The 228,510-nt window shown below is 43.6% G+C and overlaps 2 protein-coding genes and 1 long non-coding RNA gene across 13 annotated transcripts; all 3 read right to left on the bottom strand.

The window, feature by feature from the left end:
- Positions 1–2,667: 2,667 nt before the first annotated feature.
- Pcnx1 (pecanex 1) lies at positions 2,668–154,440 on the bottom strand. 2 transcript variants are annotated; one of them, XM_051148601.1, is made up of 37 exons: positions 154,251–154,440; positions 110,951–111,159; positions 101,486–101,591; positions 95,917–95,962; positions 95,154–95,243; positions 89,257–89,264; positions 87,354–89,064; positions 78,374–78,506; positions 72,759–72,943; positions 62,897–62,987; positions 61,407–61,464; positions 59,500–59,702; positions 53,274–53,427; positions 49,813–49,845; positions 43,211–43,382; positions 42,586–42,696; positions 39,826–39,917; positions 38,142–38,251; positions 37,584–37,689; positions 35,102–35,194; positions 31,216–31,366; positions 29,237–29,378; positions 27,882–28,059; positions 27,077–27,185; positions 26,231–26,360; positions 23,264–23,322; positions 20,029–20,244; positions 18,171–18,424; positions 15,571–15,801; positions 13,455–13,555; positions 11,708–11,858; positions 8,805–9,035; positions 7,351–7,625; positions 5,982–6,187; positions 4,134–4,576; positions 3,586–3,726; positions 2,668–3,438 (listed from the first exon to the last, which is right to left on the bottom strand). In XM_051148601.1, exons 1-37 carry the CDS (start codon positions 154,401–154,403, stop codon positions 3,298–3,300), a joined length of 7,023 nt encoding a protein of 2,340 aa, XP_051004558.1. In that variant the 5' UTR covers positions 154,404–154,440; the 3' UTR covers positions 2,668–3,297. The 2 variants fall into 2 exon arrangements, with proteins under 2 accessions (XP_051004558.1, XP_051004566.1); XM_051148609.1 differs by lacking the exons at positions 72,759–72,943; positions 78,374–78,506; positions 89,257–89,264 and adding an exon at positions 89,490–89,498 and having other exon boundaries at positions 87,354–89,054.
- LOC127191501 (uncharacterized) lies at positions 85,469–86,867 on the bottom strand. 10 transcript variants are annotated; one of them, XR_007830901.1, is made up of 4 exons: positions 86,749–86,867; positions 86,001–86,060; positions 85,881–85,940; positions 85,469–85,494 (listed from the first exon to the last, which is right to left on the bottom strand). It is a non-coding gene; the product is annotated as an uncharacterized LOC127191501 (long non-coding RNA). The 10 variants fall into 10 exon arrangements; XR_007830904.1 differs by lacking the exon at positions 85,469–85,494 and adding an exon at positions 85,499–85,524; XR_007830903.1 differs by lacking the exon at positions 85,469–85,494 and adding an exon at positions 85,618–85,643.
- A 30,437-nt stretch (positions 154,441–184,877) lies between the features above and the next one.
- Positions 184,878–185,313, bottom strand: LOC127196430 (40S ribosomal protein S17-like). The gene has a single exon (XM_051154118.1). It carries the CDS (start codon positions 185,311–185,313, stop codon positions 184,930–184,932), a length of 384 nt encoding a protein of 127 aa, XP_051010075.1. The 3' UTR covers positions 184,878–184,929.
- Positions 185,314–228,510: the final 43,197 nt, after the last annotated feature.

The raw sequence follows: 228,510 nt of genomic DNA, 5'->3' as shown, positions 1-228,510 counted from the left end.
TCAAGGCCAGCCTGGTCTAAAAAGCGAGTCCAGGACAGCCAAGGCTACACAGAGAAACCCTGTCTCAAAAAACAAAACAAACAAAAAAATTAAAGAAAGAAAAGAAAAGCAAACTAATTTAGAAAGAGGTCTTAATGAGAGCTATGGTTTCCGATATAAGAATTTGCATGTGCATTGCTTGACATCCATTACCCAGGGCCTTTTTTTTTTTCTCTGTCCCTTTCAAGAGAGAAATATTGTCTGTTATCTTCTGGTTCAAGGACCTGAAGTATTATCAATATACTTGAAGATGATTTCAAAAGGCCTCCAATCTAATGCAGGCGCTTTATCCCTGCTGACAGCAACAGGGAGGTCAGAACACTGCATGTTCGCTCACTGATCACCTAAGAGGTAACTGCTGTTTTCTCGGGAAGCCTCCGTCCCATCTCTTCTCTGTCCTCCCAAGTCGCACAAGTAGCACCACTGTGACCTAACCTAGACTTGTGGAAAAGGAACGCTTGTTAACGAAAGTCCACTGAAATGGTTTATGGGCTCTTGAAAATGGTGTACAAAGGGGGTTCTCACCAGGATATGGACCAAGAGACTCGACAAAAGATTGGCTTAGGGCTGCAAATAGGTTGGTTGGTTGGTGTTCTTGTTACTGAAGAAGATGAAAAGGCTGGTCGAGGATTACCATCTCAAAATGGGGCAAGATGAAGAAAATCAGAGATGTCAGTGCTGCTGCTGTGTCTGAGGAAGTTCACAGCTGGTTTTAATTACTTGCGAAACTAAGGACCTCTGACGGTGTGGCAATTATAAACTAAGAGCACTGAGGTATGATGCAGTTCTGAATTTTAGAGAGAAAGGCTAAGCAGAAACGCTAAAGTACTAGCACGCTATCCAGGTGGGTACTGGGAGAAAGGAATCTATGATAAATGCAATCTTAAATCCTTAATCATCATTATCTTCCCTGCTGAAATTAGAAAAGTAAGTTTTTTTTTAGGTTATCAGTTTTAGATTAAAAAACTAAAAACAAGACTTTTCTTAGGGTTCCTAATTTATAAATTTAATAAAGTTATATGGTAACAAACAGTAACTTGTTTCAAGAAAAATGTCCAACTCTCCCAAATTAAGACTTGATATACATGTTCCGTGTAGGACCTGTCTTACATATGGAATCTTACTTTTAGAGCATTTAAACAATTATTAGGGGGACTAGGCATAAATAGAATTCTGGCCCTCGGACCAAGTCACCTAAAGTTCACTTCTGATTCTTCTTCTGTGGCGGCAAGGCAGATTACCACCGCCTTAGACTGCAGACCCTCCACTTTGCCACCTAGGAAACACCATGGAAAGATCAAACCCATTTTGAGCAGGGAACAAACAGCGGTGGGCCCAATTCCTCTGTGAAGCTTTAAACACAGACTAAACAATTAGATACTTAGCTTCAGAAACACCACCACCACTGAATACACCAGACAGCGTGGATTTGCCCGAATGAGCAAACAAAACAGGGTAACAGTAGCAGGAAAATACGCTTTAACGTGGTCAATTTACAAAGAGAAAGGGCTCTTTTTGTAAAGGTTCAATAAGTCATTTGACAAATATTTTTAAACAATAAAGTCTTCAAAGTTTGAAGTCTATGGAAACGTCAATACAAGGCACATTGGGTTCTGAACACTGATTTTAAAACAACTAAAGGGAAAACAAACAGGATTTGAAGCCTCAGTGTGGAGAGCCTGCTCTGGCGGTGGCTGCTAGCTCATCTGCTTCCTGTACTGTCCGGAGGCAGTGACACCTGTGTCCCAGACAGTTGGAACAACAGCTCTCTCCTCTCACCTCAGAAGATACTCCACCAGCATGGCCTAACACAGACACCACTGAGCAAATTGGCCAGTGATGCACATTGAGATGGTCACAGCTCGGACAGATTAATGACAAAGTTTCAAAATGAATTGACCTGTTTCTTTCTACTGTCTGTCTGTGGGGAGACAGACAGCTGCTCCCAGGTCCTAGAGGAGATGGGCAATTTTCTTTGGAGTTTAAAACAAAGGGAATTTAAAGCATTTAAAAAATGCTTAAGGTTGCAAATGAAGCCTATACTGCAGTTTGCATGCAGCCAGACTGTAAATCCAGGGTACGTATTTCCCTGAATACATGCTCTTTAAAAACCAATATAATTTATGGGACAACATATGAATTAAGTAAATTTCACAGTTATAAATATTTTAAACAGGTATACACCATAAATTACAGGAAATAATTTCAAGTAATAGAAAACGAGCAGGAAGGAAGCAGAGTGCAGGCCTGCTGAGGACGACAGAATGAGACCTGCACCACAGAAACAAGTTTGTTTGAAAAAACTTTACTTGAGAAACTGAACTTCACGTGGGTGATGTCAAGCGCTAGGAACTCTTCACACAAGAGGCACTGACCCCGTCTCACGCTCCTGGGCCTTCATCTTCTTCTTGGAAAGCAAAAGCATGCTCCAGAAGCTCAACAGGGCCTGCCACCAGCTGGAGGCACACTGGAGACGTGGTGGCAGGGCTGGCGGTGGTGTTCACCAGGTGGAGCCACCGGTCCCCAGTGCTGGTAAATGACCAGATGAAGCTCTGAGTGTCTCCAGAGTGCAGCTCGCTAGCAGAAAAGGAACAGCAGGTTCTGCTGGCTATGTGTGTCAGGAAAGGGGGGTGGGGGCGGGGGCACTAATCCTGAAGGCAATTTAAATAATGGTATATATTTTTATATATAAATAAACATTCTGAGAAATCTCAGATATAGTGCATTGCTGTAAAAAATTAGTGCAGTTTGTTTCCATTAAAGTTTTTAGCGTTCAAGGAATAAGATAAACCTACATCTATTCATCACCTTTCTCACTGTACATTAAACTTTTATACTGTTACACGTCGAACTGAATGCGTCCACATGGGTCTGTTTGCAAAAATCATGGTCAATGGATTTCATTTTCAACAACAAAAAAACCATGGCAACTGTTTTTGGCAAAGAAATTAGAAAAATATGAGCTTCGCGTTAGAGGCAAGAGTCCGTGGGCTAAAGCATAAACGCACAGAGAGCCCTCTGTGGGCAAGCTCCAACAGAATTCTGCCTTTCATGCAGCTAACTTAAAAAAATATTTCAGCTTTATTTGGGGATGGAGACAGTGACAGGCATCAGGGCGGAGAGGCGCTTAGCCAAGCCACTGTTCAAGTCTTTGCCGTGCCGGGCAGGCGGTCCCCACAGGCAGATCTTCCGCACCCTTGCCTTCTCTCCAAGGGCTGGGCAGCCAGAGAAAGCAGCGCAGGTGCTGTGAACGCAGGCTCACACTTCTGCCCCCAGTTCCAGTACCCCCGTTTCAACTACAGTCACGTATTTATCATCAATCTGGACCAGAAGCACTGTCTTGTCGATGTGGGACCTTGTACCTGGGTCTCTGCTGCAAGGCACCCATCGGTGAATCACCTGTTAACTCAGAAGAAAACACGCAGTTAGAGCCTGAGGGCGCCTTCGCAGCTCTGCTAACGACTCAAGCACAAAGACACAGAGCAGCTGAAACCATGCATGCGCCTGACAACCTAAAGCACACAGCAGCTTCCTGGGAGAACTTACATGGCCTTCCATGCCCTCCTGAGGACTCCAGTCTTTCCAGCTGTTTCTTCCAGCTTTTAACCGAATTCCTTCGTCAGGCCACTGCAGCTCTTTCCTTTTTGACAGGTTAATTCCTTCCAGAATCTGACTGAGATCCACAATCTAATTGGAGACATAAGGTTCATCTCCAATTTATATTTTCCCTTCATGATGAAAAATGTAAGGGTAAACTCAATTTCTCTTGTATGACTGTTGGCATTTTAAACTCTCCACTGCTTACTGTGGAATTTAAGGAAAAAAAGACAAATCTGCACAGCCGCAAATCACTTCCTTTTGGACTACCTTCCTGCAGTGACTTGGCATCAGTGCTAAGTAGGAAACATGCGTCAATCACTGCCACAAAATATGGTGCTGTCAGTTTTTAAGTTGGCAGGAAAAATTTCCCCAACATCACAGAGTGCTCTAATCCCCCACCTAAAACCATCATCAAGTTTTCACAGGGGTTCCCCACTCTACATAGTAAGACATAAAAAGAAAGCCAAACAGCACAAATCTCTTGGCCTACTCACTTGGACTCTGTAGATGACCTCCCCTTTTCTGGCCTGTGAAACATTGGCAGGACTTAAGGTGTTGCCTGGCTGGGCCTCAGTGGCTCCGCTCTGACTGCCCTCTGCCCCAAGAAAGCCTACGAGCGTGTGATGCTTGCAGGCCGGGATGCTTTGGCTGGAGCTGCTGGAAGATGGCAGGCCGTGCTGCACACAGCCCATGCCGCCCTGGCTGGCGGCTTCCATCTGGTTCACCATGGAGATGCGGGACTGGATGGATGACGGCAAGTTTCGAAGTGATATCTGACTGGTAGAGGAGCGCCGACATGGCACAAAGCCCGTGGTGGACATCCGGAGGGACGAGTGCCGGCCATTGTAGCGGTAGGAAGACTGGCTGGCCACAGAGGCTCTCGCTGGGGATTGTCTAAGCAGACCGGACTGCACTGAGTGGGCGCTGTGGCTAGTGCCTGGCAGGAAGCAATGACAGGCCTCATCAACAGCAGAGAAGCCATACCTGGCCTTTGGGCTATGCCTTCTTACACCATCTTCCTTACGCAAGCACTCCAAAAACTTACAGGACTTATCATTTACATCTCAAACCAAAAAGAAATAAATATTGGACATCTATTTTCTTGTATGATTTCCATAAAACTGTACTTTTAAAACTTCCTAAAACTTTTAAAATTCAAATTCTAGAGTATAGGAAAAATAAACAATTTACTGCAAATATCTGGATTTAAGGTTAGAATAAATTCTAATTTTTTATGGAAATATTTCAGAAAAATAAGAATTAGAAAAATAAATGAGATATATTATCTTTGGAAATGAGACACTAACTCCAGTTTTATCCAAGGGAGCAGGCACCCTCTTCTGATCTCCACAGGCACTGCACACACATGCTGCACAGACATACACGCAGGCAAACACTCACACACATAAAGTAAAAATAATGAAATCTTTCCAAAGAGAAGCACTGCATGATCTGACACACATATGGAAGCTAAAGTCAACCTCAGGGGCCAAGAGTAGAAAGGCAGCTGCTGGGGCGGGATGGCAAGGCAGGGAGGTGCAGCTGGACAGGTTCCACTGGACTGCAAGTCAGACTTCTGCAGGGGTGCAGCAGCAAGCTGATGCAGGGAGTGATAAAATGTGTGCCTGACCTGAAAACTGTTGAGTAGATATAAAATATTCTTCACATGCATGCGCGTGCATACGCGCACACACACACACAAAGACAAAAAGAAAGTAAGAAAGAAAGAAAGAGCGAGCCCAAGGAAATGGCTGTTAAGCAGCCTGATTTACTCTAGAGGAAGGCCTGTCTGCCAAGACTGTCCACTTGAGAGGAACTATTGCAGGTTCTTGGTGATAGAGATAAAAAGACTTACAAGGTTCATGCTAGTGAGTCCATTTTAAAGTATGTAACCTAAGAAAGTAATAAGTGATTACTAAGATTTAATGGAAATAGTATTGTAATGTCAGAAGAAGCCAAGCTATTGCACTACAGGAGAAAAGTTAAATAAAATACAAGAATGAAATATTATTAGTTTTAAAACTACAATATATATTTGGGCTTTTGGAGATAGGGTCTATCTCTATAGTCCTGTCTGTCCTGGCACTCACTATGTAGATCAGGCTGGCTTCAAACTCAGAGGTGCCTGCCTCTGTCTTCTGAGTGCCAGATTGAAGGCGTGCACCATAAACATGTGAGGTACGAGATTTACATGTATGTGTCAGTGACTGGTATTTATAAACAATGGTATGAAGCGCTACTGGATGTTAAGAAAATAACCGCACACACCCTTCCTTTATACATACAAGCACTGGCTCCGTGGCTAATGGGCCAGCCTGACATAGAACTTTGTCTTCAGTTACCTAGTGTTGGAGGATACGATGTGGTGGGTGGGTGGAGTCCAGAGCCTGTTCCCTGTCCAGGGTTCCCAGTGCTTCCTTGGGACACATTGCTGTGGGGATCACTGGCAGTGGCTGCATTGTTACCTGGACAGGAAGTCCCACCTCCAGTGTCAGAATCTTCAATATTGCCACCACTGTTACAGCCGGCTCCACAACCTTTCCTTAGCCTGGGGATGAATTGCAAAGTAGGAAGCATTAGGCCAGCACCATTCAAAGTCAATTCTCTCCTCTTCTGAGTCTTCAGTGCCTTGCAAAGCCATTATGGTATAACCGGTATCAGGAGGCAAGTCTGCTTCCCAAGGATGGCTGGAGAAGGCCAGCCCTGCCCTACTCACTGCCTCAGGTCGTGCACGCACTGTCCATACAGCACTGGCAACTGTGTAGAACACAGCTGGACCATTAGGACCCCAGCTAGAATCAGGAATCTGTTGGGCTGGAAGGTGGTAGCACACACTTTTAATCACAGCACTCGGGAGAGGCAGGCATTTTGTTGAGTTTGAGGCCAGCCTGGTCTACAGAGTGAGTTCTAAGGCAGTAGGGCTACACCGAAAAACTTTGTCTCAAAAAACCAAAAATCAATCAATCAATCAATTAATCAATGAATCAGAGAAACCTGATCTCAACAAACAAGCAAACAAACGTCTCTCTTTATTATCTGAGAGAGGCCCAGACCAGTCGAAAATTCAGTTATGTATTCTTGAACTCTTAATAATTCTCCTGCATTTGTCCCCGAATGCTGGATTACATGTGCGAACAACCACACAGAGCCTTGGCAACAGAATTTTTGCCAGTCTCTGTTGAGCAAAGGGAGACCCAGTCTTTTCCCACCACTCTGCACCTGCTGCCACAGACCCTTCCACCGCCATTCCGGTTCTGGTTTTTGCCCTGACCGGCATGGTTATCTCAGTTTGGTGCTGAGGCCCTTGGTCACAGGCAAACCATAACCTGCTCTCTAGGCTATTTCTCCAGGAGGGAAGTCAATTTCTTCTAGCAGTGCAGGTAACAGGTTCTCTATTCTGGCTTACGTCTTTAAGTATGGGTTAGTCCTCAGAACATTTAGAGATACCATCAGGAGTCTCTGGCTCTACCTCACATTCTTTTTTTCCCCCCTACTTGCTGCCACAGGTCCGTCGCCTCACCACTGTCAGCCAGAGACTGAGATCTCTGAAGATGAGGAGCTGGTTTCTACCTCCTGGTGTTCAGGTAGAGAACGTGTGCCCTGTGCCACGGCATCGCCATCTTCTCCACCAGTGTCCCCGGTGAGCTGGCATACACTGCTGAGATTCAGAGCCCCAGGACACAACAACACTGAAAGACACAACCCCACTACCTGTGCCACGTAGACACTACGAAGTTCCGGATATTTCCCAAGCTGATTGGTCCTCCAAGAATTTCTTTGAGCTGGTCATGGCTGTCAGAGTAGGACGTTGTCAGGGGTGACACGAAGATAGGGTAGCCAATAGGCTGGTCGCAGGATGAGTTGATCATGTTCCGCAGCGCCTGCTTTGCATTCTGGATGCTGCCTCTCTCTGGGTTCCGGTTCCGGAGAAACACAAGCTCCTGCTGCTGGCCTGCCCAGAGGCCTCGGACACACTCCTTATTCACCTGTGGGGCACAGAAACGGGTGACACACAGTGTGGTGGACCAACTGAAAAGCTGTGAATATAAGGTCACCTTTGAAAGGAGCTAAGCAGTGTCCCTTCTTGGATAGCAGCCTGCTAAGTAATAAGCACCTATAGTTTGCTTTTTCTTGCTCCGTCTTCTAAAAGTACTAAGTAAACTGTAGTCCCTTTCGTTTGTCAACCTAGTGGACTAGATAACAGATAGTTCTGAAGAAATTACAAGCAATACATATTTCAATTGAGAGGATGTTTGGGATATTTTGGGGTTGATTAAATGACTAGGTCAAGATAGGTGGCTGACAAGATGGCTCAGTGGTGAAAGTATTTACTGCTAAACCTGGAGACTTGAGTGTGATCCTTGGGACCCACCTGGCATGGGGGAAGGAGAGAAGCAATCCTGAAAGCTGTTCTCTGACTTCCATATAAACACTGCACACGGTATGTGCATACACAGTGTTTGAAGTAGAAGCCAATTGGGTTGGAGAGATGGCTCAGCAGTTAAGAGCACTGACTGCTCTTCCAGAGGTCCTGAGTTCAATTCCCAGCAACCGCATGGTGGCTCTCAACTATCTCTAATGGGATCTGGTGCCCTCTTCTGGCCTGCAGGTGTACGTGCAGGCAGAGCATTATATACACAATAATAAATAAGTCTTTAAAAAAGTAGAAGTCAATCATTATAAACTTATAAACTCGTAACCCCTAGAACATTCACACTCACACACATGCACACATACATGAGCACTCACACACTTACGGAATTGCGCAATTGTGCAGAATGAGTGAGAGTGAGAGAATTTAAGGGACCAATCATTTACAGTTAGCTCTGAGTCACAGAGAAACACACACTGATATTCTCTTTTAACTGAGGAAGGGACCTCATTAGCAACAGAGTGCTGGCTTCCACAGAAGGGATGCTGCGCAGATTTCATGTGTAATGCATAAAAGGTCACGAACACTGAAGTAAACAAACAAATGAAAGGCTTTACAGCATTTAAGAAAACCTCACAGGGCAGAGGGCACTAGTGCTAAATAATTGGGTGCTCATAAGCCATGAATGCGCCGTCTGCTCAGCTTTAAATGTAAGCAGTGCCAATCATACGTCAGAGGCTGAGGGGAGAGGCCTAACCTCAACTTTCCTCAGTGAGGTGACCTGGAGACTCACTTTAATGACCCTGAAGCTCAGGTGGCGTCGGTTGAGCATAATGATCTTGTACTCATTGGTGCCATCGTCCATGACATGCCGCAGAGCCAGTAAGGACGGAGAGTTGGCAAGCACCGCGCTCCGCCATGCAGGGTCACCCTCATGGGCTATGACAAGGTTCTTCTCATGAGACACGATGGCTTCGTAGAGCACAGTGGGGTCGTCATACTCGTCCGGAGAAGTGAAGTGATCCTAGATACGGAAATGCCAACTATGGGCTTGGTTTTGGAAAAAAGAAGAACAACTTGCAGGGTGCTAAGCCGAAGTTCTTTTTTTGTCTGTTTTCAAGACAGGGCTTTCTCTGTGTAGCCATGGCTGTCCTGGACTTGCTTTGTAGACCAGGCTGGCCTTGAACTTACAGCGATCCGCCTGCCTCTGTCTCCTTAAGTGCTGGGATTAAAAGCCTAGCAAGCTGTCTTGCCTCTTAACACTGCTTTTTTACTTCATTGTCACAAGTTAAGGAAGAACTTTACAAAAAGCCTCGATATTGTGTTCTTTATAACCCAAGTACAGTTTCGACAAAGCAATGCATCTGTAAAAGCTGCAATATACCACTTATCCGTCCTCGCTCCTCTGGATGTGAGTGTACATGGCTTAGCTATCTCAGGCCCACTCAGAAGCGCTTCTTTGTCTCAGTAACCACTCGGCCGTATGACGGACACTTACCATCTACCGCCTGCAAGACTGAGGCAGGAAGCATGGGTGAAACAAAGGGAATATGTGCTCCTTTAAAACCTCCAAGTTAGCAGGGGATAGAAGACACACATCAAGGTCATCGTCACTCAGGTCTAAACGTCAGAGACAGCACGTCATTGAGGAAATGCGACTGTCTCATTGGTTACTTTTGCAAGTAGCAAGAAGGTTGGCACAGGTCTACGTGCAGGTAAAGTGACTCATTACAGCTCGACCGCAGCAACTAGAGCCATGCACCACATGAGTGGGACGAGCGAGGGGGAGCAGCCAGCCCCCAGGATGCAGCTGAGGTGGGATAGGCTCTATGGAAACAATGCTGTGATGTGAGTGATGGAGCCTGACAGCGTCCTCTGGTCCAGCTGCACTCATCTGTTAAGGGTGCTCAATGTCAACTCAACCTCACATCTATCAAGATGGAAGCTCGACGGGGGCACAAAACTGCTTCCCAGGGTCAAAGTTCACAACTGGTAATGCCAGGTCAACACAGCTTCCAACACAGGGATTTATCTCTTTTTTCCAATGAAAATTTTATTAAATCTCAATTCTTTTTTCTAGTCATTTTATTTTTAATTATACATAACTGTATGTATGTATGTATGTATGTATGTATGTATGTATGTATGTATGTGTAGAGTATATGCATGTGAGTGCAGGTGACTGTGGATGTCAGATTCCCGGGAGCAGGAGTTATGGACAGTCGTGAGCTGCCTGGAGTGGGTGTTGGGGGAGTGAACTTGGGTCCTCTGTAAAGAGTGTGTGAATCCTTAGCTGCGGAGCTATCTCTCTACCCCCATGGATTAATTTCTTATACAAGAATCCTGGACCCTGAGTGCTTCTCTAGAACCTGCTAGATAACTTCTGGACCCAACCTAACTGGACACTATAATTGCTCCTAACCTTTCTGTGAAAGCCAGCATTACTGGACAACAGACATGGCAGGTCCACTGCTGCCTTGGGGAGAGGTCTTTCAGCCATGTCTGCTATGACAATTATTCAGACTAGGAAGGAAGTTCTGACAATAGACACTTTTACTAGAACAGACACAAACTTACCAGGCATGCCAACTGCAGATTCTAATCTTGTTCAAATATCCAACTGTCTTAAACTACAGAAAATTTGACGTTTTTATGTTGGGGTCTAGTGTATCTATAAGTCTGTAATTTCAGCTACTCAGGAAGCTGAGGCAGGAGGACCAAACATTTAGGAACTGCCTGGCCTCCACTATTAGTTTAAACCCAGCCTGGGCAATTTAACAATACTTTCTATTTCTGTCTCTCTCAAAAAAGAGGGCCAAGGGCACAGCTTAGTGCAGAGCACTTGCCTGGAGTGCACAAGGCTCTAGCTTAGCCCCTTAATACAGTACCCGCCACCACAACTGACCTGGTCATTGCCTGTCTTTTAAATGTACTGAATTTCATCTCAACACTCTAAAGCTGGTCTGAACAAGGACAATTACACTTCCCCATGGCCTTCAGAACAGCAATCCATTTCTTAATAACTTGTCCTTTATTGGTAATGATCCCAAAGAATAAGGGATTTCAGCTTTATTCTTGGGCCTAACCTCTCTTGAGGAGGGCCGCACTTTTTATCTGGGGCCAGCATTTCAGGTACCACGTGGCTCCTATCAGATCTGTACACCCAGCTGAGAGGCACGACCAGAGGACAAGTGCCAGGACATAATCCCACAATATAGTCTGCCCACAGTATAGTCTTCTTTTGGAGCCAAACTTTGACTGCAGTTTCCTAATGGACTATTGATCCCTGAGTCTGCCAGCTGCCTGCTAGGAACAGGATGAGCAGAAGGCAGCAGCGCGCCTCCCTCTGAGGGGTTGCGCAGCACTCGCAGCTGTCAAGTGTTCACCATGGTAAGAGGCACGAACTATGACCACATCAAGTCAAGCGGGCATTTCAGGGGTAGAGACCTTTCTTTTCAGTTTGCTGTTGCAGTCTAGATCAGGAATATTAACATTATATAACTATCACAGATCACTAAAGCGGTTACTATGAGATGCACAGGTTCAGGCTTCTGGGACTTAATGCCTTGCTGGAAGTCAGGTTTTTCCGTGGTTCAGATGAGAGCCTTTCCAAAGGTCCCCAAGATATAATGGAAATCAAAAGACAAAGTATCAGCAAACCAGAAACGAATTAAACAAAGTCTCCTCATGTCTCACTTGATGGAGTTTGATGGACATGCGGATCCCAGGCACGACAACTTTTCTCAGCAGTTCCATGTCAGCAAAGATCCACTCATCTCTGACTGAAGAAATCCGGAAGTCTCCTTTAAAGAGGGCGTGCAATCCATAGAGGAACGACTCCAGGTTACTGTAAGGTTGGAGATAAAGGGCACATTCTCTGACAAGGGCCTTCATGACACTGAATCTTATGTCTGATTGGAAGCAGAAACCTCTAGGGAGTGGTTCTCAACCTGAGGGGGCGGGGAGGCCACCATCCCCACAGGGGTCACATGTCAGCTGTCCTGTTACAGCTATGTAGTAGCGGTGGAACAACATTATGGCTGGAGGTCATCACAACACAAGGACTATATTAAAGGACGGCAGCATGAGGAAGGTTGAGAACACATGGAGAGTGTTTTGAAAGTAGAATCCAGGAACTGAAGTGTGAATTCCTAAGTGAGCCTCAGGGGACAGGCTTTGTTTGACTAGGAGCCTTGTTTATGATCCATGGTACTAGCTCATAAAGACAGACAGCAGGCTGAGAACCTACAGCCAAGGAAATTAGGGATTGTCTAATGTGAAATATATAATCACAAGAAATTTAAAATAGGAATTAAGCTGGGCGTGGTGGCACACACCTTTAATCCCAGCACTCGGGAGGCAGAGGCAGGTGGATCACTGTGAGTTCGAGGCCAGCCTGGTCTACAAAGAGCCCATGACAGCCAAGGCTACACAGAGAAACCTTGTCTTGAAAAACCAAAAATAAACAAACAAATAAATAAATATTAAATTGGAATTATTTATTTCAAATACACACTGTATTACAAATATAAATGACCTAGACAAAGATTATGAAGAAGTATAGAAAAATAAGCCAGGGCCAGGTGTGGTGGCACATGCCTTTAGTCCCAGCACTCGGGAGCCAGAGGCAGGTGGAACTCTGTGAGTTTGAAGTTAGCCTGTTCTACAAAGCTGAGTCCAGGACAGCCAGGACTAATAGAGAAACTGTCTCGAAATCTTGAACAAACAAGCAAACAAAGAAACAAACAAACAACCTCCAAAAAACAAAAAGAAAGAAAGAGAAAATAAGCCAAGGAAATTTGTAGAGGCCAAACAAGCAAATCTTTCAGAGTGATTGTAAAACAGTGCACAATGAATGTTTAAAAACAAACAAGAAGTATTACAGTTGTACAGTTCCCAATCCGGCCTTGGCTTGCTCGGATAAAACTTTGTTATGTATTTTGTAAGGCATAGATTCTATATTGTAATGTCCTATGCAAATGAAAAAAATGAATGAAATTGTAAATTTTATTGTTTTAACATGTATGCATGTTTAGTGACATTTACATTTTGAAATAAAATTTGATGATTCATTATTTAAAAACAAAACAAAACAAAAACAAAAAGCAAACAAGCAAGCAAGCAAGCAAACAAAAACCAAAACCCAATCAACTAACCAAACAAAACACATGAAGTTTAGGCCACACAGAGTGTCTCAAGCTCGCTTTTTCTTCTTTTTTTAACTTAAAAATTTTTTTCCTCTTATTGTATGAGCACGTGTGTCTATGCACTGCTTGCATGCCTGTGCGCACAGAGCGCATCAGATCCCCTGGAACTGGAGTTGTAGATGCTTGTGAGCCACCACGTGATTGCTGAGCAGTCAGTACTCTTAACCACTGAGCCATCTCTCTAGAGCCATGGCCCTGCCCCAAATACTTTCTTGAAGACAGAGATGCTTCTTTACCTGGACATATGGTGGGAGGCCGTTCCCAAAGCTCTCCGTCCCAGAACACAGAGTCCATAACAAAGAGTCACCAGGGAGGAGTCTTTATCCACATCTAGAGGCTTTAAAAATAAAGAACATATCAGAAGCTATGTAAGCATTTAGCAAGTCAGAACACATCCAATCCGTATGTCAGAGACAATCAGAGAAGGAAGAGGTTTTCCATCCATCCATCCATCCATCCATCCATCCATCCATCCATCCATCATCCAATGTAACACTGCCTTGGAGGGACACTGGAGCTGTGAGGCAGTGGCCAAGCACACTGGTGAGTGCCCCTGAGCTTAGAATGGGCTATCATCACAGTTAGAGGGCTTTCTTAGGAAAAGGTCCTTCTGGGAAAGGGATTATGGGAGTTTGCTCTTAAGGAGCGGGTTGATTCCGATTTGATTATAGAAAAACTGTAGTAGAAGGGAAAGTATATGACTGGAAAAATACCACTAATAACTTTATTCTAAACTGCGATGGGTAGAATATACCCCAGGGCTTGGTGGGTAATGTCTGAAGGGACCGGGGACACCCAGATTGGATTTGGGCCTCAAAACATATTTATTTTATGTGTATGAGCATTTTACCTGCACATATATATGTGCGCCATAAGCACGTCTAAGGAGGCCAGAAGAGGGTGTCGAACTAGAGCTACAGATGGTTGAGAGCCACCACGTGTGTGCTAGGAACCAAACTCAGGTCCTCTGTAAGAACAGCAAGTGCGTTTAACTGCTGAGCCATCTCCCCAGCCTCCAAGGTGAGTCTTTTGCATAATGTATGGGCATGCAGGAGACCTTCCTCAAGCCACATCCAGCCTTCTAGGAACCTCTGAGAGAAGAGCACTTCAGCTAGGACAGAGACCACTTCTCAGTGAGAAGATAGTGTACTTCAACACGCTCTAAGCCCAGAGAAGGGACACCGAACAGTCTACATGCCTCAAGTAACCCCCAAATTTGAGACATTATGCAAGGCCCTTGATTATACTTCACATATGGGAAACAAAGCCACCGCCTGCCTGTTACACACTTGGAGAGAAAGGTCATTTTGAGGCCCACCATTCTCAAATGTTGTCTGAGGAGGGCATTTTATCCTACCCGTTAGTTCTTCTTTGAAGCAGGCGGTTCTGGTCAGCATAGGTTGCACATCTGGTGTAAAGTTCAAGGCTACCACTAAGAGAGAAGCACGAAGGCAGCCCATTCCTAAAGACGCTAAGGTGTCAGGCTGCCTGGAAGGGGCTGGGAAGCGAGGGCTAATGGGTGGGTAACCCTGCAGGTCCTGGCTGCCGATGCGGCTTACTAACTCCAGGGTACCAAGTAATTAGGTGCTAGGTACTCAGCCCCAGTCTCCCTGAGAGGTGATGGCAGTGAGCCCTGGCCACAGTGCTTGGGACATGCAGTTTTGCTAGTCTCACTTGGGGCCTAGAACAAACAGCAGTGGCAAAGTCTGCGACTCATCTTACCAAAGGACAAGTTGTCCTAATGTGCACAGGAGTAAACACTTAAATTAAAGTGCCAGAGGGACTCCTATTTTATGTTTGTGGTCTAGATTTATTGAATCTGAATTTCTCTGGAAGGAACTAAAAATCTTTACTTCCAAAGTGCACAGTTAACTCTTACTTAAATTCACACTGAAAGTCCTAGATGTGCCCTATCCACCAGAAGTCACAGCTGCATAGGCTACTTACAATGATTGCAGCTAAGCAAAACATACACGGACACTTTTCAGGAGTTAAAGCCAACGCCATACTGGCCTCAGAGGACACATCCATCATGGCTGCAAGTTCTCACAGACAGCACTGGTCTAGACCCGCACTTGGGATAAACCTAGCTAAGTCCGGTGGGCGGTGCTTACAGACTACATTTTGGAGAGCACTGTATGGAACCACAGCTTGTGCAGCCCGGCAGTCAGGAAACTGCACAGCGAAGGAGGACCACTCTCCTTTAGCTGCGTGCCCAGACACTGTGATGTGGACATGCTGTGTAACCCAGAGGATCTGAGACCAAGTGCAGGAAGAGCTGACAGTTAATAACTGCAGGATACTCCCACTTCCTTTTGTCAGAGAATTGCAAAGGGTGTGGACTAGCTCTACCTTTGCTCTCCGGGAAGAGCAGTACTCTATCCAGTTGAGGTAAATCACACAGAAACTCTCCCGAGATATGCCTGCCAGCCGATGGTCATAGTCTTCGTCGATGTTTGGGTTAAAAGTTGGGTCCACATCAACATAATTTCGGTCCGCACACAGACGCAGTCCTTCCTGCATCGTCTCGTTAGCGAGCCATTCCTCTAGCTTAGAGGAGGTTGTGACGTAGTAAATGATGCCCTAGTTCAGACAACAGAGGGACACACGTCAGATCACAATGTAAATTTATCCCAATTTCTCAGCAAAACGAACAACTGCTCCTACAGATAACATAGTTCAAAATACTTTACTTTAACTCAGTGTCCTATACATATACTTTCAGAAAGCTAGTTCAAGTATCCCTAAACGGAAACACCATTCAGTGTGTGAAATTGCAACTGTGAAGTGATCAAGGCAATTTGCAGCCTATTAATTTCAGTGCTTTTGATTCAGACTATTTCCTTCCATCCATCGATTTATCAGCTTTTTAAGACAGGGTTTCTCTGTGTCACCCTGTTTGTCTTAGAACCCATTACATAAACCAGGCTGGTCTTAAACTCACAGAGATCCACCTGTCTCTGCTTCCTGAGTGCTAGAATTAAAGGCATATGGCACCACCACTTGTCCCAGGCTACTTTTAAAGAGGTGAAAAATTACTATACTGCATTTATTTTGAAAAATTTCTCTTAGAAAGTTATTAAAACTTTTGGTGTGCATAGGTCAAGGAATAGAAATAAAAAACACAAACATAAGGCCAGGCATGGTGGCACACGCCTGTAATCCCAGCACTCAGGAGGCACAGGCAGGCTGATTTGTGTGAGTTCAAGGCTAGCTTGGTTTACAAAATGAGTCCAGGACAGCCAAGGCTACACAGAGAAACCCTGCCTCAAAAAACCTAAATTCCTCCCCCCCACAAAAGACACACTCATAAGCATATACACATGTACACACACATACACAGACACAAAGACAGACAGATGCACACAGAAGTTAAGAAAATGTAAATTGGGCTGGAGAGATGGCTCAGAGGTTAAGAGCACTGTCTGTTCTTCCTGAGTTCAATTCCCAGCAACCACATGGTGGCTTGCAACCATCTATAATGAGATCTGGTGCCCTTTTTTGGTGGGCAGGCACACATGCAGGCAGAATACTGTATAAATAATTAATAAATCTTAAAAAAAGAAAGAAAGAAAGAAAGAAAGCAAAGTGTTTTAGCTTCCTGAGTGTAACCAAGCAAAAGCCTCAAGGTTTATCAAAATTAACACAAATAGTTTTAACAATGCAAAATAGAAAAAATTCAGATGTGTGAATTATGGCTGACCATGCACTCTTCTCTTAAAAATACTGACATTGCTGGGCCTGGTGAAATGGCTTTAATCCCAACATGGAGACAGAGGCAGATGGGTCTCTGAGAATTCCAGGATAGCCTGTCTACATAACAAATCCCTGGGCAGCTAGGGCTCTACAGTAATACTGGTAGTGGGAGTTTTAGTGTCTTTAAAAACACAGTTATGCATATAAACATGTTTTTGCTTTAATCCCAGGTGTGGGATATGGGGCTGCTTCAGATTGTCCACAGCAGCAGACTATTTGCCCTGTGCGGGCGTGGAGAGGGGCATGATCTTTGCCAGCTGCAGACAGTTTAATTCTGAGGACTCTTGGTAGGGAACACATGCCAGAGCAGAGGTGTGCGTGTGGAGGGGAGAAACGCTCTCTGAAGAAGAGGCTGCTGCTCCCCAGTGCTGCTCCTGGTTGTTTCAGTTTGATGAGAAGTTAGCTATATCCTGAAATGAAGGCTGACCTCGTCCTGAGGTCCCTGACCCTGACCAGCAGGAAGTAGCTGACGAGACCTACGCCCTCCCTTCCCATTAGTCTTTCTGTCCTACCTGGTGTGGGAGTGTTGAAAGAGATTGGGGTGGAGAAGGGAGGTAGAGGTATAAGAACCCCAATAAAACAGATAAAAATACATGCCAATAAATACTCAGTCTCCAGGAAACAAAACAGTAACTATGGAGGACTAATTTTGGCAGTGAGGGGCCTAGCTTTGCCCTCAGGCCTGGTCAGTCAGTGTTACAGTCTCAATGTGACCTGCACGAGTCCTGGGACCCTGTCAACTCTACTTGACTGCGGACTTCAGTGTCTAAGAGCCAAGCAAATGTGTGCATGCGCCTGAGTGCCCAGGAGCCCTGAAGCAGAAACCACGAATGCCAACGGGCACATGGAGCAGGCCAGAGCGAGACCTGCACGGGGTGGGGGGGGGATATTATTATTTTTCCCACGGGTTTATTTTAATTGGCCTCTTTGGGAACTAGAGAGTTCAAATCATTACTCAGAAGCAAAATACAAGTTTGAGTTCTTACCTAGTTCTGGGCCTGATCTTTAGTAAGCAATGTACTATTAGCATCGCAAAAGTTAATGAATACAAATGTCATGCGCCTGTGAGTCCGTGTGTGTGTGTGTGTGTACACGTACACACATGGATGTGTGTATTTCTGTGTGTGTGCACCTGTGCGTGTCTTTCCCTAGAAACCCCTCAGCTGTTCAGAGGTCCGAGCAGACGCACCCCTTACCTTGACATAGTAAGTGGTAAGGACTCTGCGAAGATCAAAGACTTGCAGCATGGACGCCGCACTGTTGTCAGTGATGCTGTAGCCCTCCAGAATGTACTTGGTGACGACCACTTCCCAAGCCAGCCAGCGCTGGCCAAAGGCAGCGTTGAAGGACAGCACGTGAGGGACATGGCCTGGCTCACAGCAGCAGAACCCCTCGTCTTCCTCTACACCTTCTGTGATGGCCTCCACCTCCCGCTGCTGACAGTAGGTACCTTAAAAAGAGACCAGGACCATTATAGACCAAGGCAAAAACCAGCAACTGGAAAATGAATGTGTACTTAGCACAGACAACTTAGAGAAGACACATTTGTACAGCAATTCACAGTATGTGATTCATTTGGCTTAGAATATTCATCACTAAACTGTAGAACTGAGGCCGACGCTCTGTTTACCTACAGAATCAATATGTTTTAGCGCAGCGAAGGCTATAAAGTAGCTTCTTTATCCCGACTGACAGACTTCCGAGTTTTTTAGTGTGCTCACAATTGCATCAGTGCCAAGTCGAGGCCAAAGGAGTGAACGGTCACCCCTAAAGGTGTGCACTCAGCACACAGCAACAGCGGGAGGGTGCTGCCCTGTCACAGCAGTCCATCCTCTTACATGAGCTCCAGGGACCAGGGACCGCCCCCCAGGCCCAGCAGAAGCATGTCCTCTGATTAGTTTGGCTCTTTTTCTAAGACAATGCTTCTTCCCTGTTTCCCATTCCAAACTAAAAACGCACAAAGAACTTAGAAAGGGTAAAACTCTCCAGAAATGGCCAAGTCTGGAGCTCCATAAAATACCCTCTACTCATGTGGATAGCTAATTATTTTGCAAGTTTGAAAACTCAAGTTGTTAAAGAGGATACAGAAAGATATGAATATATTAAATAGTTTCTGATGTTTCTTCTGTCTGAAGGTCACTTATGTTAGTATTCATCAGAATGTACATTCATCTAAATGTATCCGTTTCTGTGTAGAATAAATTGGTGTCAGCACATAAAACTGCAGAGGGCTGGTGGGAGGGGCTATGATCCCAAAGACTGAGTTTTGTAGCTCGTTCAAGCTTTATTTATTATATGTATGTGTCCCTGAGTATATGTATGTGCACCACTCATGCATGCTGGTGGCCGTGGAGTCCAGAAGAGGGTGTCAGATCCCCTGGACCTGAAGTTGTGAGCCACCCGATGTGGATGCTGGGAGCAGAACCTGGGTCTCTGGATGAGCAGCAAATGCTCTCAACAGCTAAGCCATCCATGTTGTAGAAGTTTTGGTTTATATGTAAACACATTTTTGTTTTAATCCTAAGAGTGGGATATGGGGGCTGCTCCAGTTTGTTCACAGCTGATAACTGCCTCATGATGACGTGCTGGGAACTACCTCATGCCTGGGTGTGCTCTTTGTTAGTGGGGACAAAAGCTAGACCCAGAGGGAGGGAAGGAGGGAAGGAGGTAGAGGCAGACAGACAGACATTGGAGGCTCCAAGAAGGAAGAAGGCTGCTGGTGCTTCCCCCCTGCTGCTCCTGGTCACTTTGCTGCAGTTTGAGGAGAAGGTGGAGATCTCCTAAAACGAGGATTGGACTTGCCCCAAGGAACCCTACAGCCCTAAACAGCAGGAAGCAGCTAAGGAAAAGTATGCCCCTTCTCCCCACTAACTTTCTTTCTCCTCTACCTGGTGTTGGGGTATTGGAAGAGATTGAGGAGGAGTAGAGAGAAAGAGATTTAAGAAACCGAAAATAAAAAGTTTTTAAATATACGCCTACAATTGCCCAGTTGCCAATTCTGAAACTTATCTACTACAGTTGCAGTATGAACTAAAAGGTGAGTGAACGTCTTACCTCTGAATTCAAGTCCCCGCAGCTGGAAAGTGACCAGGCCGTTGCCTATCTCTATGAGGTGTACCAGTGCATTGAGATAGTCAGAGGCCAGGAGGAAACAGTCTCCAGTACTATAGTTTCCCCACCGTCCCAGCAGCAAATCCCCACAAAGACTGTGCTGTAAGGATCTGGTTAAATGCTCATAGAAGATAGAATTCAGATTGTTGTCATCTGATCCTGTAAGAAGAGAGTTTAAGAAAAGTTTATTTCACTTTAAGTACCTGTTATATTGACGAACAAGATCACTAAAAATACTGAAACGTGGTAGACATCATAACGTAGGCTGCACTCCCATCATTTGGGAACAGAGGCAGGAAGGCCAGCCTGGGCTAGAGAGTATACAAATGAACAACCTAAAATTAAATTCCTCTTTTGGCCACGTTGACATTTATTTGACAAGAAAAAATACATACCATATACCTACAACTTGTATATTAAAACCAAAAAGTGCTATGGTTTGAACGCACAATGTCCCCCCAGCGACTGACACCCAGCTGGTTATGTTACTGTGAGGTGGTGGAAACAGGAAGAGACACCGAGTAGAGGGAAGGGCGACCCCGGGACAGGCGCGTGAAGAGTGTGCTGGCACCCTGGCATGAACAGCTCATGGAAGTTCTGCCTCAACACAAGCCTACAGCACACAGCCTAATGGTGCCAGGTGACCATTACGCCTCTGAAACTGTGGGCAGAGTACATCCACCCTCCTTTGAGACTGCTTATCGTGGGTATTTTATCACAGCAACAGAAACTTCACTAATACACACAAAATAATGAGTAAAGCTTCAGAATCAAGATTCAGAAGTCAAGGGGCTGGAGAGATGGCTCAGCAGTTAAAAGCATATACTGTTCTTACAGAGGACCTGAGTTCTGTTCCAAACACGCACATCAGGCAGCTCACAAACCTCTGTTAATGCCAGCCCTAGGAATTCCCTCTTCTGGCACCCACAAGCATCTGCACCCATGTGCATGTGTACACAGACAGACAGACAGACAGACAGACAGACAGATGGACATAATTAAAAATAAATCTTAAAGAGTTGCAAGTCTCAATATCCCTCTGAGGGCTCCCATTTGTGCAATGTGAGAAGATGCATCTTACATACTCCCCACCCCCCCAGAGACAGGGTTTCTCTGTGTAGCCCTGGCTGTCCTGGACTCATTTTGTAGACCAGGCTGGTCTTGAACTCAGAGATCCACCTGCCTCTGCCTCCCAGAGTGCTGGGATTACAGGGATGCGTCAGGCACCCGGCTTGACCCTACACACTTTTGCACTGGTTATGATTCAAAAACCACTACTACCATTTAATGAAATCAGTCTTTTCATTAAAAAAAATATACAGGATACAGAATTCAAGACAACAAAACTATGATCTGGTAAGGGAAGTTAGCAGGATTATGTAGGAGTTGAGTAAACGAACCCAAACCAAAGAGAAGTGAGTCAAAACTCAAATCCTGCAAAGGCTCATAAGGGGCAGAAGTGAACTGTAGGAACCAGGCCTGACTGGGTTGCCTGCCTGTCTTGCTGTTTCATGTCCTGTTTCTAGCAGCTTCCATGTCTGTGTTTATCTTGGTTAGCTAGTCATGTTTACTGCTCTGAGAATGCAACCCCTCCCATCCTCGAGACTTTTCCTCCTGTGTGCAATTACCTCTTGAGGGATTTCAGGGATTTCAGCTGGGAGGAGGATTCCTGTTTTGCTACCTATAAGAAGGCTCTTTGGAACTTTGGAGGGACCGGAGGACGAGAATAATAAACCGCTGCTGCGGCTGCTGCTCTCTTAGCATGAAGGACCCACTGTGTTATTTTGTGTGTGTGTGTGTGTGTGCGCGTGCGCGCGCGCGCTTGAGTTAAATCCGCAGTCCCTCGCCCTGGACTCAGTACCGCGGTGGCGTGGGTGCCACAGTGAACCAAACCTGCAGATACAGCCGTGACACCTACAGAGCTGGTCACAAGGTTATACTGGAAGGAAAGCATTAGCAACCCTCCTCATGGGCTACATGAGACAGATGCCATCTCTGCAAATATCACATCCATAGCAGCAAATCCTAAGCTGCAGGCAAAGAATTGGAGAAAGGCAGGTATTGAAGGCTTGGGAGTTATTTAAATTCACAGAAACTACACATTAGAACAATGAGGGGCGTCTATCTGTACTTAGTGGTATCTGTCCATTAAACAGGTGTGTGGGCTTCTTCCTCAGGACCTCCTCCCGGTGTTATCAGCATCCAAGAACTCTAAGCCCGTGCACATGTGCTGGAGATGAGGTGACTCTTTCCTCTATGACTGACTGTATGCGATTAACACCGAGTAAACAGCTCTAACGCAGTTTCATAACTGAAAGTCGATTTGATTCTTAGAGTTTGGTTTCTCAGCTGGATAGAGTAGTTGAAGAACTTCCAGTTAAATGGAAACAGACTCCAGTCCATTTGGGAGTAGTGTTTGTTTGAGGAATTAGTTAATAGTTTCCTGAGCTAATGAAATGATTCATTAATCTCGCCTGGTTGGAGCAGCAAGGTTCCCAGGAACAGGGTGATAAAATGAGATTTTCCAAATAAGCTACGACTCAAACTTGAGATAACGATACCACCAAAATTCTATCCACTCAGGCTTCACGTTGGGTGGAAATTAGAACCCATGACACCCATGCACAGAATTAAATAAATAAAATTCACTTTAATATTTACCTAACCCTTGGGAGAAAGCTGTAAGGACACATGTTGGTGCACCCAACGTTCTTGTCTAGTTTTCGTCTGACTCCTACTTAGCTTACCTAAGGGCCTTCCCTGAATGGCATAGTGAACATTTCTTGGCACTCTAAGACACATCCTATCAAGGGTAAGGATATACACTGGATACGCTCTGACTCACACACACTGTGTTTTGCTAAAGCAAAAAGAAAGGATATCTGCCTTTTAAAAATTGATTGTTTGCACCCGTAATCCAAGCCCTCAGGAGATGGAGGCAGGAAGATTGTGAATCAGAGGCCAGTCTATACCACATCTGTCCTGCTTGAAGCCAGGCCAGGCAACAGAGAGACCCTGTCCCCAAAGAACAAAACAGAACTCCTTTATATAAGTTATGGTAAGCGGGAGTGAACTGATGAACTTGTGAATGTGCGTGTGTGAGTGCAGGAGCGTATGTACACAAACACACAAACAAGCCAAACCCTCTGCCTCACCTCTTCACAGATAGGACTATTACCTGGATTTCTGTCAAGCTGAGAAGCCAGTCTGGTATTTGAGTGATCCACACGTTTTGTGCTGAAGAAAACAAAGCAAAACACTTTTAGTATACTTAAAAAAAAAAAAAAAAAAAAAAAAGAGCAAGGGAGAAACTAAAAGATACAGACACCACTCACATCTGTAGGAAAATCACATTCGATAATCATGAACTTGTTAGCACAGACTCACAGTGAAATTTTTTTCTGTCATATTTTCACAACAGATAAACATCTTTATCCTCATTCATGTTTCATTACAGAGTGTAAAACGACACCTATGAACGTACTACAAACAAAAACTGGCCAGACAGCAAGAAGACAAACTGCATACAGCTCTCCCAAGTGCACAGTCATGGACCCTCTTCTCAGGGAAAAGCTTATCTAGAAATGTCCAGAGGTTCTGTGGTCCATGGAAGGTCAATTTCCCTAATGGGATCAGTAGACTCAAAGACTCTCTCAGTTTTCCAGGTAGAGCTATCCTAATACCAAACTGCTGTCGGCTCCTTCTCAGCATGCTGACGCCTGCACTGGCACTGCAGCAGCATGGGCGCCAAGGGCTGGTGCTTGAGCAGGAAGCAAGGCAGAGGTCCCGAACAGTACCCAGCCTTCACTGTCACATACCTGGAAGCAGCTAGCTAATTTGTCTCTCTAAAAATGCCCAGAAGGAGGCAGTAAGCTAAAAGTTTGAATTCTCAACTCCTTGGTGCAGGCTACATTAGAATCCTATGTACAAAATGTGACAGTGCAGAAGCTACTCCACCCTTTCAGGTGCTCTGCTGTCTGGAGGGAGTCAGTGATCTGAGCAAGCTGAATTGGTGGCCTTTCGCTTGAAACTACTGTTACTTCAAATGAAGAAAGTGTGATGTTATTCAGATGTGTTACTTAGCGTGTTTACAAACACGAGAAAGTGAGTTCATCACTTCAAACATGGCAGTAGCTCTCAAAAACAAAATTCAAAATTTCAAGGAAAAACTTAGAATGGGGAAAACGTGTACCCACAACACAGCTAATGACTTTTCTTTTGAGATTGGTGATACTCTGAACACCTTTTTAAAGTGCCATGCAATGTTTGGATCAGTACCTGGAGACCTATGTTACTCAACAAGCACGTCATTTTCAAATGGCCAATAAATGCTAAAATACATATACAAAAAAAAAAAAATTCTCTGTCAAAGAAGATAGACACACCAACCTAGACGTAATACTGTTCTAAAGGCTCACAGGTTCATTTGGAGTCTACACTACAATTAGCTTTTAAGAAAGCATGATTTGCCAGGCGGTGGTGGTGCACGCCTTTAATCCCAGCACGCAGGAGGCAGAGGTAGGTGGGTCTCTGTGAGTCAGAGGCCAGCCTGGTCTACACAGAGAGAGTTTCAAGTCATCCAGGGATATAAAGGGAAACCCCATCTTGAAAAACCAAATAAAAAAGAAACCATTATTTGTTGACTTTTGGTGAAAGATAAAAGAAAAATATCCACAACTGTCTTTAAAAGTCTACTGAAACATTTTTCTTGGGGCTGGAGAGACGCTTGGTGGTTAAGAGCACTGGGCTGGGTCCTCTGCTCCCACACAGTGGCTTAGTACTGTCCTTAACTCCAGTTCCAGGGAATCCGATGCCACATCTGAACTCCAGGAACCAGTCAGTACGCAGTGTACATGCATATGTGTAGACAAAACACTCAGACATGTTAAAATAAGAAAACTTCTTTCTTTTTCAACTGTGAATCTGAGAGGACAAATTTTCTTCCTTAATTTCAAGCAAAATGTTGCGCTTCAAGAATGGATGAAAAGCAGGTAAGTGTGGATCTAACCAGTCTTAGCAAGTCAAACATTAAAGGGCTGCAAAACTGGAAACAATGTAATCTTCCTATTCAAATTTTGGTAGGTGGGAAGCACTCAGTTTAAAATGTTATTTATGTTAATTAGGGATACCCTAGCCTCCCTTTTTTAGATAGGGTCTGTCCATTTGGCCATGCTTGAAACTTGTAATCCTCAGCTTTATTGTCTGGGTTCTGGAATGCCGGGCACAGTGGATATTTTCTTATTTTTAAATGAATACATACACATTTTAAATAGGGTTTCTTTGAAAATGTTGAATAAAACTTCTATTTAAGTACTATGGCACCTTGAGTATTTTAAGGGTACCAAAAATACTGATACAAACTGTTAAGAACTGTTGTCACAGAATGTAACTTCAGCCTAGACACTGGCCTAGAAGAATAGGGTACAGAAAGTAATAAAAATTTACCAAAATAGGAAACACCACCTACAGTTTTAGATGAGGGCCAGAGGAGAAATGCCCAATGTACACGCTTGCTCACCGTTTCAAAGTTGAGACCATTATTTTCCTAAATAAAAATGTTGGGGTAGGGCAGTGTAGGGAAAGGCATCACAGGACAGCCAGAAATATAAACCAAACAAGCCATCGCGAGACGTAGTGTTAACATACACGTCAGCGCTCATCCTCCCTGTGCAAGGACTGCTCTAAGCATCAGACTAAACAGCCAGTCAGTGAATCTAATGAACAAAGGGCTTGAGTGAAGTTGTAAGAAACTTTCCTTCCAGAAAAGGCAAAGGAATTTATAAAGGCTTAGCTCTAGACACATTTCTAAGGAAAATATGCTGACTCACCACAGACATTACAAGGTTGTACACTATCTAACATAAAGCCACAGTGTTACTGACAGGGTCTAAGCCCAAGACATGTCATTGAAAAAAATGCAGAGGAGAATAATTAGGATTGTACCTTAGAATCACATGGGTGAGAAAATAAAGATCAATATCCTCAACTCTATATAATCTGCAAATTTTAAAAATAGCTGTAAATTTTTAGCAAAGTATTTTATCACAGCAAATTATAACCATTTTTTAAAAAATATGATCAAGCCACTGACTGTTTTCCCCTGTAACAAAGACAGAGCCTGGCTTCCGTGCGTTTGCTCACTCACTTGTAGTCCCTCTCCCAGAACTTCACGGGTCTGACGTAGGAGGTGATGAATATGGCACTGCCCAGGAAGGGGTTTAGTGGCGTGGAGAAGAGAGCCGACACCACTGCCTGAACAAACAGCATAGCCGAGTCTATGAGGAAATGGTTAAGGGATACACACAACAAACAGGAAAGAGGGAAAAGGCCTACATTTCAACCTTGGAATGATACAGCTGAGCTTAACTTCATAGAGGGTAACAGCAAAATCTGGGGCCAAATGAGAGGGCTCTGCAGGTAAAGGCATGCATTGCCAGGCCTCAGCACGCTTGTTAGAAGGAGAACTGTCTCTCCTGTTGTCTCTGACCTCTACATGTGCAGCATGCACACTGGCAGACCTAAGTAAATAAATAAATGTAATAATATATATATATTTTTTTTAAATTGCAAGTACAAAAAAAGTCTGCGTTTGAATATGGCTGGAGTCACTAGTCTTCATGGTTATTTTAAAGTGTTCTTGAGGTCTGAGGAGGATGGAAACCTTCATCCAGGAATTTAATTATGACTGTTAAGAAAAATGTTCTGTTCATTTAGTCCAAGTGTATAAAAGTTCCTGACTTTATTAACATTCACCTTGTATTTTAAATATAAAATTTTAAAATAGGATTACTTATTACAAATCCTATCTTGCTCATGTTTGGCTGCTCTGTGAGTTGCACAACCTCAATCAGGATGAGTGGGTCTTCAGAGCCCGTGAGGCTTCGCCAGCTTGTCGCAGCCCCTGGCATGCCTGCTGTAGAAGACTGCCTGCAGGCTGACGTTCTCATCAAGGATATGACTAGCCATTTTCACACACTGTAGTGAAGGATACGGGGCACCGCAAAGGGCTGAGCAAAAGCATGGAATGCAGAGCCCCACGTGATCTGCCAGGGCGCCACATAGGTGTACACAAACTGCAGTTTATAGAGGAGCTCCCAAAGCTGTGGAGAGAAAGGAAAAGCTGTCAGGAAAACAGTAAGCAGGTACTTCAATCAGAAAATAAAAGACCTTTAAGATGTGTCTTCTTCATAACACGAAAATGACAATGAAATTATTTTCCAATCAGAGAGCAACAGGATTCATCGACTGCCAAAACACTGGCATCCCTTTAATACAAAGATGATTTTTTAAAATGTAGACATGGACTTATGGATTGGTGTTTTAAGAGTCTATGCCCTCTTCTGGCCAGTCTCGGTATTACCACCACTGCAAGCCAAATGAGGGGTAGAAGCAACAAGGTTACTGTCTTGTAAAGAAACTCTAGTGTCCCTAAAACATGTGTGTATTTTATTCCAGGACACATTTACCTTGAACTCTAATGCTTTGGAGTAAATATGGAGTAGATACGTAATCACAAGGAATGAGGAGACAATCTCTCTAGTACAGCGGCCGCTGTCTGTTGAACAGCGATTTCTCTTTGTACATCTGTCTGAACCTCACCTGCTACCAGTCCCCACTGAAGTCTCATTTGACTCTGGCTCTTATGAACACACGACAAGCACTGCTTCCTGCTCCAAATAACCGGTGACAGAAGAGGACTATTACTTAGAAGCCAATAAATCAAAATACCAGCAGCGCAAGCCTCACAAGCATGCCACTGAGAGGGTGTTGCAGATGCTCCTTTCGTGACGGATTACCTTGCTGAACAAGATGGACATGAAGAAGAGATCCAGCAGCATGGTCTCTGAGAAGGCTTCGTAGTCGAACTTGAAAAAGAGCACAGTGAAGATGACGGTGACGTACTGGTACGTGGGGCTGCTGAAGGAGGAGCGCAGCAGCTTCAGGCCAGCAATGGTGATCATCAGAGCACCCAGCCTGCAGTGGAGAGAGGCGGTACTCAGCACCCAGCACCCTGAGGCCACCATGTGTTCACTATAAGCTTTTGATAGAGACCAGACTTCTGGAATTGATGGATAAGAGCAGAGTGTGTGTGTACACCCAGAATCTCAGCGCCCAGGAGATCAGTCCAAATCCTTTGTCTCAAGAAATAGATACCTGATAACAGTGACTTCCATGGATAAGCACCTCACACCCTGAAAGGCACTAATGCAGTATTCCTTACTAGTACAACTGTGATCTTTTCCCTCTACATAAATAAACACGTTAAAAAACAAGCTTTACAGCTGTAAAACCTTGTTCTCTAGCTTTTCAATATTTGTATCACTTTAACATTAGCTACATTTAATCCATGAAAAACATGTACTAAACTACTGAGTAAGACTGAAGGGTAACCATGTAGGCAAATGAACATCTATACAGTCTTCGCACAGTACAGAACAGCGATCTTCAAAACCTGTCATCTAATACTAAAATCTAGCCTTACATATATATATATATTTTTTTTTTTTCCCTTTCTTTTTGGTTTTTTGAGACAGGTTTTCTGTTTAACTTTGGCTGTCTGAGACTCGCTTTGTAGACCAGGCTGGCCTCGAACTCACAGAGGGCTGCCTGCCTCTGCCTCCCCAAGTGGTGGGATTACAAGAGTGCACCACTGTGCCCAGCTTATAATTTTTAAAATTACATTTTTCCATTTATCTTGCATAAATGCATGCATATGTGCATGTAAGCATGTGTAGCTGCCCCAGCACGTGTGGAGGTCAGAAGACAACCTGCTGGGGTTGGTTCTCTTCCTCCACTATGTGGGTCCTAGGGACTGAACCCGTGAGGCGTGGCAGCAGGCACCTCCACTGCTGAGCCATCTAGCCAGCCCTCAAACTAACTTTACTTAATAAGCATCTTCTCATAAAAAAGTGGTTGACAAGAAGTCAAGAACAGTAAATACAGTGATGCTCGAAAACAAACAAACAAACAAGTAAATAAAAGTAAATAGGAAGACAGAGAAATTTTCACCTGAGCCTTTTCTTTTCCAATGCTGTGTGCCAAAGACACAGTGCTCAATGGCACTTGAGCAATGATTCAAGACTGCTTTACCAAGTGTAACACACTGCTTACACCCAATCTAATGACAGGGACCAGAGGACTGTGCACTCACTCTGTATCCAGTTTCTTTGGGCTGGCAATTGTCTCTGCACTGCTGCTCAGTTCATTGAGGACAATCAGTGGATAGATGATATTCTTTTCCACAAAAAGAAGCCACACGTGAAGTTTTTCAAACCACATCATAGTGGCTGCATCTGATGAGGCAACAAGTCCAGAAAATCACAATTCATACAGTGCTTAAGTCAGTCATATGGTAAAAAGAAAGGATGAAATTATGACTCAAATTTAGCTCAGTGCTATCAGTATAAAAATGTAAGAAGCCTATACTTGAATGACTAACTTCTGACACATGCACTCATGCGAGTGTACACACCCCTACACCCCCGAGTTTCTGACTTAGACACGATTCATAGCTAGGTAAGTTTACTTTTTTTTTCTTCTGAGACAGGGTTTCTCTGTGTATCCTTGGCTATCCTAGACTTGCTTTGTAGACCAGGCTGGCCTAGAATTCAGAGAGATCTACCTGCCTCTGCCTCCCGAGTGCTAGGATTACAGGCGTGCGCCACCATGCCCAGCCCTAGGTAAGTTTACTTTTATAAGCTGTCTGTGTGAAGCTGTGGGTCAGGCCAGGGCCGTACACATGGAAGGCAACTGTCTATCACGGACCGGCATCTAAAGCAAAACTTTTCTTTCTTAAGACCTTATTTTTCACTGTACTTTTTCTCATTTTGTATATAGAAAAGGTTCTTGGGCTTGGCCTCATCTCTAGATACATGCAATCTATTAAAGTATCTGGTTTTAAACTGTGAAGATATATATTGTAGATATACACATGCACGATTTACATTTACCCAGTTTATAGGTCATTTTCATCACTAGTGACCTGTAAAGGTTAAGGCAACAGTTCTTGGGCTATCTGAAAACAGTGCACCAGGCTGCTAGGCAGTCTTCACATTTCCAACATCAGTACAAGGGAAAAACTTTACTCCCACTTAGTACTTTCAGTAAGTCAAACATGTTATGGTGTTTCAAAATTTGTAAAAATTTAGACTGATTAAAATAAAGAAATGCACAACCAGTAGAAATATTGATTTTTATAATGAACTAGATCTATCTGATACTATTTATATATAAAGTGATGGAAATAGTTCCTCACAGAATGCAAAAGCAAAGGCAAGCTTGTCCCTCTGGGCTGTGTTTCTGTGTACTGAGGAGGACAATACCAATTCTTACCGTTTCCGAGAGTTGCCCTTATTAAATGGTCTCCAGTGTCACCACACACCTTGCTCATCAGCATTGTGTTGCTGAGGGCCACACTGCTTCAGGCAGTGTCACTAAGAGGCCCATTGTGAGGACAGAAAGTCACCTTTGTTACCGTTTCAAAGGTTTCAGTGCTCTCCAAAAATATCAATGCATCCTCAAATGAGGGGTGAGTAACCCTGCTCACAGTGGTCCTCTCAAGTCTGAGGGGAAAGCGTGGCCTTCTCAGTCACAGGACCACAGACAAGAAGAGCAGGTTTACAGTGGCATGGAAGAAGCTTGCTTATGGACAGGCCTCCTATGTGTTTTGAGTCATTTTATTCCTTATCCCAAGTGTGAACAGCAGTTACAGAGAGGTTTGCTCTACTGTTCATAGGTAGGACCGTGTCTCTAGTGGAGTGAGGGGCAAAGGCCTTTCCTTCCTTCCCAATGCTCAAGTTAAAACCTTTTAAACAGAGGACTGGAGGAGGATTAGGTTGCCTGTATATTCATTAGGGAGAAAATTGATTAGGGACTGCTAGAGAGAGACGTCAAATGTAAGACACATCAGTGACAGGTCTGTGAGAATTAGAGCAGGGAGCTGTAAGTCTACTGAGAAGACGGTCTTGGAGAGCAGCCACTGCTCTTTCAACTGAAGACTGTGCCCTGCAGGAGATGGTTTACCAGGAGCTTCAAATCCACTGCAGGAAACAGTGGACTCAATGACGTCCCTTCTACTCACTTGCTGGCATAATGAAGTGAGCCATAAGACCAAGTGTGAGACACACTTACTTCGAACTTCATACTGATTGTGCTCGGCTGTCCTCAGCAGAGGGCGGGAGAAGCAGTGCCACGGCAGCTGTTTCCTCACTTGAGGCAGCACGTAATGGGTTACGAGACCCACCAAGCCGACCAGTGCATACAGCACGTACTTGAGAGCAGGCTGAAAGAAAAGCAGAGCTCAGGAGATCAGGAGCCTGGTGGGGTCACTGCAGAGCTCCCAGTTCTTTGTTCATTGTTCAGCTGATGATGGGGACAGCAGAGTCAACCTTAGAATCTAAAAAATACCATTTCTACTTCTGTATCTGTAGGGTTTTTTTTTCCTGCCTAAAAAAGTCACTGAACATTAGCTGACTGTCCTTATACGTATCTGAAATACGGTAACTACTTTGGTGTCTGACACTACATTCAATTGAAGGGGCTAGAGCTGCTGCCTCCTGCTTCAAGAATGTTCTATATGACCGTCCAGACAACTGTTTGAACTAGTGAAGATAAAGGACATAGAGTGGAAGGGCACAGAACAAAGGGGCTTTTCTTTTGTTTTCATCTGCTATGCTGTCAGAGGTAGGTACCTGCACGGTTAGATCCACAGGAGGCAGGATCAACAGCATTTCTTTAATATTGAAACCAGAAGTCATTTATATTTAGAACCTGGAGCCCCTCAGACATGAAGGAGTGTCCAGCTTTACCCAAGGAACACTGGTCCTTATCTCATTTCTCAGTGTTCAGGAGGAATTCAGTATTCAAATTAGAGAGAAGAAAAAGAAGCAAACGCACTTAACAATACTAAATAATCGAGTGAGCCGCTGCCTCTGGCCAAACAGAGTAACAGTGACTTCCATTCCCATATGGAAGAACCAAAACTGAACAAAACACATAACCCAGTGGTTTGCATAAGGCAAAATTTACAGAAATAAGTCTATGCCCAGAGGAAAGAGAGCCAAGGAGGGGCTGGGCCTGCCCCACTCATGCTCACGGCTGCAAGAGAAGGTGGGAGAATGGCTGGATTTCCCAGAAGAGACCGTTGTGAACCTAACAGTGCATTGAGAATTCTGGAATTTTGGTTTCTTTAAAAGCACAGAAATATTTTAAGAATTTGTTTTTGTTTTAATGCCAAGTGTGGGGACATCGGGCTGCTTCTGACTGCAGTAGCTGACTATGATTTGCCTCCTGCTCTAGCAGAGGAGAGGTTTTGCCAGCTGTAGATTGTTTCTATGATTTTGTGATGTTTAGAATTCTGGAAACTTTTCGTAGGGTAGGTTGGTGGTTGCTGGTCATTCAGGAGGCATGGCTGCATTTGTTAATAGTCATGTTCAAAGAAGAAACAAGAAGAAAGAAATTAGGTTCACTGATCTCTCTCTCTCCTTCATTTGTGTTGTGTGAAATGGGGGGGGCAGGGGTGTGTGTGTGCAGGCAGGAAATGAAGGGTGGGTAAAAGAAGAACCCACAAAGTAGCAAAGACAAGCTCTGTAAGGGCAACTACAGAGGAGTCCTTGAGATCTGCAGCCGGTCCTTCAAGTACTCACGGGAACGGGAAGCACACACATGTGAGGAACTGTGAAGAAATCAGGAAGGAGTCAGACAAGAAAGCATACATCATTCTCACAGGACTGGGAGAGCGCCACCCTCACCAGCTTGCCTGGGAAAGCTCAAGGTTCACACGTGCCAAGGAGAGGCCTAAAGGGTGCCTACCCTTAGTGGTGAGAGATACACGTGGTCTAAGCTAAACTTGGCCCCTGACTCACCTCAGCAATTGCTTTAACAGAAAGCAAGACCTGAGGTGATCAAACTGTTAATAAGTGCTTAACAGTGTCTAGGAACAATGTTCAAGTACTTCTGGAAATAAAAAATTTAATACTAAATGGTAAAATGTACACTGTTGGTATCCACTCAAAAATTTCTGTAGGACTCTGAATGCATTCAAGACCTGCTCCACAGAGGGCAGTGCTGGGACCCCCGCCCGGCACTGTAAGCCTGGCTAACAACCCAAGTGTTGGAGGCACCATGCCCACTCAGGGAATGGGTTTCTGTGGTTAACTATCCTGATGTAACAGCAAACTGCGCTCTAGGTACCTCTGCTTACACTTCAGACAAAGGCAGCTCCCAGCCTTAACCAGGGAAGCCAGTCCTTACAAGAGCAGTGTGGATGGAGAGACTGCCCCAAGTGCAGAAACAAGCCCAACTCTAAAAAACTAAATTTATACCACCCCCTAAAACCCAGGGAGTACTCTGTGGACAGAGAGTGGAAGAAAGAGTTGGTAAACCAGCCAATCAGAACCAGCCCACAGTGGTACAGATGCCAGGATCAGAAGACAAGGATGCTCTTAAGCATAACAGCTGGATCAGTGTCCATACTACTATGTACAGCATCAAAAAAGTCTCAACAGACTTCTAAAGATGAAAATCATACAAATGAAAAAGACTCTAAAGGGACTGATGAGAGACGATATTGCAGAAGACAATTTCACAAAACATCATCACACAATGTTCACCCCAGGCAATACCTTCCCAAAGCAGGAGTGAAACAGAGACTTCCTCAGAAACAGAGTAAAGAGTAAAAGATCTGGAGAACAAGACACATTTTCAGACATCTTTGGACTGAAGGAAGTGACACTTTATGAAAACACTGGAAACAGTCATCAGAGTGTGAGGCAAGGGCATGAGGTGGCATCTGGATGCCAGAACTGCCCGTGTGGAACTGCACACAAGGAGCAGAGTACTCACCCATCCCTAAACTCGCCCACACAAGACTCAACCCCTCCAGTGCTACTCAGTGAGGGATTGTAGAGAAAAAGCACATCTTACATTCAGGAGGGATATGAATCACAGGGCCAGAGGACGGACTGGCAGCCAGCCTCTGACATGGTCCTATGGCCCTGACTTCCTAGTGCCTGTGCCTCGGTGGACTTGCTTCCCTTGCTCTATGTGACTAAGAGCATAAGGAAGAGAGACTCTGAAAGAGTGCACTTTGGCTGGGGCTTTCTCTAGGATAATCTACTCTGTGGAAAACCAGATGTCACTTAGATGACACTTGGGAGCCTCTGGAAGAACTCATGGACACGACCTGGAGTGTGCAGCTAGCAGGGTGAGGAAACAAGTGCATCCAATTTACCTCAGACTACTGCAGTCACAGGAAAGCTCTGTACACTCACAGAGGCCTACAGCCCAGAGAAAATTCAGTAAAATACATAAACAGTAAGTCATATATTCCTGAAGGCTTAAGGAACACTGAAGAAGAGAGAGCAGAAAGAATTTAGGAGCAGTCGGGTGTGGTGGCATACACCTTTAATCCCAGCACTTGGGAGGCAGAGGTGGAGGGGCAGAGAGGCAGAGAGGCATCGGCATCTCCGAGTTCAAGGCCAGCCTGGTTTGCAGAGTGAGTTCCAGGATAGCCAAGGCTACACAGAGAAATCCTGTCTCAGAAAGAAGAACGTAGGAGCAGAAGGACGGGGAGACGGGCAGTAGGGTACCATATTCTAAACACAGCACAGCTGCGCACATGGCCTCCCAGCAGCTGTGTATGCCAGCACTGGGCCCACAGAAGCCAGGCCCTCCTAGCAGTAGGTATGGATGGTGAGGAGACTCGGGGGTCCTGACTGCTGCTCAATAGCAGCAAAGGAGAGGAGGACACACAGTATTGCATTGTGTGCCCATGACACACACCAGGCTCCCACAGTTACTTCCAAACTCAGGCTCTGGGTCAGACAGGACACAAAAGAAAGTCAAAGTGAGTAGAGGAAAGAGAAGGGGGAGGGCTGTCAGAAGTCAGGAAGGGGCGACGAGAGTACACAGTATACATGTATGAAACTGGGAAGGAACCAAACTTACTACTGAAAACAAACAAACAACCCTACTGCCCGTCTCCCCGTCAGTAGCGTTAAGTCTATGGATCCCTTACCTGCAATGCTGTGAACACTGTGCTCACATGGATAGCAAAATACAGCACACCAGTGACGATGCACACCACGAGGTCGGACTGCAAACGCTCACTCTATGGGGCAAAGGACAATCGTCCAACAATTACACACGTGTTTTTGAGCTAGGGTCTCACGTAACCAGGCTGGCCCCAACTTGCATCTGGCTAAGAAAGACCCTAAATGCCCAATCCTCCTGCTTCACCTCCCAAATACCACTATACTCCTCTTAACATACAGTTTTTAAAAATATCTCCCTTTCCCAATTGATAAAGTTTAAGAAAGAATTCTGCACCAGTATACTTCAGTATTTCTAGGTATTTTTATATAAAATAATTATGTAGAATAAATCTATTTACTTCTGCATTTTTCTCATATTTGAGGTTTCAAAACATCTAGTTTCCAACACTGTAAACACAAAGTCTTCTAGAAAATTTCCCTCTCATTGGTCAGTACATTTTGATATTTTTAACTGACAAAAAGGACAACTGCTTATCTTCTGAGGCATCAAAACGTGCATGCGCACTTCATATTTTCTCTTGAGATTTATTCTTTCACTGGTTTTACGGGGTTGAGGTTCCCTTATCTGAACTCAAGACCAAAAGTATTTTTCACTCTGGTGTCCACCGGGCCTCTGGAGTTGTATGGGCACTGCCAGTTGAGGATTCCCGACTGAAACTCTGAAGGCTGAGACAGATGTTTTACAAGTCCAGGTTTTCTCTGAACGGTGACTTGGGAGCATTTCAGGTTTTGAATTTTTGGAAGCACACTCAACTCTAGTAAAATGCAGGGTCCTCTTGTCAGGCCTGGCCATTTATTCATCAGCTGATACACAAGCTGCATTTAACATCACACTATGCTTAACATGAACACAAAAACTAAAATAAGAGAATTTCCTTTTACGCTATCTTGAGGTAGTTCTGATTTTCTGAAGAATTTGTGAACAGTCATGTTCACTGCAAATAAATATTATGTTAATTAATGGCCAGGAAAGGTCATGATTCAGACATAATGATCTAAGATGAGGGGCAGGGACGTAGTTTTGATAGAAGAGTATTTCTGCCTTGAAAGCATTAAGACCCTGGGTTCAATTCCCAGCACAACAAAAGAAAAACAATCTAAAATAAAACAGACAAAGTGTGTTTTGTTGTACAAAACTCTCTAGAACCCACTTTTTGAGCGACTAAAGAGACGTCGTCAATCTGAACTGAACTGAGAAGAAGTACTCTAAGCAGCACGGCAGGTCAGCAGGCTGCTCTTTTCTCTGACCTGGAAACCACATTTAAAATTTTTTTCTGTGCATTTATGTGCATAGGTGTTTTGCTTGTATGCACGTCTGTCTACAACATATGTGCAGTGCCTGCAGACACCAGGAGGTACTGGACTTCCTGGGACTGGAGTTATAGGCAGTTGCAAGCAGCCAAGTGGGTGGTGAGACCTGGAGCCAGGTCTTCTGCAAGCGCAACAGTGCTGGTAACTGCTGAGCACATACACTTTTTATATTGCCCTTGAAAAATAGAGCACAATCAACAGAAATAATAACAAAACTATAACTTCTATTAAACAGTTTGAACAGTATTCTGCCCTTACCTCTAAGTAGTAACTTCTATGATCCTATGGGTACCTAAAACTGCAGTGGTATTTCACCCTATAGCCACACTGATAACTGCAGGGGCTACTAAGTCACTGATGGGTGGCAGTGGTGAGCACAGCAGATACCTCAGACAAGGTATGCTTCCTGTCGGGGGGAGCACTGCAACATTTCATCCTACTATTCAGAGTGCTGTACAATTTACAACTTATAGATGCCTTATTGCTGGGATTTTCCAGTTCATATTTTTGGTCTGGAGTTGACCACCAGTAAATAAAACCATCAGAAGTGAAATGAGAATAGCGGGACTACTGTTGTATCCAATGGTCAGATCCTTGTCTCCCCTGAAGAAGACACACATTTCTAGGGACAATGACTTAATTTTACTCAACATGAAACCCTCTGACATACTCTTTTATACTGAGACCAAGTGTGAGGACAGGGCCTTTCCTATGCAGGCTCACTAGCTCCTATCCAAAGTATTTAGGAGCAGAAGTATGTGAGACTGTGGATGTTTGTAGATTTGGCCATATTTCCATCTGTGATATGACATATTTGGGGAGATGAGCTGCACACAAAAAATCAAAATTCATGTTTTCATGTGTGCCTGTGATCTGCCTGTGACTGCTAACATGAGGCGGCTCAGTGTGCAGTGCCCGCTGTGTGGTCATGTCAGCACTCAGAACAGCGTTGAGTCCTAGGCTAGACTGTTCTGGACTTGTGGGAGGAGGATGTTTAACTAGTATGCTAGAACCTAGATGAACATGACGGAGCGCAATGCTTGCCGACACTTTACTTCCTCCAATTTCAAAAGCACTCAGCACACAACACAGCCGCACGCCATAAGCACAGTCTTGTCAGAAAGCTGCACTTACAACAGAATTGCTAAGCTTTTCTGGCAGTGGGTCTTTCACTTCACACAGAGGGTCTTCTGGGTTTTTCTCTTCAGTTTTTGGAAAAATCTTGGATTGCATCAAAGAGCTTTATTTGAAAAAAAAAAAAAGAAAAAGTATTTAACAGAATATATGCCTAAAGCTTGAACACCAGCAATTTAAATATCAAAGTTATTTGTGGTAGAAAGTCAAATAATCCAACTATATTTAATCACTAGTTGATTTTGGCATAAATAAGCATACATGAAAGTACTGTCATTAAAACTTGAGACGGAAAACAAAAATACAACACAAAACATGGGACTGGAGAGATGGCTCAACAGTTAAGAGCACATTCTGTTCTTAGCAGATCTGATGACCCTGGCCCCCTTACCCCCTCCCTCCCCCCCACGAAATTTTAAAAAATGAAAATGTAACAACAAACATTCTCAGCTAATATAATTAGCAGACAGAGTGGCCATGCCACTTAACAAGCGCTAGGAAAGGAGCTGTCGGGGCTGAGAGACTTAGATGTTCACAGTAACAGCTGCTTTCACTTACAAGAGCACAGAGGGGTCGCTGCTTTGTCGGCTGAGATGATAGGACACCGCCACTAACAAACCACAAAACACAGAGAAAAGTACTGGAATGTGCTGGCCATCCCAGGAATCCTGATGAAAAGAAATTCGGAGAAAAATATGTTTGTAACCTATGACTTCACATATAATCCTCTTATATCAGTAATTTAAAGTGTAAAATGCGTTAGCTATACTAGTAACTGGACTTTGTTCCAAGTGAATTTAGATGACTTTTTTTTTTTTTTCTTTTCATCTGAGAAGGGGTCACCCTCTCACAGCTCAGGCTGGCCTCCAATGGCTTCCCGTTGTTACGTAGCTGTAGAAGACTGCAAACTGCCAATCTTGCCTCTGCCTCTCAAGTCCAGCCCCTCACATTAGAGTCACTATTTTCTGGAGATCTGGGGTCAAGCTGCTCCATTTCTTTTGTATTAAGAAGCTTCAGCTCCCTCTGCCTGTCCTTTGGTAATGAGGCTCACGTCCACTGCTGTCACTTCTCTCAGCTCAAGCACTGCTCACTTTGTAGCTTGTACTGAGTTTACGTCCCTCTTCACTCTTAGATGTAAACCAACTCTCAGATCTTTAAAAAAAAAAACAAAACTAGAAAACAACCCATATCACGTCCACGTGCTTCACAGCTATATTCCAGAAAGCACAAAAGCTCCTTTTAAATGTTAAGTAATTTTTGTCTCCTCCTTCAAAAGGCCAAAGAAACTACTTTTGTCTATCAGGTCCCAAATCTAAAAGAACCTCTCAGACTCCTGAGTGCCTCTGACCATCCCCTGTGAGCCCGTTTTATCTAGCACTTAAATACTATCATCTCTCAGGGTTCTCACACATTTTTCTCTGCCAAACCACAGTAGTGGCCGTCTTCTATGACTCAATTCTGTTGATGACGTTTGTATCTACCAAGCATAAACAGAAATCTCTTTCTATATGACTACTGCTGTATGCCGCTGGACCACATTACTAATGGGGTGTTCACATTACAAATAAAGTGTTCACAGTAAAAAAATCCCTTGTTCCTGAACTCTGTGATTTCCAATAGTGTCTCATAGATGCCACTATGTAACCAGCGGTTGAAGCCAGACCGTTTCTAGTCCTCTTCTCCTTCTCCAGACAGTCCCCAAATTCGCTCCAGTGGGAAGGACTTGTGGCTTGATGCCATGTCCATAAATCAAACCAACAGTGAGCGAGCTTTCGTGCCGTTTACGAGCATGTGCCTCCGACTGTAGCAATTGGACTCGCTCTGCTCTGTCTGGCTGTGCTGGGGGCTAAGCAGCAGCCTTGGGCATGCTAGGCAAAACGCTCTCTCACTGAGCTACGCCGCAGCCAAAACATGTTCTTATCAATGCAAATCAATCTTGGTGTGAGTAGTAGTTACATATATTCTTAGCCAGAACAGACAACTGTTCACCGTGTGACACCGTGCTTGCCTCTCTTCCAGCTCAGTCTAGTTTTCATAAACTTTTCAGGAGTAACCTGGGATTACTGTATGAAAAAGACTTTTCCTTTAATACTGACTGATCATCAGACTGCTTTAAAATTCAAGGTATGAGAGAATCTGACGAGCATCAGGGGGCACGGGGGAATTAGTGATGGAGTGCTCCAACAGGGCAGGAGGGGCCAGCAGTCACACCGACACAGACACACCGCAGTCTGCCGCTTACCTTTAAAGCTCCGAAGCATAGCCCATACAGCACAGCGACGGCCACAATGCTGCAGAGGAAACTGTACAGTGCTGCCAGCAGGCTGGTGGTGGCTAGACGGGGAAGGAGGAAGAAAACCAGGGCTCAGAACACCCACAGACAGCACTCAAATGCAGAGAAGTCCATCAACTAGCACAATACTTACCTACTCATGAGACTTAAAAGCCACCTTTTCACAAAATTTGACAATTCGTAAGATTTGACAAGACAAAGACTTCTCCTTCTTTCTTTCTTTCTTTTTTTTTAAGACAAAGACTTCTATCTCCAATATGTTGTTGAGCCAGGGTCTCACTCTTAACTCAGGCTGGCTTGCCACTCTCAGCAATCCCTCTGCCTTAGCCTCCCAAGTGTTCAGATTACAGGGAGCAGCTATCATGCCTTGCTTTCTACTTTCAATCTTTGATAAGATCTATTTACCGCAGAGTTTCACCTATAATAGGCTTCAAAATGTACCCAGGTGGCTGGAGAGTCGGCTGCCCTATGAGCACGCCGCGCTCATGGAGAGGCTGGCTCCCAGCACCCACACCAGGCAGCTCAAAACCACCTGTAACTCCAGACCTGGGGGTTTCAATGCCTCCAGCCTCCACAGGCACCTGCACCCCCATAATTAAAAAAACTAACCCTTTTAATAATGTATCTTACATTAATAAAATGAACCAGAAAACAAAGCTTGCAAAGGCCTGAAATGGAGGCATAAATTAACCACTTTCTACATGAGAAGGACTCACTTTACTTACAGCAGTCAGGTCTATATTCCCATCTGCTGATTTGGTTCAGGGATGTGTAACTCTCCTAGAAATGTCAACAGCAACAACTGACCCAACAGGGTTACTAGCAATAAGGAGCAGGCAGAGTTAGGATTTAAAGATACAGCCGAGAGAGCTCCTTAATGTGATTTCACACAGTGATCGAAGGAAAATCCACAGGGCATATTTATTTGTTATTAAAAACCTAACGCTTTGCACACTTGTAGCTTACAAGAACAAGGCCTGATACTCCAAGCCACCATGTGCTTCAGCAAGACACCAACAGTGGGCCCTTGGCACTGTCTTCTCCTCACTAAGCTGAGCTGATCAAAGAAACCAGCTTCTAAATTACATACATTGAAACATAAAAACATGCTCGTATAATATACAGCAACACAGAAAAGTTTCATTTTCTATTTACAATTTAAGCCAGATCAGCTGGAGGAATGGTACAATAAACATGAGGACCTGAGTTCAAATCCCCAGCACCCATGTAAAAAGTTGGGCATGGCTGCACATGCCTGTAATTCTAGGACTGTGGAGCTCTGGCAGACAGAACCCAGGCACTGAGAACTCTTTGGCCAGGTAAGCTGGCTCAAGTGTGAGCTCTGGGCCAGTAGGTAGAAAGGATGACAGCCAGCACGCTCCTCTGGCCTCAGCAAGCGTTCCTGCACACAGTGCATGTCCCCACTCACTCACATTCACACACCACTCTCCCTCCACTGCACATCAAATTGAAAAAGAGAACATTCAGCCATGCCGTCAATGCTTATCAAGAGATGGTTTCAGTGCATGTATGTGGAAGGCAAATGAGGGTCCCAAACATGAAGTGTGAAGAAAATGAACTATAAAGTTAATGGCTTTTCTCTCAGGCATTCCCTCTGTTTGCGTACTCTTCTTGCCCAATACTGTTAAGATGAAGAGACAGGCTATCTCAACTACAGTAGCTGCCAGCGGCACTGCTTTCAAGTTCTGCAGGACACTATCTTTCAGATTAACTGGATTTTTTATAAAGATAAAATATATGCATTGTAAGAAAATAGATTTTCTGAGTTATCAATTAATGTATACATATTCAACTCTAAAAAAAAAAAAAAACAAACCAGAGATAGTTCTTAAAAGCTCATTTAGTAAAATGTTTTTTGACTCTGGCTTTGGCATTCTCCTTTCAAGCATGTGGGCATGCCAAATGCACACCCCAGCACAGAATCCAAGTACAATCGGACCTCATCCTGCTTAGCCTAGATGCTGTTATAAACATCCTGTGACTGCATACAGATGTCAGGTAAATCTCCATAGCAGCCTCTCTTTTTCCAGTTTTACTTCGCAAGGCTCCATTATCTGAGGTCATCTATAGTCCAAAAATATTAAATAGAAAATTCCAGAGAAAGGAAGAGAGAGGCCACACTTACTTTCACTTGGTTGTAGCATGTGACTGTGGGGTGCGTGCACATGTGTGTCTAGCACGCTTAGGCGAGGAGGGTGTTGGGGGTCGTCCTCTCTTACTGTCTCAAGACAGTTTCCCACTGAGCCAGAAGCTCACACTTTAAACTAGGCTGGCTGGATAAACTGCACAGTTGTGCCCTTCATTATTTCACTATCACAGCTATTATCTCTCGTGCAGGAAAGACAGTCCATACAGGTCCTCCTATGTGCAGTGCGTTTGGGCACAGCAGCGGGACTTGGAACATGTCCCCTATCGATGGTGGGGAGGAGCATGGACTAGTCTACAACTTTCCTTTTGTAAATTATTTTGTTACTTCATACACATTAAATCCGCTATTCCTGACCTTTCTCTACAATAGCAGACCTCACCTTTTCTTAATTACAATTAACTCACTGCCTTTCTGCCTTCAATTATCAAATAAGTACCCTTTCTTTGTTAATTTAAATTCCAATATGGAAAGTGGAAAAGTATTTTAATGTTCAGTCTATCACTTCATGACCCATAGTATAGTGACCCATATTCACTCACCATTCCCACCAAAGATATGGATATCCAACTGTTCACAAAGGTACATTACAAACGTGTTCACCTGAGGCAGGAGACCAATGAAAAATACTATTGGGAAACAGAGTGTAAACACTATGGAAGGAAAGAAAAGTTTATTAAAAAACACTGCATCCATCCTCTTGTTCAGTTAAAGCCCATACGCAATGAAGTCAAATTTAACACTTCCTACTGTGTGACGTTAAAAGATACAATCTAAAATTACTTTCTATTGGATATTAAATTCTTCTAACTATAAAGAATACCTTTAACAACCATCTTAAGGAGGTGGGATACAGCTCAGTGATGGAGCACTGCCTAGTATTAAATTTCTAGCAGGGAGGGGAAATCATTTCAATCTTTTTTTTTTTTTTAAAAACAAAACATGAACTTAAACTGTATAATAATAATTAAAAAAATCTTTATCCCTCATTTTCTCCAAGAAAGAATTACTATACTGACTCAACATTAACCTTTTCATTCTTAGAGACTCTATAGTTGTTTCAGAGATATGACTATACTAAGCAAAATAAGCTGATTATATCTGTATCAGCAAATTACAAACAAATAAACTAATGTTAAGATCAGAGATTTCTTCAAGATGACTCACCTATAACCAAATCCCTGGCTGACAGAAGCACCAGTGGATTGGTGAAAGTTATTCCATATAATTTGAACTTGCTTGTAGTTAGGTTTCTGCTGCCATAATCCAAGAGCCAAATGAGGCCACAACATAAACAGAAGTAAACTGGCCTACTGTAGGCAATGATGCGATTATGACCCTGTAAACAATACATTTTCTTTGTCAGTTTAGTTCACTATAAGAGCCACAACTAGCTCCTGAGTTCGCTACCGGCTTATGCTCTAACGGTCTGAACCATTCCTGTGTGAACGCCGAGGACAAGTACAGAAAGGAACAGCATGATCCCTACAATAGCAGCAGAATCAGAGCTCTCAGCAGGAACTCGTTATTGTTAGTAGACATACAAACAGATACAGGAGAAGTGAACGCACATGCACAAGTTACCTGTCTTTACCCACTAAGAGGACCTAAACACATAATTCTAGTAATATAGTTACTAGAATCCTGATCCCAATTTATAGATGCTATTCACAAAAAAGAGCCAGGATTTCATGGAAAGAATAGGTCTTTGGGGCCTGTAGGAAAGTATAAGTTCAGCCTGGATCACACTGCTTTTTGGAAAGGAAAATGGCCATTAAAACAGTGGTTCTCAACCCGTGGGGTTGATGACCCTTTTGCAGGGCTCACCTAGACCATCAGAAAAACATTATGGTTCATTAACTGTAGCAAAATTAACAGTTAGGAAGCAGCAACAGAAATTATTTCACGATTGGGGGTCAGCACAACATGAGGAACTGTATTAAAAGGCTGCAACATTAGGAAGGCTGAGAACCACTGCATTAAAGGATCACAGAGTTATGCCAAGAGGACACAGAACAATTTGACAGGCTCCAAATGGCCAAGTCAAGTGTAACTGAGTATCAAAGTACTGTACCATTATATGTAACCCATAAGTTCACATAAATATACAAATCACACACACACACACACACACACACACACACACACACACACACACTTATGTATACACAAACAGGCACAGAGACAGGGCTGAGGTGCAACTGTCTCACATGCACAAGGTACTGGGCTCATTATCAACACCACAAATAATCAGCTACGACAGAAGATAAAACTGTTCATTTCAGGAAGTCATTAAATAACACAGAATAACAGAATTAGAAAATCAAAATGTAGCTACGCTCAAACGATAACTGATTCAGGCAAGAAGCCAGTAGACACTAAAGTGAGCAGAAATCTCTGAAGTGGTAAGATGTGAGCGAAGACAAGTTCTTCTTAACAAGAGACTTAAAACTACAAGAGGAAAAGGATGGCATCACAGGAGAGCAGAAGCTCTTCCACAGGGTATGTGGAGGACACCTCATAGCTGTAGACACATTCTTACAGGCAGCAGTGTTACCGGCTTCTACCTGGGAGAAGCCAGAAAGGATCCTACAATGCATGCGGCTTCTCTAGCCTCAGAGCCTTGTCTAGCCAAACGGTAACACTGTCGATCTGAGGAAAACTCAAGCTACATCGTCATCTAAAAGATCAACGCTCACTACATTGTTTCTTGGAGCGTTAGGTAAGTTAGGAAATGTTTCTATAAACAAAGCTTTAATAATATCTCCTATTGGGTAGGATTTCAGGGTCAAGTATTGATGAATATTACTGTGTTAGTTACTTTTCTTCTTGTTGGGACAAAAAGAACTAAGGAGAAAAGAACTACTTTGGCCCGCTGTTTGGGAGTCCAGCATACACTGGCAGCAAGAGCCAGAAGCTAGTACTCCTCACCATCCACAGAGGAGGGGGCAGAGAAAGGAGCTTGCTGCACTCATCTGGCTCCTTCCTTCATCCCCTTTACATTCAGCCTGCAACCCTAGCTAGCTCCAGAGACCGTGCTGCCCGCATTCAGGATGGGTCTTCCCACCTCAGTTCAAACCTATTTTGGAAAGAGTCTCAAAGTTACACCCAAAGGTGTGCTTCTAGGTGATTCCAATCCAGTCAGGGTGACAACGAAGAACAGTCATTCAGTAGGTCACAGACACTGAACACATGTAGAGGATTTAAACCACTGTGATTCTCTTGTCTTCAGAGGATACCGCTCTGGGTGGCAGCGGGAGAAGGATTGCAAGTTTGTATATATGGTGCCTGCCATCATCTTGTTGTTTCGAGAATAATCTGTTTCCATCTGGTATTCTGAGAAGTTTGCTTTGTCCCATCAGCGTGTGTGTGTGTGTGTGTGTGTGTGTGTGTGTGTGTGTGTGTGGTCTATGTATGATGTGGATGCCAGATGTGTGCCTCTGTTTTTGAGAAAGAGTACAAAGAAATACTGAAATGTGAACCATGCCAGTAACAACAGACTTGTAAAACCAAAACGTACATTTGTCATACGAGGCAGACTACATGCTGGTAAGGGAGGCATGTATATATTACAAATATTTGTCCAGATTTTAAATCTTGTTGTGTGTGAGAAGATGACTAGCTCTGGTGAAATATTAGAGGTCATTTCACATGTGGCCATTTATGGCATTAGGATTTTTGAGTTTGCCTTCCTCAAGTGATAAGCAATATTTTGTAGCATTGAAATTCCAGAAATCCACTTATTAATATGTGCCTGGCATGGCAGGCAGCAGACAGTATGATGGCTATTCCTGAGATATCCAGCAGGCACAGCTCAAAACCTGTTAAATACATCGAGTTATATAACGCTTCTGTTACTCAGCTATTCATTATGAGAAGGAACCTGAGGTGCTATATTGGGAAAAAAAAAAAAAAAAAAAAAAAAAAAAAAAAGGAATGTCTTATTTGGGCTCTTGCTTCCAAAGTTTTTATTTGTGGGTTCACGGCCATACAGTGCATTTGGGCAAGTATCCATAGCAGAGGACACTATATACCTCAGAGTAGCCAGAAATTAAAAAAGAAAACAAGGGTTGGGGGGGGGGCGGCATTATACCAGTGGTTCTCAACCTGTGGCATGCGACCCCTTGGGGTTGGGTCCTTTCACAGGGGTCACATTATCAGATATCCTGTATTTATATTACAATTCATAGCAGTATCAGAATTACAGTTATAAAGTAGCAACGGAATAATTTTATGTTTGGGGGTTAACACTACATGAAGTATATTAAAGGGCTGTAGCTTTAGGAAGGCCGAGAACTGTGTAATATACTGTTCACGGTCACTCGCCCTGATCGAACATTCTTCCACAGGGCTCTACTTCCTTACTACTCCATATTTTAGGAACAGTGTGACAGGCCTGGAGCCCAAGCATCCAACACCTGCATCTGCAGCAGAGTTTTCAGATACTTGACAGCAGCCCCCAACGCTTCTATAGGGTAAGGAAAAGCAGTGCCTTGCACAGGGAAGTGGAATCATCTCAGTAAGGTTGCAAAGCTGTTAAGCAAGCGTTCATCTGGTTCTTGAAAACAAAACTTGTTTTAGCATAATGACAAGATGACTTTCATCACCTCTGAAGAGTTTCTGTAAAGTCTCTTCTACAGGGTTATCAAGCAATACAAGTGGCCACAGAGATGGCACAGCAGCTAGGGGGCCTGGCTGCTCTTCCAGAGGATCCAGGTTCAACTCACAGAGCCCATGTAAGGCTCATAACCATCTGTAATTCCAACTTCTGGGATCCTACATCCTCTCCTGAGCTGCCATGTGCACCAGGTATGCAGGTGATGCACAGATATACATTCAGGCAGAGTACCCATACAAATAAAATAAAAATAATTTTAAAACGTTTAAAGTTTATTTTGATGGGAATTACACTGAATCTGTAGACGGCTTTTGGTAAGATGGCCATTTTTACTATGTTGATTCTCCTGATCCATGAGCATGGGAGATCTTTCCATCTTCTGAAATCTTCTTCAAATTCTTTCTTCAGAGATTTGAAGTTTTTTTCATACAAATCTTTCACTTTCTTGGTTAGAGTTACACCAAGGTACTTTATATTATTTGTGGTTATTGTGAAGGGTGTATTTTCCCTAACTTCTTTCTCGGTCTGTTTGTCACTTCTATACAGGAGGGCTACTGATTTTTTTTTTTTTTTTTTTTTTAGTTGATTTTGTATCCAGTTACTGTGCAAAGGTGTTTATCAGCTATAGGAGTTCCTTGATAGAATTTTGGGGGTCACTTATGTATGCTATCACATCATCTGCAAATAGTGATAGTTTGACTTCTTCTTTTCTGATCTGTATCCTCTTGATCTCCTTTAGTTGTCTTATTGCTCTAGCTAGGACTTCGAGTGCTTTATTGAAGAGATACGGAGAGAGTGGACAGCTGACAATGAGACAGGTCAACTCCTGGCAACACCCAGTCTACCTCAAAGAGGATGATAAGCATCAAAGAGCCTCCTTATGGAGATGGCTTCAAATGTGGCTAACAAGCCACTGGGCAAAAAGTCCTCATTTCTACCACAGACAGAATTCTGTCTAAAAAAGGGCAAGCTTGGATGCAGGAAGAGTCAACAGCCAAACTCTACCAAGACAAGGTAAGCAAGTCCTCAATAGTTCCTGCCACACAAATATGTCTGTCAGATATATTGGGCCAGAAGGCTGAAGATGATGCTCCAACATTATAGAGAGTTTTGGGTGACTGTTCAGGTAGAAAACTGTCTCTGTCATCCTCTCATGTGGAAAGCTACTAACCTGCACTCCCGGCATACTCAGATAATCAAGTTTACTCCTTCTCAAGTCTCTGATGGAGTTGAAGACCAGGTAGCTTAGTTTTACAATGATGCTTAGTTGTTTAGGGGTTAAGATGTTTTTAGGTCTAGATAGATGTTTTAAGTTGATAATGACAAGATGTGATGGAGATTGATTTACATTCAGAATTTTAGATGCACCAAGGCTCTCAAATACAAATAACCAAAACACTAAGAATATAACATATATGTAATTCCTGATTGTGTCGTGGTTCTTCTTAGCATAGGTAGTCTATTGTATATATGTGTAATCACCTAAATGTATATATAAAAATAAAAAATGTTTAATTAATTAAAAAAGAAAAAAACTTTTAAGTTTAAGGGGGAAAAAAAAAAGACTGACATTCACACCATGGTGGGGGTAAATCTGTGCCACACACTTGTGTGTGATGTACTGAGGATATTCCCACTCCCCGAATGCACTAACCTCTAATAAAAAAGAAACATCAAACACAAACTGGGGAGTAGTCTATGGTATAACTGGCCTAAGTCCATAAACAATTTCAATGTCAAGAAAAACAAATACAAAGGAGCCTCTCCAGGGGTTAAAAGAGTGAAGAGACCAGATCAGGATGGCTGTACTGCCAGCTAAGAGACCAGATCAGGACGCCTGTACTGCCAGCTAAGAGACCAGATCAGGACGCCTGTACTGCCAGCTAAGAGAACAGATGAGGACAGCTGTACTGCCAGATAAGAGACCAGATCAGGACGCCTGTACTGCCAGCTAAGAGAACAGATGAGGACAGCTGTACTGCCAGATAAGAGACCAGATCAGGACGCCTGTACTGCCAGCTAAGAGAAGACATGAAACCCGAGAAACACCTACAGACTGACAACAGCATCATGGTAGAGCTGATGTCCTAACTTTGACAATTGTGTTGAATGAACCCACAAAATGCTCCGAGGAAACACACTAACGGACTGGAGGTAAAGAGATATTATGCTTACAAAGAAAGGGAGGAAAGAGAACAGAGTGAGATAGGAAGGGACTGAGCCATACATGAAAAATTTAACCCAGGAATCTAGGAGAGGGCACCAGCATTCCTCTATTCCTTTGGGTTACACAGCAATGCGTACACATGTCGTTACACTGCAAGAGTACCCTATAGATGACAATATCCATCAGCAACACATCTTCCCACTTGCTTTACTTTCTGTTGTGGTCACAGTGACTAGTTCAATGTAAGGATAAAAATCATTACATTCAGGAATGAAACTCCACAAAACACTAATCTTGGAGCTTATTTTTTTTTTAAACTGGTTTGCTTATTTATCCATTCATTTATTTTTTTAAAAACAAGACAGGATGTCACTCTTTGGCCCGATTGGCCTGGAACTTACATGGCTCTGGTTGGCTGAAAACTAGCAATCTTCCGCCTTCAGCCTCCTACAGATATCAGGTGTGAACTACAAAACCCAGCCCTGCGCTATTGTAGAGAAATCCTCTATGTTTCTATTACACAGATCCATAACCAGATCATGCTCCCTGCTCAGCAGACACAGCGTCACTAGCAAGATCATATCTCTTTCCTTAGCCCAAAAGTCTTAAATAGCAGTCAAATGCAGTTTTCTTTTTATTCTTGCTCTTAATTCATCATAAAAAAAGTAAAGTAAGTTTTTTCTACTTCAAAATTTTATTTTCAGTACTTATTCACTCTTTATTTTCAAGTTTTAGAAATGCAAACCACCAGGCTTACGTGGATTACGTCTGCTTAACTGACAGACACTCTACTGAAGCAGATGGATTCGGGGTCCGGCAGGACAGTGTCATTTCCTTCCCTGCTCATGAGTCAACTACAGTGTGTCAGAACGCAGATGAGATGACAAGTGCAAGCATCACTCAACCTGGCACATGCCAGGGGAAACTACAGGCTTTGGCTGGGTGTCGGGGAGCTGGAACTTATGGTCCTTTCAGGGGACTTACGTGTCTGGGAGAGGAAGAATCAGGTTGAACACTCTAGAAATGAACAGAAAGACAGATTATTTTACTTCAGTCCCATGCATTTCACAAGCAAGTTTTTTCTTAAAAAACAAAAAGACCACAACAGTTTATTTTCATTTCTGTACTCTTAACCAAAGTGTACAAAATAACGGGTTTCGTCATAAGATTTTCATTTATATGTATCAGTGTGTTTTATTAATGTTCACCCTTCACTCTTATGCTCTCCCATCTCGCCTGTTCCCTTCTCCCTCTATGGTACTGCCCTTTCTGCTTTTATGTCTAGTAAGTATTCAACTGTATGTGTGTCTTAAGTACCTAACTATATGTGTATATGTATCCAATTGTATGTGTGTACCCAACTACATATGTGTATGTATCTAACTATAAGTGTGTATATGCATACATTAAATCTTTATTATGCACGTGAGAGAAAACCTGTGATATCTGCTGAGTTTATTTTATTTAACATGATGATATCCAGTTCCATATATATTTCTGAAAAAATGATATTTAATTTCTTCCTTCCTTCCTTCCTTTCTTTGTTTTTTCTTTTTGTGGAGCCAGGGTCTCTCTTTTTATCTCTGGCTGTCCTAGAACTCACTATGTAAACCAGGCTGGCCTCAAACTCAAACAAATTATCCTGCCACCACCATCAATTCATTCCTTATGCACAAGTAAAAGTCGTGTGTGTGTGTGTGTGTGATACATATCTATCTCATTTTAAAAACTACTTTTATTATTTGAGATTATACATTTCTCCTTTTCCTTTCCTCCCTCAAACTTCCACCATTGCTCTCTTTTATATTCATAACTTTAAAAAATTTCTGTTACATGTACATATGTCAATGGTTACACATACATATTCCTAACTATAACATGCCCAGTCTGTATAATGTTACTCTCAGGAACGACCATTTGGTACCTGGGGAAGATTATTTCTCCCACTGTAAGCATTCTTTAGTTGCCTATAAGTTCTTTTTATCACAAGCAGCTTTTAAAATGTTCTTAAGTGATTTTAGTAAATGTCTTGCAGTCAAGAAATCAAACATTAATTCTCACCATGAAGCCCCGGCTCCGGGAGCTGGCTTACCAGGATTGTAAACAGGCACATACTGCCTCTCATTTTGACTTAATTTGGCTCATTAGTAACTTGCAACTACTCAGCTTACTGCTTTGAGATGGTAACCTATAGACAGCTTTCAGCTGGCTCTTTATTATGTGCAAGCAAGGATGCCATATTGTATAGCCCACTCTTCCACTCAGGAGATACACAGGAACTTGAGCTAGCATCTGAGTTCCAGTTGCACTCATAGATTCTGTGTTTACTAAACAGTGGTAACTGAATTTGGTATCTGCATGTGCACCAAAATAATCAAAGGCAATCCCACTGTATCCTGGGAAAATGTCCTAATGTCAGTATAAAACTGGTTCTCACATCAGTACTTCCCCCAAATCCCAGTGCATTTCCACGGCACACAACACAACTTTCCCAGAACAGCCCATCTCTGCCTGCACTTCCACACACAGCACACATGCTGAGTCTGGCAGTTGGCTCTTGGCTGGAGATGCGTCTGGGTCATCTTTCAGTCACCTCAGTCCTCCTTTTCTGTTTATGACACACTAACATTCTAGCCATCTAGTTAAAAAAAAAATCTCTGCTGCCTTTCCCTTGTTTAAACACAGTAACCTGGAAGCAGCAGACAAAATTAATGGAACAAGGGACACTAGAGCCAGAGAATGAAGAGGTTTTCATAGGTCAACGCAACAAAGGGATGGATGAAGTGGCTGAAGAAGATGCAAAAATAAGGAGCAGCACTTTTAACATGTCCACTCTGTTTAACCAAAGAGACTTCGGCTACTTGTTAGTGAAGAAGAAAAGAACTTTTTATGCCTCTCACTGCAAAAGCAAAAAAACCATGAAAGAAACCCATCCCCTGGAGGTGTGCTCTGTGCGGTGTCTGTCAGTTAGACATACAGGCCTCAGGCCTCAGAGAGATGTGAAGCGCTCACATCTAAATCTGGATGTGCCTCACATGATGGAGTGATGACTGAAGACATCAAAGTTGCTTCTCTGGCAATTATATAAACCAAGAGCCAGGCAGACAAGGCCCAAGAGAAGTCTCACAAAGTCAGTAGTGCTTGAGTAAAGAAGCAATGACAAACGAAGAGTCATCCGAGGAGCCAGAGCCACACAGGCTGAGCAGTCACAGTGCCCGGTGAGGACGACACAAAGATAGAGGATGGTATTAACAGATGTTAAATGAGAATTAACAGAGAATGGGACTGATAATAAAGAAACAGCAATAACCTACATGGCTCACTTCAGCTGTTAGCTATAAACAGACAAAAACAAATAAATAAATAAATCAGGCCAGGCAGCGGTGGTGCACACTTTTAATCCCAGCACTCGGGAGGCAGAGGCAGGCGGATCTCTGTGATGTTGAGGCCAGCCTGGTCTACAAAGTGAGTCTAAGACAGCCAAGGCTACACAGAGAAACCCTGTCTCAAAAAAACAAAAAAACAAAAAACCCACCACCACCACCAACAAAAAACCAAAAAAAAATCAATCAATCAATCAATCAAGACAGCTAAGAACATCCTTGGAGCAGAAGCAGCAGCTCCCAGCCTGGACAGCGTTCTGCACTCCAGCACGTCTGAGGGAAACAGCTGTTGCAGATATGGCATGCTGGTTTAAAGGAAGGAAGCATGCTAGTAACAACCTGCACTGGCTTTAGGCACAAGGTGGAAGATTTAGTCAGACATTAGTTGACGTGATAGATTCTCCCATTTTAATAAATGCTTACAATTGACAACACAGGCATGTCTGAGTCACTACTCAGTATTCTCATTTTGATGTCCCTTAAGAATAAAAACCATCAGAGAAAGGATCAGCAGGCTACCAGCATGAGACCTGATAGGCTGTGACCATATGGTGGGGAAAGAGGTCCCCTTCTGTCACAGACCTAGGGGAGGGGAAAAGAGTGAAAGAGGGAGGGAGGAATGAGAAGATAAAAGTGAGGGGATAACAACTGAGATGTAATCTGAATAAGTTAATAAAGTTAAAAAAAAATAAAAAAATAAAAAAAGAATAAAAACCATCTCTAGTTTTTGACAATGTTATTACCAATGAAAAGTTTAATTAAATCTCACCCATAGAACAGAAGGCTCACAGTGCAAGAAGGAAGGTTAGCGCTAGTACATTAAACAGAAATAAATCAAGAGTATAAATTGCCATTCTAACAAATTCTTTTCTTTTAATACAAAGAATTTGTTTTCAGTAAATATACTTTACATACAATTGTATTTTAAGTTTACACCCTGCATTGGTCCCTACATATTCCAATATGTAAACTTCTATGGAAAAATACACCTGAAAGTTACCATCTTGTGGTAAGTTGGGTGAATGGCCTCTAAGCACAGCCTCTAAGCAGAGACACGGGTACCTTGAGCAGTGAGTACTGGCAGCTAGCTATCACCAGGCAGAACTGGAACACCCAGATGTCTCTGAAGAAGCCTTGGATGAGAAGAATGGATCCCAAAAAAGCCACAAGAATAGCCAGGACGACAGCTAATATGTTCTCCAGAATCTCACGGTTTCTGCAGACAGAAAAATTAACAAGCAGGTTATCATCACTATAAGAAAGTAATCAGATTGAAAACTGGGAAGACATCACCATGAGGCCTGCTGGGGTGTCGCCTGGATGCCTGGTTTGAAGAGATCACACAGAATAAAAAACCTACCATCTGTGGACATGATATAGCTGTCCTATGTCACCATGGTAGAGGAGTGTCCTCTGACACAGCTGTCCTATGACACGGTGGCACTGGAGTGTCCTCTAACACAGCTAGCTGTCCTATGACACTGTGGCAGTGCAGTGTCCTCTAATACAGCTGTCCTATGACACCGTGGCAGTGCAGTGTCCTCTAATACAGCTAGCTGTCCTATGACACCGTGGCACTGGAGTGTCCTCTAACACAGCTAGCTGTCCTATGACACGGTGGCAGTGCAGTGTCCTCTAACACAGCTAGCTGTCCTATGACACCGTGGCAGTGCAGTGTCCTCTAATACAGCTGTCCTATGACACCGTGGCAGTGCAGTGTCCTCTAATACAGCTAGCTGTCCTATGACACCATGGCAGTGCAGTGTCCTCTGACACAGCTGTCCTATGACACGGTGGCAGTGCAGTGTCCTCTAACACAGCTAGCTGTCCTATGACACCATGGCAGTGCAGTGTCCTCTAATACAGCTGTCCTATGACACCGTGGCAGTGCAGTGTCCTCTAATACAGCTGTCCTATGACACCGTGGCAATGCAGTGTCCTCTAATACAGCTGTCCTATGACACCATGGCAGTGCAGTGTCCCCTAATGCAGCTGTCCTATGACACTGTGACAGTGCAGTGTCCTCTAATACAGCTGTCCTATGACACCATGGCAGTGCAGTGTCCTCTAATACAGCTGTCCTATGACACTGTGACAGTGCAGTGTCCTCTAATACAGCTGTCCTATGACACCATGGCAGTGCAGTGTCCTCTAATACAGCTGTCCTAGAACACCATGGCAGTGCAGTGTCCCCTAATGCAGCTGTCCTATGACACTGTGACAGTGCAGTGTCCTCTAATACAGCTGTCCTATGACACCATGGCAGTGCAGTGTCCCCTAATGCAGCTGTCCTATGACACTGTGACAGTGCAGTGTCCTCTAATACAGCTGTCCTATGACACCATGGCAGTGCAGTGTCCTCTAATACAGCTGTCCTATGACACTGTGACAGTGCAGTGTCCTCTAATACAGCTGTCCTATGACACCATGGCAGTGCAGTGTCCTCTAATACAGCTGTCCTATGACACCATGGCAGTGCAGTGTCCTCTAATGCAGCTGTCCTATGACACTGTGACAGTGCAGTGTCCTCTAATACAGCTGTCCTATGACACCATGGCAGTGCAGTGTCCTCTAATACAGCTGTCCTATGACACTGTGACAGTGCAGTGTCCTCTAATACAGCTGTCCTATGACACCATGGCAGTGCAGTGTCCCCTAATGCAGCTGTCCTATGACACTGTGACAGTGCAGTGTCCTCTAATACAGCTGTCCTATGACACCATGGCAGTGCAGTGTCCTCTAATACAGCTGTCCTATGACACTGTGACAGTGCAGTGTCCTCTAATACAGCTGTCCTATGATACCATAATAACACTTTTTCTTATAACATCTTCTCTGAAATATGCTGTGAAATAACTAACCAATTTGGGTGGTAAATAAAGCTGACACAGAAAGAAGTTTAAAAGACAAAATCTAACAAAGCTCATAGAAAAGTTAAAATATCTGCTATTTCATAAGATAAAGCTTGCAACCAAATGTTGACAGCAAGCAGTTTTGTTTCCTTGCTTCTCCTCCTATCTGAAATAATAAAAAAGCTCACTAACTGGAGCATCTTAAACGCAAGGTCTTACATATACTAAGAACAATATACAACTAAGACCATCAACTCTGCCTCTTCCACCACTGCTGAGACAATTCCATACCCACAAACTGACACTGTAAAGAGGGCAATATGATGCCCAAGACACCACATACAGAAACAAAAAGGATTTTTATACTGTACCCCAAAGCTAAGAGTCTGTGTAATTACTTTCTTGGGTAAGCTTTTTTCATAAATGTTCAGGAAATCCTTGCTAAAACTCCTTGTACTTATAAACTCTTAAGTGACACAGGCAGAGCGTGTCCACTAAGTGAACCAAACCCAACATAACAGACCTAAGTCTTCTTACTAAAAACATAATTTAAAGACCTAAAAACACACTATACCAAATTATTACTCATAATAATTCACAGTGGCTCTGTGGAAGAATGACGTGTGGGTAAAGAATTTATAATCACAACAACTTTAAGTTCACTTTTATTAACTCAATAGTACACTTATAGATGTTAGAAACTCTCCATTCATGAAACATCTCTCAAGAGATGGATAGTATTTTCAAATCAAGAAGCTCTCAGGTAGAAGACACGTGACTGGTCAAGACACTCCTCCCACCTCACGCTGCTGCTCACTGCTTCCTAGGAATGTGAGTGCACGCTTGCCTTCAGCTTTTGCACACTTTTCTATGTTGATAAATGCAGTTAGCAATCAGTTCTTTTATTAATTCTGGGTTTGTTTTGCTTTGGTTTTTTTGTGCCAGAGCTAACAAGTTTTCTAAAACCTTGGGAACGAATCTTTTGTTTTATATATTTTTGCTGTCTTGTGTTCCACATTTATGCCTATGATAAATCTTGATTTAGTTTTTGTGGTATGTTACACGCTAAGAACTCAAAATTTGCTTTTTGCATATGAAGATCTGCTATGTTAGCACCACATCTCTACTTCACTGCACAGTCTTTAGATAACACCTGGGCCTGGAGCTTTTGCAGTAGGAAAGTTCCTAATGGTAATTCTCATTTATTTAGATGGATCTATGATAATTATGTTCTTTAAGGAATTTGTCTTTCTCATTAGTCTATTGCCAACTTAGCATCACCACGCTGACTATAGCGCTCTCTTACTGCTTTGTAACTGCTGTGGGCTTTGCAGTGACGTCACAGCTCAGGCTTCTCATCTAGTCATTGCTGCCTCCTTCTCCTCCTCAGGCAGCTGGAGTGTCACCAGTCTCACTGCTGCAGTCTTGGGCTCCCTTCAGTTTCTGTTTTCTCTTATGTTCTTGCTTGTCCTTAGTTAGGATAGGCACTTATTAGTCTGCTTTCTTAGTGTAAAAGTGAATCACAGATTTGAGACCATCTTTTTCTTTTTTTTTTAAATTTTATTTTAAAAGTTTCTTTTTAAAATTTTATTTTATCAATTTATTCATATTACATCTCAATGGTTAGCCCATCCCTTGCATCCTTCCATTCCTCCCTCCCTCCCATTTTCCCCTTACTCCCCTCCCCTATGACTGTGACTGAGGGGAACCTCCTCCCCTTGTATATGCTCATTGGGTATTAAGTCTCTTCTTGGTAGCCTGCTATCCTTCCTCTGCGTGCCACCAGGCCTCCCCATCCAGGGGACATGGTCAAATATGAGGCATCAGAGTTCGTGTGAAAGTCAGTCCCCACTCTCCACTCAACTGTGAAGAATGTCCTGTCCATTGGCTTTTTCTAATCTAGGTACTCAGTGCCGTAAACTTCCTTAAGTACTACAGGAGTCATTTTCATTTATTTTAAAAATACCTTGTAGTTTTTTGCTCAAATTCTTCTCTACCCTTGGATTGCTTATAAGTATTAAATTGCAACTGCATCAGGATTTTCCACGGCTCAATAATTTATTCTGGGAGGCTGTGGCACCTGGTGGTAGGTGTGTGTGTGTGTGTGTGTGGGTGTGAAGTCAGGGCAAGAGCGAGTCTCTGAGGGTATGTTGGAAGCTCTGCCTTTTCCTGTCTCAAGCAGCTTCCTCTATGACATTTTCATTCTAGTACTCTGCTGTCACAGGCCCCACAGCAAACCAAGTAGCCACAGGCTGAAACCTTGAAAACTGTGAGCCAGAACAACCCTTCTTCCTTTATAAGCTAATTCAGGTATTTTGTCAAGCAACATAAAGCTGATTGATTGCAACCAACTGTTTAAAACGGGGTGCAAATCACCCATAATTGTACATCCATCTGTTTATCCTGTTTCTTTTCCCCCACATCCATCCATGCATGCATCCATCTATCCTCCATCTCCTGTGTCTATTGGTTTCTGCTTCAGGGCTTTTGGAATGATAAGGGTGCTGGTGGTAAACTCTGGGTCGTTTTGCACGGTGAACACGTGCTCTATCAAGATGCATCGTCAGCCCCTATGGAGTCTGAGGTTTGCATGGTAAACACGTGCTCTATCAAGATGCATCGTCAGCCCCTATGGAGTCTGAGGCCTTGTTTAGGTACAGAAACGTTCAGAACTGTTCTGTTCTACAGGCTAATGGGGCCTTTACCATTTTGAAATAGCTTTCCTTATCTTAGACAACATCCGCTGCTCTGAGATCTGTTCTCTCTCTTTCTCTCTCTCCCCGCCCGGCCCCCGCCACCCCCTCCCTTCCCGCCAGTGTTCCCAGCCTCTGGGTCATCTCTCCAGCCTCGTTCCTTGGATTTTTAAAAGGTATGCTAGCGAGACTTGAGTAACTGTGCTGACAGCTCTTTTCTTTTAGTGCCGCTAGGCTGGCCCACTGTCTTCTCATGTGTAACCTTCGGTGGGTGGATGTCTTCCTCATGCTTAGCCCTCTGTCCAGAATGTTCATTGATATTTTTCTTGTGATTTTAAAGTCTCTATCACTGGACTTGAGCAAATACGTGTCTTGGGTGGGTTTCTCATGCTGTTTCTGCTTGGGTTAAACTGGTCTTCTCGACTGTGCACTGATCGCTTTCGTACAATCTGCAGTTCCCATCATTATTTCCTCAAGTCTTGTCTCTCTTGAAGCTGTCCCATAAGATATCATTGGGTTTTCTGTTCTTCTCACTGCTTTATCTAGATGGTTTTCCTGATGCACCCATGTTCACTAATCTTTTCTTCTACAGAGTTTTAACTACCAGAAATTCCACCTAGTTCACTTTTTTAATGGCAACATTATAATATTCAACTCTTTGAGTTTGATTTGGTGTGTATTTTTATTATCTTTTATGTCTCTATTTACTTTTTCAAATAAACAGAATACAGTCATAATTAGTTTAAAACCTGTATCTAACAGTTAATATCTCTACCAATTATAGGTTGATCTTGATTTATTCCTTTTCCCATGAGCTATGTTTTCTCAGCTTGCACAGCTGGTCACCTCTGAGTAGAGGCTAGCTGTCAGTCATTACTTGTTTGGTGGTGTGTAGCTCTGAGTTTCTATGAAGCTTGAATCTGTTATGCTACGCTAATCCCTTTCATTCTCAGTAGTGTAAGGACACCAATGCTGCCACACTCATAAAGCAAGCTCTTCCTAAGCAGACAGCTGCCCAGATACGTGAGCTAATCATGGTCTGCCGACCACAAGGAATCCCGCCTCACACCTCCACTGTTCTTTTGACAGTTTCCTTCTACGATATTTTGTAGTACGGACTCCAGGACTCTCAGTTTTATCTCTTGAGCCTGAAATATGTTCTGAGTTCTATGTTCCCTTCCCTGTGTCACAAAACAAGGAACGTGTAACGCACAGAGTTGTAGTGACTTAGGGTGTGTACCATCAACTCCTCAGGCTCACGGTCTTCTACTGCCTTGTCTCCAAGCACATGGTTTGTCTCTGTTTGTCTTTGCTTCAGAGGAGAGGTAAGTCTAGTATTGTTCTTACTTGTTGGCTGGAAGCATCTACTGGCCACCAAGTCTGAATAAACAAATGTGTCTCCCACTAAGACACTAATGCTAAAAGATGGGAAACAGGTTTCCTCTTCCAACTCTATGTTTGTGATCATATTACTGATAGCCTTACGGTCATAAAATACTCCACAGGCTTTGTTAGGAATCAACAACATGACTCACATTAACAATAAAAACAGCCTTATGGAAAAAGCTTTTAATGGGTTTCAGAGAGTTAAGTGTTTAAAAGTCTGTTACTTTAAGTTTGAGCTCAAGAGGATGAAAATAAAAAGTAGTTTCCAACACAGGTAAAAACATCAGTGGGTAATTAGGAAAAAATTCACTTTAAAACTAGTATCTTCACATCTTTAATACCATGCTATGGTCTTACCTGTCAAACAGCGCCAAAAGAGTGAGTCTGTCAAAGTTAATGCCAATCCAGAGCTGGGGTAGGATCCAAAAGCGGTAATAGTGTTTAACTTTTTGGGCAGCTTCTTCTGTGGGGCCATAAGTGGCTGCCAAGTCAGGGCTTAGATCAATGTCCTGCTGCTCCAACAGATCTGTGTCAATGGTCAACAGTCTGTTCAACCGAATCTGTGGGAGAGAAAGCTGGAAAATGCTGACAATGAAAGGGTTAAACTCTCCTGATCAAATCAGGACTCTGAGTTTCTAGTCTTGTACATTACTTAAGGCCTGGTTCTCTATTCTAGATCACTCCTTGTGAAAACTCCATAGTGCCTAGAATCTACACAAGGTGGCAACAGGAAGTAAATCAAACCAAAACAAATGTGATCAACAGATCTTTAGGAAGGTGCTCAAAGATGTTGATACAGCTGGCAAGGCCACCAAATGCCCTTGATGTGGGTCACTGGGGCTTCCCTCTTCTGTGTCAGATCTGAGGCGTTTTCTCACTAAGGTATCAACTGTACTGCCAGTGGCAAATCTGAGCCCTTTAGTTCTCAGTTCTTCCCCCAGTCTCATCATTGGTCTTACTCTTTAAAGCCTCTGCTGTGTTAGCAGGCTCCTCACCTCAAGGTGCAGAGCAAGGTACTAACTTTATTTCTCAATTTTAATTCTTCTATTCACCAGTTCTACAGGTGCCCTTCCTCTGAGGACAGTATTTTGCTGTCTCACAGTTCCTCTGTCATTAAGAGTGGAAAATACCTGTATGATCATCGGAGATCCCACTTCTAGTCTTTTCTATTCAAATACACAGGCAACAGCTAAGAAAAAGCTCTGCTGGTTTTGATCTTTAAATATTGATTGATACTTCTCCAAACATTTTCTTATCATCTAGTCTAGCTAGGGTTTTGCAATTCTGGCAATACAGACATTTCTGGCAAGATAATATTTGTTATGGGGTCTGTGCCAAACACTGCAGAGTGACGCTCAGCATGCGTTCTCTCTGTCACAGTGGCATTCTTCCAGCTGTGTGGGGTCACAGGCTTTTAGGCGCAGCCACATAGCCACAGTCTGAGAACCACTGCTCTATGCCTCTTCACACCCCCAGGCTTAGAAGCCAGCTCACACCTGCCCTCAGGGGGCCACCAGGCAGAATAAAATCCACCTGTGTCACCAGCGAGACTTCACCCATTTTATTTTTTCCATCTTGAATCATATGTGCATCTTGGTAGCAAAAGTGGTTTCAGAAGCCGTATACTATCTCATATATTTTCAGATAATAATGTTGTTACTCAGCTTTCTCCCACCAACTCACTAGTTAATAAATGAGTTAATAGTCAATAGATAGCTAAAAAAACAACAGCAAATCATGTTACTCAAAGTGAGATGGCTCTGCAGGTTACAGCACTTGCTGCTGAGCCTGAAGAGCCAAGTGGGATCTCCAGGATTGCCCTTAAGTTGTGTTCTGACCTCCACATGTGCACGTTCTTACACACACACACACACACACACACACACACACACAAGTCCACACGCAAAATAACAAATGTAAAGACAAAAATAGACAAAGCGAAAAAGTATGGTACAAGCAGATCATACAATGGTAAGTAGGCCTTTTCAGACCTGCAAAATATGAGCCAGTGTAACTTCTGACTCCACACATATACGGCCTGCTAACGTCTTAAGGGTGTAAGAGCCATGGCGACAGGCAAAGGAGATTGTGCCATAGTTACAAACAAAAGTAACACAAAGGGATTGTGCCATAGTTTCCAACAAAAGTAATATTTTTGGATTTCATTAATTTGAGTGATTTTTTTTTTTATGGCTAGCTATATAAATATGCTTTTCAGATTGGATCTAAAAATGTGTCACATTATAAACAATTTAAAAGCTTACCATATCGTGTGGATAAAATCGAACTGAGGTAGAACTTGATACGTGAGAATCCGTGTCACTAAAATAAAACAAAAAAGACTTAGGGAGTAAATAGCTTGTAAAACAGTGTTTAAAAAAACAAAACCCCAAAACTCAGTTAACAATTAGGCAATATTTATACTATCTTCACTCTTCCATGTAAACACCAAAGTGCAAATCTTCATTTTCCTAAGTTGTGACCTAGAACACTGTGTCAGTGCCCAAGTTCAAACTGCCTCTCCAGATGACAGAAGCCTTTCAAAGCTTGGTTTCCTCATCAGTAATATAAAATAATAGTGCCTCTCTCACAGGATTCTTATAACTGTATTTAAATGAGATAATTCAGGGAAAGCAATTAAACTGAGTGGAACAGTACAGACAAAATAAACTTAAGCTAAATTACAAAACAGACTGGCAGGTGCCAGTGCAGTCAAGCTTGGATTTCAAGCCTCGAGGCTGTACCACATTGCAGTGCAAGAGAGAACTCTTCTGTTGAATGACTTGGTGGTAACCCAGGTTTCCACTCAACCCCAACCCCACTTTCCCACAATCACAGAATCACTAGCCTTCCACTTAGCAGTTTCTGCCAGAGTGGATTCTGAGTTAGGACCAGATGAGCAGCTAACTGAGTGACTGTAAGTTCCAATGTTCTGAAAAGTAAGTGAACTGCCCAATGGTACACAACAGATACATATAGCTGTTGGTGAATGGAAATCTTAAAATGAGAACCAAACGGCCATTGTGAAGGATGTGAACCAATTAATTAGTCTTGGATTTCAAAGCAACAATGGAAATTGAATTAATAAAACTAATTTTTAAGGAAAAAACCCATTATACTCTATACTATAGAACATTATATAATGTAAATATCTAATTTATTTGCTTTTTCCTAATATTATTATCTTGCAAATTCCTTCCTAAAAGGACATATAAACAAGAGCCTGAACTTCATTTTAGCTATTTTTCTGGTAAGCTTTACATATCATGCAATATGGAGAGGATATTGGATATCTAGTTACACCTGGAACTGGGCAAACTCTATCCCATAAGGGTTAATAAAAAATTTTACTCAGTTTTTAAAATACAGAATAACTTTTATTTTAAAAATAGCTTTCCACCCCCACAACAAAAACCACCATTAATTCTATGGAAATGAATGCATTATGGTAAGTACTAAACTCACTATAAACAATTCTGAAATAACACGTATCTCACATGGCAGCTTACAGATAATAACAGTTCTCTCTATGTGTGAACATGAGCGAGAATGGATTGTAAGCGTTCTTACAACCAGACAACCTGTATGAACAGGGTAGGTGTAGCTGTTCTGCAATGCATACAGTCTTCCAAAACATCATGGTGTTCATCGGCAGTGTCCATTAGGAAAAGATAGGTTTAAAAACAAGTGTCCACACCTCAGTATGTAAACCTTTAGACATGTGAGTCACTAACTCTGCAGGCTCCACACCTACCAGATATTGGACGCTCTTCTTGCTGCTGGTTCGAAATTCACAAGTGACATGTCACAGCCACCCGTCTCATAGAGTGTGGATGAGAACTTACCTAACAAGTGAACAAGTTTAGAAAGAGTTGTTAGGATAGCCAGTTCTCATTAATGACATACTAAATTCACTAACTTTTTACATTACAAAAATCCTACAACCCATCTTAAAATCACAATCTCTATGCAGTTCAGAACAATGTGGGGTAAAATGGCAGCATATGTGATCAGTATTAAAAGGAAGAGGTTTGAGTCAGATCTCTTTTTTCCTCTTAACTAAGATAATCATATGGATGAATGATTTAATGTTCTGAGGCCACCTGGCATGGGTGGTCCTATGCAAAGCTGCTTGAAGTTTGAGACACTTCAAACTTCACAACAATAAAATGGTTATCTTAATTTTGTTCAGAAGAAAAGTCAACATGGCTCAAAGAAATTTAAATAATGTTGGTGCGAAGTAAGTTACTTAATAAATATCACTAGTTATACAAAGTTTCCACAAGAGTTGTATAAAGATTTAGGAATGACATTGTTACAACCAAATAGATGTATGAAATCTAAACAGATTAAAATTTAAGCTAACTAAAAACCTAAGAATTAAAACTGAGCTCTTGGGAGCTACGCTCAATCCTATACCCTTTTCCCAACAAGACCCTGCTGATGGTGATACACTGTCTAGGATAGTCTGCCGCTCCATCTTTGAAAAGAAGAAGAAAAAACAAACAAATAAAAAGAAAACAAGAAAATAATAGCACAAAAGCCCAGCTGTCTCAAAGCAAACTCGACTGTATAAAATGCTTTCTAATAATGGGGTTTTAAAACCTAGACACCTTGACATGCCTTCTTGAGGCTCTATGGGGCATAACTATGAGGGGCGGGGGCACATAAGTAAATCAATGTGGATCTTCAAAAGCCAACCAGATGAGGTATACAGTTCGGCAGCTACCTGGTCTTGTCCAAGCTTTGAGAATTTAAAAGGGTTTGTTTTAGAAGCTGGAATTACTGAGATTCTACAGTTTCGTACCTAGCTGGCCTTGAACTCCCTATCTGGTCAAGGATAACCTAGACTTTCTTGCTTTCTCTATGTCCAGAGTGCTGGGATTACAGGCGTCTGCCTCTATACCCAGTTACTGCAGTGCTGGGGACCCACCCAGGGCTTTGTGCACACCAGACAAGCACTGGACTCTTCTACTTCCTAGTCCTAAATATGAACAATCTTTTAAACAATTTTAATTAAAATTTCTGTTATAATGTTATATATACATTTAAATATTATCCAGTGAGTTCTGATAACTGTCACTCAATATCAAGACTCTTAAAGGGAATATTTCAGTGAAAGGTCAAATTTTTCTATGTCTAAACGAAAACAGTATATCACAAGAACTTTTAAGTAACTAAAAGATCTCCTAATATACTGATATTATAATTAAAGACTTACAGAACATTTTAGCTCTCATTTTTAATAGGACTCCATCCCAAATATAATACTCTAGTAAATAAATAGTGCTTGGTTAATTTCTACTGGTTATTAGATAAAATATGTAATATTTTACTTTACCACTGTATTGTCTGTCAGAATAACACAGAACGTTAAGTCAGGGAAAAAAACAAAACAAAACAAAACAAAACCTCCAAAGATACTTATTTCAACAGAGACAGAGATGGAAATAACTCCTCAAATGCTCAATAAAGGGGAATATGGTGACAGTAGCAAGTCCTGATTTTGTAACCAGCAGAGGAAGCATGAAAAGAAAGACGTCCTCAGTCCACACGAGACAGTCCTAGTGCTAAAGGGTGGACTACGACATCTATGCATTGCCTAAGACTGTTTTCTCTCCCCTTTCAGTCAGTCCCAAATAATGAGGGGGGGGGGGCGGGTGGGAAGGATAAAGCTGTCAATCTATTTACTTCTTAGGAGTTACTGAAATTTTTCCTGCAGTATGGTAGACTGAGTTGCAGAAATTGCTACTGAAAAAGAGTAAATAAGCATGGTGTGTGATGTTTAACAAGAAAGGAACGTATACACTGACTATCACAAGTGACAATTCAGACGTATTTTGGAAATCAGTTAATTCTGTACTCAACATTTCAAATTACTGTAGGAATTTCTGAATAGTTAAACTTTACATAGCATTTCAGTAATGTAAAAAAAAAAATTCAGTAATGTGGTCTGTTCTCCACATATTTGAAATAGTATCTCTATACAACCAATCACTGAAAGATACTATCTTTGTAACCTTCAAAGGCAAAGTGAAGAATATGAAGCCATTTTCTATGTTATCCTTTATGAGCAGACATCTAATTTTATACATAAGGAAATGATTTAATCTTAAATAAAAACATAAAGAATATAAAAAAGAACTTTTCCAAAAGAAAGAACTTGAAATTTTCAGTGTTTTGCTACTTAAATGTGTAACTCTGAATGTCTCTATAGAAACCAATAATTTAAAAAGTAGTAAAATGTATTTAGGATTATATATAAACATATATGTAACAATAGTTAAAGAAAAAGAGGCCAAAAGTCATGAAGTTGAGAAAAGTGGGGATACTTGGGAGGCACCGGAAGAGGAAATGGAAAGAAAGAAAATGATGTAACTGAGGCCGGGCGTGGTGATGCACACCTTTAATCTCTGCACTCGGGAGGCAGAGGCAGGTGGATTGCTGTGAGTTTGAGGCTAGCCTGATCTATAAAGCGAGTCCAGGACAGCCAAGGCTAACACAGAGAAACCTTGTCTCAAACAAACAAACAAAACAAAACAAAAAGATGTAACTGAATTTTAATTAAAAAATAATGTAATAAAATTTATACATTTAAACAAAAACATAAAACCCTCCCAGAATGGAGCTAACCAAACAGGCGTGGCTCCAACAGTGCTGCATCTACTGGAGGAGCTCAGTCTTGCCTGCCTCCCCTCCAGAGAGTTTAGGACAATGTTCAGGCTCTTAGAGGAACATGTACACTTCACAGCAAACCATGAAACCGCACTGTGTGGGGCCTTCTGGCTTCACAACACGGCAATGCTCCCCTGTGCGCCTTTACCTTTGCACAGAGTGACTGACAGCATACCAGGGGGAATGTACTAAAAAAATATGTAGCTTAAGGATTCAGTGAAAAAATGTATTAATACTTCAGTGCACTCACTGCTAATCTAGCAAAGGACAATCTATGCCCCAAACTGATACAGAACTATCCACTATCATTGTTTGTAACAATTAAGATATTCAAATCCAAACTTTAAACTCAAAATGTTCTTATGACTCCATTTAACATATAGGATTTAAAACCCCTCAAATTGCACATTCTTGCTTAAGGAATGGATATAAACTAGGAAGAAAGAGCATTCCTGCAGTGCGTCCTCTCTATTTGGACTGTGACTATAAACACATCAGGGAGCATAATTAACCATGTCTGAAAGGCTTGGTCATGAGTCAAGAAAAGCAAATCAATTTATGACCAAATAAACAATACAGCTGGAATTTTTTATTTGTAAAGATGATATCATCCATAAGGCAATCGCTAAGGACAAAAGAAAAGTTAAGGCACTTGGCACTTCTCACTGATGAATATTTAACAATGAATGCCACTGCCAACAAAAATTCAATCTGTTAATCATATATGATCTTTTCTGAGTAGACAAGTTGCACAGCAACCTTAGGGCAGAATGTGAGCCAGGAACAACAAGCCCTTATGTGTAAGGGCTGAAGCCAGAAATGGCAGAGTGGGCATTCTAAACATCATCGTCATGACAGTCCCAGACACGGGGCAGTAAGGGACCTCCAACTTCTCCCACCTGCAGGACACTCAACGGTGCAGAGCACACTGACACCTTTGAAACTCCTAGGACATCCTTGCTGCTCACTTCACACAGCTGCATTTCCCAGAAGGAGGAAGCTAGGATCTCTCTCCAGTCTTCCAGGGAGCAGCAATAAAAGAGCTGTTTTACTTTCCTGGATCCTTGTCCTTAGACTTCTGAGCCTACTCTTCCTTCTGGGTCCTCCAAGTCTGAGACTGGCATGGTGCCTCACTGGAGCCCCCTGCTTATGAAGTCCTACTCTTAAGGCAGAAAAGGGTGACAGGAGCAGAGATACATGGGGGGGGGGGAGGTAGTTACGTAAATGGTTTTAGAAGAGTTTTGGAGGGACCACATACTCTCAGACAGGAAGTACTAACGCTTGCTTCTGGGTTGATAACTATCACGCTCCACCTCTCTGTGATTGTATTGTACTCTTTTAAGACAGAAGCTTTACAGTCAGCTCCGACCTCATGGACGGCACTTCCTTATTACCACGAGTGGCGACTCTCAAGTGTCCAGAGGAACCAGATAACAAACATCTCAGGCTCTGTGGTCCAGAGAAGCTATTGTCAGAACATGGTCCAAGAGGAACTCTTCGTGCTTGTGAGAAAACCCCATGATAACAAGACAAGAGTCTGGTGACCTCAGTTTCTTCAACAAAACAAAACAAAACATAACGTGGACTGCGTTCTTGTGCCCCTCCCAAGTGTAGCAGACAAAAGTGAGTTTACTGTAGATAATTCAGTACAACTGGCTATTGATATTTTTATATGCCTTTATGGAAAACCATGTTTTTGCCACATGTGTGCCCTGCGCTTGTGACTGTACATTTTATGCATATGACTCCTCTTAACCCTTAGTGAATAAACTGTCTGATGCTCTGAATAAAGTCGTCTATTGCACGAGACTTTAGTCTGCCTCGTTTTTAGGCGCCATTCTCCCAGGTAACGTTGCCAACTAGAGCAGTAAATACTCTATTATGTACATTCAGGCCTGACACTGTAGCATAAGTAACCACAAAACACGCATTTTTTTCCTTGTATATTTATAAAACCAGTGTCAAGTTGAACTAAGCCGACAGGCTGTAGTCTGCTAACCTGGTTCTACCTAGACCCGGAGTCTCAAGACTTCTAAAAACTCTTTACTTCTTTTTAAAATAGATTTTATTTTCAATTATTATGGATTTGTGTGTGTGTGTGTGTGTGTGTGTGTGTGTGTGTGTGTGTGTGTGTGTATGAGTGTGAAGTGCCTGTGGAGGTCAGAAGAGGGCATCAGATCCCCTGGAACTGGAGTTATGGACAGTTGTAAGCCATCACATGTGTGCTGTAAATCAAACCTGTATCCTTCGCAAGAACAGTGAAGTGCTCTTAACTGCTGAGCTGTCTTTCTAGGATACAATGGAAAAATTATAAGTTTCATTATCAGAACCAGCTCTTCCTCCTGGAAAGCACAATGCTGTCACAGGGTTTGAGGAGTGTGAGGAAGAGAGCAGATGTGAGAAGCCGGTTTAAAGCGGATCGCACAGGCTACTGCTTGGCAGCAGAGTTGTAACTGATATGTTTTACTGAGAGGGCCCATGCTCAGGTTCTGACTTGTCTCATTTCCCTGTTAAGGCTCCACTCTTGCTCCTTAATCCCCAGGCTAGAACTTTCCAAAGGATGCACACAGCTCACACTCTGCTCCGGTTTCATCATCTGCTCATGTATTAGTCCACAGGGCAAGGCCTCTGTGGAGATACTAATGACATTTGGAGTGGTCAGGTAAACCAGGCAAGCCACATGATACCCCGCGTCCCTGAAGAACAGCTGGTGCTCACAATGACTGAGCCATCTCACTAGCCTCTGCTCTCTCAATTCTTATGATTTATGATGTGGACTTTGTGACCCATCACCTTTAAGTGGTTCTCTCTTAATGGGCACTTAACAGTTTTTTTTCACAGTTTCTCAAAATTATGAACAGTACTAAGTTACTAAGTGCACCGAAATTCATGCTTATAAAATCTGCAGATGCAGAAACGTGGACACTTTGGTCTGTGACTCTAACTTGCCCCACAAGAACGATCTGTGTTTAGTTGCCCATTTCTCCAAGTTCTACCATGGACACACTACAGTTTCAATAGTTGAAAGGGATTCTCAAGATTTTTTAAAATTTCCAATTCAAAGACTCATAAGCAAAGTTAAGATTTGGATCTATGACAATATTAATCTTTCTTTTTAAAATGTATTTTTATTTAATTTTCATGTATACTTGGTTTTGGCTGACCATCGTCCCCCGCTCTTCCCTGCCCCCCATCTCCCTGATGTGCTCCACCCTTTCCTGCCCCCCATCCCTACCTAACCACTCCTTTTCTACAAGTGCAAAATCCTCGTCATCTTCCTGGCTGTGAGTAAGTTCCAGGATCCAGCCTTTAACTATTCCTTTAGTAACAGAGTGTCCCCTAACCAAACAGCTACTCTCCTAAGCTCAGTTACACAGTGACCATCTAAGTTCACTGGTGGGAAGGCGGAAGAAAGTGAAAGGCACACTATTTTCCAAGTCACTACCCGAAACATCAAGACTTAGGTGTCTCTGGTGTGGATTCTCCCCTTGCCCTGCTCTCTGGGAAATGTCAATAACCGCAGCAGACCTTTGAACAGGCAGGGAAAACAGAAAAGCTAGCCTAGCCACAGAGAACGGCTCCCATGACACCCTCTGAGAAAAACAGAACTATCGTCATTTTAGGCGCTGACTTAGGGTATCTTCCGAGAATCCAACTTACATTCTACTCAATTCAAGCACTACTGGGCTTCAGTCTATGGTCTCAAGAATGTTTAGCATTAGGACGCAGAGCATCTGGTCTTGTATGTCAGTGGCTTCGCCACAACACGTTAGCAGGAGACAGTCCTGTAACATTCCTGAAGCAATTCGGGTACCAGAACTGTTTGAAATATGATTCTGTAGCTTTCAATGGTAATGATGATAAATGTCTAAGCATTAGCTAGGAAATAAAAGGCTGGATGAGTTTTCTGTGAGGATTAAAAACAAAAGTCCCCAACCTGCCAGATAAAACACAAACAAGGATCGAGCAGGATCTAGAGCTACAGGGATATTCACTGTCTTTGATTGATAATTCTAATCCTGAAGAATTAATCACTGCTGTACCCATGGGCTCATGTGAAGAGACCTCAGCAAAGTGTATATTACAGTAGGAAGTACCTGGAGACATCTTAAGAGGCCAGCAATGAGCTTACTTAACTGGTTAAATGAATTATGGCCCAGTGATAATTTATTAACCAGTACTAACAATGGTCATTTATCTAACAAACATATTAATGCCAGGCACTGGCACATTTAGTAACATAGTCCTTGCACTAAGCCTGGGAATTGGCATTAGTGTTGCTTCCTTTGAGAAATGAGGAAACTGATGCACAGGGAGAGAAAACAACCTGCCTAAGGTGGCATAGCTGGGAAGGGGCACAGCTTGGAGGATCCAACATACCTGCACTGACATGCACATACCTACGGGACATGCACAGAGATACCTACTTAAAAATAAAGTAAATCTTTAAAATAATGTTATGTTCAAAATGTAGCCAATATTAATAACATCATTTGAACCCTTAAAACATTTTACTAACCATGTACAGAAGTGAATTCTATAAAGCAATATTCTAAATTTTTCTTTTAAATTATATTGCTTGTAATTCAGTTTCTAAAATTATTAACAATTATATATGCTAAATAGAGATTTGTTTGGAATGTATATGTTTATATATACATACATGCCTTTTAAACATATCATATATATGTATATATTATTGCATGTAAAAAATCATATGGGAACACTGTTTCAATAAAACTAAATCTGAAAAAAAAGCAAGCCTTTGTAAATATGTCATAGTTTTAGGGAAAGGGAACATTCTAGCTACCTTTTCTCCCACTTTCTTTCTTTCTTTTTTTGTTTTTGTTTTTGGAGATAGAGTCTCTCTGTGTTAGCGTTGGCTGTCTTGGACTTGCTTTATAGACCAGGCTGGCCTTGAACTCATGGCGATCTGCCTGCCTCTGCCTCCCGAGTGCTGGGATTAAAGGTGTGTACCACCACACCCGGCCCTACCTTTTCTTTTTTTAACATTTTTATTTAGTGTGCGTACGTGCATGCATATGTGCTTTATGTGGAGGAGTCAGGTCTCTTCTCTCACCACGTGGGTCCCAGGGTTGCCAGCTGTGGCAGGAGGCAACCTTTACCAGCTGAGCCAGATCACCGGCCCCTCTAGATTTCTACTCTAGTAATGAATTCTTACTGGGAAAAATTACTGAGAGTTTGTTTTATTTTGTGCTTGGTCTACTAGTCTGAAACAGATCAAAAGGAAGCCCTTTACGCTAGCCAACCCACACCACAGAGCCAATGGGCAATCAGCAGATGCACAGCCCTTTGTTGCCAGGAGTCTTGGGTTCCATAGTGATTGGTATCACTATTATAACATAAAGGATTATATGTCTGCATCTAAAAACTGCCAATTGAAACCAATAAAGTAGCTAAACAGAATTCTACTTTATTTTCCCTCAAACATCTTCCTTAAGTGACTTTCTTACCCCTAAACTGACAAAAGGAAAAGCTTCTACACTTACAGTGTTGTGCTATTTTCTCATTGCATTTGGGACCTGCCTGCAACCCATGGTGATGCTGTGACTTTCTTGGATGACCATTTTGCAGGTTCTGAAATCCTGCACAGTTCCCATTTACCTATCTATTAACACCACTCTGTAGTCCCAAGTTTTACATACTGGAAAGGGAGTCAGTGAATACATAGCATATCAAGCTTTGGTAAACCTATTTGACTCCTTCCTACCATATATTCTACCAGCTAACACATGAACTGGACAGTTATCTTTCTAAGAGAAAAGACCATATAACAGAGGTCAGCAAGATCATAATGGGTAAATGCTTTCAAGTGAGTCTTACTTAACAGCAAGATTTTCTTTATTAAATTAATTCAAACCACTGTGAATCTGAACAGAGGAAACCTGGGTCATACAGAGAAACAGGAATCCAAGAGCAGGAGCTGGGAACACGGATTCTGTTGGTGAAGAGCTTTAATGCACAAGCTGAGGACTCAGGTTTGGACCCTCAGTGCCAGAAAGAAGCCAGGTAAGGTTTGCACATATAACCTCAGAGGTGAGGGAGGGAGAGAACACTCAGACGGGCCCCTACAATTCACTGGCCACCTAGTGCAGCCGAATCAGTCAGCATCAGTTCACTGAGAGCTCTCCCCCCAAAAACAAGCCACCCAATGTCTTCCTCTGGCTTCCACAGATATGTACATATGCACATGGTGGGCGAGTACACTAGTGCACACACATCTACATAAAGAAATAACAGCTGAAAGTAGCATAACAATATGCCAATGCACAAAGCATGCATTTGCTATTATTAAAATATGCTGCATTTCTAAATACTAGCTTTCATAATTCATGAGTATATGTATAGATATCTTAACACATAATAAAATATTTTATAAAGTTACCAGTCACTAGTAGAGCCATGCTGTCCTGAGAACATTGATTTTGGATTATAATAAACCCTATGACAAAAGATGGATATAATGCAAAATGCAGGGCACATCCCAGCAAGACTGTAGCAATAAGCCTTCTGGAGAGCACTCCCCCCTTCCTGTGTATAACACACTCAAACAACTAAAAAAAATTGAAGGTTTTTCTCAAAAATTCATTCAAAAATTCATATTTCCCCACATGGTATTCCCTAGGAATGGTAGAAATGCCCAATTAAGAGAATGTTACAGTTACAAGGAACAGTTATTAGCACATTAGCTGACCATTAGTGATAGATATGCTCAAAACAGGAAGTACAATAAAAGTAAAGAGAAATGCAGAAAGAGAATGCCAGCCATTTTCTCACACCCAGGGCAAACAAAGCAACGAAACAGCGCCCCAGTGCATAGCTCCAAAACAAAGCCTTCTCAGAGAGAACTGCAATCACTGTTACCCATTTGCTGCCAGTTAAACGTTTCCAACCACCAAGATGACATCAGGCCTGCATACCAAGTTCATCGTGCAAACTGCTACCGCCTACAGCAGATGTATGGTCATGTGAGGCGTCTAAGTGGACACTCCCTTTTCTCACCAGCAAGGAGGCACTAGCACTGAGCACTGGAGCCTGGGATGGGGGGCGGGACTGCACTTTGACCTGGGCTGTGGACTGCTGGCCTTGCTGACCATCTTGAAGGCTAGGAGAGAACATGGATTGGGGAGACATTACAGGGAAGAAAAGAGAAAACAACAGCTAGAATGAAACCAATATAGCACGCTGATTTCAAAAATGACACTTTTTCAAATAACCTAAGAAAGCCAAGAAGCTTTGAATAATTACACAGTTGATTCTCGTCCCGGTCCTTAGCAATCTGAGTCATAGAGAGGAAGGCAGTGACTGTCAATCGGCAATGCTCCTCCAGCGCAGGCCGACTAGAGTGCAGAGTGAAGCAAAGAGAGCAGCAAGGAGCCCGGGGTGTACGCAGTGACGTGGCTCGGTGCTGGGCTCCTACTGGTAAAATTTACCTTGCGAGAACTTTGCTGTTTCCTCTCTAATGTTCTAAAATCTCAGATTCAAACAGACAATAAAACAAAGTTTCTACACATGTGAAAACTAAAGAATGGCTATCAAATCCAACTAAATACAATGCTAAACAAAAGAATACCACAAACTACTGCATAAGAATCAGAATACACGACTCAACTGAGTGAAACAGTGGCCAGAGGGATATTGAAGGAGACTTCATATAAATTTTTATTTATAAAAGCATCTGTATTCTGAAATAAATCTACATGTGTTATAGATAACACATACACAAAAATGTTCTTATAACCAATTTACATTCTTTTCCAGTCCACACTGTATTCTCATTAACAAGAATCCATTATTTTAAAAAATCTTAGTAACTGGGAAACCTTAATTTCTCAACAGATATTTCAGTGTTATTATAAGTTTTATAAAATTTCAAAAAAATTAGTATTTTGTTAGAATAAATTTATCATTTATAAAACTAATTTTTCTGTTATTTACTCACTTGCTTTTATGATTATTTAAGATAATATGAATTTCATTGTTTATATTTTTAATATATGATTTACTCTAATTTAAGCTAATGAAATTCTGAAATATTGTAACTTTCACATCATTCTACACAAGATGCCCCAGCAATGCTCCACTCAGTGACGTTAGGGTACTCGGAGCAATCCCAGAGGCGTTGAGTAAAATAACTAGACACTACAGCAAAGCGAACATTACCTGAGATGGCCTTGTGTAGCTATCATTTCTAATGATGTCATTTTCTACTATGTTCTCTCTGACCTTTTGAATGTACTGCAATTATCCCTTTGGTCCTGTTGACCGACATGGAAATAAAAGGCTGAGCTGTGGCTACGGCAAGAGATACTTTGAAACTGACGGTCTCACTCAGCCAAGCCTGGGATGTTTAAATAAATGTTAGTTCTTCACGCATGCCAACTGTATTTCTTTTTTTTTTTTTTATTAAATTTTATTATTCAGATTATATCCTAGTTGTTATCCCTTCACTTGTATCTTTCTGTTCCCTTCCCTCCCTCTTTAACTCTATTCCCCTCCCCTAGACCAACTGTATTTCAAGTTCAATAACCACACACCACAGTCAGTGGCCACCAACGTGGTCAGAAGCTAATCATGACTGCCTGCCATATAGGACAGCGTGGAGTATGGAATGTTCATCCCATCACAGAAGGCCGATATCAGCACGTTCACGCTTCAGCCTCTGAGAAGTCCATTCTACAGGGCACAGGCATGCATCTCTATGAGACGCGAGCCTGCGCACTCTGGCTGTGTTCACACTGGCATTGCTCAGGCACGCTCCAAAGCCTCTGCTCAGTAGTTCCCTCAGAATACTTTCCCAGGAGCTATTAGTCAAGAGAGAACAGCGTGAGGCTGGTAATGCAGTTTAGTGGCGGAGCCTTTGCCTACATGTGTCAAACCGTGGGTTCATCTCTAACATTGGAAATTTAAAAATGAAAAAAAAAGATGATCTTGTTAATTGAACAGTTTTATCTTCCATACATGGCTCATCAGAAGCAATCTAAACTTATCCATGAATTTCATCAAAATGAACAAGTTTCACATAAAAACACAGGGAAAAAAATCCCAGGAAATTCAAATATTATAGACTTTCAGCTAACAACTCCAAAAAAATTGTACTCAACTTTTCCTATTTTTTCACCTAAAGTCATAAGCAAAGATCATGTCAAATATAGTCACAATTTAATGTGAATAGATCTGAGAATATTTTGTTAGGTTACCAATGCACAATGTCTATCCAAATACACAAAATGTTTTCAAAATATTAAGTAGTGCATCAAAGTCAAGGATATTATCCAAAATCTATTAATATAGCTATTGAGTTTTAAACATCAAAAGACAGTAATCAATGTTTATATCCCTTCATTCTTCGTCTCAAAGCCCTCGTCGGCAACAGGAAAGGCTGGCTATTAGCACAAGTGGCTGAGAATCAGATTCCGGGAGGGCGGTACTAGCTTTAGACTCACAGGCGTGAGTATGACATGAATGTCTCCCCTCCCTTCTCTTCATTTTTAGTAAATGCTTTATCACACAGTAATAAAATCTAAGCCTGTCATTATGGGCTGGCAAGCAAGCATGCTGATATAGTCTCAATTTAAATGACACACAGCTGGTCTTGGCCATCCCTTCCTCTACACGTGGAGGTTGCACCTGGCAATTCTGTTTTACACTGTCAGATACCTTAGTGTCTCCCCTACTAAAATATAAATTCTAAGAATATGGCTCCATTATTCCAAAGAATATACAGGTTCCAGAGAAGAGAATGTCTTGAGTAAACACACACACACACACACACACACACACACACACACACACACACACACACGATGAACTCCTCTGAGTATAAAGTGACTTCGTAGATCTAACCATAGTTCTGAACCCTGACTGTAACCTCATTTTATTATAGGTCTTTTAATCTCATATTTTAAATGAAGCTAAAGACACACTAAAGCTGTTTGTTCTTTACTGAAGGGAGATGATTTCTTTCTACTCTAGTCTAACAAAGACTCAAAAACATGACATTTAAGGTAATAAATATCAAACTCTTTATGTTATAAAGAACTTTTATTGTTTGTCATTGTTTTAGCGCTAGTCACTAAGAAGAATTAGCTAGGGCCTAAAAAAATCCTATCTACAAAGTTAACTTAATTTAAAATCTGTAGAAGTAATTCTTACAGAGCTTATTATAATGAGATTTTTAAAAGCATTCAAACTCTTTTCGTGAGGAAGCTATTGATTTAACACTTGTATATATGTATTTTATCACAGCCCTTTTAGGTGGTTAAGTTACTCAGTAGAGTTTACTTCAGTATTTTTCTGAAGTTTGCTTCCTTTGATCCTAGTTACCTACAGTCAACATCAATCTGAAATCATGAAACTGAAAATCAGAAATAAACAGCCATACTTTTTAATGCCTTACAGATGTGTGATTGCTCTCTTTTGTTAGTAGTCATTGCTGTTGCTTTCCTGCTGTGCGGAACTCATAGATCACAGTGCACCACAGGCATGAGTCAAGGCGGGGAAAACAAGCCACACAAGTGGGTTCATATCAGCCATGGCTTCGGGATGCTGTACGAGCCTTTTAGACCATTTCCACTCTGCCCCTAGATAACTACTACAGGAAATTTACTGCTACTTATACAGCAACTGTAGTAGAAGTGTTCTATACATGCGCTACTCATTTTTGACAAAATGTTTTCCCAAAGTTGAAGTAGTCATTCTATTGTATATTTAATTAAGGATAACATTATTATTCAGTAGTTCACACTGAAGAACAACAGCAATTTACTTCACTTGGGAATTTTTCCAATTGCAAAAGGCAATTTACTAAGTTGGTATTTCTCCTCGGTCTTTACAGCCACATGCTCTTTTTTTCACCCATAATAAGGTCCATCTATTTAGACACGTGCAACATTTGTATTGGAAATACCCTGGAGCTGCAACAAACCTGCTTGTTGACTACAAGAAAACGATTTTCGGGCAAATGTACGCCCTTTAGAAGTGCATTCTCAACCATTTTCTAAGATGTGCTATATTTAAAACTCTGGAAAGAGGGGAAATACTGTGTGGCTGGAGTTGGAACAGTAATGCTAGTATTCCACCAGGGAGAGAAAGAAAACTACCCTGTCCACGTTTGCTCGGCAAGTGAGACTAGTAGGCATAGTCATGGCAAAGGATGAAAAAAAAAGTAAGACTAAGTAGGTTAAAAATGTTTATAAAAGGAAAACACAGAGAAGCAGGAAGGCAAAGGAGCTATCTACAGCAAGTATTACTCAAAGGGCAAAAAAGGGGAGAAAAGCAGCAGGAGACGCATGCCCAGTCCCTGCCCATGGGGACTGTGCCCCACATTCACCAACAGAAAGAAGAGTCCTGCCGGCAGGGAAGGAGGGCGAGGACACAGGAGTCGAGGGCTCACAAAAGTTCCTACAACACACATGTCTTTACTCTAACTCCATTCCCACTCTTATGTCTTAACTATTACCTATATACATATATATTTTGTGAAGTTGTGTATTATTTAAGGAATTAGAGAATAAAGGTGACGTTTCTGGATATAATGTGAAACTTAACAACAAAAGAAGCCAAGTTTTAAATCTCAGGGGAATATAAAATGAATTTTTAAAAAAACAAAATTTTGCTATTCTGAAAATCAAGTTTAAGAGGAGGAGGAAGGCTTGTGTCTTTTAACCAGCAACTCCTCATGGAAGCTAATCTTCCTCACAAAGCTGAGAAGCCTGAGTTGGAGCGTGGCATGAAAAGAACTTGAGCAATGGAGCTTCAGGCAGAGCGGTGAAGCACACTGCGTGCGTGCCACGTAAGCACACACACGGTCATGTCATGTTCACGTTTGCCCTTTTGAAATGAAACATAAGTCTTTCAAGAAGATCTTCGTAATTCTAAATCACGATTCTTAAAATTCCCAAAAATTCAGCAGGAGATTATCTCCAACATCGTAAGTGCTCGTTCTCTAATTTAAGAACACTGGAAAAATAAAAGGTTTTAATACACAATAGAGGTTGAGAAATTCAACACATGTCTAATTGTAAACAGGTATGCAGCCGACCATACTTTACATAAATATTTAGTCTGTGTCCTTCACTAAGTTCAAACTTTACAGTATAAATAAGATAAAATATAATCTTTTAGTGACATGGAATAATCAAACTGAATCCAGTGAGATTTTTACTTCTCAATAAGGTCACCACTTGTCCTGTAATTGTTCATATTAAGCACTGTGAAGACACTGCATCAATATAATGACTTTAGAGTAGGGAAAAGAATAAATCAAACTTAACAGCTATGTTTTCATTTCTATTACTGCTAACGTGCTTTTGCAATTTAAAAACTGGGCAAAACCAGTCTGACAGCGTTGTTTAAACAGTGCAACAGAAGACATGCACAATGCAGTAGGCTCGTGGTCACATGCAGAAGAACCTGAAAGAGCTGAAGATGCACCGAAGAGAACGAAAGACAAGCAAGGCTTTTCAAACGCTTGCCTGGGTCAGAAGGTTCACTGCATGCATGCTGAACTTGGTGGAATTGTAAAATACCATACCTTAGGGGCGATCCGATGAGCAAGGTAGGAGGGGTAGGGTTACTCCCTGCATTGTGCCGGCGCCGTACTGCCTGGCGCCTAAATGTGCTGCGTTCACGGCGAAAAGCCACTGCCTCCTCGCTGGCCTGTGCTGCTGTATCAAGACAGACTTAGGTCAAACAGAAGCCTAGGTCAGAGATGACAATAGCAGCTGAGCCTGCCTCTCTCGACTTCCCACCCTCGCAGGAGAAGGGACACTTGGCCTTCTGTCACACCAGGGAATACACACAAAGCATGTGCCTTGCCTTTTCTTCAAAGTTAGTGTTTTGGAAAATAACATTTTGGATCAATTCCTGACCTCACCATTCTCTCTTCATCCTCAAGTTCCTATTTTGAGATCTCTGCTGCTTTAAATGTTTTCCTGAAAGCCTCCTTATTTTTGGCACATTTCTATTCTCTGTTTAATTAAGTCAGTCTTTAAAAAAGTTAGTGTCCCTAATGGGAACGGAGTACTCCCTTTTCTTGTGAGACTAGTAAAAGCAGCACAGACACACAGATGCTCCCTGACTTGGATGGGGCCACAGTCTGATCAACCATCATTAATCTAATGCACCAAGGGCCCAAAGTGCACTCAACACACAGCACACACCACTTAGCTTGTACATTCCTGAGAGCTCCAGTGCCCCCAAGGCTGAATGCGAGCTGTGAGCTGTGGCTCCTATCACTCACCTAGGAGAAGAGCAAACTTCAAAACTCAAGAGTATGGTTTCTACCTTTGAATCACCATCAAGGTAAAAAACCGCTGAACCATCCTGCTGCAGACTATTCTTGTAGACACCAAAGATAGGGCGGCAAGCTGCATCCCAGCACTGACTCTAAATTGGCAGAACCGGTTTGTCAAATACTCAAGGTAACATAAATATTTCTTAACTGAAAACTGCTTTATCAAAACTTTATTTAAAAACTTTAACGCCCTGGTCCTAGCCTACTCAACATTAGGAAGCAGAAATGTAAAATAATCAAATGTGAGCATCTGTCAACTGTTCTTCCCCAGTAATCTCAGTGTTCTGCAAATCTTTTGAGTTTGAGAAAAGAATTTTTTATGCTACATATGAGTAAAGAAAACAGAAGTTCATACAGAAACACTTTTTCAAACATAAAAGTCCTTTAAATGTGAAACGGTTATTATTTGTATGTGAAAATCATACATGTCCAATGAAACCATGAAGCTCATTGGGTCAGGACTGCACTAATGCAGTAGCCACTAGCCAGCCAGGAGTGGTTATTTGATTTTATATTAATGGAAACTAAGAATCCATCAATCTACTCCTGAGGCACAGCTAACACTCGGTAGTGACGTGGTGCAAGTGCTTGGCACTGCTGGACGACTCCGACACAATGGAGAACGGATGCAGACAATCAAGGTGCTGCTTCATCAGCATGATCTGCAGAGCACGTTCTGACCTCTGACAACCGCAACCTCGATGAGATGAAAATGCACAACACGTCAGAGAAGCACGCACTGACCAAGAGGTCACCAGATGGTGAGGGAAGACAGGACAGTGAGGTGGGCAGTTCTTAGACACCTGCACAGCTGAGCCAGCTTACAGTACAGTTACTAGTGGGAACTCAACTTAAGAGCTACCTTGTGAACTGTTTTACTGAAAATTTCTATTCTACAGCTGAAATAAACTATATCCTAATTTTCCAAACTATTACTTATAACAAACTATTATAATCAGTTTCACTGGTTGAATCAACTTCATTATAGAATCTTCAAACATTCTCACAAATGTTTGCATCTTGCAAATAAACAGAAAATTAAACCCAGACAAAATTTATGAGCTAACTCTGGGAAAGCAGCATGTGATCACTGAAACGGGAAATGGACTTCTCTATTAATCTCTTTGAGGACTTAGTGGTATTATTCTTACAGAACGGCTAAGACTCTAAGAAGGACAAGAAACTTAACAACAACAACAAAAATCAAGCAAAAGCTCTGAGTGTCTAGTTTAGTGAAAAACTCTGTTGGCTGTGTTGGAGATGAGTCCGTGCTTAAGAACACTGGCTACTCTTCCAAAGCCCCTGGGTTTGATTCCCAGGACCCATACAGTGACTCACGATCACGTCTGTAGCTCCAGTCCCAGGGAACTGATGCCCTCTTCTAGCCTCTGCAGACACCAGGCACACAGACAGCACGCATATTCAGGCCAACACTTGTATACATAAAATAATAATAATAAAAATACTTTGTCTTCTTTAAAAAACACACCTTTGAGTAATTATACACATTCATATTTTAATCTACAAAATAGTTCCTCCTAACTCCAGTGATATCCCTCCAAAGTACAGGGATAACAGGTGTATGCCACCATGGATGGTCTATATTTTCATAGTGATGTAGTCTCTTGAGGTTCATGCTTAAATGCAATTCATAACATGAGATGAGTAGCCCAAGATACTTGGAGCTCTATCCTCTGGAATGGTCTACTCCTGACTATTACAAAGGAATGTTGAATCAAACCTTAGGGTTCTTTCTATTTTATTTCAGGGAGTTACAGAGAAACTACACATTTGTGTGCAACTGTTTGGTATGGCAATTTCTGCTTATATGAATATACTAAAACATTATCCACTGGCTTTATAAAGGCAACAAGAAAATTAACAAAGCTGTGTACACTTAGTGATCCTGGAGGGGCAGGAGCCGAAGCTACCCACAGCATCTCAAAAGCTTGCAAGTTCTGAGCCTAAGTAGGCAAAGCAGTTTCTACACACTATTTCACTTGCACAGCCTGTAGATTATGGAAAGTATTCACAGGTTAGGAATATCTTCTAGGGCCAGAATAATACAGTTCAGTTAACAGAGTGCTTGCTCACACGCATGAAGGCCCGTGTTTGTTCCGCAGTGCCACGTAAGAGTCAGAATTTCAAGGTTACAGTCGGGCACACGGCAAGGCTGAGGCTGGTCTGGACTGAAGGGCCCTGTCCCCATGCCTCACTAGTTACTTGTAGTAGGCCCCTTTCGCAACACCTCAACTGCTGCTTCAGTAAGAAACTGAGGTAACAAGGAGCTACTTAAGAAAAGTGTTCTTTTCATTCTAGAAAAAAGGAATATATCTAACGGAGACAAAATAAAGTGTGTGTTTGTTGCCTCAAATGGAAACAACAAATGTTATTAGGAACTAAAAATTTTAAGAACTGAGACTAAAGTACAACACAAGTATTTATACATCTTAAAAGCCAGGACATTTGCAACATTCAAGAACAGACTAGGATAGGTTAAGGTCAAACTTTCACTTAATTACCACGTAAAGAAATGAACAATAAATTTATCTTGCAAAAATACTCTAAAAGTAATTCTAAAAGAAATTCTAAAACATGAATTCTAAAAACAAAACAAAACAATGTTTTGGTGTAGGCACAGAAACCCACTTTATCTAAACAGCCTTCCTTTTCTTACTTTCTATATTAGCCAAGAACACTGTGAACCATGGTATTTCTGGAAAGACTCTGCTCTAATAAAGAAATGAATGCTCATCATCATCATTTTCATGGTGTCCAAAGAACAATTCAATTCTCAGTGAAAAACAATCCCCATGTGTGCAAACACATTAAGTAGCCACTCCATTTCTGTCAAGTCATCAAAGAGCAAATAACAAAATTATCAGCTGTGCTCTGAGTAACACAATTTGCATATCCTTACTGCTAGTTTCCATAATCGTAGGAGCCAAGCAAACATAACTGGACAGATGAAACGCTGAAGAGAAACTAAATGATGGGGCTGGAGAGGTGGCCCAGTGGTTCAGAGTGCTTGCTGCTCATGCACAGGACCAGAGTTGAGCTCTGAGAACCCAGCCCCAGGGATTATTCTGCCACCAAGAGCACCTGCACTCACGTGCACATAACCACGCACAGATACAGACACACAATTAAAAACAAAGTGAAGCCAGGCTCAGGGCACACAACTTTAATCCCAGGACTAAGGAGGCAAGGGCAGGCAGATCTCTATGAGTTCAAGTCAAACCTAGTCTACGTAGTGAGTTCCAGGACAGCCAAAGCTACAGAGTTAAGATTGTGTCTCAAACAAAAAACAAAACTAACGATGATGATTGACTGATTGATTAATGATATAACAATAATTTAAACCACCAATAAATATTTTTAAGAAAACATTTTAAGAAAAAGTACTTAAATAATACTCCAGAATCTAATACACAAGAACAGTTGCTAACTGGTACAGTTCTTTTAAATCACAGTACGATTACTGACGTTCACTGACGGTGCTACTTGAACTCACTCCTCAGCTGAAGGTGGCCTTGAATTTCTGATCCTCATGCCTCCACCTCCTGAGTGCTGGTATTACAGTATTACAAAGCCCGCAGCAGGGACAGGGTTTAAATCTTTTGTGAATGGTTCAAAGACACTGACTTTCTTCTTCCAGAAAAGCGCATTCACATACAGCTCACAGACAGCCTTATAAGCAGCAATTATTACAGATTAACTTGAGCAGCAGTGGCAGAAAAGGAACTTCCTGAAATGACTTTAAAGTACCCGTGCATTTTTACACAATGAATCTAAAATTAACAAAGCACTTTCACCCCCTAAGCCCATTAGTGTCTTTGGATAAACTGGGCCAGGCCTCAATGGTTACAACTCCTCTTTTGCAGCTGAGGAATCTGAGGCAGACTGAATGGCTTGGCTAGCATATTGAGGCAGTAATCAGAGGTGGAAGTAAGGTATGACCACTGAATTACTCGGAGCTCCACTGCTGCTGGAGAAAAAAGGGTGTTTGTTCCTACCTGGCAAATCCAACACAGACTGGTTTTGAGACTGTACATGTAGACACTGTTTTGAGTAGCAAGGGATGCAGCCTACAGGACAGTGACGCAAACAATGTATTTAAAACAATTTTATCAGGGCTGGAGAGATGGCTCAGTAGTTGAGACCCAGGTTCAATGCCTAGCCCCTATGTCCAGGCAAGGGGGCGAGGGGCAGAGAGAGTGAGAGAGAAAGGGGGAGAGAAAATGGCAGAGAAAGGGGGAAAGAGAGCGATGGAGAGTGGGGAAGAGGGAGAGAGGAGGAACGAGAGAGGCAGAATGGACAACACAGACCCATCACTCTTAGACCACTAGAAAAGATGTTGACAATGATACTCACATCAGTACGCACTAAAATTCTGTTGGTTTTAAAGGGGAATGAATGAACTCCTTCCTGCTATTTGCATCTTTCTGGAAGTTCAACGAAACCACAGCAAACCTTTGTATTCAGGGGTAATGGAGACAACATAAATCTCCAACACATTTAAGCCATTTTGTTTTGTTCTGATTTTCATTCTAAGCACAAGGAAAACAAATAAAGAAAACCCTAGCAGTACCTTCCTTTGACAAAAAAGCATTTTCAACTTCCCACATACTAGTGAGTTTCTTCAACTAAGCTGAGGTTAAGAGTTCAGTTCACTGTATTATTATTAATACTTAATGGATATTTTAAAAATACAAAAAAATTTGTAATCTGGAAATATGAGGACTTATATGGTCATAGAACTGTATGAAGAAGCAAATAACACTTTTCATTTGACTCTGTAAAACCACCAAACAAAACAAAACAAAAAGGAAGATGCACATTTGCTGTGGAGAGGAAACGGCAGCAGATGTGTGAAGATGTAATTTACCAGACACAGTACATCTTGCATGGGTGCTAACAACATTTACATTTTGGCAATACCAGTTATTTCAACAATATTTAGAACATACCATAGCATGCTCACACTCTCAAAATTTATTTTGATAAATTAAAGAATGAAGCTATCTTTTAAAACCTAGTGGATTCCTTGACACCATGAACAGACACATATGATACAGTTTCTCTGAAAAGCCCCTTTAGTCCTTTAGATCTCTTATAAATACACAGTGACATCCAGGTCAAAAATTCCAAGAAATTTAATTACTATAAACCTACTCAGTAATAACAACCACTTCAGATACAATTAATCTCTAATATATAGGTTAGAGGACTACTCTGATAGCTCCTTCACTACTAAAAATAATTTTTTTACATTCCCATTAAAGTCAATTTTTGTTAGAACCTTACCAGAAACTGAAAGAAAAACAAGAACATTTCCACAATATGACCTTTAAAATACTCTATATCTAGAGTCTAGAATTCTTTGAGGTTAAGTGTAGAAATGTTTGAAAATGCTTGCATAAACAGAACATTATCACAGCAAATGACCATGACCTTTAAAGACACATGTGTGCTAACAACAGGAGGCCTCATTCTCACTCTACCTAGAAGAGACTTCATAATTAGCAAAACAGGCAATAATCCACTTGGGTAGGAGGAAAACAGGAAAAAACACCTCTGAAAAAAAAGGTCAATACACACTGATACAAATAACATCACCTATCCAACTTCGTACAATTCCCCCAAAGCCTGAAATCAGTAAGTTACTGCTTTACCCAAGCAGCATCACCACACCAGAGACACCATGCATCTATTAACAGATTAAAAATGTAATCTAGCTGACCGTGATGATGCACTACTTTAATCCTAGCACTCAGGAGGCAGAGGCTGTCAGATCTTTGTGAGTTTGAGGCCAGCCTGGTTTACATAGTGGGTTCCAGGCCAGCCAGGGCTACACACCAAGATTCTGTCTCAAAAATTAAAAAACAAATAATCACATAATAAAATGCTAATTAATATGAGTTATAAACTTCGACTTAATTAACTTTAAGGACAATGTACTATTGTAGGAAAGTATTTTTTTTTCCCTTAGTATCTAAAACTTGAATTAAGAGAAAAGCACAGAAACAGAAAAAGGGTTGTCTATAAAAGTACACCACCAGGACTATAGCAGCATTTGGAAGAATCTCATGTGACAGGGTGAGGTTCTGCCTCTGGAAGCTCCGCAGCACAGCATGGAAGTCATGGCTGTAAGTGGGTTGTCGCCTAATATACCTGCAGTACTGTTGCTATTGTACAAAGGATGAGAACTAAATGGGCTACTACTGGAAAAACTAGCTTAGGAAACGAAGGCAAGCACTAATAAACGGATGTGTCCCATAGAGAGCTGGGCCATGAGACCTCCATATCCTCACTGCTGGGCCATCAGCCTCCATATCCTCACTGCTGGGCCCTCAGACCTCCATATCCTCACTGCTGGGCCCTCAGACCTCCATATCCTCACTGCTGGCCATGAGACCACCATATCCTCACTGCTGGGCCATGAGACCTCCATATCCTCACTGCTGGGCCATCAGACCTCCATATCCTCACTGCTGGGCCCTCAGACCTCCATATCCTCACTGCTGGCCATGAGACCACCATATCCTCACTGCTGGGCCATGAGACCTCCATATCCTCACTGCTGGGCCATCAGACCTCCATATCCTCACTGCTGGGCCCTCAGACCTCCATATCCTCACTGCTGGGCCCTCAGACCTCCATATCCTCACTGCTGGCCATGAGACCACCATATCCTCACTGCTGGGCCATGAGACCTCCATATCCTCACTGCTGGCCATGAGACCTCCATATCCTCACTGCTGGGCCATCAGACCTCCATATCCTCACTGCTGGGCCATCAGACCTCCATATCCTCACTGCTGGGCCCTCAGACCTCCATATCCTCACTGCTGGGTCCTCAGACCTCCATATCCTCACTGCTGGGCCATCAGACCTCCATATCCTCACTGCTGGGCCATCAGACCTTCATATCCTCACTGCTGGGCCATCAGACCTCCATATCCTCACTGCTGGGCCCTCAGACCTCCATATCCTCACTGCTGGGTCCTCAGACCTCCATATCCTCACTGCTGGCCATGAGACCTCCATATCCTCACTGCTGGGCCCTCAGACCTCCATATCCTCACTGCTGGGCCCTCAGACCTCCATATCCTCACTGCTGGGCCATCAGACCTCCATATCCTCACTGCTGGGCCCTCAGACCTCCATATCCTCACTGCTGGGTCCTCAGACCTCCATATCCTCACCTCTGGGCCATCAGACCTCCATATCCTCACTGCTGGGCCCTCAGACCTCCATATCCTCACTGCTGGGCCCTCAGACCACCATATCCTCACCTCTGGGCCATCAGACCTCCATATCCTCACTGCTGGGCCATCAGCCTCCATATCCTCACTGCTGGGCCATCAGACCTCCATATCCTCACTGCTGGGCCATCAGACCTCCGTATCCTCACTGCTGGGCCATCAGACCTCCATATCCTCACCGCTGGGCCCTCAGACCTCCATATCCTCACCTCTGGGCCCTCAGACCTCCATATCCTCACTGCTGGGCCCTCAGACCACCATATCCTCACCTCTGGGCCCTCAGACCTCCATATCCTCACTGCTGGGCCATCAGACCTCCATATCCTCACCTCTGGGCCCTCAGACCTCCATATCCTCACTGCTGGGCCATCAGACCTCCATATCCTCACTGCTGGGCCATCAGACCTCCATATCCTCACTGCTGGGCCCTCAGACCTCCATATCCTCACTGCTGGGCCATCAGACCTCCATATCCTCACTGCTGGGCCCTCAGACCTCCATATCCTCACTGCTGGGCCATCAGACCTCCATATCCTCACCTCTGGGCCATCAGACCTCCATATCCTCACTGCTGGGCCCTCAGACCTCCATATCCTCACTACTGGGCCCTCAGACCTCCATATCCTCACTGCTGGGCCATCAGACCTCCATATCCTCACCTCTGGGCCATCAGACCTCCATATCCTCACTACTGGGCCCTCAGACCTCCATATCCTCACTGCTGGGCCCTCAGACCTCCATATCCTCACTGCTGGGCCATCAGACCTCCGTATCCTCACTGCTGGGCCATCAGACCTCCATATCCTCACTGCTGGGCCATGAGACCTCCGTATCCTCACTGCTGGGCCATCAGACCTCCATATCCTCACTGAAAACCGCGCCCTTTCCTAGGACTCTGTCAACTAGCAGGAGCAGCAGTGTCTACCTGCAGCAATCCTGGCCCTACTTACCTCCAGTGCTTGCATCTTGCTCTTCCCCTTCAGGAAATGCAACCTGGCTTGGCAAACTATTCCTAGAGCGAGTGACTGTCTCTAACTGGGAAGCGCGGCCCAGGAGAGACAGCTCATCCAGCACCTCTCCCTCTTTGGCCTCAAGGTCTGACTTGGAAGTGGTTAAGGGCTTCATTGTTTCCGGGGCCAGCAGCCTGTTTGAGTCATTCAAACAGGCCACAGTGCCACTATCCAAGCTCAGCACCCGAGCCCGAGTCTTGGCACTGCTTGTGCTGGAAGTCCTTCGAGTGGCCCTCTTTTTGGCAGTTCCCTCGGGGCCTGCATGAGCTCTGTGCGTGTGGTCTGAGTCTGTGCCCCGGTCCTTGCGGCCGTGTTTGGTCTTGAGGGCGCTGTATCTGCCCTCGGGAGACTGGCACGAATGAGAAGCAGCGCTGGAAGAGCTGTCACTGCTGAGCTGCTGGGCAGAATGAACACTCGGTGCCCTGCTCAAGTCGCTTTGATCACTAGAGTCCTCGTCGTGACAAAACACAGCGCTGTGTGGCTTGGTTCCAGAGACTCCTCGAAAGGAAACGTAGTCTCTGTGGCGACTGGAGTCAAAACTGCTGGCCCGTTTCTTCCCGGTGCGCCTCCTGCCTGGCTTGTGGGTAGATGTCGTCCGGTGGATTAAGCTGGAGGACTTGGGTCGGACGTCTCCTTCCTTCTGCCTCCCACCATCGTCTTTACAAACTTTGGAGTCTGTGGAAAGGCTGGGCTTCTCACTCTGCTCCTCTTTGCTCTCTTCACTTTGCTCAGGAGGCCTGTCCCCAGGGACAGTAAACTCATTTGCGTGGGGGTTTTTATTGGCATCTTCTGATGCAGAGCTACTGGGAGCTACATGGTCACCCATTTCCTCAGATGCCTGAGCATCTGGGGCCTCAGGAGGCCCAACAGGTGCACTCTCCTCTGGGGCAGCCTTGTCACTGCTAGTCCTCTGGTCACCAGCACCATGGCGCCTCTCCTCTGCTGAGTCAGCACAGCACTCTTTCTTCCGGGTGCTCTTCTTTCCCACTTTAGGAGATTCCTCATGCTCAGACAAGATGCTCTCAATGTGAGTGGAGCTGGTCTGCTCGCTTTTATAGCTGCTCAGAGTGCTGTTGGTGTCCCTGTCGGTCCCGCTGCAGTAGCTCTCCGTGGACCCACTGCTCCGTGTGCTCAGGCTCCTCAGGCTGTCCACGCTTTTTTCAGCATTCAGTGCCCTGCTCCTCCCACACTTTGTGGGTGGTTGGGAATTACTTTTTTTCAGATCCCCAGCAGGCTGAAATTCCGCAGGTGGGCAAGGCTTTTCCACTAAGGACTCTCTGGGTCCTGAGGAGGGCTTGGACAAGTCTAACTCACTAACTGGGTCTAAGCCCCGTCTCTGCTGGTAAAGAGGAAAGTCATTCAGTGACGAGTCAGGAAACGCCACGGCGGAGCTGGAAGTCCGTGGCACTCCTCGTGGCCGGTGTTCCTTCCTGTATGAGTGTGAATGGAGAGGTACGAGAGAAGCCACTTCCGTGTCACAGGCGCTGGACAGTGACTGATCAACATGGTGGTGCTGGCTATGACTTGGCAGGCTCACTTTGTCACTGACGTCCCTCGGTAAGTCCTGTCCACAAGAGGACAACGATGGCTGAATAGAAATGAAGGAGTCATTGGAGACCAGGCGGAAGAGCTTGCGGTCAGTCACCCAAATCTGTTTAAATACATTTGAAAATGTTAATATAGATGCATGATCAGCTTCTGTGCTGTCTAACAAAGGAAAGAATTCATAGCATACAGTAGTAAATCAAGTATAAGCAATCCTCAAGCAGTTCACCCAACAAGCCGGCCAGTCATCCCAGAGAGCTGCACAAAGAAACCATTCTAACTGACGGATGAACTCAACTTTCAAATCTTTTGGGTTCTTCAAAAGGCTTCTGTTGTGGGTGTGTGTCTGTCTGTCTGTCTGTCTGTCTGTCTCTGTGTGTGTGTGTGTGTGTGTGTGTGTGTGTGTGTGTGTGTGTGTGTGTTTGTGTTTTCTTCCCTCTTCCTTCTCTCCCTCTCTTTTGGAACAGGGTCTCACTATTTAACCCAGGCTAGCCTTGCACTTCAATTTCAGGTGTGCCCCACCATAACCTGCTGCAAGGTCTATTTCTAACTTACAAATAAGTAGCCTTGGGTTACCATTCTGAGCCTTTGTTTCTTCATCTAAAAGATGTGTGACCAACCTCACTAAGCAGCATGCAGGAATACACATATATAATTTTATGTATGTACATATATAATCAAAATTAATAGCATCTGTCATTATTATGCCTAAGAAAATACTTTAATTCTTTTGAAAAACTAATAGGATTATTTTACGATTTACTTTATTTTATATGCACAAGCTTCTTTTTTTGTTTTTTCGAGACAGGGTTTCTCTCTGTAGCCTTGGCTGTTCTGTACTCACTTTGTAGATCAGACTGGCCTTGAACTCAGTGATCCACCTGCTTCTGCCTCCCAAGTGCTGGGATTAAAGGTGTGCACCACCACGCCTGGCTTAAGATTATTTTAAAAATAAACAGAAACCTAGAATGGGGTCTCTAAAGTCATGTAGTGGGCAAAGTGCTTGGTGCATAAGCCTGGTCACCTAAGTGTGATGCAAGGAACCCATGTAGAGATGGAAGGACAGCCTAACAGCACACACCTGTCCTCTGACTTCCACATGCCCATCACAGTACATGCATGTCTACACTACACAAACACATATTCAAATAATACATAAATTTTTTAAAATGTTAAAACCTAGAGTAGGAAGAAACAAACAACAAAACCAAAGTGCTGATCAGTGCTCAAACAAGATATGACTTAATGATGCAAGGTAGCTCACGGTTTGTGACAGTCACAAAACGACAGAAGCTCACAGGTCCCCACTTCTGAGATGTGACATGTGGTCATATATGGGGGAGGAAGAATCAGTTTAGGGGGTGCCCTAGGAAGGTACTCAATCAAATGGACCCATCTGTGATCACAGGGACAGCACAAATGGGATAGGGGATGACTGCATGTATGTATGTACGTACATATGTACATATACACAGATATGTTTAAATGAAGACTCAAAGCTGGGATGAGGTCATAAGGGCAGGGGATGGATCTGGAAAGAATTGTGGGAGAGTGAGAATGTGATCAGAACACACTGTATGGATGTATGAAAGAACAAAAATATAACAAAAAAAAAAACCCCACCAAAATTATGTGCAGTATGTTTTATTTCTACCATGAGACTCTGTTAAGGTATCAACAACAAAAAGTAATAAATACAGGCTAAAATCCTGCATCTTCCTTCATCACTGATGAAACAATTACAAGACACCTCATGAAAAAACACATCTTGCTCTGTATTACAAGAGCATTCCTTAGTCTTCCACTTAAGAGAGGCACTACTGACTTAAATTAGCATATACTTCATAAATAGAATTATGAATATGAAAAAGTCCATCTACTTACACAAAAGCTGATTTTTAAAATACACATTTTGACAGAAAAGGATGCCTGAACCTGATGTTAGCGCCATAAAAAAAAAAAAAAAAAAAAAAAAGATTAGTTTGGACATGATGACATATCCAAAGCACTTCGGGGACTGAGGTAGCAGGATCATGAGTTTAAGACCAACTTGGGCTATAAACACAAAACCAACAAAAAGAAAAACTATACAGACAAATTATAATGCAGATCCTGCTCACTTGTCTCTCAATGTAAAAGCAGACACTCCTCCTAAGACTAAAGGAAGAATGAACTTACCACACACATTATATATTTCAGAAAGTCCTAAGTCTGGGGCTTCCTGGGAAAAGGTTTGCCTGAACTGGATCCCCAGAACCATGGAAAGGTGAAGGGAGAGAACTTAAGCTAGAAGGGAGGGTTTCATGGTATGAATGCTATATTATAATGAAAAATAACAGGACACAAAGTTACACACACACACACACACACACACACACACACACACACACAGAATGTTCTTGTGGCAAAAGTATGAATAACTTTACAACTCACACTGAGGTGTTTTCCTAAACTGACAGCCCACACTTATATACAAACCAAAAGCATGCTCTGGGCTTCTCTCTTGGACAGTCTCTACTAATGATACAAACATGCTATTATTTCTCTTAAAATCTATCCTCCCTCCCTTATCATTCACTTCTTTGCTGTGTCCTTTGCAAGAATGTATTTAAAGAGTAGTTGATAGCCACAGGTGTTATTTTCCTCCTCCTCTAATTCTCCTTAACAGTTCCTTGAGGACGTTTGTTTGTGTTTTGCTGTGTGGTACTGGAGACTGAACCGGTGGCCTTAAACACACACGTGTCGGGTAAGCACCCAGTCATATCCCCCTTCAAAAGGCTCTAGTGCTACCACATTGGTAGGCAGTGCTGTCACTGTTGTATGTATGGCCAAGGGACACCCTCAAGTCCCTGATGCAGCCGTGGCACTGACAAAGAGATAAGCCTTTCTCTGTCATGCTGCATGTAGCAGGCTCAGGGCTCCTTCTGACTCACCAGCTGCTTCTGTTCAGTCTGAATGTCTTCAAGGCTCCCGGCTCAGGGCTAAGCCCTGAGAGTTTTCCGTTCCCTACCTTCTCTTCCTCTTTGTAGATCTCTCCAATTTCCTGACACCAAAATAAACATTCAGAAACATATGGGACCACTGTCTCCATCCTCTGTATGTGATGGGGTGAGCTATAATTCTGATCCTGGACAGGGAGGAAACGAGTGGGACAAAGCAGGCAAATCGGCAAAATCTCCTCCTCGGAAGTGAAGGATCAGGGTGCACTCCACATTCTCGGTTCCACTAATAATCTGGAATCTAGTATCGACTTATCAACCAAATGCTGCCCAAAAAAGAACCTGAATCCAAGCCAGGCCTAAACAGTTTCAGCAGCTCAAAGAACTGCCACTAGGTGGTGACAAACCACAGCCAGGACCATGCAAACCCTATGCCAGTGGCAGCTAACCTTACAAACTGTTAGCATACCAATCTTGGAAGAACCAGCTCAGCGTGTGCATCTGCGTTGTTTGTTTTGTATCTCCATCTGTCTGCTGTCTGTCTATCAATCAATCAATTAATCAATCAAGAAAGTGTCTCTCTCTATAATGGAGGCTGGCTTGGAACTCACTCTGCTACTGAAGGTTGGCCTTGAATTCTTGGCAGTTCTCCTGTCTCACCCTCCAAAATTACAGGTATGAGCCACTATGCCCAGCTCTAACCCCACATTGACCTGTTGGTTAGTTGGTGGGTATCCACACACTGACAACTCCTAGATGTCTAACCCAGACATCTGGCCTGACTTCTCTGCCCCTGCTGCTTCAGGTCCTGAAGAATCACATAGTAAATATGCCCCAAGCTGAATTCCCACCCTACCCTCCATGCTCTCCTACCTTTGAATTTAGAACACTCCCTTCAGCTGAGGACATTTCATTATCGCCCCTGCTGTCTAACCCATAATAGTCTGAGAATCATCCACGGGTACTATAAAATCTTATATAATACTACTAAAATCCACCAACACACACACACAAACAGAGGGAGGGAGGGAGGGAGGGAGGGAGGGAGGGAGGGTGGTAGAACCAACCCACTTCTTAACCCTGATGCTTATGATGATCCTCTCTAAATGACCTCTGAACTTCAGCATCTACCCCCTTTGATAGAGTCTCAAAGTCACAGCCATGGTGGCAGTTCACCTTCTTAGGAACTAAAACAAATATCTTTAAAAACGGCCTCTGAGACTTTATACAGCCTTCCCACCTACACACTTCCTACAGCAGCCATGTTGTTTTTCAAAGCTTACAGGTATGCCCCTTGCAGAGAAGGGCTCCTTCCCACACTTTTTCTTTCTATAGGCTTTGCTGTAGGAAAAACAAAAACAAAAAAGCCCCCAAACCATTCTATTTAAGATTACTATTTCCCGGGGGCTGGAGAGATGGCTCAGAGGCTAAGAGTACTGGCTGCTCTTCCAGAGGTCCCGAGTTCAGGTCCCAGCAACCACATGGTGGCTCACAACCATCTCTAAAGGAGCCTGATGCCCTCTTCTGGAGTGCAGGTGTAATGTAGACAGAGCACGCCTACATTTTTATATATATATAGTGTTCCATCATAATGTCTGGACCCCATTACTTCCTATTCTCCATCTCTGTTTACTCTTATAACCAATTTACAGTAATACAACTCCATACTGAGAAGATGAAAGCCATAGGAGGGCGCAAACTGTCTGTTCACTGATTAACTTCCAATATTTAAAACAGTGCTGTGCACATAATTAGAATATGTCTTGCAGAGGACCTGAGTTCAGTTTGTGCGCACGTGCACACACACTCTCTCTCTAAGTTTTTTTTTTTTTTTTAAAGATTTTAAAGTCGTATAGTAGTCTGAATTTAGCTATGATTATGGGTACGTTTCCTGTGCCTCCTCTTTAAGTCACAATGTGTTCATCTGTAAAGTAAAAACAGCAATAGTGTTGACTTCAAATACTTGAAATGACAACTGAGTAAGTGCATATGAAGAGAACCCAGAGGCTGAGACAAGCCAAGGATCGTGGAACAAAGCCTGGCCACATCTGTAAAGGAGGTGCCAGTGTGGTACAACCATGTCTACCCACTTAGAGATAAATAGTGTAGGGATCCTTCCCCTCCATGACCACAACGCTGGGCACCGAGGGACCATATGTCCTGCAAAACTACCTAGGACCCCTAACCTAGACAACAGTCTGTGCCAAGTGACTCAGACATCATCATCTATGCTACTCTGTACTTGGCACAAGGGAGGAGTTACGTGTGTGTAAATCCCAACCTGCCAGATCATCATAAAAAACAAAGAAAACCTCTTGCTCATGCTTTTGGATGCCCTGTAAGATAATGAGCTATGTGACTCCTAGATGCACACAGGCTCAGCCAACTAAGACTATGACCTCATTGTCCAGACACTATGATGGTACAGATTATAGAAATGGGTAAAGAAAAGATACCCATACCATATAGAGGTCTTGGGGGGGGGGGGTATCCTCAAAGATAAGGTATTCCAATCCGAAAGACTAGAGAGCTACCGTAGTAAATTTCCAAGTACCAGCAACAGACTATGCCTATAAGAAATGAAGTTTGGCATGGTGAAATTGGAAGAAAGGTGCATGCCTTTAATCCCAGCACTCAGGAGCCCAAGTTAGGTGGCTTTCTATGAGTTAAGGCAACTTTGATCTACATAGGAAGTTCCAGGCCAGAAAATGCTGCATATTGAGAACGCACTTTTCTCAAAAAGAGGAGGAGAAGGAAGAAAGGAAAAAAGGAAGGAAGGAAGGAAGAAAGAAAGAAAGAAAGAAAGAAAGAAAGAGAGAAAGAAAGGGGACTGGGTGAACCATCAAGCTAAGGGCAGCTGCTATCTCACACCCTGGGCACCTGTTCATAAGATTTCTTTCTCTGCTTAGTCTAACGTAACTCAGTACGGTAAAAGTACTTAAAATGCTGCATCACGACTATGGTAGTGAATTATCTGGCTTCCTAAAAACTGACCATATTAGTGCCAGGCATTGGTCGCTGATGCCTGTAATCCTAGCACTTAGGAGGCAGAGGCAGAAGGATCACCTACGATTTTGAGGTCAGTCTGAGCTACATAGTGAGTTACAGATCAGCCAGGGCTATAAAGCAACAGACTGTGTAGGAAACTATATAAACAAACAAGCAAGCAGACAAACACTTCTGTTCAGTGTGAGAAAGGCATTCCTCACACCGCCACATACTACAAGATATCACATCACTGCCAAGCACTCCTTACCTTGCTCTTCACTTCCTTCTTTACAAAGACTAGAGCTCTGGCCCAGACTTAAACTTATATCATCAGAAGTCTTAGCAGTGTCCGTATCTCCTACAATGTAGACAAACACGTGAGGACTTGACACTCTAGTAAAGACACAGCAAAGAAGGGACACAGAGTGGGGGAGCTCTACCAACTCTGGCAGTTCCTGCGTACCAGGAGCTATGTAGGGGGTGGGACATGGGGGGTGGGGCTGAACTGAGTACAATGGACCCCAGGAGAGTGTGAGGCAGCAGTATCACCAGCAGCATGGCAGAGCTTGGGCTAGTTTCTTTAAAAACAAGTTCTAAAAAGGAACGCCAATTATTTTATAACAAACCTGAAGTGAGGGAAATTTCCTTCCCCAGGAAGATTAGAAACTACAACATCACAGGGCAAAATTTTGAATTTGTCTAGATAAATGTACAGAAATAGAAAAAAACCTTTCTCCTTTAAAGTTTCAATTATGCTCACATTTAAAAATTCACAGAAAATTAATTTTTCATACAAGCTGTACCCACACTTAAGAAAGCACATTCCCTTCTGTCAAAAGGTTTCTATAGCTTAAACTTATAAACAATGTTCAAATATTTCAGTGATTCTTAGCTAATGAAAGGATAACATATTTCAGTCAGGCAACTTAGTAAGATCATGTTTAAGGAATTCTTAGTATATTATAATGCTGTCCTTATTACAGTGAGGGAGGGATGGAGGGCCAGTCACTGTGCAGTTAGGCCATGTCTACCTTTAATAGTTGCTGCTGTTCCAAGTCGAGAAGATCCAGATCCAATCTGAAAGCAAGACAAGAAGGAAATAAAGCTAATTAACACACCAGCCAAAGATGCCACCAACCCGCAGCATCAAGACTATCAAAAGTGTCTTCTCAGGGGTGTGCTGTCTGTCAGCCACTAGCGTTCGATCGGCCGCTTTCATCACTGTTTACAAACACATGTTGGGCACACAGCTGTCTGCTGCAGCATATGCTACTGAGCCCTCTGCATGCTCAGGACTGACCGAGTCCTGGGGGCAAAGCAAATTGCACCATGTAGCTATTATCACTTTTTACATTACATCCCAGCATGTTTGTGTTATAAAGCAAAGCAAAGCCATACATTGAGTCTGTGGGAAATAAACTTAAGACTTCTTAGAACAACAGCAAAGTTGGAGGGGATAAGATACACTAACACAACACTGAGAATAACATAAGTTCTTACTAGATCTAAGACATGAACTTTTTATTGCTGGCTAGAACATTTAAAAATAATAAAATAAAAATAATAAGAATCTAGACATCACAAAAATAAATTCTTAGCACAAACTGTAATTGTAACTGATAAGCCTTTAGTGTTCATATTCAGGATGGCCTACCATTTTCCGAAATGTTACACACATTATTTACACACCCTATAAACAAACAAATACCACACATTCCACAAACACAGCAAGAAAACAAAATAAAGCATGATTCGGTCAATTAAGCCAGCAAGCTGCAGCAGCTCTTCCAATACGTCTGTATCAATGGATTCAAAGAGACAGTTTTGCACATTCAGCATTGTAAATAAAACTTAAATCACACAATACTTATTTTACTCCAACTCTCCCTTTCGCTGAGTCACTGTAGCTGTGGCATCCAAGAAACAAGCTTGGAAGATGAGTGTGGCAGAGCAAGACGGGTTAGCTAACCTGGAGGCCACTAACTGCGGCCTCAGAGCTAGACTGGAGATGTCTGCTATGATGTGTAAGTAATCTGTCAGTGAAAAAGGAAAGAACAGGAAGCATACAAACACAGGTGAAACTAGTAGACTCCGTGATACCAATAAAAGCCAGGCTTTACAGGGCTGAGAGAACACTGTCGGCAGAATGCCTGCTGTGCAAGCAGGAGGTCTTGGCTTTGACCCTCAGCACCCACGTAAAACTCATCTGCAAGCCCATCACTAGGTGGGTGGAGAAAGGCAGATCTCTAGAACTCATTGGTCAGCAACTTGCATGCACATGCACGCTCAAACACACACACACACACACACACACCAAATGCGCACACACATGCACATGCTCACAACACATACATGTACACACACTATTTTGTAATATTTTGACGCTGTTTGTTAAGCTTGATTATTTCAAGACATCTTAACATCTGCTTTAAATACACCACCAGGCACTGTACTGCCCCCGAGAGGAAACAGTTGCAAGGCACAGTGTTTGCAGCCCGATTCTAGCTCATGGGAGGCTGAGGTGGGAAGATTTCAAGTTTGAGGCCAGCCTGGCTTTACAGTGAGAACCTGTTTCCAAAATTATAAAATATATAATACTAATAAATAAGCCACTAAAAAAATTTTTTTTACGGCAAAACAAAGTTCCATTCTTAAGATGCCTACCAAACAGCTAAGCAAGTTATAGGGAAAATATTATTTGTCTACTGAAATACAAACACATAGCAACTTCCTAGATCAAACTTTTAAACAAGCAAATACAAACGCCACTGCATGAATACCCTTCTGGGAATTTAAACTGTTTGGATATGCGTTTTAGTTATTTGCTAACAATCCTCAAATGTTTCCTAGATGTTGTGCCATACAGGAAGTGGACCTTGGTCCCATCTAGAGGGGCTACAGGATGTAGTTCTGATGGCTGGATGTAAGGGGAAGGCCTCTGAAGGTCCAGACAGAGACCGTTCTGTGCCTGGAGAGGGTTCTGCCTACCCGCTCCCCAGCCCCAGCATCACAACTGTAGCTTCTGTGCTCACCCCCAGGGCCTCATGGACAAGCCTGGAGAAGGCAGACAGTGCCAGGCAGACAAGTCACCCCAGACTATCACACAGCCAACACCAACCCCACTTCTCTAAATCACTCTAAAGTGAGCAGCTCTGTCTACTGAGAAGAGGTCTTGGCGGGGACCACAGATACGGATTCTTAAAGCTTTTCTCTATCAAGCCCCTCTCTAAAACCAAAGAAATATAACTGTATACAACAGATAACTACTAATATAAACTACGGAAATGTCACTGCAGAAGAGTTCATGACACTGACATTTTGACACAACCAACAAAGAGTTCTTATTATATATGACAATATGAAAGATTTTATTTTCTTCTTTAACCCTTATTTGTTAAATTTTTTAAAAGTGAAAAGAAAAAATAAGAAAAAATGGTAGTATCTCCTACACTTAGGAGAAGTGAAGTTTTTTATTTAAATGGTTTATACAAACAGTTTTGTGTTTCTTCCCTATGGTAAGCAAGGATTGTGGATGTCAGGCAAGGCCACATCCTACACAGAGCCTTGCCTTTCAATCTCCCTGCAATTAACTACACTTCCTCTGAAGCTAGCCCCCTTTCTGAGCCATTTTGATGGCAACTGTGACTCTGTGAAAGGATTTTGTACTTAGTTCCTCAGTAACAGATCACATGACAATGGTTACTCTAGTCACAGTCTCTGATGGTACAACCAAGTCACTATCATAGACCAAATATTTACCTTGAATGTTTACAAGTACCAAATTATTTGAAAGAACGGAAGGGACTAACAGAAGGAGGGGCAGGGACAAGAGGGACTGAGGGGAACCTATCAAGAGGAAGGCGGCAAGGACAGGAAGGAGCAGGTTAGACGGAGCCAGAGGGACGGCACGGCACCACTGGGCATAGAAGACCGTCATCGTACAGCCATGACAGCGTGTGTGAGAGTTATGCCACAAACAGGAGAAGCATGTCCGTATCTATCAGCTGCATCTGTGAATATGCACACGCCCTAAGTCACCCTCTTCACTTTAGCGTCTCTAAAAGGTAAAAATAATTATGACAAAAACAGTACATTATGAGCGGTATAAAACACCAATGATAAAAATCACCTTAAAATATTCCCCCATTTCAATGAAAGAATTGCTACTTAAGAAAAGCATGGTTGTCTATGGCATGTGTTTAGATGCACGCATGCTTTAACTGTATCCTATAAAACAAGTAGAGACAAATCAACTGAAATGACATTGAGGGCAGATATCCAAAGGTGGCTAGTTCCTGCCATGTCCTTTGATTTGACCTTCTGAAAAATTAATAATAATAATAATAACAACAACAACAACAACAACAACAACAATAATAATAACAACAACAACGCCTGGCTTTCCAAGAACTAATAGAAATGTAGGGTGACTGCCAGGGCTAAGCTGCTGTCGCCTGCCAGGGCTAGCCAGGAACACAAACGCCTGCTGGAACTGAGGATTCAGTTGGTCATTCTATGAAGACAAACTGAGGAAAGCGTGAAGGCAACCGAAAGATCGAGGAGCTGGGAGGCACAGCCTTAGTGCAAACAGACATTGTGCAACCTGAGACTTTCAAGTACAACAGAAACATGGCCTTTTTGTCTGGATTTTATTTTGTATCCCAAATTTCCCCATTCCATGGGGGATGGAGAGAGCTTAATCTTAACTTAACACCTTCTTTGTTCTATAGCACCACGATTTCACAATAAAACTATTACTAAAAACTCACTTAACCTTGGAGCAAATCTATGAACATATATTAGGAAAAGGACCCTGCTCGAGAGTCTGGTTCACAGGCTGTGGTATTTCCACAATAGTGTTCTGAGAGTCCGGCTACCAGTGCTATGAAACTATGTGAATGCTATAAGGGAGTGTCCAGAGAACCAGCTGGCTACTGTTAAGTGAGGGGTTGAGTTCAAGTCTTATCCGTAAAGCTTAATCATCTATACACATAAAGGTAACTAGCAACACAGACTGTCAGCTAGCTGTGCACAGGCAGCATGCTACAGAGCTCGAGAACAAAGTGTTCTCTGGAGGTTTGTAACTGGCCACGCATAATACATCAGAAACGAAGCTGCAATCAATCTAAGTGCTCTGTCTGCAAAGGGCCAGCACCGTGAGGTCTGCAGTCTCTGGGGAGTTGGGGTGGTACCGAGAGGAGTTTAAGTAGGATGAGATCAAGAACCAAGTCTCTCTGGGATTTCAGCCATTAGGAGAGGCGAGCATTCTCAACCCACAAGCTAGGAATGTGACAACAGGAATCGGGACTGAGACGTAGCAGTGAGTGCTCTGCTAGACGCTGGTGGCAATCAGCTGTTCCCTCTTCACAATGGGAGGACTGACACAGTAACCATGGAACTCCACAATGACATCAAGTCTGGGTATGAACGTTCCTCTCAAAGTTTCCCTCACTGCAGTGAGCTGCTGAGAGCACAGGAGACAAAGAAGTGCTTGGGATCTGGCCTGCGGCAGCACACTCAAATTCAAGAGCAGTGAGAGAGTGGAGGAGCAGGGCTCAGGTCAGACATACAACAGGCCACAGACTTGTCTAAGGAAATGCCACAGAAATATACTACAACTGTCAGAGGCAGGTTTATAGTCCACGTCCAGTGTTGCCGTCAGCACTTCCAACACTGAGATTTGGGGTGTGTTATTTTTATTTTTTAACCATGCAACATGGACTAGGAAAGGTAAGGAGGATGGACAGGCGAGCTAGGTTCCCTAGGACATTTACAGCTGCTTGATCAAAAGTAGGCGTAGGCAGAGTACATGGCACACACTCAGCAAATATATATTAGCAATGCGAAAAGTTAGTGAGAAATAACAACTAGTGGCTGGAGGGATGGCTCAGGAGGGGCCTCTGCTCTTCCAGAGTTAGGGTAAAAGGGCCAGGGAAAGAACACCCTGACCCTGACTTGACCCCTAGGCCAAGCCCAGGGCCAAGAAACAGAATCCCACCAACTTCTGCCTGCGTTTGCCAAAGAATCCCCCCAATCCCCGAGCTTACCCCAAGGCCAGGCTTTGAAGTTCCACCATCCTCACCCCGCAAGAAACCCTATAAAACTCTGACTTCTGTTCAGTTCCCTGCTGTTTCTTGCCTGGGCGGGGACAGTCACCCTCCTCTCCTGGGTTTCCTCCCCATACCCAATCAATCTCTTGTGTGAGGTTTGCTGTGTAGTGTGACTCTGTGGTATTCCTTGGCTCCCGGCTGCCAGGATAGCTCTCAGAGCGGAGCTGCAACACTTACACAGAGGACCTGGGTTTGATTCCTAGCACCACACGGTGGCACACAACCATCTGTAACTCCAGTTTAAAGGGGACCTGATGGCCTCTTCTCATCTTTACAGGTACCAAGTTCATACATGGTGTACAAACACCCATACAAATCAAACTAAGAATTAAATTAAAAATAATAATGAATAAAAATGGTATACATCCATCAAAAATGACCCACCAGAGAAAGAGAGAGCCATGAGCTGATGGCTCTAAGTCTGAAAAAGGCCGACACCACCACCAGGAAGAAGAGCATCGGGCACAACACAGAGGCATGTGTTTCCTACCTGGTTGCTTGGGTCTAGACCAGCATACGAATTTCTCGAACTGCAACCAACCGGAGGTGTGGCCTCTCGAATGAACTCTGACATCTCAATCCCTCCACCAGGATCACTGTGCAGGAAAATGAGAAGAGAGAGCAACCGTCATCAACTGTCCCTGATGAGCTCCTTTGTTTGGGGTTCTATCTTGTTTTTTAAAACCAAGAGGTCCTGGATTTTTGGGGTTTGTTTTTGTTTTCTTTTTTGCTGTTTTTGTGACAGGGCCTCTACATAGCTCTGTCTATCTTAGAACTTACTATGTAGACCAGGCTGGTGTCAAACTCACAGAAATCTGCTTGCCTCTGTCTCCTGAATGCTGAGATTAAAGAGACAGCCTGGTTTTTCAAAGAGTAAAATAAACTAATGAAGACTGGTTTGTAAAGCTGAAAGTCGGAATCCTTTAACATTCACGCCTCTGTGTGGAGGTACGTAAACCTCCTATCTCAAACTGTCCACACAAAACCCGATGAGAAACTAGCCTAATTATTGAAAGTAACTGATGGCACATGCCATAAAACCTCTCTTGCAAGAAGTTATTGCTATTTGTTTCCCAAAAGCAAGTGGATGAGGCCAATTGAAAGTAATCAGATATCATGTTAGCTGATGTCTCCGAGAGATATGCCTGACTAATTGTACAACACAAAGACAAACATACCAGAGAAGACTCCTCCTGGGTGAACTGTTTTCTGCTCTATAGTAAGTAACGTGAACTTACCTGGGATACTAATTACTGTAAAGAACTAAATGTTTGTTACTGGGCACAATGGCACATGCCTTTGATCCCAGCACTTTGGAGGCAGAGGGATCACTGTGAATTAGAGGCCAGTCTGGTCTACATAGTGAGCTCTAGGACAGACAAGGCTATGTAGAGACCCTGCCCCCCCCCCCCAAAAAAAAAGAAAAAGAAAAAGAAAGAAAGAAAAGATATGTTTGTTGAGCTTTAAAAGTGATGATATGTACTAACAACGGGTCTTAGAAAAATCAAAGGGCAAGGTATTAGGCTCAAAGAGCTTTATGTTTCCTCAGGAACACAAACTTAAAACAACTCATAATCCTTTTTTTTTTTCTTTTTTTAATCAAAAATTGTTTACTTGTTCTAGTTTAGAGCCTTGCCACCCTCTATCTAACCCAATCCCCTGTTTAACCAAAAACGCAATCCCAAATTTTTCTGGTGATCTGCTTATCTTTTTTTAAATCTTAATTTTATGTGTGTGAGTGCTATACCTATGTGTACGTCTGTACACTGTATGTGTGCCTGGTGTCTGCAGAGACTAGAAGCAGACACTGTATTGCCTGGAACTGGAGTTATAGGTGGTTGTGAGCTGCCACATAGATGCTGCGAACCAAACCCAGGTCCCCTGAAGAGCAGCCAGTGGTCTTAGCTGCTGAGCCATCTCTCCAGCCCATGTATGAGGTAGTCTTGATGCTACGACTTTAATGCCTAGAGCTACTACAGATATCAACTGAGGCCAGGATGGTAGCTGTCACTGTAATCTCAGCACTAAGAGGGCAGCAGTGGGCTTATCTCTGGGAGTCAAGACCACCTGGTTTACACATCAACTTCTAGACCAGCCAGAGCTATACAATGAGACCAGGCGTCATCCCCACCCCCCGACTCCCCACCCCCACAGCAGTAGCGGCTGCAGTTAACTGAAAGAAAAGATCAGAACTTGGCTACCAGAAGGGGAGCAGTGTTGTGAGGTGACTTTATTCTCTTCATCCTGACACACCTAAAGACAGCCCCATGTGCAGATGCTCTACTACTGTGAGGCATGAACCCTCTCATGCGTCTCGATGAGCTGCTTTGTGGCAATCCACTTACAAGCATAGCCTTATAAGTATCTCCTACAGCAGCAGTTTGGTTTAGTTTCTATTACCAAAGGTCTCAGAACTATAATGTTCCTGGTTTGCTTAACGAGGTTAGGCCACTAAGAACTAACTTGCTAACTTGCTACACATCTACATAAATACAGCGTTCTAGAAAATAATTACCAAGTCCATGGCCAATCCAGTACACCAATACCCTGTGTGAGGAGAGGGGATATGCTCCAGTTTTGTTAGCTGTTCAGCATTAAGTCACACCAGCAATACAGGCCACACCAAAAACTTAAGAGCATATAATATGCCAGCTATCACCACACTGCACCTGTGATGAGAAACATCTAGAACATTACTAGAATGGATCCTCTCAGTCAGACCCACAGGCCAAATAACAGTCCAGTATATGGGCAGACGCTTATTTATTCAGTCAGAGGCAAGACAATCTTTTGGCTCACAAGAATGAAAAGATGCAGGGCAAAGTGACGACAAAGAAAGAAAACACTCAATATCAGAGGGAGGACAGATAACCCTCATCTTGCTTGTATGTATGTATATATGCCCGCTTAAACTGTATAATTCAGTAGTTCTACGTAGTCAGAACTTATGAAACCATCTTCCTACTCAATTCTGAAATACTTCCATCACTTCGAAAACAAACACTTTATCTGCTGCTCCTCTCTGTCTTCGCTATCCTTCTGCACTAGGCCAACAGGGACTTGCTTTCTGTCTCTACAGATGTGGCCACCAGGCATGTCACATCAGCGCAAGAATGTAGCACGTAAACACCTTGAAACGGCTTCCTTCCCTTAACAGCATATTCAAGAGTCAAGCACATTGTGGTATGCAGCGCTTCACTTATATTTGTGGTGAAATAATAGTCCACTGTATGGACCAACATTTGTTTACTCAGAGGCAAAACAATCTTGTCCACTTTCATATACCTTTTCTGATAAAAAGGAATCCAACTGATTGTAATCTAAATAATTATAACCCAGTCTTACTAGTATTTGTTTTGTTTGTACTTTCTGATGAAATCCTCCCTAAAATTTGTAAGTACTACTAATTCTTGTTTTACAGATTAAAAAAAAAATGCAGTAATCGAAGAGGTGAACCCTAGTTTCCAGGTAAGCAAGCTAAACTGTTGACATAGGGAGTTAGTGTGTAAATGACTCTGTTCTTTATTTGCTCTACACTTCATGCAGGAATGTTTGAACACACCATCTGCAAAACTTAAAGCACACACGCTCTTTCTAAGAAAACTGCACTGACCTTCTACAACAGACACTTAAGTTCTTCTGGTCACCATTACCTAAAGCAAGTCTCTTACTCCATCCCTGTCGACATTTGGGGCTCTGTAATTCACGACTGTAGGGGCCTGGCCTGTGCACAATGGCTGGCAGCATCTCTGGTCCTTGCCTCCCTACAACTGATGCCAACAGTACACCCCAGTTGTGAAAACTGAAACGTCTCCTAGAATCACCAGATGCCCAGGATGAGAGGCAACGAAGGACGCAGAGAGGTAAGAAGAGAAGTATTCACGATACACAGAAAGGACATAGCTAAAAAGGAAGGAAGGAAGAAAAAAAGAAAGAAAGAAAGAAAGAAAGAAAGAAAGAAAGAAAGAAAGAAAGAAAGAAAGAAAGAAAGAAAGAAAACCCACCTCCTTTATTTAAAAAATCCACTAATAAAATGTCTACCATTCTCTCTTCTCTACAACCATAAGGACAGCTTAACACAAAAAGCTTTCCTTATTAGTAAGACTTGCCAGGGTTAGCAGTGGAGAGCTCAACACACCTGTCAAGTACAGTAGTTTACAACTCTTTTTTGCTTTGTTTTTTGAGACAGGGTTTTTCTGTGTAGCCCTGGCTGTCCTGGACTCCTTTGTAGACCAGGCTGGCCTCGAACTCAGAGATTTGCCTGCCTCTGTCTCCCCAGTGCTGGGATTAAAGGTGTGCGCCACCAGAAGCAAAGTAGCTTACTGCAGTAAGCAATAAACCAAATTCTGGAAACATCAACCTTTATGTCTTAATTTCCCTGTTTAAAAAAACAAACACAAAAAGCCAAACCAAGTATAGGAAAAGGCAGAGAAGTTGAAGTTGTCTAACAAGAATTACAGAGGAGACGCCAAAACCAGGCTTACACCATCAGTGTCGTGTCAGCTACTGGTGCTCACGCCCTGGTCAAAAGCACCCCAACTCCCTTAGAATACTAAGTTTACAATTGCAATCTAGATTACAATGCTTATAAAAATAGGAATAGATAAAAATAAAACAAAACGAAACAAAACCCACCAACGTTCCGAGGCTGAGTAGACCTCCCTCAGAAACCTTAGCCTAAAATCCAGCTTCATATACATTAAATGGAGCTTTGCTTCCCAGTATTAACAAGCATTACTGCCCTGAGAAAGAGAAAATGCAGTCTGTCTCTAGAATACCAGCATCCAAATCCTTACATTCAATGCATTGACGTCCCCTTATAAAGTTGTAAACATATAATACAAACATTAAAGAGTCTACGTATTTTTAAGTATTTCTGAATGCATGAGAGGACACTGAAAAACCACGCAGCTCCAGGAGTCATTCACTCACGCAATAAACCGAGTGCCCTAAGGTACCAAGCACAGCGCTGACTCTAGACAAAAACTACATGCAGTCCTAATTGTTTCTTCCCTTAGAACAGAACGTGAGACTCACAAGTGGGAGACTGAAAAAAGGAAATGGAAAACCAAAAGCCCACAGCAGAAATCTCAACAGTCAAGTTTTAAAAAGAAGGAGAATTCTCAAAAAACACTAAAAATAAATTTACTCTATGATCCCACTACACAGTTCCTTGAATATACTCAAAGGACTGGACACCGTACTCCACAGATCCTTGCTCAGCCATGTTCGCTGCTGCTCTCATCGCAATAGCAGCCAGGAGACAGAACAATCCAAGTGACCTTCAACTGATGGATGGGTAAGACAAATGCGTGTGCAAACAATGGAATACTATTCAATTATACCAAAAAATGCAATTGTGAAATTCTCAAGTTAATGGATGGACCTAGAAAAGATTATATTGAGAGAACTTAGACCCAGAAGACAAACATTTCATGTTCTCTTTCATCTGTGGTTGCTAGCTCCAAATCTTCAGGGTAAGTAGAGTTACCACCACTGATCAAACAAGTTTCTCTTTACAGAGAAACAGAAACCGTAACAAAAGAATGCAACTGCACACAACGCAGAGATTAACTGACCGAGGAGCCCATCCTCGGCGGATTCATCTGCATCCCAGCTCTTGCACACACGGTGCAGGCAACATGAAGGAAGAGGGGGCGGACAGACTGCGACAGCCAGAATACTAAAGACAGCTGTGAAACGGTCCCTTAGAAACGGCTGCATAAACAAGTCCTGAACAACAGCGATATCAATGAACATGCTAACAGGGAAAGGGGTGTTTCATGGGGTCCCTCCCACCCACCAATATACAAAGACCTATCGGCAACTAAGGACTGCTGGAAGAAGGAATAAGCCTTCCCCAAGGTTCGCTTGCTTCATACAAAATGATCAGCCCTAAAGCCCTATACACACCACCAACACAAACTGACGCAGCAGGCTGTTTTTACTTATTGTGCATACATGCACACACTAATATATATGTGACAATAACAAAGAAAGAGGGTATCAATTTGAGAGGAAGACATAGGAGGAATTGGAGGGTGGGTACTCGCTAGGAGCTGAAAGGAGAAAAGGGAGGGTGAGAAGTGATGTAATTCTATTTTAATTAAAAAATATTTTTAAAAAGAAACAAAGATGTACACTCTTTCTATTTCTATTTAAGCAGGTGCCACGGCCAGCAAAACCCAATTAAACAAGAAGTAGGGCTAAAAAGGTAGAAATAACCCTGCCATCATATAGAAAAACAAATTAGTAAAATTTAGTTTTTAGTAAAATTTCTGGAAACAATGAAAACAGATACATTAAAGGGAAAAAAGTAAAATTTTAAAACTTCTGAGGTAGAAAGCTAAAATAATTTAATAAATTTATTTTAAATGAGAAATAATAAAACCAAAAAGAATTTTGAATAGAGAAAACTTTAATACTATAGAGCAATATAGACTCTGAAGGAGAATCTATATTTTCAAAGCAATACCAATAAAAATGCCAAGATGGCACTCCTGAGTGTGATCAAGGCTATCGAGAGCGAGGCACATAGTTTCTCTAATGAGAAGAAAAGGGGACACACGCAACTGATCAGCATAACAGAAAGGACAGCCAGGAACATGCTGCTGGGCAGCTGCGCATGGAATTCCATTTCTAACAGAGGGAATACAGTTGCTGCCACCAAAAGGAGTTGGTTATTAAGTCTGAACCCTTACATGTCACTATGAACTAAAATAATTTCAGATAAAACTCAAATACAAAAACATAATAAAGATGAAAAAGAATAAAGAATATCACATGTCTGTACAGGGAATACTTTTAGAAGACACAAAAGTATCAATTACTAAAAAGAGTAAATTTGGCTTTATTAGATCCAAGAATGGGTTAAAGACAGAGCTCAGCAAGTGGAGCATCTGCCTGGCACTCCCAAGGTCCTGGATTCAATCCCCAGTAACAACAAAATCCAAAACCAGATGAATCTTTAAAAGTATGATAGCTGCACCAAACAGCTTGAGTTGGAGGCCAAAGGAGCAAGAGTTCAAGGACACTGTCAGCTGTAGTTCAAGGCTGACCTGTGTGACTTGAGACCAATGCTTAAACAACAACAGAAGTATGTTAATCCTAAGAGATTTTAAGAAAAGAAAAACAACATGCCTTATCCTACATAAGCAATAAACCAGTGGTATAAAAAAAATGAACAATTTCTATTAGTCAACAAAAAGACAGCTTCACACTTCTCAAAAGGGCAATGGAAAAAGAGAAAGCTCACTGGCCACAGGATGGTGATGAAGTGCCCAACCGCGGCAGCAATCAGAGCGCAACCGGACGTCACAGTAAAGCACAGTTTAGACTCCTGAATGGCAAAGCACTATTTACCTTTTAAGATGAAGATTTCCAACCCACCCACAAAAACATTGATCCAAAACTTGCCTCCATGACATGCAGGGGTAAAGATAGAACAGATAGAGCAGAGATTAAGGGATGTCCAACCCAAGACCCATCCCATGAAAGAAGGCCAACCGCTGACACTATTAAGATACTCTGCTATGCCTGCAGACAGGAGCCTAGCAGAGCTGTCCTCTGAGAGGCCCCACCCAGCAGCACTTTGAAACAGATGCTGAGACTCAGAGCCAAACATTGGGTGAAGCATAGGGAGTCTAGTGGAAAGGGGGGGGGGGATAAATGGACCCAGAGGTGACAAGAGCTCCACAAAATGACCAACAGAGCCAACTAACCAGGGTCCAGAGGGGCCTGTGGGGTCTGAAGCACCAACCAAGGACCGTACATGGACTGGACCTAGGCTCCCTACACAGATATAGCTGATGGGCAGCTCAGGGTTCCTATGGGTCCCCTAGTAAGGGGAGTGGGGGCTGTCTCTGACATGGACTCTGTTGCCTGCTTTTTGATCATTTCCCCCTGGTAAGGCTGCCTTGCCAGGCCACAGGGAAAGAGGACGAACAATAACCCTGTACATATCCTGTACACTTATTAGGTGTTTTAAGTAATACAGGAATTACAGTATACCAGGAGGATGAGTAGCGATGACATGACAGAAGACTTGAGTTTCTGCTGCTTACAATGCACAGACCACAGTAGCCTTTCCAAGAATTACACTTCTAATAAATTAAGATTAGAAGTATAATAACTTAAAATGAGCACCACAGGCATCTTTGACATAATAAAACTTAATTTTGAAATACTAACATAACTAAAAATAGGGGGCTGGAGAGATGGCTCAGCAGGTGAGAGCACACCGAACCTGGATTCAGTTCCCAGCACCCAGATGGCAGCCCACAACTATCTGTAGTTTCAGTTCCAGAGATTCTGATGCCTTCTAGGTTCCAAGACACCATGCAGACACATGGTACACAGGCATACATGCACATAATAAGTAAATAAATAATTTCTCTTAAAAAACAGAACAGGTAAATGACAATACATCTATACAGAATGCAGTTTATGTCATTAAAAACATGATAGAAAAAAGCTTTTACTACTTCAAATATGTATTGAGATAATTATTAGTGCCAAACAGTGATTTAAGAGCTGAAAACAGTCTACAGGAAAAGCAATGTCCCCAACTTTAATAAGCTTACATATACAAGCGGTAACTAAGGAAAGTAATGGCAGTTTATGATTACCAATATAAGCAAAATTATTACAAGAGTAAAACACTTGCTCAATAAGCGAATGAGGTGACTGCCTTATGGCTGAGAGGAAGGGAATAAACTAAGGCATGGGAGATAGGAGTCTGGATGGACAACATACTGGTACTGACTGCCCTGACACACAACCTAAATCCACTCATGTTATGCTGGGTCCGCTAGCAGCTGGCTCCTGCTTGAGGACTTGGGTTGTCAGGTCTTAACCAGGCCAGGCTGTGTATCACAGAGGATGGCAGCACCTACCTCATAGGATCAGTTTAAGGACCAAATGAACTTGCATACATGCTGGCCCACAGGAACTGTCTGTGAGATTCATGTTAGTGGTGTGCTTTACTTTGTAAGAGCTCAAGAAACTTTTCACCATATAGATAAATTAGGTGTCAAAACCAGAAAGTTGGTAGAGCCCAGAAAACATGCTACAATGTAACTAAGCAACAGAAGGGTACTTACAAGAATATATAATTGAAAGATATTTACAACAGATTAAGTGAAAAATGCAGCTTATATCAAGTATAAGATTTTCTTGAGTCTGTGTGGGAAGCCATGCCAAATTCTGCCATGTCAGAAATCCTGTGCTTAAGCTGTATGCTGTGACCTTCGAGCTGCTGACCTTTGCCTCACGAGGTCTTGTGTTCCAGGCTATCCTTGGACTATTTACCTCTGAAAGAAGTAGGGAAGTCCCAACTTGGAACCACCTAGAGAACTAGGAAGTTCTTACAGGGAGCGATTTAGGCTATTGTATTCTTGCCTGGGGGCTAGGGTGAGTGAGATTAGGATAGATTCTTTTGACCTTGCTCTCTATATATTCTTCTAGTAGGGCATTAAAGTGAATCTGGATCAGAAATTTCCTGACTTGATTCATTTTTTCTCGCGTCTCTGTATCCTACTTTCAATCCCCACTCCCTCTTTCAGGTGAACCCTGATTCGATTTTTCCTGCGGGCTGGGGCACGACAAGTCTGCACACAAGACTAGGGTGGCTTGGAATACAGAAGCCTCCACATCAACCTGCTAGGATTACAGGTGTGTGCCCTGACTTCTGCATGTGTAAATTGCCCTGTGTCAGATCTTTGGTGTAATCATGATGCAGGGGCATGACTGTCTTAGGCTGTTAAAGGCCGACGCCATGGATACTGATTTGGTCCTCCAAACACGCTAGTTCCTTTGTTCTGCTGTGAGATTACAACTTGCGCAGGACAAGAGTGCAAACCTATCGCTGCATGCATCCATGCCCACCCTGATCTCCTTACCTTGGACAGAGTACACACACTGTCACATCCTCAAGGCAGGCACGGTCATCTCTTACCTTGGACCGTTGCTGTCTTTCCTCCTTGTTGAACAGTTGCCTTGCTCAGCTTTGCCTCGCTGATCTGGAAATCCACTCGCGCGCCGATCTACAACTTCTCCAGCATCAAGTGCCCTGTGCAGTCGATAGTTGACCATCTTCAGAACAATGAAAACAGCAGCTACCACGGGGCAATAAACTGCTACTATAATCATCGAAGAAGGAAGGGCCTTTAAGAGAAAGTAAATATATGTACTTTAGAATACTTTGTTTTACTCAATTCTGGCAATCTGTACCTAAAGTAATGAAGTTATACACAAAGCAATTATACTACTAAGTTGCAAAGTTAAAGGACTCCACTGCTCCAAACAGAGGCCACACATACTGAGCGCCGAAATGTGCCTTAGTTTAGACTAAGTATGAAAAAATATAACGTCAGTGCTTATACTGACTGCAGGTGGAATAACAGTTGAATTTTGTTTTCTAAAAATTATTGAAAATAATTTTACTTCCTATGACTACTACAAAATTTAAAATTACCTGTGTGGCCCACACTACATTTTACTGCACAGTGCCAGTGCTAACAAAGTCAGAGGGCGGGGGGAGGGCAGTTCAAACTGAATAGCTAAGATATCACATCACCCTGTATGTAAGATGTGAGCAAGTCATGGGTGTGACCCAAATATAGCCCCTGTTTATGCTCTCTGTGGAAGAGGCGCTGGGGAGATGGCTCAGTAGTTAAGAGCACGTGTTGCTCTTGCCAAGGTTCTTAGTATCTACATGGTGGTTAACAGCCATCCATAACTCCAGCTCCAAGGGATCTGATGGCTCGTCTGTCCTCTATGAACACAAGGCACACACATAGTGCACATATGCACATACAGACAAAACATTCATACACATAAAATAAACTATGTAGGCCTAATTTGAAGAATGAACAAAGAACAGAAGAATTCAGAACTTAAAGTAACCAATGCATTAGTAAGCCAGTCAGCTATCCTGGAGACTAAAGACCCATTCTATGCGAGTACTGAGTAACTGGAGACCTGAAAAACAGGGAGGCAGGCTTGGGGACAGGCCACCTGGAAGGTATGGACTCAGAGGTACCACTGGCAGACAGCATCAAACAACCCTGAACTTCCATTTGTGCAGCTGCAGATCCCATGTGTTATCATCAGAGTCAACCTCAGCCATTGCCATGCAGAACCCCGAACAAGCTTAGGAAGGGGAGCCTCGATGCAATGGTGGTGTGAAATCGGAAGGGTCTCCTTTGACAAGCACAGCGTCACGATACCCACACGTGGTGTTGCATTTGTTTGAGTGACCTGAAGCGCAGGCTAGAACCATAAGGCCTGACCACAGCTTTTGTGTCGGAATAGAGCAGCAGGTGTACATTGGCTCTTAGAATACTTGGGCTAAGAAGCCCTGCATATTAATATAATTAAAGTTAAACTGTTGAATATAATTTAAAATGTCTCCAGATAACTAGTTTAGCCTTGAGATTAAGTTTAAATATCTATTTTCTTTTTTTTTCTAATTATTAAATACCAGATCTAGATGTACTTTGAAAGATTTATCAGGTAAATACTTTAAAATGCTCAATTTATAAATGCAATTTAAATTAAAGAAGTCTTAAAGTACAAAAATTAAGCCTCTGACTTGATACCCTATGAGCATATACAGGGGGAGGTAATCCCCCTCAGGAACAGTCATAGGAGAGGGGAATAATGGGAAAATGGGAGGGAGGGAAGAATGGGAGGATACAAGGGATGGAATAAACATTGAGATGTAACAAGAATAAATTAATAAAAAAAATAAAAGAAAAAAAAATCCATCATATCATGCAAAAAAAATTAAGCCTCTGTAAAATGATAGTTCTTTTAAAAACCTAATATTCACTATAAAAACAAAATGTCCTGAATATTCTTCTGAACAAAAAAAAGACCACTCTTCAAACACACACACACACACACACACACACACACACACACACACACACACACGGGATGGGGGAGGGCACCATTGATATAAACAGAGACAGACAGACAGACAGACACCGGCAGAGACCAGCCAACCATTTGGAGAATCTGCATAAGTTCTGAGTGGTGTTGGCTTCCTTATGAAATTTCCAAAGAGAAATAGAATCCCTGAAGGCCAATTAGTTCAACATCTCCATTTCCTGATAGGATACTGAGGTACACTAAATTTGGGAGACTTAACCAAGATTACCCATCTTAACAAATCCTAACACTAAGAGAAGTCACACGCCTATTTCAGCACACATCATAGACACATACCAACTCCATTTTCAAACAGAGTCTATTCAAAACAGGTCAGTTCCACCCTAACCCGCCACAGTCCATATGGAGGTAAAGTGGCTAAATATATTAAGTGGACAGAAAGGAAATAACTAACATCAGTGTCAAAGTAATGGAAATGCCAGTCAACAAACAGTAGAGTACTTAGTTTTGGATTGTCAAAGACTGCCAATGCCCAAAACTTAATAAATTCCAATCTTCACACCCCAAAATACTGCGAAGAACAGTGTAAACAAACCCGCTGAAAATGAGGCTTAAAGTCAAAGAAGAAAGTCACTGTTTTGAAAATATGCTAGTCACAGAAAGACTGAAATGAACTTTGCTCTAAGAAATTTAAGAAGATCTGTACATACTAGAAACCAGGGTCAGGTCAGTAACAGTTGTTTTTCTACTCAAATTACAAAACTGCTCTTTTATTTTTGCATCCTGTGCTTCATGTGCCTGAGCCCTCACCATGTCAGTCCCAAGCCCTCTGGGGACAAAAGCTGTCTCCCTTTAAGTTTCACCTTTCCTGAAGTGGGTGAAAGTGCGGACCTACTGGACTGCTGAGCGCTGCATTGAACCTGCCCTTTCCTCCTTTACTGCCTGCGAAACTCAACTGATTCCTGGACAGCTGGCTGCATTAGAATTAAGTCTTTTGGTTTTTTTTTGTTTTGGTTTGGTTTTTTTGAGACAGGGTTTCTCTGTGTCCTGGACTCCCTTTGTAGACCAGGCTGGCCTTGAAGTCAGAGATCCTCCTGCCTCTGTCTCCCGAGTGCTGGCATTAAAGATGTGCACCACCACGCCCGGCTTAGCATAAAGTCTTAAGGGACCATGAGCCTTGTCTACAATTATGATTCACCACACTCCAAGGAAATTATAAATGGTGTTTGGTTTATAGGGCAAACACCTAAACTGAGCACACACAAAATAACCGCAAAGTAGTCAGCTCACAGGTTTTCTACTGTATGGATTACAGGGCAAGAGAAATTGTATTTGTGTATGTGTGTGTGTGTGTACATGGTGCATATGTTGAGTGTTCATGTGTGTTACAGCACATGCACATGTGCGTGTGAATGTGCAGGCCAGAGGGATCTGCCTTAGCCACTTTCCACCTTATTTTTCAAGACAAGGTCTTTCACTGAACCTGGAGCTCACTGACAGGCTGGCTGACCAATGCTGGTCCTCTGCTGGTGGAGTGAACACTCCAAGCTCAAGTACTGGGATCTAAATCCAAGTCCTCAGACTCACACAGCAAGCACTTGATGGATCGAGCTGTCTCCTCAGCTCCTTGTTTGAAATGGCATTATATTAGATATGCGTATGTGTTTTCAAGGCAAGAGTGCTCAGAAATACTCAGAATTCTAACTAGCAACAAGCATCAAGTCCAGGGAAACTAGGCTCTTTGGGGGAAAAAACAAAAGATGTGAGACATATCTGCTTATCATGCTTAAAGTATGATTTGTGTGCACTGTTTGACCTAGCAAGTTCTACAGAGTTTTAATCTTTCTGGAAGGGAACTATTGACTTCACAGTAATTCTGCTCTACAACAAATAATCTTCAGAAAGTTCTAGTTTTACATTCAAGTTATAGTGTTCTATTGTGAGTGTTACCTTAAGTTAATGCACAGCCACAATCCCTAGGTGCTAAGACCCAGTCTGTCCTCTCATTACATAAGAGCTGGTCAACATGGACAAGCTGACTTTCTAACTCTTTTAAGAAACCACGAGCAGTGGACAGCAGGGATGAAAAGGCGGCAGAGCAGCTGGCATCTTCTGGTGGACAAACAAGGCCCTCATTAAATAACCATAAAGGTCAGAGCTCTGAATGTGCGAGATAAAGGCCTGTGGCACCATCAGCAGCTCCTCGCACGCCCTGGGCAGTGGATCTCAGCAGCCTTCTGTCCCACACAGTATAAAACTGCATGGGAACAAAGTTAAAAACGGCAGCCTAGAGGGTTCACTTCTCTGGTGTGATAGCTGGATGGTTTTGTGGTTCTTGAGAACTTGTTGGTAACACCCAGGTATCAAGCCAGTGTGGACACAACCCAGTAGTGTGTGGTATAGGGTAACAGAATGACAGGCACATCACTTGTAAGTGACATTGAGGCTATAAAAGGTTTAAACTATTCATCTTTAAAGTAAGGCACCGTCTATGCTTTCTTTGGGGGCTTCTATAATTGTACCTCCCTCGTTATTTAAGGTGCTTTTACTAAATTTAGATATCACAGACTAAAGTAGCATTTAGAAAACCTGATAAAGATCTGTGTGCACACATACAGGCAAGACCCATGAGGAACGCCTTCAAAGTAGTAACAAACAGGTTAAAAAAAACAAACAAACAAACAAAAAAAAAAAAAACAGTAAAGGCAAGAGACTGGGAGCAATGGGGAGCAAGCCATACAAAGAAAAGAAATATAAACGGCCAATAAAAGCTGCATGAGAGGCTGGAGAGATGGCTCAATGGTGAAGAACTCTGCCTGTTTTAGCGAAGCCAGGTTTGATTTCCAGCACCAACATGCTAGTTCACAACTCTCTATATAACTCGAGTCCGGTTCCAGAGGTCCCGATGCCCTCCTCTGGCCTCTGAGGGCACCAAGCACGTAAGCAGTATGCAGACATACATGTAATGCAAGCCAGGCACTCATACACCATAAAATTTATTGTGTGTGTGTGTGTGTGTGTGTGTGTGTGTGTGTGTGTCTGTGTTTCTTTTGGTTTTTTTGTGACAGGGTTTCTCTGTGTAGCCCTGGTTGTCCTGGAACTCACTATGTAGATCAGGCTGGCCTCAAACTCACAGAGATCCACCTGCCTCTGCCTCCCAAGTGCTGGGATTAAAGCTGTGCCACACATGCCCAGCTTAAAATAAAAATTTTAAATTAGAAGGCAGGCATGGTGCCGCATGCCTGTAATCCCAGCATTCTGGGAGGCAAAGGCAGGCAGTCTGCTGTTGAGTTTGAGGCCAGGCTGTTCTACAAAGTGAGTCCAGGACAGCCAAGGCTATACAGAGAAACCCTGTCTCAAAACACAAAAACAAATTTAAATAAACACATAAAAATACCATTTGGTTTCATTAATAATAGGTAATACAACTTTAATATAATGTAAAACAATACCAACATACCATCTAATGTTCTGTGTAGATGTGAAGTATAAATACCCTGAACCCAGTCAGCCTGATGCTGCAAGTCTGTACTGCCAAGCCTTGCAGGAGTGTTATAAATTCAACGCCAGCCTGAGCAATTTAAATGAACTCATCTCCAAATAAAAACAAGAGGACTGGGGGTATAGTTCAGAGGTTGAGCATTTGCCTAGCAAACATGAGGCCATGGGTTCAATTCTTAGTACCACTAAATAACAAGGCAAAACAACCCCCCCCCAATATAACTCTGTAGCTTGCAAGAAGAAGAAGGAAGAAGGAAAAGGGGGAGGAAGAGGAGGAGGAGGAAGGAGGAAGAGAAGAAATACTACTACTACTACTAATAATAATAATAATAATAGCAGCAGCCAATTTCAACCAAGACCTAACATTTTAAGCATAAAATTGAAATTCTAATAAAGACAGTACTAGATAACTTTTACAAGTAGGAGGAAATCTTAACTGAAAATCATCGAGACCAAAGCAACTTGGAGAGGAAAGGGTTTACTTGGCTTATACGTCCACAGCACTGTTCATCAGTAAAGGAAGTCAGGGCAGGAACTCAAGCAGGGCAGGAACTTGGAGGCAGGAACTGATGCTGAGGCTATGGAGGGGTGCTGCTTACTGGCTTTTTTCTCCTTCTTACAGAACCAAAGACCACCAGCCCAGGGATGGCGCGACCCACACTATGCTGGGCTTTCCCACATCAGTCACTAGTTAAGAAAATGCCTTACAGTTGGATCTTGTGGAGGCCATTTTCTCAGCTGACGTTCCCTCCATTCGGGCAGGCCCCTAAGTTGAAACAGGAGGCACTTGAGTGCAATGTGGCATTCTTGCCACAGTGGAGCAAAACCAAGACAAACAAAGGCCTAGCTGGTGAGGAGAGTCTACAGTGAGGACACATGTGTAGATGATGGTGCCCTTCCCAGGCACAAAGGCGCCTACCACCACAGTGCTCCATTCTCAAGTCATGTCTGCAGTTTCCCATTTGGAATCATCAGACAGTTGCTGACATCTCCAGTTGAAATTGAAGTGAAACTATGGTACTTTTCACTCAAAGGATGGGTCACTGGTAATTGACATGACCATAATTTGATCAACTAACAACTGGCTTGTATTACTTAATTATCCTATCAGCCTGCAATAGCCCTGTCCAGCTACTGGAAATAAGCTTTGAATTACAATTGAGTTGTATGGATTCAGTGCCTCACATTAGAATAGAAATATATATAATATGTGTGGAGATTAGTCTGAAATTTGATTTCTATATCAATGGGCCAAAGCTAATATTATTTTGTATCAATATATGAAATTATTGTTAGTAGCAAATAAGGCTTTAGGTTTAGGAGTAGATTTAATAGTCTACTTTTTATCCTAGCATCCCTATATATATTTCTATGTCAACCACCAGCCTATTTTTAATCACAAGAATATACATTCTAGGTTTAACAGATAGATATCATCCTATAGATAGATAAGGTAAAAAGTTAGATACCGTCTTCAATGCCTCAGAGACCTACAGACTATGGCATTTAAGAAGCTTTTAATATCTTAAAGATTCTTTGACAACAAGACAAGTTAGTTCCTGGCAACACCCAGCCTACCTCAAAAAGATGATAACCATCAAAGATCTTCCTTATGGAGATGGCTTCAAATGTGGCAAACAAGCCACTGGGCAACATGTCCTTGTTTCTGCCACAGGCAGAATTCTGCCTGAAAATGGGCAAGCTTGGATACAAGCAGAGTTGATGGCCAAACTCTCCCAAGACAGGGCAAGCAAGTCCTCAATAGTTCCTGCCTCACAAATATGTCTGTCAGCTATTGGGCCAGAAGGCTGACGATGATGCTCCAATGTTACAGATATGAGTTTTGGGTGACTGTTCAGGAAGTAAACTGTTTCTTTTTCTTTTTTTCTTTTCTTTTTTTTTTTTTCCATTTTTTTTTCTTTTCTTTCTCAGTTTGGAAGCTCCTAATCTGCACTTCCGTTTCACTCAAGTAATTAAGTTTTATTCCTTCTCAAGTCTCTGATGGGGTTGAAGACCAGATAGCTTAGTCTTACAACTAACCTGAGCTGTTTAGGAGTTAAGAGGCTTTTAGGTCTAGATAGAGGTTTTGAGTTAACAGAGATGACATATGATCAATATTGATTCTCATTCAGAATTTTAGCTTCACCAAGACAGGAAAGATGTTTTCAGTGCCGAGCGTGGTGGCACATGCCTTTAATCCTAGCACTCGGGAGGCAGAGGCAGGCAGATCACTCTGAGTTCAAGGCCAGCCTGGTCTAAAAGGGAGTACAGGACAGCTAACACAGAGAGACCTTGTCTCGAAAAAAAAAAAAAAAACAACAAAAAAAGAATGTAACATTCATATGATCCCTGATTACTTTGTGGTTCTTCTTGCTGTATGTAATTTTTCTACTTATGTGTAACAATATAAATGTATATGCCAAAAATAAAATAAAATAAAATCTTAAAAATAGATGGGTCACATTTCTTTTAAAAGATAAGGAGACGAAGCCTCCAAAACTCTGGCTGGTACCAGAGTCTGGAGAGAACTCAGGCAGTAGGGGGACACAAGAGGAAGGGCGTGAGTCTCACTGAGGCCAGTCTGCTGCCCCCCAGGTCATCTAGGCAATGTCCCTAGAGCCCCTGCAAGGACACCAGTGCAGTAACCCTTGTGCTGGAGGAGCCTTTCTGGTTAGAATCAAGTTGCCTGTGAGAAGAAGGCAAGCTGAGGAGCAAATCAAACAGTGCCTGGCAAGGTGGTACCCGAGGAGCCGCCATCCAGCACGACTCTCACTGGAGAGCCTGCACTCACTGCCCTGACATGTGTCCAGAGGAACTGGAGCAGGGGTGATAAGTCAAGGATGATGGTCCACCTCTGCCAACTTAAGTATGCTTTTATCATCCATGATCCAGAAAGGGGCACAAAGGAAGCCGTTGCAAGTTATATGAATTTTTCCCCACACTGGTTGTCACAAAAAGAAGAGACTGATCAAAATGGCCTGGCATGTACTGTAACTGCCCTGGCCCTAAGGATGAAGGTAAGGAGAACACAGTGCATCATACAATGACGTACTCGAAGAATTTCTACATTATTTTGGCCAGAACAGGAAAAATACAATAATAGCCAGTTTGGTTGTTGTGTAAATTTGGAAGCACATGAAAGACAGGAAGTTTTGTCTCCCACACAGGAAGGTCAGGAGGGAAGTTTTCTCTCCCTCAAGAGCCAACGGGTACATCATACAAAGTACAGAAAGGTTTTCACATGCTGAGAACATCTTTTTAGATATGATGTTATACTTTGGTTAGGCCAAGACTACAGCCAAGAGTCTGTCACCTGCCACTAAAACACCATCACTGAGCCAAGGAGAGCGGCCTCACAAATGGGCCTTCACAAAAGGGGAGGAGCCCTGCTGTATTCCCTCAGCAATCAATCAGGCCTGAGAGCCCATGTTCACTCAGAGTGTGGGGGCAAGTTCACAGAGAAGCACGTGGCCTCCAGGGTGTTTGTGGGCACGCGGTGGCCAACAGTAGAGTGAGTGGGTCTGTGGCATGCACGGATCGGGAAGAACGCGTGTCTTCTTATAAGTAAGCATCGCTGTCAGGTATGCATTTCATTCTGCCACAGCAGATGCTGCTTTGACTACTGAAGAAGAAACTATTGTTTGGAGATAACTGTTAGTTTGGTTCCTGTAGAGCCCTTCTTATTGATTTGTTTTAATATATAAATGATTTGCCAGGATTTCAATGATATCCCAAGTGGAAACCAGAGGATACTGATTGTTGCTGTGATAGAGTATTTTTCTCTAAAGAGTACTGCATATAAAGAAGTATGGTCCATTTTGCGACTTAGAATAGGAAAAGAGAGGGGGAGTGGGGGAGGAAAGATCTGGGTCATGAGAGAGTCCCTATCTGGGTATATAAAGTGGAGAGGAATTGAAGAGGACACCTGACACCAACCCCTGACCTTCACACACAAACACACCAAAGAGAGACAGACAGACTGGGGGGGGGGGGGACGGTGAGTACACAAAAGAATATTTTTGTTGTGTCCTCTCTCAAAGGAGGGAAGAAAAAAAGAGAGATGCTGAGGAGCAAGCAGCGACACAGCCACAGCACAATTCCATCCTCTGATTCTGGTAGCTTATTCTTAGCACAAGACATTGTGACACTTCTGACAGGACTCTTGAGGAAGCCAGTGGAGTCATGGGAATATTCAGAGTAGAATTACTACTTGTGAGATGACCTTATATTTCAGTTCCAAACACCAAGTGAGTGATTCTCCCTCTAGCCCAGCACTCTGCTTGGTAAAAGCAGCTTTTGGAGGACAGCCACCTCCTTCGGCAGCAATGCAGGGACACATGCTTCCTGCCTATGCTTTGTTTTGGATTCTGGATGGGCTGTTGTGTGTGCTGTGCACTGCTAAATGCTTTATGTAGCAGCAACTCCTTCACCCTTGGCCTCACTTCATGAGGCTGCCTCTATTAGTCTCCTATTTTACAGACAGAAAAGCTGAGGTACAAAGAAGTCAGTTGTTTGTAGTCTCAATGGAGGACACTAAAGGGTAATCTGGCTCTATAGCCAGGAGTCAGTATTCTTTTTAAAAAATATTTTTAAAGCATTTAAAAAACATCTTCCTGACAGAAAGTGTCCATCCTTGGGGGTCACAGTGTAAGGCTTTGATACACTCATATGCTCTGTACCGATCAACTCAAGAAACCTGGGTTATTCACCATCTCAAAATTTTATTACTTCTTTGGGAGGAAAGCATTCAAAATCCTCTCCTCTCCCTAGTTTCCGTTCTGTGGTACAATACAGTTAACCACAGGCAGCCTCTGAACATAGAGCACCCCCACTTACTCCTATCTGCTTCTGACTTTGAATCCATCAGCAAATCATGTGAGTGTGAGCATGCATGCACACACGCGCATGTGCATGTCTGTAAAGACCAGTGAGTACTCCCAATCCACAGACGACCTGCTGTAACACCCACTCGGCTGTCACTAAACAAGAACACCCACAAGCAGATATGCACAAATGAGCACAGCATATTACAGTAAAACTCTACAGCCAATGAAATTTGAATTTTATATGAGCTTCATGTCACAAAATAGCACTTTTGATTCTTTTCAGCAATAAAATAAAGCAAGAAACTAATTGGGCATGGTGGCATTTGGGAGACTGCCAAGAGTTCAAAGCCAGCCTGAACTACACATACTTGGTGAATCCCAGGTAGCATGGCCTCTCTAACTAATAGAGACCCCAAGCGAAGCATCAGCACGTCTCCCTCACTTGCCGACTGCAACCCCAGAACTTCCATAACACCAATGTCCTCCACAGCAGAGCAGAGGAAAGCAGCACCAGGATAGGGCGGCTCCTTCATGACGTGTGCATGCTCCCCGAGTGAAGGCACACGGAGATCTGGATGGCTTATCTTGGTTAGTCTCTGGGTGAAGGACTTTAAGGAATTTCAGGGTACTTATAAAGCATTAGCTGGTGAAAGCACACAGCATATGTACAGGAAGCTGTGACCATAGACATACCTCTGTTTTGGTGTCTTCCTCTTTAATGGGAAAATTTATCAGCATACACTAGGAAACACTGCTGCGGTATTCTTGAGTATAACTGGCTCCCCAGATTCACTAAAAGACCCAAATGCCTGTATCACTACTTAACCATTTTGAAACAGACACTGACCAAGGGCTAGAAACAACACATTAAAAGAAAATGTAAAAATAGATAAAAACATGAAGAACAAGTTTTGGCTCTCTAAAAAACAAGGTGTAAGAGATATATAAGATTTAAAAAAACATTTCTGTTAGCTCTTCAATATAAATATTCCAAAGCTCATTTCTATACTCCCTTAAATTAGGTATTTTTTTCTTGAGATATTTAGCTATAATTTGCAAACTGCTAGACACAACTGACACACCCCCAAGCCATACTTTATTGTTTTATGATACATTATAATATAGTACCTGCTATAAAAACAAATTGATGAGCAGGGCATGATGGCGCACACCTTTAATCCCAGCACTCGGGAGGCAGAGGCAGGTGGATCTCTATGAGTTTGAGGCCAGCCTGGTCTACAAAGTGAGTCCAGGATGGCCAAGGGGGATAAATATTCACCATGCCTGGCCTGTAAATGCTAGCTTCTGAGGAGGCTTAAGGCAGGGAGGATCACAAGTTCAAGGCCTGCCTGGACTACAATGAGTTCATGGCCAGCTCAAACAACCCAGTGAGACCCTTTCTCAAAGTCAAAAGAGAACTGGAAACGCAGTGCACTGGTAGTGTGTGCCCAGCACAAATCCCCAGCAACAGTTAGCACTGCCACAAAGTCACAATCTGAGAGCAGTCTCCCCATAGGTCCATCAGAATTTCAGCCAGACCTATAGCTACTTTCACTAGGTTCAAGTGACCAGCTGTGCAAAGAACTATCATCCTGCGTGAGCACGCATGAGTAGGCACGTGGCTCTGTGTTCTAGCTCGTACTGTGCACCTGGAGCTGTGCTGGGTAGAGAGGACAGTGTACTCCACCTACTGTGCTCCTGGAGCTACTTAGGGGAAGGAAGAGAGTATACTCCACCTACTGTGTGCAAAGAGCACTTTTGGCTTATTTGGGGCAGACAGAGACAAGCTTCCTTTAGTGTGTAGAAGGCAGTGTTACAGCTAGACACCTCTGGTTTCTGGTCTGGAAAGAATGTTGGAGAGAAAGAAGGGATGCCTGCAGACTTACAAAATGACTGCTTGTCAAGACGAGAGGAGCCTGAATCAAAAGGAGAAGGACACTTTTCAATAAGCTTTCCAGCTGTCACTTCCATGCTGCCCTCAGAGGACTGCCAAGAGGTCCCACAAGCAGCAGTCATCGCCCTCCTCTGGGGGTTGAGGTAAAGCTTTCGAGTTAGATGTTTTCCTCCAGAGATGGCAGCACACAGGGAAAGCAGAGCACTGCTCCAACGCCGAGGTTCAAGCATACTTCCCCACACGGAAAGTATACCAATCCAACCACACGATAGGTCACATTAATGTCAGAGGCCTGGCTCGGAAAGTCTAACAAACTTAGAAAATATCTCCCCAAAAGGCGACGAACCCAGGTAGCTTCAATTTTGAATTCTGTCTGTAATTCGAAGGAAATTGTTAAGAGTACTAGCTACCATCTTCTATTTGCATCCCATACTTATGCCACTCCATACAAATTTATATTTTTAGCTTCAGGTGATTGCACTTTTTAGGGCAACAGTGGTCAAGAGACTGAACAGCAGCACATCTCACTCAGCAGCAGCAGGCGCCGCATTACTCTGACAAGTCAAGCGCTGTACCAGCTGTACCAGGTGGGCAGCCTGAAGCAGCAAGAAGAGGCATGGAATGAAAACCCTGCGAAACAAACTCAAAGTCCACCGTGTATCTGCTGCACTAAAATAATCTTGTATACTTTATGCTTTTTAAAAACAAAAGTTCCCAAGGGGGCTTTGAGGGCACTTGGGTTTATGAATTTGAATGAACAGGTTTAGACATAGTCTTTTCCTACTTGTACTTTAAATAACCTGGTTCAGTTTATTCACCTAAATCTTTACCACAGAACTGTGTATATCTTAAAAGCTGTTATTCATTATCTGCATAAGCTTACATATTAACTGCTGCAGTATTAATAATTTGAGTTACAAAAAAAATAGTTTGAGTTACAATGCTGAATGCATACAATGCAATAACACTGCTAGATTTTTTTTAAACATCAGTTCATTTGTACTTCACTAAGGGCTTTTTTCTGATTTACTTGTTTCTGTTCATTCCATATATATTCCTATCTTCAACAATTCATTGGCATGGCATTCAATATTTATACATTGTAAGTTGTAATACTAGTAACAGTGTAATCTATGTAAAGATTAAAGATGTTTAAGCCTTTTAAAAGCCAAGTCATGTTGCCAGTACACAAAGGGAAGCAGGAGGCAAAATATAACTGGGCAGGTAGCAAGTATGCAGGAAATCTACAAAAAACCGAAGATGGGTTTGCTTTCCTTGCAGAGGAACGATTCTCCATATCCGTGGATTCCACATCTGTGGACTCAATCAACAACAAAATAAAGATATTCATGGGTTAAAAACTCCAGAACTATAAAGGAGGCTCAGGCGTTAGAAGTACTTGCTGCTCTTGCAGAGGGCCCGGGCTCAGGTCCAGCACACACATGGTGGCTAATAACCATCTGTAGTTCCAGTCCAGGGATCAGACACCCACTTCTCACCTCTACACACAGGGTGGACATCCATGCAGGCAGGCAGAGCACTCACATACACAGAATAAAGGAAGCTAAGAAAAGTGCTAGGGGCTCTGAATGTGAACACGCTTCTTCTTGTAACTCTGTAAACAACACAGCCTAACCAGCATTGACACAGCACTCATGTGTGGCGTATGATGCAGACTTACATACATACACAGACACTACCCACATCATTTAAGGGGATGGAGCATTCTGGATGGTGGCATGGGAAGGTCCTGGAACCAATCCTGCAAGAACACCAAGGGACCACTGTGTAGGTCATATGATGGATGAGAGGTGAAATTCTGAAAACAAGATCAGGATGACGGCTGGAGGGCAGAGAGTGGAATGCTGTTTCACAGCATATCTTCTCCTGTTTCCAAAACCATCTTTAAATTATTACAGAGAGCAAAGGGGAATAAACAATTTTCAAGTAATTCCAGAGGGGCCTCTAAATGGTCCCTATCTAAAAAGATTTGTCAAAGACAGGCCGCTGTGGGACTTCTCAAGCCTGGATATGACTAAGAAGCCTGCACATGCAACACACCCGACACCCGACAGCCTAAACCGTCATGGAACTGATGGTCCAAAATCCTTTCCAAAAGCATTCCATCCTCTGAACTCCATCCTCTGAACTGAATCTAATGAGACAGCCTCGAAGCCTTAGCAGACCTAAGCACAACTGCAAGCAACTGACACATCTAGAACTTATAACCGTTAGAGCAAATAAAAGCACAGAGCTAACCGTATCACACATCCGGGAGGACCTGCAGAACGGCATCCTTCGTGTCTTCCAGAGGATATCATTTGGAGACTGCGCTCAACCGCAAACCCCAAACTCAAGTCTGAGAGGATTATTATGTGAGAAGTGACTTGCAAGGTCTCGGTAATGTTCTGATTTATATGTGGTTTTCTGAGTAAACCCAACCACTCTGAAAAGAGTGTGGGGTGTTCTACACTAAGAATCATCTTAATTACCATCTCCTTTTATATATCAGTGGTGACATTACGGCACAGCCAGTCCCAGGGTAAATGGAGCCTGAATTTCCATATGGTAAATAAAAGGACCAGAAGCTATCTCACAAAATCTCACTTCAACAACCTCATGCCTGTGCTGATGCAGTCAACAGAGTGATGTTCAGGGAGAAAGGGAACTAATACTCGGTCAACATTCATGCTATAGGACGGCAGCTAAGTCCTCTAGTTACTATGCCTCAAAAAACACCATTTCTGCCTGACAGGATTACCATATACATAAAAAAATAATAAGATCCTGCTTTCACACAGAACTATAACCATATTCCTATAGACAGTACACTACGAAGTCATAAGAAAGTCACAACATAATAGCTCAACTTACAGCTTTGAGATATGATAAATTATAGTTATATTAAAACTAGATCAAGTAGAAATAATTTAAAATATTAATATACACAAAAATTAGATTATCAAGTTAGTTAGTTATATTCTTGTTTCATTAAAAACCAGTGAGATAGAGTATAAGCTAACATAAAATAGAAAACCAGTAAGACCCATCAATCAGAAGTACATCAGCACTCCTAGGACTATGACCAGAACACATCCATCTTCTTTGTAGCACACCTGTCCCAATCTCACTCAATCGGCCTGCAATAGAATGACGCTACCCCATAATCCAGTTCTCCTTGTGAGTGCTAAAACTAGGCATGTATCACATGCCAGATTTAAAGTGAATTAAATGTGAAAAATATCTACTTGGGGTGGAGTGGGAGGGGAGGCAGACTCACAATTCCATGGGAGTAACCTGGACACCTGCAGTGCACACCACCTACCCGCTGGCTGGCTCACGGCTTATCCCCAGGCACACCGAGTCTCAGGCACTTTTCTAAGGGTTGCTTATACAGTAATAAATACAAACCCTTCTCCCCCAGAGCCCTTAGAATGACTCATCTGGTGTTTTATCTCATGATAATCCTTTGAAGAAGATACTGTTATTATCTCCAATTTCACAGCTAAAAAACTTGGGTTTTAAAATCATTTGCCCATAGCTAGTCAAAAAAAAAAAAAAAAAAAAAAAAAAAAAACAGGAACAGGATTATATCCAGTCTGTCTCTAAAACCCAAAATGTTTAGTTTCTTTAACATACTCTGTGCACATCTCTCTGTATTTTCAACTTAAAAACAAAAACAAAATACAAAGGTCGATGTCACACACACCCAAGAACTAATTTCTATTCTCTCGACTGCCATATCTGACAATGTTGTAGCACTGCTGATACTTTAATTCAAACAACCTCTGCAGTGAGAGCGTGTCCTCAGCCGGCATCCAGCAGAAGCCCATGGCATTGCCCAAACTATAATCATGTTAAAATCTTTCCCCCAAAGTCCCTATCCTTGAAACAGGCAGCTAGGTGCTGTCATTACATGTAAGGACTGCCAATCCTGACTTGTTCATAGCAGACTGGGCTGGACAGGGTCATAACAGACTGGGTTGGACAGCGTATGCACAGACTACACATGCTGCATCTCCGTGGCTGGGACGAAGGAGCAGGCGCAATGGCGGCAGCAGTGGCAGGGAGGAGATTAGACCAGTAAGTGAAAGGACATTAAAGTTTAATAACTCCATTTATAAAGTGTCACAGGACTAACCCCCATCCCAAATGATCAGAGACAAACGATCTCACTGTAAGTATATGGGGCCATAACTAAAGCCTGGGAGAGCAGTGCATTCTGCAAATGGACTGCCACAGCATCCACATAATATGCTAGTCAAGAAGCAAAGCCAGAATTACGGGTACACAGATGGTGATGCCAACGACAGCTCTGAGAGTTCTAGAGTCAGAACATATAGTGAAAACAACCAGGGGGCGGTTAGATCATCACAAATCAGTCACAGGCTGGCTTCAGAGCAGATTAATAAGCATCATCTTGCATGATTATATATAACAGAAGGATGGAAAGTGACCGTGGTGGGAGTCCCCGTGTCAAAACTAAGAACTAAACAGCCGAGGCCGTCTACAGTCCCGTGCCAGTGATCTACGTCCTAGCAGCTGATTCTTCATTTCTAAAACATGAGTGAAGTTCCTCCATTCACAGGCACACTGAGGCGTAGAGCAGAAAGCCTGAAAGAGTAGCGCATGGGTACATAGCAGCATAATAGATATTTATGTTTTCAATAATGTTTACACTTCAACGTGGCATGACAAAGACCCGCAAACAGATCTCTGATCACATATGATTAAGAGATACCGAAAAGCAGCTTAAAAACAGATGTCATAGCTAAGATTTGTGGAGCCTGACTGTATATAGATGTAAATATTAGTCTGATGATCAAGCAGAAGTGAATGGAAAACTGATGAATGATTCTGTAACACAGGAAAGAATTTCTATTCCAAACAAAACCACTAGAATTTCCATTAAAATACAAGAATTCTTATCGCAGTAAAGGACAAGACAAAACTGTCCATATTCCCAATGTTATTTAATACAGATGTGGAAAGCAATTATAGGAAAAAGAAGAGGATAACCAAAAAAGTAAAAAGTGGGGCTAACAAGATGGCTCAGCAGGGGAATGTGCTCACCACCAAGCCTGACAACCTAAATTAATCTCTAGAATCAAGTAAAGATGGAAGGCAAGGACTGAGCATGACAGCCATGCCTCTAACCCAGCACTGGGAGACGGAGGCGGGCAGAACAATGCTGAGGCCAGCTCAGCCTGCACAGCAAGTTCTAAGACAGTCTGATCTACATACTAAGACCCTGTCCTGTATCAAAAAGAAACAAAAGAAAAGAAAAGGGAGGCACGGAGGGAGGAACATGAGCACGTGTTAAAGAGATGGCTCAGCAGTTAAGAGCGCTAGATGTTCTCGCAGAGGACCTGGGATCGGTTCCCGGCATCCAGGAAAGCACTTTGCCACCCTCTGTAACTCTAGCTGTAGGCGATCCCATAACCTCTTCTGACCTCTGTGGCCACCAGGAGTGCACATGGCACACATACATACATATAGGCAAAACATCCACTAAATAAGAATAAATCTAAAAAAAAAGAAAAAATAAAGGTGTGTACCACTAACTACAGCCAGCATTACAAAGTCACCTTGGGGGTGGAGGATGGTTAAATACAGCTGGTTCCTAGACTGGCAAATCTGTCTCACAATGGCATCTTTAAAGATAACTGGGGAAGTCTGAAATGGACTAGATGATCCATCTTAGCAAATGCTCATCAGTTACCGTCAGTGGGGTACGACCATCATTACATGGGACATGAAGCCCAGAGAGGTCAAAGGTGACCGTCACGGTAGCAAACTTTGAAATGAGTCCCACAGACCTGTGTGAGATACCATGTATACAGTTCAAGCAACCAGGATTTTTCAAAGTACATATGGAATCTAGATGGAGATATGCATGATCATAAAGCTTTCTGCAACTTTCATGTTCATCTGAAAATCTTTAAGATAGTAGAAAAATAAGATTAATTGTATTGTTTAATAACACAGTTGCTGCAATATTCTCTGCCCATAAGGGAGTGATGATAAATTTAATATATTTTTAATAATATAATATATAATGTTTTTAGATTAGCTATACTTTATCTTTTCAAAACATCTTCCAATTGAGGACTTCATGTTACCAAAAATACCAAAAGGAAAACAATTTTAGGACCTCTATTTACCACCTGCGAAGCTCATGAGGTCAGGGGTGCTTGTGGGGATGATGTCCAAGACGGCATAACTGTAGCATAACAAAAGAAAACCAGGCTGAGCGCAAACGCTAACTGGCTCTGTTGCACTTACTTAATGGTCTGTTTTTTATCTTCTTTGACTGTCTCAGATACTTTCCCAAGGTGGTGCTCTTACAGCACAAACCAGTGTCTCAAAAGATTTAAAAAGTGACTCACTGAGAAGCCAATGTACACTAAATATATAACAACATAAAACTTGACAACAGTAAAACATTATACCCAAAAGCATATACTCTTTTAATGAACATTCTTTTCTTCAGAACAAAGCTCCATTTGCCTGGTAGGAAGGTTATGAAACCAGACAGCACAAAACACAAAGCTCATGGAGACCCAGCATACGGCAGGCAGAGCACCCCCTGCAGGTATGATCACCCTTGTGTATGTGGACTACCCCTGCACGAAGCATCCTAGGACAACACTCCAGGACACCAAAGAGATCAGCCATACCCTAGTTTCATCACCTTTAGTTTATAAATTAAGGGGGGCACTTCATATAGAAGACACAGATGCCCGTCCTGCCAAAGTAAGGTATCAAGACTTCGTTTTGGAGTCTTCATTGTGTACAATTCTGCATATGTCACATGTTTGTGTTCAAGTACCTTAGTACTAAAGGACGGCAGAACACAGTTCAAAAATACTCAGACTATTCCTTTCTGTCCACTTAAGATGTATCTTACAGAGGCACAAAATCTCTGAAAATATATATTTGGAAAATTGTGCAAGCCCTCAAAGACTACAATCCAGGCTTTTAGGGGGAAGAGAATGAAAAACAGCAGTTGAAGATGATATAGCACAGAGGTCTGGGATCAATCCCGGAGGAGAAAAGGTAATTGGCAAAATCCACACAAGACGATGATCCATTAATATCCTGTACCAATACTAATGTCTTCATTTGACAAACACACTGTGGCATGCAACATACAAAGAAGCTGGGAGGCACGATGGCACACATCTGTAAACCCAGCATTTGGAGAGGCAGAGGCAGAGGCAGAGGCAGGTGGATCTTTGCAAGTTCGAGGCCAGCCTGTTCTACAAAGTTAGTCCAGGACAGCTAAGGCTAAACAGAGAAACCGTCTCTCCCTCCCTCCCTCCCTCCCTCCCTCCCTCTCTCTCACACACACACACACACACACACACACACACACACACAAAAAAAAAAAAAAAAAGAAGAAGAAAAGAAAAGAAAAAAGAAATTGCATTATAACTTTTCTATAATTACGCCAGAATGAAGTGCTGTAAGGAGGATAACAGCCGGCTGGGCTGTTTAGCTTATGTCTAGACGACACTGTAACAGGAGGAGGGGGAGGAAGAGGGGCATGCTCCATGACTCAAGCTTCTCAAATTGTGACGAGGTTTCCTGGCTACTTGCAGTTCTACTTGGTTACACAAAGCTCTACAGAATAGGACTTTCTTTCCCCCTACCAGAAAACCTCAAAAAGGAAAGGGTTTCCTTTCCCTGGGTTTTCTTTTCTTTCTTATCTTAACACAAAGCAAGAATCTGGTATCAACTGTGTAAGTTCTGAGAGGCAGGAGCTCAGGCCCAAGACCAAGGAGACGTGCCAGCAGCTTCCCAGTTCTAACAAAGAACACACAGGTACACCCCAGCTTTCCAGGGGCACCTGAGGGAATCAGCATCCCAACACTCATTCCACTATCTATGGTAAAGCTCACCTACACAATTACAAATCAAGGGGAGGGCTACAGGCTGCTCGCTGGGCTCTTGGCTTTCCTGGCTACTCTTGTAGGAAGGGGTGCAAGCATGCCTACCAAATGCTTCTCACCTTCCTCAGCTACACACAGAGACAAGGAAAAATCATTTGACTTAATGCAAGCAAATAACATAATGAAGCAATCTTGTACCCACTTTTATCTGAGGACAAAACTAAGGAAAACACAGATCAAAGCTGCCATGTGATGTGTATCAGCGCAGCAAAGAGCTTTAATTGGGACTAAGTTTGAATTAAAAGGTTCTTTGGAAAAAGTCTTGGTATAATCAAAGACAAAAATGTTACTGAAATGTTTTATTCAATATTCCATTGACTAAGCAGCTTAAAACAATGCCAGCCGTGTTGGAAAGAGCTGAGTAGGGGTGACAAGAGCCTCCTAGGCAATGTTCCCCACACACGTAGGGAGACTTACGGCACCATTAACCTTTGGAGCACAACTTGGCAAACTCTGTCCAGTCTCTCCTTTTGAAAATATTCCTTCTCTTGGCTCTCTTCTTCTATATTTTCCTGCCATTATTAATCTTCTTTGCCATTTTTAGACACTACTGGGTCTTACAGTTCTGTCCAAGGATATTTTCTTCTTAATTAGTTTTAGCATCCCGTGGCCAGACTTTTGGCTACTTTATTGGGTTCTTTTCCTACCTCCCTACAATACCCTATCCATTCCAATCCTTAACACTATAGGAGATAAAGAAGGTTAGAGGTGAAACGGGGGTGGGAGGGGTCAATATCATTAGACTACTTCCTGTTGATTAGGAGCATTGAATACCTTGGTCAAAAAATTTGATCTCCCTGGGCAGGATATCTCCAACCAGCAACCATCAATCCAACAGAAAATCCAGCAACCCAGCAACCCAGAAAACCCAGCAATCCAGCAGCAGCAGCAGCAGGAGTAAGCAGGGCGGCAGCAGCAGGAGGAGGAGCAACTACCCCAGGCCCTCTACGGATTTATACCCTCTCATGAGCCCCTGGAATTGCAAGTGGAAGCTATGGTAAGTGCTCCTGGAAAAGGTATTGATACGGATGACCAAGAACAATCACAAGCTGTGCCCATTGTGCACACACAGAACATTACAGGGACTGAGGTTCCAAATTTCTAAGAGGGGCCACTGCTGACATACCAACAGCCTTGCCCCTAACATGGTTATCAAACAGACCTGTGTGGCAAGGCCAGTGGCCTGTAACAGAAGAAAAACTACAGGCACTTGAACAAGAGCACCTGGAGGCTCACTACATGGAATTTGCCTTTGTTGTAAAAAAATAAATCAGAAAAATGGAGGATGATAAAAGATTAATAGCAGTGAATAGGTAATTCAACCAACGGGTCCTTTACAGCCTGGACTTCCTTTACCTTCTTTGTTATCTAGGTCATGGCCTTTAATAACAATGACTGACTTAAAAGATTGTTTTTTCACAATACCTTTGCATGAGCAGTATAGGGACAGGTTTGCTTTCTCAGTACCTACCCTGAAGACCAGTGGTCCAACAAAAAGATACCACTGGAAGGTATTTCCACAGAGAATGTTAAATAGTTCAACTTTATGTCAATATTAGAAATAATTCATAGGTAATTTCTTCAATCTATCATTTATCATTACATGGGTGATATTTTATTGGCTGATTCTAATGAAAATACTTTAAAGAAAATGTTAAGGAAACACAAATAATTCCACCATGCTGAGGGTTACAGATTGCTCCAGAAAAAAATGCAAAAAGGAGATTCACTTATGTGGGCTATAAAATCAGTCAACAAAAAAAATTTGACCATCAAAGGTACAGATCCATAGAGACCAACTGCAAACTCTTAACGAGTTTCAAAAGTTAATGGGGGATATTAACTGGCTGACGCCTACAATTTGGATTAAGTATTTATGAACTAAGTAATTTGTTTCTAACATTATAAGAACATTCACATTTAAACAGACCAAGATGTCGTACAGCTAAAGCAGAAAAAGAGTTAACTCTTGTAGAACAAGGGCTGCAAGACATGTGGGTCAAATTGATCTTAAATTTGCTTGTATTTTGGTCATTTTGCCTTCCAATTCATTCTCCTACTGGGTTAATTATACAAAGGGAAGACAGTATTATGGAATGGATTTTCTTTTTTTTCCCAAGACTTATTTTATTTATTCTGTATACAACGCTCTGCCCACATGTACACTTGCATGCCAAAAGAGGACATTAGATCACATTATAGATAGTCGTGAGCCACCATGTGGCTGCTGGGAATTGATCTCAAGACTTCTGGAAGAACAGTCAGTGCTCCTAACCTCTGAACCATCTCTCCAGCCCGAGAATGGATTTTCTTAGCACATAAACCAAGAAAAAAAAAACTGAAAACATATATGGAAAAGACTTCTCAATTCATTATAAAAAGTAGAATAATAATATGTCAATTGTCAGGAACAGATCCAGCCAAAATTATAGTACATCTTACTAATTCTGCGATTATGTCATTATGGGTAATCAATGAAGACTGCAAAGAGCTTATAGTAACTGCTTGGGAGAAATTAATAACAAATACCTGAAAAGCAAACATATACAATTTATAAAAAGAACTACTTGGATTCTTCCACATATTGTAAAGAAAACACCAATTCCAGAGGCACCAGCATTCTATACTGATACAAACAAGGTGGGAATGGCAGGTTATAACTCAGACAAAATAAGCAAGGTGATCAAAAGCCCATATACCTCAGTTCAAAAATCAGAATTGTATGTAATTTTTCTGGCGCTATTAAGATTTTTCTGAATCTCTTAATATATTTACTGATTCTTTTTTCTTTTAAATTTTTTTATTAATTTATTCTTGTTACATCTCAATGTTTATCCCATCCTTGTATCCTCCCATTCTTCCCCCCCCCCCATTTTCCCATTATTCCCCTCCCCTATGACTGTTTCTGAGGGGGATTCCCTCCCCCTGTATATGCTCATAGGTTATCAAGTCTCTTCTTGGTAACCTGCTGTCCTTCCTCTGAGTGTTACCAGGTCTCCCGCTCCAGGGGACATGGTCAAATGTGAGGCACCAGAGTACGTGAGAAAGTCATATCCCACTCTCCACTCAACTGTGGAGAATGTTCTGACCGTTGGCTAGATCTGGGTAGGGGCTTAAAGTTTACCGTCTGTATTGTCCTTGGCTGGTGCTTTAGTTTGAGTGGGACCCCTGGGCCCAAATCTGCCTATCATAATGTTCTACTTGTAGGTTTATAGGACCCTCTGGATCCTTCTACTTTGCTATTCTCCCATGCTTCTCTCATCTAGAGTCCCAATAGGATGTCCTCCCTCTGTCCCAGTTTCCTGGTAAGTGAAGGCTTTCATGGGGCATGCCCCTTGGGCTAGTATACAGAGTATATACCATTTGATTCTTTCTGCTTCTGGGTTAACTCACTCATTATGATCATTTCTAGCTCAATCCATTTATCCACAAATTTTGGGAATTCCTTGTTTTTCATAGCTGAGTAGTATTCCATAGTGTATATGTACCACAGTTTCTTTATCCATTCTTCTACTGAGGGACACTTAGGCTGTTTCCATGTACTGGCTATTATGAATAAGGCTGCTATGAACATGGTTGAGCAAATTTTCTTGTTGTGTGTTGAAGCATCTTCTGGGTATATTCCAAGAAGTGGAATAGCTGGGTCTTGAGGAAGCCCTATTCCCAGTTTTCTGAGATATCACCAGATAGATTTCCAAAGTGGCTGTACTAGTTTGCATTCCCACCAGCAATGAAGGAGTGTTCCTCTCTCCCCACATCCTCGCCAGCATGTGGTGTCACTTGAGTTTTTGATCTTAACCATTCTGATGGGTATAGGATGGAATCTCAGAGTTGTTTTGATTTGCATTTCCCTGATGACTAAGGAGGTTGAGCATTTCTTTAAGTGTTTCTCAGCCACTTGATATTCCTCTGTTGAGAATTCTCTGTTTAGTTCCAAGCCCCATTTCTCAATTGGGCTATTTGGTTTGGTGGTGTTTAATTTCTTGAGTTCTTTATATATTTTGGATATTAGACCTTTGTCAGATGTAGGGTTGGTGAAGATCTTTTCCCAGTCTGTAGGCTGTCGCTTTGTTCTCTTGACAGTGTCTCCAGCCTTACAGAAGCTTCTCGGCCTCATGAGGTCCCATTTATTAATTGTTGACATTAAGGCCTGGGCCGTTGGTGTTCTGTTCAGGAAGTTGTCTCCTGTGCCAATATGTTCCAGGCTCTTCCCCAATTTTTCTTCTAAGTGACTTAGTGTCTCTGGTTTTATGTTGAGGTCTTTAATCCACTTGGATTTGAGTTTTGTGCAAGGTGACAAATATGGGTCCAGTTGCATTTTTTTACACATAGACCTCCAGTTAGACCAGCACCATTTGTTGAAGATGCTATCCTTTTTCCATTGAATGGATCTAGCTTCTTTGTCAAAACTCAAGTGACCATATGTGTGTGGATTCATATCTGGGTCTTTGATTCGATTCCACTGATCAACCAGCCTGTTGCTGTGCCAGTACCATGCTGTTTTAATTACTATTGCTTTATAGTACAGTTTGAGATCAGGTATGGAGATTCCTTCAGAGCACCTTTTATTGTACAAGATTGTTTTAGCTATTCTGGGTTTTTTGTTTTTCCATATGAAGTTCAGAATTGAACTTTCAATGTCTTTAAAAAATTGTGTATGTATTTTGATAGGGATTGCATTGAATCTGTAGATTGCTTTTGGTAGGATGGCCATTTTTACTATGTTAATTCTCCCGATCCATAAGCAAGGAAGATCATTCCATCTTCTCAGGTCATCTTCAATCCCTTTCTTCAGAGTTTTGAAATTTTTTTCAAACAAGTCCTTCACTTGCTTAGTTAGAGTAACTGCTAGATATTTTATATTGCTTGTGGCTAATGTGAAGGGTGTGGTTTTCCTAATTTCTTCCTCTGCCAGCTTGTCATTTGTGTATAGGAAGGCTACAGACTTTTTTGAGTTAATTTTGTATCCAGCTAATTTGCTGAAGGTGTTTATCAGCTTTAGGAGTTCTCTGGTGGAATTTGGAGGGTCACTTATGTACACTATCATATCATCTGCAAATAGGGATAATTTGACTTGCTCCTTTCCCATTTGGATACCCTTGACCTCCTTTTGTTGTCTTATTGCTCTGGCTAGAACTTCGAGTACTATATTGAAGAGATATGGAGAGAGTGGGCAGCCTTGCCTTGTTCCCGATTTGAGAGGAATTTCCATTTACTTTGATTTTGGCTATTGGCTTGCTGTATATAGCCTTTATTATGTTGAAGAAAGTGCCTTGTATCCCCGATCTCTCTAAAACTTTAAACATGAATGGGTGTTGGATTTTATCAAATGCTTTCTCTGCATCCAAAGAGATGATCATGTGGTGTTTTATTTTCAGTTTGTTCATATGGTGGATTACATTGATGGATTTCCGTATATTAAACCATCCCTGCATGCCTGGAATGAAGCCTACTTGGTCATGATGAATGATATCTTTGATGTGTTCTTGTATTCGTTTTGCAAGTATTTTATTTAGTATTTTTGCATCAATGTTCATAAGAGAAATTGGTCTGAAATTCTGTTTGTTGAGTCTTTGTGAGGTTTAGGTATCAATGAGACTATGGCCTCATAGAATGAATTTGGTAATTTTCCATCCATTTCTATCTTTTGGAGTAGCTTGAAGAGTATCGGTATTAGCTCACCTTTGAAGGTCTGGTAGAATTCTGCACCGAAACCATCTGGCCCTGGGCTTTTTTTGGTTGGGAGACTATCGATGATTGCTTCTATTTCTGTAGGGGAAATGGGAATATTTAGCTTGTTTATCTGTTCTTCATTCAAGTTTGGCAAGTGAACTTGATCAAGAAAATCATCCATTTCCCTTAGATTTTCAAATTTTGTGGCGTATATACCTTCAAAGTAGGATCTTATGATTCTTTGTATTTCTTCAGTGTCTGTTGTTATGTCTCCCTTTTCATTTCTGATTTTGTTGATTTCAATACTGTCTCTCTGCCTTTTAGTTAGTTTGGCTAACGGTCTGTCTATCTTGTTGATTTTCTCAAAGAACCAGCTCTTGGTTTTGTTGATTCTTTGGACTGTTTTCTTAGTTTCTAATTTGTTAATTTCAGCCCTGAGTTTGATTATTTCCAGATGTCTACTCCTCTTGGGTGTTTCTGCTTCTTTTTTTTCTAGGGGTTCCAGATGTGTCGTTAAGATGCTCATGTGCGATGTTTCCAATTTCTTTTTAAAGACACTTAGTGCTATGAATTTTCCTCTTAGCACTGCTTTCAATGTATCCCACAAATTTGGGTATGTTGTTCCTTCATTTTCATTGAATTTCAGAAACTCCTTGATTTCTTTATTTCTTCCCTGACCCAGGTGTCATTTAGCAGAGAGTTGTTTAGTTTCCACGTACGTGTAGGCTTTTTGTTGTTTCTGTTGTTGTTGAATTGCAGCCTAAGAGCATGGTGATGTGATAGGATACAAGGTATTATTTAAATCCTCTTGAATCTATTGAGGCTATTGTGACCTACGCTGTGATCAATTTTGGAGAAGGTTCCATGGGGTACAGAGAACAAGGTGTATTCTTTCTTGTTTGGGTGAAAGGTTCTATACATATCTGTTAGATCCATTTGACCCATGGCATTGGTTAATGATGTTATTTCTCGGCTTAGTTTCTGTTTCAATGACTTATCCTTCAGTGAGAGATTGGGGTGTTGAAGTCTCCCACTATTATTGTGTAAGGATCGATGTGTGGTTTAAGCTTTTTTTAGCAGATCTTTTACAAATGTGGGTGCCCTACAATTGGGAGCATAGATGTTCAGAATTGTGATGTCATCTTGGTTGACTTTACCTTTGATGAGTATGAAGTGTCCTTCCTCATCCCTTTTGATTAATTTTGGTTGAAAATCTATTTTTTTTCGATACTAAAATGGCTACGCCTGCTTGCTTCTTGTGACCATTTGCTTGGAATATTTTTTCCAACCTTTTACCCTGAGGTAATGCCTATCATTATGGGTGAGATGTGTTCCTTGAATGCAGAAGAATGTTGGATCTTGTTTATGCAGCAATTCAGTTAGTCTGTGTCTTTTTACTGGAGAATTGAGACCATTGATGTTGAGAGATATTAATGACCAGTGACTGTTAAGAGTCTTAATTTTGATGTCGGTTCCAGTCGAGCGTTTGTGTAGTTGTGTTTTTGCCATGGGATAGTTATCTATTTCCTGAGTAGTTTTGGTTGTAGCTTGACCCTTTGGGGTGGAGTTTTCCTTCTAGTACCTTATGTAAAGCTGGATTTGTGAATGGTACTGTTTGAATTTGTTTTTGTCATGGAATATTTTGTTTTCTCCATCAACAGTTATTGATAGTTTTGCTGGGTAAAGTAGTCTGGCCTGGCATCTGTGGTCTCTTAGGGTTTGCAGGATCTCTGTCCAGGCCCTTCTGGCTTTGATGGTCTCTGCTGAGAAATCGGGTGTAATTCTGTTAGGTTTGCCATTAAATGTTATTTGGCCCTTTTCCCTTGCAGCTTTTAATATTTTTTTCTTTGTTCTGTATGTTTTGTGTTTTGATTATTATGTGATGGGCAGTTTTTCTTTTCTGGTCAATTCTATTTGGTGTTCTGTAGGCCTCTTGTATGTTTATAGGCATCTCTTTCTTTAGATTGGGGAAACTTTCTTCTATGATTCTGTTGAGAATAGTTTCTGGGCCTTGGAGTCTGATATCTTCTCTTTCTTCAATGCCTATTATCCTCAAATTTCTTCTTTTCATGGTGTCCTTAATCTCTTTGGATGTTTTGTGTCAGGAGTTTTCCAGATTTGGCATTTTCTTTAATGGTTGCTTCAAGATCTGTGATTGTATCTTCTAGACCTGAGATTCGTTCTTCCATCTCTTGGATTCTGTTAGAAAATCTCACCTCTGTATTGCTCGCCTTCTCTGAGGTCTCACGTTCTCGTTTTTCTTCTGTCTGTGTGTTTATCATTGAATTCATTTTCATTTTCAGATCTTGAACTGACTTTTTGATTTCTTTCATCTGATTGTTTGTATATTCCTGAGTTTCTTCCATTGCCTCTTTATAGGTCTTCAGAGCTTGAACTGTTTTATTTATTTCTTTCATCTGGTTGTTTGCATTTTCTGCAATTTTTCCAGTTCCACTCTATGTGCTTCTTTTATGTCTCTCACCTGTTTGTCTGCGTCTTCCTGCATTTGATTACGAATTTTATTTGTTTCCTCCATTACCATCCTCATTAGTAAGGATTTGGGGTCATTTTCTTGTATTTTCCGTTGTATTTGAGTTCTCTAGGTTGTTTTCTTTGGGATAGCTGGAAACTGGAGACGCCATGTTGTTTTGGGGTTTTTTGCATATGCTTTTTCACTGTCCTTTAGACATCTTGCCGTCTTTGTTTTTGTTGGGTAGCTTCCAGAGTTGGATGGAGGGAGTCTGATGATAGATTCACTTGTTTTCTCAAGATTTCCCTAGGCTGGGAACTCTAATGCTTCACTGGTGCGGATGTTAGGAGGTTAGCCCTGTTGTTTTGGACTCTCAGAGCCAGTGATCCTCAGCTCCCCTGTGCTGTAGGTCCTGCAATCGTTCTGGGTCTCTGAATGCGCATTGGGTCAGACCAAGGTATTCACAGCCTTCTGTGTCCCCTGCCAAGTCCAGCCAGGAACACTGGGCCCGAACCACGGGCCGAACTCAGCTAGATTCTCAGGGCCTGAACTGTCTGCCGAGCTCAGCTAGGGATTCTGGGCCCAAAAATGCACACAGGGTCCAGCCAGAATTTTTGGGCTGGGACTACGCACCAAGCTCAGCTAGGGGCTTTTGGCCCAAAGTGCGTGCTGTGGTCAGTTATTGACTCAGGGCCCGATCTGTCTGCCAATCTCAGCCAGGATTTCTGGATTCAAACTGCACACTGTGTCCAACCAGAGTCTTAGAGCCGGTGGAACTGAGCGCTCCGCCCAGCCTGCGTCACAGCAAGAGAACTGCGGCTGCACCGAGCTAGGGCTTCCGGTGGAACTGAGCGCTCCACCCAGCCTGCGTCATAGCACGAGAACTGCGGCTGTGCCGAGCTAGGGCCTCCGGTGTAGCTGAGTGCTCTGCCCAGCCTGCGTCACAGCAGGAGAACTGCGGCTGCACTGAGCCAGCGCCCATGGTGGAACTGAGCGCTCCGCCCAGCCTGCGCCACAGCAGGAGAACTGCGGCTGCGCTGAGTCAGCGACGGTGGTGGAACTGAGCGCTCCGCACAGCCTGTGTCACAGCAGGAGAACTGCGGCTGCGCTGAGCCAGCGCCGCTGGTGGAACCGAGCGCTCTGCCGAGACTGCGTCACCACAGGGGAGCTGCCGCTGAGCTGAGGTGGTGCCTAGGGTGGAACTGAGCGCTCTGCCAAGCCTGCGCCACAGCAGGGGATCTGTGGCCATGCTGAGTTAGTGCCTCAGGTAGAATTGCTTGCTGGGCTGGGTCAGAACCCGGGACTCTGGGGCCGAACTGTCTGCCAAGTCCAGTCTGGGTCCCAAGGCACCACACGACCCAAATCCTGCCCAGAGTCCCTTCTCCCGCAGCAACTCCTACTGGCCACCACACCAATCGCCTCCACTGGAAGGCTATGAGCTGCAAACCTCAGCCACCGCCGCTGGTGCCACTGCTGCTGCTGCCTCTGCCACTGCCGCTCTGCTGCTGCTGCTCTGATCCGAGAAAATCCACGCTCCTCCAGCGTGCAGGGGCACGCAGGTCCTCCGCACCCTGCTCCCTCTGAACCATGGAGCACTCCCGCTGCCGTGGTGTGGGGACCTCGGTGTTCCTGGCTCAGAAATCTGTGCAATTCCCTGAATTGTTCACTGGAGCCTCCAAACATGATCCACACTGCTCGCTGCCATCTTGGATCCTCCTAATTACTGATTCTTTATACGCAGAAGGAGTTGTTTTACATATAGTAACCGATGAATTTGTTCCTGATAACTCAGAATTAACTTCGTTATTTATGCTATTGTAACCGACCATCAGAGGTAGAAACTATCTACTATACATTACTCATATTTGGTCTCATACAGGTTTGCCTGGTCCATTAGCACAAGGAAATGAGGAAATTGACCAATCACTAATAGGAAATGTGTTAGAAGCCTCAAAATATAGTGAGGAACATCATGTTAACAGGAAAGGTTTAAAGGAAAAAAATGTTTATCACTTGGCAACAAGCCAAAGAAATAATAGTAAAAACATGCCCTCCTTGTTCTCTATACAACCAAATTCCTACCTGCTAGTAGGTATATACACCACAGCACTGACATGTACAAAGGGTTTCAATGGACAGCTGCTTTAAGTTCTGAAAAGGCTGACTGTGTAACTGCACATGTATTGGAAATAATGGCAATTATGGGGACACCTCACAAATTAAAACTGATAATATTCTCACATATATATCCAATCAGATTAAGCATGTTACAATATAAATCATATTACTGGTATACCACACAATCCCACAGGACAAACAATTATAGAAAGAGCCAACTGTACCTTAAAAGAGATGCTTATTAAACAAAAAGGAAGGGTAAAGACCCCCAGGGACAAACCAAATAATGCTTTGTTAACGCTAAATCTTCTTAATGTTGGTGAGAAAGAACAACAGCTGCTGAGAGACACTGTTATTGAAAAAACTGAGGACCCGGACCAACCAATATACTATAAGGATGTGTGGGCATTAGACTGGAAGCCTTCAACAGTTTCAAGGTGAGGATGTGGTCTGCTTATGTATTTACAGAGAATGAGAAATTCATAAATATTAGACTTGACCAGGGAAGACCTCTTATCAGCTGAGACATTAACGCCTTCACAAAGCAAAGAGCCCAGGTGATTCTCTCATAGACTGTCTCAGTTACTGATTTCTCCAAAAGATGCAAGCAAATCAACTACAGAAGGGCTAGCTCAAATGACTGATAACACAGAGACTGGACAGACAACACAGACACTGGACAGAAAAAATACAGCTAGCTTTCCCAGGATGTGGCCAATATCTCAACTTTCATAGGGTACCCAAAAGAGATGTCTTTGTCTCCAACAAGTAATTTTAAGAACATGACTCCCCTATTCCCAAAAGGTGGATGGTTATTTGTTTGTTTGTTTATTTTTTGTCGTTTAATGTATTATGGTTGTTTGTTATCATCTAGGATAGTTGGTTGTTATTGGTTATGGTCAGGGAGGAAACAAAGTTAAATCAAGGATCTCACTCCTCTATTTGTCTCTTTTGGGGGGGGGGGGTTCTTCTTCTTCTTGGTATTTTTGAGACAGGATTTTTCTGTGTAACAGCTCTGGTTGTCCTGGACTCACTCTGTAGACCAGCCTGGCCTAGAACTCACAGAGATCTTCCTACCTCTGCTTTCCCAAGTACTGGGATTAAAGGCATGTGCCACCACTGCCCAGCTTTGCTTTATCTCTTATCTAATGGTGAGGAAAAAGAGGAGAAATGGGAATAATAATAACAAAAATAAATGCTTAAATTAAGAATTTAAAAAGTTAATAAAGTAGAATATATTAGTTTTAAATATTTTACTTTGATATGAATTAATGTATATTTATAGAACTTTACAGTTATTTTAACTATTATATATTGATAGAAATTTAAGGATATTTCAATTATTGTACCTTGACAGAAATTTATTTTGTTTATCTATTGTTTACTGATAGAAATGTATGGCTGTTTTGACTATTGTTTATTTAAACTGTGATGTGAAGCTATAGTTTTATGGTTCTAATAATTATATGTGTAGATTGTTAATGTTAGAGAAAAAGACAATTTTTTAAGACAGAAAGGGGGTTATGAATCAGAAGTTTCTGGTGTTTTTAAAAACTGTTGCATCATGTGATGTTTTTCTGGAAGCTGTCCTGTGAGAGGGCATGTGATGTTTTGCTGAAAACAGACACGAGAGGGCTTTGATGTTTAGAAAGACTATAAACAGAACCCCACAGACAGCGAGACAACGCTTCTGCATGGCTACGCTGAGCAACGCTTCACTGGTGCTCAGTGGTCTTCGCTTTGTAAAGACAAACAGGCCAAAGAACGTCTGCATGGTACTGCTGCTGATTCTGGCCACTTCCACCGACCTGTGCTGATTGGGCAGAGCCTTACTGTTTCTGCTGGACCGTGCCGCCACTACTGACTTGTGTTGCTGTCTGGCATTTGCTATTGGACTGGACTGCTGGTCCTGACAATAAAGAGTAGAATCACCCCCAAGAAACTACTTCTAAACAGGTCCACAGCCCCCTTTTTTCTATTAACCTTCCTTTTTTAAAAAATTCCTTTTTAAATTTTTAAGTAATTTATTCAGATTACATCTCACTTGTATCTTCCTCTTCTCCCTCTCTTTCACCCTATTTCCCCTCCCCTAGGTCTGTGACAGGAGGGGACCTCCTCCCCTACCATATGATCACAGCCTATCAGGTCTCATCCTAGTAGCCTGCTTAGTCTTTCTCTGAGTGCCACCAAGTCTCCCCACCAAGGGGAAGTGGTCAAATAGGGGGCACCAGAGTTCATGTCAGAGTCAGTCCCCTCTCTCCACACAACTGTGGAGAATGTACATGCATTGTCCTTGGTTGGTATAGTAGTTTGAGCAGAGGCCTCTGGTTCCAGATCTGCCAGCCTTAATGGTCCTCTTACAGGTTTCTAGGACCCTCTGGATCCTTCTATTTCCCCATTCTTCCTTACCTCTCACACCTAGAGTCCCAATAGGAAGTCCCAATATCTATCCCAATCTCCAGCTAAGTGAAGACTTTCAGGGACATCTCGTTGGATTAGTGTCCAATTATAAGTGAGTATATGCCATGTGTATCTTTCTGGATCTGGGTTAATTCACTCAGAATGATCATTTCTAGTTCCATCCATTTTCCTACAAATTTCAGTATTTCCTTGTTTTTAATAGCTGAGCAGTATTCCATAGTGTAAATGTACCACAGTTTCTTTATCCATTCCTCAACTGAGGAACATCTAGGTTGTTTCCATGTTCTGGCTATTACAAATCAGGCCGCTATGAACATAGTTGAGCATATGTCCTTGTTGTGTGGTGGAGCATCTTTTAGGTATATTCCAAGGAGTGAAATAGCTGGGTCCTGAGGTAGCCCTATTCCCAATTTTCTGAGAAAGCGCCAGATTGAGTTCCAAAGTGGTTGTACAAGTTTGCACTCCCACCAGCAATGAAGGAGTGTTTCCCTTTCTCCACATCCTCGCCAGCATGTGCTGTCGCTTGAGTTTTTTATTTTAGCCATTCTGATAGGTATAAGGTGGAATCTCAGAGTTGTTTTGATTTGCATTTCTCTGATGACTAAGGATGTTGAGCATTTCTTTAAGTGTTTCTCAGCCATTTGATATTCCTCTGTTGAGAATTCTGAAGACAACTTCCTGAACAGAACTCCAACAGCCCAGGCTCTAAGGTCAACAATTAATAAATGGGACCTCATGAGGCTGAGAAGCTTCTGTAAGGCAGGAGACACTGTCAAGAGAACAAAGCGACAGCCTACAGACTGGGAAAGACCTTCACCAACGCTACATCTCACAAAGGACCAATATCCAAATTATATAAAGAGCTTAAGAAACTAAACACCACCAAACTAAATAATCCAATTAAGAAATGGGGCTCAGATCTGTTAACCTTCTTTGTCCGCTACCTCTGGTTGGTGGGTTAGAAGGGAGGTAGAAGCATTTAAGGACCCTAAATAAAGTAAATTTTGGAAAATCTAAGCCTACAGTAAACTATCTTCAGCTGGCAAAATCATACCCCTGCCAGAGCATGAGACAAACCATAGGTAGCAGCCGTGGACAACCTGAAGTAGCCCCATATCCCACGCCTAGGATTAAAACAAAAACATATTCACATAACATTTCTATGTTTTTAAAGAAAACAATTCTTACTACAGGATCTCTCTACAACACAGTATCTATATCGACAACTTCACATAAATAAGATGTGCCCACATGTCTCTCCTGCACACTCCTATTCAACATTCTGAGCTCAAGTTCTCTGGTCTCAATGACGCCCTCAACATGGCAGCAATCCTACTTCAACAGTCAATTCACTTCCTGTTCAAGAGAGAAAAGCATCCCACATCTGAATCTTGCTCAGACCTGCTATACCCTCTGCATCTCCTCCCTCACTCTCAAAAGAAAACATCTTGTACTTCAAGCATGTTACATAACTCCTACAAGATGGACCTCAACCTTTAGCTCCTTCTCCATCAGCATTCACCTGTACCTATTTCTAGGGCTTTAGACCAAAAAGCTACACTATTTAACCACAAGAATATTCACACTGAAGTTTTTTTAAGAGCTTAAAAAGTGAACATAAACTGTATGACCGTTAATCAAGGAAAGGCTTTCCTCAGTCCGGCACTTCCTACTGTAACTTCTTTCAGGGCTGTTAAGTCATGTTCCCTCATGGAAACATCCATAAAACACACTCAAGAGGAAACAGAAGGTTCTGAAACACTGCAAAGCAAATGGGCCCATTTTTTTTAAAGAGTATATGGGGTGGGGTAGGGGTGGGAAGAGAGAGGGAGAGAGAGACAGTGAGTGTTCGTGAGTATACAGGTGCCCACACTGGATCCCTTGGAGCTAGAAAGACCGGCAGTTGTGAGCTCCCTGCTGTGTTTTGTGATAGATGTAATGCTCTGCACCATTTCAGAAACCACTGTAAGCCATAAAACCATTTAGCTGTTGTTAAACTAGCAGGGTTTCTGTTTCTTTTCCAGTCTGTGAGCAGACATATTTAACCATGAAGTCTGTCACTTCACTGGCTTGACAAGTTAACATTTCCGGCATTTGCTAATGAAAATCTTTTAAATAGAGGAGTTGAAAGAAGTTAATGCTATCCACTTGGTCTCTGGTTTTCAGTTCCATGCCTTCCTTTGTACATTCCTGTGTCTGTCCAACTGCTCAAGGGGGTGCCTACAGAGTAAGTGTGGTAGTTTGTTTTCTGCTCATGTTTTGAACATTCAAACTTTGCCATTTTTAGCCGGAAGTATTGACACAAGCCTTTAATCCCAGCACTCAGGAGGCAGAGACAGGTGGATCTCTAAAAAAAAAAAAAATAATAAATAATAAAATAAAAGAAAAAGAAAAAAGAAAGAAGCCTGGCCTCCACATGCTCATACACCTGAATGCTCAATCATCAGAGCGAGGCTGTATTGACAGGAAGAGAAGGAGTAGCAGGTGTGGCCTTGATGGGGCGTGTCACTGGGGGTGGCTTCCCGGTTCCAAAAGCCCATGCCAGGCCCAGTCTGACTCTTTCTTTGCCTTTGGACCAAGATGCAGTAGCTCTCACCTACCTTGCCAGCACCATGCCTGCCACCTGTCTGCTGCCATGATGATAATGAACTAAGCAAGCCCCAATTAAATTAAATGCTTTCTCTTATAAGAGTTACCATGGTCATGGTGTCTCTTCACAGCAATAGAACAGTAACTAAGACAGTTAGTTACAGACATGTCTAGACCACTCCTAAGCATTGGAGAAGACTCATTAGATAAAGGGTTATATTACATTTTAATTAATTAATTAATTAATAATTTTGAGGCAGGATCTCACAAAGCTCAGGCTGGCTCAAGCTCTCTAAAGTTGAGGATGACCCTGAACTGGAGATCCTTCTGCCTCTGCCTCCTCAGTGTTAGGTTATAGTCTTGTAACCCCAGGTCTGGCTTATGCAGTGCTAGGGGTTGAACACAGGGTATCAGGCTATACTACATAAGCACACTGACAAATGAATGACGTCGCAGCCCCCAGGAGCCAGGGTTCTAAAGGCACCAATCTCAAGAGAACCGCTGGATAAGATTTTATTACTCTTTAAACTTTCTGATTCTTTGGGACTCAGGGCTGAAAGGATTCAAAGAAATCTTCACTCTATAGACAATGAGGATCAACTACAAAAATGAATAGTGACAGCAGCTAGGAAAAAGTCAGAACCATAAATTTTCTGAGAAGGATTAATTTATGATAATCACTCCACAGGGTACTTAGCACACACTACTTTACATATGTGCAATTATACAAGGCTGTACACACAAAACACACATGTTGCTGCACTTTGAGTGACAAGCGTTTCTGGAGTCATTCTGGCATTCGGTTTTTAACTTGCAGCTGCTGAGACTAAGTCTACACACAACTGCCATACAATGCAGCCTCCTACAACACCCCTCCTGCACTCAGCTACTCCAGGTCAGTTCTGGAGGTCACCCTTAAAAAAGGCTCACTTGTGTAATACAGTTTTCAATCGGCAAACACTTATTTAGAGCAGATACTCAATATATATCACGCCTGGCCCCTGCCCTCACTGAAGCCATAGTCCACTGTGGTAGTAGAGCTGTCTAGACAGTGAACATGTAAACAGAGACAAACACATGGTTATGGAGAACCATGAGAAAAACTGACAAGATGAAGTGATGAAAAGAAAGATGGTGTTTTAAGTTAAGGGGTTAGGCCTCTGTGAGGTGAAACTCAAGCCCTAAACAATTAGGAGCAGCCAGCCTGAGAGCAAGAGGCGGGAAGAGACTCCTTTCAGAAGACAGAGCAGGTGCAAAGCTCCTGTAAGAGGAAGCAGCTTAGCAGGCTGAACTGAAAGAAAGGAGGACACATGAGTCTAGCATGGGGGAAACTGCACAAACTGTAGGTAAAGGCAGAGTTGGCTTTGGTGTGGCCTTGGTAAAGATGCTTGATTTTTACTCTAATCGCCAAGGTAAATCATGCAAAGATATTAAAAGGGAGAAGTGATTATTTCTAGCTCCATCCATTTACCTGCAAATTTCATAACTATTTTTCTTAACAGCTGGGTAATATCACATTGTATAAATGTACCACATTTTCATTATTCATTCATCAGTTGATGGGCAGGCATCTCGGCTGTTTCTAATTCCTGGCTCTTGCAAATAAAGCAGCAATGAACACGGATGAACAAGCATCTCTGCAGTAAGGTACACAGTCCTTTGGGTATATGCCAAAGTAGATCAAGTTTCAGCTTTTTGAGGACCCTCCACACTGATATCTATGGTAGCTGTACAAAAATATTAGGTAAGGTCATTCAGACCCAGAAAGACAACACTGCATGTTTTCTTATATGTGGATGTTAGTGTTTATGCTTTAGATATATGTTTCAATCCAAATAACCACAGAGGTAGTAAGGAACAGGAGGAGAGGGTCTTCCAAGGAAGAGAAATAGAAAATAGTGTTATAAAGAGATAAAGGAGAAACTAGACTAGGAAGACGAACGGGCGGGGACTGGAGGAAAGGATAAAGGAGGGAGTATGGAGAGAGATGACGAACAGAAAAGGCCCTCTGAAAAGCTATGTGCAAGCCTACTGCTACAGAGACTTCCTACAATACATAGACATAACGAATTTTAATGAAGTTAGCACACAGTGGGAGAGACAATGGCCCAACTAGACAGCTTAACTACAAAGAAAATCTCCAGTACCAGGCACGGGTTATGTCTTGTTAAGTAGCTGGCCAAAGGGGTCCCACAGACACGCCCAGAAAAAAAAAAATTACAGGCCAATGCTATTGGTTACTCTTCACAACCTGATGGTAAGACCCTATTGTTGAAGATACCATGTCATGGAAAATGGAGAGATGGAGCTGGTGACCAACTAGTAGCTTCACTTGTAACTAACTTCAGTGTTGGGAGGAAGAGAAAAGTAATCATCATTATCATCCAGTTATGACCCCAGTGACCTACAGTAACAACCTAGTGCAATAGTGGCACAACTGTTATCTAAGTCATCAACTAGTTTTTAAAATCATACTTAAGGTCCACTCCTTAATATGGAACTTCATACCTGACACTGCAAAAGTGGCCAAGAACCTGAAACTAAATATGTCATAGGCCCTAGGGGAAAACTTACTACTGCTGTTCTGCTAATTGAACATATAAATAAAATTATTCCTAATGACATATTACTATATCCACAGACCAGTGCATCATTGCTCAACCCTCATAAGAGAAGCTTGTTCTTGCAGTAGATGATACTTAACATACAGACCCATACGTGGGCAATGTCAGAACAAGAAGCTGTGGAGCGCTGGCCCTAAATGAGATGTCTTCATCAAACTCTTCCTTCCTGGGATCTATGCCCAAGAGGAGGCAGGCAGACTGTAAGAGCTAGAGATTACGGGTAACTCCAAGGAAAAAGTGCCTTCCAAGCACCACAGAGCTGATGCACCTATGAACTCACAGAGACCAGGACAGCACACAAGACCTGTACAAGCTTCAACCAGACAAAATCTGAACACCGAGAAGGGGTAGTGGGCACCAAGTCCCAGCCCTAACCAAGAAGCAATTTGTGATCGATACTTGCTGTGAGAGAGAAAATCAGTTTTTAATGATGACCTGACACTGGGTATATCAACCTCACTCCAAAGCAGGTCCTCTGCTCCCAAAATGGACTCCATGTGTTCTATGTTTATGCTTGTTCTGTTTTGGTATTTTTTATCTTTTTGGGTTTTTTGGCTTTTGGTTTGTTTTGGTGATTGTTCTGTTTTGAGAGAGAAAGAACATTTACTTGAGTGGGTAAAAAACGTGGAGAAGGATCTGGGAGGAGTTGGAGGAGGGGAAAGAATATAATCAAAATATATTACATGAGTAAAATTTTAAACCAATAAATACAAAAGGGGGTGGGACAAACTGCCTTAAGACTTCTGCTTATGCTGAGTTGTAAAGAGGTAAGAACAGACGCCAAAGACCAGTAACATGGCTAATAAAACAATGCAGACAAAACAGTCTGACAAACACGGCTGTAAGGGAGTGTGTGTGTGTGTGTGTGTGTGTGTGTGTGTGTATGTGTGTGTGTGTATGTGTGTGTGTGTATGTGTGTATGTGTGTGTGTATGTGTGTGTGTGTGTGTATGTGTGTGTGTGTGTGTGTGTGTGTGTGTGTGTGTGTGTGTAGCAAGTGCAAGGGAATGCTCCAGTCAGTACCCGTTATACCATTAACCAATATACATCAATGAGAAAAGGTTCCTCCTCCTCCATTTGTTCACTAGCTTGTTTGTGTGTCTGTTTTGGAATGAAGGATCCACTTAAAATTCAGAATTTAAAAAAAAATTTTATGTGTATGGGCGCCTTGCCTGAGTCCTTCTCTGTATATCACTTGTGTGGCTGGTGCCCTTAGATGCCCAGGAAGAGGCACCAGATGCCCTGGATCTGCAGTTACCAACAGTTGTGAACTGTCATGTAGAATCAACAAGCTGCCTGGGAACAGAACCCAAGCACCCTGGAAGAGGAGCAGCACCCTTAACCCTGAGCTATCCCTAAAGCCCTTTAGAATGGTTTAGACGTGACTGCTCTCAGATGCCTCAGGACAGTAACGAAGATACCTGAGTGCCGGTTTAGAAGACTAGGCTACACTTAAGTATACGAGTACACCGATCAAGTCCTTTGAACCTACCTAGCACGTAGTGCACAAATGGGCGAACCACACTCCACATGTTCTGAACCAGAACAGGTTTGTACGTGTATACATTTTTAACACTTGTCAAGTACTTTTTGATGTCAACTATAATCTGAGAACCTTTTCTGTAAACAGATTGGAGGGTGAGGGGTGCCCAGAACTGCGCCCAGGGTCCATGTATGTTAGATAACATTTTACCCCCAGACTATCTTAGCGTAAATACATTTTAATGTACTTCATCTAGACACATAACTCTTTGTAGAAGAAGACCGTATGTGAAGCTACAATAATTGTTACATTCAGTAAATGTAGAACTAACTAATCTCTTCTAGGCATGCAGCATTATAGAAATTCTAATTAGACATCCTTTGAAATGGCATTTACTGAAGGCTATTCTGAAGATGACTAATTTATTTCATAAATATTTCCTTGTAAAATACTTATGAAATATGCCGCACATGGGCAAATCAAGGTTCAGGAAGGTAATTTTGCCCAAAGACCACAAATCAACAGCAAAGCCAAGATTCAAAAACCAAGACAATATTCATTACAGTGAACTTTTCATCAAAAAGCAAACAAACAAAAACACTACCCTATACCGAAAAAGAAAAAATCCCACACACGACAAGGCACGTACATTATAATAATATAAAAGGACTTAACAAGGAAAATAGAAGATAACCAAGTAGAAGCTTTTCATCCTGATTTTTACTACTTCAAACTATAATTTCAGAAACAGTATCTTATCCCTCTGAAAGACCTATAAAAACCGAGAGACAGAAAAGGTGTGTGTGTGTGTGTGTGTGTGTGTGTGTGTGTGTGTGTGTTTCCACATGCACAAAGTACATCCATGCCTATAGGGTGCTCTGTGTAAATCCCAGTTCACATATGTGCCTAAGTCACAGTGGCTCAGGCACATGAGGATACTTAGCTGGGCTAAGAACCTGACACACGCTCAGTCAGTCAACATCACCTGCAACTACTATTGGAAGAACACATGACTAATAACCATGGGTGAGATTTTAATACACAAGGCGAGCTGCTGCTTTACTTTGGATATGTATGTCACACTGTCTACCTTTTGCTAGCTTCCCTGACCATCAACTCCTGCCCGTCCATCATCCCCACAGTTCTAATGCTTGCTGCTGCTTAACACGGGGCTAGACTTTAAAGGAAAGTGAGCCTTGTTCACTTCTAACCATCGTTGGTTTAACATCTCATGACTGATCTAAGCCCTCAGAATGCAGCAACGACTGTTGGTTCGTTCCACTCTGCAGTGGAACTCTTGCCTGGTCTGAGCTTAGAGTCTATTATTAGCTTACACAGTCTAACAGGGTGACAGACACTAAGCACACGTATCAGCCAGCAGAAAATGTTGTTTAGAAAGCAGGCAGAAGAATTCAGGAGCTGCTATGTTACTTATCAGAGAAAGTCTCACATGCCAGAAACCTGAAATAACCTAACCAAAGCAGTCTACACAATCATCTGGAAGGGAAGAGCCCCCCTCACAGAGTAGGAAGACAAGTACAGGCGGCCTAGGGCACAGCAGCGACACAGCTCTGGGATTGGGGCAAAGGCAAAGGGAGAGCGGGTCTAAACAGAAGAGCCACAGGATCTGAAAGAATCCTCTGTCCTGTGAATGGGAAGCAAAAAACAGGCTGAGAACGACCACTATCGCCCACCACTCACCATCACCCCACCACTCACCACCACCCACCTTCACCCACCATCTTCCCACCACCCACCATCACCCCATCACCCACCATCACCCTACCACCCACCACCACCACCCACCATCACCCCATCACCCACCACCACCACCCACCATCACCATTACCCTACTACCCACCACCACCACCCACCATCACCCTACCACCCACCACCACCACCCACCATCACCCCATCACCCACCATCACCGTCACCCTACCAACCCCCACTACCACCCACCATCACCATCACCCACCACCACCCACCACCACCCCAGCTCCCTGACTCCCCAACACCCAGTAGGACAGGGTAGCTTGAACCGGGACGGACTTTGGGGGTGATGGACCCACTAGCTTTGTGCATGGACTGGGGGGTGAAGAGAAAGAGAAGACACAAGGGAGGTTTTTCGGGAAGAATGAAATTGTCGTTTGTTGAAGTGAAGCCCTTTTATTTTCCCAGACACTGGCAATAGTGGACACTCAAATACTCGAGAATTAGGTTTAACTGAATAAACTCCCGGGAACTCAATGTGTGGCTTTCCGTTTCCTCTAATGTCTTCAGTGATTCTGATAATTCCACAAAGAGGCTTATGCCCAAACCTTACATAGCACACAGCAACCAATCCTGACCTCCCAACAATCATTTTTGTCTTAAACCTACAACCCGGTGGAACACAAGAAGACAGCTCTGAAAGCTCTGTGAGCCTGGGGCTGCGCACTCATTAAAGACACCGTCTTCCTGGATGGGATACTGATGCAAAACGAACCTGGCTGGACGAAATGAACTGAAATTACAACATTCGGTGATAAATTTTCAGAATTTGACAAGACCGAACAAGCCCTGTAATGAGCCATCAGCACTTTTTAAAAATAGCTCCTTTCAGCTTGTGTAAGTCCCTTCGAACACATTTCTATGAGAAACCAGAATCCTCTTGACAATGTGGCATTACACACACACACACACACACACACACACACACAATCCCCCCAAGGCATGTTCCTGCCAATTAGTGATACTGAGCAAAGAGGCTGCCCTGACTGTGGCACTTCTCATACTCCTGTTCCAGAATTTTCTACTGCAGCACCTTTATTGTAGCTCCTTGAAGAACCACCAAGGTAGCAGAAAAATCCCTGAATATAAAAGTTCCTATCCTTCCTTCCTACTTTAAAATTTGAAACCTTTATTTTCCCCAAATGTCCCACCTTAAAATACTGTGCTTTCCCTCCACCGCTTTTTTTTTTTTTTTTTTTAACAACTGTGCAATCAAACATCTTTCAGGAAAACACCTTCTAAAAAACACTCTGGAGAAATGGCTCACGCTTGTAATCCCAGCAACTGCTGAGGCCTGGACTACACAGTGAATCTCGGGCCAGCCTTGGCTATAGAAGGAAACTCTCAGAACACCAAAAACACTTCAGAGAAACTGGCCCTAGGGCACCAAGCAACAGGCGGCACTTTCCTTTTCCTTGCCAGTCTAAGGCCTTGAACCAACGAAAACAAATGGGTGAAATGCCAGCCAGGTTCCCGTATCTCCCCGCTCCCTGCCCGCAGCGCTGCCCTGGCAACACCCCAGCCCCTCGCCGCCAGGCTGACCCGAACGGAACTCGCACCCAACCGATCAGCGGTTTGCAGAGGCACGAGCCCGCCTGGGGTTTCCCCAGCACGGGAGGCGAGTACGAACCGAGACACCCCGCGACTCTGCTCCAGGCGGAGCGCGCACGGCCTCCCCGCAGGCTCCGCACAGCCGGGGCCGAGGTGCGGGCAAGGATGCCCCCCGGGAGCGGTACAGGAAGGTAGCCCAAGGCCCGGGGGAGGACGGGGGGGACTCCGAGGGAAGGCCTCGGGCGCCGGTTACCCAGGGCCCGCACGCGAGGCGCGAGGAAGCGGGACCCGGGCCGGGGACCGGCGGGAAGGGAAGTGCTGAAAACACGAAAAACCGTGGGCCCGGAGCGGTGCGGACGGGGGAGGGGGAGCGTCCGCCCGCCGCCAGGACCGCGGGGCGCTGGGAGGACAGGGGCGCGACCCCCGGACCCCCGGATCCCAGGGGAGCAGCCCAGCGGCCGCGGCGCGTCCCCGCCCCCACTCACCATGTAAAGCGTGAAGGGCAGGCCGAGCAGAAAGAGCCACAGGTAGAGGTGGAGCGCGTTCACGAAGGTGGCCTGGTGAGGGTCGTAGTACCAGCCGCCGCTGAGCGCGGCCCACACCCCCTGCCGGAGGATCTGCAGCGTCTGCGACCCCATCCCCACCCGGCGTCGCCGCCGCCGCCGCCGCCGCCGTCCCCGCCCCGGCCCCAGCTTCGGCCTCTTCGCCTGCGCGCCCGCGGACCGGTCTAGCCCCCTCCCGAGCTCCGGGAGAGCGGCCCGGCGCCGCGGCGCTCGCTGGTGCTGCTGCACGAGGAGGTGGAGGAGGAGGAGGAGGAGGAGACGGCGGAGGAGGAGGCGGCGAGCGGCGGGGCGGAGAGCGGCGAGGAGGAGGAGGAGGTCGGGCTCCGGAGCGCCGCCGCCATCTTGTCTCCGAGCTCCGAGCCCGAGCCCGGTCCGCCAGCGCTGCCGCCTCGGCCGCCGCGACCCCCGCCGGCCGCCAGCCCCGGCCTGGCGGAGCAGGCGAGCGGGCGCCCCGGAGGACGCGGAGGAAGCCGCGCCCCCTACGGCTCCTCCCCCCGCTCCCTCCGCCTGCGGAGCGGTCCCCACGGGTACGCGCAGCGCCTCGGTCGCACGGGCGCCTCCTGTCGGCGCCCGGGAGAAGCTTGCAGATGCAGCCTCAGGCCGGGGTGGGAGTGGGGTGGAGTCGGGTGGGTTAGGGCGGGGTGGGGTGGGGTGGGGTCGGGGTACACGCCAGAGAACCCCTCTGAGTCGCGCATGACCAACTCCGGCAAGCTCAGTTACCACTACTGAAGGGGAACGGCCTTCCAGATTCTGAATTGGTAAACCTTGCCTGGCTGGCGTTTGTGGCATTTGTCCAAGACCTAAAAACAGTTGGGGGTAAACTGTCCGACGTTAACGTTGTAGGCCTGGAAGAATTAAGGCGTAGTTGAAAAGCCACAATGCCTACAGTTTGAGCAGATAGTTTCTGTCTCTCTCTCTCTCTCTCTCTCTCTCTCTCTCTCTCTCTCTCTCTCTCTCTCTCTCTCTCTCTCTCTCTCTCTCTCTCTCTCTGTGTGTGTGTGTGTGTGTGTGTGTGTGTGTGTGTGTGTGTGTTAGCAGTTTGGGTGGGGAAAGGGCGAGATCAAGAACTGGGAGCATTTACTGCTTCCAAATAGGCATAAATTAATATGAGTTGCAAGAGATACAAAGGTGTAACATGAAGAAGCTGTGCATGTGCCGCAACTTTTCTTTTTCATGTGTTGTAACTAGTAGCCATTTTTATCAATGTGCCAGTCTCAGCGGGGTTGAAAGATTATTACTCCACCCAAACTTTGAATGGGGTCTTGTACTTCTCTGTTTGTAGCTGTGAAAACTGGAAATCATTCTTGGCCCTGTCTAATATTTCTGAAGAATGTCTGATCTCACTGGAAGATTTTTTTAAGGGTTTGAAGGTAGAGTTTATTGTAGCAATAAACGTTCTGTTTTCCCAGATTAAAGTTGCTATAATTAATGAGTGGGAAGCAATTGAGCCAAAGCAGTTGATGACGGGATTTTTTTGTTTTGTTTTGTTTTTAATGATTACAAACCCACTGCAGTGCCGCTGAGGTTATTTTCACACCTGTTTCATTTAACCTTCACAACACTCCTTTGAGGCAGTGCCATGGCTGGCCTTATTTTTATCAATGAGGGCTCTGCCACTCAGACCGATTGCCCAGGTTCTCGTCAGTGATATGCAGCGGGGAACTCTGAAGTCAGCGTTTATCCCAGCTGCGTTTCCATATCCACTCAGGTAGGAGTCAGAACCCAGGGCCTTCTGGGCCAGCTGTCCACAAAAGGAAGTTGGGGACATCACCTCAGAATGACTTAGAAACGGAAACTCTCACATTAACTCTCTAGGGAAAATTCTGGGGGTGGAGGAAGACCCAGCGAGATTTAACAAGCCTCCTAGAGGACTTTTAAGGACCTTCCAGGTAGGAAGAACACTGCTCTCAACTTTGATTTATTATCGTATAATCACAAAGCTACCTAAGTTAGAAAAAACACTTTAAAATTAAAAGGTGTGAATAAATTCATATTAATATATATTTTAAGTGTATGTCTAAAAACAAAATTAAGATTAAGCAATACACTATTTTAATTAAATACTGGCCTAATGGCCTGACTCACAGGCACAAGACAGAATTTTCTTTTGTTTCTCCTGAAGGAGACAGGAAAGCTCTCTGAGAAACTGGATGTGATCCCAAGCTTTCCAACACAAAGGAAGATGCAAACAAGGATAAAATTCCAGTAGCACATCAGTTTCCATGCCAGCAAACATCCGCTGTGGTTTAACATAAAAGGATGAACTGTCACACAGTGGGGCAGAAATGCATTCTAGAACTGAGTCCATGAAATGAGAGGCCAACCTAGCTGGATCAGAAGAGAGTGTGTGGCAGATAGGGAACCGACCTGCAGCAAGCCAGGGAGGCAGCTGGCAGCAGGGCGCTCTGGTGGGTGAGAAACCAACAGAAGCTGCAAGGCAGTCTGGAAAAGTTCAAGGAGCAGGCAAAAATGAGGAAATTATGGCAAGAATGAGAAAATATGTTGCTTTTTTTTTTTTTTTTTCAGGGCCCCAGCCTTGCTGCTGGGGTTTTCCAGGTCCAGATTCGTGTCCTTGAGTTTAGGTACTGGGCAAATTCTGGTGACCCAAGGAAACAAGGCAGGCATCCAGAGGCCAGACTTGATGGATGGGATGGAACTTACAAAAAACAAAAGTAGCTTGATGCCTAGGACTGGGGCAACATTTCACACTAAGCATCGTTGCCTTATGTTGAAGCCCCTGGGTGTAAAACCCCAATTCCCTTCCAATCCTACCGGGCTTAATCCCAGAACCTAAAAATGGGACTTACACAGCAAAAATCTCCTGGTGAAAGGGAGACAGCAAGATGAGCAGGTCCAGAAAGTTAAAGAGGGTGGTTAGAAAGTACCTCTTTCACTCCGAACTGGGAGAACCCTTTTAGAAAAATGCTAATTAACTAGCAGTCGAAAGAACACATAGACAAGGCTGACCTTCCCAGATGACTAACTCAGTCACCGGAGGAAAGGGGTGGGGCCCTGCATGCTTTTCATCTTGTAGCTTCCAAAACGTTTATAAGTGCTCCCACAAGCTTCCTATGTTATCCACGGGGGCATGGAAAGGTTAAATGGTTTGCCCGAGGTTACGCACTGTGTCATACTCATAAAATGTAAAAGCAAGACAAAAATGAAGAGATCTAATTTGCTAAATGTTACCACTCTCAGCCAGACACAAAAGTCATCAATAACGTTACACTTAACGTGTCAGAGTTAGCAGCCACGACGTCCTACCAAACCACCACCTGACACTGGCTCATCTTTCAGCTAATCCTATTAAAATGATGTTTCCTGACTAGCTCATAGGCCCATAGAGGCCCGGGAACACCCACAGCAGATTCTTTCTCCTGCCTGAAAGGGACAAAGCTGACCATACAAAACCCTTTAGTGGCTCCACCAAGGCCCACCTTTGACAGTCTTCCATGCTACACAGCCCTGTCTATCCCTTACTTTAAACAGTGAGGCCCAAGTGCCTTGCCAGCTACTCAAAGCCAAAAGTATCCATGTCTTTTCTGAGACCAGCTCCCCTTCCCTCTCAGCGAAGCCAATGTTTCCTTACTTGCTCAGACTTGGACCCTCTCTTATGGTCTAAACCACTGTGTTTCTTCTACCCCCTCCATTATGTTGCCAGATGAGTCCTGCTAATAGCTTATTGCCATCGGGCTCCCCCCACCTCAAAACCCTTCTGCCTTCTACCAGAAAATTAATCTCCCTGGTCTACTCTCCCTAAAAGCCTTTATTTCCCTCCAGTAACCTATGGGAGGAAAGACACCATCCTTAGCCAGGCTCCCTACAACCTGAATGGGCTCGGTCATTTAACTGCCCCTGCTCCCCAGCAGGGACCCTTTTCATTGGTGAATATCAGCATTTGTACTTAGTATGCCCATCAGCCCACCCAGTTATTATCTGCTTGTGTGCTTTTATTGACAGTCTATCTAGAAATTCTTCGATTTACCTGCCTTCTAAAATCCATAAGGACTACTCCAAACACACCCCCCCGCCCCCGGCTCCCTCTCGTGTTTTGTTTTTTTGTTTTTGAACAGTCCAGCCAGCCTGCTTACAGGTTCCACTCACTTAGCATTGAATTGTCTGTTACTCTAGATGCCTCCAAATGAACTGAATTCCTTGATGGCGAGGCGCTTCTCAGTGTGCCCCAGGCCCCCATCAGAAACCCTTTAGATCAGCCCACTTAGTACAGACCAGCTGCAGAGAGCACAGAAACCAGTGGCCTTCCAATCGGGTATTTAAATATATTTTAAACAATTTATCTGGTAATTCTTCTATATTTAAAAACATTCCAGCAATTTAGAAGATCAGTTCAAGAAAGGAGAAACTATGAGATAAAGATTGAAGAGAATCTGGAGGAGAGTCTTTAGCTATCACTTTTTAGCTATCTGCCATGTGTCACTTTATATCACAGCAAGCCGGTAAATGGTGGGGGTGGGGGGGGGTGGGGAGAGAATCCCCAAGCCTTACATAATGGAATTGGTTTTCTTTACTACCTGGGAAATGATCCTTCTGGGAAATCACAAAAACAGGCAGCCTGTTTTAGAACACCAGTTCCATGGGCTATGAACATTAAGACACATTGTAGCCATGCCTGATGGCGCACACCTTTAATCCCAGTACTCAGACAGAGGCAGGTGTAGCTCAGTAAATTTGAGGCCAGCCTGGTTCACATAATGAGACCCTGTCGAGAGAGAGAAAGAGGGAAGGAAGGAAGAAAAGAGTTTTACTTGACAATAGCCACCTCTAATTCTCACTACCATTTTGTGTCATCCTGAGAGTATGTTGTTGGAAAAAACAAAACAAAACAACTCACTTTCCTTTAATTCACATCCAACACTTCCAGAGCAGGAAAAGGGAAATATGTAGGATGTTGTGAAACTCTCCAAATATTGGGAATACCTAAATTAGAAACAATATGGGCACTTGTTTTTCATCCTTAAAGGATTCCTCTGGTAGATGAGTGTCTGTATCACGGTGGAGGACTAGTTCCCTTCCTGTCTCAGGCAGGGTAGCATAGTCCCAGCGGGACTCGCTGAGCCAGTTGATGTCAAGGATGTCCTCCAAAGCGCCTGGCCACCTGCTAGTAGCCACTGTGTCGTGTGGATCACCTACTCCTTCAGGCCTCGGCAGAAATGACACAGTTGTCATCTTGGAAGCCATATATCTGGCTCCTCAATCAAGAAGTGCCAGGAACATTCCTTGGAGGGACCGTAGTGTTCATAGTGGAAAGATCACAGTGTGTGCAATTGGATGAACCTGGGTTTCCTCCACCTTCTACCACATTCTAAATTAGTCCTGGCTCCAAGTGAGTGAAACTGAGTAGAACTAAGGAATTCCAGGGCATTCAGTCCTGCAGATTCCTTGCCTTTAGTTTTGATGGCAGGGCTTTTATACACCCGCCACCTGCAACAAAAATGAAAATTTCCAAGGATAAAATAAAAAGGCATATCTCTTCGAGTTATTTTCTTACCGTTTATTTAATGGAACCCATGATAGTACATGGGAACGTGTTTCTTATTAATTTTGTTTATTCATTTGGTTTGAGTTTTGAGGTTTGGATAGGGGTATTGTTTCCCTGTTGGTTACTGAGATTTGGCCAATGGTAATATACTTAGTATTTTCTAATGATGCACAGTAGTGCCTCTTTCATATATGTGCTCTATGAAAGTGATATGCATGGGATAAAGTCTCTCAAAGTCGCAGTAGAAAGCAAAGCAAAAAATAAAACTCCCTGCCCTTCCGATTTTCTCCCTTTCTCAGCATTTCCAGGCTTTAAACTCATTAGGGCCTTGAGCCCTGTGACAAGCATGTCTCACTGTGCAGTCCATGAGTCACCCAAATCACAACCTTCCATTGAAAACACAGAACTCTGGGTCTGAGGAGTTGGGTCGGTGGTTAAGGGTGCTGCTCTTCCAGGGGACCAAGGTTTGGCTCCCAGCATCTGCACTTACAACTGCCTGTGTCTCCAACTCCAGTTCCAGGAGTTAGAGAACTCTAAGTTCCAATAGATCTATAAATGGGGCATTAGAAAAGCCACCACAGTGTTAGGTGTCCCCAGATTAGAGAATTAGCATAGATACATATTTCATATATGTGTGGGTGTGCTTCTTATCTGCCAGGGGTGGACCATGGACCCTTTCACACTCAGAAATACATCCCTGCTGTTGCTCACATGACTAGGTATTTCCTCGACTCCCAGTCCCAGAAGGTGCTGCCCAGTCCCGCCATGTTAACCCTCAGCATCAGGCTCCTCACTTAGTCCCCGCTCCTTGCTTGCTCACCTTTGTCTCAGTCTCCTCTATGAAATTCTCACTTTCTTTCCATTCATTAAAGGTTAGCAGTGGATTAATAAGGAGAGGAGACATCTCTGTCATTCATCTCTACGGTCCTTTTCAGTCTAAAAGGTGCTGTAGCATCCCAGTCTGACCCAGATGGTGGCCCTCAGCCTCATAAGGTAACAGACAATGAAAGCAAATGCCTCAAGAGATGATTAGAAATAGGACAGCTCAAAATAGTCCCTAAAACCATGGTCTGAAGAACACAAACATGACCTGTGCTTTCAATTTCACAGTGACAATCTGTATTTGTGACAGTTGGGTTTGTTTGTATGGTTGGTTGGTTGGTTTTGTTTTGTTTTGTTTTTATGTCTCAAGAATAGGAGAAGTTGCTAAACTCTCAACCTTTAATATATGAAGTTTTTAAAAATCAACATTTAACTTGTGTGCTTTTTTTTTCCCAGTTGTGGGAATAAACCCAGGACCGTGCAAATTCTTGTCAAAAGGTCCATCATGGAACCACACACTCCCCAGCCCCAGGTTTGTCTTCTGAAACCCTGAAGTAAGTTACAGGCACTGTGCTAGGGCCAGTCTCTCTACCGATTTGCATCTGATTGGTCTTTTTTTTTTGGGTGGTATTTAACTCTAAAGACTATATATTCGTATTTTATGTGAGAAAGATATAGAAAAGTTAGTACATATCCTGTACCCGCCCCACCCCCCAGTTTCAAGCATGGCTGATGTGTGGTATCTTGGTCCTCAGTCCTGCACCCTCCTCCCCTTCTGCTCCACCAGTCTTGGTGGAATGCGGTGTCTGATTTGGAAATTTTTTATGTCAACACATGCCATGTGCTTTGGCAGCTCGCTCAGTCTGAGAAACTTCAGGGGACATTTTTTCCTTCTGACTTGCCCATGTGTTTCTTTTAGAGCCTTGGCAGCATTCTCTGTGCTTCGTGGGCACTAGCCTGCAGCTGCCAGTGACAGAGGACCCCTACCAGGAGGCCCAGGAGGCCTTTGCGCCTGGGGGCAGCTTGGTTAAGCAGTTTGCAACTGTGGCTGAAGAACCCTGAGATGGTCTTCTCTGTATGCTGGCTTTGCCCTCCGATTGCTTCCTTCACGAAAGCAAAATGGTTATTAGCATTTTTGGTTTCACCTGGAGATGCCACTGACTAGAAGTTCACTTACAAGCAAAGAAATTTCTTTCTTAAGTCCTTGCCACACTTTTGGTTGTGTGCTGACTTTTGAGCCAACCTCTCTTCGGGGCACTGATGTACTCTGACTGAGTCTGGCCTAGGTTCATAAGCCAATTACTGGCCAGGAAAATGGAATCACTCTTATCTTTTCCAGATGGGGACTAAGGAATAGAAAATGTGTGGAGAGGGGTAAATGCCTAAAGAAAACTAGATTATGTTAGGAATCTCAGAGGAAGAATAGATGTTGAACAGACAGACACCCAACCACACACAGATTCAAGCGACCTGAACTTTGTACAAACATATACATATACATATATACATATACATGTACATGTACATATACATATATACATATACATATACATACATATACATATACATATAGCCTTTAACAATGTTTGGTCCATTATTGTCTTTTAATGTCAGTTTTAAATGTTTTAATATACAAAACTTTACATAATTAAGGATTCAACAAAAAGTATAAAAAAAGGCAGATAGTGCAACTTCTCTTCACGCGTGCCACGTAGCCTTCCAAGCACTGAATTAGTAGACAAAGGGAAAAATTACACTACACACACACACACACACACACACACACACACACGTAATGGGGTTCAGAGTCCTGTTTTTTAAACTGTGTTGTGTTTTACTGTATGAATATACCAATTATTGGCCTGGCTGTGGATGGGATTTACTTGGGCTTGGAGAGGTGTAACGGTTAAGATTAAGAGCACTTGCTGCATGGGCTGGAGAAATGGCTCAGGGGTTAAGAGCACACTGTTTGTTCTTCCAGAGGTCCCGAGTTCAATTCCCAGCAACCACATGGTGGCTCACAGCCATCTATAATGAGATCTGACGCCCTCTTCTGGTGTGTAGGTGTACATGCAGGCAGAGCACTGAATATATAATAATAAACCTTTAAAAAAATCATTAAAAAAAAAAAAAAGAGCACTTGCTGCACCATCACGAGGAACAGAGTTGGAATCTCAGCATTCACATAGCAAGCCAGGTATCTGGCACATGCTTGTAACCCCAGCTCTGAGGAGGGCATAGACAAAGGATCGCTGAGGCCTCTTGGCTTCCAACCTAGCTGAGAAAACACAACCCTCAGGTTGAGAGAGAGAGACCCTGACTCAAAGAATATCTGGAGATAGAGAGGGACACCTGTCACCCTCTTCTGGCCTACGTGTCTGTATACACACACTTGCACTCACACAGACAAATAAATAAAATAAAATTTAAGTCATGTAATGCCAGGATACAGCTGTTGCCTAATGTGTACAAGACTCTGGGTTTGACCGATCTCTCTCTCTCTCTCTCTCTCTCTCTCTCTCTCTCTCTCTCTCTCTCTCTCTCTCACACACACACACACACACACACACACACACGTATTGATATAATGGATTATAGTGGACATATTGCTTGTTGCTCACATACATATGACAGCAGCAACTACAAGGAGGAAGGGTGCATTATTTTGGCTCATGGATTCACTCTATCATAGCAATGAAGGTATGGCAGTTCATGGTGGCAGGAGGGCAGGGTGTGGGAGAGGCTTGTCACACATTGGCAGATCAGGAAACAGAGAAATAGGCGGGAAACCTGAAGCCCTGAAAGGCCAGCTGTTATCCACCTGTGTCTGCCAGCTACACCTCAGGCATCAAAAGTTCCACACACATTCCCAGCTGGGAGACAAAATGTTCAAAGCACGAGCCTGTGGAGCATGGGGAACATTTTAGACTCAAACTACAGCACTATGTATATTTAGCTGTGTGACTCGGGAGACATCGCTGGAGTATAAATCCCACGGCACAGTTAATGCCAGCTTCCTCCAGCTTCTGCCGTGGCGTATGCTCCCATTGGCAGGCCTTGAGAGCACTCGCATGAGAACCATTGTCAACAAAGCTTGTCAGATTTTTTGGATCTTCAATAGTTTGATCATCAAAATCTGATATCTCTCATTCGAATTTTCTCTCTTGTAACGGTGAGCAGCTTTCATATGCCAAGATGCCACTTGCCCTTCCTTGTCCAGGCCCTGCCTTGCCCAGATCCATTGCCTCTTTTTCTACTGGATTAAGCTGGGGCTCCAGTCTGCAGGAAGGCTGCAAATATCCATTTAGTTTATGATTTGTCTTGTGACCCTGTTCTTAGATTTTTTTTTCTAATTTTAATGGTGGGTTTTTTTTTTTTTTTTTGTATTTTTATGCATTCAACTGACACATTAAAACAAAATTTGTACACAGTAATGTGGTATTGTGATTTTTTCTTTTTGAGACAGGGTCTCACTGTATGGACCAAGCTGGCCTTGAACTCGAAGGGATTCCAAACTCAGAGATCCTCCTGCCTCTACCTCCCTAGTACTTGGATCAAAGGTGTGTGCCACCACACCCGGCATATATATTGTGATGCTTTGGTAGATAAGTATATTGTATAATGTCTAAATCACATTAAACATAACCATTTCCTCAAGCATTTGCCATTTCTCTATAGTGAAAACAACTCAAAAGTCCTCTTTTACATTTGTGAAATACATAGCTTATTATTGTTATCATAATCACCCTACTATGTACTTGCACCCAGAACCAGACACGCCTCACTAACTCAGTACCAATTCATCAGTGTGTCCCCCCACTCCACCCCACACGCTGTCCTCAGCCTCCAGCAGCCACCAATTTTAGATTTTTTTGACATTAATATAATTACGTTTCCTCCTTCCATTTCTTCCCTCGAAGCCCTCTAATATACACCTCCCCACTCTTCAAATTCATGGCCTCTTTTGTCAACAATTGTCATTGCATCCTTATGTATAACCTGTGCTTTCTATAGAATGTCACTTGCATTGCAAGTTTTCAGAACTGACCATTCGGTACTGGACAACTAATTGGTGTGCTCTTCCCTGGGGATGACTGCCTCTCCCATGCCCACTTTTCCTCAGTTGCCTGTAATTCTTTGTGTAGGGTGGAGGCCCTGTGGGATCTCCCCCGCCCCACCCCTACCCCTATGCCATTTTTAGTTTGGCTGTCCATTGGTGTCATCTTTCTTCAGCTCACAGATGGGAAGTCATGCTGGCTAGACACCTTTCTAAGCCATATCTAAGACTTCTCCAGAGAGAGGAGCCCAAATGTACAAAGCCAGAACAGAACAGTTTGAGTCTGTAAGCTGTGATGCCTAGCAGTGGGACTAGGCAAATCCAGTACCAGGGATGAGTTATGTAACCCCCTTTCACTATGAGGAGATTATACTATGCATTATCAGTCTCTAGCGGGACAGAAGCTGATCTTTTTCCACAGCAACAGGATGTCACAGTCCCTACTGAGTAAAATCTTTTGACAAGTATGAGCAGACTTCTGTAGGACTGTCACATTCCATTACAATTGTTTATTTCTGTCTTTCCTGGGAGGTGGGGGGCTCTTTAAGGGCAGAAGCTCTCTGTCTGCTTTGAATCCCTGTGGCCTGAGGGGCTCATCCCTCCAACAGGAACATGCTCATTGCCTGCCTGTTTTCCTGGGACCAGGCTACCGGTATGTCCCACCCTTTCAGCAACTGCCAAGTGTCAGCCTCTGAGCTACAGCCGTTCACATGTGCTTACATGCTCGATGAGGTGAGTACTTATATTCCTCCTATTGAAATAATGAAGAAATGAAAGAACCAAGAAGGGAAATAACTCACTTCAGGTCATAGACTAGGTCAGTCAGCTTTCCATTACTATAACAAATACTCGAGGGAACCAATTTATAAAGAGGAAAGGTTTGCCTTGGCCAAGTACCTGAAATAATAAACTTACAAAGAGAAAAGGGGTTTTTTGGCTTGGTGTTCTGTTTTGGTTTTGGTTTTTTGAGATAGGGTTTCTCTATGTATCCCTGGCTGTCCTGGACTCACTTTGTAGACCAGGCTGGCCCCAAGATCTGCCTGCCTCTGCCTCCGAGTGCTGGCATCAAAGGCATGTACCACCACTGCCCAGCAAGAAAAAAATTTTTTTCTGGCCACACTTTTAAAGTATCTAGTTCAGGATCCATTGACCTGGTTACTTTGAAACAGACTGTATAGTAAAGTAGCACAGATAGGGAGGGCGTGTGTGTGTGTGTGTGTGTGTGTGTGTGTGTGTGTGTGTGTGTGTGTGTTTGCATGCCAGGCAGCTAAAATGCTCAGCTCACACCCAGGAAGCAAAAGAAAGACCAGAGAGGCCTAAGGTCCCACTGTCCCTTTCAAGGTACATCTCCAACACCCAGGGATCTCCCATGGCCCTTCCCTCTTGAAGATTCCATCACTGTCCAGGGCTCTGAGGACCAAGGGACCTTTGGGAATACTCTAGATCCAAGCTGTATCTGCCAGTATGTGGATTACAGATAAGAGAGAAGCAGGATTGAAATCCCAGGTCATCTAGCCCATGTCCACAGCTCCGAACAGCCACATACGTTATTTCTCCCCAGTGTGTCAAGAAGGAAAGAAATCTTACATAAAAACAAGTGCGGCGCTTCCATTTGCCTCTGGAAGAACACGCTTTACCAGGCTGAATGTGGCTTTTGTTTTTGTTCCATGACTGCAGTTTGTCTCAGGAATACTTTGATGTTCCTATTTGAGCAGTCCCATTCCCATCCCACCCAGAGCAAGGAAAGGGAAACAAAGACGGAAACGTCGCTTTGCACAAGGAAAAGGCAAGAGCTTATGAAGCTTCAGCCGGCTACTCAAGTGACAGCATCGGAATCTGAAAAAGAGGAGGGGGCGAGGGACTCTGGCAGCTTGAAGGAACAGCTAAATCCTTGTGTAGAAGGTGCCTGCTTCAACTGGAAAATGCCCCTGAACTGTTAGCGATGGTTTGCACCCAATGTTAAGGACGTGTAGAGAGACGGGCTTCCAGGAGGAGGAGGGAGAACTGTGCCCCAACCAGGAACAGAGCGGTCCTGAATGGCAGCGTGGGTTCAAAAGCTGAAGGCCACAGCTGGGAACAGGCAGGGGCAGTGAGTGTGGCAGAAAGAGCATCCAACCCACAGCTAAAGCCAAGCCATTGTACGCCACCCCCATGGGGAGTGGCTGTCTACCCTGGCTGGAGGCTTGAGAGGAACTGGCTCCCCAGACCAGGAAGATGTAGGGCTGTCTGGATTGTAACAACAGCTCCCTTCTTTCCTGTGATCAAACCTGCGGACTTGCAGTTCACTGTCAGTGTAGAACAGGTTCTAGGCTCCAGCTCCATCGTCATTTGAGGCCCAATGAGACTGACTGTCTCGTGGGTTTTTTAGCAGCACCTCTGGACCCTTTTTCTATAAGATGTCACAAGCACTGGCACACCAGACTCCTCTGTGAAACACAAATGTCTTTTCAAATAAAGATTTTATTTTTACTTTTTCCGGAAAAGGAATTATTTTATTCACATGCATTTATGCCATGTGTGGGTGAGTCCCCAAGGAGGCCAGAAGAGGGTATCAGGTCTCCTGGAGCTAGAGTTACAAGTGGTTGTGAGCTACCCAACGGGCATACAGGAAATTGAATTCAGGTCCTCTGTAAGAATAGGAAGTGCTCTTACTGGCTGAACCATCTCAAAGATCAGTTATCTTTAATAGGGCTGAAGAATAGGCCTTTAATAGGACTCAGCCATTAAGAGCACATGTTGCTCTTGCAGAGGACTGGAGCTCGGTTCCCAGTGCCCACGTCAGGTGACCCACGATTACCTGTAAATTCAGCTTAGGGCTTCTAGTCTCTGAGAGACTCTCAGACATGTGGCAAGTAGGCACACACACACACACACGCGCGCACAGACACACACACACACGCATGCATTTTTTAAATGTTTTTTGTCATTTGTGAGCATCCTCACAGGGAAGGGGCAAAAATATGCTTCCCTTCCCCTCACCAGTCAGGAACGTCTGGAGCAGACAGATACCTTTACTCAGAGTGTACTCATCCTGTGTTCTTATATAAAATGCGCCCCCTCCCCCCTTTTGACTTCTCTCTTAGCTGTGCTGGGATTCAACTCAGGACCTGGTGTGTGCTGAGCAAGAGCTCTGGCCCAGCTATGTCTGCGGCTCTTAAAATGTGCCTCTTTACACCTAAAAGAAAAGCAACAGTGCTGCTTTGTAAACCGGTCTGAACTTTCCCCAGGGTTTCTGCCGTGGTAATTCTACCTCTGAACCTGTGGGACTAGCCAGAAGTTGTTTTAAGAATGTTTTTACAGAATTTGTGGAATAACAGTGCACACGATTTTCCATAGTTTATGTTTATATTGTATCGTCTTCACAGTATACTGCAGGGTTCTGTTTTGTTTTGCTTTGTTGGTGTTTCGCGACAGGATTTCTCTGTGTGGCTGTCCTGGAACTCACTCTGTAGACCAGGCTGGCCTCAAACTCAGAGATCCACCTGCCTCTGCCTCCCGAGTGCTGGGATTAAAGGCGTGTCCCACCACTGCCCAGCTCACACTGCAGTTTTGACCAAATAAGAACTAAGAGCTGGCTGGGCGGGGTGGTTATGGCTAATCTGTAGTCTCAGCCACTTGGATGCTGACATGAGAGACACTCAAAAGACTGACATCATCCTGAACAGCATAGCAAGAGCCGACCACATACATTTCTCTGCAAGCAGAAGCTCATCAGTGCGTGTGCTAGGGATGCGTGCCTCGCTTCGATAGACCATAGGACCTCAAAAGGACCAAGCCGTGCACCACCAGTGTCAGCCCCAGCAGAAAGCTGTGTCGTGGATGAGCCACGTCACTACAGCGACCTCTTGGAGCTATTCAAAATGGATGCCATTCACACAACTAGCACAGCTCTGCCTAGAAGTCAGATCCAAACTAAGGAAGCCTGGTATTCCACAGGGAAGTAAGGGAACGACACTAACTTGATGGTGACAACTGTTAACTGCTTCCACCAGCCACCCATGGCCTTTTAGTGCCATGGCATGGATGAACTAGCTAGACATAGTTCTCCCAGGTGCTTCCTGTAATCCGGCCCTATCTCCCTCCTCTGGAAGCACGTTTGACTATGAAAACTGCAGAGAAACACTGCCTGTCCCAATGTATGATTCTAAGGTGCAACAACAGTCCAAGTTGTTTGTAACACATCTCGCAAAAAGGCTGGCAATAAAGGAAAAAAATGAGAATCTGGTTTACTGGGAAGGGTTGGGGCCTGCACAAACACTGGCTTCAATTCATTTACTATTGTTTAAGGAGAGCCATCTGTTTCCTTACCTCTGGAAACATAATATGCATAATAAAGTCTCAGGCTTGTTTCGGGGAGTAAAGGAAGTCGGAAGTAATGTCCTATAAATTGCCAGACACTTGTCAATCACTGTCATTACTGTTACCTTCCACAGCCACCAGGGCCTTTCATAAGTCTCCAGGCCTACGGGGGCATTGTGTGTATGGGGGCGGGGGTGGGGGTTGTCCACAGGGAGGACACCTGGGAGGGAGGTGCCTGAGAGGAAAGGAGCTCAGCTGTGCTAAGGTTAAACTTGTCTTTTCTCTAAACTGAGCCAGTGATACTTTTCCAACCTAGATGTCAGGTCTCCTTACGATGCTGCTGAAAGAAAGGGATTATGGGGTGCTCAGATTTCTCTCAGCTCCTGCAGAGTAAAACCACAGCTAAAAGCCTCTGACACTAGTTCCTCTCTCAGCATTATAGGCCAGGAGAAACCTGGGATCTGACTTTAACCATTAGGAATTCCTTAAGCAATGGAGGCAACTGTCAGTGTCAATGAAGCAAGTTCAACCGCCCCCCCCCACACACACCCCTTCTCTCGGCAGTACAAGTCACGAAGGTGGACAGATATGCTGAGTTGACTCAGAGTAATCATCCTGACGGTGACAGTCCCCTGTGCTGTCAGCAGTGGGCTCTGGAGTCGCTGGAATGTCATGTGTACTGTTACATCACGTATGGGGGAGGGGCAGACTAAGGCTCCAAGATCCCAAGGGGTCTTTTGATTCAGTTGTAGTCACTGAAGCAGAGCGTGGAAGACAAGACATGAGGGCGTGGAGAGCGAGAGGAACCAGCAGCCAGCACAGAGAGAAAATGTCCGGGTGGGGTCGGAGTGGGGGACTTGGAACTGTCACTCTTCTAAATCAAGGCCAGATTACCCAGGGACAGAAAAGGACTCTCAGCCACAGAGAAAGATGCTGAGAACATCCTCCTCACCACACCACTCTTATCACGCTGACTCTGCTACCTCCAGTCTCTAAGGGCTTCCATGGCGGCCCCACCCTCAGTCTTCCGAGGGAAGGAGACACTCCAGCCTGCTCGGATACGAGCAGAATAGGAGAGGTCTCAGAGCAACTTTACTCTTCTCTTTCCGTCTCCACGGACATCTTCCATGCGTGCTCAGAAAATGCTCTTTAAAGAATATGCTCTTAAAAAATCTAAACCACCAGGGGTCCCGCTCAAACTAAGGCACCAGCCAAGGACAATACAGGCGGTAAACTTTAAACTCCTACCCAGATCTAGCCAATGGTCAGAACATTCTCCACAGTTGAGTGGAGAGTGGGATATGACTTTCTCACGTACTCTGGTGCCTCACATTTGACCATGTCCCCTGGAGGGGGAGACCTGGTGGCACTCAGAGGAAGGACAGCAGGCTGCCAAGAAGAGACTTGATACCCTATGAGCATATACAGGGGGAGGTAATCCCCTCCCAGGAACAGTCATAGGGGAGGGGAATAATGGGAAAATGGGAGGGAGGGAAGAATGGGAGGATACAAGGGATGGGATAAACATTGAGATGTAACAAGAATAAATAAAAAAAAAAATTAAAAAAAAATCCAAACCGGCTTCCTGACCTCCTCCTCATCCATGATGCCTTCCTTGATTTTTCTAGCACATGCTTCCACCTCCCCCAGCCCCCCCAACCTCATCCCCCCATACACACCCCTCCCCCGTCAGTGCTGGGGATTGTTGAATCTAGAGCCTTGTACATGCTAATCCTGCGTTATTCTCTAAGAGGCTTTCTCTCCAGGCCCTACCCGAAACTTCTGTGTAACACAGACAAGGGAGCTATTCAGCCACTTTCCTGTCTCATGTGCGCTGACCTTTCCTTCCCAGATTATAAACTCCTTGAGGACAGGATCAACATTCTAAGCTGCTTAGAAACATCTGCCTAGTTCTAGAATTTGGCGATTGGCCTCCTTGGGACCCTTGTAGCCCCTGCATCTCCATAGGCTAGGAGAATTTAAGGATTCTTAAATTTAAAATAATTAGATCGTTTATTGTTATATGGACTATAGAATAATTTATTATTAATAAACTGCTTAATAAATAATAAAAATAATTTAAAATTAAGTAATAAGTTACAGATTCTTAAGCCAATTTCCTCAAGAAAGTAGCATCAAGTTATCCTTGCTATTAGAACTGTATAAACCTATTCCCTGGTTCCCATACATCTAATGCCTGAAGATCAACTCCCCAACAGCCTATCCCTAGACCCTATTCTGGGACCTTTCACTGGATGTTATGTTCTTGTTCCTTTTAATCCTCTTTTTTTCCCCTTCTTAACCCCAGTTCTGCCCTGAACCTCACCTTCCAGGCACAGCTCCTGTTGGCCTCTCCCTAGAGCTGCCAATGTGGATTTCAGTGCTGCCCAGACCTCAGCACTGGGCCAACTGTGCTCCACCCACCACAGCCCATCTTGCATTCTCGCTGCTCCTGGGAGCTAGCCTGTTTCTCTGTCTGACTCTCACTGCCAGGGCCTTCTGGGAATGCCTGTGTCTCTCCGGGTTTCCAGTAGGTCTGGGAGTCCTTTCCACTCTGCCGTCCACCTGAGCTTTGGTTCTGAGATTTTGAGAAATACTTCTCTCGATGTCAGAGAAACAGCAGGCACACACAAGTGCAAATGCCCAGATTCACACATGAGCTCATCCATTCCTTCCAGAATTGTCTACTGTCCTGTTTTAAACCATTTAGTTTCATTTTCAAGTCAAGCTTGGATTTTTTTTTTTTTTTTTAATCATAGCGGTCCTTACAGATCATTCACACAAACCATCGTATTTTGTTCCCAGTCTCAACTTTACTACCCTACAATCATGCTTCTATTTAGAACTCACTGGCAGAAGATTTTTGCTAATGATGTCTTTAGTGAGGAATTCTCTGTCGGTAAATTGCCATGATGCTAGATGCTAGAGTCAGTATAGAAAGCCCCACTTAGTAAACAGTCACCATCAAAATGCGTTTATTCATTGCCGGGTTGAGACAATTTCCTTTCTACACTCAGAAAGAAGGAACAAGTGCAACACACACACACACACACACACACACACACACACACACACACACACTGTGACTAGCCAGCTCTGTCTGGAACCATCAAAATGCCCCCAAGCTGGAATGACAGCATCATTTTATTGATGCTGAAATGGAGGGGCAATAAGGCAAGTCTCAGCAGGCAGAGCAGGAATGTGCCGCTTTTATGATTCCTATTTCAAAACCCATGCCATGGGACTAAAAACGCAAAAACGGGGCTCGTTTGTATTAGCAAACATGTCTTTAAGGGCAGGCACTTTGGCTGTGCTAGTTAAGCTTTGGAGGAAGCAACACTGCAAGCAATCCCCCTGCATACTACAATACTCTCGCCCCCAAGTGGCAATGAACACTTAGCTTTTACTCCAACAATTATTTCCCTGTGCTCTGTGCTATGAGGAGCTAAGGAAACTGTGGGTCCCCCCACCCCGTTTCATAATCTTGCTTTACAGCTTTAAAGATACAAACAAAGTTGCATACAGTGGCAGGGGAAGAGGAGGAGATCAGGTGCGGGGCGGAGGGTGGTAACTAAAACTAAGAATATCTGAAAAGGCCTTATGGAAACCACTGCTTTGTAAGCTGATTTAAAAGCATGTTTTTTAGACAGAGGCATTTGAACAGAGGTCCTCTACATGGGCGGTCAATGCTTCCCCCAGAGGACATGGGATATTAAATTAAAATCTTAGTGTCAGATGGCGATGACCTATGAGTGATTGGTCACAGAGGCCCCAGAGGCCCCTCAGACAACATAAGCTATTGCCATTGTTCTTGCCTGTCCACCATAACGAGGCAGTAAGACCATCTTGCTGAAGACAGAGCACACTCTGGTTGCAGGACGCAGAGGAATCCACCTGGAACTGAAACGGAAACTTCCTCCCTGCTGACTGTCGTGCCGAAAGGTGCAATTCAGCCTGCTCAGGGGACAACGTCGCCAATGGAATTAATTACCCAGAAGTACACCCTACATGCTACAATACAGACCTCCCAGGTAAGATGTACCACAGGTGCAATGCTGGCATGACAGTTTCCAGGGTATTAGACTGCAGTGGACTGAAAGGCAGCCTCCCCAGATTCATGTGTCGAAATCTAATTCTGAATGTGGTAGTTATTAGAGTTTGGACTTCCTGTTTTTTGTCTTACTTCAGTACCCGATGCTAGCATGGCACAAGCTCGCTCTCTCTTCAAAACTGTCCCCTGTGAGCATCCAGAGCCCCGTGAGAACGAAGAGCAGGCTTCATTTGAACACGCCTGCATGGGGACACTCTTTCCAAGGACCTTGCTAACGATTCCGTGAGGAGCCCCACATGAACTATGGATCAATTGCAGCTTTACACTTTCAATTTTTTTCAACCAACAAAAAGGGGCCTCAGCTGCATTTGCTGGAAATTGACAGTCTGATTTTATTTCGAACCCACGGCTGATAAATTATACAGGGAAGGAGAAGGCTTACAGCAAATTAGTAGACAGTGAAGGCAGAAGTAAAAGTGCTCATAGAGTCTCCATTGCCACAATTCTAACAATATAGATCAAGGACTGACACGGCTTAGCTGAGGAAATGAGTGTGCTTGACACAGGCAGAATTCTGGGGAGGCTGAGATCTCCCGCTTGGCAGCTCAGGAGCCTTCCTTCGAGTATTCCGTCAAATACCACCACGGGTTCTGCTGAGAAGAGGCCTACAGATCTAAGTGAGGTCTCAAATCTGTTGACCTTAAGGTAGGGAGAGTGGGTGGACTTGACTGAAGCAAGAGAGGAATTCAACAGAAGGAAGATTGTCCACAATGATGCTAGAAAAAATGCACCAGGCTAGGAGCTAAGAATGGGTACTCCATGGAGGAGCGTGCCAGCAAACACACCTTGTTACTAGCATGGAACCGGATCTGGGACAATCTGAAGAAGTCCCAGAGACAACATAGCCAAAGAGGGTGACACACATCTGGTGTCCTACCACTTGGAAGGCAGAGGCAGGAGGCTCCTGAGTCTGAGGCCAGTCTGAGACTGTCTAACACACACACACACACACACACACACACACACACACACACACACACACACACACACACACACACCCTGGCTGACACTTTCATTCAGCCTTCGAGAACATGAGCAGAATGCTGGCTCTCCGGGTTGCCATGGTTTTTGTGGAAAAACTGTGAGCAAAATACATGGGTGTTATTGAAGGTGCTAAATTTGTGGTAATTTGTTACTCAGTGTAGATCTAGAATCCACAAGTTATAAATGGCTTCTCCTCCTCTTCTTTCTCCTCCTCCGTTCTCTGCGCTTGGGGTCCAATACCTCAGACACCCTAGGCAAGTGCCCCACCACTGAACTACATTCCTAGCCACTGGAAGCGGTCAAACAAACAAACAAAACCTCTTTTGTCTAAGAGACCAAACCTTTCTTCCAAGAGATGCCTGCCAATTACTGTGGACCAAACCTACCAGGCAGGTCCCTTGCTACTCAAGAGTATGAAGCACAGGCACTCAGCATCCACCAGGCCTAGGACGTCATTAGAAACAGTGCACTTGAGTCAGCGTCTGGATGTGCTGACTCAAAACCTTCATTCTAGAGAGTTCCTGGTGGTCTGCGTGCACGTTAAAGAGCAAGAGGAACAGTTGCTAAGTCAGAGCTGAAGCTCTTGATTCAGCAAAGCCTAAGTCTATGTCATGCTCACCAGCTTTCTCAGCTGGGTGACTGGAGCCACATTGCTGGACCATGCTGACCTTCTACTAAAACAGACCAAGCGACAGTGACTGCATAGGATCGTGGAGAGGAGGATTCAACAAGGTGGTGAGTGTTTTAGCTTGCTGTTACCCTAGCACTGAGTGAAGGCTTAATGGCAGTAAATGCAAATATTATTGGATTGGGCACCAATAGCAAGGTCAGTTAAACATCAAAGGAATAGGCAAGCTACAGTGGTTGGGAGTTGGAAAGCCCCAGTGAACAGCCGCATCTGGGGACATACTGATATTGAGTCCTCGGGGACCATAGAAGGTTTGTGACCTTAGTTTTCTACCCTCAAAAGCCTTCCCTAACACCATACAGGGTCAGTCATGCACAGCCCTCAGAAGCACCTGTGCTCCCCCCACCCCCACCCTCATGTCCCCGGTCAGCATTAACTCTATTGTGCTTGACCCCACTTAGCTAATGCACTCAGTCCTTACATCACCGAGACTGTCAAAAGCTTGGGGCAGGTGACATGTGTCCCTGAACTCCAGTGACTGCTTCCTCGCAGAAAAGACCAATGGATATGCTGGAGCAGTTGAGCCGAGCCGTATAGCTGGTTGCACAGAAATCTGAGATTCCCTTTTGTTTTGCTTGTTTGTTTTGTTTTCATTCTGGAGAAAGCAGCGACAATGGCATTTGTCTCCGCAAGCATGAGGACACGGTAGCCAGTGGCCGGCAGTTTCAAATGACCCATACATATGGCATCTACAATCCCAATCTGTTCTGGAGAGGCTCGGCTCCCCCTCTTGGCTTCCCTGCTCTCAGCAATGTTCCTTTGGGCTTACTTCATTATCTTCTCTCTCCAAGCCAATGAGACCTCTCTGGTTCAGCGTGAGCAAGGAAGGTGATGTGGACGATGACAACACTGCTCCTTTGTGGAATGTCCCAGGTGCCAGGCACTGCTCATGCATTATTTACAGCCCTTGTAATAACTCCAGGAAACAGGCAGTATGCTCATCTTTAGTCATGGAAAGCCTTGGACTCAATCCTGAGCCTCACTGACTCTGAGGCCTGTGGCTCCTCTCCGTCTCTACCTTTCAACTGTTGTCATCTCTTGGGTTATCTTCCCCTGCCCTTCCCAGGGCTGCACTGGCTCCACCTGTCTGGCTCCTGGATACATGTGGCACTCACCTGTTTTTATGTTGGCCCACATGTTCTGAGGCAGAAGTTTCCCAAGAATATCAGCACCAGCCCAGCGCACACCTTTAATTCCAGCACTCAGGAGGCAGAAAGCAGGTGGATCTCTGTGAGTTCAAGGCCAGCCTGGTCTACAGAGTGAGTTCCAGGACAGCCACTTCCAGGACACAGAAAAAAAACAAAACAAAACAACAAAGAAGAATCTCTGTGCCTAACCAACAAGGCGTAGCCTGGAGCTCCCAGACTCTGAGAGTGCCAGCTTTAGTCAGCGTTTTCCAAAGAACTGGGACCAACAAAATCACAGATAGGTATTGTGAAAGGAAGCTTTTAAGGAATGGCTAGTGCAGTTAGTGCTGTGACGTCATCGATGGGCTCATTTCCCTAGGATGCTGGTAGCACAGCACAGCCCAAGCCCAACAGTATCCAATGAAGGAAAAGTGTAACTTTTGCTTTGAAGCCTAAAGCTGAAATACCTACAAAAAGGTCCTCAAGACTAAGTACTGAAGCCAAGAGGCTGGCGAGCTTGGGTTCTGACGTCAAGGCAGAGATGAGCAGGTCCCAGGCATTCAGGTAAGGTACCAACCAGCTTACCTTCAGTGTTTGTTCTCTCGGTGTGCCTACCTACACTGGAGGAAGGTCTTCCCACCTTGTCTAGTTAAACTCACGTGCTCATCTCCTCTGGAGACACCTCCACACCTGTACCCTAAATAGAGGGTCTCCCGGCTACCAGATAATTCTTGACCTAGTTACATGGCACCTAAAACTAACCATCTGCAACAATTACCTGGTTCCTTGATATGATGAAACAATTGACTAAAGGGATGAAAAGGTTGCCTTAGGCTTATGATTTGAGTAGAATCCCTATGGCAAGGAAGGTGGGACAGAGTGTATGACTGGGATTCCTCAGATTTCAAAAGACAAGAAAGCCAAAAGATGAGGAAAGAGAGGAAGTAGGTTGGCTGTAGCCTCAAGGTCAGCCTCCAGTGACTTTCTTCCACACAGTCAAGCCTCACACTTTTTTTTTCCTAAGACCAAAACTGGGTTTCTCTGTGTAGCCATGGAACTTAATCTGTAGACCCAGCTGGCCTCAAACTCATAGAGATCCGCCTGCCTCTGCTTCTGGGATGCTGGGGTTACTGGCCTGTGCCACCACATCAACCCTCCTAACTCTGCGACTCCTTAGCACAGTTCCTCATGTTGTGCTGACCCCAACCATAAAATTATTTTCATTGCTACTTCATAACTGTAATTTTGCTACTGTTGTGAATCATAACATAAATATCTGTGTTTTCTGATGGTCTTAGACTGACTGATCCCCAAGAGGGTTGTGCCCCACAGGTTGAGAACCACTGTTCTATAGTCTCCTCAAACAGTTGGAGGGTGTGTGTGTGTGTGTGTGTGTGTGTGCGCTCTCTCTCTCTCTCTCTCTCTCTCTTTCTAGACCTACATACCTCACAAAGTGGGTCAAATACGTCTCCTGTCCTAGCTCATGATTGCAGAAAACTTGCTCCAGGTGCCTCTCTGCTCCTGCTATGCTGCTATGTTCTTTTGAATACTTTCCCCTCCCTCCCTTCCTCCCTCCCTCCCTTCCTTCTTTATTCCTTTCTTTATTTCTTTTTTCTTTTCTTTTTTGGTTTTCTGAGACAGGGTTTCTCTGTGTAGCCTTGGCTGTCCTGCACTCGCTTTGTAGACCAGGCTGGCCTCAAATTCACACCGATCCTCCTGCCTCTGCCTCCCGAGTGCTGGGATTAAAGGTGTGTGCCACCACTCCCAGCTCCTCCCCTTCTTTCAAAACCATGTCTGTGTGCCCAGACCCATTCCTCTGCTCTCAGAATGATGCTTTGACCTGCAATTATAACCACCCCCTCCCCAGCTGGCTTCTATGACCCTTCCAAATTCCAGTCTTATTTTCCAGCCAGAAAGCCCTTCCATCCTATCTTTGTGATTTTCTGCTAGGCCTTAGCTTCTGCCCGGCTCCGCCAAGAATGCTAATTCTCCCATTTTCCCTGCAACAGTTTTGTATCATCCAAGAAGGGTTTTCAAAATTCATCCTCTCTACAGAAATGGCCCTAAGCTTTCCAACTGGGCCTAGTGTCTTTGATGTGGTATTTTATTCTCATTTCTCTAGTAACAATGACTTTATGTATTTCATCATTGGAAATGATGTAAATATTTTTCTCCCCTTTTAGAGCTCTTTGTGTCTTTGTATTTGGGTGGTTTCTCTCCCTCCTTTTGATAATCTTACAGTTTCTAAGGAAATGCCTTCCCTTAGGTTCTTGATATAAATTCATCGCTACGTCAGCTGGCTGGATGGCTGGATAGAAGCTCACAGGCGTTGAGTTCCTGTCTAGGCTTTGACAGCCAAGGAGCCATGGCAAGGGAAAGCTGAATCATTCGAGGGACCAGCTGTCATACCCAGAGCGGGGAAGAAGAGCCGGAACAAGCGAGCCAGCCTAAGGAGAAAATCAGGCCGCTGGTGCTCATGCTTTATCAGTAGACTACTTGAAAAGATCGGTGACAGATAATCCAGCACAATCTCAAAACTAGCTCCATAACAAAGAAATTTACTGGCTTAGATTCAGGGGAGGGAAAGGTTTGGTGTAGCCAATGTCCTTTGTATCTCCATTTTTAAAATTTATTTGAATGCCCCACAAGCATGCCTGTAGGTGGTCTGATGGAGAAAATATCTCAATTAAAGTGCCCTCTTCCAAAATGACCCTAGCTTGTGCTAAACTGACAAAGCAAAACCTAAAAGAAGGCCACAAGCCAACATTTCGTCCTCCTAATTTCATCCTTCCTTCTCCCTCCCTTTTTACAACCCATTAAGTCTGAACTAGTGCGGCCCATATGTAGGTGGGTGTGTGGCCTTCACCTGGAACATGGACAGCCACATGCTTAAGGAAAAACCGGCCCAGCAGCAGTCAACTGCTAAGGGCTCTTCTTCAGCTACTGGTAGGGCCTCATTCCTGTGAGAGTATCGGCTGCCTTGATCGTCTACCTGTCTCGTGCAGACAGTCATAGCTGCTGTGAGTCCATCACTGTGATGCCCATGACAAGACCATAAGGTAGCGTTTCATAGCGCTCCTCCCCACCTTCTAACTCTTACATTCTTTCTACCCATCTTCCTCGATACTCTGTCAGCCTTCGGGAAGGGTTTGGTAGAGACAGCCTACTCAGAGCGGAGGACTCATAATCACTTACACACTTTGACTACTGGTGGGTCTCTGCCTTGCCCATGGTAAAAAGAAGCTTCCCTGGTCATGACTGTAAGTAGCAACAAGTCTGTAGGTTTAAAAATAAATATCTAGAAGGCAGCCTGGCCATTTCCTGGTTGGTATTTTTGTCAGCTTGACACAAATTAGAGTTGTCTGGGAAGTGGAGCCTCACCTAAGAAAAATGTCTCTATTATATTGCCCATATGCGAGTGTGTAGGACTTTTTCTTGACTAATGCTTGAGGTGATTAATGCTTGACCAGATCATTGGGGCTGGTGCTACTCCTGGGCAGCTGGAAGGAGTTTCTGCCTCCAGGTTCATGCCTTGATTTTCTTTTTCTTTCTTTCTTTCTCTTTCTTTTCTTTCTTTCTTTCCTTCTCTCTCTCTCTCTCTCTCTCTCTCTCTCTCTCTCTCTCTCTCTCTCCCTCTCTCTCCCTCCCTTTCTTTTTCTTTTCCTTTCTTTCTTTCTTTTTCTTTGAGACAGAATTTCTCTGTGTAGCCTTGGTTACCCTGGACTCACTTTGTAGTCTAGGCTGGCCTTGAACTCATAGAGATCCGTCTGCTTCTGCCTCCCCTAGTGCTGGGATTATACATATGTGCCATAGTGCCCGGATCCTGCCTTGACTTCTGGCCCTTGCTTCCTTCAGTGACCAAACATGACTTGAGATAGTTTTTTTTAATTTATTTATTATAATTTATTCACATTACATCCCGATTGTCAGCCCCTCCCTAGGTTCTTCCCACCCTCCTCCCTTCTTCCTCCTTATTCCCCTCCCCTAGCTCTCTGATGGGAGAGGGTAGGGGGGTGGAGTAGGGGGGAGCTCCTCCCCCACCATCTGACCACAGCTTATCAGGTCTCCACAGGATAGCCTGCATCCCCTTGCTCTGTGTGCCTTCAAGGCTGCTCAACTAAAGGGAAGTGATCAAATCGCAGGCATTAGTGCTCATGTCAGAGGCAGTCCCTGCTCCCCACTGCCCAACAACTTGGAGAATGAGCTGTCCATCAGATACAACTGAACAGGAGGTCTAGGTTCTCTGCATGCAGTGTCCTTGGTTGGTGCATCAGTTTGTGAAGGTCCCCCTGGGTCCAGATCCGCTGGGCTTGATGATCTCCTTATGGAGCTCCTGACCCCTCCTGATCCTTTCATCCCCAAACTCCTCCGTACAACTCTTGGCACTTCACCCAGAGTCCGGCTGTGAGTCCCAGGGTCTGTCCAGATTCCCTGTTGGGTGGAGTCTCTCAGAGAACCTCTATGGTGGGCTAATATCCACTTATAAGTAAGTATATACCATACATGCTTTTCTGGGTCTGAGTTACCTCACTCAGAGTGATTGTTTCTAGTTCCATCCATTTGCCTGCAATTTTTAAGGTTTCCTTGTTTTGAATAGCTGAGTAGTATTCCATTGTGTAAATGTACCACCGTTTCTTTATCCATTCTTTGGCTGAGGGACATCTAGGTTGTTTCCAGATTCTGGCTATTATGAATAAGGCTGCTATGAACATAGTTGAGCAAATGTCCTTGTTGTATGGTGGAGCATCTTTCGGGTAAATACCCAGGAGTGGTATGGCTGTGTTTTGAGGTAGTACTATTCCTAATTTTCTGAGAAAGCACCAGATTGATTTCCAAAGTGGTTGTACAAGTTTGCGCTCTCATTAGCAATGGAGGAGGTTTACCCTTTCTCCACATCCTTGCCAGCATGTGCTTTCACTTGAGTTTTTTATCTTGGCCATTCTGATAGGTATAAGTTGGAATCTCAGTCGTTTTGATGTGCATTTTCCTGATGATAAAAGAAGTTAAACATTTAAGTGTTTCTTGTCTGTTCAAGATTCCTCTATTGAGAGTTCTCTATTTAGCTCTGTGTCCCATTTTTCAATTGGATTATTTGGTTTGGTAGTGTTTAATTTCTTTATATATTTTGACTGTTAGCTCTTTGTTGGGGGTTGGCTATTGCTGTATATAGCCTTTATTATGATTAGTTATGTACCTTGTATCCCTGATCTCTCCAAGACTTTAAACATGAACCAGTGTTAGATTTTATCAAATGCTTTTTTGGCATCGAAGGAGATGATCTTTTTTTTTTTTTTTTTTGTCCTTTCAGTTTGTTTATATGGTGGATTACATTGACGGATTTCCATATATTGAACCACCCCTGCATTCCTGAGATAAAAACTACTTGGTCATGGTGGATGATATTTTTGATGTGTTCTTGGACTTGGTTTGCAAGTATTTTAGCATCAATGTTCATAAGGGAAATTGGTCTGAAATTCTCTTTCTTTGTTGGGTCTTTGTGTGCTTTAGGTATCAAGGTGACTATGGCTTCATAGAATCAATTTAATAATGCTACTTCTCTTTCTATTTTGTGGAATAGTTTGAAGAGTATTAGCTTTTCTTTGAAGGTCTGGTAGAATTCTGTAGTAAATCCATCTGGCCATGGGCTTTTATAGACTGGGGGACTTTGATGACTGCTTCTATTTTCTTCAGGGATATAGGACTATTAAATTTGTTTACCTGATCTTGATTCAAGTTTGGTAAGTGCAATCTATGAAGAAAATTGTCCATATCATGTAGATTTTCAAATTTTGTGGTATATAGGCTTTTGAAGTAAGATCTAACAATTCTTTGGATTTTCTCAGTATTTGTCGTTATGTCTCCCTTTTCATTTCTGATTTTGTTGATTGGATCACTCTCCCTTTGCCTTTTAGTTAGTTTGGCTAAGGATTTGTCTATCTTGTTCATTTTCTCAAAGAACCAGCTCTTGGTTTTGTTGATCCTTTCAATTATTCTCCTTGTTTCTAATATATTGATTTCATCCCTGAGTTTGATTATTTCCAGCTGTATACTCCTTTGGGGTATGTTTACTTCTTTTTTCCTAGGGCTTCCAGGTTGCCATTAAGTTGCATAAATCTATTTATGACGACACTTAGTGCTGTGAACTTCCTGTTGGCACCGCTTTCCTTGTGTCTCATAAGTTTGGGTATGGTATATCTTCATTTTCATTGAATTTTAGCAAGTCTCTAATTTCTTTCTCTATTTCTCCCCTGACCCAATTGTCATTGAGCAGAGAGTTGTTCAGTTTCAGTGTGTGTGTAGACTTTTGTTATTTCTGTTGTTGTTGAGGTCCACTTTTTAGTCCGTGGTAGTCTGATAGGATACAAGGTATTTCAATCTTCTTGTGTCTATGACATTTTTATACACCCTCATCATTCTTTGTTCTTTCTCATCTCCAGACTTGAGAGTTTGAAGCTAAGACAAACCCTTTCCTCCCTGAGTTGCTTTTTTGCCATAGTGTCTTATCACAGCAATAGAAATCCTAACTAAGACACACAGCATGACCATCTAGCAAAACATTGTGTTGGGTTCCCCTCTAGATGTAGCATCTCCCAGCTGACGGTAGCGGGTATCAACTCCCCCTGTGCCACAGGGCTCAAATCCTATTAGAAACACTGAGACCAATGGCCTTTTCTAGCTCTCTGCCATGTTAGCCCCAGTGCTGCCTTCATCCTGGGGAAAGCCTCCTGGGATTTGGAAGGCTTCAACAGCTATCAGACTAGGTGCCTTGTTTTCCTCCCCTCCTACTGGAGCCCTATGGCTTTTTATTTGTCTGTTTCCCCATTAATCTTTCATCAGTATGTTTGATAGCACAGAGTAGTTGTTTTTACTTTGACATTTGTATACATGTTTATATTTTAATCGTATTCACTCCTTATTTTCCCTCTTTGCTCTGCTCTGCCTCCTGCCTCTTGTATTCCTAGATATTCTCTCTTTAACATTATATCTTAGTTTTTTCTTTTTTATTTATTATAATTTACTGATATTACATGCCGATTGTTATCCCATTTCTTTTATCTTCCTGTTCCCACCCTCCCTCCCTCCCTCTTCTGCCCCATTCTCCTCCCCTAGACCTCTGTTGGGGGCCCTCCTCCCCCACCCTCTGACCACAGCCTATCAGATCTCATCTGGATAGCCTGCACCACCTTCCTCTGTGTGCCCGCAGGGTCTCCCTGCCAAGGGGAGGTGATTAAATCGGGAGCACCGGGGTTCGTGTCAGAGGCAGTCCCTGCTCCCTCCACAACCATGGAGAATGAGCTGTCTGCCCACTGGTTATATCTGAACAGAGGGTCCAGGTTCTCTGCGTACATTTGCTCAACCATGTTCACGGCAGTCTATTCATAATAGCCAGAATCTAGAAACAACCCAGATGTCCCTCAACTGAAGAATGAATAAAGTGGTACATTTACACAATAGAATACTACTCAGCTATTCAAACCAAGAAAATATCTTAGCTTTTTAAAATCTGGGTTCCACATTGAGAGAAGATATGTGATATTTGTCTTTTTAAGACTGGCTTATTTTGCTTAACATGATTATCTCTAGTTCCATATCTTTCCCCGCAAATGGCACCGTAAAAAAAAAAAAAAAAAGGTTTTTTGTCACTGAATAAAACTCTCCCATGGCCCTTTCTTAATGGCAGGTAAACATATTTTCCAAAGGTGCCGAGACGAACCTATGCGCTTCAGTTTCCTCACATGTTACTATGGCAAAATGCCCAAGCAGAGCTGCTTAGGGGAGAAAGGGTTTATTCTGGCTTATAGTTCCAAAGAGGATGCAGTCCTCATGGCAGGGACCACGTAGTGAAGGGAACACAAGCCCAGCCACTAACGTTGTCTCAGCGGTCAGGAAAAAAGGGAACAAGAAGCAGGGCTGCACTGTAAAACCTCAAGGCAAGCCGCAGTGATGTACTTCCTGCATCAAGTCTCGACCTCCTCCTAAAGGTTTCATAACGTTCTCAACACATGTAAGCCTCATGGGAAACATGTTACATTCCAACCGCAACACCACGTTTACAACTCACTGGTGAGTCCAGTCAGCCTAGTGCTGCTCAAGTCAGACTCCATCTCAGACAGCTGGGATGGGACTCAGGCCATCAGGGAGGCCATCCTGGATGTCTGACAGAACCCATTATGTGGATCCTTCTGGGTTCCTTTCATAGGAAACAGTATATGGGGGCTACACTTGTTCAGGGCTGGTTGTCATGTCTTACTGTTTGATGCCTTACTATGCAAAAGTTCATCACCACAGATCTCGCAATCATCTGCTGGCCTGAGTGTTCCTTGTGCAAATAAGATGCTTGGTCAGCGGGGCTTAATGAACACACACCTGTTAGGTCGAATGAATACATACCTGTTAAAATGAACATGTGCGTGTTAGAATGAACACATGCATATTAGGTAGAATGAATACATACCTGTTAGAATGAACACATGCATGTTAGAGAGTGTTGTACAGATGGAGAAAGAAAAGCAGACAATGCCGTGAGGTCAAAGCCAGCAGGCAAATGGAATGGGGCTGAGGGAAGTACTCCTCTCTTGAAGGCAGGACTCAGTATACCAAGTTGTAGCACCAACTCCAGTCCCTTCCTTCTTAACATATTCTCGTATTCAATTCTCAATTTCCTCATCATTGATTTCCTCCTTTCTTATTCTGTACTCTTTTCTGAGTTTAAGAAAGCCATGTAGTGGAAATTAAGAATGCAGCATCAAAAGTCAGTGGTATAGCTCTGAGGTAGAGCATGTGTTTAGTGTATACAAGACCCTGTGTTCAAGTCCAAGTGCCAAAAAATAGATAGATAAATAGATAAGTAGATAGATAGATAGATAGATAAAATAAGAAAATAAATCAGAATGTAGAACCTAGAATCAGATTTCTTGTATGGGAATTCTTTTTGTTTTGTTTTGTTTTGTTTTCAGGTTTATTGAAAATATGACAGAACAGATTTAAACAGCTCCACGTGGTGTTCTGAAATTCATCCCAGCTGTAGGCTGAGTGACCTGCAGGTTGGAGAGATACCAAAGTCCAGAAGCTTCAGCGTTTCCCTGGTGTCAGGATCTGTCTCAGTGATCTCCTGGTCTAGGGCTGAGACCTCAGGACCATATTTATCTTTCCTCTCTCTCTCTCTCTCTTCTTCCTGCAGCTTGATAGCGATACCTCTCACAGGACCTCTCTGAATCCACTTCATCAGATGCCTGACAGAGCTGGCTGTCTTGTTGTGGAGTTTCTTGCTGAGGATAGTGGCGCTCTCCTCCCACACGTGCTTGTTGGTGTGGAAGTCATTACCCAGACGCATGCAATACGTCTCAATGATGACCTGGGTCGCCTTTGTCACAGTCTTGGTGCAAACACAGCCCATGTTGGTGGGTCTTGGTAAAAGAGGAGACAGGCAGCACACCGGGAATTCTCAATTTGAACCCCAGCAGTGACTTCTAAAACATTACTTCATGTTTTTTACAGCTTCAGTTTCTCACTACTAAATCATACTAAGAATCGTGTCTATCTTCCTGAAAATTTTTTTAAAGTAATGTGGATCAACACCAATAATGGCTGCCTAAGCTTTCTTCCTTGTTGTTGTGAGTGTAATACACGCATGTGCACATCCTACTGTGGGGGGGGGGTGCACATCCTACTGTGGGGGGTGCACATCCTACTGTGGGGGGGGTGCACATCCTACTGTGGGAGTGTCTTCATCAATTGCTCTCCACCTTATTTAATGAGACAGGGTTTCTTGCTGCACCCAGAGCTTGCAGATTCTAGAGAGTCTATATCCATTCTTTCCTGAGAACCCCGTCTTTGCCTCCCAAATGCTGCTTTTGCAAGTGGCAGCCATGTTTCTCTGATTTTCATGTGGGTTCTGGGAATCCGAAATCCCCGCTCCTGGGGCAAGCACTTTATCCCAGAGCCTTCCCTCCAGCCCTATCTTCTCTATTCCTTCTCTTTTAATTGTACCTTCGCTCTCTTCTTCCTTGCTGCATTCCAGAGTCAGAGACGCTAGGAAGCAAGGAGGGTGATGTACGTGGAATTAAGCATTCTACTGAGGACTGGAATAGAACCCGTTCAGTCTCTCTGCTTCTCTTCATTTTAATTGAAGTATTTAAAGGACGCTACATGAATATAACTAAAACAGAGATGGAAATGCACAAAACCAGTTGAGAGGAACACATATGTGGTACATATGCAAGCAGAAGGACGGGTGTTCTGTTCAGGGTAAAGAAACCCTCGGCTATTTCTAACTTCATCTTGGCCTGGTGTGTTCAGTTAGTTAGTGTAGTTTCTGATGAGATCAAGGCTATGGCTTAGGTTCCAGAATGCAGCGACCCTATTTTCACTGTAGACCTACAGCTGCTCTTCTGACCCTGACCAGTCACCGGTAAGTGCCTCAGAAGGCTAGAAATTATAAGAGGTTTAAAAGGTTTAAGTCAGTGGAGGTGGCACATGCCTTTATTTAATCCCAGCACTCAAGAGGTAGAGGCTGGCGGATCTCTATGAGTTTGAGGCCAGCCTGGTCTACAAAGCAAGTCCAGGATAGCCAAAGCTAAACAGAAAAGGCCTGTCTTGAGAAACATACAAACAAAAAACCCACCACCACAACAACAAAATGAAAACAAAAAAGAAGAGATTGAAGCAGAGCAAACCTTCCACTTTTGGTGAGAACAACACAACAGGAGGTATATGCTCTTTTGTGGGTGGGTGTCAGCATACATAACCTATGGTGGTACCAATCTTCATTGATTGCATTTGGAATTACCTAGGAGACTCATCTGTCCTGCATCTGTCAGGACATTCCTGGGAGGATTACCTGAGGAGAAAAGACTTAGCTTGAATATAGGTGATGTCCTCCTTTGGGCTGGGAGCCCAGACTGGATAGAAGGAGAACGCTAGACGAGCACTAACATTTTTCTCCCACTGCTTCCTGATTAGCATCAAGGACCAAGCCACTGGCCACCATGCTTCCTAGCCATGGTGAACTATAGTCCTCTCAGTGATGGCCACTCAGAATCCTCTCACTCCCTTAAGCTTCCTTCTGTTAGGTATTTGTACATAGTAATGAAAGGCCTAAGGCATCAGTGCAGAATTAATGGAAAAACAGTGGGTAAATGGCAAGTTCCACAGCACTCTAAACTCTAAAAGATTGCTACGCTCCTTATCCTGTGTGTGTGTGTACAGGGCATTGGGATTCAAGGGCAAACCCTTGTATGTGGTAGACCAGTACTCTATCACAGAGCTACACCCCGAGCTCTGTTCCTGTCTTTAATGTCCCAGTTTGGCCTCAAGGGCAGGTGGAGGATGTCCTCTATCCACCTGGATTAGAACGATAGCCACCAATGCTTCATACGGGAACTTCCTGGCTCCTGTTGTTTCTCCTCATCCCAACATAGCATCTCTCTAATAGCAATATCAACCAGCCAGGAAGCTGGAATCAGAGCCTGAGTGGGCTGCAGCCCAGCCCTGGTCTTCCAGTTGCTAAAATGGCTAGGAGGGCTGGGGTTAGAGAGAAGCTGAATTTCTAATCCAAATGGAAGAGGACATTCTCCACCTGCACATGTGCTCTATGGCATGGGGGTCGTGTTGGTGTGTCTATGCATTCCCCAGCAAGCTAATGCCTTCGGTGATCAAAGTGAGCTTTCCCACATTTACACAAAAATCCTTGTCTTTTGGGACTGTATGAACCTCAACAGCAAGCTAAACCAGACATAGTATCATAGGCCTGTCATCTCAGCACTTGGAAGGGAGAGGCAGGAGGATTAGGTTTGACCACATCCCCAGGATGGGGAGGCCTGGTGGCACTCAGAGGAAGGGTAGCAGGCTACCAAGAAGAGACTTGATACCCTATGAGCATATACAGGGGGAGGAGGTCCCCCTCAGTCACAGTCATAGGGGAGGGGAGTAAGGGGAAAATGGGAGGGAGGGATGAATGGGAGGATACAAGGGATGGGATAACAATTGAGATGTAATATGAATAAATTAATAAAATATATTTTTTTAAAAGGAGTTCAAGGCCAGCTTTGTCTACATTGTTGGTCAAGCCCAGCCTGGGTTACATTAAGATCCTATATCAAGGGCAAACCCTTGTATGTGGGTTTGGGGAAATGGCTCAGAACAAATGGAGAAACTAAGTCAGTGTCTACAACATCTATGTGAAAAGCCAGCTGTGGCTGTGAGTGCCTGTAATCCCAGCACTGGAAAGACAGAGCCAAGAGGAACCCTGGGGTTTGCTGGACAGCTGTCTAGCCAATTGGTGATCTCTTCAGTGAGAGTCTCTGTCACAAGAAAACAAGTTTGGGGATGTTACTGAGTTAAAAACCCACTTCAATCTCTGACCTGCCCACCTACTTATCCATGTGAGCAAGGGAATGTACATGAGCATACACATGGGGGTGGGGGGACTGGGGAGGCTGGGGGGCTGGGGATACGGCCCACTCGGTATACTATTTGCTTGACAAGCAGGAGAACCTGAGTCAGGATTCCCAGGCATGGTGGCACACTCCTATCACCCCAGTAATTGGCAGATGGGAGGCAGAGACAGTCAGATCCCTGGGAGCTTTCAAGCCAAGCAGCCTGGCATGTGCAGTGAAGTTCCAAGCCAACTGTCTCAAGGCAAAATGTAGAAGTCACCTAAGGATCAATACCCAAGGTTGTCCTCCAACAAGTGCATGGTGCTTACACTCACCCACGCTTACATGTGCACACACACGTGTGCTCACACATATAAAAAGAAAAATCAAAAACCAAAAATAAAACAACAAATCTTTCACCTCCAGTGAAAGGTTTAATGGCCTTAGGAATTGGGGCCTTGACTGGGGAGATGGCTCAATGGTTAAGTGCCTGGGGTTCAACTGTGAGGGATGGAGTTCACATCCCCCAGAGCCCATCTAAGTGCTGGATGGGGGTGGTGGCTTGCCTGTAATTCCAGCCTTGAAAGGAAGGAGTAGGATCCTTAGAGCAAGCTAGACATGTATACAATACACCTGCACACCACACCACACACACACACACACACACACACACACACACACACACACACACACACATACACTCTCTTTCATTATAGTACAGGCCTCATTTTATTTCCTTGTTCACCTGTAGTGGAAAGTTTTGGTGTCTTTAAAAACTGTTATGTAATGTAAACGCGTGTTTGTTTTAATCCCAGGTGTGGGATATAGAGCTGATTCAGATTGTCCACAGCAGCAGACTATTTGCCTCATGCGTGCTCTGAGAGGGGCTCTTTGCCAGCTGCACATAGCTTAATTCTGAAGACTCTAGAGAGGGAATAAATGCTAAAGCCAGGAGAGAGACAGGGGGCGCTGAGAAAGAAGAAGGCTGCTGGTGCTTCCCCTCTGCTGCTCCTGGTTGCTGTTGATGCAGTTTGACGAGAAGCTGGAGATTGGACTTGCCCCAAGGAACCCGACGACCCTAACCAGCAGGAAGTAGTTAAGGAGAACTCCCTCCCCTCTCTCCCCACTAACCTTTCTCTCCTACCTGGTGTCTCCTACCTTCTTTCCTTCAGAAGTACGTGCCTACCTTCACCCACTGGTGGACGTTTGGGTTGCTTCAACCTCTTGGTGTTTGTACATCTTTGAACATGGGTGTGAAACAATTCGACCTCTTGCTTCTCTTTGTTCATTTGTAGTGTGTGAGCTTTTCCGAAGCGGACTGATGAACCACATCAACACTGTTCCATCTAGGATGTTTCCCTTTGTAGAATGTGTCTTTGGCTTCCTCTTAGTTGTCCTGGTCAGAGAAGATGCACAGAGCCCTTCTTAATCCAACCATCGCGGTCAAGGTCATTGGTTTTGACGTCCCCTGGGGGGTCTAAATAGCAAGAAGCACCTGGACATTCTTTCCTTAAAATAGTAGCCATGGGTGTAGACTTGGAGAGTTTCTGTATCAGTTTATCTCATGTAATGTACCACCAAGTATTTTTTCTCTCTTGGCTTCTTGGTCTCTTGTCTGGAGAAAATTGGGCCCAGTTTGAAGCTGACAAGCACAAACAACAGTTTAGCAACTTTGGCTCCTACCTAGCTTGGGTTGTATATGACCCTCTTCTAGTTGTACTGTACTTGGCAGAGACCTCTTACTTCTGTGTGCTGTGCACACATCCTCTCTAAACAATGAGCCTAGCAACACAAGATCCCACCCCCCCCCCCACACACACACACTTGTACTGAGCTACAAACACACACCTCTCTCTAAATAATGGAAAACCTTTCTTCTCCACTAATGGCATTTAAGCTTAGACAGATCCTAAGTCCATCCTACTCTTGTCCCATCTGGGTAGAAAGATGGACCGGCCTAGCTGGCCTGAACTAGTTTGGGATGCATGAGCAATAAGGCAAATCTTTATCATCAGATGGACTTTTAGGGGGGAATTCTCTATTTACTATCTCATACCTATGTAGATGTGTGGGAAGGGGCATTTTGAGAAATGGTTGCATGGCTTAGCTACCAATAAAAATAGAGACTCACCCAAACTATTCCTATAGTCAGACCTCAAAAAGAGACCCAGAAAATGACCTGGGGGTCTTTGTGCAATGGCATTCACATGCCCACTGCTCCCTTGGTGCTTTATAATGTATTTCCTGTGTTACTTCACAATCTATGTGGCTTTTATTCCACTATTGATAAAACATCAAGAATGTGGAGATACTCAGTCTAGATAGTGACCCCCAACTACTGGTAGCACCTAAGTATGCTCACTGCTGGCTACGTATGCAAGGGTGTCCAGCCAACCAGAGCAGGAGCCACTGAGTGAGTTTGCCGGTGCAAATAGATATGCATTGCCAGACATCATATTGAAAAAATTGTCAGTTTGAAAGGAGGTGGGTGAGTCTTTATTTTTCTCCTGGATTTTAAAGTTGGTCCTGTTTTGTAGCTCGATCGGACCTCAAAATGGCAGTTCTCTTGCTCCAGTCCCCAGGTATGTGCCAGCACGCCCAGATGGGAGTGCCTGTTTCCACCTGTCCCACTGGAAAATGCCATTCTGAGCTCCCGCCCTTGTGCACACCTATCCTGCAAGCCCCTTCCTTCTCTGAGATGGTGGATGTGATGGAGATGGTCACCTATGGGTCCACAGGTAGAGTCTACAGACCAGAGACACCACTGAGATGAAGTGAGGGAAAAACCAGGTAGGTGAACGTTACTGGGCTTCATCCTCTAGCCTTCATCTTAAATGTCAGTCTTCCATCTAAATTGAATCACTCATTACACACTTTCTTGGAACCCCAGGCCTTTCCAAGTAGCACTAATGAAAACTTGGCAGTTAATCGATCTCTCCTTTTTGATAGGCTTTCTACTCTTGGCGTTGAGAAAGCTTTGCGTTTTTATTTCTACCATCCTAGCTGATCCTTCTCAGCATTAGCTCACTGGCCTCTCATTCCACCCCTCGATCCTGAAGTGTTACCCACCCCCGTTCCATCTTGGATTTTTCTCTCTGGGCTGACTCTTGGGATCTCACCCAGGTTCATACGGCTAAATACCTCCTCTATTCTCATGGCCTTCCAGCTCACATCTCTAGACCCCACCCCACCTTATCCAGGAGTCTGCTAGACTGCCCACAGAAGGCAATTCAGGCTAATAGGGCCTAGCCCAGGTCATTCTGCCTCTGAAACCAGCTCCTCTCTTCTTCAGTGGCAGTAGCATCTCCCTCATGGCTCAGTTAAAACCTTGATTGCATCTGGGATCCTTTTCCTTCCTTGTTCACTTGTAATTTATTGGCAAGGCCCGCCAACTCCACTTTCAAAATGTATCCATAGCTCACCCACCTCTTACCACCCCATTTGCCTGAGCCACTGTCACATTCTGCCTGGGTTATTGCGACAGCCTCCTCCTTACAGAATTGACATCTGCCCTTGGTTTCTGGCAGTGAGAGTGATGGTATGAACATGGGCCAGATTATTTGATCCCTTGCTTAAGCTCCCTCAGGGTTCTCCTTTTACAGCCACAGAAGAGCCAGTCACCGCGCCCCTCTCTCCCTCCCTCCCTCTCTCCCTCCAATCAGAATCACCCAACCTTGGTTACACATCCCCTCTATGCTAAGAAACTGTGGCTTTCCACTGACTGCTTTCTTTTCTCGGATGTTCTACATGGCCATAGGGACAGGGCTAAAGCAATCGCTTCTTTTAGTCTTTACTCATAAGACACCTTCTGGATGATAGTAGTTCATGTCTATAGTCCCAGCATTAGGAAGCATGAGGCAGGAGGATCATGAATCCAGGTCAGCCGGGGCATTGTAGCAAGAGCCTGTCTTTTTTTTTTTTTTTTTTTTTTTTTTTAATATAAGATTTATTTATTTTAAGTATGAGTGCTCTGTCTGCATGTACACCTGCAAGCCAGAAGAGGGCATCAGATCCCAGTATAGATGGCTGTGAGCCACCATGTGGTTACTGGGAATTGAACTCAGGACCTCTGGAAGAGCAGACAGTGTTCTTAACTGCTGAGCCAGCGCTCTAGCCCAGCAAGATCCTGTCTTAACAGACAATAACAAAACAAAGCAGCAACAACAATAAAACAAGACCTCCATCTCAAGGGAGGTTTTTGGGCCTTTCTGTCTGAAATAAACCATTCTTAGACCATTTATAATCTCCTTTTAAATTATATGTTATATACACATATATGAGTACCTGAATGTATGCATGTCCACCACATGTATGTTCACCACATGTATGTTCACCACATGTATGTTCACCACATGTATGTCTTGTGTCTGTGGAGGCCAGAAAAAGATGTCAGGTCCCCTGGAACTAGAGTTATAGGGAGTTGTGAGTCACCTGATATGGGTGCTGGGAACAGAACCAAAGTCCCCTGGAAAGGCAGCAAGTGTTCTTAACAACTGTGCCCTCTTTCCAACCCCTAAACTCTCCTTTCTGATTTAGCGTTATCCCCTTGGGATTTGTAAATATCTACTATGTAGTTTTCATACTTGTTTGTCTTTCATAAATCCTTTACAATAAGGTTTTCTATTATTTTGAATATGTTATCCCATCACCTCTGATATATGTTATCATATTGTTGGCCTTTAATATTAATATTTATTGAGTGGCAACTTTTTGCATTCTCGTGAACAACTGAACAGTGTTTCTAATTACCCATGTGAGCGCCACAAGGAGATCCAATATTGAGCATGAGTCATCCTAGTATTCCTAGGTCTGAGCAGAGGTCCCAGTGGGTCATAGTGAATCAGTAAGTGGTTTATTTTTTAACTAAACAATTGGAAATAATTAGCAGAAGGAATTGATTGGAATGGAGCAAGATTATACACAGACAACCCTACAGCTACAATGCTGTGCAGACAGCCTGTGCATGAGCCTTAGTGTCACACAGGGTTTCGCTGAGAGTCATTCTTCACAGACCCCCCACGCTGCGCCCCCCCCCCACAGAGAGTCTCTTAGGTCAAAATACACACAGTCAAGTGTACATGGAGTGATGTGAAACTGAGCTTGGAGTCTGGTTTTTAAAGTCAACATGGAGGGCACACTTATGTATAGACAAAGATCCAATGGACCCTCTCATGTCACCCACATGGTAGAGATCACACAATTTTATGCATTCTGTGCCATCTCAGTAAATTCAGCACAGCCAGCTTTCCCTCTAAAGTTTAACAGATGGCCAGCCTGTTTCTCTGGTTGAGAACCAGATGAAGTCGTTGGCTTGAATTTAAGGGCCATATTGTAGGAAAGGGCGGGGGTGTGCTACATCGTCATGTGTATATTCATCTGGGTTTTCTTTTGCTGAGCATATAGCTGAGTTCAAACAACTTAAATGTTTGTGTACTGTAACTGCATTGTGCCATTTGGTATGGCAATTGTTGTCAGGCCTCCTTCACGTTTGTCATAGGTGCAAGGAGATGGAAAACAACCCTTTTGGAGCCATTGGCACAGCTGGTTTGACGACTAGAAGAATGTCAACCATAATGATTCTACAAATGTAAAAAACAATCAGTCTGAACTATACACAGGTTGTAAATCCCTATAAAAGAAGGAACATGTGTGCAGTGCCAACTATATGCTGAGTGGAGGCACTGTGTGTACATGTTGTCTCTTTGGAGTAGTTTATAGCAACCCTTTGAAGAGGGTGTCAGAATCTCAGCCATCCCATGGTGATTCTTTGCAACATCCCAGGGAGGCGTACAGGTTTGGCCCATTGCCTGAAAGAATACAATGAACCCAGTGTCTGATGAAACACCCTTCTCTTCTTTCCTGGGGGTGTCTTTTCAGTCCACACAAGTCTGCCTTGCTGGGATGCCTGGAGACCTCTTTGTCCACCTCACTCAGCTAACTATAGAGTCTTTATCTAGAAAGAAAACAATAAGAATAAAGTAACTTGAACCAAGAGTTATGCATTATGGTCCTTGTTTTATTGGTAGAGTTGGGAAGTTAAATTGCACTTTCACGGGAACTTATGAATTACCAGGAACCATTCAGCCAAAGGGTGGAAGGAATTGTGGTCACTTTCTATGCTTCTCTCTTGAATACATTCTTTACTTAGTGGCCTAGTTTCTACCTTGAACAACTCTTTCCTTCAGTCAGCTTTCCCTGGGAGGGCTCCCACCAGACCACCATTGCTTGGAAAAAGCAGACTGGAATATTCCATCTCCCTCACTTTGTATTCTTCCTCCTGTTTTATATTTTCTTTTTTTTTTTAATTTTTTATTAATTTATTCTTGTTACATCTCAATGGTTATTCCATCCCTTATATCCTCCCATTCTTCCCTCCCTCCCATTTTCCTCTTATTCCCCTCCCCTATGACTGTTCCTGGGGGGATTTCCTCCCCCTGTATATGCTCATAGGGTATCAAGTCTCTTCTTGGTAGCCTGCTATCCTTCATCTGAGTGCCACCAGGTCTCCCCTCCAGAGGACATGGCCAAATATGAGGCACCAGAGTTCGTGTGAAAGTCATACCCCCTCTCCACTCAACTGTGGAGAATGTTCTGTCCATTGGCTAGATCTGGGTAGGGGTTTAAAGTTTACCGCCTGTATTGTCCTTGGCTGGTGCCGTAGTTTGAGCGGGACCCTTGGTTGTATTTTCTTTTAGCTTCATTAGGTATCTTTTTTTTTTTTTTGCCACTTCCACCTCACCTCAAATCATATTTAACTATTGACCATACCCTGTGTAGCCAATATTTATGTTTTCTGATACTTCTCTTTTGTCTTAGTTGGTTTTTTCTTGCTGTGAAGATACACCATGACCAGGGCAAGTTATAAAAGAAAACATTTAATTGGGGGCTTGCTTGCAGTTTCAGAGGGTGAGTCTATAATCACCATGGCAGGGAGCATGGCAGTGGAGCAGTAGCTGAGAGCTTACATCATCCAAAAGTTGGAGTTGGGCGGCAGAGTTGAGGGACTAAGCTTGGTGTGGGCTTTTTAAACCTCAAAGACAGACACAATTCCTGTGACATGGCCACACCTTCTAATGTCTTCCTGTAGTGAGAATTTTGGTATCTTTAAAAACACAGATATATTATAAGAATATATTTTCATTTTATTTTTTTTTTCAATTTTTAAAAATTATTTTATTTTGTTTCTTTTTTAATGTATACATTTATGTTATTACACTTGAATAAAACAAACTACATACAGCAGGAAGAACCATGAGAAAACCATGAGTTATATAAATGTTACATTCATAGTGATTTGGCTATTTGTATTTGTCAAACTTGAAGTAAACATCTTTCCTATCTTGTTGGGTCTAAATTTCTGAATGAAAGTCAATACCATATCTCATCTCTATTAACTTAAATCATCTATTGTAATCTAAAAAAAGATCTTATCCCCTAACAAATTAAACTTGACTGTAAGACTAAACTATCTGGTCTTCAGCGCCCATCAGAGACTTGAGAAGGAATAAAACTTAAATGCCTGAGCGAACCAGAAGTGCAGGTTAGCAGCTTCCAAAACGAAAAACTAACTGAGATGGTTTAAATCCCAGGTGTGAGATATGGGGCAGCTTCGCAGCAGCTGACTATGATTTGCCTCATGCTCTAGCAGGGGCATGATCCTGCCAGTTGCAGATAGTTTCTCCAAGTATGTGACATTTGGAATTCTGGGGACTTTTCAGGGGGTATATAAATGCTAGGGCCCCGAGATGTGGGGTGGGTTCTTTTTTGATTTGTTAAATAGTTGTGCACAAAAGCATGATGATGATGATGATGATGATGAAGAAGAAGGAGAAGGAGAAGGAGAAGGAAGAAGAAGAAGAAGAAGAAGAAGAAGAAGAAGAAGAAGAAGAAGAAGAAGAAGAAGAAGGAGAAACTAAATATCCTAACAGTGTAGATCAAACTTTCCCCAAGGAACGTGACACCCCTAGTCAGCAGGAAGTGGCCTAACAGTAACATCATCTTTCCTCTCTATCTTTTTTTCTCTCCTATCTTGTGTTAGGGAGCTGAAGGGGTGGAAGAAAAGGGCTGGAGAAGGGTGGAAGAAAAAGAAACCCACAAAGTAGCACACGCTGACTACATCCCCCAAAACAGTCCACCAACTAGGGATCAAGCACTCAAATATATGAGCCTATGGTGGGGGAGGGCATTCTTATTCAGACCACTGCACCATACCTTTCTTTTTCTATCTTCTCTTCCTTAGGAACCGGGTTCATCCTACCACTGACCTCTGTGTTCACAAGGAACAAAGGACTTGAAGTTGACCACACTGACAGAGAGGTGTGGCATTTCTGTAATTCACATTTTTATATAACAAAGGTGGATCTTGGGATCTTTCATTAGCTTTCCTCATGGGACCCACCTAGTAAGTAGCACAGCTGAGCACTGAGTCTGGGACTGTCATTGGGTTCCAAGCCACCTACTGGTTCTATTTCATCCCACTACTCTCTGTAAGTAGCAAAATTTCATTCAGTGTAGGTATCGGGCAACAACAATGATCAGCCATTGTTAAGTAGTCTCATGTGGGAATGAATAGATAGAGCCATGTATGAGTCCTCAAGCTTTGTGTGAACGGGTAGACTCTTGTATGAGTTGCTATGTGGGTCTGGAAGTATGGCTTTGAGAATGGGAGCCAGACCAAGTGAAAGAGTTTCCCCTCAAATCATCAATAGTATGAATTACAAATGCTGGGTCTGTGTACAGAACCATGAAAGACTTCAGGGAGACTAGATCATCCACTCAGATGACACTTAAGCGACTGTATGTGCTCTAACAGGCAGGGCACCCCTTGGCAATACAAAGTACACCCACCAAGTTGGTCAACTACTAATCTTACAAAAAGTGCTGGAAAAAATTGGAAAAGAAGAGCATAGCTGTGTAAACCCAGCATGTGGGGTGAGGAGAAGAGCCACGTCACGGCTGCATGGAGAGTAGGGACATACCCCTCTCTCTACTGAAATTGTGGTCTTCAGTAGAGAGAAGTAGCCAGCCATGGTGACCCATCAGGGATGGATACGACAAAACACGTCATTCTTTCTATTCCTGAGGATGCTGTCAGTTAGCCCCCAGCAGAAGGCGTTCAGTTGCCCAGACATATAGGGCATGAAGGAAGCTAGAGTGCCTCTCAAAAGACAAATGAAAGAATGTCCTGCCAGTGTACATGCAGGCAGAGCACTATATACATAATAATAAATAAATATTTTAAAAAAGAATGTATTGTAGATTGGCGCACTGTTTAAGTATATTTTAGGTCACAGGTTACAAGAGTAAATGATTTGTCTAGTAGCATCCTTATTATGCAGTATCATTTTTATACATCATGACCTCCTTTCATTAGGTTAGAGTCAACTGCAAATGGCCCACATGAAATATTGAACCAGATTGACTTTCTGGCTCACGCTAAGTGAGCGGCAGTTAAGCTAGACAGGTGGAAGGGACACATTCCAGGTGACCAAGCGATGCTTTTGTTCTGTCCCTTGTTGTACAGCTTCAACTCCACTTACCTGGATTTTTCTCCATGCCCAATTCCATTGTTTTAAAAGTCTCTTATTTTTTTTCCTCTCTCCTTTCTTCCAAAAATAAAGACACGGCTGGACTCACACGTCCTTTCACACATGCTTGGGATTACTGAATCTGTCAGTGTTTCAGGGATTGTTTTTCTTTTTCTTTTTCTTTTTCTATTTCCTCTCTCCAGAGGGGAAAAACAAAAGGGTAAATATGTGGGGGAGGGATTGGGCAGAGCACTGTATTTCTGGAATCGGAAGCTCTGTCTGGGTTGTAGACATCACTATAGAGAAGCAATGTGCTCAGGGACTGGAGGAAATGGTTTGGCTCCTATCTGTCCCCAGTCATCCAGGGAGGAATGTTTTTTCCCCATTGTTAGACAGGTTTCTACTCACCAAAGATACTGCTTTTCTCCTCAGAGATCATATAGGTAAGGCAGGGGGGATGTGACAGAGTCACACAGCACCAAGCCAAGGAGACAATGGTAAAATTTAAGGGAAAGGCAGAGACAGAGAGGGAACTGACCTTTGGTTAGGACCCAGAACATTCTCTGGTCTCTGGCCTGAGCATATAGCTCATGAAAGGCTCACCCTTTCTTGCTAGGAGTCTGTGGGACTGGGTGAGCCAATGTGATTTCCATTTTCACCCAGTGGGCAAAATAAAGATGGGTTTTGTATAGACTGAAGGAGCCAGTTAATGAATGAACAAGACATTCCTTTTGGATTCTCCTCTACTTTGAAAGTGTGGGTTTAAGTGCTGGAGCATTGCAGGCTGTCTCTGTGCACAGGACAAACAGACCTGTTTGTGCCCGCCTCTGCACTTCTGGATTTGTACTCCTGGCATTGTGAGGGATCTGCAGGAACATTCTCCCTCTGCTGTGGTGGTTCTTAACCTCCCTAACGTTGTGACCTTTTAATGCGGTTCTTCATGTTGTGGTGACCTCCAACCATAAAATTATTTTGTTGCTACTTCATAACTGAAATTTGCTACGTTTATGAACTGTAATATAAATATCTGATGTGCAGGATATCTGATATGCAACCCGTGTGAAAGAGTTGTTCGACCCCAAAGGGGTCACAACTCACAGGTTGAAAAACACTGCTCTACTGGCTACTGTGTGAAGCACAGATGAAACTGGGAGGCAACTGCGGTTCCTACCCATGGTCTCTCTTCTTACAGGCATTTCAATGTACTTGTAGGTTCTTGTGTTCTCTCTGTCTCTGTCTCCCTCCCTCCCGCCTCTCTCTAAAATCAATATGTGAGTTGAATGACATTCCCATGAAAAGATATCGAAGTCTCACCGGGCAGCGGTGTTGCACATCTTTAATCCCAGCACTAGGGAAGAAGAGGCAGGCAGATCTTTGAGTTTCAAGATAGCCTGGTCTACAGAGTGAGTTCCAGGACAGCCAGGGCTACACAGAAAAACCCTGTCTCAAAAAAAAAAAAAAAAAATGTTGAAGTCTTTTTTTTGTTGTTGTTGTTTTGTTTATTTGTTTTGTTTTTCAAGACAGGGTTTCTCTGTGTAGTCTTGGCTGCCCTGGACTCGCATTGTAGACCAGGCTGGCCTTGAACCCACCTGCCTCTGCCTCCCAAGTGCTGGGATTAAAAGCTTGCCTGGCTAGATGTTGAAATCTTAATCCCCAGAATTTATGAATGTCTCCATATTTGAAAATGATATTTTTCGGTCTGGAGAGATGGCTTAGTGGCTAAAATCACTGGCTGATCTTCCAGAGGAGCCAAGTTTGGTTCTCAGCACCACATGGTGGTTCACAAATGGTGCCTTTACAAAAAAGCAGGAATTTGTACAGAGGGACAGCTTCATGAAGCCATAGGCAAAAGATGTCCATCTTAGGACTGGAGAGATGGCTCAGAGGTTGAGAGCACTGGCTGCTCTTCCAGAGGTCCTGAGTTCAATTCCCAGCAACCACATGGTGGCTCACAACCATCTATACTTGCTTAGTACTTGGATTTGAACTGGGAGTGAGTGTAGGTACTAACATTGATAGCATCATTTTCTGAATCGGGGGTGGGGGGCGATAAAAGGAAAACGCTGCCCACGCGGGTGTTTAATTTTGGTATAAGACTTTGGGCTGAAAGGACAGTGGCACAGCAACATCACAGCTGAAAGCAAAGGCTGCCTGGAGCCGGTCATTTGTTTGCTGGCTTGAGTTTTGCTTTGAAACCTGAGAAATCTAAAGAGGAATTGTGGTGAGGGAGGGGAGTAGGAAAGGAGCATGAAGAGGCCAGAGCACCTTCTGCTCTGCTTTGCAGACCTCTGGCTCAGCGGCAGACAGCTGAACGCTGACCTAGTTATTCCAGAGAGACTTTGTCAGCTAGGGACACCCAGAAAGCTGCTTTAGGAAGCACTGTATTATGCTTTTAAAAGAACCTGGGGTGCTTTTGCCTTTTGAGGCCCTGTTCCTCATGCACAAGATAGTTTTAAATATGTATTGTAACTATATTTATATAAAGGTGAATATATTAACATGTTATTTTAGTCAACCTCCAATTACTATAACAAAGTACACGGAGTCATAAAATTATAAAGATAAGAGGTCCACTTTAGGGTTACAGTTTGGGCATGCCAGTCCATGACCTCAGCCTGAGATGAGATAACACGTTATAATGGGCATTTTAAGGTCATGATCAAAAGCAAATTGGAGAGGAAAGGGTTTATTACCCTCCTGCTTTCACATGGAATGAAGTCAGCGAAGGAACTCAAGGCAGAAATCTGGACTCAGAAACTGAAATGGGGCCATGAAGGGGGGCTGTTTACTGCTTACAAGCGCCTCATGGTTGCCTCAGCCTCGTTTCTTAGATCATCAAGGGCCATCTGCCTTGGGATGGCACTGCCCAGAGTGGGCTGCACCCTCCCGTATCAACCATGAGTCAAGAAAATGTCAACAGGCTTGCCTAAAGGCCAGTCTTATGGATTTATTTTCTCAATTAAGATTTCCTCTTGCCAGATATGTCTCAGTTTGTATCAAGTCAACAAATACAGTGTCTAGATGCGGTGAAGCAAAACCACTCATGTCATGAGCCAGGAAACAGACTAGGGCCTCACGTGCCTCCTCAAGGGCCTGTTCAGTGACCTAAGGCTTCAGTGACCGAAGGGTCTCCCGTCAGACTCCACCTCCATAACTCCAACATGGGAATCAAATCTTTAGCCCCCAGGCCCTAGGGAAACAGACAATATCTGAAATATAGTTGCTTATTAAACTTTTTTTAAAACCCCAAAGTGGATGTTTTTCTTCTGGTTTTAAAGGAAATTGCAAGTATTTCCTGCGTCCCTAAAGGTTGCACGGGTCCTTGTGCGATATCACCGTAACGGACACCGCCAGCCCGCGCTCAGAAGGCAGAGAGCTGGTCAGGAAGGAGCCGCCCTCTCCAGCGACACAGTCAGGTCCTACTCTGACACCCTCATCATGATGAGTGTCACAGATGACACCATGGCACAGACCTTGACATCCCCGGGATGAGTGAAAGTGTAGACAAGAGACTCAACACACTTGACTAAGTGGGGACTAAGGCAGGAGTGGACAATCAGGAGGGACAATTCACAGGAACTGTAGTGACAGGTTGAGTTTTTAAAATTAAGATATTTAATCAAGGCGTTGTGATTTTTTTTTTTCTTCTTCATATCTTTACTGTTCCCTCATGTTGACTAGCAGGTATCGTTGCAGTGGGCAAGTGTAGTGTTTCAGAGGCTAGTGTCTCTCTGCCCTGCACTACTGTTTTGTTTTGGTTTGTATTTTTAATTTGTGTGTGTGTGTGTGTTTGTGAGTGTGTGTGTGTGCATTAGTGTACATGTGTGTGAGAGTGTGCATGAGTGTACATGTGTGTGAGTGTGAATGTGTATGTGAGTATATGTATGAGTGTACATGTGTGTGTCAATGTTTGTGTGAGTGCATGTGTGAATGTGTGTGTGTGAGAGTGTGTGCATCTGTGGCAGGCAGAGGGCATGAGAGGAGGAGTCTGTTCTTTCCTTCCACTGTGGGATCCAGGTCATCAGGCGTGTGAAGCAAGCACTTCAGCTCACTGTACCATCCCCTACACACACACACACACACACACACACACACACACACACACACACACCAGACAACAGCCTAGAATGAATCTTATTCCCAGCCCCTGTTGTTTCTCCCTTTTATTAGATTTAGATCTCAAGAAAAAATAATAATAAAAGAGAGAAAGCAAGGAAGAAAGAAGGAAGGAAGGAAGGAAAAGAAAGACAAACAAAAAAGCCTTGCGAGGCTTGTGCCTCTTGACTCTCGGGGTCTTCACCACAGACTTCCTCCTCGTGCTTTGGGTGTGCCCGTTCTGAATTTCCACCATGGCCTTATCTGAACGGAATTCTACTGTATGTTATTGTGACAATCTGGAGTCACCTCTGCTGAACTAGCATTTCTCTACTCTAAAACATCTCGTGTGTGTGTGTGTGTGTGTGTGTGTGTGTGTGTGTGTGTGTGTGCATCTGTGGCAAGCAGAGGACATGAGAAGAGGAGTCTGTTCTTTCCTTCCACTATGGGATCTAGGTCATCAGGCGTGTGCAGCAAGCACTTCAGCTCACTGTACCATCCCCCAGACACACACACACACACACACACAGCTTTTTTTAAGGCATCATTTTTGCTATTGTATTGAGTGTCCTCCTGTCCTAGTTTCATTTCTATTGCTGCGATAGAAAAGAAATGACAAAAAGCAGCTTGTGAGAGGAAAGGGTTTCTTTCAGCTTGCAAGTCTAGGTCATAAGTCATCATTGTAGAGAAGTCAAAACAGGGACTTCAAACAGCTGGTCACATCACACCCACGGTAAAGAGCGGAGAGAAAGAAATGCACATGTGTGCGCTTGCTGGCTTGCTGTGTCCAGCTCAATTCGTCCACCCCACACAGTTAGAGGCCCCTTGTCTAGGAAATGGTGCCACCCGTAGTGGGCTGGATCTTCTCACATCAATTAACTTAACTGAGACAGCTCCCCACAGACATGCCTATGGTGGCCCATGTAGCCTCCTTGAGGCTCTCTTCCCAGGTGAGTCTAGTGTTAATTTGACAGGTAAAGCTAACTATTACATACACACACCCCAATAGTTACGTGCTTGCAGCCTCTCTTCCTGGTGCAGCAGGATCAGGCGACAGGGTCTATGGGGTGTGTCTGGGTCATGAGAATGGAGCCTTCACAAATGGACCAATGCTTTCCTCCTGTAAAGGGGCTAGCCACCACCCGCTCCCTCCTTCACTAGCTTCTGTTGTCTCTTCTCTTCCCACCATCAACTGAAACATCATGAGACACTAACTGGAAGCCAAACAGATGTGACGTCATGTTCCTTGGCTCCCAACTTCTGGAACTGTAAGTCAAAATAAGCTTTAAAAAAAAATGATCTATCTCTCAGGTTTTCTGTTATAGCTATAGAAAATGTATAGGACAGATTTACTTATGGTAAATTTATTCGTAGTGAAAGTCATTTTATTTAGTTCTGCGTTTTAACAAAAATACATAGCCATACAAGCCTTGCTACAGGCAAGTGCCATCACTCCTCCTGACCCCTCAGTAGCTTTCATAGTCAGCCCTTCCCTGGGACCAGTGCCAAACAGCATATACTTTTGTAAGCATGCCATGTCAAGGGCACCGTACATTTTGGAATGATGTAACATGTCCACACAATTGACTTTCAACCAGGAAGTCCATGTGAACATCTCTGTCCAGAGTTCCTGCTACCCAAGAGCTGAGGAGGCCTGAGCGACACTGTCTAGCTTCCAGGATCAGAGAGTCTGCACGTTCAGGATGGCATGGCTGCCTAGAGTCTCTCTTTCTGCCTCGCTTTACGGTCACAATTGCAGTCACCAGTCACAAACCCAAACTCAACTTCCGCCCCCCCCCCCCCCCCCCCCCCCCGCACCATCCCTGCTGTTCCCAAGTTGATGCTCATTACAAGGGAAAAGCCCCAGCTGTCTAGCTGCATGGTTGGTCTTTCCTGTGTGAACAAATCTCATCTGTATCACTTCATTACCATCAAGGTCCCAGGGCCTCCCAGATATGCTGATCACTTAGGAAGTTCTAAAGACTTAACTTCCTTCCTAGGAGAGAGGGAGGGAGAAGATTGGACGAGTTCTGTATCCTGTACTGCCTGGCAGATTTGTTGAGAGAATAGCAGATTTATGCAGGTAATCTTTTGTTACATGCATCGTAGGTGCTCAATAAATGATCCTCATTGGGCACCGTGATAGCTTACAAGCCACTGTGAAAAGGCCTTTGTATAATACATATCCAGTATCACGTGTAAAAGGACGGACGCTTGATAAACATTCTGATAAAGGGGATATTCTCTTATCTTAAATATCTTTCTTTTCCAAGGCTGCTATTTATATGTGAAATTGGCACTGAGGTCTCGTTTCAAGTAAGATCTTTTAGCTGAGAGGGAAATGATAAAATAGAAAGAGACTGCTGGGCGTGGTGGCACACACCTTTAATCCCAGCACTTGGGAGCCTCTGTGAGTTGGAGGCCAGCCTGGTCTACAGAGCAAGTTCTTGAAAAGCCATATATAAGCTTATATGAACTATAATCCCAGCACTCGGGGAGGCAGAGGCAGGCAGAGCTTTGTGAGTTTGAGGCCAGTCTGGTCTACAAAGCTACACAAACCCTGTCTCAAAAAACCAAAACCAAAACCAAAAAGAGCCATATATATCAATTTTAAATTGATAAATACTAAAGCTGAGACATATGTTAATTCTCTAAGTTCAGAGAAAGTTGAACTACGTGTGTTCTTATCAATAGCCTTTGGTATCAGTGAATATTTCAGTAAACCATTGACTTATTTGCTTGCAAAAGCTTGTACCTGGTGCCAGCGAGATTGCTCGGTGGTTAAAGGTGCCTGCCGTCAAGCTTGCTGACCTGAGCTCAGTCCCTGGATCCTACATGACTCCCAGAAGTTGTCCCCTGACCTGCACATGCGTGATGTGGAGTGTATGCACTTCCTGCCCCATTCCTTACAAAAAAATAAATATGTGTTAAGAGAGAAAAAAAAGTCTCTCTACATCAGAGCATGTAGTAATGTCAGACACCTAAAGGCCTCCAGTTCTGGATCCTTAATTGTGGAAGGTATGATGTGACCACATTTTAAAGCATATTTTAATGAATGCTTACCCACATTGCTAGTGCAATTTCAACTAATGTATCAGCACAGCTAATATGGGAGTGTGTGTTTGTCTGGAAAGAGGTTCGTTTTTAGAAATTGCCTTATTACACCTTATGGAGGCTTGATGACTCCAAAGCGTAAAGCAAGCGGGGTGGAGATGTAGGCAGGAGTTTAGTTTGAGTCCAAAGGCAGCAGCTGTCGAACCTGGAAGAGCTGGCGTTCTGGACGAGGTTCAGAGGCAGTCTGCTGCAGAAACCGTGCTTGCTGGGGGAAGGGTAGCCTTTCGCTCCTGCTACACACTGGGTGAGGCTTACTACAGGCTAGAGACTAATTTGCTCCATTCAAAGTCCACCAATTTAAGTGGAAAGCTTATCCAAAACTGCCATCGCAGAAATGTCCAGGTTGGCAGATGAACAAAATCGTTATCTCCAAAGCGTGCTCACCGAGGTAATGTGACCTGCCCAGAATGATTCCAACAAATAAAAATTAAAAAAAATAATAATAAGAAGAAGAAGGAGGAGGAAGTATCTCAAGTGCTCCGGGAGATTGAACTAAAAAGGGGGAATTAGGATTGTTTATTATCTTTCTTGAGCTCCTGGATAGCGGAAAGGCCTGATTCAGAGAGGAACTGGGGGTATTGGGGTGCACCCCAGACTCAGACAATAGCAGGAAACAGAAAGAATATAAAAGTGCTAAGACTTGGGCTGGAGAGATGGCTCAGCGGTTAAGAGCATTGACTGCTCTTCCAGAGGTCATGAGTTCAATTCCCAACCACATGGTGGCTCACAACCACCCACAATGAGATCTGGTGCCCTCTTCTGGCATGCAGTACAAGCAGGCATAATACTGTATACATAATAAATAAATAAATATTTTTTAAAAAGTGCTGAGACTCAAGCTCAGGGCCTAGGCAGAAAGATTTCCCTGGAAGGTACAGAGGTAAAAACTCAGAGATCTGAGGCTTCACCTGTAATTTAACATTCATCAAGCCTAAAATGCAAGGTGGGAATAAGAGATTCCCACCAAGGTGGAACAGGATTAACTAAGCCGGGCTCATAAGGGCTCACAGAGACAGAAGTGGCAATCACGGAGCTTGCACAGATCTGTGCTAGGCCCTCTGCATACCTGCTGTGGTTGTTTAACTCGGGGGTGTTTGTGGGGCTCCTAACAGTAGGGGTGAGTGGGGGTGTCTCTGACTCCTTTGCCTTTCTTCCCTGCTGGGTTGCCTCAGCCAGCCTTGATTTCAGGGTCTGTGCCTAGTCTTTTTTTTTTTTTTTTTTTTTTTTTTTTTTTTTTTTTTATCATACGCAAATCCTTTTTTATTAAGATAATTTCTGTTTTCATTACAACACCATTTTTATTGCTTAATAGTATGAGAGACAATAGCATTTTATTTTTTTATTTTTTTTTAACATTTATTTTATTTTTATTTTTTTTAATGTCTTTTTTTTTATTAATTTATTCTTGTTACATCTCAATGTTTATCCCATCCCTTGTATCCTCCCATTCCTCCCCCCCCCCCATTTTCCCATTATTCCTCTCCCCTATGACTGTTCCTGAGGGGGATTACCTCCCCCTATATATTCTTATAGGGTATCAAGTCTCTTCTTGGCTACCTGCTGTCCTTCCTCTGAGTGCCACCAGGTCTCCCCCTCCAGGGGACATGGTCAAATGTGAGGCACCATAGTACGTGAGAAAGTCATATCACACTCTCCACTCAACTGTGGTGAATATTCTGACCATTGGCTAGATCTGGGAAGGGGTTTAAAGTTTACCTCCTGTATTGTCCTTGGCTGGTGCCTTAGTTTGAGCAGGACCCCTGGGCCCAAATCTGCCTATCATATTGCGTCTTGTGTTACACCATGGTCAGCTCGTATCACCTTCTAGTGATACGGCTAGAAAGCCTGCTCTTTTCTGAAGGGAAAGAGGGAGCAGTGGAACTTGAACAGAGGGGAGGACTGGGGGGGGGGGGGCGTGGACTGGGAGGAGTGGGGGCGGGGCTATGGTGGGGATGTGCTGTATGAAAGAAGAAGAACAAGAAAAAGAAAAAAGAGGGAATAAAAAGAGGAACGCAGAAGGAAATAGAAACGTGTCACCGAAAGGCTTGTCACAGCACAGGGAGATATGCTCAGATCAAAGCCTGATCCTCTTAGTGCAGAAATCATGGTCTTTTTACTCAGCCTTGCCAGACAAGCTGGCATTTATATTTGCTGTTTCCCCGATCTTTTATCTTTTACCAGTGTTTCCTTTCAGGCTCTGATGGAAAATTAGCTGCAGTGACATTTTGCTAAATGGATGAGCCTCAGTGAGTTCTATTAAGTCAGCCTCATAACTCAGCTGCCTACCCCTTAATCATTTATTCTGCTCTGGCTTGCACGGTTTCCCACTTATCTCCTTCCAGCATGGTGTTATCTATGGCTGAGCGATGTCCTTGGCTGTAGCCCTCAGTGTCACGGCATAGGCTTGCTCCTATCTGTCCTCACTCCTTCCCCGCCATTCCTCCCTTCCAAGGTCCTCCCTAGAGTGGACTCTGTTTTAGACACCGCCTGGTGCTCTCAGGAAACACTCTGGGCCAAATCTTATCTAGGCACTTTCCATGGGTGCCTCTGTTATTTGCCCACAGACTTGGGGTATTTCCAGGAAGAGTGACAGAGGTGATGTTCTCCTGGCCCAGGAAATTCCAGAAGGAAGTGTCCAAAGGATGGAACTGTTGGAGGAGCTGGAGGAAGTCTGTGCTCATGGTGAGAAAGCACTAAGGGAGGCCTCAGGATAAACTTGAGCAAAAACATGAAGCTGCCGGAATTTCTTCAGTTATGCATGTTCTGTTGAACCCTCAGAACCCCTCCAGGGTTTCAAAGCCTGGTGCCTCTTTCTAGAATAGCAATTCTTGACCTCTTTCGCAGGGGTCATATATTAGATATCATATGTATCAGACATTTACATTATGGTTCAAAACAGTAGCAAACTTTCAGTTATGAAGTAGCGACAAAAGTAATTTTATGGTTGGCGTCATCACAACATGGGAAACTTATTAAAGGTCACGACACTAGGAAGGCTGAGAACCACTATTCTAGAAGTTCTGATCTCCCAAGCCTGTGTAACTTGGACAGCCAGTAAGATTCTGTGTCTGATTTTCCAGGCTAACATTTATTCAACCTTACATTTAATTAACTCTGAACCAGTAACAGAAAGGCAAAAGATTTGAACGGATAGTTCAGTAAAGAAGATAGGAAGATGACCAAAAAGAGTACATGAAAATCTGACAGATCCCATGAGTTATGAGGAAAATGCGAACTAAACCCACACGAGCTACCAGTACCTAGTTATCACATAGCATACCATAGTACATAGCATGCTCACGTTGAAAAGGGGGAGTTGGGAAGGATATGAGGTTATAGCTTATTCTCTGCTAGCGGGATTACAAAATACTCATGGTTCCTCTGGACGGTTGGAAGGCTTAGTCAGTTCCTTTAAAAGGTAAATACATGTGTGCCATATAGCCTCATGCCATTTTTTCTTTGTTTGCTTGTAAATATTCCAGAAGAAATTAAAGTCCATCTCACACACACACATACACACACACACACACACACACACACACACACACACACACACACACACACAAAACTTGTTCACAAATGTTTTAGTAGCTTCAGAGCCCTGGTCTGTAAGAAGCCAAAATAGGTTGCTGCCATCACAAAATACCACAGGCCATGTGACTTAAAAGACAGAATTTGCACCAGGCTTTGGTGGCACATGCCTTTAATCCCAGTGCTCTAGAGGCAGAGGCAGGCAGATGTCTGAGTTCGAGGCCAGCCTGGTCTACAAAGTGAGTTCCAGGACAGCCAAGGCTACACAGAGAAACCCCGTCTCAAAACAAACAAAACAAACAAAAACCCAAAGTTCTCAGTTATAGAGTCCAGAGAGTTCAAGGCCTCTGTTCCAGGCTTCTTCTCGGCTCTGCAGGTAGCTCCCTTACATGATTGTCCCTATGAGTATGTTCTGGGAAAGCGACAGAGGCCCTGTGGCTTCCACAAGGTTCTTCTTGGCTTGCCCCAGCAGCCCTGGGAGACAGAACCAGGCTACCGAATGACATCAGCTGTGAGGAACAGTTGATGGCAGCAAGCACCAAGACTTCAAGCCAGCAAGTGAGGTCATCTTAGCTAATCCTGTTCCAGTCACTGCAGAAGACAGCAGACTCGTGAGTGACACTAGGTGAGCCGCAAATCCAGAACCATAAGCAAGGGCGTCGTTCTAAGAGGTGAGTTTTGAAGTTACTGACATGGTCATGTAGTGATGCATGACTCATACGGGCCAGCCATTTGTGAAATCAGCATCAGGCTCTTTGGAGGACCCCCAGGAACTGGTGTCTAGTATTTTCATTGCTTTAATAATGGGCACATTGCTTGCCATTTGCCCACCTCGATTAGCTTCCTTTTCTTTTATTCTTCATTTAGTTTGTTTTGTTCTTTTTTTTTTTTTTTTTTAAAGATTTTTCTATTTCATTGTTTTCTATGCACGAGTGTGTTATCCGCATGTATGCCTGGGTACCACATCTGTGCCTAGTGCTAGCAAAGGTCAAAAGAGAGCATTGGATCCCCTGGGTCTGTACTTTCCAGATGGTTGTGAGCCACCCTGTGGGTCTGGGAATTGAACCAGGTTCCTCTTCAAGAACAAGTGCTCTTAACCACTGAGCCAAGTCTCCAGCTCCTATTCATATGTTTTGGTATGGTCTCACTATGTAGCCTGGACCTTTCAATGTAGCCCAGGCTAGCCTTGACACCCCCCCCCCCGCCTCAGCTTCCTGAAGTCTGTGATGGCAGCCATGTGTCACTATACCTGCCTGGTTTACTTTTCAAATAGGAATGTCACCGTGTATCTCAGAGTACACTGGAAAAAAAAAAAAACCCCATTCTTTCTGTAGGATGCTTCTATATGGAGCTGAGTGGGAGTGAGAAGGCTGGCTACATATTTAGTAAGTGTGTCTATTTTGATAGCTTTGGCTAAATAGGTTTCTTTGTTGCGGCTGTCCTTAAATAGACTCACTGTCAGGCTGTGTCGGTATGACTTGCAGACAGTTCCAGGCTTCTTGTGACTACCTCCTCTCTCCTCACATGCCTGCTCTGCTTGCCTTCCCACTCCCCGTGTCCTTGCTGACATCTTTAGGGACATCCCGCAGTTGCTATCTATTGCCCCCATTCTCTTCACTTAGGAAAGCCTGCGTCTTATTTCTGTCTCAGGCTCCTCAGAAGACACTGCATGTCGCTGGTGCTGTGTGTATGCAGAATGAATTATACTGCTCAGCTGCCAAGCTCGAGTAGAAGGGCTCACACAGGGTACAGATTTAATTATTTCACTAGAGGGAGGTTCCTGCTGGAGCTACTGGGCTGGGCTGGGCTCAGATCCTGTTTTGCAGAAGTGTCCATGTTGGCTTTTAGGTTACACAGAGTGAAAAGCAAGTGACATCCCACTGCCCTGCAGGAACTCAGCAAGCGGGGCAGCTTCCCTGGCCAAGGCTGGTCTCATCACTGGGATGTAGCTGGCTTGGGGAAAAGGAGAAGGAAATACTCACTGGGGACCAAGAATTCCCATTGTGTGAGGCTCTAGCGACAACAGGACTGCATCCCACATGAGGGTTTAATATGATTTGATCCTTTCTGATGTCTGAATTTGTCCAAGCAGGGAGCAAAAGATGTCTAGGTCTCACAAAAGGCAAACTAAATGTACAGCAAGAAAACCCTGGAATGGAAAAGCCCATGCTGTTAGAATTAAAGCTAGAAGCTCTCCTGAACTAGCACCCAGTCTCTGGAGTGAGCCTTGGAGCGATAACCATGTGGACAAGTGACACAGGGTAGATTCTCAGGAGTGCAGGAGTCTGAAGGTGTGACCTTGCCGTACTCCCTCACCAGCCACCTCCACCATAATAGCCAAGGGCTGGAATCTGGCTTGCTATAATGGCATGGTGAGTGCCCCTTTCTCCATTCCTGTCATGATTTGGATACGAGGTTTCCTTCCAAAAGGCTCATTTTGAAGCTCGGTCTCTTGCTAGCTAGTTGGTGGGTACACATTCACTGAGGGTGACTGCATCACGTAGGCTCTGACCACAGAAGGAGTCATAGTTGATGGCTTTCTCAGGAGGAGGTGGGAGCTGGTGCCCTTCCCTCTCTCCTGGCTCCTGTGGTGTCATGGTTCTGCTCTGCCATGCCTTCCTGCTGCCATGCCCTCTCACTGCCGTGATGTTTCATTACGATGAGTCCCAAACCAATGGAACCCCAAGCCAATCATAAACTAACACCTCTGAGACTGTGATCCAAAGTAAACCTTTTCTCTTTTATAATATCATTTCTCCCAGGTCATTTGTTGCAGCAACAGAAAAGTGACCAGCACCATCCTGTGCACCGCAGCTCTTCTCTCTGGTAGAGAGGGTGGGGTATGGAGCTGAAGGCTCAGTACATACCTTTCTGTGCTATCAGTTACTCACATGTAGACATGCTACAAGGTCTGATGGGAAGACTTATCTATGTATCTTGCTAAGAACAACTGCTGGTCTAGTGTGAAAGGTCAGTAAACATTGGGCAGGTGGGGTTTTGCTTGTCCTTGAGCCATGGTCTCTCTGTGTAGTTCCGGCTGGCCTAAAACTTGTGGAACTTCCCCTACTTCAGCCCCCAAGATTCTGAGACTGCAGGCATGAGCCAACACTCCTCGCTGGTCATATGTTTCCACGCTGTGTGCAAGGTTGGAATAGTCCCCAGTAATATATATGCCTTTCATTCTTTTATGTCCTTGAGGTGGCAATGGCTGGTTCTTGGGCTTTCTCTCCACAAGGCACTTGGGTTAGTGAGGCCTGCCGCTTTGTCATGACCTCCATCCACAGTATGTCCTACTGCCCAGGACACTGAGTCAGGGCCTGCTCTGCCCTGGGTATATGCTGTGACTGTACATCGCTATCAGCCTATCTTGAACCCATTGGCCAGGGGGAAACTAAGGTATTCTTCACCCTCAAGGTTGCTCTCTCTAGCACAAGGGTAGCTGAGCAAGAATTGTAATGGCGCATCTTGCTTGGCAACTTCACTACATCTGGAATGAACTAAAACCCAAGCAACTGGACACACCCATGAGGGATTCTTCTTGGTTGGATGGTTTGAGTCAGAAGACCTACTCTAAATCCGGGACACACCCTCTGGTGGCAGCCTATATAAATGACATGGAAGAAAGATGCTTTTGCTCTTTGCCTGCTTGCCCTCCTACTGGCACTCAAGCCCATTTCTCCTGTCCCTGGGGCATTCCTTGGCTGGTGTTAGAATCTACCTTTTCAGGATTAAAATGTAGACTGAAGCCCACAGCTCTCTAGAGCGTCCCTGGACTCCAGCCCCTGATTGGGAGTGCTGAGACAACCAGCCTCATAGACTCAAGAGCCACTTTTCTACCTGCCATTGCTGGGCTGCTTGGACCAGAGGCTGTAAAGCACTCTAATAAATTCCGCATGTTCATCTTGTCGGTTGTGTTTCTTTAGAGACTTTTGCCTGACTAATACAATGACCTTCAACTTCGGGTCTTCCTGCATCTACCTCCAAGTGCAGGGGTTACATCCTTTGTACAGCAATGTCCGGTTTAGAAGTCGCTCAGCTCCTCTCCCCCTGCCCCCCCCCCCCCCGCCCTCTCTCTTTCTCTCTCTTCTTACTCTCTAGTCTCCATTGCTCAGATGAGCTGTGAATTTCTGGGTTCGGGCTGCCTCCCCCAGGACTGTGGGCACACACCACTGCACCTGTCTTGACCCTGCTTTTTTAAAGCCCAGCTGACATTCTGGGTTCTGGTTTTGTCCTCCTTGAAAATGAGCACAGGTGGCTTGGCAGAAGAGAAACCAGGTGCAGAAGGGGCTGATGAGGAATTTCATACAAATAACAGACTCGCTGCCCTGAAATAAGCTTTAGCCTTCAGCCAAGTGACTCGTGTAAATTTCCATAAATAAAAAATGTTAAAACATGGTAAATATAGATCCATTAAAGGGTCTTAAAATAGGAGCCTGGCTGTGGCTGCCACTTGGGTAGGGGATGTGATGCAACGTGGCTTTTCCACCCTTCCCTTCTTTTTCTTCACGTGTGAATGAGGGTTTTTATTTGGTGTGTAAAGATTCTTTGGTTAAAAATAACTTATTGGCTTGTTTGTCTTAAATAATCTGTATTCTTTGAGTGATGACTATATATTTAAAGGAGTAACTGAGTCCAGGAAAGGGGCTGCTTTGTCTCAGGGGCTATGGGTGGGGGTCCAAGTCCAGTGGTCTCTATATTTGCTTCTCAGCTCAACTAGAGTCATGTTCCCTCTAAAGAAAGTTTGAGTCTTTGTTGTTGTTGTTGTTAAAGATTTATTTTGATTTTGTTTTAGGTGTTTGTGTGTTTTGCCGGCATATATGCACGTGTACCATGTGCATGCTTGGTAGTGCCCTTGGAGGTCAGAAGCTGGTACTGGGCTTAGAAAGCATGGAGCCCTTCGTGCTCACAGCTAGCTGAGCACCAGGGGAACTTAGGTGTTAGGCACGCGAGGTTGTTCCTTCAAGGGGAGGAGTGCAATACCTGTTACCTGCCCAGAAGCCTGGAAGTGGACATGCTTTCTAGCCTGTTGACCTTGCACTATCTGTGTAGCTAAAGACTTTCTGACATCAGATCCTCCCCTAGACTGTTCTTATAAATTTGTTTTTCTCAGTCAATCTATAGACCCTCTCTTTATGGACTTTACAAAGAGTTCTGATGCTGTTACGTCTGATCTTTATTTAGCACCTTGTTCCTCAAGATCTATCTGTGCTTTGTTGCACAGGCAGGATTGAGTTAACTATCATTAGAGTGGTGTTAGCCAAATTGTCCCGTGTTTAAATATGCCTAAAATAAAGCACTCGGAGTCAAGCTTTGGAAGTTTGAAGCAACACAGTTACTGAGTCACGTTGAACTGAACTGCTAATTTGCCTTTCACAGCTTATCTCTCGGAAGCCCATTAAGGTTACAGAGATCCTCCCTATAACCAGCACTCAAAAATGGGACTTGACCCTTGGAAAAGGTAAGACTTGTTTTTCTTTAAATCGAGGCAGGGGGTAGGAGTTCAGTCCTCTTACTCAAGAAGTCACAACTGTGAGAGAGTGAAATAACATGAGTTTTTCTCAGTCCTATGAGGCAAAGCTCTTTATACTATTATTTTGAGATGTCTGTTCAGATCCAGGGGAGCAACTATTAAAAACAAAGAAACAGACAGCCCTGCAACTTTGTACAAGATGATACAAATTCAATCTTTGGTTTCCTGAACAAGGAACCATTGATGCTGACAATTGGAATCACATAGGAATTAATGTAAACTGACCCCATTAAAAAAAAAAAAGGATAAAATCCTTGCTAATGATTTCTGCAATCTGGACTACTGTGATATACTCAGGAGGACCATAGGCATCCTCTGGACACATCTTGGCTCCCAAAGCGGCCCTGAGGCTGCCCCCAGCACCCCACCTGGACCCAAGGCCCTTTGCCTTTGCCCATGCTGTAAGAATGGAAAACACTGGGTGAAGAAATATTGATCTAAACTTGACAGGGATGGTAAGCCTTTAAACTCCCAATGGGGCAAGCCCTATCCCCAAGATCAAGGGAGAAGTTGACCCAGTATGGATTGAGCAATGACCCCCCTTCATGGGAAAAAACTATTATAGGCCCAACTTCTATTACAGGAACAATTGCAACTTGGACATATAAAACCTTCAGTTAGTCCTTAGAATTCCCCTATTTTTGTAAGTAAATAATTACATTAAATAATTTTGTAAATAAAAAGAAAAAAAAAATGAATTTCAACTGGCATATGATCTCAGGGGCATAGATGCTACTATGAGAACAATGGAGACCCTCCAGCCAAGGCTCCCACTTCTACTATGATTCCTCAAGGACATTCCATTCTTATGCTTGACTTAAAAGACTGGATTTTCCTTCTTCCTTTACATCCTGAGGATAAGAAAAGTCTTACATTCTCTGTTCCTACTTTAAACAATGAACAGCCAATGGCCCAGTCTCACTGTAAAGTTTTGACACAAGGGATAAAACTATAGCCCCTCTATTTGTCAGTATTATTTACAGAAAACTCCTAATCTAGTGCTAATTAAACTTTCTGGGGTAGTGGTCATTCACACTATGGATGGCATTGTCCTCTCATGTTCCCCTAATCGATACTTAAGGAAATGCCCAACTTGCATCGTAAATAAACTAAAAGAACAAAATTTAAACATGACTCCAGATAAAATACAAAAGCAATCACCTTAGAATTATTTAAAATATGTTATTATTCAACCGCAAATTTGCCATCATCCTCCTAGCTTAAATCTTCCCAAACAAAGTACCTTAAATACTTAAAACAACAACAACAACAATAAAAACACTAGGGACATGTCATTTGGGTATGTTCTTATCTGCCTATTACTACTGAAGATTTGGCTCTGTTCTTTAATTGACTTTCTGGAGAATCTTTGTTAGACGCTATAAGAAACGTAAACATCCACAGTGGAGTGAGTTATTAGCTTATTAAATACTGCTGCTGTTAAACCAGTAGCTCATAGATTGAATTGCCTCTTCCTTATCAATTACTTATCCTTCCTTCGTTCCCATCACCCACTGGAATTATAAACCAACAAGGCATTGTAGAAATGTACGCACGTCACAATTCTCCTCAACTATCTGTAGCTCCCTATTTACAAGAAATTATAGATCTAATAAGGATGGGACAGGCACATTTTAAGCCAGTTCCTGGTAAAGAGCCTACAGAAACCACTGTGCCACTAAATAAAACGCAGGTAGATTGTTTGTCCCACACTGATCGAGACTGGCAGGCACTGCTAGCATGCTACTTGGGAATCTATAGATAATCATTATCCTAAGGATTTCATTTCAAGAAATCTTGAAGCTACCGCATGGGTGCTACTTAAAATTACATCTAAAAATCCTATAGGGCCCACTTTCAATGCTTTTACAGATGGCTCTTCAGAAGGACAAGGAACTTATGTTTTATATACAAACTTCACATCCTCCACAAAAAAGACTGTATGCACCCCTGGTTGTACAGCTTTGACTAGATGATTCTCAACCACAGTTATTTTTTTTTGACTCTCCATTTGTGCTCAAACGGTTTCTCTTTTAGAAACTGCAAGAGTTAGCCAGGCAGCAATGGTGCATGCCTTTAATCCCAGCACTCAGGAAGCAGAGGCAGGCGGATCGCTGTGAGTTCGAGGCCAGCCTGGTCTACAGAGCAAGTCCAGGACAGCCAAGGCTACACAGAGAAACCCTGTCTAATAAATCCAAAATAAAAACGAAAAGAAAAGAAAGAGAAACTGCAATACTTAAACCAAATCCTATGACTCATGCTATTTCCCAACTATTTCTGGTGTTTTGTTTTTGGGTTTTTTTTTTTTCCCTCCCCCGAGTCAGAGTTTCTCTGTGTAGCCTTTGCTGTCCTAGACTCGCTCTGTAGACCAGGCTGGCCTGGAACTCACAGAGATCTGCCTACCTCTGCCTCCCCAGTGCTGGGATTAAAGGTGTGCGCCACCACGCCTGGCCTTCAGACATCTGTACAACAATGATCTCAATATTTTCTCATAACTCATATCTGTGGTCTGTTTACAGGCCAGGTCTGTTTACATCCACCAATGTTAGAGACAACGTGCTGGCCTCTCTTCACCCCCTAATACTTTCATTTCAGGCCCCATGAAAGTCTCATAAACTTCTTCATCAAAACACAAAATTAGTACAAGTATAATTCTCTTCACCTCATGAACAAGCGCCACGAATCCTTGGAGCCTGCTTTTTTTATCTTTTCGCCTCACTGCCACCTGCTGGTGGAACTAATCCTCCAGAGCTAAAACCTAAGGCCACTTGGTACTATTCACATCTCGGCATTTTGACATTTAAAATATCCTCATGTGACAGTTGATACTTTAAAAAAATATATATGATTGTTGCTTCTGCTCACAGAACAACCTCAGAAGCCATTACCGTTTGTTGTATGCCTTTCCCTTTCCAGAGCTCCCATCACGACTGGAAACTGATCATGGCCCTGCTTATACCAGCAAATGCTTTAAGAAATTTTTACAACTTACAAACTACTAATTGCGTTACTGGAATGCCTTCGCAGTGTCAACGCTTTTGTGGAATGATACCATCAAATACTTAGACAACAGTATTTAAAAATAAAAAGAGGGTATGAACACGCACCCTCCTAAGTCCCCACATGCTCTGCTGTGTTTGGCCATGCTTACTTTAAATTTTTTCACTCTGCCGTCCCAACTCATTTTGCCCAAAGAAGACACAGGCACAGACACAGTACATTACAGGAATGATCCATAAATGAATCAGTGGAAAGGACCGGATGTTCTCCTAACATCAGGGCGGGTTATGCTTGTGTCTTCCCTGAAAATGAACAAAGTCCCAGATGTTTTCGGTCCCCGTGCATCTGACCAAGATAGCATCCTGAGACCACCGGGCAAATGAAGCATCTGACGAATGACAACAAACACACCAGGAGCAGGCATCCCAAGAGGAAGAATAAGCTGATGACTTCGGGAGGCATCAAGACTTTAGTTCATCAAATTGCCACCTTGGAGAGACAACAAGGACCCAATACTACTGACCCACAAACGAAGATGTTACGTTTATTGACTGTATTCCATGTTAAACCTCAGCTTGACACTACAGGATCCAAATACTTACTTCCTGGCATGTGTTGCTTTAATGTGTTAGATTTCTGTCATATTATCAATGATCAAATTGGTGATCTGAATAAAGAGATAAACACAGTCTCTCAAGTGACTTTGGAATGACCATCATGATTAAAAGGCTTTCCTCTTTCCTTCAGCAAAAGGTGGCCTCTTTGGGGTATTGTTTCTAGCTGGCACAGGCAGACAGACGTGAGCCAGATCCAGGAAATCTGTGCATCTTGTTTCCTTCCTCTCTGAACCTCTCCTCCATCCTCCTCTGGATGCTCACGACTGGCATTCTTTGATTTTCATCCCACCCAGAGTGAGACTGGATTCCCTTCATCCTGTTCCAAACCCAGAACAAGGGTCCCCAGGGGCTCAGCCTGATTCAGTCCCATGCGCTTGGCTCAGTCAACCAGATGGCCAAGATGGCACCCAAGGGAAGGGGGATGCCTCGGCTCCCTTGTAGATTCAGCTGTAGGAGCTGTTTTTGTAAAGAGATTTGTGCAGACAGCTCCCATAGAAGCCGTGTAAGGACATCATATCTGATTACCTTTGTATAGAGCCTTATAGACAGTACATATCCATTCTTTCTTTCATATGATTCTTGGAATAACCTGAGCAAGTGGGAAAAGCAGGTATTCCTCTGTGTGTGTGTGTGTGTGTGTGAGAGAGAGAGAGAGAGAGAGAGAGAGAGAGAGAGAGAGAGAGAGAGAGAGACTGACTGGGTTCTGCTATTGCTATGTTGCCCAGGCTGCCCTCACACTCCCAGGCTCAAGCTCCCAGACACTGAGGTTAGAGGCATATGCACTGTACCCAGGTAGCCGAGTTCTTCTTCCTTCTAGGTCAGCCTTATTCCACTCCGTAGGTTCTTCTTAAATCTCTCCTTCTGTTGACTTGAAAAGTTTGAGGGAAGAGACCATATCTCATTTACCTTTGCCTCTGGATCCCTCTGCTATGGTCTCCGCACAGGTTGGGCATTGGTTAAACTGAATTTCTGTTTTCCAGGTGAATCAAGTGAGGTCTAGGGTGCCAAATGTTTTGTTTCAGGACATACAGCCAAAAAGACAAGATCCAGTGGTTACAGAGCAGAGCCCACAAGGTTCCCAGCTAAGGGAACCTCCCACAAGGCCTCTGATATCTCAGTGAGATCGAGTATGTTTGCAGGAAGCAGGGAAATTCTAACTGGATGATGCGGAGAGGTGCAAGCCTGGCGGGAAAGATGCTTTGTGGTCCTATTTGGAGTCTGATCTCAGGGCACCAGCAAAAAGTCTCTCTGAAGTCACATCCTCTCAGGCTTCTTTTCCTTGGTACCTGGGAGGCATCTACTCTACCGTTCATGCCTGGTTTTTCAGATCGAGGCAAGACCTTGAGTCGTGATCTGGTGCAGTCCTCTGCACTGTACTGCAGGTCTGGATGGGTGGTGGGGGTCACCGTGCAATGGACCAGCCACCTGCAGGAAAGAGAGGCTTCTCCAGCTATGGGGACATAAGTCAAGATGGCATCTTGTGGAGCACTCTGCCCTCCATTGAAAGGAATCTCCGCTTCACTCCCTTTCAGATGTTGAGCCCTTCCCCGCCTCAGATCCTACTTGGGTTGGCATGCCTTTACATGTAACGTTTCAAGCCCTTTTTGGTCTCATATCATAGAAGGAGGGAAGTCAAGGCAGGGGAGATGCAAGCAGGATGGGGGAGGGATGAGAGGGAGGTTGAAGGCTTCACAACCAAGAGGACCCCCTCCCTGCTTCGACTGGTGATGGGCCCCTCACCTGGAGTAATTCTACCCCCATACAGACTGTAGGTTCTGAGAGCTCTGAGAAACAGCACCAGTGGTTTCCGAATGAATGGAAGAAGCCAGGGTGGGTAGTGCTCAGGGCACAGCAGAAAAACTGCTATTGTGTTATCTTCTACTTTCTCCCTCACCTCCTGCCTGACTCGAACCCCATCCCACCCAACCCCACCCCACCCCACCCAGGTCCCCAGCCAATTATCTGCTGTCACAGCCCCAGGAACAGGTACAGGAAAGTGAGAGAGGAAATGTGATGGAAAAGATGGGAGCAAAACAGGATAGCAGAGCCAGGTGCAGGTGGACCCCAGGAGCTCCTCCAATTCCTCACCCTGGGTGGAAACAGCCTTGGGGAGCAGAGGAGTGAAGAGAAGCCCCACCGTTGAGTTAGTTGGAGTGACAGGAGGCAAGTGTGTGGAGTGTGGGTTATTAATAGGCACGAGGACATATATTTATGACGAGTGACCTAGCTGAAGGACAGAACAGTCACCTAGATGTATCGGAGACCCACACAAAAGACACCTTCCAAGCTCACAAAGGGAGCGTTCTCAACCCAGTGTCCATTAGGCTAAAGGGCTTAGGTAGCAGAGGCAAGAGCCTTGGTGGCTGCTTGCTCAGGCTGTATGCTGCAGTTTTAGGGAAGGGAGGGAAACAGGGAAGAGGAGGAGGAGGAGGAGGTGGTAGTGGAGGAGGAGGAGGAGGAGGAGGAGGAGGAAGAGAGGAAGTGCTGATCTCTCATAGCAATTCTTACATTTAGCCATCTGCCTCTGTGGCCTCCATTCTCCCGCCTACCTCCAGCCTCATGGAAGAAGAAACTGTCTCCTTTACTTAGTTCATCCTGGCGTGTAAATGTTGTTTCTATTTCTCAGAAGAGGTGTTGAGATGAGAGCTGTACCCAAGCATTATGAATCCATGACTTGGGCTGAACCCAGAGTGCGTCTAACTATCCCTAGGGCTAGACCTGGAAGCTTCTAGCCACCTATACAATCTAATCTTCTGCAAGCCCAGATCTTGAAAGCTTTAGCTTCAAGCCTCCGTCTGCTAACATAGGCCCAGAATGCTTTCAGTTTCTGAGACTTACCGCCGATAAGCTCACCCTTTCTAGCTCTTTCTGAACTCTGGCTGGCTCAACTCAGCTCTTCTGGCTCAAAACTCCTCTCCAAGTTGACTGATGCAAACTGGCTTCTCACTGAGTTGCTCTGCTTGGAGAAACCTCCTCTGAACTCCACGAACTGAACAGCACAAACCCAACTGCACTCAACTGACCTGCACTGGACTGGACTGGACCCTACATTGAGGCTTGGAAGCTTGGGGTCTCTAAACACAAAAGCAATAAAACACACACTTTGGTCTGCCTCCCAAGAGTGACTAGACAGTATGAGGGGCAGGCAAGATCACTAGTCAGGAGCATGGGGTCCAGGGCCCAGCTCGACCCCACACTGGTAGCCTCTTAGGTGCTGAGGACCCTAAGGTAGGAGTGGAGGGTTGGGCCTGGGGTGGACTGTCTTGCATGTATGTGGGGCAAGGAAGAGAAGGGTAGTTTCTGGGGGTTAAGGCTGGTAGGTGTAATGCCACAGTTGGCATCTAGGCTGGCTGGGTTTGTATTCAGAGGCTGCAGAGCAATCTCGTTCGTCCCATCAGTGTGGCGTCCTGGAAGAGGGGCCTCTAGAGTAGACGGTGATTTTTGCACAGAGCTCAGCTATGGCAAAGCAGGCTCCTGGTGCCTAAACCCTAGGACTTTGGTCAGAAATCACGGAGTCCCCGTTCTGGTTCCAGTGCATACGAAACACTACGGGCTGAGGAATTTCTAAAGGATGAAGGTTAAATCAGCGCAAGCTTCCAGAGACAGGGAAGCTCTGAGGGGTGTCACTGAGGATGAGCTTTGAGGCTTAAAAGCCCACACAATTACCAGCTCTCTGTGTCTGTGTCTGTCTATCTGTCTGTCTGTCTGTCTCTGTCTCTCTGTCTCTCTCTGCCTCTGTCTCTCTGTCTCTGTCTCTGTCTCCCTTCCTCCCTTCTTCCCTCCCTCCCTCCCTCATGCTTGGAGATGTAAGCTCTTAGCTACTGCTCCAGGGCCATGCCTGCCAGCTGCTAATACCCCCTGCTATGATGCTCATGGCCTCTAACCCTCTGAAACTATAGGCACCACAGAAATGTTTTCTTTCATATGCTGCCTTGCTCACTGTGTTTTATGAGAGCAATAGAAAATTAATAAGACATGTGTTTTAAGGCTTTCATCCAGGAGAGGCAGAGACATTGCAAATCACTTCCTTTGATTGTAATGTTTGGAAAACCGCACACTAACATGTAATGAATTTTGTCATTTGGGCTGGAAATTTTTCTAATCACTATTGTGTACATGGTAGTTTTATGAAGTCAGTGTCTTCCCTGATCAGAATGTTATGATTCAACAGTGCTTGACTGAACTCCAGACCTACATAATCAACGACCTATCTGACACACTCAGTTCTTTGGGGTCTGCTTTAAAAGGTCACTTTGTCAAGAGGTGTTTTATGGCCACTCTGAAAGGCAATATTTTATGTTCTCCATGCCCACATTTCCCCTTGCTTTTTACATACCCTCTCTAACACTTATATCTCTCCCTTTGGAACATGAGCTTTATAAGTTGTTTGTGGTGTGTGTACCTGTTTCATATAATTGTTTTCATGTGTGTAAATACTTGGGAAGTATATGAGTGAGTACTGCAAAAATGAGAGACCTGGGCCTAGCAGGTATGGAAAGTTGTCACCAAGCCAGACGACCTAAGTTCGATCCCTAGAACCCACACAGTGCAGAGAGATGACTCCTGCAGGATGTCCGCTGACCTCCACACGAGAGTGCCGCAGCTCACAAATCATACATGGAAACAAAACAAAACGAGGGGCCTCAAATTAGCTGTGGCCACGTTAGCAAGTCACTTACCCTGCCTGTACTTTGGTTTCTTTGTGAACAAAATTGGGTATCTGGCTCCGAAGTTTCATGCAGGCATGCCCAGGTAAGCTGAAAAGCTGGGAGCAGTTGCCAGGTAGTGTTTGTTTGGTTCAAGTTCCAGCAGTCTGGAATCTGATTTCTAAAAAAACACAAAAGGCGCCACCTAGTGACCGCTAAAGTTAGTAGAAAATCTTAATACGTAAAACCCAGAGAGGTGCAACACCACACAGCAGCTCAGGCGGCCACTCTTGCGGATACCATGGTATTGCTGTGCCAGGGCCATTATGAAACAGCTGTGGTCACCCTAAAATATTAACAGGGACAACTGTGAGACTTGCTAATTCATCACATTGTATTGATTTGTTACACAGCAAAAAAAAAAAAAAAATCTTTAAGTTAATGTTGCTTCAGATAAGGCTTGTAAACCATAAATCTCATAACGCAACAATAAACTGATGTTTAAGATAAAACTCTCCCTCCACCCCCCCCCAAAAAACAAAATGATTTCAAATTAAAATAAGAAGAGATGAAAAGTCAAAGGAATGTCTGTCCGCATCAAGTAAGCAATGACACACCATGACAAGTCAGCCCTCACATCTGGGTGCACAGCCAAGAGTGGTTTCTCCCTGAGGTGGGGGACTTAGGTAAAGGATGGAGCATTAAGATTCCAGGGTCATTGTTACCTATGAAAGCTTAAATCTCTGCTCAGCTAAAAAAAAAAAAAAGAAAGAAAATAAGATTGCGACCCAGTGCACGGCACCTGGTGAGCCTGCAGCCAGCAGTGGCTTTGGCCGTGACTGGGTTTTAGTATTGTTAGTGGCGTTCTTGGCTGGGGCGCCTTCCTTCTCCCATCACTTCTCCAACTGCCAGTGCTTTCACCCTAAAAGTGATTTTTGTGGCACATCATTTTACTTATACAATTATCACATGGTTATTTTAGTTATATGGAAAATTTGTAAAAAATAAAAATTACTCACATTCTATTATTTGATAAATATAAGATTTTGTTACTACATACATTTGTGATTTTACACAGTGTTTTTCACTGATCTTTAGTGATCATTATTGACATGTCTTTAAAATGTTTTATAATAATTGATAACATACTATTCTTTTTGGTGGGTTTGTTTGTTTGTTTGTTTGTTTGTTTTTTGGTGTAGGCTTAACTGTCCTGGACTCTCTTTGTAGACCAGGCTGGCCTTGAACTCACAAAGATCCACCTGCCTCTGCCTCCTGAGTGCTGGGATTAAAAGTGTGTGCCACCACCGCCTGGCAATAGCCTCTTTTAAAAAAGTAAGTAAGTAAGTAAGTAAGTGAGTAAGTAAATAAAATGTTTATTTATTTACTTATTTGAGACAGGGTTTCTCTGTGTAGCCCTGGATGTCCTGTAATTCTCTATGTAGACTAGGCTGGCTTTGAACTCAGAGATCCGTTTGCCTCTGCCTCCTGAGTGCTAGGGTTAAAGGTGTGTGCCACACCAAACCAAAAAAAAAAAAAAAAAAAAAAAAAAAAAGTGTGCCACTATGCTCAGCCTCTTTAAATTTTATTAGTTTTTAAAAGTGTGTGTTGAGGGGATGGGGGAGTGTGTCCAAGGGCACAGTGCTCACCATGTCTGGAAGAGGGTGTCAGAGCCTCTGGAGCTGGAGTTACAAGAAACTGTGAGCCTTCCAGTTGTCTGAGCTGAGAACCCAGCCCTCAGTGGGTTTTCCTCAGTGGTAGAGTAGCACAAACTCCCAACCGCTGAGCTCTCTCTTCAGCCCCCATCTCTTTTTACAATTTTAATCGACAAAAGTGTACACACTTGAGATAAACAGCATGTTTTGTGATTTGTAGCACATATAGACCGAGCAAATCAAATTAGTAAATGTGTTTTCTGCCACCCACACTTGCCGCCAGTGAGGACACAACATACTCAAGAATTTTTAAGAATAAAATATATTGTTATTAATTAATAGTCACCCTGCATTTCAGTAGATTGCTTCATTTTTTTTCTAACTGAAATCTTGTGAGCTTTGACCAGCATCTCCCTAATCCTCGAGCCCCATCCTCCAGCCCTGGTCCTCTGGCCTCATCCTCCAGCCTCCCATCATTTTACTGTTTCAGGAACTGAGTTGTTTCCGAGTCTACATGTAATTGAGATGACAGAGGGCTGTGCCTTTCAGAGTATAACATACCTCCCTACTTAGAAAATTTGTACATTTTAACCTGGAAACTGCTGAATAATGCAGAATGAGGAGAACAGTTGCTTCTCACCCCCTTATCTAGATAAATTGCAGCTGCAGTTTACATTCAGATCTGTTTCTTTCAATAGTGTTGATGAATATTATTTTCCACAAAATGAGGAATATATTTCCTCTAGGTTTATTGCGTTTAAAGACCATGTTCTCTTTGTGTGATTATTCCCTCAGACCTTAACTCTTCTTTATGATTAATTATAGGGGTGACTTCTTCTGGACGCTCTCTCCATTTGATCGGCCCATCTGACACGAAGTCTTTCCAAGCCTAGAGTTTTATCTCACGGAGAGCTGACCTGAGGGCCGGCTCTGTCATGATCCTGGGTGAAGCACAAATTCTGTGTGACGCCCACTCCTTGATCAAAGGCTCTGATCGTTGGTAAGAAGGGACTCTCCGCAGAAGGAGCAAGCGAGACAGCTCTTGTAGTCCGTTTCTTTTCTGAACCAGGACCTTCACAGGAGAGAACAGAGCGGGGGAGGGGAGCTCTGTTGCCATCTTGATGATGCAAGCAGCACTAGTTCTCAGCAGATATGAATGGACCTATAAGCACCATCAAGTACAGCGAGACCTATAAGCACTGCTCGGAGACCTCTTGACTCATCTACAGCGGCTGTTCTCAACCTGTAGGTTGCAAGCCTTTTGGGGGTCGAACGACCCTTTCACAGGGGTCACTAAAATTATCGGAAAACACGGATATTTACATAACGATTCACAGCAGTAGCAAAATTACCCTTATGAAGTAGCAACAAAAGTAATTTCATGGTTGGGAATCTCCATGACACGAGGAATTGTATTAAACAGGCGAAACATTAGGAAGGTTGAGAATCATTGATCTACGGAAATCCTATTTTATATACCTATGTTTTGTAAATAATGAAAAAATGGGGGAAGTGCCCCACTGGACTCATCCCTCTTCAGCGAGGAGTCTGAGCTGGTGTCATACAAGCTGAGTTTCTGAATTCAGAGCTAGGAGCTCATTCTCAAAGGTGAGGACACATTGGGAGTGAGGGATGTACCCTTGACTGTTAGAAATGGTCAGTGTCTGCTCGAGGGATTTAAGCATTAAAGAACTAATTTAAAAACCCCTCCCAGTACACACTGCTGGTGGGTATGTAAATCGGCCCAGACCCTACAGAAATCAGCATGGAGGTTCCTCACAGAACTGAAAGTAGAACTGCGGCCGTGACCCAGGCAGCCTGCACATCCTGTTTGTTACAGCATATTCACCATAGCCAATTACCAATCAGCCTACATGTCCATCAACAGGGAAATGGATAAACAAAGTGTGGGATATGCACACAACAGAGTTCAATTAAACCAGAAACAAAACTAGGTCATTTTCAGGGCTGGTGAGATGGCTCAGTAGGTAAAGGTATTTGCCACACAAATTAATGACCCGAGTTTGATTCCTAGAACCCGCACATAAAAGTGGAAGGAGAGAACAGACTTTACAAAATTGTCCTCTGACCTACACACACACACACACACACACACACACACACACACACACACACACATACACTTGCATGCGCACACATCCATATAAATACCATGAAGGGAGAAGGGCAGTTGGGGAAAGAAAACTAGAGGGGAGGGAAGAGTGAGGAGAAAAGAGGGTGAAGGTGACGGACACGGTCAAAGGTAAATGTTACATTTGAAAACAGAAGTCTCCAAAGCCCACTGCTACGTACAATAACATATATACCAATAAAAATTAAAATAAAATGTTCCCAAAAAGGACTAAGGGGAGGGTGGCATTCACTTACTAACCTGAATTCTAGGATCAGCGGTGATGACTAGGTGCTAGGCTCCTCAGTTAAGTATACATCACGTCCCTTCATCAGGCTGGGAGGCCAGAGAAACCATGCTATTATCCTTGATTTTCACACTAGGGATCTGGGATACAGGGGGTTTAACTTGCTTATAAGCATCAATCAGAATTCAGACTCAAAGCCTCACTCATTCTCTTACTGGCCCTCCTCTTCCCTCCCTCCTGTCTTCTCTTCATCCCTTTCCTTATTCTTGCCTTCCTTATTTCTCAATTTTAATTTAATTTTCTTTCTTTCTTTTTCTTTTCTTTTCTTTTTTTTTTTTTGAGAGCCACCCTCGGTTAGCTCCCAGTCATGATCCGCTACATTCTAAGGTGCTGCTAAAGGTGTGTCCAAGGGTGGAACCCGAGCAAAAGAAAGATGGCCACTGGTGCTAAATAGCACGCTTTGGGCGTCTTGGCTTGTTTAACTCTATAACATCCATACAAAGTATGTTCTGCTGCTATACAAATGGAAAAACAGCTTCAAAAACTTGTCCTGCCATTTTCTTCAGTGAGATAGCCAGGGGGAAGGCGGCCATGCTTTGGCAAATAGCCTCCATGTTCCTGTAAGCAACTCTAATGAGGCTCAGTGGGACGGACAGACAGATAGACAGAAATGTAGAAGGAGGACTAGTTGGGAGTGGGAAGAGAGCAAGAGAGAGTAATGGGAGTTGATGATAAAAATATATTATATGCAAGTACGAAAGTGTCCTGAAACATGTGTAATGACACACACACATATAATTATTTAATGAAACACATATATAATTATTTAATAAAAAATATATAATTAACACAATAAATATATAGTTAATATAATTAATAAATTAATAAAAGCAATAAAATCTTGTCTTGTACAAAGTCAGATCTTTTCAGGATACAGTCAGGATAGCCCACGATCTGATTTAAGTCTAGTGCCAACTGTGTCACTGACAGACACTTATCTTCTCTCTGCTTGGTGCTATTTTTTCCAGTGTGGTAGGGAAAATGTTGCTTTTTTGGGTGACATTTATCAACTCCCTGCTGAGGAACCTAAAAGGTGGCAAAATCTCAGTCGTTTTACCTCAAAGCTCTGCTCCTAACCTCCTGTGGTTCAGCTAGGCTGGCCAGACAGAGAGCTTTCAGCAGCTGTCCCCTACTGCTGGGGTTGCAGGCACACACAGCCAAATCTGGCTCTTTTTATATAGGTGCTAGGGATTTGAACTCAGGTCTTCGTGTTTGTGGAGCAAGCACCCCCGCCCACTCAACCATTTCCTTGCCCTTGTGATAACCTTGGTCTGCTAAACAAAGCCCAGACTTCCTAGGCTTATAGCCAAGTCAGCCATCAGGTGTGACTGTGTCCAGAGAGGGCGACTAGCTATGTGCCAGGCATTCTGAGACGCCAGGAAAGCTGTAAGAAACAAGTCAGACCGGTTCCTGCCCTTATGGCAAACACTTTCGTCATGAAATAATTTCAAATGATCAATTAAGTAATTATTAATGTGAATCAAATAATTACAAAGCCCTCTGCAATCCGGTCTCAATAGGTTTCCAGCATTCTTTCTTATCCTCTCATGCCATCAGCATGCCTCACCGGCCCACGATGTCCGATGTCCCACCTCTCTCTCCTCCTTCCCTTTCCTGCTCCACCCCGCTTCCTCCTCTACCATGAGGCCCGCCAAGCCAAGCCACTGCGGTCTGAAGGATCTTCCCGCTTTGGATTCTTAAGCACTTATCCATTCGACAAATATTTACAGAGTGACTTGTTGGAATGTTTGGTGAGTGACTCTGGGCACATGCTGCAGCATTAAATATTTAAATTGAGCAGGAGTAAGTTTTCTTATTCTCACCTGCTCTAGGGAGAGGTGGGGTGTGGAAACGGGCATGCATACGTAGAGGAGCAAAATGACAAATTAAAAAGCTCCCATTACTCCTAATCCCACTACTTGAAGACCCGCATTTAACATTCTTCTTTGTAAAACGATTCTACCTGTGTGAGTGGTTTGCCCGTATGTGTGCACCCTGTGCATTCCTGGTGCCCACGAGGCCAGTAGAGTGCGTTAGTTCCCCTGGACTGAAGTTACAGAAGCT

The sequence above is a fragment of the Acomys russatus genome, chromosome 1 (assembly GCF_903995435.1).
Source record: "Acomys russatus chromosome 1, mAcoRus1.1, whole genome shotgun sequence".
In the NCBI taxonomy this organism is placed as follows: domain Eukaryota; kingdom Metazoa; phylum Chordata; class Mammalia; order Rodentia; family Muridae; genus Acomys; species Acomys russatus.
Note: the sequence above shows the minus strand (reverse complement) of the source record. Positions and strands in the feature narration are given on the sequence as shown.

Excerpts from the sequence above, each read along its gene's own strand:
- Pcnx1 (XM_051148601.1), bottom strand. The coding sequence starts at position 154,403 with ATGGGGTCGCAGACGCTGCAGATCCTCCGGCAGGGGGTGTGGGCCGCG. Across the intron at positions 28,060-29,236 it reads CCAAAGAAACTGGATACAGA|GCTGGGTGCTCTGATGATCA; the intron begins GTGAGTGCACAG and ends TCTCCACTGCAG. Across the intron at positions 23,323-26,230 it reads TTCTGGGAGAGGGACTACAA|CACAAAACGTGTGGATCACT; the intron begins GTGAGTGAGCAA and ends TGTTTTCTTCAG.
- LOC127196430 (XM_051154118.1), bottom strand. The coding sequence starts at position 185,313 with ATGGGCTGTGTTTGCACCAAGACTGTGACAAAGGCGACCCAGGTCATC.